General features: G+C 43.4%; 3 protein-coding genes and 1 non-coding gene across 11 annotated transcripts; 2 read left to right on the top strand and 2 right to left on the bottom strand.

The window, feature by feature from the left end:
* Window positions 1-68,542: 68,542 nt before the first annotated feature.
* On the top strand, window positions 68,543-121,897 carry Zbtb44 (zinc finger and BTB domain containing 44). 4 transcript variants are annotated; one of them, XM_041656965.1, is made up of 6 exons: window positions 68,543-68,973; window positions 95,729-96,801; window positions 107,662-107,746; window positions 110,521-110,684; window positions 112,305-112,605; window positions 115,165-121,897. In XM_041656965.1, exons 2-6 carry the CDS (start codon window positions 95,784-95,786, stop codon window positions 115,445-115,447), a joined length of 1,851 nt encoding a protein of 616 aa, XP_041512899.1. In that variant the 5' UTR covers window positions 68,543-68,973; window positions 95,729-95,783; the 3' UTR covers window positions 115,448-121,897. The 4 variants fall into 4 exon arrangements, with proteins under 4 accessions (XP_041512899.1, XP_041512900.1, XP_041512901.1 ...); XM_041656966.1 differs by having other exon boundaries at window positions 110,572-110,684; XM_041656967.1 differs by having other exon boundaries at window positions 110,575-110,684.
* Window positions 85,610-85,683, top strand: Trnai-aau. The gene has a single exon. It is a non-coding gene; the product is annotated as a tRNA-Ile (tRNA).
* A 15,338-nt stretch (window positions 121,898-137,235) lies between the features above and the next one.
* St14 (ST14 transmembrane serine protease matriptase) lies at window positions 137,236-176,177 on the bottom strand. Of its 2 annotated transcripts, none has more exons than XM_041657778.1 (19): window positions 175,880-176,177; window positions 154,574-154,733; window positions 154,135-154,262; window positions 153,887-153,957; window positions 152,392-152,549; window positions 152,168-152,203; window positions 151,679-151,919; window positions 148,069-148,208; window positions 147,493-147,590; window positions 145,912-146,021; window positions 145,672-145,802; window positions 143,181-143,285; window positions 142,721-142,831; window positions 142,509-142,622; window positions 141,557-141,679; window positions 140,742-140,928; window positions 139,057-139,331; window positions 138,153-138,289; window positions 137,236-137,864 (listed from the first exon to the last, which is right to left on the bottom strand). In XM_041657778.1, exons 1-19 carry the CDS (start codon window positions 175,967-175,969, stop codon window positions 137,703-137,705), a joined length of 2,577 nt encoding a protein of 858 aa, XP_041513712.1. In that variant the 5' UTR covers window positions 175,970-176,177; the 3' UTR covers window positions 137,236-137,702. The 2 variants fall into 2 exon arrangements, with proteins under 2 accessions (XP_041513712.1, XP_041513713.1); XM_041657779.1 differs by having other exon boundaries at window positions 175,889-176,176.
* Window positions 176,178-195,905: 19,728 nt separating this feature from the next.
* On the bottom strand, window positions 195,906-257,861 carry Aplp2 (amyloid beta precursor like protein 2). 4 transcript variants are annotated; one of them, XM_041656750.1, is made up of 18 exons: window positions 257,655-257,860; window positions 224,353-224,526; window positions 223,159-223,282; window positions 221,364-221,476; window positions 219,462-219,664; window positions 217,464-217,669; window positions 216,345-216,512; window positions 213,564-213,694; window positions 212,030-212,104; window positions 210,615-210,773; window positions 209,183-209,311; window positions 205,407-205,506; window positions 204,642-204,794; window positions 203,057-203,092; window positions 200,307-200,398; window positions 199,063-199,137; window positions 198,575-198,730; window positions 195,906-197,319 (listed from the first exon to the last, which is right to left on the bottom strand). In XM_041656750.1, exons 1-18 carry the CDS (start codon window positions 257,757-257,759, stop codon window positions 197,218-197,220), a joined length of 2,301 nt encoding a protein of 766 aa, XP_041512684.1. In that variant the 5' UTR covers window positions 257,760-257,860; the 3' UTR covers window positions 195,906-197,217. The 4 variants fall into 4 exon arrangements, with proteins under 4 accessions (XP_041512684.1, XP_041512686.1, XP_041512685.1 ...); XM_041656752.1 differs by lacking the exon at window positions 216,345-216,512 and having other exon boundaries at window positions 257,655-257,861; XM_041656751.1 differs by lacking the exon at window positions 203,057-203,092.
* Window positions 257,862-288,358: the final 30,497 nt, after the last annotated feature.

Below are 288,358 nucleotides of genomic sequence, written 5' to 3' on the forward strand. Positions count from 1 at the left end.
ATAAGCCAGCTCTCTAGCCCAAGTCTTTTTCTTTTCCTTTATTTTATTTTCTTTTCCTGTGTGTGTGTCAGAGCAGCCTCAAACTCCATATGTAGCCAAAGATGATGATGACCTTGAATTTCTGATCCTCTTGCCTCCCCCTAGGGTTAGAGTTGTACGATACCACACCCAGTTTTATGTGGTGCTGGGGACAGAACCCAGGGCTTTCTGCATGCTAGGCAAGCGCTCTGTGTACTGAGCCCTATCCCCAGTCAAAGTCTAAAGTCTTTAAGAGGGCATTCAAAGTTCGTTCCCTCTCCTGCTGTGGCACAATCCACCCTGCTCCTAGTCCTATCCCTTGCATTCACACTGTACTTTCATCTTGACAACTAGTCCACTCTTCCCTCCTGTTTCCCCACTACTCTTCCTTCTTTCTCTTTTGGCAAGGTCTTGCCGGTACCTCAAGCATTAGCTCAGAGGCCATCTCTTCCCTGAAGTTTTCTCTAGCTCCATCAGAATGAATTCTTCTCATTCCCACATACCGGAAGTCTCTTTTGGTCTACCTCCCAGATGCCACCATTGTAATTCAACCTTCTCCAGCGTGTGATGTGAAGTCATTGTTGCACCCTTCCTTGAAGTCCATGTCTTATGTGGCCCTCCGTCTTTCATCCTCTGTTCCCACGATCAAGCTTCCTGTGGGAGGCCTGTCATAGCATCTCCTGGGTATGAGATTCATTGTTCACTCCATGCCACTAAATCAGCACTGAAAACTACAGTAAAAATATCGTCACTCCAAAGAGACAGGACATCGGTATATAAGTGCAAGAAAGACCGGGCTTCCCCTGGGCATGATGGCACACACGGTTAATCCCAGCACTCACGAGGCAGAGGTAGGTGGATCTCTGTGAGTTGCAAGACAACCAGGGTTACACAGTGAGACCCTGACTCAAAAAAAGAAAGAGAGATGCATCCAGTTCTAAGTGATATGAGTTTTGACTTGTCTGTTCCTACGAAGGTCGTCTAGAAGTTTATCAGCATTTAATGCTTTCAGTTCAGGGGCATTTCCTATGTATGTGACTAAGGAGTGAGGAGACGAACTTTTGAGCAACTGTGAATTATAACCCTTTCCTTCCTATAAACTACATCTCCAAACTCCAGAAATCTACCATGAACTCACCAAATGTTCTGAGCTGACAGGTGGCACCCCCAGAGTCAGACAGTGAGCAGCCCTAAGCCACATTGCACTTATACCAAGCTCCATATCCACTGGTGTCTGTCCTCCATAATGGGGCTTATGATAGGATGTGGACTTCGGAGTCTGAGAAGTTCATGTTTCTGTCATGGGAAACTGTTACAGCCTTCGGCTTTCTTACCTCTTAAATGGAACTCAGAACTCATTTTTTAAAAAAGAAAAGAAGTCAGGCAGTGGTGGTGGCGCCTGCCTTTAATCCCAGCACCAGGAGGCAGAAGCAGACAGATCTCTGTGAACTCGAGGTCAGCCTGGTCTACAAAAACTAGTTTCAGGACAGGCTCCAAAGCTACAGAGAAACCCTGCCTTGGAAGGAAAAAAAAAAAAAAAAAAAAAAAAAAAAAAAAAAAAAAAAAAAGTCTTTTCACAGGAATGTTTTTATCTTCAAGTGAGTTGTTTTTTTTTTTTTTTAAAGATGACCCACAGCAAATACTCAATGAATGGGAGCTATTTCTAGCAGAATGATTCTCAGATATGATGCATTTCTGATGATAATTCTCTTTTGGGCTTATGTTTAAAGTCATTTTATAAGCATGTACAAAATTCATGATGGGTTGCTATTGTTTGCATATGTATCTCCTTTGTTGTATTGTGTGCATGCATGCATGCTCACGCTAAATAGAAATATCATGTGTGAATCTCCATCTAATTATTAGTCAAAAATAGCTAAAAGTTATGTTAAAGTGCTTACAAAAATCAAATTCAGGGGCTGGAGAAAGTGGTCCAGGAGTTATGTGCACTTATTTCCCTCAAAGGGGCTCAAGTTTGGTTTCCAGCACCCATTTGAGGCATTTCCCAACTGCTTGTAACTCCAGCTTCCATGGGATCCAATGCTTCTTGCCTCCATGAGTGTCTACACTCATGCAAACATATCCACATACAGATATAGACGCATACTTAAAAATAATTTAAAAGTCAAATCAACTCTTTTTGTAGCTGTTATTGTTGTTGTTTTTGTTTTTGAGACAGGGTTTCTCTATGTAGCTTTGGAGCCTGCCCTGTAACTAGCTCTGTAGACCAGGCTGGCCTCGAACTCACAGAGATCTGCCTCTCTCTGCTTCCCGAGTGCTGGGATAAAGGTGTGCATCACCACCGCCTGGCAAGTCAAATCAACTCTTTAAAGAAAAACTTTAACAGTCAGGAATGGTATATTTTAGGCATTGCTCAAAGACTAACTTTAGGGATTTGGGGGTTTGGCTCAGTAATAGAACACTTATCTAGCATGTATGAGGTCAACCCTTAGCATCACACGCACAAAAATCCCTAAATTTGCTATAAAAAGAATTTACATCTAATACAAATATCCCAAACATTCTTTTTAATATCTAATAAAATGCTAGCCTATATAGCCTTTTAATTCTAATGGAGTTGTATTAACTATTAAGGCTATTAAAGGATAACAATTATAAAAATTAATTCTTCTGGGCCAGGTGGTGGTGGCTTATGCCTTTAATCCCAGCACTTGGGAGGCAGAGGCAGGTGAATGTCTGAGTTCAAGGCCAGCCTGGTCTATGGATTGTTCTCCAGGACAGCCAGAGTTACACAGAGAAACCTTGTCTTGGAAAATAAACAAACAACGAAACAAAAAAAAAAAAAGAATGAATTCTTCTAAGTTCATAAAATGGAATCCCAGGAGACCTAAAACACTGGAAGCGATCCAACCTGGAAGTTCAGTTCTATGCTGACCTTCTGGATGGTTCTGTCACCGCAGGGGTGTAATGTTCTCTGGGCTCCCTTCAACACCTGAGAATAACTTTAATTACCATTTCATATGCCAACTTCCCAGGATTTAGACAGTGAAAGTCCCTGAAAGTCCACTGGGGTTCACTAGTGAGTGCTGGGAATTCTGCTCTTTCAAGTGTGGGTTGTTATTCAATCAACAAACATAACTGTTCATCACTGGGCTTGCTTTGTTTGATTGGTTGGTTGGTTGGTTGGTTGGTTGGTTGGTTAGTTGGATGACTGGTTGGTTTTTCAAGACAGGGTTTCTCTGTGTAGCCCTGGCTGTCCTGGAACTCACTCTGTAGACCAGGTTGGCCTTGACCTGACAGAGATGGGCCTGCCTCTGCCTCCCAAGTGCTGGGATTAAACGCATGCCCCAACACTACCCAGCCATCTTTGTACTTGTTACAAAAATGCACAGACTCCCTTTTCTTGAAGAGTTTCTAGTCTAGAAGATACCAATATAAAGTCTGTCTGTGATAATCCGTGGACAAGGTGTTAAAGAAAATACTATATGTAATAAATCAGCCATTGAACAAATACTAGGAAACAGTTCATGCTATCATGAAGAAAGACACCCATGAATGGGAATAGGCAGGAGGCCTGAGCTTAATCTCAGCCTTTGTGGATAGCAATGCTTTTCCTAGCAGAGAAAATGGGAATTCACCTAGGGGAAGAGACCACTACATTAATAACATATGATCTCAGGAAACAGACCAGTCTTTACACAGAAACTAGAGGTGTAATGGTTATAAACGTAAGAAACGTGATTTGAGACCAGGTGATAAAGAACCTGACTAGCAGAAATAAAAAGTCCTGTTCTGTGCTATATCCATCAGGAAATGATGTTCTTGTGTAGGAACTGGGAAAGAAATTTAAAAAATAAAAAAATGGACTTCTCAATGGGCCCTTTTCAAATTGCCCTGTAGTCCAAGAGACACTGGGAAGTGAGTCCAACTTTTCAGCACTAAGAAGAAGAGAACAATAAAAGAAGATAATGGTTTGGAATTCGTTGTACAGTTCAGTCTTCCATGTTCAGCTGGCCTCTCTGACCGTGGCCAGAGGTAAGGAGAAGCTGAAACAGAACAGATAAAATAGCTCTGAGTGACGAGTCGCTGGAGAGAAGCTGTTCCTGGCAGTGAAGCGTGCCCGTCCATGCCTGGACTAAAGCAGTGGGATTAGGTGGTTTTCTGGGCCCCATGGTATGGTCTGTGGAGCTGTCAGCAGCCTTTAATCAAAACATGACGGTGTAGCACGCAGGGTGGCTGGTTTATGTTCTGGATATTAAATGCGGGCTTACGTGTCCCTCTATTTATACATGTGCCCAGGCCTGCTGGATGGCTGCCATTCCATTCAAAGGAGGTAAAATAAAACCCTCCTGTGTAGCACGCACATTCCTGGAAGCAGCAGGCAAGAAAATGTTTGCCCTCCAACCACAAAAGGGAATCCAGTAGGGGAAACCACACAGTGGCCTAACTGACCACAGAGAGAAATTCATCTTGAGAGTGTCGAGAGCTGGGTTTGGGAAAGTAGTGGGTGGGATTTGGAATAAGCCATCTCGGGCTTTGAGATGGGAATGGCAACATAAAAGGCTCTGGGAGCCACCTGCCTGCCTTTGCATCAAGGGCATTGTCAAACTTGTCAAAATCTCACCCTTAAGAGACTGTCAGGCAGACACCAACTTCATTGCCAAGTCACCAGGCACATCCTTCCGCAGTCCTTCCCCACAGGGTGATAAGGTTTCAACTCGAAGGAAGGCAGTCTACAGAAGCCGACATGGCAGGTTGTATGGGAACTTGCAAGGCAGAATTGGAGAATCTGTATGGAGACAACTGGTAGACTGCTTTCACTGGCAGAGTGTTCTACTACCCAGACCCTCATTCCACACCACACCCTCCCCCTGTTCTTACTATTCCCAGCCTTGAGCATCTATAGACATATGCGTATTTTAATTGTATTTATTTTTTTTTCATGTTTATATGTATGACTGTTTTGCTTGTACTTACAGTACCCAAGAAAGCCAGAAAAGGTTGTCAGATCCTATGAAACTGAAGTTATAAGTGGTTATGAGCCATCTTATGGGTATTGAGAATCAAGATAGGTTCTCTGAAAGAGCAGGGTTGACGGAGGTTTCTGTCCCACCCAGTCCCAAAGAAATACCTAGAGGCCTACATTAATTATAAACTGATTGGCCTATTAGTTTAGGCTTCTTTTTTATAATTTATTTAACTTTATTTTATATGCATTGGTATGAAGATATCAGATCTCCTTGAACTGGAGTTACAGACAGTTGTGAGCTGCCATGTGGGTGCTGGGATTTGAACCTGTGTCTTCTAGAAGAACAGCCAGTGCTCTTAACTACTGAGCCATCTCTCCAGCCCTAGTTCAGGCTTCTTATTAACTAATTCTTACATCTTAAATTAGCCCATAATTCTTGTCTGTGTTAGCCATCTGGCTTTTATCAGCGAGGTATTGTCATCTTGCTTCTTCTTGGTCTGGGTGACAATAATTCTGTAATTACATTAATTAATATAAGCATTTCTATTATTATTTGGGACTGGGTGGCTGAGACAAAAGAAAAACTCTGCCTCTGCTTACACTACAGATCAAGTCTGAAGGTAGCCAAACTTAGGCAGTGAAAGACAGAAAATTGGTAAAGATGTAACTGAGTGAGCAGGCCATGATCCAGGCCTAGCAACCAGCAGACTTGTCAGGTGTGACCATGTGGTTCTGGCTTTAGAGTTAAGGATAGAAGAAAGGAGTTATGGAATAAAGCTGCTGAGAGCAGCCATGTGTCAGGGGTGTCCCTGAATATGGAGTCCTAGCAGAGAGGCCATTTCATGAAGCTGTGAAGTTGAAGCCTGGATTGCCTTGCAGAGAGCCCAAGATATTAGAGATGCCAGAGTCTTGGGATACCTGCTGGGGAGAGCTGCTAACAGGAAGTGGAACCAGACCAAGAGAATGAAATGTGTTTCAGTCAACAAAGTTGAGCAGAGTTGGAGATATGAAGTGTTTCGACATCAGACATGGAGATGCAGCGTTTGTAGTTTGCCCAGCTGGTTTTCAGTCTTGCTTTGGTTCTCCATTTCCTTGCTACGCTCCCTTCCCTTGGTTTTGGAATGATAACATATATCCTGTGTCATTATATGTGGGAAGTATGTGATATGCTTTTTGGTTTTGATTTTTACAGGTGATTACAGTTAAGAGATTGCATGAATCTCAGAAGAGACTTTGAACTTTGGACTTTAAAACATTGTAGAGACTGTGATAGACTATGGGGACTTTTGAAGTTGAACTAAATAAATTTTGTATTATGAAACTGTTATAAGCGTATGGGAGCCAGGGAGTAGAATGTGGTAGTTTGAGTGTAATTGACCTCCATAATCTCACAGGGAGTGGTGTTATTAAGAGGTGTGACTTTATTGAAGTGGGTACGGCTTTGTTGGAGGGAGTGTGTCACTGTGGCGGCAGGCTTAAGGCTTCCTATCCTCAGGATACTGCCCAGTGGCTCAGTCAACTTCCTGTCCCCTGAAAGTCAAGATGTAACCAGTACCACCTCTACTGGCAAGGTGTCATGCTTCCCACCATGATGATAATGGACTGACCCTCTGAAATTGTAATCAAGTCACCCAATTAAATCTTTTCTTTATAAGAATTGCCATGGTCACGGTGTCTTGTCACAGCAATAGAAACCTTAACCAAGACACCCAGGTCCCTGAGCTATCTAGTCCCAGGTCACCAGAACAGTGTCAGGCATGGATTCCAGCTCATGGAGTGGGCCTTAAAAGAACCAGATATCTTTTATGCCACTATTTCACCAACATATTCTGCGCGCAGGACACCATGGTCGGTAGAAGAGTTTGTAGCTGGGTTGGTGTGGACCTTTTTCCTTTTCTAACACACAGAGTATCCTCCAGTAGCGTGAACACCAGTTGGTACAATCAAAGGCCCTAGGTAGACACCAGCTAAACTTCTCCATGTTCAATGAGTTGTCCTATTGCAGCAATAGAACTTACCATCACTTTGTAGAGGAAAAACTAGCAACAGCATGAGTTATTTAGGAATTTCCATGGTGCTCCTGTGGCCAAAGAGTCAATTAGATGTAACCCATTCCTAGTATTAGAGGTCTCATTTGTTGGTGTGAGAGAAATAAACACAGTTTTGTCTCCCCGATTATTGAGTCCATTAAGATTTCTTTTATATATGTATATATTTTAAGAAGCTTCTACTAGAGTAAGTTTCTACATGTTCCTTCAAATGGCCCTTAGCTGTGTATTCCAGCCCGGTATTCACAATCTACTGCCTCAGCCACTCAAATGACAGAATTACCAGTGTGCGCCACCCTTCTTCTTGTGATGATGTGAGATTCTACGCTGCCACCGGGTGAGATGAAGCGAGATGAGTGGTGTAGACACTGTGACATCACGTCAGGATACAGCATTGAGAACTGATACCTGAGGTGGCTACTAGGTATAAAGGGATGATTGGTACAATGTGGATTTCCTGGGCAAATGGAATAGTACCAGCATTTTTACATGACCTCTGCACCAACTTCTGCCTCCAGGTTCCTGCCATGTTTGAATTCTTGTCCTGACTCCCTCTGATTATGAGCAGTGATGTGGAAACCTAAGCCAAATAAGCCCTCTCCTCCCCAAGCTGCTTTGGTTATGTGTTTCAACACAGCAATGGCAACCTAAAATATAATAATACACAATTTAAAACCTACTAATTCTTTATTTTTGAAATCTTCCATTTAATATTTTAGGACCATAGTTGTCATGGGTAACTCAAATTGCAGAAAGTGAAACTGGATTTGAGGGTTTGGGCAGGTCATCATACTTTGTTGGGGTACCATTTAGTCAACCTGACTTGCTCTGGACAGATGACTGGATGTGAAAACAAGTGCTACTCAAAAAGTAGGGTAGCCATTCAGCCTTCAGATCATCCAATCAACAGAAGTCATCTTCCCCCAGTGGTCCTTGCTTCACTACTTCCCATTCACCTACATAGTCCTAGTTCTTCACCAGTCTCAAAGTCCCTCTTGTCCCCACCCCTCGGGTTCAGATATTCATCTACTGTCCCTGGAACTGTGGCTATGTCTTCCACTTGAATTTTCTCTTCCTGGTTGCTATCTTTTGTTTAGATGGTTTGTGGTTTCCCAGACACAGTCCTCCATCCCCCACTTCCAGGTCTCTTGCTCACCCATTTAACATGCCCGCAGGGTATTTACCCACATCTGCCTATCCAAACTCTATTTAATTCTTTAGAATTCAGTTCAACAAGTTCATCTTTTGTGAATCTCCCAGCAGATCCCCTCTGGAGCCAAGGTCTCCTTTTCTGAGCTCCTGTGACACTTTCTGACTGAGCCTGTCACACTCCATGACAGCTTCTTGTTAGGTTGTCTTTCTCTTCTCCATTTAAAATGGAATTCTGAAGGACAAAAATTGCTATTCTTTTAATGTGCTTTTTACACGTATTTTTGTTATTTTTAGGAGTGTGTGTTTATATGCAGGTGCCCTGGGAGACCAAAAGCACTGAGTGACCTTGGAGCTGGAGTAACAAGCAATGGTGAACCATGCAGAAAAGGTGCTGGGAACTGAACTCCGGTCCTCTGCAAGAGTGGGGCATGCTGTAAACTGAGCCATCTCTTCAGCCCCAAAAGCTTTCATCTTATTCCTCATACTATCTTGCTTTGCTCATTTTATGGAATATGATTTCAGTAGATGTTTGTGCGGGGAAAGAGTACATGCATAAATGAATGTATACGATGAACGGCTAAGTGAATTCATCAACACTGGTTTGCCAGTGTGGCCCAGATTTAAGAAAAGTGAGATCCTACCAGATGATTTTCTGGCCAGACAGCTTAGCTTCACTTTGATTCTTTATTCTTAGCTTTGTCCTTCAGGTGAGACAACTGAGGTCAAGGTAGACTAAATTCCTCCTAAGAGTCACACTGTCCATTCCCAGTTTAAACATCTTAATTCTAACCCATTCTGCTCAATATTGGTCTCTTACTTTTCAGTGCCTGCTCATATAATGGAATTAACTTCAGGAAATCCCCCCCAAAAAGTACCCTACTTCTTTTTGTACCCCTCTTATTAGCATTTTCTTAGTTCTATGCCTTCCTGGAAGTCACAAAGGAATGTTTGCTATAACGGGAAAATGTCCTGCTCATGATACACAAGGCAGATGTGGTCTAAACCAATCCCAAAAGCTTGCCTGGCAAGATCCAAAGACATCCCCGTAATAGTGTCTATGGGCATGGCAAGGAGGTAGCTAATATCAAAAGAAGCAGAACCAGGCACGGGGTGCATGCCTGTACTCTCAGCATTTGGTAGACTGAGGCCAAGGATCACAAGTTTGAAGCCAGCTTGCATTAAATAGAAAGACCATGACAGAAAAAAGGAAAGAGAGAGAAGAGAGGAAAGAAAGAACCACATAATGGGGGAGTCTAAGCAATGGTCATAGTTGCCTCAAGATATGCCTGCTGCGGGAGCTACTTTTGCTCCTTCAGCCAATAGCCTTTGAGATACCAGCCCACTGCGGTGTGGTATCTTTCGTTTGGCGGCAGCCCTCTCTCTCTTGCTTGCTTTGGCTTCCGCTTCTGGCTATCAGACGCTTTTCCTGGTTGTGCAGGAGGCTGATGTCTAGGACGGTGATCTGTAAGTTTTTTCCCTTTAAATAAATAACCCTTTTATTAATCATAATTCCAAATTGGTGTGGGATTGTTTTGTTTTGTGACTTACTCCTTTATATGCCTTCATAAACAAGGCCTGTATAATGACAACATGAGTTGACGTGCCAATTCAAATAGGGGACATGGCCAGGTGGTGGTGGTGCACTCCTTTAATCCAGCACTCTGTGAGTTCGAGGTCAACCTGGTTTACACAGCTAGTTCCAGGGCAGCAAGGGCTGTTACACAGAGACACACTGCCCCCCAAAAACAAAAATAAGTAAATAGACAAATAAACAAACAAATAGGGGAAATATCACAAGGCCCTGGCTTTAGATAAAAAGCTACAGGTTATCAATGGCTACTGAGAGATGGAAAACCAGTCTTTTCCAGGGTCTTCACTGATTGATTATCCAATGTGCAACCCTAAAGAGGTCATGAACTGGAGTGGGGGTAAGAGGGAGGGAGGGTGGAGAGGGATATTAGACTAGTTAGATGTGGGAAAGAGAGGGCTGGAATTCATGCAAATGCAATACTAATGTACAAAATTCTTTTTCAAAAACTATTTTAAATTCTCTAAAAATTATTTTGGAGAAGTAGAAGGTAAACAACTTTGTGGAAGAGTCTCCCTCCCTTCTGGACACAACACCAGGATGTCTTTGGTAAGTAGCTGCCTAGACTTGGTTCAGACCCTCCCATAGGATATTCTGAGGTCAGGCTACAACCTTTTCCCTCTGACAAATGACCAGAGAAAGTATACAACCCTCAAGGCCCTACCATGAGGCAGCCCTTATATCTAAAAGATCAGAGGCCCAGCCTCAGGGAGAGAGTGGACCTGGGCATGGGAGTGTCCCTAGGCCACAAGCATTGGGTGACCACTGCTAAGCATGCTGTTTAAGCCTGATCCAAGAAAACTTCTGGTAAATGTTCTCACAACTTGATTTGTGCTAACAGCAGTTCCTGATTAGAGCTCAAGAAGCAGATAGGAGGTATTAACACCTCTGGGGCAAGCCCTGCAACTCCTTTGGCAGTCTTTCTGCATGTTAGGGAAAGGAAACTTTAGGGGCGGGCAGTGACAGAGATCAGCCTAGAATACAAAGTATTTCCTGCCCAGCCCTTTCAGGAGATAATAAGCTAAGTGGCTTTGCACCTTGTCTCCCTACCGCTTCAGAGTTAGGCAATCCAAAATTCCCCAAGCAGCATCAACCTGATTGGGCACCCTGACAACAACAACAACAAAAATCCTATGGTTCCCTCATGAATAGGAACCTTCTTCCAGGAGCCTCTGGCATCTGGGAGTACTTCCTCCACAACTGACCCCAGAACACTGTGGGTTCCTGGCTGACCCTACTTCACTGGTGCCTCCACTCTGGGTTAACTATGAACACTCTGTAGTGATCCAGTGCTCTCCCCAGCACTTTGCATACTGACTAGCAAGTGACTAAAGCAACTGTAGCGGGTGCTTGCTCCACCCATGACCTTGGCTGTCTGGACCAATAGAGGTTGTGCTTCCCTACTGTCTTTGTGAGCTCTGATAAGGAAGGGAGGTCATAGTCACGCTCTCGCTCTCTTGGGTGAAGACTGAGTCTGATGGACTGAAGCTGCTTGTGATCAATCCCCGGCTTTCCAAGGATTCTGCAACTGGATTTACCATATTCTGTATTCCCCTTTCATGTCTTAATAAATCCTTGATATCCCTTAACAGACACAAGTGAATTTCTTTTAACAAGCTACTCCTCTTGTTGGTAGTGAATGAACTCCAGGAATCCCCCCATACCGGAATCCACCACTGCTTCAGACTCTTAAGTAAAATGGCATGATGTTTGCATATAGCCTACACTGGTCCTCCCGTCATCTCTAGATTATCTTTCACACCCAATGCAATGTCATTAGTACACAAAGTTGTTACAGGTATTGCTCAGAGGACACTGCTTAGGGTGTTCACCCCAGCTCTTGGCATAAGCTCCCTCCCCTGGAAGTTGCCTCAGTCCAAACTCCACCTCTGAGAAAGCCAAACAGTAACCCCTCCCCAGGGAAGGTCAGGACCACTCCCAGAGAATGAACACGTAGTCTCTGGGTTTTGCGTGATCTTCCTCTCTCCTGTTTTCCCGGGGCAACCCGGGAGCATTCCATTAAACATGGGCATCTTTTAATTCAGTTTAATTTGGTTTTATTGAAATTATTTGCATTGGCAGAGTGGTTTGGCATCTTAAGAAAATTCTTAAGAGATACTAACAAAGAAGTCTTACCTACATAGTACAGACAATTTTTTTAAATAAAGATTGATTTATTTTATTTTATTTATGGGTATTTTCACTGTATGTATGTCTGTACACAGCATGCATGCCTGGTGCCAATGAAGGCCAGAAAGCAGCATTGGATCCCCTGGAACTGGAGTTACAGTATGGAGCCACCATGTGAATTCTGGGAATAGAAACAGGTCCTCCAGGAGAATAACCAGAGCTTTTAACCACTGGACCATCTCTCCTGTCCTAGTGAGGACAGTTCTTTAGAAAATACTGTAGGGTTAAGCCAGCCCCTTTAGGGGGCGGGTTTGCCTCGGGCGAATGTGTATGAATAAATCAGGTGCGCGGGAGGTGGCTCCTCCCTTTTCCTGCCTCCTGTGAAAACAGCTGCACGGAACCTCGGTTCTGTAAGTTTATTTAAACATTAAAGCTGTATATATTCTTTAATATCAGCGTTGCATTTATTTACGCCTGTACATTTGGCGCCTGCCCTGTGGGGCTTTGCGGATACCTGCCCCAAAATCGGAGGCTTGCGGACGCAGCTGAGATTCTGAGCCACTCGATCTTTCCTGGTGCCTGCTAAAAAGTCAAACGGGAAGTGAGTAGCACTCCCCGGCCCCGCCCTGCCTGACAGTGGCACAAGTGCCTCTGTAACAGCCTGATCAGTCTCTGTTTCCCTCCCACCTCCGCCGGCCAGCGCTCAGGTCACGTGTCAGCGGCCCTGAGAGCCGACTCAAACACGCCAGCATCCCTTTGATTTGTTCACTTTGGCGACTTTTCTCTCTGTTCCTTTTCCGGCCCAATTGCTATTTATCAGCCTGGTGTCTGCTCCAATTTTTGTTTTTGAGCCATTTATTTCAGACTTAGGCCACATGGACTCATGTGGACTCTTTCGCCACCACTGGCAGGAACCGGTCATTGCAGGTAAAAGAATTTTTTCTTTTATAAATAAAATGTCTGAGAACATGACTGTTTTAGATTTTCACAGCTTTTTTGAGTGTACCATGTGGGAGATTTTACAAGAGGTGTCTATTACCCCACATCTATGGATATTTCTGGGATTCGTAATTTTCCTTAGCACTATGTGATTTGATAATAGGAAAATGATGAAGTCTCTTAAGGCAGAGGTTGAACGTTTAAAAACTATTGAGAATGACAACAATCTTCTCAAGAATCAGTTTGAAGTTCTCCAGGAAGAAAACAGATCTTTGTTTAACATGACTCGGTTAACTGAGCAAAATTTAGAAAAGGTACAGGCTGATGTTAAGGAGAAATTCATTACTATGGAAGAAGGAACAGCTGAATTAGATCGTAAGTTCCAGCAGTCCCTTTCTGTAGGAAACATTAACTGAGAGAATCAAAACTGCTGAATGTGACAATCGGATTTTGTCTAAAGCTTATGACAGATTGGCGGAAAGATTGTCAATACAAGAAGGCACGGTTTATGCCATAAAAATTATGTCCAAAGATGAGATGTTATCTCTAATGGACAAACTTCATACTTTAGAATCCTCAATGAAGGCTTTGGAACAAAATTCTGGACAGGAGATTCGGACATTGCAGAAGGCAATGGTGAATAGAATTGAAAAGATTGAGGAATTTCTAAATTCTGATGAAGAAGAGCAAAGGGTAGAAAGCCAAATTTTAACTACATCTATGGGTAAATCTCTCCGGGACAATTTCCACAAAGCTCTACCTACAGCTCTACCTGCCTTTCCACTAATAACAACAGAGAAGGTGATTGGTTCCACCTTCGGACTACGGACTCTTAATGACTTTCAAAGACTATTAGGAGACATTTTCAGTCTACAACCAGCTATTGGGATAACACCTGATCTAATAATTCATTTGAACAAAACCTTGGATGGTGATAAAGATTTAAACAGTCCCAGAGAATTAACAGCTGAAGCAGAAAAGGAACTGACAGTGATTGAGGAGAAATTACAACAGGCACATGTGGACAGAGTGAATCCAGAGCTCGATTGTATTCTCGTCATATTACCATCAAAAATTTCTCCTACAGGAATTTTAATGCAGAGAGATGATATTATTTTGGAATGGATCTTTTTACCACATAAACCAAGCAAGAAACTGAAAACTTATGTGGAAAAAGTCTCTGAGTTAATTATAAAAGGCAAGCTGAGACTTCGTCAACTAGCAGGCATAGACCCAGCAGAACTTATAGTGCCTTTCACTGCTGATGAACTAAAGAAATTATGGGAATATAATGAACCATGGCAAAGAGCTTGTGCTAATTTTTTGGGAGACATTAATAACAACTATCCAAAAAGCAAGCGGCTTAACTTCATAAAGAGAACTTCTTGGATCCTTCCTCGAATCGTCCGTGATGCTCCAATAACTGGAGCCCGTACATTCTATACTGATGCCAATAAATCAGGGAAGGCAGGTTACAAATCAGAAGACTTGGGTAAGGTGGAACAAAGTCCTTATGATTCTGTCCAGAAGGCAGAATTCTATGCCATTCTTATGGTACTACGAGATTTTAAAGAACCTATTAATATAGTTACTGATTCACAATACGCAGAAAGAGTTATTTTACATATTGAAACTGCTGAATTTATAGCTGATGATACTGAACTAACCTCATTGTTTATCCAGGTTCAAGATTTGATCAGGAACAGGCTTTGCCCTATGTACATAACACACATCTGATCCCATACGGGTCTGCCAGGTCCTCTAGCACAAGGTAATGCAGAAATTGATCTATTATTGATTGGTAGTGTGCTACAAGCCTCTGAATTTCATAAAAAACATCATGTTAATAGCAAAGGTTTGAAGAAAGAGTTTTCTATTACATGGCAACAAGCTAAGGAGATTGTAAAGAAATGCCCTACCTGCTCTTTCTATAACCAAACGCCACTGCCAGCAGGGGCTAATCCGAAGGGCACCCATAGGAATGAAATCTGGCAGATGGATGTGTTCCACTTTGCAGAATTTGGCAAATTGAAGTATGTTCATCACACCATTGACACTTACTCAGGCTTTCAGTGGGCAACTGCTTTAAGTTCAGAAAAAGCTGATTCAGTAATCACTCATTTATTAGAAGTCATGGCTATCATGGGTATACCTACACAAATAAAGACAGATAATGGTCCTGCTTATGTCTCTAGGAAAATGAAACGGTTTTTTGATTATTACAATATCAAGCATGTTACAGGTATACCATACAATCCTACAGGTCAAGCAGTCATAGAAAGATCAAACAGGGTTTGGGATATCTTTTAGTGGTTGGTTTAGGGTTGAGGGGATGGGGAGATATTATATGGAATTAGGGGTATATTCAAGAAAGGGGGGGGATTAACTGGTTTGATGGGATGATTGGTATTTGTGACTTACTGTTTTTAGAAAATTATATTGGTACTGTTTCTTGTATATTGATATATTGAATATTGAATGCGAGTGTTCCTACCTCTATTTTTGTATAAGAGTATGCTTATATTGTATGGATACATCTATCATATCACAATGTAAATTTCTACCTCTGATACTATTTATGTAATAACAGTGTTTACATTTGATATGTAATGACATTGTTTACAGGTGAAGATCATTGTCTTCATATATTGCACAGTTGTTTATTCTCTTAGTTTTCAAATTAGATAGGTATTGAGAATTATATGTTTGTCATATTTATTTTTAGGTTAATCAGGTCTTTTAGATACATAGAGATTATATTTAGTATAGATAGTATAATCTTCAGCCTCTTTGAAGAGCTGTAGAAAATGGCCTTTAATCTAACCTAGAATTCTGTGCCTACGAGACACAATTACTCCTGGCAACACCACTCTACTCCCGAGAGAACGTTGAGCACCAAAGACACTCCACTGGGAGATTGTCTTCTTGGCAGAACTGGCCTTTGGGTTAAGAAAAGCCCATACCTCAACTACTGACTATGATATGAAACAGGATTGTCTTATGTTGCGAAGACAGGGTAGGATAATTCTAAGAAAGTTCCTTGCATTTGATAATGGTATGTCAGTTATGTTAGGCCTTAGCCAAAGTTGGTTGACTCAACATTGCAAACGAGACTTTGGGTGATTGCCCAGGTAGTCAGTTGTCTCTGTCATTTGTTGCACATTTTGGATATCTCTCATTTGTTAAGTAATATTTATTTCCTTCTCAGATCTTTGATGGAGTTGAAGATTATTTAATTGTAGTTACTCTCTCCATTATTTAGACTCCTTGAGATAGAATGTCTAGCAAAACTTTTGTTCTCAATTGTTATATTTATCATTTGTTATTATTGTTTATAGTTATATTTGGTTTAGTTCTGTCTTATTTAGACAAAAGGGGGAGAGATGTAGGGTTAAGCCAGCCCCTTTAGGGGGAGGGTTTGCCTCGGGCGAATGCGTATGAATAAATCGGACACACGGGAGGCGGCTCCTTCCTTTTCCTGCCTCCTGTGAAAACGGCTGCGCGGGAACCTCGGTTCTGTAAGTTTATTTAAACATAAAGCTGTATATATTCTTTAATATCAGCCTTGCATTTATTTACGCCGGTACAAAATACCTTCAGTCCTCAGTTGAATCCAGAGGTAATGACAGCCAACATTCACTTTTCAGGTCACTGAGCAACATCGACTTGGACATTCATGCATTCATAGTACATGGACCAGCGGGTCAGTTATCTGGAAAAAGAACAAAAGACTATGCAAAGATACTGTATACTAGAAACAGAACCAGGAAACTGGATGAAGACATCTACAGGGGGAGGAAGAGCAATGAGATGGTTCTGAGGTCACAGCTCTTGCCACACAAACCTGACGCTGACGATCTGAGTTTAATCCCTACAACTAAAAACCTGAAGGCAATCCCAGCTGACCTATATGGCAAGATGATGGGTGGACAGAGACTCACCCAGAAGCTCATGGGCCAGCCAGCCTGGCCCCTGTCTCAACAAGGTGGAGAATGAAAACAAAATCCCAAAGATTGTCCTCTGGTCTTCATACACAATACACAGACACAGAGAGATAAATAAATAAATACGTAAATAAATTAATTAAATAAATAAATAAATAGGAGGGCAACGAGAGAAGGTCATGGAACAGGCATGTCATGAAAGTCAAGGGGAAAAGAATGGACCAGTAAGAGAGGAGGAGGACACAAGGAGGACAGAGAAAGCAAATAAGAATAAAACATAATGTTATATATGTATGAAAACAAAAGCCTGTTTCTCTGTATGCTAATTCAAAACAGTTTTAAGGCATTTCACATTACACTCTACCGTGTCCTGAGCTTCATGGTGAAGAACACTTTTAAGTAGATGCCACACATTTGCCTTGTTAACAAAAATAGCATTAGTTTCCTTCAACACCAATCCCTTTGGACATTTCCTTGATTTCCCTAAATAGGGCTGCTTATTATTGATTTACTCATCAGGATCTAAGTAAAGTTCTCACACAGCCTTTGGCTGTTACCTTTTCTCTGATTTTCTCGGGTGTCATTCGCTCAGTGTATAATAAATGTAAAGAAACTGGGTCATTCTTAGAGAATGCTTCCCATTTGGATTTAACTGATTGTATTAAATTATTTTTTCATCCTTCAAAGTTTGTGTAAGATAACTCCAAGTCCTAAAGAATGTAAACAATCAATTGCAATTGTTTGGCCAAGAAAACATTACAAGAGACAATTCATCACACCAAAAGGCACCTTATATTTGGGATGTGCTACTTCCAAAGAAGCCAAGATGGAGTACATCTAAGACCAGCCTGACCCTTTCGTAATGATGCTTTTTCCTCTACTGCTACAGCTAATAGCTTTAGACTCTTTAACAAATATTGCCTGTCAATTATTGTCAATCAATTACATCATAACAAGTTGAAACATAAACTTAAAGCATTCCATCACTTCTAATTTATCAGTTGCAATTCTTCTATATAGACAGCTGTTGTTCTGAAACACATATGACAAAAAAAATGAAAATAAATGTTTTCTCATTCATTATTTATTTCCAGAATAAAGCAATCAACCTCCAACAACAAGCAGTTAGCTGTCTGGAGTTGGGCCTTCTACCTGGTTGTCTTTCTGTACTGATATGAACTTACTCTTCCAAGTATGTGAGGGGGGTCTGACTCATTGTATTGCTATTCTTTTGAGGCACAGATGGCCTCACGTTGACTCATGGGCGCTCCTTCAAAGTGGTTCCTGTGTCATCTGACATGACTCTAAAAAGTCATTGAAAGCTTCTAGCCACACTAGTTGTCCAAAGTTCATTAACGTTGTATTTGAAAAGTGCCCCCAAAATCCCATGTGTTGGGGTTGTAGAGAGAGCCAAGCATTAAGAACACTTGCTGCTCTTACAGAGAACACAAGTTCCATCCCCTTTCCATATAAAAGGAGACTACTCGTTCATTTCCTGGCCACCCAGAGCCAAATAATCACACAAAAACTATATTAATTACATCACTGTTTGGTCAATGGCTTAGACATGTTCCTACCTAGCTGTTAGATCTTAAATTAACCCATTGCTATTAATCTGTGTATCACTACAAGGCTGTGACCTACCAGTAAGGTTCCAGCATCTTTCTCCTTCAGCAGCTACATGGCATCTCCCTGAATCTCTGCCTTCTATCTCTCTATCTTTGTTTGGAGTTCCCTCCTAGCTCTATTCTGCCCTGCCATTGGCCAAAGCAGTTTCTTTATTAACCAAAGGTAATAAAACATATTTATAGCATATAGAGGGGAATCCCACATCATCCAGCACCCATACGACAGTTCACAACCATCTGTTCACAATTCCAGTTCCAGAGGATCTGATGTCCTCTTCTGGTCTCTGTGGACACAAACCATACAGACAAACCATAGAGACAGACATGTAAGCCAAACACTCACATGCATAAAACTAGAATTAATGTTAAATCCATACATTAAAGGCTTGGACCACAGTTCATTACGCTGTTGGATATTTGATGAGTTGGAACCTCATGGAGGAAATTAGGTCTTCACTGGCTTGGCCTTGAAGGGATATTTGAACCCTGTCCCTCTTTCTGTCTCTCCTTGCTTCCTGACAGCTGTAAGATAAACAGGTGTCCTCTGCTGGGCCTTCCCACCAGACACACTATGCTGACACAGCTCAGAGCCACAGGGACGGATGCCTACTGTGGAATGAATAGCAATTGAGCCAAAATAGACCTTTCACTGGGCTGGAGAGATGGCTCAAAGGTTAAGAGTATTGACTGCTCTTCCAGAGGTTCTGAGTTCAATTCTCAGCAACCTCATGGTGGCTCACAACCATCTGTAATGAGATCTGGTGCCCTCTTCTGGCCTGCAGGCATGGAGGCTGAACACTGTGTACATAATAAATAAATAAATAAATAAATAAATAAATAAATAAATAAGCAAGCAAGCCTTTTACTTAATACGCTTATTTACTACCTGGGGTATTTTGTAACAGTGACTCCCATTATGTACACTAATTTCTCAGAACCAGAGGCAGCCATTTCACCAAATGATTTTTAGAGATTTTCTTCAGGGCGCTGTTTAGTTAAACATTGCAAGGGTTATTGAGACTTCTTGTGTTGATATCTCCCCGCTCATATCACCTTTCCCTTTGACTGATGACAGTAGTCCCACTATGAATATAGTATCATTTTTTTCAAACCCTTACATATACTTATGGATTCAGAAGTCTGTGTTAATTAACTGACCAGATTAGAAAAATACCACAATAGATAGCTGTGGTGGTTTAAAGGAGAAATGTCCACCATAGTCTTGAGCATTTGAACACTTGGTTCCCAGCTGGAGGCACAGTTTGGGGAGGTATCAGTGGTACTACCTTGCTGGAGGAAATACATCACTAGGGCAGGTTTTGATGATAAAGTCTCAGGTCACTTCCAGTTCTTTCTCGGCTTCTGGCTCCACATTGTGCCTGCCTGCTACCATGCCTTCCCAGTGATGGATTCATCCCTCTGGAACCATGAGCCTAAAGAAAATCTTCATGATGTTACCAGCATGCACCACCATGCCCAATTTTTATACCTGGGTTCCACCTGAAACTCAGATTCTCCAGTTTGCAAGGTAAGTACTCTATTAACTAAGCAACCTTCCCATCCCTGCTTATGATACTTTTTATTATTGTTAAAAAGCAAAAAAATAAATAAATAAAATAAAAAACAAACAAAAACCTTAATTTAATGTAATGCTATGTTTGTCTTTTTTCCTCAAGACAGAGTTTCTCTGTGTAGCCCTGGCTATCCTCCAATTCGTTCTGTAGATCAGGCTGCCCTTAAATTCAGAGATCTGCCTGCCTCTGCCTTCTGAGTGCTGGGATTAAAGGTGTATGCCACCATGCCTGACCTAATATAATACAGTCTTCATCTTTTATTTTCTTTACATTTAAGTTTTTGGTATATGGCCTAAGAGATATTTTTATAGCCCAAGGGTTTTTTTTATCTAAATTGAATTATCTTTATTAAACAAATTAAATATTTAATTAGCATACAAAGTAAAAGGCCTTATTTTGGCATCTCAAACTTAATTTGTTTCTGTTGAATTTCCTTATTACTGTAATTGAATATACAAAATAATAACATTTATTATGGCATTTTCAGATGTAATTTGTTTCTGTTGACCCATTCTTCCCACCCTGGACCCTTCCATCCCCAATACTCTCATGTCATATATATTCCATCTATAGTCTTGATGATAGATTTTCTTCAGACACTTAGCTTTTTCATTCGTAGAATTTTTAGTCCGACTGTGATTAAGATATGGATATAAAACTTTTAATAAAAAACAATCTTTTCCAAATCTAACCAACTCAGCTACCACACAAGACACACATCCAGGCCTTTGAGTTGGCCCACCCCAACATCTACCCCATCTATGGCATCCTGAAGTGTGTGAAGGGACCAGTCCTGCAGAACCATAGCCACAGGATCTCCATGAACCAAGACAACAGCAGGATACCCAAAAGAAGTTTCAGTGAGGGTTCAGTACTGATGATGTAGCAGAAGCCAGAGACCTTGAACCAGACCAATGAAACATTACACAATAAACATTTGCAAGGAAAGCTGTTTGGGTATACTGTATATACAGTATATAAAATAATATGCTGCATGATACACAGCAGCTCCCAGTGCCACTAAGATGATGAAGAGGTGCTGAAGAGGCTGGAAAGATGGAGGAGCGAAGTGGCTCTTTATTTGTTTGTTTTTGTTTTTCTTTTTTAAATTAATATTTTGTTTTATTTTGACACAGATGATACAAGGGTGAAGGGAAGATATGAAGGGACTGAGGGGGTGAGTAGGATTGGTGTACATGATGTGAAATTCCCAAAGAATCAATAAAAAATATGTTCAAGAAAAGAAAAACCAGCACATTACGTAGGTTCAAAACCCCGTGCCATTGTCCTTGGGTTCTCATCAGCCCTCATTGTTCACCATGCTCAGAGAGTCCAGTTTTATCCCATGCTTTTTCAGTCACAGTCCAGCTGGCCTTGGTGAGCTCCCAATAGATCAGCTCCACTGTCTCAGTGGGTGGGTGCTCCCCTCGTGGTCCCGACTTCTTTGCTCATGTTTTCCCTCCTTCTGCTCCTCATTGGGACCTTGGGAGCTCAGTCCAGTGCTCCAGTGTGGGTCTCTGTCTCTGTCTCCGTGCTGGCTTTGTGGGAGCCTAGCCAGTTTGGATGTTCACCTTCCTAGAAATGGACGGAGGGGGGAGGACCTAGGGCTTACCACAGGGCAGGGAACCCTGACTGCTCTTTGGGCTGGAGAGGGAGGGGGAGAGGAGTGGGGAGAGGGGGAGAAGGGTGGGAGGAGGGGGAGAAGGGTGGGAGGAGGGGGAGGGAAATGGGAGGCTGGGAGGAGGAGGAAATTTGGTGTTTTTTTTTCTCCTTTTCTCAATAAAAAAAAAAAAAGAAAAACCAATTTTCCTAGCAATATGTTTTAATAGCTTGGTATTTTCCCACTGATATGTAATTCTAACTTTATAACACATTGAGCGCTCAAATATGAATTTGTTTCTGGGCTTGATCTCTGTTCCATTGATTTATTTTTCTAATCCTTGCACTGTTTCACTATGTCCTAATTTCTGTAGCTTTAAAATAAATCAATGTCTCATTGTGTTAGTGAATTTGACAGAATCTAGAAAGAGCTGGGAGATGGGCCGTTGGGCACAACTGGAGGTTATCTTGATAAAGTTAATTGATGTGGGAACACCACCTTCATTGTGGAATCCCCTATTCTCTGGCTAGATTTTGGATGGTGTAGTGGAGAAAGTGAGTTGTCCAGCATACCTAAACTCATCCCTGTTATTCCTAATACAATGTGACCAGTTGCTTCAAGTCCCTCCTTCCTTGATTTTCCTGCTGTGATTGGAAATACCTTAAATTGAGGGCCAAAGCAAACTCTTCCTTCAGTGGCTTTGGCCAGGGTATTTTATCACAAGAGAAAGATGGCCAAGATGCTCCTTGAACAAGCATCTTCATCTTCCTTAAAACATGGCATCCAGAATCATATCCCTCTCTTCCCTGGCTGTAGAAAGGTACTGAGGATTTCCCACATACTCAAAATCTATCTGTATTAAGTAGGAAGAGACTATCTCAAAGGCCACTTTGTAGCGGCGTAAACGAATGCAGACAGAGTGTAAATATATATATATATAGCTTTAATGTAGAAATAGACTTACAGAACCACCGTTCCCGCGGAGACCAGGAAAGCAGAAGCGAGAGCTCAGAGCTTGCTCGCCAAATTTATAGGCAGACATTAGCCCGAGGCGAACACGCCCCTTAAGGGGCGGGACTTATTCCTACATCTCCCCTTTTTGTCTAAATAAGACAGAACTAAACCAAATACAACTACATACAATAACAACAAATAATAAATACAACAAACAATATTGAGAACAAAAGCTTTGCTAAACATTCTATCTCAAGAAGTCCAAATAATGTAAAGAGTAACTACAATTATATAATCTTCAACTCAGTCAAAGATCTGAGAAGGGAATAAACACTACTCAACAAACGAGATATATCCAAAATGTGCAACAATTGACAGAGACAACTGACTACCTGGGCAATCACCCAAAGTCTCGTTTGCAATGTTGAGTCAACCAATTTTGGCTAAGGCCTAACATAACTGACATACCATTATTAAAGGCAAGGAACTTTTCAAAACTATCTTACCCTGTCTTGGCAGGATATGACAGTCCTGTTTTATCCATTGATGCACGCTCTGTGTCTGTGTCAGTGGTTGAGGTATGGGCATTTCTTTGCCCAAAGGCCAGTTCTGCCAAATAGAAAGGCTCCAGGTGGAGTGTTTTTGGTGCTCAACATTTTCTCGGGAATAGAGCGGTGTTGCCAGGAGCAATTGTGTCTCACTATCACGAAACTCTGTGTTAGATTAAAGGCCATTTTCTACAGCTCTTTGAAGAGGTTGAAGATTATCTATCTATAATGAGTATAATCTCTATATATCTAAAGAACCTGATTAGTCTAATTATAAATGACAAACTTAGATGACAATTTGTCTATATAATTCTCAATATCTATCTAACTTAAAGAATAAGACAATAAACGACTGTGAAACAAATGAGGACAATGACCTCCAAATATAAACAATGTACAAATATACATTGCAGTAGGTAAATATATATCAATACACAAATATTATATAAGTATCTTAATCAGAGGTAGAAATGTACACTGCAATATGGTAAATATATACAATATATATATATCAATACAATATATGTCAATACATAAAAATGTTTTAAACAGAGGTAGAAACATGCATGTGTACAATAGTCAATATAATTTAACTTTGTATCAATATACAAGAATCTATACCAATATATTTGTCTATTATCCCATCATCCCTCTTTTTTTTTTTTCAAAATGATCCCTGAGCTTATAAAATTCCTCTCCCAACCCTCAATCATATACTAATTATAATCAACCCCTAAATGATGTCCCTAAACCCAAGGGCAAACTTTACTGGGAGAGGGGACGTCGTTCTCTAGAATTACTTCCAGCTGTCATAGGGGCGACGTTCTTTCTGGGGGATCCTGTGAAAGTAAAATGATGGTTAAATTTCAAGATAATGTCTTTTAAAATTGCAAATAGTCTCTGAGTATTTTCGTGCAGGTCTGGCCAAAATGTTGTATAAGATGTGCACCATTTCAGCTAACCAAGTTGGAACTGTCTTGTGCAGCTGGTACCCAAAGCAGGTCTTGTAGTAGCGCTATCAGTATCATGACGTCATATCAACCAGGTGGAGTTGTTGTTATGGGGCCCCATCTTCTTCCTGGAAACTTCAAATGTCACTTCAGGAAAAACTCATTGTTCATTATGAAAAACTTAAACATTAATCATATAGACATATATATATATATATATATATATTCAATGAAAGACATGATAGATATATTCAATGAAAAGTATGATAGATATGAAGAAAAGCAAAGATGTTTTCTAAACTCATATTTCTTTCTGTCCCATATCATGGCTCTTGACATGAGACAGAAACTCCAGAAACTCTGGGTTTTTCTCTTACTAACAGGCTTGGAATTGGAGAGGGACTGAGCCAGAGTCCAACTTCAAAACCAGCTTTATAAATTTAGAAATATGGTTTAATATTACTTACACAACTCATTCAGTTGTCTTGATATTTCCTATTGGGCAGGTATTTTTTCCATCTGTCAGTATCCAAACATCCAGGGTCCCTTGAATTTCTCAAAGATGAGTGTTTTCCTGTGGAGATAAGAACAGAACCCGGCCCCCATTCTATATGTTTTTCTTACCACCTGTATGAATATCATCGTTGTGGATGAGTTGTCATTTCTCCTTTCCAAGAGGTTTCTCCTCTTCAAATCGAAACTTTATTAATTTTGATGGTATCCACAATTTTTCTTCTCCTGTGGAAACAGGAGCAAAACCCCTTCCCCAACGTAGCACATCTCCTGGCTTCCACTGAGAGGTCAGCACATCTTTGAAATAAATCGGTTGATTTAGTTCAGCAGACTTTTCCATTATCCAAAGTCTTTCTGCTGCTGTCGTTCCTTTCTCATTAGCGTTAAGAAAATTCAAGGTTAATAAAGCATTATGTAATCTATTTCTGGGGGTATTTTCAGTCCCTTTCTGTTTGTTCAGCATATCCTTTATAGTACGATTTGATCTTTCTATAACTGCCTGACCTGTAGGATTATTTGGTATACCTGTAATGTGTTTTATATTATAATAATCAAAAAAGCGTTTCATTTTCTTAGATACATATGCTGGACCATTATCTGTCTTTATTTGCGCAGGTATACCCATGATGGCCATAACTTCCAATAAATGTGTGATTACTGAATCAGCCTTTTCTGAGCTCAGGGCAGTAGCCCATTGAAAACCTGAATACGTGTCTATGGTGTGGTGTACATATTTTAATTTGCCAAATTCTGCAAAGTGGAACACATCCATCTGCCAGATTTCATTCCTTTGGGTGCCCTTTGGATTAGCCCCTGCAGGCAGTGGCATTTGGTTATAGAAAGAGCAAGTAGGGCATTTCTTTACAATCTCCTTAGCTTGTTGCCATGTAATTGAAAACTCTTTCTTCAAACCTTTGCTATTAACATGATGTTTTTTATGAAATTCAGAGGCTTGTAGCACACTACCAATCAATAATAGATCAATTTCTGCATTACCTTGTGCTAGAGGACCTGGCAGACCCGTATGGGATCGGATGTGTGTTATGTACATAGGGCAAAGCCTGTTCCTGATCAAATCTTGAACCTGGAGGAACAATGAGGTTAGTTCAGTATCATCAGGTATAAATTCAGCAGTTTCAATATGTAAAATAACTCTTTCTGCGTATTGTGAATCAGTAACTATATTAATAGGTTCTTTAAAATCCCTTAGCACCATAAGAATGGCATATAATTCTGCCTTCTGGACAGAATTATACGGACTTTGTTCCACCTTATCCAAGTCTTCTGATTTGTAACCTGCCTTCCCTGATTTATTGGCATCAGTATAGAATGTACGGGCTCCAGTTATTGGAGCATCACGGACGATTCGAGGAAGGATCCAAGAAGTTCTCTTTATGAAGTTAAGCCGCTTGCTTTTTGGATAGTTGTTATTAATGTCTCCTAAAAAATTAGCACAAGCTCTTTGCCATGGTTCATTATCTTCCCATAATTTCTTTAGTTCATCAGCAGTGAAAGGCACTATAATTTCTCCTGGGTCTATGCCTGCTAGTTGACGAAGTCTCAGCTTGCCTTTTATAATTAACTCAGAGACTTTTTCCACATAAGTTTTCAGTTTCTTACTTGGTTTATGTGGTAAAAAGATCCATTCCAAAATAATATCATCTCTCTGCATTAAAATTCCTGTAGGAGAAATTTTTGATGGTAGTATGACAAGAATACAATCGAGCTCTGGATTCACCCTGTCCACATGTGCCTGTTGTAATTTTTCCTCAATCATTGTCAGTTCTTTTTCTGCTTCAGCTGTTAATTCTCTGGGACTGTTTAAATCTTTATCACCATCCAAGGTTTTGTTCAAATGAATTATTAAATCAGGTGTTATTCCAATAGCTGGTCGTAGACTGGAAATGTCTCCTAACAGTCTTTGAAAGTCATTAAGAGTCCATAGGCGATCTCTCCTAATTTGTGCTTTTTGTGTCTTAATTTTTTGCAAACCTATTTTATAACCTAAATAATTAACAGAATCTCCCTTCTGAATCTTTTCAGGAGCTAATTGCAATCCCCATTTAGGTAAAAGTATCTTTATTTCTTCAAACAGTCTATTCAAGGTATCCATGTTTGAATCGGATAACAAGATGTCGTCCATGTAATGGTATACTATAGATTTGGGAAATTTCTTGCGTATTATTTGCAATGGTTGGTTCACAAAATATTCGCACAGGGAGGGGCTATTTAACATACCCTGGGGGAGAACGGTCCAGTGGTACCTCCTCGAAGGTTGAGAATTGTTATAAGTAGGCACTGTGAAGGCAAATTTTTCTCTATCTTCTTTTTGCAAAGGTATAGTGAAAAAATAATCCTTTAAATCAATAACTATGAGAGGCCATCCTTTTGGTAATAAAGAGGGCAAAGGAATTCCAGATTGCAGAGGGCCCATAGGTTGAATAACCTTGTTGATGGCCCTGAGATCTGTCACCATTCTCCATTTACCTGATTTTTTCTTAACCACAAATACAGGAGAATTCCAAGGGCTGGTAGATTCTTCTATATGTCCAGCATCTAATTGTTCTTGTACCAGCTGTTCTAAAGCCTGTAACTTTTCCTCAGCTAAAGGCCATTGCTTTGTCCATATTGGTTTGTCAGTCAACCATTTTAGAGGCAAGGCTGTTGGTATCTCTGAAGGGACATCAATTGCTTGTTCTTTTACAGCCCGAATGGCCGGTTTTCTCAGTTTGTAATATCTTTTAATATTATTCTCAGAAATATAGGCTCTAGATTTAGCAGGAATGTTAATTTCAGCATTCCATTGTTGTAATAGGTCACGACCCCATAAATTCATTGCGATATTGGCTACATATGGCTTTAATTTTCCTATTTGTCCCTCTGGCCCTATACATTCAACCCATCTCGTGCTCTGCCTTACTCGAGATAGGGTTCCAATTCCCAGGAGCTGAACATTTATTTACATTCTGAAGAGGCCAATACGGATGCCAAGATTCTGGGGTAATGATACTTACATCAGCACCTGTGTCCAGCAGGCCAGTAATAAAAATGCCATTTACACACACTCTCAGCTTAGGTCTTTGATCATTTATAGAAGTTTGCCAAAACACACGTAACTTATCTTTCTGATCATTATTGCTTGTAACAGTAGGCATGGGGCTTCCTAATTGTCCTGATGAGGCACGTTCTCTGCAGAAACTGGATATGACTGAACCATGTTTGCCATGGGGGCCTGTGAGGCCCCCCCTCTCACGTTTCCCGGCTGTATCAGGTTGCCTTGTCTATCTCTTGTAGACCTGCATTCATTCGTCCAATGTCTGCCCTTTCCACATCTTCTACATAAACCTGAAGGCTGAGTCCTCCTATTTCTGTTATTTCTGGAAGATGCATTATTATTATTATTTCTGAAAATCCGTTGTCTACAATTCCTTTTAATATGACCCATTTTTCCACAATTAAAACATTTGGTATTCTGGTGTCTCCTTTTACCATTGGAAATTGCTTCTTCTACCCATGCTTCAGTGCCATAATCAAATGTATCAACATTGAGTGTATGCAAGACCCATTCTTCCAACGGCGCTGATCTGAGCTTTAAAGGACTCAAAATCCTTTTGCATTCCACATTTGCATTTTCATAAGCCAAAGACTCAATCATTATACGTCTTGCTTCTGGGTCAGATATCCCTATTTGTACAGCCTTAGTTAATCTTTGTAAAAAGTCACTAAAAGGTTCTCTCTGACCCTGTTTAACTCTGACAAATGATTCCATTCTCTGTCCTGGGTCTTGTACCCTGTCCCAAGCCCTTAAGGCTGCTGTAGTACACATGGAGAGTGTGTTTTCATCCAAATTAGCTTGTTCCTGAGGATCAGAAAAGAGCCCTTCACCTAGAATTTGATCTAGGGAAATGTCAATTCCCTTTGCTTTTTCCTGCTGTTCTAAGAGTCTAGCCTCTTGCCTGAATAAGCATTTCCATTTCAATTGCGGTCCACTCTCGAGTACCGCAGAGCTCAGCTGGAGCCAGTCTGAGGGGGTTGCTCTGCTTGTCGTGGCCCAAGATCTTAGCATCTCTTTAACAAAAGAGGCTTGCATCCCAAAAGTCATGACAGCCTGTTTTATTTCCTTGAGATCATTCATACGCACAGGCTCCCATGTATCCTCCTTGATGACCCTAGGGTTTTTGGAACCAATCACCTTCTCTGTTGTTATTACTGGAAAGGCAGGTAGAGCTGTAGGTAGAGCTTTGTGGAAATTGTCCCGGAGAGACTTACCCACAGATGTAGTTAAAATTTGCCTTTCTACCCTTTGCTCTTCCTCATCAGAATTTAGAAATTCCTCAATCTTTTCAATTCTATTCACCATTGCCTTCTGCAATGTCTGAATCTCCTGTCCAGAATTATGTTCCAAAGCCTTCATTGAGGATTCTAAAGTATGAAGTTTGTCCATTAGAGATAACATCTCATCTTTGGACATAATTTTTATGGCATAAACCGTGCCTTCTTGTATTGACAATCTTTCCGTCAATCTGTCATAAGCTTTAGACAAAATCCGATTGTCACATTCAGCAGTTTTGATTCTCTCAGTTAATGTTTCATTTCCTACAGAAAGGGACTGAATCTTATGGTCCAGATCAGCTGTTCCCTCTTCCATAGTAATGAATTTCTCCTTAACATCAGCCTGAAGAACTTCAACCTGATTCTTGAGAAGATTGTTATCAGCCTGGAGAACTTCAAACTGATTCTCGAAAAGATTGTTATCAGTCTGGAGAACTTCAACCTGATTCTTGAGAAGATTGTTATCAGCCTGGAGAACTTCAAACTGATTCTTGAGAAGATTGTTATCAGCCTGGAGAACTTCAAACTGATTCTTGAGAAGATTGTTGTCATTCTCAATTGTTTTTAAGCGTTCAATCTCTACCTTAAGAATCCTGGATTCGTCTCGTAAAGACTTTATCATATTTCTATTATCAAACCATTTGGTGCCAATGAAAACTACGAATCCCAGAAGGATCCATATATGTGGGGTGATAGACACCTCTTGTAAAATCTCCCACATGGTACAATTAAAAAAATCATTAAATTCTTGAACAGTAATGTGTTCAGACATTTTATTTATAAAAGAAAATTTTTTTACCTGCAATGATCGGTTCCTGCCAGTGGTGGTCTCTGTGTTTTTGGAGCCTGTCCTAGAACTAGCTCTTGTAGACCAGGCTGGCCTTGAACTCACAGAGATCTGCCTGTCTCTGCCTCCCAAGTGCTGGGATTGAAGGCGTGCACTACCAAGGCCTGGCAGGCCTCAAACTCACAGAGATCTGCCTGCCTCTGCTTCCCAAGTGCTGGGATTAAAGGCGTGCTCTACCACTGCCTGGCCGGCCTCAAACTTGTGATCCTCCTGCCTCTGCCTCCTTCAGCAAATCCTACCGGAGTGGGCCACCACAACCAGCCAAGTCACTTTGTAACAGACCAAATCTGACACTGTGGCAGCTTTTGTTGCAAAACCGCAAGTACTTGAGCTTCTGCTAATTCAGGCAGTGGGGTTCCGCTGCAAAACTTAGCCAAGGCAGGCAGAATGGGCCTGTGTCGCCGAGTGGGTCTCGGACTCGGCACTGGGGCCGGAGTCACGAACTGAAAAACAGCACCCGGGAGGGTGCTGTGTTAGGTAGCGGGCTACCCGCTTGAGTCGGGGGCAAAATAGCCCGACGTTGGACGCCAAAATGTAGCGGCGTAAACGAATGCAGACAGAGTGTAAATATATATATATATAGCTTTAATGTAGAAATAGACTTACAGAACCACCATTCCCGCGGAGACCAGGAAAGCAGAAGCGAGAGCTCAGAGCTTGCTCGCCAAATTTATAGGCAGACATTAGCCCGAGGCGAACACGCCCCTTAAGGGGCGGGACTTATTCCTACACCACTTGAGAGCCATAATAGACTATCTGCCACTATGGCATTACCTTGGATCTAGCAAAGAGAACTTACTTCTAGAAGAAAAAAAAACTAGGAATATGCATGAAATACTGATTTCTAACGGTGAATTCCAAATGACAGGATAGGGAGAATGTATTATCCTGCTTTGAATAAAATAGCAGGTGAAAGAATCTCAGAAATGGAAAAGAGATGTCAAAAACAAAAAGCCTACAAAATGGGCTCAATGCTAGAACAAGCCCAGCTTTAAATTTTCTTTCGCACAGGATGTTTAGATACCAGTTGGTTACAGTGCTGGACAACCCTTCCCATTGTTCCTCTCCCAGCCCCTGCTTGAACTTTCTCTGAAGAAATCAGAGGTTACACATCATAAATTCATGAGAGGTGAAAAGGGCTCAGTCAGGGAAAGCGGGTGAGACACTCTGCACCCTCATTCCCATTATGCTTCTCCACCTGCAACAGGCTCAGCTTGGCCAGAAAGAACTCCCCCAAGTTTGTGAGTGACTTAGCATTTAGTAGTGCCATGATCAAATAAATGCCATGGCCAAAGAAAGTTGGGGAGGAAGCAGTTTATTAGGCTTACTCTTCCACAATACTGTTCCTCATTGAAGGAAGTCAGTACAAGAACTCAAACAGGGAAGGAACCTGGAGGCAGTAGCTGATGCAGAGGCCATGGAGGGGTACTGCTTTTTGGCTTGCTCCCCGTGGCTTGCTCAGCTTGCTTTTTCTAGAACCCAGAACCACCAGCCCAGGGATGGCACCACCCACCAAGGGCTGGGCCCTCCCCCATCAACCACTAATTAAGAGAATGTCCTACAGCTGAATCTTAGGGAGGTCTTTTCCAGTTGTGGTTCCCTCTTTTCAGATAACTCAAGCTGTGTGCTAGAATTGCACACACAGTGAGGTTGGAAGCTTGGACTATTACTTGGAACTAGATACCTTTTTTTTTTAACAACATATTTTAATCCATAAACTAGAATGGCTTTTCATGGTTGCTGTAGCCAGAAAAATCAATGACATCTGCCAGAGGTTTCATTAAAAGGCAACAAAGAATTAGCCTCACAATTGAGTTTTCCAGATCAATAGCGAGAGAGAAGTATGGTGATTCATGATCAGTCACATCTCCTGAGTCCTATTCATTTAAATATTTAGTCTATAATTTTTAGTGCACAGCTTAATTAACCAAACATATCTGTTTAGCAAAATAATGGAAGTTGTTTCTCCACTGGGTCTTGCCTTCCCTAGTTACAGGTTTTTGTCCGGGCTTATATGTCTACATGTACACTCTTAAGTAGGATTTATACATAATTTTCTTTTAGTTCTTTTTTTTGTCATCTTCAAAACCCAAGTCACACACAAAAAGAGATTTAGGTAGCTTCCCTCCTTTGCTTTTATACAAACAAGTTGTATAATATAAGGATCTTATGTTTGTTGATGGTAGCCTCTAAAACCACCAACAAGTAAGGCAGCAGGCTGATAATATGATCCATACTTCTACTTTGGTACAAATGAAGTCTCATTGCCCAGAAGGTAGTGAAGACTGGGATAATCACTAGCCCCCTGTTATGTGGGACACTTCTCTCAAGACACCTCATTTGCCATCTGTGGCACCAGGTCCAAGACTGAATAAGAATGGTAGTGTTGATTTAGATATGAAATTGTTAGCAAAGCTACATTTCTTTCATTTAGAAAAAGTGTATTGCTTATCTGTGCATTTTTACATGCCTGTGTGAGTGTATGTGCACTGGTGTGCGTGGGTGCACACACCTGTGCAAAGGTGTGGAGGGCAGAAGAGGGTGTTGGATGCCTTTCCCTAGCACACTCCTCCCCTTCATTTTGAGCAGGGCCTCTCCTTGAACCTGTTGCTCTCATTTTCTCAAATGGGCTGAAAGCCAGCAGACCCCAGCAATCCTCCCGACTCCTCGCTCTCAGGCGCAGGCTGCAGGTGTGCTTGGGATGCGCCACTTGTCACCCAGGTACTGGGATCCAAACTCTGGTCTTCATGATTATGCTGCAAGCTCTCTTAACCAACCAGCCAACCCCTCAGCCCACTTCATTCCTTTTTTAGAAATAAGGTTTGAACTGTGTCCTGGAGAATAGACTAAGCAGGCTTTGAAGCCAAAGCAATTTTCTTTATGGAGAAAGGAAGAGGAAGCAAGGACAGTGACCACTTCTGGAAAGTTCAACCTGCAAGAGGCTGTTGGGTAGTGTGCATTTCCACCTTGTTCAGGAATAAGATCTACTGTACACACTTAATAACAAAAAAGATTCCCAAGGTTAACCCAGATTACTGAATCAAAGTGTCCTGGGAGGAGAGCCTGAAAATCTGTACTTTTAATAAATACGGTAAAGAGTCTTGTGGATGGGCAAATGTGAGACATACACATGGAGAATAAACATGCGCTGTGGAATTAGGCTGGGGACTCACTTTTAGTTCTTGTGTGGCTTTGAGCATGTCACTTTGCCTCCCTGTACCTCGTTTCCTTGTTTAGAAAAGGGACAAACCATTCCTCTCAGATAAAGTAATCTCCAAGACTCAATGGGAGGGTATAACACAAGGCTGGCACTCAGTGAGGAGTTGTCTTTACTATGAAAATGTTCTAGACCAAATCATAAAACATCAAGCACCAGGCTACAAAACTATTTCTGAAGTTGAGAGGGAAGAACAGGACCTCAGCTTTTTGTCATTTGTTCAGCATCTGCTCCCCAATTTTACAACCACGGTGTCTGGATTTTCTTAGTCTATACAATTATGGTGAAAGATTCAGTCATGTCTTCCCACTCCAAAGACGAGAATGCCTCAGCTTACCCAGTCAGCAAGCTGCATTCTCTCTGGCAGTCAGAGTCGGTTCAGAAGAGGACTGTGACATAAACTGTCAGCTGAGATTCAGCTTTGGAATGTTTACTACGGTTGTGGTTTCTACTAAGCTGGTACAAGGGGGAATGAAGGAGAATGAATTCCCCACAATCTGAAGCTTCCGTAGCCGCAGGAGATACAAGAGCCTCTAGGGATGGAGGATGCAGAGGAGCAAATCTTGAAGCTTCATTTCTTGAGCCATGGAATCTAGATATGCGAAAGAGATTCTATTCCAGGACTTTGCAGTTGTATAAGTTATTAAACATTTTTCCTAAAAACAGTTTAAGTTAGACTTTCTGTAACCTGAACTAAGATATATCTTGACATTGATTCTTACAACATTTTTTTCTATTTTTGTCTCTAGCTCACTGTGGAGTCATACAAGGTTTTTTCCTTTTTTATTTATTTATTATTTATTTATTTTGGTCTGATACATTCCCCACATTTATTAGGTAGAAACAGTCCCATGCCCTAACATTGGGCCAGTGGATAGTGGAAATTGCTGAAGCATCAACAGTCTCTGGGGAGCAGAAATTCAAATCTATTCCGTCTAAATGGGTCCTTTCTCTCAGAATGGGAAGTGGTGATACTGAGGTAAGTCTCTGCGCTGTTCTTCAAGCCATGAGAAAGGTTGCCATGCAAGGGCAACACAACAATCGAAAGCTGTGGGGTATGAGAATGACAAGCTTGGTTGGTATGCAGCACTGTGTCACTGAGATTATTCTCAATTAATGAGCAGACATTACACAATTGTCTCTTTCAAGTTCAGAGAGCTAATACATAATACACAATCAGAGGGCTTTGTACGTCGGAATATAACTCATTAGCCAGTGTCAGTTCCTTACCCCTTGAAATGAAATTTCAATTCCATTGCCTGTCAGAGCTTTATTTTAAGTCTGTCAAATTTGCAGCTATAGGCCCGGTGAGGATTCCAAGTTGGGAAGAAGCCAATTGGGGTTAGAAATAGGACTTCCGGTAGACATCCATCAAGCCAAAACCAGTGACTAGCAGAAGGATAGGCTGAGTGGTGAGAGAGAGGCAAATTGGAGTTTGACCTCTAGTGACTTCCACTCAGTCCCAGTCAAGGACCTCAGGTAAACTAGCTGAAGCAGCATCTGGCCCTTGTGAGGGACATCCCAGAATGGACATGTCCCTGTGTGACTTACCCAGTGAATACCAAATGGATTGGGTCATTTTATTCAAACCTGGAGGACTTGGCTGCCCGAGCACATGCTCTGTGGATGAACTCACTTTTCCTTCAGTCCCACATGGTGGCTGAAGGCTGAGCAGCTCAGACAGCAAGGGACAGCAGAGAGGAGAACAGAGGGCAGATGATCAGAGAAATCCAAGGAAGGGGATTAAGTTACTGTCAGATCAGAGAGTGTGAGAGACTCCGGGTCAGACTTGTGGAAGAGTCTACGCGCCTGGCAGAGAACTAAGAACTGGCACGGCCCACTAGAGTGAGCCAGCTGCCCTTTGTGTACAGAGCACAGGCTAACTGCGCAGGAGGGAGTCTTAACAGTGACCCCAAACACCCGGCAATGCACCAGCTCTACAGATTGGAAAACAGAACATGCTCTTTGGACTCCAAATCCCCCAAACCCAAATGATAACTGTGTTATCCAGTTTCTCGCTGCATGGGGACATGTCCTACTAGTCTCTCCACAAATACGAAGAGCCTTCCAAATGCCATCAGCTATACTAGGTGCTGGAGTGATGGAGGAAGAAGACACAGTATTTCCCTGGAGAAGCAAACATCTAGTGAACAGTTTCAAATGTAGTGTAGTGAGAACAGGGTACAAAGAAAACACAAGATCAAACAAAACAGACAAAAGTCCAGGGAGTTTACATCCTAGAGGTGCCAGGGAGACGTTTTCTGGAAAGACGAAAGAAGCATATCCATGAAAGATGGGAATGGGGAGTGGTACATGTATGTAGGATTAAGCTTGTAGCTTGCTAGCAAGCGTGTCTGGACATTCTAAAACATTACATATGTGCACGCTAACCCATAGCAGCCTCTACTTTTAAATAAAACGCTGCCACTGAGTAGTTTAGGTAAGGGTAAGGGGTTTGAACAGAGTGGACTATCTATGGGCTCTTGATCTGACCTCCAACAACCACAAACAGAGCAGACATTTGCTAAGCCTCTGGCTCAGATGGGTGGGGAAAGAAGCCCTGGTCATGGGAGCTTTATTCTCATTCCAAATGAAGCTAAACAGTTCCCGAAAGTAACGCCCTGACCTTCCACTCTCATCTTCTACCGGCTAGCTTCAACAGCACCCTCAAAGGAAGACAACCAAGGTGTGAAATATAACCAGAGCTCAGACGTTAAGTTATTGCTAGACCTGAATGGTTGTGGCGGATAGTGTTACCATGTGAGGTCATGTACAGCAGATGAGACAAGATGAGAGAAAGCTGTTGAGCGGGCTCAGTGGAAAATGCAGTGGTGGAAGGGTGGTTTATGTGATTAAAAATCTAACTCCTCAGCTTCAGATCGTGACTTATGTGATTTGGTGCCTATTTCAGGGCATAGTCCCGGAACAGTGCCTGCTCCTAGTCAGTAACTGGATAGGAGTTAGACATGTGATCTGGATGAGGCAACGCTCTTCCCGCAGAAGGACCTCTGAATGAAAGAGAAGAGGCGCTTCCTTTTGGGACTAATAAACTGAGAGATAAGACTTTAGTGGGTCCTCCTGGCTTAAAGTGGTGTGAGAATAAACAACAACAATAAACAAACAAACAAACAAGCAGGACCAGGAAATTAAAAGGTACAGAGTCCTCTGAGTCTCTATATTCAGCCTTGCTCATAAGACGACAATAAAAGTTTATAATGGTCATTTTTGTTTGATTGCTTGCTTGAATTTTTTCATTATTATTGACTAAATAATAAAAATTTGGCTATGCAGTGGTGGCACGCACCTTTAATCCCAGCACTCAGGAGGCACGGGTAGGCAGATCTCTGATCTTGAGGTTAGCCTAGGCAGTCTACAGAGTGAGTTCCAGGACAGCCAGGGCTACACAGAGAAACCATGTTTTGAAAACCAATATGTGTGTGCTTTTGAATATATATATATATATATATATATATATATATATATATATATATTTGCATGTAGATCATTTTGTGTATTATGCAGTGCATGCTGGCCAGTCTCACTTTCCCACCTCATCCTAACCCTCCTTTCCCATTCTCTCATGTTTGTGTCTACTTATCTTGTTTTGTGAGCCACCAAGATTAACCAGGGTCGACTGTGTGACTATGGATTTGGAGCTATCAGCTGGATCTGAGTGGGCTCTGCACTGGGTACACAATTGAAGTCAGTTATTTCACCTCTCCCCAAAACTACCAGTAGCTAATAGTTCAGAAGTAAAGAGTAAGGCCCCTGAATCTCTCCGTTTCTTGTTTGTTTGTTGTTTTGTTTCTTTGCTTTTCGAGACAGGGTTTCTCTGTAGCTTTGGAGCCTTATCCTGGAACTAGCTCTTGTATGCCAGACTGGCCTCAAACTCACAGAGATCTGCCTGCCTCTGCTTCCAGGGTACTGTGATTAAAGGCATTGCCACCACTACCAGGCTTCTCCCTGTTTCTTAACCGATCATAGGACAGGTCTTGTGTGAGCCCACTACAGGTCACTACAGTTCTTGGGACTTGTACTAGATAGGTTTTACGTCAACTTGACATAAGTTAAGGACATCTGAGAGAGGGGAACTTCGAATAGAGAAAATACTTTCTAAGGCCTAGCTGTGAGCAAGCCTGTAGGACATTTTCTTAATTAATGATTTATAGGGGAAGGTCCAGCCCACTGTGGGTGGGGCCATACCTGGGCAGGTGGTCCTGGGATCTATAAGAAAGCAGGCTGATCAAGCCATGAGGAGCAAGCCAGTAAACAGCACTCCTCCATGGCCTGTGCATCAGCTCCTGCCTTCAGGTTCCGGCCCTGTCTCAATTCCTGTCCTGACTTCCTTCAGTGATGAACAGCAATATGAAGTAGTATAAGCTAAATAAATTCTTTCCTCCCCAACTTGATTTTCGGTCTTGGTGTTTCATCACAGCAACCTTGACTAAGACAGGAGTTAAGGGCTACAGTGAGTATGAGTTCAGAGAAATGCATTTCTAAGCCATCCAGTCAATGGATTTAAAAAACAAAAAAAAAATTAGTTTAATGAAACCGCCTTTTATCTGCAGTGAAAGAGTTCTGAGTCTCTTTAACAGTTACTACGTTCCATGCTAATATTAAAGAGATGGGCTAAGGAAATAAAATCTGTAGGGCCCGTGGGTCTACCCCTCTTCCCGGGGTTCATCTCGAGGACAGTTCCTGGCCAGACATCTTTTTTTTTTTTTAAAGATTTATTTATTCATTATGTATACAGTGTTCTGTCTGCATGTGTGCCTGCAGGCCAGAAGAGGGCACCAGATCTTACTACAGATGGTTGTGAGCCACCATGTGGTTGCTGGGAACTGTACTCAGACATCTTTGTTGCACTAAACATCCTGTTTGTTCCAGTGTTCTCTTTGCCCCACTGGGGATTAGCTATAGGGCCATTGTTTACTCCATTTTGGGCTTGGTGATTTCCCACCTCCCTGAGGGGAATTCCATTGTGCAGCAGTTAGGTATATAAGGGATTTCCTAAACTTGAATAAATGGCATTCGGCTTATCTCCTCTCTAAAGACCCAGGTCTCACGCCGGGCGGTGGTGGCGCACGCCTTTAATCCCAGCACTCGGGAGGCAGAGACAGGCGGATCTCTGTGAGTTCTAGGCCAGCCTGGTCTACAGGAGCTAGTGCCAGGACAGGCTCCAAAGCTACAGAGAAACCCTGCCTCGAAAAACTAAAAAAAAAAAAAAAAAAAAAAAAAAAAGACCCAGGTCTCTTGTGTGTTCTTTTAATTTCCAGGCCCTTACCTGGCTCACGAACTGTGCTGTAGAGAGAAACGCAGGCAGGCATTACAGAAATCAATCCCAGGTGATGAGGTATTTACACTCAGTTCCCATAGCTTTTGTTTTCTGGTACCCAGCCTCCTAGCCTTGATAGCTCCCCACTCTGCATTGCTTTCTCATGGGATGACTGGAAAAAAAGGCCACATTAAGTCACGAGGCTGGTTGTTACTTTGTCGAAGAGACCAGACCCTAGATGAGATCTGTCTGATTTCTACTCTTCAGCCTTTCTTTTCCTAAAGCAAAGTGGCTGTCCCCTGTGCTTTTGGCCATAAGGTAGGAAGGGCCATGATTCCAGTGAGGTCATAACTGGACTGCATCCCAGGTTTCTTCTCATGCAGGAGGAGGAATGTGTTTTCTGAAACTGATTTTGACTTGGGATTCCCTCATAGTTACCATCAATTTATGTTGGAAAACAACAGAAATTCAGAATTTCTGACCAGGTCTTCTTAAAAATTCTATTTCCTCTGGCATATTTGCTATGTAGTTTTACAATGAGAATGATTCTTGCTTTAGACTGAAGTATAAACTTCTGTTAAAATGTAAATACTTTCTTAAAATGTTCATATTTAGGCTTATGAGCCATGTCCAGCCTAGCATGAATTTACTTGGCAGGTCAAACCTTAGAGCATATTTTCAATGAGAGATCAAAAGCAAAAGAGGTTAAGTTGAAGCAGAAATTCAAAGGAAAAGCAGGAGAAATTAGTATGGAGATGGAAAGATGGGGACGGTTCAAAAGCTTCTCTTGAGAAGTCACTTTTGAGGGAGAACTGTAAACCGATAGGCACGCTAGGACGTGCTGACGGGAAGTGTCCTGAAGAATGAAGTGGGCTAGATGGCTCTGCGTCCTGAAGCGTGGCTCTAATGTGGTTCCAGAACAAGCTCTCATTCTCTTCACATGCTCTTCTACCGGGTCACTGCTGGCATCGCTGTAGACCATTCATGAGCTCGAATTAGAGTCGCATCCAGAAATCAGACCCAGCCATTCACAGCAGGAGAGTGCAGCTGTCCCACACTGTCAGCAAGCACCGGCCCCTCTGCGATTTACTACCTGGACAGAACTTACGGGAGAGCCTTATCTGCTCTCAACTGCCGCCAGTGTCCTTGTCCATTCTTCAGCTACACAGTTTTAAGTCCCCATCAAGCTCCTTCTGAGTGGCTCTAATGTGTTAAGACTGACCTGGTTATCACAGTTATTTTACAATTGAACATTTCCATTACTTGTCAGGTCCTCCAGTGCCCTTGGTGACACCACAAGTGAAAACAAAATCATGTTGAGAAGAAATACATCAGCAAAAAGCAGACTAGAAAGTTTCAGCTCTCTCTCCTGTAGAAACATACAGGGGTGGGGAACTACTTGAATGGCTCTGTTAGTGTTATCATCCAGGCATACCGGGCCCTGCCCCTTGGGGGCCTGGCCGAGTGCATCAGCCCTGCACACAAGGCAGGCAGTACCCGGGCCTGCTGTGCACTCTCTGCACATGTGCCGTACCCCCTCCCTTTAAAAGATGGAACTCCAAAAGAAAAACATATAGGCATCCTCCTGAATATTAACCTTCATCAGGCGATAAAAGGAGACAGAGACAGAGACCCACATTGGAGCACCGGACAGAAATCTCAAGGTCCAAATCAGGAGCAGAAGGAGAGAGAGCACAGGACCGCGAGGGGTGCACCCACACATCGGGAACTCACCAAGGCCAGCTGGCCTGGGTCTGAAAAAGCCTGGGATAAAACCGGACTCGCTGAACATAGCAGACAATGAGGACTACTGAGAACTCAAGAACAATGGCAATGGGTTTTTGATCCTACTGCACGTACTGGCTTTGTGGGAGCCTAGGCAGTTTGGATGCTCACTTTACTAGACCTGAATGGAGGTGGGTGGTCCTTGGACTCCCCACAGGGCAGAGAACCCTGATTGCTCTTTGGGCTGACTAAGGAGGGGGACTTGATTGGGGGAGGGGGAGGGAAATGGGAGGCGGCGGGGAAGAGACAGAAATCTTTAATAAATAAATAAATTTAAAAAAAAAAGATGGAACTCCACTTACTCCCTTCTCTTCTTCCTCTTCCTCTCTCTCCCACCTGCCTCTCTTTCTCTCTTTGGCTCTCTGTCTCCCTCTGCATCTCTTTCTCTCTATGCCTCTCTGCACAATTAATGTTAAGACTATGAACTTTTGGAGTCTTACTAGAACCGTAGCATAAAGAGAGCGAGAAATCTGGAACACGTTGCAGTCTTTCAAATGTCTCGAATCACTTTCTCTTTATCAGCACTTAAGCCTTTTTATCCTCAGATCTCTATAACTTGCATGTGCAAACCTTAAAACACCTTCTTAGACCCTAAAATGCTCGTAGATCCCCATGTCTTACACTTTCTATCTTTACATAATGCACCTCAATACAGCTTCTCCTTTCCCGTCCTCATGGCGTCACCTTAACGCTCCAGAGACACAGGTGGTTGATTGCTGAGTCACTGCCAAGGAAGTTCCTTTAAACGAAGGAATGTTAAGAAGTTGCACTGAATTTGTTTTGTGAGTTTATCTCTCTTTCTCTTTTTCGAGTCTGGTAATGAGGCAAATTGTGACTCGACCTAGTATTGGCTCTAGGAGACTGAGGCCTGTGACCTGAACCCTACAGCGAGAACTGAGAAGGCAACTGAGACCCAGGCTGCTGCTGCCAAACTGGCAAACTGACTAGCCTCGTCGTCAAACAGCATCAGAGTTCTAAGAAGGATAAATTCCACCCGAGCTAGCAATTAAAATGACATAGACCTAGACAGCCACCCAGGGCCCTCCATAGTCATTGAGGGCAGAAGTCTCAGGGCAACATCTGTCTTCCAACGGCAAGAGGTAGGCCTGCAAGGCCCCAGAAGATACCACAGGCCGTTGTGGAGTAAGGACACAAGGGAGGACCAGCCAGTCTTTGCCTAGGCAACTTGAGGCAGTTGGTTCCCCGATGTCCTATTGTCCACAGTCTGAAGAGGGTCTTTGTAGCTGCTGAGGTGAAAGGCAGGTTTGCTTAGTGGCTAGTGCTGCCACTTTTGAAGCCAGTTTTGGGTGGAGGTTCTTCTGAGCCAGTCCATCTTCTCTGGAGGAAATAGGGGCGCTGTCAGGAGCTGGTAGGTCTCTCTATTACGAAAGTGTTTTAATTTTAAATGACATTTTCGGGAGATCTCTGAGCATTTGAGGATTGTCTAATGGTCATAGCTGAGTAGACAAACTTTGTTTTTAGTTACTTATTTAAGCTTAACTCTGAAAACATATAGGGGACTAGGTAAGGCTTTATTCCTGCAATTAATTACATCAGTACTTAGCATGACTACAATTAAAGAGCTTGATCATTTATTCCTTAACAGTTTGACTAGATTTTATAACCTTACATTTTATCACCAGAGTATATTTTAGACCAGATACACAGTATGTCGTAACAGATTTAACCATATATTTTATCATCATGCAAAAGTACATAACTGAGGGCTGGAGAGATGGCTCAGAGGTTAAGAGAACTGACTGCTTTTCCGGAGGTCCTGAGTTCAATTCCCAGCAACCACATGATGGCTCACAACCATCTATAATAAGATGTTGTGCCCAGAACACTATATACATAATAAAAATTTTAAAAAAGGTACATAACTGGTCTCATATATTTGAGACTTGTTGCTTTCTTAGTCTAGAAGGAGATACAGGGAACAGAGGCCTCATTAAGACTAAGAAGTTAATTCTTTAGCCTTAGTTACCTGCACACATACATACCCACAGTTGAATCTAAACTGCATACATACACACAGAGTCAAAGCTAACACACATATATATATATATATATATATATGTATATATATATATATAATATATATCTTAAATAGGAGTCATTAGGTATATCTAAATCAGACATGTTGTTTAGGCTCAAGTTTGCCCTCACTATCTCTTTTAACCTCAAACAAAATGGTGGCTGTCCACAGGTCACCCTAGTAAATGGCAGTTAGGTCATCTGACCTGTCTGTCTGTCTTTGCCATTGGCCAAGATGGTGCTTGCTCACATGGTATAAGGTATTGACAGACCACGTGCTGTCTTTTAGAGCAGTTTTAATCTAGAGTCAGAAATCTTACAGATTTTAAACTATACCCAATTAGCAAGACACACATACAGTGTTATGCCCAGATCCACAAAATCCCCCACAAAACCAACAAGGAGACTGAGTCCCCTATGTAAAAGCAAAGAGCCTTTATTTTATACAAGTTTGTAAACTCAATCTCTCCATGTGTCCAACATTTTGGAATGATCCCAGAGCCCCGAGCTCAGTTAGAGTTGGGTTTTTATAGTAGTAAAGGTGGGGGTAAGGGGTTTCTAAGGTTCAGGACCCCTGATTGGCTGACATTTGTCTAGGGGTGCCCTGGTGAATGAGTGCTGGCAGGTGATCCTATCTACAACAGGTGGAAGGTTAGGAATTTCCTTTGGATGGTCTGTTCCTGGGTGGCGCCTGGATAGTCTCAGTTTACAGTCTTGCAGCCAGGTATTGCCTTAGGAAAAACTACTGAGACCCAGGCCTCTATTAAGCTTATCATGGCTGGGTCCTACCTACAGGACAGGTAAAGTCAGGCGTTCAAAACAATCAGAAGCACAAACGTGTGGCCACACCATTCATACATATTTTTTCATACATATGAAACAAAACTTTTGGGAGGGGAGGCAGGTGGAGGGAGGATCCCGCCCTAGACAGGCTAAGCCTTAGCCATGAGGCCAATGTGGCCGTGGGATACAGGAGCTCAGTGTGGCTGGATCACACATGGGAAACAAGAAGCAGACAGATAAGCAAAGAGAATAAGGAGAAAAAAACAGAGAGAGCTTAGGACAATAGGCACCCCTTTCCAGTTGTTGGATCACTGGCAGAAGTTGTGAAGGTCCCGTGAAATATTGGGATTTATAGTGTCAGTAAGCCACCATTTGGATTGATATCTAGGGGATAAGACACAGTTCCCATGAGTGAGGTTAAATAAAAGAATAAGGGGGGCTGGAGAGATGGCTCAGTGGTTAAGAGCACTGACTACTCTTCCAGAGGACCTGGGTTAATTTCCCAGCACCCACATGGCAGCTCATAACTACTTGTATCTCCTGTTCCAGGGGATCTGATATCCACACACAGACATATGTGCAAGCAAAACACTAATGTACATAAAATATAAATAGATGATTAACATGTTTAGAGAAGGAGAAGAAGAAGAAGAAGAAGAAGAAGAAGAAGAAGAAGAGGAAGAGGAAGAGGAAGAGGAAGAAGAAGGAAGAAGAAGAAGAAGAAGAAGAAGAAGAAGAAGAAGAAGAAGAAGAAGAAGAAGAAGAAGACGACGACGACAGGAGGGGCAGTAAGCCTGAAGGACTAGCTGAGAGGTGAGAACGCATGAAGACTGAAGAGCTGAGCACAAAGAATGCTTAGGTCCAAGGCAAGAAAGGCTTAACAAGCCAGAAGTGATGAAGAAGTGGCTTACCAATTATGTCGGTGTTGAGTGGATGAGTCTAGAGATCCTTTAGGTGGAAAAGGGGCGCAGATGAAGGTTGCAGGGTCCAGGTGCACCTCAGACCTCAAACTACCGGCAGCAGGAGGAACAGCCAGGAGGGCCTGCTGAGTCTTTCACAACATCAATGTAATGATAAGGCAGGAGATGGACCTTGGCAGGTTGGGTCCAAACGAAGGCGGTGAGGGACAAAAAGGCTATGCACACAGAGTTTACACGGGGAGTTTTATTGAGGAAAGGGAAGGGAGTAAGGGAGAGAGAGAGAGAGAGAGAGAGAGAGAAAGGGCCTGTGGGAAGAGAAAGAAAGAGAGGGAAAGAGAGAGAGAGAGAGAGGCAGAGAGCCAAAAAGAGAGAAGTGGGTGGGAGAAAGTGGAAAAGGAAGAGGAAGAAGAGAGAGGAGTAGGCAGAGTTCCACCTTTTAAAGGGACAGGACACAGCACGCGTACAAAGAGACCACACATTCTTCCGTTGAAGGGCATCTAGGTTGTTTCCATGTTCTGGCTATTACAAACAATGTTGCCATGAACATAGTTGAGCATATACTTTTGTTGTATGATAGGGCCTCTCTTGGGTATATTCCCAAGAGTGGTATTGCTGGATCCAGGGGTAGGTTGATCCCGAATTTCCTGAGAAACCGAAACACTGCTTTCCAGAGTGGTTGCACAAGTTTGCATTCCCACCAGCAATGGGTGAGTGTACCCCTTTCTCCACAACCTCTCCAGCAAAGGCTATCATTGGTGTTTTTGATTTTAGCCATTCTGACAGGTGTAAGATGGTATCTTAAAGTTGTCTTGATTTGCATTTCCCTGATCGCTAAGGAAGTTGAGCATGAACATAGCGGACAATGAGGAATACTGAGAACTCAAGAACAATCGCAGTTGGTTTTTGATCCTACTGCACGTACTGGCTTTGGGGGAGCCTAGGCAGTTTGGATGCTCACCTTACTAGACCTGGATGGAGGTGGGCGGTCCTTGGGCTTCCCACAGGTCAGGGAACCCTGATTGCTCTTCGAGCAGATGAGGGAGGGGGACTTGATCAGGGGAGGGGGAGGGAAATGGGAAGCGGTTGCGCGGAGGAGGCAGAAATCCTTAATAAATAAATAAATTAAAAAAAAAAAGAGAGACCACACAGCAGGCCACACTGCCTGCCCTGCAGGCAGAGATGACTCACTCACTCCCCCTGATCCACAAGGGGCAGGGCTAGGTGTGTCTGAATGCTAACATAGCCTTCAACGAGTGAGGAAAAAGTGCACACATTTGATTTTCAGAGTTTCCATACTTTAGTTTTCAACAACAACGAAAGGCCCAAGACATACAAAGAAGTAGTAGCCTGTACCACATGGCAACCATTGCTGCTTGACAAAGTTCTCCAGCACCTTTTAACTTTCATTTTTAACGATTCTCACATTAATGCCTCCTCCTTTGGGAAATTTTGTGCAGGCTTTGGTAAAGGACGAAACTGTGTTCCAGGGAACTGGGGATCCCATTGTGTCCTCCTAATTACACTAAGTCAGAAAAGTTAGAGATTTACCAGACACATCTGATCCCAGGGGTGAAATGCCTACAGTTCAGATCCAGAACTTGAGACCATTGAGGGCAAGAGTTCAGTTAATAAATACAGAGAAATCAGAACGGTACTGTATGATGGAAAAAGAGTAAGAAAGACATCAGGACCTTCCCTTTTGGGAGTTTCATGATGGGCCCCTGTAGTGGGACAAAGAAATAGTAGCAGAGTGGCTGGCCCCCAGAAGAAGTCTTTTTTCCAGGGTCAGGCATTCAGATAAGAATCTCCCTTCCCTCAGGAGCTTGAGCAAAGTTTCTCCAATCTCTGGAAAGAGAAACTTGTGGCCCCTCCATTAACAAAAGACTGGCACCTATTGTCAAGGTCAGTGCTAGATTCCTCCAACCCTGATTTCAAAAGGGTCTGAGCTCACCTGCTCCCTGTTCTCCAATTCAATCCGATGTGCAAACATAAATTATAAAAGGTATATTCTTTTTTTCAATTAAACACTGTTGGCAGTCCTCCTGATTTACCCTCAGAGAGTGTCCATCCCAACCACACCCATGATTCCACACCTCCTCTTTGGGACGTGAAGCCCCACTAAAACAGATCTTCAGCAAAGTAGGAAAGCATTTAAAAGAAAATGATGTCTGTGAGAAAGCCCAGACATCAGATGTACTACACAAAAATCAAAATGTGAACCAAGAAATGAAGGAAATCACTATTTGCAAGTTTATGTCTATCCAAGCCTCAAGGCTGAATTCCTAAGACCTCTGGTTATGATACAGGAAGTGGGCCTTTGGGAGCTAATTAGACCATGAGCATCCATGCCGTGTTGTTAGTGGCCTTCGAGAAGAGGCTCACGAGAGGCCCCTCACCCTTTCTTACCTGTAAAGACAAATAAAAACAGTAGCCATGCACCAGAAAACAGGCTTTCCCTACACACCACATACCATGACCGCAAATATTTTCTCTGGGAAATTTGGGTCTCTGTGTTCTATATTATTTTGTGAATGTACCCTAAGCAGATGATGCACCACTGAAGATTTAATATTAACAAAAAGATAGGTGGTCTGGCGGAAGCTCCACCTCAATCCTCCTCCCCCATCTCTCTCTTCCAACCCTCCCCCCTCACCACACAACACCCCCCATCTCAGAAAGCCCGCCAAACACAGCTCCACCCCAAGAGATGCTGAAGACCACTCCCACAGGGTATTTACACTGCCCCCCAGAAAACAGACATATGGTATTTTAATCTCTCTTCTCCATCTCCTGTCTGGGGGCCAGAAAATCACCCAGGAACGTTTTACTCATTAAACTTGGGCTTTTTCTAATTTGGTTTGATTTGGTCTGTCAAGTTGGGAGTTTAGGCCCCAGCCCCTCACATCTATCCCAGTCCCTAGGCCTGGTCTGGACTCCAAATCCCAGCAGGCCAGGTCCTGAGGGGTCAGGACCACTTTCCCCAGGGTATTTAAGTGATCTCCTAAAAGAGGAACACATGGTCCCTTTTCCTTGGGGGGGGGGGAGTAGCATTTGCAGGGCTTCCCGGTTTCCCCCATTGGGGCCACCTGAGAGTGCAGAACTCCCATTAAACCTGGATATTGCTTAATTTGGCTTGTTTTGATTTGGCTTGATTGGGAATTTTTGCTTCGGCACCGAGCTCGCGTTAGGAAATATTCCTAACAGGTCTAATTTGGATTGCTATGTCAACGGAGAATCTTATGGGGTGCAGAAACTTTTCAATAAGAAAATATAAAACAAAACAACAAATTCTGGAGCTAGGAAGTACAACAACTGAAGTGAAAATCTCACTAGAAGGAATCAGCAGAGCCTGTCTGAGCAGTCAGAAGAAAGGATGCGCAGATGTGCAGTCCAGGCAAACTGAAACTACACATTTTGAAAAACAAAGGAAAATGGAGTAAAATGAACAGAGCCTAAGGGAATTTACAGACATCTCAAAAGAGGATGAGGGACTGGGGGTGGGGTAGAGGAAAAAGATTATTTAATGAAATCCTGGTCAAGGAAAGCTTCACAAGTTTGATGAAGTGCATCATCTACTAACTCCAAAGAAGCCAAATGAACATTAAGTATGAGAAACTAGAAAGGCTGCATCAAGACACTCTGTAAGTCAAACTTTCAAGACAAAATATATTGCTGGGTGGTGGTGGCACACGCCTTTAATCCCAGCACTTGGGAGGCAGAGGCAGGTGGATCTCTGTGAGTTCGAGGCCAGTCTGGTCTACAAGAGCTAGTTCCAGGACAGGAACCAAAAGCTACGGAGAAACCCTGTCTCGAAAATTCAAAAAAAAAAAATTTTTTAGAATTCAAGACAAAATATATTCTCAGCAGCAAGAGAATGGCTCAACATGTGGGAAGAACTTCCAATAAAATATCACCGGATCCCACATCAAAATTCTTGGCCGGGGGGCTGGAGAGATGGCTCAGTGGTTAAGAGCATTGCCTGCTCTTCCAAAGGTCCTGAGTTCAATTCCCGGCAACCACATGGTGGCTCACAACCATCTATAATGAAGTCTGATGTGCTCTTCTGGCCTGCAGACATACACACAGATGGAATATTGTATACATAATAAATAAATAAATATTTAAAAAAAAATTCTTGGCCAGAGGATGCAGACTGACATTTAAAGTAGTCAAAGATTAAAAACTGTCAACCAACTTACAAATTGTTTCCTCGAAAATGAAGAACCAGGACGTTGTATTGTCAAACAAACAGAAGCTGACAAATTCATTGCCACCTAAACAGGCCCTGTGAAAATTGCTAAAGGGAGTCTAAGGCATTAAAATCTAGGATGTTAGGTAGACACGCAGCTGTATGATGAAATAGACCTAACAGGATGGCATAGTTTTGTGTCTAGTAAGCAGGCAGTCCCCAGCACTGAGTAAAGATCTCTTGCAAAGAACTTTGAAGATAAATGTGTTAAACATTTTTAATAAAACTATATTATTGAATACTTGGGTTTGAACTGTGCTCTTCACATATCCATATGTTGAAGTCCCAATGTTCAATATATCAAAATGTGTCTGTCATTAGGCCTAACATTATTATAGATGCCATAGTTAAGATGAGGTGACAATGCAATAGGGAGCCCTGAGTCTAACAGGACTAGTGTCCTAATAAACAGGAAAACACTGGAGGCAAGCACACAGAAAGGATGCCATGTAAAGAACACGAATCATAATGAAGATAGGTACCAGGGGAACATTTCCACAAGCCAATGAACACCAAAGGCTGCCAGGGGATTATGGGACAGTTTTCCTCTCACAGAATCACTGTGAGGAAGCAGCCCTCCTAGCCTTCCAACTGGGAGACAAAAAAAATCTCCCATGTATAAACCAACCAGTTTGTGCTATTTTGCTATAGCACCCCTTGGTAACTAATATAAGCACACAATACAATACAAGCAGTTTATAACATCAATTACAGAGAGTGAGGCAGGAGGATATATCTGGACAGAACTTTTGTATATGATTGGAATTAAGCCACCATTAATTAAAATCACATTATTATAATTTTGGGATGCTATATAATATAACTATAGTAGCCATAAAATATTGTGGTAGAATATATACAAAAGGAAATGAAAAAGGGATTGGGGTGAATGATGTGAAATTCCCAAAGAATCAATAAAGAATTGTGTTATTAAAAACTGGCTAAAATAAAAAAATCTATGAGATATATACCTGTATATATAATATCATAAAATTTAACTAGTTTACATTAAAAATTTATTTCACAATTCTCAAAGACCACCCATTAGCATATCAATTAACTTTATTTTCCATTACTCAGTCAAAATGTATTGAATACCATTAAAATGGTAGTTCTCTTTCCATTTCCCAGCTTCCAAAGACAACTAAAATAAGTCTCTACTATAAAAGACTTAACTGTGAGTCCCCTATAGTAGAACATGCCTATAATAACAGCGTTCAAGGATGAGGCAGGAGGATCAGCTCAAGTCCAGCTTTGGCTACATAGGGAGTTCAAGGCCAGCATGAGCTACAAGAGAACTTGTCTGCTTGGAAAGTCAAGGGAGTAAAACTAGAAAACATCCCATGTGATGAGAAATGCCATGGTGGTAGGAATAGGGAGGTTGGGAAACAGAGAAGTAGGAGCACTTGGCTAAGACAAGAAATGTCTTGAAACACTTATGGGAGGACAGGGATAAATTAGCTGCTGTGGTAGTTTGAATGTAATTGGCCCTATAAACTTTTAGGGAGTGGCCCTCTTAGAAAGTGTAGCTTTGTTGATGTAGGTATAGCCTTGTTGCAGGAAGTGTGTCACTGTAGAGACGGGCTTTGAGGTCTCTTATATGCTCAAGCCACACCCAGAGTTCAGTTCACTTCCTATTGCCTTTGGATCAAAATGTAGAATTCCTGCTGGCCAGTGGTGGCACAGCCCTTTTATCCCAGCACTCAGGAGGAAGAGGCAGGCAGATCTCTGAGTTTGAGGTAAGCTTGGTCTATAGAGTGAGTTCCAAGACAGCCAGAGCTACACAGAAAGACCCTGTCTTGGAAAAAAATAATTCTCAGCTCCTCCAGAACCATGTCTGCCTGCACGCTGCCACGTCCCACCATGATGATAATGGACTGACCCTCTTAACTGTAAGCAAGGTGTCCCAATTAAATGTTTTCCTTTAGAAGAGTTGCCGTGGTCACGGTGTCTCCTCACAGCAGTAGAAACCCCAACAAAGATAGTTGACTTTCTTGTCATTATGACAGAATGCCCGGCAAAGCCATCTTAAAGGGAGGAAGCGTTTATTTGGTTCACAATTTCTATTAATCATCATCGCAGTTGGAAGATGTGGAATGTTAAAATAGATTTTTAAGGTATAATGTGTATACTGTGTGCATGATGTGTGTTGGGGTACACGTGTACCATGGCCTACCTGTGGAGTCCAGAGGACAACTTTGTGTGGAGTTGGTTCTCTATAGCTACCTTTATGTCATTTCTGGGGATTGACCTCAGGGTCCCAGGTTTGCATGGCAAGACCCTTACCCACTGACTCCAGTAAAGTAGATTCCTTACCTCACAGCAGATAAAAACTATAGAGAAGGGACCAGAAACCAAGCATAACCTTCCAAGATATGCCCCCACGTGACCTACTTCCTCCCATTTGACCCCTCCTCCTAAAGTTGAAACACTTTTCAAAATAGCACCATGAATCTCTGTGAGTTCGAGACCAGCCTGGTCTACAAAAGCTACTTCCAGGACAGGCTGCAAAACCACAGAGAAACCCTGTCTCGAAAAACCAAAAAAAAAAAAAAAAAAAAAAAAATAGCACCATGAGCTGGGGACCAAGCATGGAAAAGTAGGAATTGGTCACTGACCTGAGTCTTAGTGAGTGTGAAGAAGCCAGGCAAAATAAAAAGGGGTTCGAAGAGAAAAGAAACATCACGTGAAGGCACAGGTAGAAAAGAGAGCACAAGGAAATTAGAAAACTTATGATATATGAAATTGGTAGAGATGGGTGATGAAACAAAGACTGAAGAGATGGACAAGATTCATAAAAGTAATCTTATACACTAATGAGAGCTCATGGTTTAGCCTAAGGGCAATGAGTACCCACTGAATAGTTTATAGAGTTGGGAAAAAGGAGTAGTCAGTCATGTCCCTAAAACAGGCCTCCCTGATTATCTGGTGAGAAAAGACAGACGAGGGGACCCACTCTCCAACCTTCCAGTCTATACAACTGATAAAAGGCATGACCATGATAAGGGGATGATCACAAAGATAATTAGAGTCAAGGATTGCTGATGAAAAAGACTCATTTAGTAGTTAGATGTAAGTGATGGGAATGTGTGGGTTTCTGGCTAGGAAAATTTGGCATGGACGGTGGTGACACAAAACTTTAATCCCAGCACTCAGGAAGCAAAAGCAGGTGGTTCTTTGAGTTCGAGGCAGCTTGGTCTACGGAGTGAGTTTTGTGGTTTTCTAGACAGAGAAACCCTGTCTACAAAAGCAAACGAGAGAGAGAGGGAGAGAGAGGGAGAGAGAGAGAGAGAGAGAGAGAAGAAAATTTGGCCAGTGGTGGGATAATTCACTGAAATGAGAAACCCAGAAGGAAAAATAGGTCTAGTGTAAGGGAGGTAAGAGTTCTGTTTAGAACGTATCGACAGCAGGATGACGGGTAGGGAGAACAGATGGTTTTCAGGAGTGGAGTCTGGGAAATGCATGGTGTGCAGAGATTGGAAAGTCCACTAGACAGAAAGGAGAAATGGCCTGAAGTTTAAGAGAATTGATGTCTAAATGCAAATTTCCATAATTAGAAATAAATATAATCCTGCCAGTGGGTAATTTAAGCAAGAGAACAACTCCTCTATATGACATTAAGATCAAACCATATGGGCCATTGCCCACTCAGCTTTACATATAATAAGCTTATGAGAATAAGTCAACTAAAGATAAACGTGGATGCTTTCCAACTGGTTTTCATCTTGAAGCAAAAAGATATTTTCTGTGGCAAATCAAAATCCTAAATTCTTTATATTTGAAACCAATCTTTTCGGGCTCTTGTTTACAGAAAGGAACCAACAAACAAAAACAAAAACTAAACAAATGCTGTCATGTTCTGTTTTTGTATCAAAGAGAAAACCATCATCAGTTTTTCCTACAGATGACAGGAACCCTTCCTAACCAGTCAGTTCTATCTGAATAATTCCTGAGGAACTGGATCAGATCAAACAGGAAGGAAGACTGAGCAGGGTGGTGGTCGTGGTGGGTGGCGGCACTAGGGAGGCAGAGGCCGGTGGATCTTTGTGAGTTCAAGGCCCGCCTCCTCTACGGAGTGAGTTCAAGTACAACTAGAGCTGTAACACAGGGAAACCCTGCCTCAAACCCCACACCCACACCCAAAAGAAGACTGATCTTTGGATGAAGAAAACTCTAAATTGAAATCATATTCCATTTCTTAGAACATGTACTCATGCAGGGTGTGGTTGCTCACACCTTTAAGCCCAGCACTCAGTAGGCAGAAGCAAGTGGATCTCTGTGAGTCAGAGGCCATTCTAGCATACATAGTGAGTTTCAAGTTATCCAGGATTACAAAGAGAGACCCTGTCTCAAAGAAAGAAAGGGGAGTTTGGAGGTAAAGAATCCTCACGCTGTTGACTGCACCTTCTTATTGATTGATTGATTTTTTTTATTTGACTTTATTTTATGTGCATTGGTGTGAAGGTGTCAAATCTTCTGGAACTGGGGTTACAGAGAGGTGTGAACTGTCATGTGGGTGCTCAAAATTGACCCTGGGTCTTTTGGAAGAGCAGGCAGTGCTCTTAACCACTGAGACAACTCTCCAGCCTGGCTATAGCTTTTCAGTGTTATTGCTGCCAAGGGCTCTCTCCCGTTCATTTGGAGACTTTGACACTGTGTTCACAGGATCCTCTCTAAATTCTGCAGCAGCCTAAATTAGCCAGGGCTCTCCAGGGAGACAGAACCCATAGGATACATATGCAGCCAGAGAGACGTTTATGTTAAGGAGTCAGCTCATGTAAGTGTGGAGACTGTCAAGTCTGAAATCTGTTGAGCAGACCAGCAGGCAGGATTTCTACATTGCAGTCTTGGGGAAGATTTTCTTCCTCTTCAGGAAACCTGTTTTATTCCTGGAGTTCTTCCTCCTAGTTAGCTTCAGCTGTCAATTTGACACAGCCCAGAGTTATCTGAGCGAGTCTCAACTGAGGGATAGCCTGGATTATACTGGCCTGCGGACAAGTCTGTGAGGCAGTTTCTTGATTGCTAACTGTTACAGAAAGGCCCAACCCACTGTGGGTGGTACCATCCCTAGGCAAGGGGGCCTGAACTTTAAAAAAAAAAAAATGCTAGCTGGGCGGAAGCTAAGGAGGAACCAGCAAGTAGCTTTCCTCCATAGTTTCTGTTTCAGCTCCTGCTTGAATCCCTACCTTGAAATCCCTCAGATGGGAAGAAGTGTTAGCTGAATTGAACCCTTTCCTTCCCAAGGTGATTTTGGCTGTGGTGATTATCACAGCAGCGGAAAGCAAACTAGAGTAGCAACTAATAGGAAAGCCCACATACATCAGGAGCTCAGTCTGTATATAAATAGAGGAGCTGATAGATGACCCGGGCAACAAAATGTTTGTTGTACAAGCATCAGGACCTGAGTTTGAATCCCACATAAAAGCCCGGCATAGTGGCATGTGTCTATAACCCTAGTGCTGGGAGAAGGTTGAGTCCTGAAAAGCCATGGCAAGTCAGCAATTCTAGTCAATCTGAAACCGAGGTTCAGTGGGAAACCCTGTCTCAAAAAAAAAAAAAAAAAAAAAAAGTGGAGGGCTGGGAGATAGCTCAGTGGGTAAGAGGGGTAAGAGCACTTGCCCTTCACAAAGACCTGAGTTCAAAGTTCCAGCACCCATGTAAAGGCTGGCCATGACTGTGAGTACCAGCACTGGGGGACATTTATATTAATCTACCTTTTGTCACCTGGATTTTTAGCTCTCCTCCATATTGTATGTCCAATTTCTCCGTGTCTTGCTGGCAAATTCTTCTTCCCAGAGTTCTTATCTCTGCCTGAAAGTCCTGCCTACCCTCTTCTGCCTGCTCATTCATTCTTATTAAACCAACCAGAAGGTGCCTTGGCAAAGACACATCTTCATAGAATACGAAAAGATTATCCTGCAACTACTTAACCAGCTACTCAATCTAAGAAAGATCACAAGTTTAAGCCAGCTTGGGCAATTTAGCAGATTCTGTTTCAAAATAAAAATCTTAAAAAGAGGGCTGGAAAGATGGCTCAGCGGTTAAGAGCATTGCCTGCTCTTCCAAAGGTCCTGAGTTCAATTCCCAGCAACCACATGGTGGCTCAAAACCATCTGTAATGACGTCTGGTGCCCTCTTCGGGCCTGCAAGCATACACACAGACAGAATATTGTATACATAATAAATAATAAATAAATATTTATAAAAAAAATCTTAAAAAGAGGGGCTAGAGATGGCTCAGGGATAAAGAGCTCTGCCTGCTTTCCCAGAGGTTCTGAGTTCAATTTCCAGCCACCACATAGTGGCTCACAACCATCTATAATGAGATCTGGTGCTCTCTTCTGGCGTGCAGGCATCCCTGCATGCCGAACACTGTATATGTGATAAATAAATTTAAAAACATCTTTAGAGAAAGAAGAGCTGTCTAGAGAGTTCAGCAGTTAAGAGATGTATTGTTCTTGCCTAGGAACCGGGCTTGAATTCCAGCAGCAGCATGAGTTGACTCATAACCATCTGTAACTCTTTTCCAGGGGATCTGATGTCCTCTTCTGGCTTCTACAGATACACACACACATTGAATCTTTAAAAGGAAGGAAAAGAAGAAAAAAGAGAAGGAAAAGATTGAGGCCTATTCAAGGACAGCACACACGTTCATTACGTCTGAAGCCCTGGATTCACACCACAGTAGCAAACAAAACAGCAAGAACAAACAAACAAACAAAAACACCAAACAATGGTCAGTCCCTTGCACAGCTACCTCTTCACTCATAGATCCATTCTTCTGTTCCCCACTTGCTTCCAGGCCATCTCTCTGGTGTCTGGAATCCACAGCACACATCTAAACACTCTACCTCTCGAATCCAGCATTGTGGACTTCCTTTATCTTGCTTTACCCACCTCTGCAAACACTCAAGATTGAATATAACCAGACACTGTCTTTCTAATGCGTAGCCATGGCAGAAGCAAATAGGAACTTTTGAGAAAAACACTGCGGCACACGATGCCCATCTGTCCTCTTTGCGCCGCCATACAATTCCTGAGCTGGGCAAGGGGCTGGAGACTGAAACACACAAAGACACACAGACAGAGAGAGACAGGGACACAGGTCATTCTTGAAGCCAGAATGCCCCAAGAATGCCCCCTTTATTGTGTACAGAGGCAGCTTATATACGGATAGCTACGCCCCAGCCAAACGCACCAGAAACAATTCCCCTGCCATCAGGAACTCCTGAGGGTCTCCTGCTCAGAGCAGCTGTAGGCACTCAGATCAAGGGAAAACAAGTTGTTTGCAAGAAATTCAGGATCTTGGGGTTCACAGCTCCCAACAAAAGACAGCTCAAATTGCATCTCAGGTCTGCCAGTTACTAAGTAAGTAGACATGGGCAACCTATCTTAAGCCTTCATTTTACCTCAATAACTATTTCTACATGTTGCATTATATACAATAAACACATAATAATATTTATCTAAGTATTATCAGAATTAATAAAATAGTGAATGTAAGGAGATTAGCAGAGTTCCTGATGCCACCAATAGATAGTGGCCATGATAAGCTTCTGCTCAAAATTCTCCAGACTGATGCTTCATAAATAGATTGTTTTCAACCTCTGCAACACCTGTGTGAGGTTTGAGACTATATCCGGTTCCACCTTTCCAATTCCCTGCCACTGCTCATCAAGGTCAAGCCACGACCCACAACTCTGATCTTGCTCTCAGCAGGTAACTTTGCTTCCTCGTCAGTGAAAGCTACCAAGGACGATTCTCCTGGCAGAATCCTGGGACAAACATATAAAGCATATAAAGCTCAGGTTGGTCTGAACAATATATAGATCAGGTTGACCCTGAACTCACAGAGATCTCTCTGCTTTATCTGCCAAGTACTGGAATTAAAGGCATGTGCCACCCCACTCGGCAAAAATCCATTCTTAAGAAAGTGAATTAGGAAATAGATGCCAATGAATGTTTCTGGTCTTGCCCTGAACTTAATTATTCTCCTCCAGAAGACACAAGTTCTAGATCAATGACCTCTGTGTTTTGTGTTCCTTTTTCTAATCTGCCCCCTCAACCCGTTTTTTCCTTTTTCTTTTTGAGACATATAGCTTAGTTGGCCTCAAGCGTCCTAGGTAAACACTCTACCTAATCTATGTTAGCACAAGGGCCTGAGTTTGGTTCCCAGCACAATAACAAAATAAACAAAAAGGAATGGATATTCTACTTGTCTATTTGTCTTCCATTATTTTATATATGTTGTACTTGAGAAGTGGTGCAGTATACACACATTTCATTCATTGATTTCAGGTCAGCTTGGGAGAAGAAAGCGTTAGTGTCGATTTACCTAGTGAGTGAGTGCCCAGAACAAGCAGAAGCCACCTCTGCTGGCTAGCTTTGTGACAACTTGACAAAAGCTAAAGCCATCTGAGAGGAGAGAGCCTCAACTGAGAAAATGCATTTTCTTTCTTTCTTTCTTTATTTATTTTTTAAAATTTATTTATTTATTAAAGATTTCTGTCTCTTCCCCGCCACCGCCTCCCATTTCCCTCCCCCTCCCCCAATTGAGTCCCCTCCCCCTCCTCAGCCCGAAAAGCAATCAGGGTTCCCTTTTAGTGATTGATGGGGAAGGACCCATGGGGTGAGTGGTGCCATCTGTGGGCTGGCGGTTCTGAGGTCTATAGGAAAGCAGGCTGAACAAGCCATGAGAAGCAAGCCAGTAAACAGCACTTCTTCATGGCTTCTGCATCTGCTCCTGCTGCCAGGGTCTTGTCCTGTTTAAGTTCCTGTCCTGACTTTCTTTGATGATGAACAGCAATGTAGAAGTATAATTCAAATAAATCCTTTTCCTCCTCCAATTTGCTTTGGTCATGTTTTTTTGTCACAATAGCAGTAACCCTGACTAAGACAATGAAAAACACAAATCTGCCATTCCTTCCACTGGTCTATTTCTGGGTGCCGCTCATGGAGTGAGTAGCTAGCAACGGGAACCGGAGTCTAGAGTTTCTGAAGTCAAGCCACTGCCTTCCTCTCCTGTTCAATGAAGGAACGAATAATCGGCTCCGGCACAGAAGAGAACTCACAGGGCTGAGCTTATTGAGAGAGACATGGCAGTCTCTCATGGCTCATAAATACAATGACTTGCTTTATAAGTGAGTTAAGAGATTTTAAGTGCTATTTTGACTATACATGATTACTTGTAACATTTGTTGTATTATGTAAAACTTTTCATTTGACTGGAAAATCATAAAAATGAAGAGACTAGCTAAAACTGAGTAGAGAAGCAAATGGCATATGGAGCATGTTAGAGAGAGACAAAAATAAGCAGGCTCCATCGTCTAACCTACATAGAGGAGGGGACCAAAAAGTAGCAAATACTCATGATTTGTCTTAGTTAGGGTTACTACTGCTGCAATGAACCATCATAACTGAAAGCAAATTGGGAAGGAAAGAGTTTTTTTGGCTTACACTTCCACATCATTGTTTATCATCAAAGGAAGTCAGGAAAGAACTCAAGAACGGCTGGAACCTGGAGGCAGGAGCTGATGCAGAGGTCATGGAGGGGTGCTGCTTACCGGCTTGCTTCTCATGGCTTTTCTTTCACCAGGACCACACATTCAGGGATGGCACAACCCACAATGTGCTGAGTACCTCCCATATCAATCACAAACTAAGAAAATGCCCTACAGGCTTGCCTACAGCCAGATCTTATAGAGGCATTTTCTCAACTGAGCCACTCTTTTCTCAATTGAGGCTCTCTCCTCTCAGTTGACTTTAGCTGTGTCAAGTTAACCTAAGACTAAAACTAACCAACACACTAACAATACATCAGGCACGTTAAACTTTCAGCATTTATGTCTTAAATGAGCCACTCACGGTTGACTTTACTAGTCCTTTGCCTACCTTCCTAACGTAAACCACATTAGAACTACCCATTAAGTTGGTTGGTAAGATTCAGCTATTGGCCAGCAGAGCTGTCCTGCAACCTCTGCTATCTTTCAAATATAAAAGTACATAAGCTCCATGTATCTTCAATCTATGGGTGCCTATGCTCAAATATGAACTCTGATCCTCATATCCACATCATAAAAGAGGAAGGCAGTAGCATGATTAATAAAAACCCAGAGACAGATACTGGAATTCAACCTGAAGGTCAGAAAGGCAAAACAGGCAGCCACTGGCTCTTACCTCTACCTCATTCTGAAACGGTGATCCTGCCCCCAGTAATCCTCAGAAAGAGAGTGACTGAAAGCTGCCTGCTCCTGTCTTATATTCCTCTCTAGAGCTGGGATTAAAGGCATGCACCACTAACTACTTGGTTTCTGTGGCAAACTAGTGTGGCTACTGGGATTAAAGGTGTGTGTCACAACTGCCAGGTCTATATGGCTGACCAGTGCAGCTGTTCTATGCTCTGATCTTCAAGCAAGCTTTATTTATTAAAATACAAATGAAATATCACTACAGAAAGCTGACTTGGAAGAGGACGAACAGAAACATGAACACTGCAGAATCCACAGTCAGGTAGCATGGTCTACCGCTCCACTATACCTTATCAACTATGTAGATCTACCTTATCTCTTTCCTCATATCTTTCACTGTGTCTCTTAAATTTTATAATCAAATACAATTCAAGTTTCTTATTTTAGTCAGTGGTTCTCTTGTTGTTTTTGTTGCTTAACCTTTTCTGGGAAGGCAAAGAAATTTATTCATACCAGACAAAGAAGACACCAGCAAGCCAAAGAAAGGATTCCAGCCAAGTAAAGCTTGATAAACCGACAAGTGTAACTAGGGTCAGTTGTGGTTTTCCTTTTCCCCAACAAATGCCTTTCTTCAGCTTGATTCTGTCTGCTGCTAATGGCGGTGTCTGAGATTTCTCTACTGCTATCTGTCCTGCTCCAGATTTTTCCTGCCTTTTAATTCTTTAACTGAGAAAACAAAACAAAACAATTAAGACCCCTATACTCAATCACAAGGAGGGAAGAGTCCTCATGAGGTTCTGAAGAAGACTAATGCATTTTGTGAAGCTCATGTTCCCCCATGAGCCACACAAACTTTGTGTACATCCCCTTCCCTCCAGTAGGGAATATCAATGGGCCCAATGTCATGAGAGTCCCCTGTGGACAATCATATTACTCTGATTCAAGATGATCATATCCAACCCAGAGGAAACAGGTATACAATACTACAGTTTTTTCTTTTGTTTCTTCCCACCTCATCTTCTTGAGCATAGGAGGGAATGATATAAAGATTATATAGGTATTATCCCAGAAGTTTGACAAATTATGAGTTTCCATAATAATTATGGTAATAAGTTTCTATTACTGCAGCTGTCATGAGGAGCAATCTACGGGTATAAACACAGATATTTAGAAAGGAAATTCATAGATACATTACATCTATTTAACAGAGCAATAGCAGCAGCCTTTCCACTCCTCCACCATCTTCCTAGCAAACTTTTTTTTTGTCTGTGGTTACAATATGAAATATGAATCCTCTCCTCTGGAGTGGGGTTTAAATCCAATCAGAAGATAGTAGGTTGCACCCACAACAATCATGCCAATGTTGTACCAACAGGCACATCTTGCCAGGCATGGTGATAGCATAACATGCCGAGACCATAGCTGAGCAGGACCTTTAGTAATAATTGTATCCCAGCAGCCCACGTATGTATCAGGCATATAAATGCTAGCCAATAGGAAGGAAACTTACAGCATAGTGCAAGTTTGATTTCTCTGTGTCCCACAATCATACTATATGGTGTCGTCAGACATCGGAACGTTCCACATAGTTCTAGTGTGTAAGCAAGAACAGTGACAAGAGCTTGTAGGGGATGCTGGTGGAGAACAGGAGCTTCCCTGGACAGCAACATATAAAGAGGCAGCCCAATCTGTCACCGGCAGTTCTAACCAACAACCTTAGGGCTTTCAGAATGTTCTATCACACTCACACAGGGAGCCTTTATTCAAACTCACTAGCTATTGTTTTCACTGTTCTCCTGGATATTGTTCCAAGTCCAGAATACTCTTGAGTCAGCATTATATAATGAAACTTTTGCAGTGTGTGTGGACAGGATCTAGGAAGCTTTGGTGCCATCATTTCCAAGCAAATACAGTTTGGTCTTGGGACCTAATAGCTAAGGGGTTGTTACTTGGGAGGGTCCAGTATAGCCTAAAAACACCTATCCCAACACTTGTGCCATTTGTCCCATCAAGGGAGTGATGCTGAATGTACTGTTGAGGATGAGGAACTTATTTAGATGAGATGTGCATGGGATGTCCACAGACACTTTCTATTTCTGTGTGGTCCTGGCTGTCCTGGAACTCATTCTGTAGACCAGGAGGGCCTTGAACTCAGAGTTCTGCTTGTTTCTGTTTCCCAAGTGCTGGAATTAAAGGCTTGCACTACCTCTGCTGGTTCTATTTAGCTTTTTATAGTCCACTTTACCTCCACGAACTGTCTGCTTTCTTTGCCATCCATAATGGGCTACCAAAAAGGTATGGTCTATGAGCCCATATCACCCAGCCACGCATGCTTGATTTTATAGCTTAAATCTTCTAGTGAAAACTTCCATTAATGTATGGAAAATATATTTGAACAGTACATGCCTGTGCTGTCTGTATACTTTCACAGATGAGAAATATACACAGCACACTAATCTTTTTTACATGTACTGTTCCATCTCCACTGGCCCTTCTGCTTTGGATGGTCGCTGTGAATTAAAGCACACCTAGCTCAGCATCTAAAGCCTTCACAATAGCTTCACAACAAATCCCATCCAAGTGAGGGCCTCTGGTTACTCTTATGGCCTCCACAGACCTGCAACACTAGCTAACTCCTTCGGGGAGTAGTTAGGGTGGTAACCATCCTGCAGGTCTTCTTCCACAATAGCTGGTGGACAGGGGATCATCTGTACTTCTTTTGCCATTCATCTTTTCAGTGAACTGTTCAGACTTTAAAGCTTTCCAGAGGCTCATAAACATCTTTTTATCCCCCAACCCCCATCGCTATCAAGTGACCCAGACAGAGCTTTTCTATGATTTCCCTTAAACTCTTAAACTTTCCATTCTCTGTAAAAACTAAAAACTCAGCACTTTTTATCCCATCTTCCCTCTTATCCACATTTCCTACTAATAAAGAAAGTCCCTTCTGTATAGTGTAATATTATTTTAAGATGTGTTACATTTGTTTATGCTGTGGAACATGTGTTTAATGATGCACAGATGTGTTGCATTCTTTTATGTTGCATTTGTTTAACTCTGTGAAGCTGTGTTACTTTACCTGTCTAAAACACCTGATTGATCTAATAAAGAGATGAACGGCCAATAGCATGGCAGGAAAAAGGATCGGCAGGGCTGGTACACAGAGAGAATAAAGAGAGGGAGAAAAAGATCAAGAAGGAGCAAGAGAACAAGGAGAGGAGGACACTAGGGGACAGCCACCCAGTCACATAACCAGTCACAGAGGAAGAGTGAGAGTAAGATATACAGAAGGAAGAAAAGGAGAAACCCAGAGGCAAAAGGTAGATGGAATCATTTAAGAAAAGCTGTCTAGAAATAAGCCAAGCTAAGGCCAGGCATTCATAAGCAATAATAAGAATCTGTGTGTGTTTATTTGGGAGCTGGGTGGCAGGCCCCCAAAGAGTAAAATAACCAGCTACACTCCTGTATATCTATTTCCAGGTCAAGTTCCCTTAGGTGGGTAAGTTCCCTTGGGACAGACAGATAAGCCTCAGCTGCATGTTTCATCACTGCCAAGAGGGATCATATAAATGCAATTAGAGCTTGTAGCAATCCATTCTACATCACCCCAGGGTTTCTCCCATGGGCACACTATTCTGTAGTCATCTTTGATTCTGTCAGTTTCACATGTGAGATATCATGATAATCTTCCTGGGGAAACTATTCATCTTTATAGAGTGGCACTACCAGACTCCAGATAGGTTCCATCCAAGTCCAGACTGGGGAAACAGGGACTGTATTGGGATTGCTGCAGAAGCATGGGTGACACAGGTAAGTCACCTGTAAGTCCCCTGGGCAAATGCGGGCAGCTACTTCGCTGAGGAATCCCACTGATACAATATCATTCCTGAAAGAAGCACCACTTTATAGAGTTCCTTGAACAATTTATGAGAAACTGTACTACCGAGGAATTCCCAACCCCCAATCAACCTTCCACCTCCTATATAACCTAGGAAAGTAGAGGGACTTTGTGAAGATTTCATGCAGATTCATGAGCCCCGTGAGCCCCACTAAACGAACGCCAGGAGCTTCCCCCCTCTTTCCAAAAGAGAACACTAATCTGTCCAAACTCTTGAGGGCTGCCCTTACAAAATCATGGCTACTCTGATACAAAATACAGTCTAGAGGAAACAGATGTAGAACTCTGCTGTTGTTTTCATGACTACTTTTCCTAAGGCTTTTGGAAGCAAGCGTTGCCCCAGGCTAACTTCTTGTATAACATAAGCTCACTTCAGAAACTTTGACAAGAAAAACAAAAAACAAACCTGTGATTTTTACAGTTTCAAAGGTCATTAAATCTGTCTATTAGAACATAGGTTGAAAAATTACATGCAATCACATTCAGATTTCATCAACAGCCAGTGGATCTCTGAATTTGAGGGTTGCCTGGTCTACAGATCAAGTTTCAGGACAGCCAATGCTATGCAGAGAAATCCTGTCTCAGAAAACAGACAGGCTCCAAACCTACAGAGAAACCCTGTCTCAAAAAAAAAAGAAAAGAAAAGAAAAGAAAGAGAGAGGGAGGGAGGGAGGGAAGAAAGAAAGAAAGAAAGAAAGAAAGAAAGAAAACAGAACTCATAAACAGAGATTTAGGACATCAGTAGTAAGTACAATACCTTGGGTTCTGGAGACAAATTACTTCTAGTTAAATCCTGATTTTGATATTTAATATCATATGATCTTGGGCAAATGTCTTATATTTTTGGTTGTGAGCCTAGCCTTTAACGGCTGAGCCATCTCTCCAGCCTAAATGTCTTCACCTCTCTTTAGTTACCTCATTTGTCAGACAGATAACTACAGTGTTTACTTCATATATTTACAGTGAATAGTAGAGCATAAAAGAGCATCTTCTACCCATGTATGAACACGCATGCATATCAAGCCTGTGTCCGGCGTTCCTTCTTATACTATACTATTAGATAATCAAATAACAAGGAGGATTAATTTCCTTTGTAACTAATAAAATAAGATGAATAGAATTTGTAGATGGTTTTTTATTGAGCCCCCAGCTCACAAATAATGACACAGAGACTTACAGTTAATAATGAAAGCTCAGCCTTAGTTTAGGCTTGTCCTACTAGTTCTTATAACTTAAATTAACCCATTTATACTAATTTATGTTCTGCCATGTGGTATTACCACATCTCCTTACTGCCCACCCTGTTTCCTCCCAGTCTAGCTAGCAACTCCACCTTCTTCTCCGAGTTTTCTCTCTGCCCAGAAATCCCACCTATACCTGCCAGGCTATTGGCCGTTCAGCTTCTTACACCAATCACAGCAATGTATCTTCACATAGTGTACAAATACCCCACACCAAGAATTAAATCACCACATAAAAATTCCTAATCAATTAGTTGATATAAACATTACTCATCAGAGGCTGTTAGCATTACAAAAAGAAAAAGGCTAGCGCACATTTTTGTATTGCCTAGTGGAAAAACACACAGCCACCTACAAAGTAATCTGTCCTAAATAAAAATTGAATCTGAGGGGGCTGGAGAGATGGCTCAGAGGTTAAGAGCATTGCCTGCTCTTCCAAAGGTCCTGAGTTCAATTCCCAGCAACCACATGGTGGCTCACAACCATCTGTAATGAGGTCTGGTGTCCTCTTCTGGCCTGCAGGCATACACACAGACAGAATATTGTATACATAATAAATAAATAAATAAATATTTTTAAAAAATTGAATCTGATAAAACATCTAGATCCCATTACTGATTCACACAAAAATGCAGAAGGGAAAGGAACATGTTATACATATCAAGTGTCAAAAATCTACACTGTGGTAAATAACATAATATAATCCCTTATCCCAAAAGAGAAAATAATATAGAGGCCTTAAAACATGTACCAACTAAGCCAGGAGTGGTGGTGCATGCCTTTGATCCCAGCACTCAGGAGGCAGAGGCAGATGAATCTCTGAGTTGGACCAAGCCTGGTCTACAAAGAGAGTTCCAGGACAACCAGGGCTATTACACAGAGAAACCCTGTCTCCAAACAAACAAAAAAAAAAGCACAAAATAACTCAACAAACTGGGAAAAATATTATATTATATGCAAATGTGTATGGGCAGAGAGAAGCTACGTTAGTGGTTGCTCAGGACTGGAGAGCTGAGATAAGGAGAGTAATAGCTACGTAGGTCTGGGTTTCCTTTTGGGTAATGAGAAAGTTTAAAAGCTGACTGTGGTGATAATTGTACAACTAACTCTGAAATATTAAGAATCTCTGAACAGCACACCTTCAATGAGTGAATTGTGTAGCATGTGAGTTTCATTTTAATAAAAATTGTACATATATTACATACATTACAGATACATATACTACATATGGTATGTATTATTGTTGGTCTGTATGGGTCTGAAGATGATAAACAACAGCCGGACTTCCAGATTTGAATGAGCAAGTTTAGAAGAACATAGCATGCAAAAGAAAGAATAAATAGTGGCTGGAGAGATGGCTCCGTGGTTAAGAGCACACTGGCTGCTCTTCCAAAGGTCCTGAGTTCAATTCCCAGCAACCACATGGTGGCTCACAACCATCTATAAGGAGATCTGGCGCCCTCCTCTGGCATGCGAGCATACATGGAATGTTGTATACATAATAACTAAATAAATCTTCTAAATAAATCTTAAAAAAAAAAGAAAGAAAGAATAAATAGCTGGGCAGTGGTGGCACAAGCCTTTAATCCTAATACTTGGGAGGCAGAGGCAGGCAGATCTCTGAGTTCGAGGCCAGCCTGGTCTACAGAGCCAGTTCCAGGATATCCAGGGCTACACAGAGAAAATCTGTCTTACAAAACCAAAAGAAAAAAAAAAACGAAGGAATAAACAGGATAACAAGGAGCAGAAAGAAAGCAAAACATCATCCAATTGGGTACTTAAAATATCCAGCAGGAATTGACGGGGGAAGCCCCACTGAGGCAGCCAGCTAGAGTTCCTGACTGAGACAGTGAAGTCTCCTCAGGAGACGCTTCTAAGGAAAAGAATAAATAGCAGCAGAAAGGTAACATCATCAAATTGAATTTTTAAAACCATCTGGCAGAAACCAACTGATCAAATTGAAGCAGTCAGCTGAACCTCCAGTTCCCTGTGCCTACTGCAGGCATCTTAGTAGCATGGGATAAACAACAGTAACCTCTGCTAGAAATGGTTTGCCTCAGGGCTGTTTTCAAATACTTGCTGTTTCTACTCTGGGCTTGTTGGACTATTTTCATCCTCTTGCCGTTCCAGAAGTGTGTGTGTGCTAGGATGGCAGCTCATTCACAAACAAAGAGGCCTTGGAAGAGACTATGAGAAAAACAGGCTTCCCTCTTAAATGGGGAGCAGGAAGGCAACCCCATTTCCAGAGACAACTTCTCAGTGAGATCAAACAGCACATGAGCATTTACCAATATTATGTACAGTAGTTTATGTAACAAATATATTTTACATTATTCAAAGTGTATCACATAGAACTATCAGATATATAAAAGAAGAGCTCTGAAGATGGAGGAAAATATCCAAAGAATAAAATATTACAATTTAAAGGAAATAACGTAATCAAGAAAAAGCATGGTATTTTAGAGATTAAAAAGAAAAGTCACTCTGTGACTGCCATGTTTCTTTAAAGACGACAAGGAAGGACCCACAGTTTATGAAAACCACAGTAAGAGCTTGGGACTTTACCTGAGAACAAGAGAAACTGTCGGCTGTTGGCTGACATGGTTTCCAAGCATTACAATTCTGGCTACCATTTGGTTAGTGAAGAGAAGAGGGAGTCTATTTGGGAGCCAGGTAAGCCATATTACCATTTTCTAGGTGCCATCTGTTCTGTTTCAGGATGGTGGCAGTGGGAATGAGCATATTTAACAGGAGTTGTTCATTTGGATTGACTTGCAGGGTAGGAAAATGACAAGGTTGACCTACCCAACTGAGCAGATGGTGAAATGGGAACATTGGAGAGGGGCGCGTTTCAGGGTAAGGAAAAGAGTTTTTGTTTATATAGTTAGAAGAATCTAAAAGGAAGAAACCTGCATTGTGTTTTAAGTAAGTAATAGGCTCTTGTTGAAATAATTCCAGTCAGACTAGAAATCTTTCTCGTGAGTATAAAGCATTCTATCTCTGAAATATGTTTTGGTTTAAATAACTGAGTTCCCATTCAACAGTAATGATCTACCACAAGAAAGTACTGTTTTTGCAAGAAATGAGTCTCCCAAGCAACTCATGGATAATATAATACCCCCCTCCCCAGAATTTGCCTGGAATTTGAATTCCTCAGAATCATCCACGCTGGGTTAATAATTAAAAGTCCCTCACACTGTCTAGTTTGTTTGTTTCACCTGTGTACAGGATTCCGATTTCACAAAATCCTCCCAACAGAATTATTCAACCTGGTGTCAAAGAAAGGTCTACCTATTCTAGCAACCCAAGGGCAAGTCTCTGCTAGCTCGGAAAGAAAAGAGGTGGGAGGCTCAAGAAGCCACAGAAGTTGATCCTGCCTGGAACCAAAATACAGAAGAGGCTTCCAGCAACAGTCGATCTTAGCATTTTTTTCTCACAACACCTTCTGCAAGCATCTAGAACTCTGCCTTTCAGAGACCAAAAGCCATTTGTCAATAAATTCTTCAGACATAGGGTGGGAATGCGATGGGAGGATGATAACGTTTTAGAAGCAAAATGAGAAACAGACAAAGCTAAAGAGAGAAAAGGAAATGAGACAAGAGAATTAAAGCTGTGTGCGTGAATGTGTGCATATGTGTGTGTGTGTGTTTTCTGCCCAGCCTGTCAACATTAGCTATCTCCTCAGTCCCTTGAGTCACAATTAGAAAAGTCCAATTGAATGCTCTTTTATTGACTGTCTATTAACTATCCTAAGACTTTGTCTACTTTATTCCCTCTAGATTCTTCACCAGTTGTTTCCATGACACATGTTTTCAGCACATACTCCACCAAGGGCTTTAAACCCAGGCACCGCCCTAGACAGTGAGATTCTTCAATTCTCAGTGCAAAGACAGGGCCAAAGTATTTTAAAAACATGATAGAGAAATACTAAGAAATCTATAGATTAGGTTGTCGAGGATTAAATGCCTTCTATATACTTGAAAATTTGTTGGAAACTGTGAAAGGCTGCCGCAGACCTTGGTTTCGTTACCTTTATTTGAAAGAACCTTTCTTTGGGTAGGGAGCTCTGATGCTCGGGGGTTTGCCATGTGGAGGGTGGATTAAAGTCGGAGGAGGCCAAGTCTTTCGGTTTAAAAGCTGGAGGTGTGGGTACGTAGTATACTAGTATCCATATACAAATGCACAGCGCCCAAGGTGCAGAGCCTTGACTGGCATCCTGCCCTCCTCCACGCTTCCTTGGGCACAATGCCACCTGTCTCCGGGGGTACTCCCGGGGTACCCCCTCCCCCCCCTCCCCCCCCCCCCCCCGGCTTAATCACCAAGTCTGGTTCTCTGAGGGAGTTTTAATACCTAAGCGCTGATTTTGTAGGCAACCAAAACTTGAAAGCCCTTTAGACTGTATCAGTCAAGTGACCCCCACATTCCCTCCCCCAAGAGCAGAGAAGAGTTGGTGTACTAGGATGCCTGCCATTCACGGTTGGGGAAGGAATAGTTCACAGTCGCTTTAGGTTGTAGAAGCCACTCTGTGTTGGGGAAACGAGAGAGACATGGGAGCCGATTTCTCTTTTTCTAGTCATCTCAGAACTGCACTTCCTGCCACGGTAATCAGAAAAATGCTAGGGCCACCTCACAGCACTGCGAGGATGCCAGGCGCACCATTACGCTCTGTGGGACCACTTGTAAGGGATCCCTGTCCATCATGGAGAAAGCAGGGCTCGCTAGGTTCTCAGCGGCCTTCGTGGCCACGCCTGGATAGGCCTCAGTTTCCACGTGCGAAAAAAGGCCACATGACCCAAACTTCTTTCCCGACAGAGAAGGGCTGGGGTGCTTTGCAGCTGCAACCACTAGAGAAAAACAGTTTCTTTACGTTTTTAGTTTCAAGGAAAACCAAACCGTCCTAACGTTTCCCTTGGTGCAGCTCGGGGCACGTCTACAGAAGGACAAACTGGACAAGCCTCATGGCGCTTGTGCACACGTAGAAGCACACAGACAAGTGCACAGACCGGGTCAAGGCCCCGCGGTGCTTCTGTGTCTGGCTGGCTCGACAGGCTAAGGACAGCTCGCTCTGCGCTTGCGCAATAGCCGCGCACCGCCTTCAGCCCGGACCCGCCCCTCCCCTTCCCCAGCCCGGCCGTCCGCGCGGAGCATTGTGGGACACAAACAAAGTGCCCCCAAACAGGCTGGAGTGAAACGAGCGGCTACGGCGGCGCCGGCCCGCACGCGCGCTGCGGCGGCTCCCTCCCAGCCTCCCCTCCCCTCCCCTCAGTCCCTTTCCCCTTCCCCACCCCGCCCCGCCGGGCCAGCGCAAGCCGTCGCCCGCCCTCGGCAACCGCCCCCAACGGCCGCCCGCGCGCCGCGGGCTGGGCCCCTCGCTCCTCCTCTCAGGCCCCGCGGGCGCCGGGCGCTCTCCTCCCCGCGCCTCGTACTCTCACACCTCGCGGGCACGCGGGCGAGCGGCGCCGCCATGCGCGCCCAGTTCCAGGCTGCACACTGGCCTAGGCGCGGCGGCCCGAGATAGGGTCCCCTGAGCCTCCCGGGGGAGGAGAGGAGCCAGCCGCGCGCTCCGCCCCCTCCCCCCGGGGTTGCCGGCGCCGCCGCCGCCGCCACCTCGCCGCCCCAGCCAGGCGGGGAGGAGGAGGAGGAGGAGCAGGAGCAGGCCTCCGGACCCCCGCACCGCTGCCCGCAGGTAACGGGGAGGGGAGGGCCGGCGGGAGGAGGAGGGAGACGGCGGGCCCGCCCGGGGACCGACACCACGCGTCGCCCACCTGGACGCGGGGGTCGGGGGGAGGAAGCCCGGTTTGTCACTCCGGTTCGTACCGGGAAACACCCCACAGGGTCCCCTCATTGTCATTTAATCGGGGAGGGGGGGCTGGCCTGGATCCCTGCGGACCTGAAGTAGTCACCCGGATCTTCTGAGGGAGCGGATTTGCAAGACAATCCGCCCCACAGCAAATGCGCTGCTGGCGGGGTGTTTGTACGCGCTCACCTGGTCTCCCCGCGAGCCCTAGACCTGTTTATTCCTCCCCTCCCGGCTGCTTCCTCCAGCCCCCCCCACCCCCCGTTTTTGAACGGCACTTTTCTTTTAAAAAGAAAAGAGGAAGAGGATGCAAACACACACCGCGCACACACACACACCTACCTGAGGATCTCTCTGTATCTGGTCATTTTACTGTCGGCCTAACAAAAAGAGGTTACCTGCAAGTGAAATGACGACTTAAGTTATAACCGATTAAAGGAAATTGCTTGTTGGATTTTTTTTGAACCAGAATCTATTGTAAACTGTGATGTTCGTGTACTTTCTAGTAACTTACAGAATTTAAGACCAAAACTTACTTTTTTAATATATAAGCATACTAATCTGTTGAATGTTTATAGAAAAAATTCTTAACTTCCGCTTATTATCATTTTATGCGTAGATAAGTTAATATCCAAAACAAACTAGATAATAGATACCAGAGGCTGGATAAAGATTTGATATTTGCTTTTGCCCTTTTGATAATTTTTGGTTTAAAAAAAATATAGATCTTGATTTTTTTTCTCATTCACATTGATTTCCAGCTGATTTATAATATTTGTATCTTTTGGAGTTTTCCACGTGCAATGTAAAAATGAATGTTTTCTTAATTTTTATTTTCTGATTTGATTTAATAAGGAGAACCAGATTTACTTTGTGCAACAGTGTTTTGCTTTTTATATGTGTAGTCTTAGTCTCAGAACCCGATGATGTAGGTAACTTTTGAATTTTATAGAAGAGACAGAAACTTAGTAACATTACTTGTAACTTGCCCTAGGTTATGCAAGTAGTAAGTTGACAATTGAACCCAGGTGTCTTTCTGCTCGTCCTCTAGCAGTGATATTATTTCATTTATGGCCTGAAAGTTTTCAGTTTTACACAGTTGTCTGGAAAACACAGTGGCCGTATTAGTACCAGATTCAGTATTCAATGTTTCTTCCTATATTGCATGTTTTGTTCTTGTTGAGACAGTGTGCCTCCTCCTGTTTCTTAAATATTTCCTAAAAATACCAAGTCGATAACAGTGCCCATCAAATTTTTTGTATTGAAATGTCCTCAATAGTCCCAAAGTATCTCCACAGCTGTAGCCAATCGAGATTCCTGTACTGCATTTGGTGATTATGTGTATTTAGTCATGCCTATTGTTAAAGAGGGTAATACCCAGACTATCCATGGGGAGGGTGCACTTAACTGACCAAACCAGTTGTTTTTTGTAAAACATTTGAGCCGTGACCTTGTCCTCTGAGTGTCATTTTATTTACTGCTCTTCTTTTTAAGTGAAAGTTTGATTCCAGACCTGCCCAACTGTGTTTGCATAAGGCCAAGGATATCTATGAATACAACCCAACACAAAGTTGTAAACTGAAAATATTAGGTTTTTGTGTGGATAACATGGTTGTGCGGTCCTTTGAGAACTGTAGATAAAGATAGTATCTTGTCAAGAGATTGAACATCTCTGGAACAGAGATTTCATTGGTTTAAAGTCAAGAATGCTTAAATAGGTGATGCCCTATGCTCCAATTGTATGTGTTAGGAGTTGGTAGTGTTTGAACACCACACATTTGACGATGTTAAATAGAATCACTTGATTAAAGGGGTGACTGCAAGGTCTTTTGTAAAGGTGTGGTTTGACATTTTGATTATATGTGGTCTTAAGATAATAATGGACAGGAAGCAAGTAACTTATTTCTGACTACTTTCCTTAGTGATTTTTAGCTCTTAATTATTTTATTGAATAATCTCTGAATTTTCTTTATTAAGTATGAACTAAATTCCTAAAAATGCAGATTAAATGCTTGATTTTATCACCTTAATTGTTGGTTAATTTTAAAGATCTAGGGAAATTGTTATCCTAATGAACATACACATATATATATATATTTCTTCGTTTTGAGGGGGTTATTAAACCATTACGGACTTGAGAGTTGAGGGAGTAGTACCACCAGGGAATTTATTAATTTTATAACCAATTAGGATCCTTTTTGAGGGCCACATTGTCACCAGTTTGGATATAAGAACCCTTTCAAACTGGCTACAGTGTCTTCTTTATCTTGAAGCACTTTCTTGTAAAAGGTACCCAAGGCTGCTTTTTCTGTGCCATCTGGAAAGGGCTGTTTATCCAAGGAGTCTTGGTCTTTTCAATGAGAAATGATATATATAAAAAGATCCGAAAGTTTGGCATAATCGTTGCTGCCAGAGAATTACTGTTTCTAGACTTGTTTGAAAGGATAGAACTAAGAATTTACTTAGGGTCTCACTCTGGAACTCAAAGACATCCTTCTACCTCTGCCTTTCAGGTGCTGGGATTAAAGGTGTGTGCTGCCACACCCAGCCATTTTGCATTTGTTTAATCCTGAGTTCATAGTGATATAGCCAATTCAAATTAGCAAGACAGACTTTGTCATCTTTGATTCTACTTTATCAAAAATGAATTTTGGGGGGAGGGGTTGAGACAGGGTTTCTCTGTAGCTTTTGGAGCCTGTCCTGGAACTAGCTTTTGAAGACCAGGCTGGCCTCAAACTCACAAACTCACAGAAATCCATCCACCTTCCTCTGCCTCCCGAGTGCTGGCATGTGCCGCCATCGCCTGGCCTAAAAGTGAAGATATTGCTAACAAAAGTATGTTTGCTTTCTGCTCTATTTACAATTTAAAAATTGCAATACTAGTACTACTGATTCTTATTAAAATGAAGATTTATTTTATGATTTGTTTTCTAAGATTTAAACATTTTTGTGTGGGGGTGTTTTGTGTACTTATTTGTCTGTGTACCATATATGTGCCTGTTGCCCTCAAAGGCTGGAAGAGGGTGTTGGAACCCCTGGAACTAGAGTTACAGTTGGTTGTGAGCTGCCGTATGGGTATTGGGAACTGAGCCTGGGTCCTCTGCATGGAAGCAAGTAGTCTTAATTGCTAAACCATCTTTCTAGCCCCAGGATTTTAGTTTTGAATGTATAAAATATATGCATAGTTCTAAAATAATGCTGTAAAAACTATGCCTTTAGTCAGGCGGTGGTGGTGCACGCTTTTAATCCCAGCACTGAGAAAACAGGCAGGCTGATGTCTGTGAGTTTGAGGCCAGCCTGGTCGACAAGAGCTAGTTCCAGGACAGGCTCTAAAGCCACAAAGAAACCCTGTCTTGAAAAATAAACAAACAAAAAACAATACCTTTAGAAACTACACTTAAAGCTGGGTCTTTCATCCCAGTACTCAGGAGGCGGAGGCAGGCCAATCTCTGAGTTCTAGGCCAGCCTGGTCTACAGAGCAAGTTCCAGGACATACTTCAAAGCGACATAGAAACCCTGTCTTGAAAAACAGACAAAAAAAAAAAAAAAACCTTCAGAAAACTTCACTCAAGGGCCTAGGTAGAGGCTCTAGTATTATCAGAAATCGAAATCAAAACCTTGGCTCAAGTGCCAGAGGGTTAGCAGTAGGATAGGCTGAAGTCACATAGTACTACAGTTTTACAGCTGCATTCAGATGTCTTTGGCTAATCTTCAGAAATTTGCAGAGTAGATTTGAAGCCTGCTATTCCAGGTGTCATATATTCATGAAAGAAAAACTGCAGTTCTTACTTGAAAAACGTTCTGGGGAATAGGAGTAGCTCTGTGGATAAAGTACCTGCCACAGCAAGTGTGAAGACCTGGGTTCAACTCCCTAGTACCAGTGTGTGGAGAAGTTGGAGCCCAGGATTTGAGGTGTGTGGAGAAGTAGCAGGATCCTAAGACTTGCTAGACAGCCAGTCGAGCCAGTAGATGATCTCCAGGAAAGTAATAGAGGAAGACAGGAGACTAACCTTGTACCTTCCTTGTTCCCCACTCAAATCATCCTTAAAGCTGAATATATTTGATAGAGGTTTGTGAATATTTGCTTTTATACTATACAACAAAACTGGCTGCATATGCTGTCTGCAGATGTAAAGGTCGTTTGGACACATGATCAGTGAAGATAACACATTTTATTTGGACTAGATAAATTTTGTTAAAACTCATAATTATGTGGAATGAAATACTGTGTCCATAGTTTTCAGAGGAAGCAGTGGTTGTCTAAAGTATAGCCATGCAGCAGCTATAGCTTATTGTAGTATGCTGTGTGGGCTAATCTGATTGTAATTACTAGCCATTGTTGCACCTTTCCTGTGCTAAATATTTTGTAAATTATCTCAGTTAAGGCTCATTTTAACACTTATGATATTTTTTTACTAGTGTTTTATTTTGCAAGTAAAACCGATAGCTAGAAGAATTAAATGACATGTCTAAGATGTCACAGCTAGTGAGTGGCAGACCCAGGTTTCAAATTCAAGTGTCTTTTCAGAGTTAGCACTCACCTAGTTGCTGTACCTCACAACTGAGTGTAACAAGTTAAGACAATGAACTTATTTCCAGAACTATATGTAAGGAACCACATGACTTAAATTATAGTGTAGGAACACTGAAATTGTAGGCCAGAAGTCACAAGTATTTGTCATATCTATTATAAGTCCTTAGATTTCCCTTCTAAGAAATTTGGGAGTCCTGACCCTGTGTCAAGAATGTTTGTAAGATAAGATTTTATTTAAAGGTATCAGAAATCAAGATGAATTGGTAAGTGGATAGGTTTGTTTTTAAAAAAAAAAAAATTAAAAAAACGGGAAATTATAGTTAAGGGAGTGATTAAACATCCTTTTTTTTTTTTTTTTTTTTTTTTTTTTGAGACAAGGTTTCTGTAGCTTTGGAGCCTGTCCTGGAACTCACTCTCTCAGCCACTTGTCTTTTCCTCCTGAGTGCTGGGTTAAAGGAATGCTCCACCACCACCCAGCTAATGTCAGTTCTTATTAGAATCCAAGGCTGTAGCTCAGAGAAGAGTGCTGCCCAACAGGTGGGGTTCCGGCATCGTGTAAACTGAGGTAGTAACAGACATGGTGAGCCTGTAATGCCAGCACTCCAAAGGTGGAGGAAGCAAGAGGATCATTCTAGACCTAAGCCAATTTAGGTCATCCTGGATTGTTGCATGAGATCCTGTCTCAAAATCTCAAAACTACAATAGGATTTGAGTTCTTCAAGACAAAATAAACAACCACTCCTCACCTCCAATATTATGGCAGTTAACACAGAGACTCACACTATCCCGCCAAACACAACCCAGTCACTGTACAGAAACTAGGAGATGTGATATACTTAGCCTTAAATGAGACATATAGTATTACTTCCAAGGCTTAGGATCTCCTAGGAAGAGGGGCAGAAAAATTGCAAGAGCAAGTCAAAGGTGGTGGCCGACTTCAAGGAAATAGTACTTTCTGCACACAACAGGGTTTCTGTTCACATACACTCAGTGATTGTGATAGCATGAGTAAGACCTGCACAAGATCAGGCCAGACAAAATTCCTGCATTGTGGGAATGGGTGTAACAAGTCTTTGTCCTGACAGCCAACTCCCAAATAACAACATGGAGACTTATTAATTGTGAAAGTTCAGCCTTAGCTTAGGCTTGTTTTTAACTAGCTCTTAAAGCTTAAATAAACCCATTACTACTAATCTACGTGCTGCTATGATGCATGTGGCTTTTAATTCTTCTGTATGTCCTGCTTCCTCTGTGTCTGACAGGTGAGCTCTCTCTGGAAGTCCCACCTATACCTCCTGCCTAGCTATTGACCATTTAGCTTTTTATTAAACCAGTCACAATGACATATGTTTACACAGTCTAATAAAATATTTTACAACAAATGGGCAGTGGGGATGGGCACAAAAATCCTATGATAAGCCGAGGAACCATTGATATTTGATAGTTGTTGAGAGAGACAAAGTTGATTTTCTATAATGTTAAGACTCCTGGTAGATTGACCACACTACAGGGCAGATCTACATGCAAGAGTAAGTTGGGCAACATAATTGGATTCATGGAAAAACGGGGAGAAAAGGAAAATTCAAAGTTAGGTAGGCAAGGGAGTTGAGGGTGGCTATGAAAAGAGTTGGTATAAATATGATCAAAATATGTGACGTTCTCAAAGAATTAAACATACAGTTTTTATCCCAGTATTGACAACTACTTAAAAATCAGTAAGATACAGTATCCCCCGTGTCTTTATGTACAGTAATCCCCTGAAACTTCTAGTAAATCTTTATAGATTTTTTAAAAAGATTTATAAGAAATTATATTGGGGGAGATGAGTATGTAAGCTTAGGTGAGTGTAGTTATAAGTAGTTGTGAGCGTCCTAACATAGATGATAGGAGCTAAACTCGGGTTCTCAAGCATCAAGGGTTAAGAGGGCTCCTATGCACTGAGCCATCGCTCTAGCCCCTTTCTAGACTATAAAGGGAGTTTCCTCATTGCTTAAGAGGCTCTTAATTAAGTACCTAACAATAATTTTTAATGCCCTTATAATTATTACATATATCAAAAACAATTTCTCCCTGTGGTTTCTTGATATTTTGTAGAATGCAATTCATATAAATTTATGGGATAGTTTTATATGCCTCTACATTCAAATAGTTCTCCCACTAAATAAGGATTGGTTAATAATTGGGTTAAAATAAAAGTCTCGGGGAAGTTGTTTGTTGTTCTTTGTATTAAACTTTGTTTTACCTTATAAGCTGAAAATCTTTAGACTTAGTCACAGGTAGGTTTTTGGTATTAGCAATGTTGGCTGAGATTGGGTTTTATTATGTAGTCTAGACTGTTTGGTAACTCAGTATGTGTGCTAGGCTATCCACGAACTCCTGACAGTTCTTGTACCTCACTTTCCCCAGTGTTGGGATTGGAGGTATTATACCACTATCTATGCTTCAGTTTACTCAGTAGTGACTGCATGTATATTTGCCTTTAAAAATACAAAGAAACATTAGGTTTGCATTATACTTTTGCCTGAATGCTACATTAATATCTTTATTTAACATTACTGCCTCAGATGTTTTTTCTTGGCCAGCAGTTTTACTTATTCCTTATTCTGGAGTAAATCCTGGTTTCCAAGAGGCCAAAAGTAGGTGTCGAATCCCCTAAAACTGGAATTATAGGCACTTGTGAGTCATGTGAGGGCTAAGAACTGAACTTAGACCCTGAAAGAGCAAAAAAGTGTTCTTAACCACTGAGCCATCTCTTTAGCCACTCTGAATTTTTAAAAAAAGTTTTTCTCCTTACATTTTATTTTCTTCACTGATAAAATTGAGATTCTAAATGTCTATCTCAAATGATTATGTGAAAATGAAATCATGTACTATGAAAAAATACTTTAAACATTACTAGGCACTTGTTATTAATGATTATTGTTACTGTTTTCAATAACAGAATCTTCTTTTTAAGTTTATGAAATATAGCTTAAATGTAACTCAAAAAGCCTTGGGTCATTCCTGCTACCGATGTTGGCTCTCTGATTTAAATTGAGTTATCAGTGGCTCCTTGCAGTCCTTCTGATTTGGATTGGTTGATTGGTTGGTTGGTTGGTTGGTTTGGGACAGTCCTGCTGTAGTGTCCATACTGGCCTGTGCAGCAGTCCTCCTGCTTGAGCCTCCCAAAAGCTGGGATTACAGGCACTTAAATGTATGTCTGTTTTGCTTGAAAGTGTGTCTACACCACATGTGTGCCTGGTACAGGTGGAAATCAGAAGAGGGCATCGGATGCCCAGGGCCAGTCACCCTATCCCCCTCTTTGCCTGCAACTTTCAAATCAGATGTGAGCACTTAGCTACTGCTCCACCATCATGCCTACTTGCCTACTTACCACTGTGCTCCCCTCAATGATGGTCATGGAGTAACCCTCTGAAACTGTAAGCAAGCCCCCAATGTACCCTTTTATAAGCTACCTTGCTCATGATTTTTTTTTTCACAGCAGTAGAACAATAACTAAGATACACTGTAAATGGAAAGTGACATAGAAATAGAAGGGATTGCTAACATTTGGGGTAGAGAGCAAAAGAGTAGAATTTAACCTGTTGAGAACATTCAAGTACAACTTCCCAAAAGAGTACCAGAGGTTGAGAACTAGAAATGCATATGTTGTATTTAAAGAATGAGGAACCAGAGTAGGTTTTGCTGAAGTAGAATTCATATTAGAGTTTATGGAGAGAGAAATGGGAGCCTAAAGCATCTAAAAGGAGAATGGAGCAGATAGTGTGTATATGAGTGAGAAAATGTAGCAGACTCAAGGTTCATATTACTGGCCTTGTGATGTTTCCCCTCCCTTCTTTCTTTACTTCTTTCTTTACTCCCTCCTTCCCTCCCTCCTTACATTGTGTGTGTGTGTGTGTGTGTGTGTGTGTGTGTGTGTGTGTGTGTGTTCTGTACATATAGGTGTGCCTATGGAGCTCTGAGGACAAAAGAGAGAAGTTGGTTCTCTTTTACCATATGGGTCCTGGGAATTGATCATCAAGCTTGATGACAGGTGCCTTTATCCATTGAGCCATCTTGCCAGCCCACATTTCTTCTGAGTCTCCATTTCCTTGTTAGTATAGTAGGAAATAATGATTCTTATGTTAATAATCTTGTATCTTAAAATTAGTATTAAATGCTCTAGCCTATGAAAAGTGCTGCAAAGCACCAAGGGTTAATAGTTGTTTAATGTGCTAAAACATGAGCTAATGTCTGAACTCCAGTGATTGTTTTATTTAAGTAACAATAGAGAATTTAAGTTTGGGTAAACTCAACACTCAGGATACTGGTTTTTTGGGGGGGAGGGGTTGTTTGGTTGTTGTTGTGTTTTTGTGTGTGAGACAGTTTCTCTCTATGTAACTCTGGCTGTTCTGAAATTTGTTATTGTAGACCAGGCTGGTCTCAAAATCACAGAGATCCTTATGCCTCTGCCTCCTAAGTGCTGAAATTAAAGGCCAGTACCATCATCCCCTGCTAGATACTGTTTTAAGTAGTCTTAACATACTTGCAGTATAGAAAGGAATTTGGTCAGGGCTGGAGAGATGGCTCAGAGGTTAAGAGCATTGCCTGCTCTTCCGAAAGTTCTGAGTTCAGTTTCCAGCAACCACATGGTGGCTCACAACCATCTGTAATGAGGTCTGGTGCCCTCTTCTGGCCTACAGGCATACACACAGACAGAATATTGTATACATAATAAATAAATATTTTTAAAAAGGGAATTTGGTCTTAATGAACAGGTCTATGTTGAAAGGAAAGAAAAAGAATTGTATTAATTTCTAGAAGGAAAAGAAAAAGAATTGTATTAATTTCTAGATTATTACAAATTGCATAATTTACAGTCACATCTAATACTTTTCCATAAAGGTGACACTAGTAAATACAGATTAGGTAGGATCAGGACATTGGTGGGAAAGTATTTCTATTTTTGTTTTTGTTGTTGCTTCCTGGAGACAACTAAGTGACATCATACACTTACGTTCTCACATTTTCATTTTGCCATTCTTACACTAGCTCATTGATGATTACAAGAGACTCCTGATTCTCAATCTTAAATCCAGAGATGAAAGCACTCAAAGGGCTTGTTTTGTGCTGTACTCTCTTTTTTTTTTTTTAAGCCAAGAGATTTAACTGAAGTTCTAGTTTTCTTGGCCAGATAAACATTTTTTACAGCTAAATTGAGAATCTGTTGAGGTCTGTACCTCTGCCCAATAATACAAACATGTCCTTCCTTTATGACGTTTTAAGTGTTAAATGACAGAACAGACTATTTGAGCACTTGTCATGAGACACTAATTTATTGTTCATCAGGCACTGGTTAGTGGTTAATGTTGTCTGGGGACTCTTGTGGGGATCTCTAGAACTTCTAAGAATCACTGAGGTCAAAGCAATTTCATAACAGTATTTTATTATTATTATTTGCTTTTCAAGACAGCGTTTTTCTGTGTAGCACTGACTGGCTGTTCTGGAACCTGCTTTGTAGACAAGGCGAGAGCCTCAAACTCAGATTAGTTTGCCTCAAAGATATGTGAGTGGTGACCATCTGGCTCATAACAGGATTTAAATTCTCTTTACAGCTTTCTTTTTCTTTTCCTTTCCAGAACTAGCCATGGTAGGTAGTACATACCAGTAATTACAGCATTTGGGAGCCTGAGGCAGAATTACTAGCTTAGTCAGAGCTACAGTGTAAGCTCTAGGACAGCCTGGGCTAGAGTGAGACCTGCCTTCCAGAACAAAATCAACCAACAATAGAAAATTCTGTGAAACAGCAGTGTGCAAGTGCAATGGAAGAATTCTACTGATTTCCAATAACCAGAATCAACATCATCACACTTTCTATCTCCCCTTCTTTTGTCTGAGAATTTTTTTTTCTTGAGCACTGGCTGCTCTTTTTTTTTTTTTAAGGTTTATTTATTTATTATGTATATAGTATTCTGTCTCCATGTATGCCTGCAGGCCAGAAGAGAGCGCCAGATCTCATTGCAAATGGTTGTGAGCAATCATCATATGGTTGCTGGGAATTGAACTCAGGGTCTCTGGAAGAGCAGCCAGTGCTCTTAACCACTGAGCCATCGCCCCAGCCCGAAAACATTAAAAAAAAAAAAAAACAACTATTTTATGAGGTGGGTGGTGGTGGTGCTCACCCTCAATCCCAGCACAGAGGCGGGCCTCTGCAAATTCAAGGCTGGTGTGGTCTACAGACATTCCAGGGCAGCCAGATCTACACAGAAACTAGTCACAAACCAGACAACAATGAAGTTCTTTTGTGTTTACATGTGATAGACTTGTTTTTAACTGAATCATTTTTTCCATATTTATATTGTGTGAGTGTAGGTGTGTGTGTGCTAGTCCGATCAGCTTGCAGGAGTCACTTGTCTTCATCTACAAGGTGGCTCCTGGGGATGGAACTCAAGATGTTTTCAGGGGTGGCAGCAAACACCTTACATGCTGAGCCCTCACACCAGCCCTGAATCTTTTTTTTTAATTTGCATGTTTTAAATTATAATATGGGAGGTTTTTGAAATACGCATTTTACATACACTTAAGAGTGTAAAGAGACAACAGAGTCTGAAATCTGACTGCTAGGGTTAATGTCATCCTCGCAGCATACACCAGAGTTTGTTTCTTGTTATTTTTCTGTCTTGATTATCAATGTACATACCATGGCTTCATACGCTGTAAGGGTTCTTGAGGGTATTTCAGTCATTCTTGCTTTTTAGTATTTGTCCCATTGATAGGGCAGCGTGCTTAATTCCCCCCATTCTTTGTTAATCTAGCTATTTCTGTACTTATTTGTTGTAATATGAGCAGCGGGGCTGCGTCCCCAGCACCCCGGCCGCCTGCTAGCTTATGCCTCGAAATAATTACACGGACACTGTATTCTTTTAAACACTGCTTGGCCCATTAACTCTAGCCCTTACAGGCTAATTCTCATATCCCGATCAACCCATCTCTAATAATCTGTGTAGCATCAGTCTTACTGGGAAAGATTCTAGCCTACGTCCATCCTGGGTCTGAGCTTCATGCGTCTGCCTCAGAGAGCAGAGCTATTGCGTCTGCCCGGGAGAGGGGAGCATGGCATCTCTGAGCTCACTTCCTCTTCCTCCCAGCATTCTGTTCTGTTTACTCCACCCACCTATGTTCTAACTATCAGGGCAAGCAGTTTATTTAATTAACCAATGACCTTCCTCCATTACTTATTTCAATCAGAATGTCCTGTTTTTGTTTGTTAACATTTTTTAGCATTTTTACTGGTTTTGTGCCCACCAAGCATGATGGATTTTTTTTTTTTGTAAAGATTTTAAAACTAAGCGCAGAACAAAGCAGTAAAGATCAGAAATCCAAGAAATAGATGGCATTATAAGTTCATTATTATTGACTGGACATGCTAACACATACATATAATACAAACTCTCAAAATGAGACTGAAGGTCTACCAGATAGATGTTTAAGGCAAGCATGGACTATATAGTAAGTACCAAGCTAGATGGGGGCTGCATAACAAGACTGCCTCAAACAACAACAAAATTTTGTTATTTCTTAGTAGTAGACACAGTTAATACTCTTTCTCTGGAAAATGGCTTTATCGTTAAACGTAAGTAGAAGATAGTCCTTAATCTGAAATTTTGGCTATAAAGGAAAATACCTGAAGGATGGTTTCCAGGTTTTGGTAGGTTAGGTTGGAGGATTAAAAATGAACAGTTTGCTTAATCCGCAGCTTGACTTTTGCCCTTTGAGCTACTCATGATAAGCTATAAATGCCATAAAAATTTTAAGAGAAAGACCAGGTTTACATAACTTTTGTTGTGTATATTGTTAAAATTGTACTATGTGGTTTTTGTTGTTCATTTCTTTCCGGTTAGGTCTGAATAATAGGGGTCAGTTCTATTACTACACATGGCTTCAGGCATCCACAGGGGCTTTTATAGCCTCAAATAAGAGGGAACTATTACTCTTAGATTTTAATCTGAGTGGCTGGGCAGTTGAAGACATCCATCATTAGAGGAGCCCATGCCTGTAATCCTAGGAGAGACTCACGGAGAAAAAAATAAACCTGAAGCCAGTCTGGGACTCAGTAAGTCCTGTCTCAAAAAAAAAAAAAAAAGAGGAGTATGAAGAGAAATTGTGTAGCAAAATGTTAGCTCAGTTTTAGATACTGAATTTGAAATGTGGCAAACACATGCAAGTGGAATTATCAAGGTCTCTCACTGGTCACTAGAAGCCCAAAATTGAAGTTCAGGAAGGATGTTGGAGATTTGAGATTGATTTGATCAGACATCGTCAAATCTACCATTGTTTACTCATTGCTGTGCCATATCTTTGTGTGTGTCCTGTGTGCTAGCACTTGGATACTTTACTTATATTCATTTCATTCCTATACCTAACTTAAGTCATCCAGCTTCTTTGGTAATACAGTGATGATTCAGGGTTATCCAACTACAAAACTCTTTTTGTTTTTGTTTTATTAAACTAGGCGTTGAATCTGGGGATTCATACATAGCAAACACTGAATCATTGAGCTATAACCTCAAACCATTTTTACTTTTATTGTAACACAGGGTCTTATTAAATTGTCCAGGTTATCTTTGAACATTCTGTAACTCAAATATATGTGATCCATCTGTCTTTTTCCTACTGGCTAATTTTATAGGAAGTGAAGGAGTCTTGCTACATTTGGGGTACTACAAAAAGACTGTATTTTTAAATTAAAGTATAGTAATGTACTAAAGGCTTGATGGATAATCCTTAGTCTTTTAAATGGACAGATAACGGAAATGTCTGTCATGGCAGATCTAGAATTAGAAACTTTAATTGGAATTGAAGAATAGCTATGATTTAAGGTACATACAGTTTATTGGGAAGACTTGAGGTAATAAGTTTCTAAGAAAATAATTGAAGTTAGATCAAGTGGCATGTTCCTTGACCCTCGAAGCTAGGTTCTATAAACATGCCTGGGAGCTCAGATGATTAAGATAGACACAGTACTGTAAAGCAGGAATCAGACGAGTTGTGTAATTTGATGGAGACATGTCAGCAGTCGGATAAACAGTGCATTCATAATATATAGAATGGTTGAGAAGGCAGGCCAGCTAGTTCATCTCTGTAGGGGAACAGTCAGAGCAGGGATGCAGCATGGGAGAAGGGACAAGGTGACTGCAGAACGTGCTTTTTGTATGTGCTGCTTAACAAAATGTTAACCTTTTGTCAATATTCCTGCTTGGACCAGGAGAAGACCTTATCATTTCATGAGTCTAAGGCATTGGAGTTATTAACTTGGCCATGCTCCTATCATGAATACTCATTTACACAGGAGTAAACTCACTCTCCAAAGGCATGAGCCTGTTCTTGTCCAGCTACTAGGGTTGCTAAAGCAGCATAATCTCTTGAGTCACTTTAGTTTTAGTTTTGCTTTTGAGACAGGGTCTAGCTACGTAACCATTTCTCAGTCCTGCTCAGCCTCACGAGTGCAGGAATTATAGGCATGCACTACTATGCTAGACTGAGCCCAGGAGTTCAAGGCCAGATTTAGCAATAAACAAGATCCAATATTTAAAATAAAATTAAAGGGACTGAAGAGTTGGCTCAGTAGTTAAAAGCATTTGTTCTTACAGAGGACCCGGGTTCAATGGCAGTGCAGGGCAGTCTATAACTCCAGGGAATCTAACACCCTCTTCAGACCTCTGTGGGCACCAGGCATGCAAGCAAAATACTCATGCACCTAACAAGAAAAAAAAACAAATCTAAAAAAAAAAAGTTTAAAAATAGTTTTGTTTTGTATTTCTAGACAGAGTTTCTCTGTGTAACCTTTGTTGTCCAGGAACTCACTTTGTAAACTAGGCTGGCCTCACTCAGATCTACTTGCCTCTGCCTTGGTGCACCACTACTGCATGACAAAATAAATACATGTTTTTAAGAGGCTTTTTTTGTAGTTTTCATTTTCACTTGCAGATTGAAAAGTATTTCTCTGAGACACTCAGACAGTCTTAGGTGCTACTGTCTGGGTCTTCATAATCACTTTTCCTTACTTGGTTTTCAAGCAGCAGTACTACATAAGAGAGCTTTTAGAATTCTAGCCCAGGCTGTGGCTGTGGCTCAGAGGTACTTGCCTAGTGTTCTGTGGTGTTTGACTTGATCCCTATCACTTCAAAAGTGACAATCATTATTCTAGCACAACAATAACTTTTTTTCAGTCTTTTGTTTTGTGTTTCATTCAATATTAGTGACCTTTAATATTTTTATTTTTATTATTATTATTATTTTAGTCTTGGTTTTTCAAGACAAGATTTCTCTGTGTAACAGTCCTGGCTGTCCTGGAACTCACTCTATAGACCAAGTTGGCCTCAAACTCACAGAGATTCGCCTGCTTCTATCTCCCTAGTGCTGGATTAAAGGCGTGCGCTACCCCAGCCCCCCCCCCAAACTTATTATTTTAAAAATGTCTTACTGAGGATCAAAAGTAGGACCTTTCACATGGAAGACACTATGACACTTACCACACTAAGCTAACTCTCCAGCCTCTTGTAGTACACCATTTTGTTATAGGACTTGCCTAACTTTGCAACAGCTTGATAGTTTTAACTAAAAAAGACAGTATTGTAACAAGCCCTAACTTTTCACCAGAGGAACTGCTTTATTTCTGTATAGAAACAATTTGACACTTTTAGGAGAGTTGGTCACAAGTTCTAGAAAGAAAAGATTTCTATTCTATTAATAGTTGTCCTAGGACAGGGAAGGTAACTCAGTGGTAGAATGTTTGCTCTAACATGTGGGACACCCTGGGTTCTACTCTCAAGATTAGATACCCTATCCCACCCTGTGTAAGGAAAAAGACAGTTGTTCCTTTATAGGCAGTTATTTTATTATTAGCAATTGCAAACCTAGTTATGTTAAAATATCATGAACCAAAAGCAATTTAGAATTTTATTTTAGCTTTGGTTCTGGGGTTAAAGTCCATAATGGTAGAGATGCATGGAAGAAGGAAGGAGTAGCCATGGTGGTTGGAGCAGGAAGCTGAGAGATGACATCTAACAAGCAGAGGGAGCAAAGTGGAAGTGGAGTGAGGCTCTAAACTCTTAAAGGCCACCCCTGTGATGGCCCTCCTCTAGCAAGGTTCCATGAATTTCCCAAATGACTCCACCAGCTTGGGACCAGGTATTCAAATATGTGAGCCTGTGGGGGACTTTTTTTCATTCAGACCACCACAACTTGGAATGCAGATTCAGGGTGTGTGTTTGCGCACACGCACGTCTGTCCACCCTCCAAGCTCCAATAATCCTCCTGTCTCTGCCTCTACTTTCCTAAACTCTACAGTGACACCCAACTCCCAACTCCCACCATGACTGCTAGGGATCTGAACTCAGGTAAGGTCCCAATCCATTGAGTCAACTTCCCAGTCCTCAGGTTCTAGTTTTAACGCTTGAGTTTTGTACAAAGTTGTGGATTGTTAGGAACCAAGTTATCTGGGGTCTACTTCTAGTTCTGCCAAGTTACTAACTTAGCTAAGCTTTCTTAATTTTAGCACACATATCTGGCAGCTGATAAATGTTTAATTAAACTCTTTTCAGAACTATTTTTATATCTAAAATTCACATTCCTAAAATTATTTTAGTGCTTTCTTGTATAAACACATGTGCATGCCATTGTACATGTATAGTGGTCAGAAGTCAAACTTGGGTGTTGGTTCTTGCCCTCTACCTTGTTTGAGACAGAGTCTCTGTGAATTCTAGGCTAGCTGACCCATGAGCTTCCCATCTTACCATAGGAGTGCTGACATGACGTGCACCACCCTATCCCCTTTTTTTACATGGTTCCAGGTATGCAAACTTAAGTCATCTAATTGTGTACCAAGTACTTTTATCCATTGAGCCGTCTCACTGGTCCAATTAGTTTATATTTGTTTTTCGGGGGGGGGGTATTGCCTGTTTTCAATTTAACCATATTTATCTTTTTAACCTTAAAAATAACATTTAGTGGGGCCGATTAGCTCAGTTGGTTAGAGCGTGGTGCTAATAACGCCAAGGTCGCGGGTTCGATCCCCGTACGGGCCACATGAGGAATATGTTTTAAAAAAGAAAAAAAAATAATAACATTTAAGCTATGAATACTAATATCTATACAGTACATGAAAATGAAAGGTCCCAGTTCCAGTGTCACGTTGGCTGGACATATAGTCACATTGGCTGGACATATAGATTAATTAATCTAGAGCAGTGGTTCTTAACCTGTGGGTCAACCCCTTTGGGATATCTAGGTGACACTTTCACAAGGGTCTCATCAGGTATTTGCATTATGATTCATAACAGTAGCTAAATTATAGTTATGAAGTAGCAGCAAAAATAATTTTATGGTTGGGCTACCACAATATGAAGAACTGTATTAAGGGGTCACAGCATTAGGAAGGTTGAGAATCACTGATCTAGAGGCACTTGGAATATTGCTATTATCAAAGCAAAATGTTTCTCTGTAGTTGTCTATATCTACACATTAACTATTTCCAGAGCAGCTATTTGAAGTCCTGTTCTTGATCAGTTTAGTCAAAGTCTTCAAATGAGTAGATTACTTATCAAAACTTTTGTGATTGTCATATGTTAATTGGTTGCAAGTAAATCAGAGCTTCAAGAGTTGAGTTTCATCCTAGCACTAAGGAGGCAGAGGCAGACGGATCTCTGTGCATTCAAAGTCAGCTTGGCCTGCAAATCAAGTTACAGGACAGCAAGGGTTGTTAAAAACAAAACCCTGTCTCTTAAAAACAAAACAACAGAAAATTGGTTTCCTATCTTAATTTTTTAAAAGAACCATTACTAATATATAGTATTATTAATAGTGTGGTAGTTATCAGTTATTGGCATGATTGTGATTATTAGAATTCTAGTTTTTGGTGTGTGGTTATCATTATTATTATCACTACTTTGCAGTTCAGGGGATTCAATTCGAGGTCATGCACCTGTTGGGGAAGCACTGTGTGTACTCATTGGGCTACATCCCAGCTCTTGCTGTCTGAATGAGCTGTCTCTGACTCCTGAGTACTGGAATTAAAGGCATACATTACCATACCTAGTTTGAATTTTTTTAAAAAAATATTATTTTATGTGTATGGTGTTTTGCACATGTAAGCTTGTGCACCAAGTATATGTCTGCTGCTCATGGAGGCCAGAAAAGGATGTTGGATTCCTTGGAACTGCAGTTACCCTACACCATGTGGATGTTGGGAATCAAACCCAGGTTCTCTGCAAGAGCAACAAATGCTCTTAACCTCTGAGTTTTGTCTTCCTTCCCCCAGCAATCATCATCATCATCATCATCATTATTAGGTCGAGAGAGGGTTTCTTTGTGTAGCCTTGACTGTCCTGGAACTTAGTCTGTAGATCAGACTGGCCTTAAACTCCCTGCCTCTACCTTTCAAGAACTGGCATTAAGGGTGTGTGCCACCACCACCCAGAACATTAATAACTTTTTTTAAAGATTTATTTATTTATTATGTGTACAGTACAACATTTTGCCTCCATGTATGCCCTCACTCCAAAAGAGGGCGCCAGATCTCATTACAGATGGTTGTGAGCCACCATGTGGTTACTGGAAATTGAACTCAGGACCTCTGGAAGAGCAGCCACTGCTCTTAACCTCTGAGCCATCTCTCCAACCCCATTAATAACTTTTTTTAAGGGAAGAAAGGGTACGATAATTGTTGTCATCCTTATTACTTACAGGCATCTAAGATAATAATAAAAGAAATTCCAAAAATATCCCCTTGTGTAGATTATTTGAGTTCTAATATTTGTGAAAATTTTTATTTATATATAGTATATGTACTTATCTTTGTGATATCTGTGGAGTAAAGAACAAGAAAGATTTCATATGGTCAAAATTGTTTTTTAAAATGAGGTTGAATATATTAATTATATAAAAACAATTTTGTGCTGTTGAGATGGCTGCAAGTCTAACAACTTCCATGCCATCTCTGGATACTACGTAAACATAGCCAGAGAGAACTGACTGTACAGAGTTGTCCTCTTACCTCTCTGTAAGCATACCTTCCCACACATAACATGCACACGTATGATAATACATTGTTTTAAGGAAAAAATTGCTGCCAGATATGGTAGCATATGCCTTTAATTCCAGCACTGGGTGGGTGGGGGTGTTGTGAGAGAATGAGAATTTAAGTACTTCCTTACACTTTGTAAAGTTCTTAGGGTATAACCATGTTAAAAATCTGGTGTTAGACTGGAGAGATGGCTCAGAGGTTAAGAGCACTAGCTGCCATTCCAGAGAACCCAGGTTCAATTCTTAGCACCCATGTGGCAACTCACAACTGTCTAACTCCAGTTCCAGGGGATCTGAAACCTTCACACCAAAGCTCATAAAATTAATTTTAAAAAAAAATCTATGGTAGTATTTACTTTAGTTCCCTTTTTTTTTTCCCCCCCTTTGGTTTTTTTGAGACAGGATTTTTCTGTATAGCCCATTGTCCTGGACAGACTGGCCTCAAACTCACAAAGGTCTGCCTGCTTCTGCCTCCACCTTCCAAGTGCTGGGATTAAATGCATACAACACCACCTGGCCCCTGAAGTTTTAAAAATAGGTAAAAATGGTTCCACTTATGCTGCATATGGTGGAGCACACCTTAATGCCAACATTCAGATGTTAGAGGCAGGCAGATGATTGAGTTCCAGGGCAACCAGACCTTGTCTGGGGTGAGGGGAGACAGGGGGTGCTACTTATATAACAATATGAACATACTTAAGACATTGAACTGCACATTTAAACTTATTTTCAGAATGACATTTGTTAGGCTATCAGCCTGATTTTTTTTTAAAATATGTATTTATTTATTGTGTATATAGTGTTCTGTCTGCAGGTATGCCTACATGCCAGAAGAGGGCACCACATCTCGTTACAGATGGTTATGAGCCACCATGTAGTTGCTGGGAACTGAACTCAGGACCTTTGGAAGAACAGTCCGTGCTCTTAACCTCTGAGCCATCTCTCCATATTTGCATGATTTTTATAAAATAGTTTTGCCCATGGAAGTGTATCACATACTTGAAAATCAGTCAGTCATTATATGTCATGCTAAAATAATTAAAATACAAATGAGACTGTTAACTTGGAAAAGAAAGAAATGTGAATCGTTTAAAGTAGTCACTGTTCTGAAAATACAGTGAAATGTTAGGATTTGATGTTTGGGAGGTCTTGAGTCAAGTATATTAGAAGGCTATAGGCATGCATAGTCATTCAAACACCTTTCTAAAGAGTTGAATTTGAGCACATCTCATTAATGGGTAAAACAAATGCGATACGTTCACACAGTATTGTAAATTGATAAGCTGTGGTGTGGCTCACTCAGGAGAGCATTATGCAAGTGACCACTTGAAAACCTTGAATTGTAAACTGAGACAGAAAGTAGGGAAAGGAAAAACTGAAGAGTTGCTGTTTTTTGGGAACTAAGTTCCATTTCAAATTGGTGAAAACAATTTTGCATTACTGTCTCCCAGAACTGTAAATATACTTAATGCCACTGAAGTGTAGACCTATCTCAGGGTAAACTTTACGTAAGTAGCAAGTGCTCTTGAAGGATGAGCCGTATTTCCAGCCTCAGGAGGTTTTTGATTACTTCTTCAGTCATTTACTAGTCTTGAATTTGTCTTTCTCATCTTGGTTTCATGAGTCTATCTATTTGAATCTTCTCTTTTAGTTTGGCTATGGGTTTTTTGATCTTGCTAACTTTCTTAAATTTTTGTTTATTTTTGTTCTAGAGACAGGGTTTTTACATAACTCTGGCTGTCCTAGAGCTCACTATGTAGACCAGTCTGGCTTTAAACTCATATGGATCTGGCTGCCTCTGTGAGTGCTGGAATTAAAGTTGTCTGCCACCACCGACTTGCTTTTACTCTTCATTCTCTTTTGGTTAGTTTGGCTATGGGTTTTTGGATCTTGTTAATTTTTTCAAAGAACCATTTCTTCGATTAAGTTAATTTTCTTTCTTATTTCAGTTTCATTAATTACTGACCTGACTTTATTTGGGTTTCTATTGTTTTTAAATTAATTGTTTATATTTTTGTATACATGATCTGCATGCATGTATGTATGTATGTATGTATGTATGTCTACATGTTAGAAGAGGACATTAGATACTATTATAGATGGTTGTGAGCCACCATGTCATTGCAGGGAATTGAACTTGGGACCTCTGGAAGAACAGCCAGTACTCTTACCCACTGAGCCATCTCTCCAGCTCTGAGTTTCTATTATTTTTGTTTTTACGAGGCTCTTGGAGCACTAAATTATCCATTTGAAGTCACTCTGCTTCTTAAAAATATTTTATGCTGGGGCAGGGAGGAGCACACATCGTGTGTGTAGAGGACAAAGGACAGCGTATAGAGTTGGTTCTCCTCTTCCACCTTTGTGGTTCTGAAGACCAAGTTCAGTAATTGGACTTGGCAGCACGCGGTTTCCTTACTGGCCCATTTCTTTACCCTTGAACCATTTCATTAGACACCTGGGTTTTGTGGATTTTTTTTTAAAAATGTAGTCACTTGTAGTTGAATTTCCTTCTGTAGTACAGTTTTCCTGGTATCCTAAAAGTGCTGGTTTTCATTTTGATTCACTTCTAAGCATTTTAATAAACCTTACCCTCAAACTGAGCCAAAATAAATCCTCTCTTAAATTGCTTCTTAAGTATTCTGTACAGCAAGAAAAAAATAGCTAGTTCAGAACATTGGTACCAAGAAGTACATCGGCTATGTAATACACCTGACCGTGTGGTTCTTAGGTGTTTGAAACGGGTTTGCAGGAGGAATGTGGAAGAGTTTGGAATTTGGGACTAGAAAATTGCTAGAATGCAGAAGTTAATGAGTTGTTCTGGTTGGAGTTTGGAAACTAAGAGAAACGTAAGGTGTGGATACCCAACTCAAGATGTTTCAGGGCCTCTATTAGGAAGTGGGCTAGATGCCATTCAAGTTACAAGGTTACATTGGTACATGAGAGGGGCAGGGGCGGTGCAATCAGTCTTCATTGTGACTGTGGCCTGAGAAATTTAGTGAGGCTGAATTTTAAAGTAATGAGTACAGTGTGTTTGGTGGAGAAAGTTTCAATGCAAGAGTAGCATTCAGAATGTGTCACATGGCTACTTGCTCACTGCTCTTACTCAGGTCTAAAGAGAGCCACCATTTTACCCATAAATTCTCTACTTAGTACTGAATTAAATTCATGTTAGTACTGAATATTTGTAGGGATCTATCATTGAGAATGAGAATTTGAACCTTTATATGAAGAACAATGATAATGTCATTGACTTTTGAATGTGGAAGATGTTGTTGATGATTAACCCATTCTAAAAGATTTGTTACATTTTTAAAATTTTTACACTTTAAAAAAATATTTGTTTTTATATCTATGGTTTTGCTTGTTTGTATGATTGTATATGTACTATATGTCTGCCTGATGCCCAAGGAAGCCAGAAGACATTGGATACCTTGGAACTGGAGTTAAAAATTTTTAAGATACAGTGTAGAGATTCAGGGAACTGAACCTGGGTCCTCTCTAAGAACAACAAATGATCTTAATTGCTGAGCCATTTCTCTAGCCTGGGGTGAGCCTTGTAGACAGGGAATGAGAACATAATAAGCCCAACAGTCTTTAACTAGAGTGTTTTAGTATAGTTCATGCTCTTATGCCCTTTTGGATGGTTTTGTAGTATATAGTGAACTGTAAGTCATGATAACAAAGTATCTAGAATTTCTAGAACAAAGTTAACAGAATTTCTAGAGTGAATAAAAGAAGTTCAGGTCATTTGGTAGAAATAGTAGAGTCATAATGTAAGCAGAAGAAATGATTACCACACAGCTGGAAATACATAGGCTCTAAAACACTGACCCAGGAGAAGAACAAGAAAACCCAAAATTAAGGATTGTTTAAATTTTAAACAGTTTTTATTATTTTGTTATTTAGTGTACATAGGCACATTACCTGCATGTACATGTGTGCACTAAATGTTTCAGAAGGCCAGAAAAGGACAACATCAGGTCCCCTTGGACTGGAATTACTGAAATTGTGAGCTGTATGGGTGCTAGGGACTAAACCCGGCTCCTCTGGAAGAGCATTACTGAGCCGTCGCTCCAGCTCATGCAGCAGTTTTTAAACACAAGGTTAAATTTCTTGGAGATGTAATTAATCTTAGAAATCCCCGATAGTATTTGTTCCAGGCTGGAGTTAGGGCATTCACAATAGCCTGAACAGTGGGCAAACTACTAAGGTATTTAGAGTAATACCCAAGTATTCCTGCTTTTTCAGACATGCGGATTTTACGTTTTTGAAGAGGAACAAGTCACTTGTAGATTTGTTGGTATAGTGTGAAAAGTTAGCTTCAGTTTAGCAAGACCTGAGACAAGAATCTTGAAAGCCTAGCTGAAGTGAGGGTGGTGAGAATTACCTTCCGCTTGGTTGAAAAGGTTGTTTGTCCTTTTAGGTCCTTTAAGAGGATACAGTTTCCAGGCCTGATTTTAAGATGTAGGGAGAGATATGAAGAGGGTGCCAGGAAATGTTGACCAGCATGCTTTCTGACCAGGCTTCTAAGAATCAAACTGTAAGTTCCTAAGATAGGGTTTGGTAGGCATACCAGTGTTGAGGAGAAAAGGCCTGTGGTGGGATAACTTGAAAGTGCTGAAGCATAAAAATGCTCGTTATCATTATTTCTTTTCCTGTTGCTATGACAAACTACTGACACAAAAGCAGCTTAGGGGACAAAGGGTTTGTTTATTCTGGAGATGATGGTTAGAGGACAGATCTGTGTATTATCTCTTGTAAGAATACCTGGTTGACTTCTAGGCAGCCCCAAAAGGTGTCAATAACATTGAATAAACCACTTACATTATTTGTATTTAGATATGCACGAAATCCATTTGCCAATCCTATCTAGATATGTTTTCCCTCAACTAAGTAGGAAAGAAAGAGGTTAGCCTGAGATGTCCTTGAGGACTGAAAGGCCTGCACATAGAGCAGTTTTTACTGAATTAAAGTTATAATTTAATTCCTGGTTTGAGAAGTAGATAAAGGGGAATATGGAGATTGTGAGAGACTTGCACCCTACATAAGTATTATGTAGTCTGAGAGATGTTGCCTTGTTGACAGAGGAAGGATTATTTTTTTCTTGTAAGGAAAGCCAGAATCATTCTTTGTTAGCTTCTTCCTCTATTGGTTCCTCCTGTCTTTTTAGCCATACTCAGGACTGATTGAGGAAATGAATAGCCAGGGCTGCAGTGGCGGGGAAGGGTTAAAGGACAGCTTTCCTTCCTTTTTTTTTATCCATCCTGATATTTTTGCAATGTTTCTGAAGCTTGAGTCTTTTGTGTTTTGTGCAGTAGATAACTGCAGCCTGGCTAGGGTTTAGGGCAGCCCCAGTTAAAAGTCCTCTTCTAGATTGCTGCATGTGAGTGCAGGATGTGGAAGGCATGTTAGGAGTCAGTGTGTATGTTAAGTCTTGTACTTTTTCCAAAAGGAGAACTCTGGTAAAGGCAGTAAGTTATATGTCTTAAGAGTAGATGTTGTTTAGGGGTATGTATAGACCTATAAAAACTAAGAATCTTTGCCCCCATGCAATATGTATGAGATTGTCCTTAACCGCAGTATTCGTAATCAAAAAATAGAAACAGGCAGAAGAGAGAACTCAGTGGCTCAGGTACTTGTTGTATAAGCATGAGGATCTGAGTTCAGCCCCCAGCACTCATAAAATGTTGGGCATGGTGTTATGTACCTGTGATTCCAGAGCTGGGGACACAGACAGAAAGATCCCAGGGGCCTAATTGTAGTTTTTGGTACTTTTAGGATTGAAAGAGACTACTACTATTCCAACTACTGAATTTCTTTCTCTGTTGCTTGTTAACTATGTATTCAATTAGCCTCCAGTCTCTGATATAGGTTCTATTATCGCTGTTTTACTGCTGCAGAAATTAAAGTACAAAGGTTAAACTTCATATCATTATATACATGACATGATCAAGATGGTAATCCAGTATTCTGGTTCCATTCTATGCTTTTAAATCAGACTCATATCCTTCAGAATTTACCCAAGTATAATAGGCCTGAGATAAAGAGAAAACATGCCTCTGCTTTTAAAGTTGGGCCCTTAAGAGTGATTACTTTGATTGGCACCATGTAGTTGAGGGCAGTCACTACTTTTTTCCTTTCAGGAGAGAAGAGAGTTGAATAGTGTTTGGAATTTAGGACTCACTGATTATTGGCAAAACTCCTCTTTTAATTTCTGGCTCTTTAATCATAGAAGATGGAGGTAACACCAGATTGAAAAAGGTTTTCACTCCTTTCTTGTCTGGGTAGCCTTGAACTTTCTTGAAGGCTGGTACAGTATCTAGGATCTCCACCCAAATCAAGTTTGAAGTGGTCTGATTTTAGGATTCTGTTTAACATTTTCTAACTATGACGCTTAATTTCTAGTTTTTTAATATCTGAGTTCATACAAATGGTCCCTAGGCCTTGAGTATCATTTGCTCTGAAGGCATGCTACTGCTGTCAACCACATGATGGGAATCAAAGTATATTTACTGACATACAGTCAATGAACAACACATGTATACAACTTTCTGTTATACAAATAAGAGAAAAAATTATCAGATCCATTAAGTTATTTTCTGCCTAGATCAATCCTAACTGTATTATCTCTTTGTGATTAATTTGGGGTTTTTGTTTGTTTGTTTAAGTTTGGAGTTTGGGTGTTTGTTTTTTGTTTTGTTGTTTTGAGTTTTTTAAGACAGAATCAATGTATCACTGGTTGGCCTGGAACTAACTAACCATGTAGGTCAGGTTGGCCTTGAACTTGTGGTTATTTTCCTAATGTACTGCCCCTACAGTGCTAGGATTACAAATGCACATTACTATGTCTGCCTGTGATTTCATGTATTTAGGAAAAATATATGGAGTAGGGCTTGTTTTGAGGTTGTTTTTAATGATCTTCCCTGATTTTTCTTCTTTGGAAGATTGAGCAACACTTCAATCTGCATAACAGAGTAAGTGTTTCTGGAGGTTTGATTTGGTCAAAGCATTATTTCTACCATACCAGCTCTCTTGCCTTCTTAAGATTTATCTTCTGTTATCTTTTATCATGATGTCAAGTGGGGAACAATTTTGTCTCTGGCCATTAGATTATTCAGACTTTTTAAAAATCTTGAAATCTTTCTTTTTCCCTTCTCCCTTTCTCCTATACCTTTATCTGAATAAAACATTTGACAGAATCATTATATAGTACTTGCCTGAATTATTTACTGCATGTTCATATTTAGAAGCAGGGATAATTACATACCTTCTGACCAAGGTGTCTTTGCCAGTCAAAAGATTGTCATGTGTTAAGTACTTACAGCAATTTCTAGCACATAAAAGCACTCTATAATTGTCACTTGACTATCATTTTAAAATGCTGCTCATGGGGCTGAAGAGATGGCTCAGAGGTTAAGAGGACTGATTGCTCTTCCAGAGGTCCTGAGTTCAATTCCCAGCAACCACCTGGTGGCTCACAGCCATCTATAATGAGATCTGGTGCCCTCTTCTGGCATGTAAGCATACATGGAAGGAATGTTGTATACATAATAAATTTAAAAAAATGCAGCACTCGGGAGGCAGAGGCAGGCGGATCTCTGTGAGTTCGAGGCCAGCCTGGTCTACAAGAGCTAGTTCCAGGACAGGAACCAAAAGCTACGGAGAAACCCTGTCTCGAAAAATCAAAAAAAAAAAAAAATGCTGCTCATTAATAAGACTACTGGTTGATGGCATAGAGAATATATTTTTATTATTTGTGCATTCATTGTATTTATTTGATACAGGATCTTATCCTGTAATCCAAACTGGCTTCAAACTTACTGTGTAGCACAGATTGGCCTTGAGCTTGTGGCAGTCTCCTTACTAGGATTATAGGAATTTGATACCACAACAGACCAGAAAATATATCTTTATACCTCCCATACCTGAAATTTTTCACTGTCTTATTTTAGGCTTTTTATTTGTCACAGTGGTTACATGAAAATGGTATAAATAGTCCATTTCAGCTATTAAGATATCATTTTGTGTTTTGTTTTCTATATTTTTTAGGACATTTCTGATTGATTGCATCCTTGAAGAGCATCAGTAGAAGAGGAAAAAAAAGATGGGTGTGAAAACATTTACTCACAGCTCCTCTTCCCACAGCCAGGAAATGCTGGGAAAACTAAATATGTTACGAAATGATGGACATTTTTGTGATATCACTATTCGTGTCCAGGATAAAATCTTCCGGGCTCATAAGGTGGTACTAGCAGCTTGCAGTGATTTCTTTCGCACAAAACTTGTGGGCCAAGCAGAGGATGAGAACAAAAATGTGTTGGATCTTCATCATGTTACAGTGACTGGCTTTATACCTCTTTTAGAATACGCTTACACAGCCACTCTGTCAATTAATACAGAAAATATTATTGATGTTCTAGCTGCAGCCAGCTATATGCAAATGTTTAGTGTTGCTAGTACCTGTTCAGAGTTCATGAAATCAAGTATTTTGTGGAATACACCCAATAGCCAACCAGAAAAGGGTCTAGATGCTGGGCAAGAAAATAGTTCTAATTGCAATTTTACTTCTCGAGATGGAAGTATTTCTCCAGTGTCTTCAGAGTGCAGTGTTGTGGAAAGGACCATTCCTGTCTGCCGAGAATCCCGGAGGAAACGCAAAAGCTACATTGTGATGTCTCCCGAGAGTCCTGTAAAATGTAGCACACAAACAAGTTCACCCCAGGTATTGAATTCCTCAACTTCCTATGCAGATAATAGAAATCAGCCAGTTGACTCTTCCTTAGCTTTTCCATGGACTTTCCCTTTTGGAATTGATCGAAGGATTCAGCCTGAGAAAGCAAAGCAGACAGAAAATACCCGGACTTTAGAGTTGCCTGGCCCGTCTGAGGCAGGTAGAAGAGTGACTGACTACGTGACTTGTGAGAGCACAAAAGCTACCTTGCCTCTAGGTACAGAAGAAGATGTGCAGGTCAAAGTAGAAAGATTAAGTGATGAGGAAGTCCATGAGGAAGTGTCCCAGCCTGTCAGTGCGTCTCAGAGCTCACTGAGTGATCAGCAGACAGTGCCGGGAAGTGAGCCAGTTCAAGAGGACCTTCTGATTAGTCCACAGTCTTCCTCTATAGGTATAAATGCTTCTTATATTTTTCATTTTTTAATAATTCAAACTTTTTTATTTTCTGTGCTCAGTCTTATAAAAATCATAAAAGGGGGAAGGCTAAAACATAATTGAATTCAATTATTTGTTTGTTTGTTTTTGGTCCAGGTCTCAATAGATAGCCCTGACTGGCCTGAAACTCATAGAGATCCACCTGTTTCTGCTTGCATAGTGCTAGGATTGAAGATGTGTGCCACCATGATTAAAGTTTGATGTTTGCATTTTCAAAATTATTATTAGCACTGTAAGTTTTGTGTGTGTGTTTAATAAGTTACACATTGAGGAAGAGGGTCAGTGGGGTATATAAGGTCAACGGGAGATATAAGGATCAAAGGCAGAGATAAAAATTGTGAGTTACTGTTTATTTAAAGAGACAGTCTTACTTTGTAGTCCAGGTTGGCCTTGAACTGCTGTTTCTCTTACCTCAGTCCTGGGTGCTGGGATGACAGGTATGTACCACTGCACCCTGCTGCTAATCACTTTCAATATTAAAAAAAAAAAAAGGATTTTTGAAAACCTAGTTAAAGAATCTAGGTACAGTAATGTAGACACTAAGAAAACACAGGCAGGAGGAGGGCAGTAGCTCACAGCTGTCCTCAGCTGCATAATCAAGATGGCTGTGAGAGACCCTGTGTGTCGTGGGGAATCTACTTATTGTTTTGTTCTTTATTAAAAATGGGTGAAGGCATTTGCTGCCTGAGGACCTAAGTTTGAGCCCTGGAACCTCTCTGATAAAAGACAGATCTCCTCTCCCTTTTCCTTCTCTCCCCTCTCCTCCCCCCCCCCCAAACACACACACACACACACACACACACACACACACACACAATACATAAATCTAAAAAATAAAAATATTTATTGAAATTTTAAACAGTGTGCAACACATGGTGCTATGTAAGGAGAAGACATCATTCTTACAACAAAAGAGATAAAGATATATCAGTAAGTGACTACAACAGACTAATGAAGATCCTGTGTTAGGCAAATTAAAAGGCATTATTAGTGTAGCAATAGAAAGAGCAAGTTAACCACATATATTTGAGTGGAGTCTTAAATACCAAGAATTTGCCCAAATAAGCCCACGAAGTGAAGATGTTAACAAGCAAAGCATCTAGTAGAAGAGCTTGATGGTTTAGAACATCCAGTAAGCAGCAGATTTAATGCAAAGTGATATATAAAAGGAGCATGGATACTTGAATCTTTGAGGAATGAGTTTGGAAAGTCCAAAGGAGCTGAAAGAACAAATTGTGGAGAGCCTTGAACACTAGTTCCAGTTAAGGGTTACATTCAACTGCATGTAACAGAGCCCTTCTACAGTGGCTTTACCAAACAAGATTTTATTTTTATTGCATGGTATGTTCTAGAATAGGAAGTCTAGAACTTGTAATGTGGATCTACAGTGTAATCAGTGTAGTGTTCCAGGCTAATTGTATATTTATTTATAACTTAACCATCTTTAGTTACCTGTTTAGATGTAAGCTTATTTGCTTTGTGGTGATGACTTGTCTTGACTTGCCTTCTAGAACAGGATAGATAGCACTTGTAGTCGGAAATGCACTAATGAAGGTTTCCCAGAAGCTCTTCTTAAGAAACTAGTGCTATTTTCTTAGCTACAGAGAATCTGAGAAAGAGATTATTTGTTGAGTAAATGACTACTTTGAACAGAATTAGAGCAAAGTAGAGCTGATTGTAGCAATGCATGCCTTAACTACAGTATTAGGAAAGTAGACGCAAGTGGATGGGTCTTGAGGACAGCCAGAGCACTACGTAGTAAGAGCCTAACCTCAAAAATACAACAGCATTAATAAAGCACAGTGGATATTGAATATGCGGCAAGCATTGCCCACCATAGATAGGCTAAGTAAACTTATATTTTACCCTAGTTTATCTTAAAAAGAATTTTTAAAGTATGCATATACTTAAGGAAAACTAGTAAGTTTGCTTATTTTATTTACTTAATGACTTTTTTTTTTTTTTTTAATGTATGAGTGTTCTGTCTGCCTGGCCTGCATGCCAGAAGAGGAGCTTTTTATAAGATGGTTGTAAAGGCACCATGTGATTGCTGGGAATTGAACTCAGGACCTCTGGAAGAGTAGCTAATGTTCTTAACTGCTGAGCCATCTCTCCAGCCCCTAAAACCTTTTAATAACAATATTTTATAAATAATACAACCTAGTAATGTTGAATGTCTGCAGTGAGACAAAGAAGTCAAAGTGCTCAGGATGAAATAAATTTTTTCTATTATATTAATTGATTCTAAGTAACAAGTTTAGTTTATTGTCTGAATTCAGATGTATCTTATTATTGATAATCTTTGCCATTGTTTTTTTCTTTCTTAAGGACACAAAAATTGATAATTATAAGATGGATAGAATTTTTGTCATCTAAACGCAATAACTACAGTATGAACATTGGTAGGAGAAGGTTGGAACCTCACTTTTAAGAATAATCAGCAAGATCAGTTGTGTGTGAATTTTGCTTGAATATGACCAAGCAGTGTCAGGCCACAAAGAAATCAAAAGGTGGGATTGGTAATAATTTACAAATTTGGACTTTAGCCGGGCGGTGGTGGCGCACGCCTTTAATCCCAGCACTCGGGAGGCAGAGGCAGGCGGATCTCTGTGAGTTCAAGACCAGCCTGGTCTACAAGAGCTAGTGCCAGGACAGGCTTCAAAGCCACAGAGAAACCCTGTCTCAAAAAACCAAAAAAAAAAAACAAAAAAAAAATTGGACTTTATAAAACTATGGAAGAGCCAAAACTCTTGAGAGATTCTTATACTCATGGTTGGGAAGTAATAAAACTAATAATAATTATTAGTAATGATCTCTCTAAAAGATTAAAACACTAAGAACATATTAATTTTGTTAATTTCTTGTTTGACATACTCTTGAGTTTCCAGGATTGCTACAACACAGTATCACAAGCTTGATAACTTTGAAACAGTACAAATTTATTTTCTCAAAGTTCAGAAGGCTCAAACTCCAAAATAAGGTGTAGAATATCTCTGTTCATTTAAAGGCTCCCTGGGAAGAACCCTCTCTTGCCTCTTAAAGTTGTCACAGTTGCCAACCATCATTTACATTCCTATAAATTACAGTTTTATCATTAAAATCTCTACTTTTATCTTAACATGACTTTCCTTGTGTGTCCAGATCTGTCTCTGAATGTCTGTCCTTATGAAGATGCCAGTCATGGCGTATAGGACCTCATTTGGTCTTTTGTAACCACATTCCAACTTGATTCTATCCACAAGAATCCCATGTGCAAATAAGGTCTTATTTTTAGTACCACGGTAGGACATCAGCTTTTGGGAGACAGTTTTATACCTCTGAATTTGAGTCAAGAAATTTTTGAAGCCTTAGAATAAATATAACATTGATAAAATGTTTAATGTATACAGATCAGAGCCATTTTGAATCTTTAGTCTTAAAACTATCTTAGTACCTTCTAAATAGTAAATAATTACTCTTTACTTATCTGAAAATTTAGAAACCCAAATATTTAAATATTTTAGTAACTATGTGTGAAATATTCATTCATTACTTCCAGGTGTATCTAGTCAGTTTATATTTTGCCTTTACAATCTTATTAAACATTGCTATATAAAGAAATGACTATGAGTAGACAAAAACCTTTAAGTTATATAAGTACAGTTTTTGCCTATATTGTTGTGGATTCTATACCATGAACATAGGAATATCTGTCCTAGATATCATGTAATCACATACTCTTAAATGGATTTTTTTTTCTGCTTTCATATCAAGTGCACTAATTACTTTAACCTATCTTACTTACATCAACAGATTTCTACATTAAAGCAAAAGTGTAAAGAACAGAAAAATAAATTCCTAGGATACTCTGGTCAGTCATTCTGTATTTCAGAAGAGCATTAATGTGAACAGTTCATTTTACTTATTAATTCATTAAAGATACCAAAGTGATACCTTAACATTCCACTGACTGATAAATTTGATACCTAATACATTTATTTTGAAATTCTGAAGTAGTAAAAATTTGACTACCAGTGAATTGTATTCAGATGGAATTGTACCTATATTTTAAGTCTTTATTTTCACTGATTGCCCAGTAAGAGTAAAATTTAACACCTTGAATATATAGGGTAAGTAAAAGCAACCTTTACAGCAAATCTGAAAGGGGAAAAAATGTTGCCAAGATGTATCTTTTTATCCAGAAAGATACGACTGGGGCTGGAGAGATGGTTTAGGGGTTAAGAATGCTTCCTGCTCTTCTAAAGGAATGGATTCAGTTTCCAGCACCCACCAGGTAGCTCACAACTGCCTGCTAACTCCAACTCCAGGAGATCTAGTGCCCTCTTATGGCCCCTGCAGGTAGTGCATTCACACACAGGTAATTAAAAATAATGTTTTTAAAAAAATAAAAACACAGAACAATTTGTAGAACGTTTAAAGAAAAAGAGAATCTTAGATGTAATGTCTTCATTACTTTATTTAAAGTATTCAGTTATCTGTATTCACCAAGGACAAATATATAAATGACTTTAGATAAGCTAGCAAAGGAATTCTGAACTCTAGAATTCTACCATTAAAAATAAAGTGACTAAAGTTTGCTCAGTTATCTTTTCCAGAAGTCCAAAACTCAACTTTATGAGATTGTCAGGAGCTGCTCTTAGTGTCATTGAAAGCAGCCCCTGCCTGTTTGCCATAGAGTTGGAGGCAGCATGCAGATCTTTTGAAGTATGATCATGCCCATTTGTAAGAGTAAATCATAAGATTCAAAGTAAAATTCCCAAATGTAAAAGATTATCTATTCACTTACATGTCTTTTAGAAGACAATAAAACAATTAGTTTCATCAAGGAACAGTTTGTATCTGGTTAAATAGCCAAAATACTCCTAAAAAACCTTACTTATGAGAAGCAAAATAGCCGGAAGGTGGTGGTGCACACCTTTAATTCCAGGCAGAGGCAGGCAGATCTTTGTGAGTTTGAGGCCAGCCAGGTCCACAGAGCAAGTTCCAGAACAGGCTCCAAAGCTACAGAGAAACCCTGTCTTAAAAAAGGGAGAAAAAAAAAGACACCAAATAAACCTAGAGGTGGCGCACTCTAATCTCAGCACTCGGGAGGCAGACACAGGCGGATCTCTGAATTTGAGGCCAGCTTGGTCTACAAATTAAGTTTTAGGACAACCAGGACTACACTGAGAAACCCTGTCTAAAAAAAAAAAAAAAAAAAGACAATGAACAAGAAACAAACCCAGCAACAAAGAGCAGTCACTGAAGTATTTCAGCTTGGTTCATGAATTTACCTACCAGGCAAGGGCAGTTTGCATCTCAAAGGATTTGCCCAGCTAGCTTACACCCGAAATAACCACACAGAAACTGTATTCATTAAAACACTGCTTGGCCCATTAGCTCTTGTTATTGGCTAATTCTTACATCTTAATTTAACCCATTTCTATTAATCTGTCTATTGCCACGTGACTGTGGCTTACCGGCAGGATTCTAACCAGCGTCCATCTCAGGCAGGATCCTTGGCATCTCTCACTCTGCCTTTCTTCCCAGCATTCAGTTCTATCTTCTCCACCTTCCCAAATTCTGCCCTATCAGAACCAAAGCAGTTTTTTTATTCATTAACTAATGAAAGCAACACATGAAGAGAAGAACCTTCTACACCATTTACCCTTTTCTGTTTAAACAAAAAGGAAGGCTTTAACATAGTAAAATTACATATTCTAGTCTTCAGTGTTAATCAAAGAGCTTTAATACATGACAGCTAGACAATCTCCTAGGCTACTATTTCTGTCAGATTCTATCACCAAAGACTTACTATAGTGAACAGTTCACTTCATTGCTTCTTTACAAGGATGATCACACCACAAGGCTTTTAGGGTTTTGGGTTTTTGTTTTTTTCTTTAAGATGATCAAATAGATACCAAATAAAGTTACCGGAAGGACCCCAACTCAAAATGGCTTACAGATCACTAGAGCCATTTTTATTTAAGATTATTTTTATTTAAGACCTTTGTCCAATTCCATGCTGCAAAATATTGCTTGTGTTGGGCAACATCTTCTGGCTCTGCAATCAAAAATGCTCCGTTTGCCATCATGATGAACTTCTGCAGTGCTTAGCCAGTGAACCTGTTAAACACAGAACACTGCCATCGTCTCTGCCTTACGAGAACTGCCAGATGAAATACATTTTCAGATATGGTCTTCTGGCCCAACTTTCTTACAGTGTTGAAGATACGGACCACAAGAATATACCCTAGCCAAATGGAAGAGGACCATGATAATATCCCACATGAGCATTTGGCCTCACTGGTCATAAAGTACTCCCACTGGTGCCTTGGCCTGACTTAGAGCTATGTGATAGTCAAGATCATAAAGGCCATGATTGTGAACCTTACCACCAGCTGTGTGTACTTGCATTTCAAGAACAATAACCAGCCTTGTATCTTTATTCCAATTCCCTCGACTTTCAGGTTAGTAAGATGGAACTCAAATACTACTAAGCAGGTATGTCAGAAATAGTGTTTCTCACAGATGAGCTATAAGACACTGTTGATTCTGAAGAATGATATATGTGTGGTGGTAGACTCCAGGGAAAACTAGAAGATCCAAGGGTAATATACTTTTTGTTCCTAAGAAGCCTATTGGCAAGAAAACACAACCATCTGTGATAGCAAGGACTGTAGCCAGTTAGAAGTACTGATGTCCAGAATTCTTGGAAAGCCTGAATTCCACCTCTGGAGCCTGTTTGAGCATCACAGGTTTTGTGTCTCAGCGACTGTCCATCTTGTGAACCCTGGCTTTGCCTGTCTGCTGCAGTATCTACTCTAGGCTTTTTCATGGTGACCCAAATGACTTCTTATTTTTAACTGTCAACAGCAATCTTCCAAATAACCTACTATTGATCATGAAAGAATATCTGGACATAAGACCCTGCTGTGCAAGAACCAAGAAAGCCTGGTGTCAGCCATGACAGAACCTTCTTTGCTGTACTCACACTACGCTGTCATTGTATTCTTTATAGTAGCTGTACATTGGTCTGTGGTAATTCTGAAAAGGTTTAGAATCCTGAATGAGAAACAGAAAGATTGAAGGAGCTCCACTTTCAGGTTTGCCATTATTTTGAGTTTTGATTGTGAGCCATCACGTTAGACATCATGCCTGTTGGTTCTTTTCTGGAAGAGGTTATTTTTATAGCTCTCTCTCTCTCTCTCTCTCTCTCTCTCTCTCTCATACAGTATTCTGCCTGCATGTCAGAAGAGGGTACCAGATTTCGTCACATGGCTGTGAGCCACCTTATGGTTGCTGGGAATTGAACTCGGGACTCTGGAAGATCATCCAGTGCTCTTAACCATTGAGCTGTCTCTCCAGCCCTATTTTTTATAATTTTTAAATAGTTTTTCTAGCTCTTTAGAAGCTCTTCCTGTATCCTTGCTGCTCCTCCTTTTTTTCCCTTTCTCTGAAAGAATAAGTGAGGTCTTCTGTTGTGTAATCAAAACTTGTAGATTTTCAACTGGGCATGATAGCGTACCTGTACTCCCAGCACTTAAGTGAGACAGGAGGATTAGAAGTTAAAAGCCAGCCTCTGCTATGTAAGGAATTTGAGACCCACAGGAGCCACATGAGAACCCTGTTTCAGAAAAACCCACACTGAAAGGGCCTTATGATTTTTTTTTGGAGGGTTTTGTTTTTGTTGGTTTTTCGAGGCAAGGTCTCACTGTGTAGCCCTTACTGTCCTGGAACTCTCTCTGAACCAGGCTATTTTTGAACACAGAGATTTGCCTGCCTCTGCTTCCAAGGTGCTAGAATTACAGGCATGCTCTACCACCTCCCAACTATGGGCCTTATATTTTTTAAGAATAGTACAAAACTAACTAGTCATAGACTCTCTCGTTGAGGAGAGAATGTTGAGAGCTTTGCTAGACACAGAGGGAAGAGTATGGACACCAGGTTTCTATATGAGTAAGTGCAGGTTTTTTCAGTCTTAGGTTGCTCACTTTAAAAGACTGGATTGCTAGGACTAAACCTGCTCCTTATCCTTTAAACTCTAGGACTAGTCTGTAGCAGTCATCTGTGGTTGTTGGCAGATTAGAAGAGGGAGGAGGGAACTGGGGAGGTAGTTCAGTGGGTTAAAACATTTGCCAGAGTTCAGATCTTCTAGCAACCACATAAAGCCAGGCAAGCATAGGATTGCTTAGAAGACAGGACTACCCCACCCCCCAGAGCTGGCTACACTACATTAGCTGTATTGGTGAGTTCAGGGAGAGACTTTACTGAATTCAGTGTATTCAAGAAAGAGCCAGGTGTCTACATTTGGCCTACACACATGACTACATGCATATGAAAGAGAAAGAGGAAAAAACACTTGCCTGAAAAGTGATCACCCACTAGATCACACACATATAGTCAGTCATTCTGGGTATGCAACATGTGGACAGGCCAGTAAACTCTGCAATATCCTCTCCCTTATTTTCATGTTTTACCAAACCCTTCTTTCTCTAATAGTCTCTATTTTGTCTCTTCTCAACAAAACATTAAAATGATTTAAGTGATTTTAGATTCTCAATTCTTTTGCTAAATCCAATCTGCTACCAAAATATTCAATGAGATTTGTTTTTTAGCTAGAATTTTTCTTTTAAATCTTTTATTTTGTGAATAATTCATTGTTCTCTGCAATCGTTCAAACCTGTTAAGTGGTTTTCTATCTAGTTTTTTCTAAGTTTCTGTCATCTTCCTTGTAGGTGTGTCTCTCTGTTGCCTTGCTTCCTTGCTTACCCCGGTTGTTTGTGGCCTTGTTTTCTGTCTTTTATGAATGTAAGGGATCAGGCTGGCAGTGGTGGCACACACCTTTAATCCTAGCACTTGGGAGGCAGAGGCAGGTGAATCTCTTAATTTCAAAGCCAACCTGGTATACAGAGTGAGTTCCAGGACAGCCAGGACTACACAGAGAAACTGACTCTGCTCCCCCCCCCCAAAAAAATGCAGACAAATTCATGCAGAAATATAAGTATTACTTATACAACACAGTGATAATATCTGTAGGCCTAATCATACAAAGTACCAGAAAATTTGTTTCAGAATTGAAGCAGGTAGGAAAGGAAGTTGAAGCTTTATATTATGTAGGAAGTAGTAAAGGTTTTGGTTAGACTTGGTAAGTTATATACTGCCCCAGGTTCTGGGAGGAGTTGTTAGGAACAGAACCCAGGTCATTGTCCATGCTAGGCATTTGATTTACTACTGAGCTACACCCCAGCCCAGCATATATGTAATGACTAAGATAACCAACCAGTAGAACCAGTAGGGAAGGTATAAAATTTCCAATAGGGAAATTTGGATCATACATATGTGTATTAAGCTACTTCTGCAAGAACATTTACACCACTATAGTTCATACTGCCCTTACAAGGGGATGTGTTGTTAATATTCGATAACAATGAAAGTAACCTAATTATATATAACATGAATGTCTACAGTGTCTAAAGAAGCAAACCCCATGAATATGTATGAGTATGTAATTCAACTTTACATAAAGAGTTTATAAATAGACATCACTAAACTTTTTTGTGGGATTTTTTTGGGGGGTTGTAAATAAACCAAGATACTAAATTGTATTGTTTTAGTGGGTTGATAAGCTTTCCCATAAATATCAGATAATAAATAGCTTAGACATAGATGCCATATAATCGCTAGCACACCACAGCCAGCCTTGTCACTGTTTAGTGAGACAAAACTGACACAGCCAGTGGTAGCATGTTTGGTACATATATTTGATAAAAAGATTACTTTAAAGGAAAGGGAGGGCAGATAATAACCATAAAAATGGGCTATTGCCGGGCAGTGTGGCACACACCTTTATTCCCAGCACTTGGGAGGCAGAGGCAGGCGGATCTCTGAGTTCGAGACCAGCCTGGTCTACAAGAAAAAAAAATGGGCTATTGGAGGAAAGGAGATTACTGATCAATGAGGACTTGTAGGATGTGGATACTTCATTGTGGCTTGTATTTAGACCACTTAAGTGTTCACTTTTTGTCCTTTTAATTTTTTCCATTATTTGTTTTATGTGTGGCTGTTTTGCCAGCATGTGTCTCTCTGTACCACCTATATTCTGATGCCCTTAGAGGCCAGAAAAGGTGGTCTTATGCCCCGAAACTGGAGTTAAAGACAGTTGTGAGCTACCATGTGAGTGCTGGGAATTGAACCCAGGTTTCTGGAAGAGCAGCCAGTGCTCTTAATGGCTATGCCATCTCTCAGTCTAGACCCCTGTCCTTTAAATTTTTTGTAAACATGTGTGACAGTGTACCAACTCTTAAAAGTTCTAAATTGTCTGGCTGGAGAGACGGCTCAGCGGTTAAGAGCATTACCTGTTCTTCCAAATGTTCAATTCCCAGCAACCACATGGTGGCTCACAACCATCTGTAATGATGTCTGGTGCCCTCTTCTGGCCTGCAGGCATACATGTACACAGGATATTATATACATAGTAAATAAATAAATATTTTTAAAAAAGTTCTAAATTGTCAAATGCTTTCTTAAAAATATGGTTAAGTATCATTTTAATTTTATATGGATTTCAATTTGCATTTAAATTGTGTTTTCCCAAGGTTTCTATTAAAGAAATATACCTGAAAGAATTTAAATATTAAAACAAAGTTACATTTATTGTCATCTTGCTGGCTTTAAAACAAGTGAATATTTAATCAAAAATAAAATATAAATACTGTTTTTTAATAGAATGTGAACACTAGATAAGTTAGAGGATTGGGTTTGTGGCGTGCAATTAACATCATGGCTTATTTGCATCATGAATTAACAGCTGTCCCTCTTAAAAACCCTTTCACAGGCTCAGTAGATGAAGGAGTTACAGAGGGGTTGCCTACACTTCAAAGCACTTCTAGCACCAATGCTCATGCAGACGATGACGACAGGTTAGTACCAACATAGCGTGTCTTTTTCTTATGAAGGTTGTTGGGCTTACAGCTCTAAATTCAGACTTGTATAAGAAATTTCTTGAGACTTTATTATAATTTTGCACATTTCCAAATTTGTGTAGTCCCCCCCACACCTTATATAATGATTGCTCTCTTGCCTGCTACAGTTTCCCTAGTCCTGTTCTACATATCATCCATAATTCCCAAGGAATTGTCTTCATTCAGCTTCTGAGGACTATATTTTCCTGTTTTCATCTCATCACTTCTCATGTAGCCTTCTGTATTTAATCTCTAAGTTCTTTCAACTCTATCTTCAGAATCCTTAGTTCACTTTTCCTCTGTACTACAGTCACATTGGTTTAAATCATCTTACTATTATAGTTTTCTTGAAATTGGCCCTTGATTGCATTCTTCACTTAAATTCATTCTCCATGTATTACCAGAGCATTTCATTTCATTTCATTTTTAACTAAGATGCCATGGTTTTTACTTAAATTCTCAATTCTTGCTGGGTGATGGTGGCACACACCTTTAATCCCAGCAGGTATTAAAGGCAGAGGCAGGCAGATCTCTGAGTTCAAGGCCAGCCTTGTCTACAGAGTGAGTTCTGGGTTAGCCAGGGCTACAACCCTGTCTCTAAAAACAAAAATAAATAAATCTAAATTCTTTGCTGTTTATAAAGTCCTGCATGATTCAAATTTACATGACCCTCATCAGTTCTTAAAACTGTCCATATTGTTCCTGCCTTTGGTCCTTTCTATCTCATAATCTTTTGGTGTGGGAGAATTGTCTGTATTCTGTCAATCATGTTTTAAATAAACGCTGATTGGCCAGGCAGGAAATATAGGCAGGAAAACCAGACAGGAAGTAGAAATGATGTAATGAGAACAGGAGAATTCTGGGAAGGAGGAAGTTGATTCCTCCCACTCCTGCCTAGACCACTGAAGCAGCAGGATGTGATCTTCCCCACTGAAAAAAAGGTACTGAGCCACATGGCTAACCTAGATCAGGAAATGGGTTAATCAAGATGTGAGAGCTAGCCAGTGAGAGGCTAGAGCTAATGGGCCAGTCAGCTTTATAACTTAGAGAGGTCTCTGTGTGGTTTTTCTGTGGGACTAAACAGCTGGGGGACCTGGCAGGACAGAAACCCCAACAAGCAGGACCCATTCATGTTACAATCTTTGCTTAAAATAATTTCTCCCCTGATTTCTACTCACTCTTAATTTTAATAATTTTATATATATGGGTGTTTGGCCTGTGTATATATTTGTTTACTACATCTCTGCCTGGTACCTGCAGAAGCCAGAAGATGGCATTAGATCCCCTGGAACTGCGGTTTCAAATGGTTGTAAGGCACCATGTAGGTACAGGGATTCGAACCCTGGTTCTGGAAGAGCAGGCAGTGCTTTTAACAACTGAGCCGTTTGTCCAGCCCCTTCTTTGACTGTGGCCTTCAAATCAATGACATGTCAGTTCTTAAAGAGACCTTCTGACTGCCAGCTTAAACCAACACCCAATCACTGTTGGATCTTTCTGATTCAATTCTCTACCTTCTGGTCTTTTCTATGATTATTACTTATTTCTCACCACTGAATGTAGAGTCTACTGAATGAATAATTCCTCATACAGAGAGCAGAACAGTCTTAATACCTATATTTGCTGAAAACTTGAAGAATTCAAAGATGTATTATTCTCTAGTAGTTAAACCTGGAAGATTATGAATTAAAATTATTTCATTTAATTAGCAAAGGCATAAATAAGATCAAGTGTCCTTATTCCTTAATTTTAAATAGTAATCAAACTGTCTGTTCTTTGCCAAGTCATGGTAGTATGGAGATGAAATAGCCTTTTCTCTTGAGCTCTGTTGAGTTTTCAGGGAAGGAAAGAGGTAGATGATGTAGGGAAGCAGATCATCAACAGTAATCTTCAGGGAGTTTGTACTGTGTTTAGGAGATTACCTACTAAAACAGTAAATCATTGTAGGTTTTCAGGAAGAGAAGGTACTGACTTGTTGGCATGTGGTCTATAGAATTAACCTGACTAGCTTTAATATAAAATATTTAGCTTTAATAAGGGGAAGAAGAGGGAAACTTACAAAGCCAGAGTTTCAGCAAAGCACAGGAAAACAAAGAGGGAAAACAAGCATACATCGATGGTTTTATAGGCTGTTTGGGGCCCCGGGGAAACACCCCACAAACAAGGTCATTGGTTGAGATTCCCCATCACTGACTCAACTACATTTTATAAAATGAGTGGATACTACTTAAGCAAAGAAGGTAGACTTGTAGAGAAAATTCACTGTAGGAAAACACAGCATATGGTACATTAGAGGAATTATTTTGCATCAAGTATATTTTGGGGAGTGAGAGTGACCAAAAAACGAGACTAGATATGGGAAGATAAGAGTTCATATATGAGTAGATTTAGACCCTTTGTGGGGGTTGAGAATTTATTCTGAAAAGACACTTTTAGCAAGATTTAAAGGGGAGGGGATGATAAAGGCCTAAATTAAAACAGGAGCAGAAAGGATGGAATTCAAAAGATTGAAGGGTATCTAAGGTAAAATAACTTGTGATATGTTCTGAGGGGTTTATGTCTATACTGAAAGATGCAGGCATTTTGGACAGTAATATTGCTTAACAAATATTTCTAAGTGAAAGTCCTTGTAAAAGTCTTTGTTTTTCCTCTTATTTGCTTAGCATTGGGCTGCAGAGATGTGTGTTCAACTTAAAAATCAGAGCCTGGTTTCCTTCTTTGGTTTATTTTTTTAGATTGGAAAATGTTCAGTATCCCTACCAACTCTACATTGCTCCTTCTACCAGCAGTACAGAACGACCAAGTCCAAATGGTCCAGACAGACCTTTTCAATGTCCAACCTGTGGGGTTCGATTCACCCGTATTCAGAACCTAAAACAGCACATGCTTATCCACTCAGGTAATCTTTGATGTTGTTGCATAAGGGGCATACCAAAACATTTGACTTTGCATTCCCAATTAAAATAGAATTTGTACTGGACATACCGGCCTATGCCTGTAATCCCACCACTCAATAGACAGAAACAGAAAGATCCAGAATTTGAGATCAGCTTGGACTATGTAATATAATAGAAAGCCTCCATCCAAGAAAGGGGGAGTGGGAAAGGAAGTGAAGGCTTAGTGGAATAAGGGAGGTGTATTAGAGAACAGGAAAAAAAAGCTAAAAGTCCAGAGAAGTCAGATGACACTAGGTTGGCTAGCTATGGTCTCCCCCTGCCCCCAAATTGTGATAGTGACTATAATGATACTGTTAATGTACTTTATAACTCCCTTCTTATTAAGCTGGGCATAGTGGTGCACACCTTTAATCCCGGCAATCAGGAGACAGAGGCAGGTGGATCTCTTGAGTTCAAGGGCCAGCCTAGTCTACAAAGTGAGTTCCAGGACAAGTAGGGCCGTTACATAGAGAACAAAACTCCCCTTATTAATATCTAACAATATTAAATACTCAAAAGCTTATTCACCATAAAGTGAGCCTATCATGATCATAACATACAGACATGTATGTAATCTTATTTCTATCTAATGTAGTATCTTAGTTTTCTTGTTGCTGTGATAAAATACCCTGAGAAAAGCAACTTTAAAGGAGAATAGGTTTATTTGGCTCACAGTTCCAGGCTACAATAAGTGCATCATGGCAAGGAATTTATAACAGCCGGGACTTGAGAGAACAGTCTTGATCCAGTGAATAATGTATGCATGGGAGTATCCATTTTGCCCTGTTTGCTAATACAGTTCAGGATTCCCTGCTCAGGAAAAGATCTCACTGGCAATGAAGCTAGATCTTCCCACACCAATTAACTTACTAAAGCTAAATCCTCAAAGACATGCCCAGAGGCCCATGAATCATGACATGCCCTACATGAATCCTAACAGATAGGTTTCAATGTAAACCTCTCTAATGAAATATATTTTCTTATTGGGGAGTTGGGGTGTCTAAGTGGTATAGTTTAAGTGTGTTTTGTGGCTAGAGGTTTGACTCCATGGTAGGAAATCGGGGCAGGAACTAACAAACATAAAATCCCTGGAGGAATGCTGCTTGCTCACAAGCTCATACTTAGCTAGTTTTCTTATACAGCCTAGAACCTCACACTCTAGAGAGTGATGCTACCCACAGTGGGCTGGGGCTTTTCTACATCAGTTAGTGATCTAGACAGTCCCCCACAGAGATGCAAGCTAATCTGATCACGAAATTCCTAAATTGAGATTTCATTCTGATGTGACTCTAACCTGTTGTCATGCTGACAGTTAACGCTAACAGGACAATTAATTCATTTTTGAAGTTTCTAAATACATGATTCAGAAAACAATTCAATAGATAGTACCCAGTACCTCCCCATTTTGTCCTTTTTTAAGCACTAGTGACTTCAAATATTCTGGAACATCTCTGAAAAACGTTAGTCTGTTTTATTGGCATTTTTTTTCAATTATGATCAAATTGTTATTCAGAAACGTGACATCTTAGAACCTTTTAGTTTATTTTAGTTTTCAGATGGTATTTTGCTGTTTTGTTTTATAGGAATTAAACCATTTCAGTGTGACCGCTGTGGAAAAAAGTTCACCAGGGCTTACTCGCTAAAGATGCATCGCCTAAAGCATGAAGGTAAACGCTGTTTCCGGTGCCAGATATGTAGTGCCACTTTCACTTCCTTCGGGGAATATAAACACCATATGAGGGTTTCCCGGCACATTATCCGCAAGCCTCGGATTTACGAGTGCAAAACATGTGGCGCCATGTTCACCAACTCTGGAAATTTAATCGTGCACCTGAGGAGTCTGAACCATGAAGCATCAGAGCTAGCAAACTACTTCCAGAGCAGGTGAGGTGCACAGCGAAAACCCAACCAGGAAAACTGCTTTCTAAATCTCCTGCTTTAGGGCAGCCTCTGTTCTGTTAGCAGGTTGCCAGCTAATTAGTCACATCCATTTTCAGTTGCCACTGTGCATATATACTCTGATCTCCTGATCTGATGAGCTTTTACTAAATCTCCTAAGTGACAAAGTCATATATGTTGTATAGTTGTATAGTATTAAAAAATATTTACTACAAAACAAATAGTAAAAATATCCCCACAGAAGACTCTTAAATATTTTTTTAGTGAGGTTAAATAAATTTCTATATTGGATCTTAACTAAATTTTACTAGCAGTATCTTAGTAATACGCAGTTCAGACTAGCCGCTAGCAAAGTTCCTCAGCACCACCCCTCCTATTTAATATCTTATGTTGCTAGGTGGTGATGGTGACACATAAAACTTTAGTGCCCGCACTCAGGAGGCAGACTCAGGCAGATCCCACCTGGTTCATAGAGTTTGGTTCCAGGACAGCCGGTGGTATACAGAGAAAACCTATCTTGAAAAAGGAAAAAGAAAAAATTGAAATCTTACGTAAAGGAATATCCATTGATCAATAAGAAGCATTGTTTGACAGCTATTACCATGGATATGATTAGATCCAGTAAGTCTCCTGTTTTTCTTAGTTTAGTGCTCTGGCTTTTTAGCATTAATAATTTATTATGATATTACCTTTCTGATTTATAGGTTATGCAAGTAAATATGGTTCTATTTCTAGCTCTGCTGTTGATTGAGCATGTCAGGTATCATTTAAATTTTAGCTGAAGATAAAACACAAGTTTTAATAAGATGGTATCTAAATCCTCCTTAGATATAAAACTATTATGTGTGTTTTTTAATACTTCCTAGGAATTCTACCTCTGTAGAAAGCCTTAGTTTCTCAAATATAAAAATCCTTCTAAATCCTTAGTTTTTAATTTATCTTCTTTTTTTAAAAAAATCTTTTCAGTTCCAAATTATTCATGAATAGATTTTTGTTTTTCCCCTTTAAACCAGGCATTCTTTTTTTGGGGGGGGGGGGGGGGTTCGAGACAGGGTTTCTCTGTGGCTTTGGAGCCTGTCCTGGAACTAGCTCTTGTACACCAGGCTGGTCTCGAACTCACAGAGATCCGCCTGCCTCTGCCTCCCGAGTGCTGGGATTAAAGGCGTGCGCCGCCACCACCCGGCCAGGCATTCATTTTATTTAATCACTTCTGATTCTGAATATGTGGTTATTGTCTCTAAAGCTAGATTATATACTTAATAAACATAGTTGTTTAGGAATAAAATAGTTCGGTTTCACTATTCCTTTGTGTATATTTCCCATATAGGGCCCTGTATCTTATACTGCTCTTGTCTAACCCATGAAGACTATTTAGGAAATACAGCACAAGACATTAGAAATTACTTTGCAGTGGGTTTTTGATCCTACTGCACGTACTGGCTTTGTGGGAGCCTAGGCAGTTTGGATGCTCACCTTACGAGACCTGGATAGAGGTGGGCAGTCCTTGGGCTTCCCACAGGTCAGGGAACCCTGATTGCTCTTCGAGCAGATGAGGGAGGGGGAATTGATCGGGGGAGGGGGAGGGAAATGGGAAGCGGTTGTGGGGACGAGGCAGAAATCCTTAATAAATAAATAAATTAAAAAAAAAATGAAACTCCAAAAAAAAAAAAAAGAAATTACTTTGCAGACAGAGAAACAGATTTTATTAATACTGAATTCTCAAATTATTAAATGGTTACTTCAAATGTGTTATTGACAGATCTAGCATAATATCCTCTTAAGTTCAGCAGTGAAGGTTTTTTGGTTGTGTTTTGTTTTTCAATACAGGGTTTCTCTGTATAGCCTTTGTTGTTCTGGAACTAGCTCTATAGACCAGGCTGGTGTTGAACTCACAGAGATCCACCTACCTCTGCTTTCCACGTGCTGGGGTTAAAGCATGTACCACCACCACCCAACACAGTGAAAGTTTAAATAAAATATCTGACTTATTTTTAATAAGAGATTCTTTCTAAATTCTTATTATTAAAAGGTAATTTATTACTGTTTCCATATACTAAATCTGCTAGTAAAGTGAGCACTATTTTCTCCATCTTTCAGCTTCACATAGTAGAATATATGTATCATCATCTATGCATAAGGACTTAGCTTCTTAGCTAACCTCTATCCAGTTGGTAATATAGAGGGAGGTTTATATATACCTCCTATTCAGTGTGTGTTCCAAGAGAAGTTAAACATTTACATTAGTCACATGATTTTTGCTTTAGTGAAGTGCCACTTACGTTACATACAGACTCCTGGACGTAGATTCAGAAAGACCATTGAAGTGTCCAAAGAACCACTGGAAGTAACCATTAATCTTTTTTATTGCTCATAGGGAGCTGTGATGCATCTACTGAATGACTTCAGTTCATATTCAGGAAAGCTTATTAACAACTTCATTGAAGAATTAGTGAAACAAAAAGTTCTACTCTTGTTTTACAAATGACATTTCTTTATTGTGGTTTGAAAATTAATTCTGTATTTTATTCTTTGCCTTCCGTTTAGTGATTTCTTAGTGCCGGACTACTTAAACCAGGAGCAAGAAGAGACTCTTGTTCAGTATGATCTTGGAGAAAACACTTTTGAAAGCAACTCTTCTGTTCAAATGCCTGTGATTTCACAGGTCTCCTCAACCCAGAATTGTGAAAGTTCTTTCCCTTTGGGGTCTCTTGGTGGGCTTGCAGAGAAGGAGGAGGATGTGCAAGACCAGCCAAAGACCAGTGCTCATGCTGAGGCCACCCAAGATGACCCCCCAAAGTCAGAGCTGTCTTCTATAACTATCGAGTAATTTTGTGATTTGGCCTTGGTTTTGGTTTTTGGAAAGTGCCTGTGCTTGGTCTTTAATGTTTAAAGTTAACTTTTTAAACAAAGAAGGGTGCCCTTTGTAAGCCCTGAAATTGGAGGGTTGCTTTGTTTTTGTTTTTTTTTTTTCATAGCTGAGAGATTGCTTCTGTATGTATACAATAAGGTAACATTGAAACAGAATATAAACTCTGAGAGTTAAAGAGAAGCAGCTGATTTCAAACATGGCAATTCTTCCCATTGTTAAAGTGGGCAGCAGCAGATACAGAAGAAACCAGGTTATTGTTGACTTTCCTGAGATAAGAGGGCTCATGGGAAGTTAGTAAACAGAATTTGACAATGCCTAAGTAAATGTTTACTCCTAGATGCAGGGTGTTATAAACCCTGTAGTTTTGGAAGTATTTATGGTAATTTTTTCAAATGAAGGTAAATAACTTTTGAAATCCAGCATATTCTTTTTTTAAGCCATTATGAATTTTCATGGTGAAAAATGGGTATCGGGCAGGCATTTCCTGTACCTTTATAGTACCACTCCAAAGGCTAAGAGGTGTGATTGAGAGAAGTCAGGCTGTGCATGGAATGGCCAGGGTACAGAATGAGGTATGTATACCCCAGCTTTATAGGAATTGTTTTAATACTGTTTTTCTTACTAGAATGAATGTTTACCTGGCCTTTGAATGCTGATACCTGGCTAACTAGGACATTGCCCAGATAAGTGTCCTATTGTCCCATCAACAGTACTTTCACTTGCATATACTATTGTGCTGCCATATAAAAGAAAAATATTGAAGATATTCTATATTTTATATATAGGTTTATGTATTGTTGGGGATGTTTATGCTGTGCTGTTTTGGACAAAATAAAAGAATTCTGTTTTGAGGCTACATTCTTAACCCAACTAAGATTGTTTACAAGATCACATATGACAACAGTACATTGTCCTTATTCTAAAATGGTTTGAGGTATTGCCAAGTTTGTTAAAAGCGGTTATAGTTTTCACAGGATGTAAGCAATAATGTGAGAGATAAGAAGAGGTTGTAAGATGATCATCCGTGACGCAGAAATTGGGGGTTATTAAAGACTAAAACCTAAAAACTTTGCTACTCAGATGATAACATTTATATGATACCCTAGATTGGTATATACTTTTTTTATCTGGTGCCATTAAAGCCTCTTTGATCTGAAATATTCATGAGTCCATGAATAATAAACTTTTGAGTAATTTTTCTGTATAGAAAATCACCCCGTTTCATTATTATGATAGCACCTGATGGGTTAGAAAATAGAAACAACATATGTTTGTTGTTTGTTTGACTTTGGATACTTTCTTCTGTTTTGTGACAGGATCATATGTCGCCATATGATAGGCTGGCCCAGAACTCATGATCCTCTTGCCTCAGTTCCCTCACAGCTCTTGCTAGCATTATATATTATAGACACTTGTCACCATACCCAGAGGAAACTATAGTTTCTTAGTCAAACACATGATCTGAATTTTGTTCCAATGCCAGACCTTACTTACTTTTTACATTATAGTAGCCTATTTCTTTAAAATTCATTGATTCTGTAATTTAGTTTCTTTCTCTTTGTCCATATTTTGCTACCTTACTTCTACTTTTTCTTCTTAATATTGAGAATTGGACCCAGGACCTTGGACAGCATGAGCAGACGATCTTTCACTGAGACACAACCCTTTCCTTTCTTTCCAGTTTTTCATCTGACTCACTTGCTCCCAAGCATAGAGAAAAATCAACTATGAAAGTCAGTAATTTTTACTTTACTGCCAAAAATGATATTCTAAAACTGTGCCTACTAATAAGTAAATTCTAAAACTCAGAATGAGTTTGTTTAGAATGACAAAGATGTATTAAATTCTTGTGATCAAGAATTATATTTTTGGTTCCAAGTTTTATTGTTAAGAGTCACAAAAAAGAAGAAGTAAGAATAAATCAGAGACGAACTGTTGAATTCTTTTCAGATTTTTTGGTTGAAAGTGTTTCAGTCTACCCTCTCCTAAGAATTCTTGAGTTAGGATGTCCCTGGAAGCCCCCTGTGAAGGACACTCCTCACTGTGAACTTTCATTGCTGATGACAAATCTTGTAGCCAGCCTTTGTGAAAGATTGGAGTATACCGTGAAAACACTTGTAGTTAGTTGCCAACTGCCCAAATATTTCTGTTCCAGTGAGAATCTACATCTTGACATTTGTTTATGGGTCTATAATAGGAAACGCAACTGCAAGAGATCATTTTATATGTAGTAACATTTAGTGTTTATTGAAAGTTGATGTCAGAAAGAATGCCTAGATAAGTACTTTATACCAGAATGTATGGAAAACATTTTGAAGAGATGAAAACCAGTCATATGATCCCTTCCATAGAAACCACCACGGTAACCAAGCAGAAGAGCATTCTTGTTTATAATATTTAAGGTAACTATCTTTCATAAGGCCTAAGAGGGTAACTTTGTGATATTTAAAGGGCTTAAATTTTAGAATGAAGGATATATTACTTTTTTTCAAAAGCTAAGCATTTTATACAAGAAAAGCTTTTGTTTTCAGTTTTTTCCCAATTATCAAATGGATAGGATGTGTTTGAGGAGTAAGGTTTTTGCCATGGTATTAGGTCTGGCCCCCTCCTGTCACATTGTAAATCCAAATGCATATCACTTGTATATGCCAGTGATTCTACTGATGCAAAGACAAATTGACCATGGCTTTTACTTTCTGCTTTTAAACTTTTCAAGAAATGAATGTAGATAAATGTTGCTATCCACAAATGTGTTTGGATGAATATCTCTTATTTGGCCATTTTAAGTAGTCCCAGTTTTTATTTCAAGTAACCACAGTTCATTATATTAACTCACTTTTGTTTTGGGTTTTTGGAGGGTGGCGTTTGCTTTTAAGTTCACAGTTTTGTTAAAACAAAATGAACTAAAATATTTAAATGGCCTCATTTCAGTCTTAAGTTTGAACATAACTCCCATTAAATAGGTTCAATGTTAAGATACTTTGTTATTAAAGACCAACAAACAAAAATACTTGTATTTTATTAATGTTTTATGAAATAGAGTGAAGTAATCAATGCCTCTGATGAGCTGAGTCATTGGTAACCCGGTTACTGTCTAAACTGCTGAGCCAGGCTCTCCTGTTCCCGAAACTGATCCCATTCCTATAGTAAGTCTTTCGCTCCTTTAAAAAAAAAACTTATTTTATTCTATTAATCTAATAGGAGCTACTTGTGCAGTTTGTGGCTTCTGTGTTGGTTTAGTCTGTTAGCTGTGAGTTTCCACAAGGTCCGTCACCGTGCAGTGTCATGGTAGACGGCAGGTCTCTACTAGTGTCACAGGATTGTTTCTTAGGACGACAGATGAACGGTCCTGATATTTTAACTGAAGAGATTTTGATTTGTGGAAGTAGTGAACAGGCGTATTGGAAATTTCCATTGGTACTACATCATCTGAGTGAAGGAACGAGTTTTGAGCTCTTAACTCGGGGTGGGGAAGAGATTAGGAAAGCTCACATACGGAGCAAACCGCCCAAAGGTGGAGGAGGAAAAGGGGTTCTCAAGGTAAGTTGTTGACATCAGGGTTTTTTTATATTTTCATAATTACTAAGAGAATGTGTAGAAGCCAGAAGGCACTGGAAGAATTGAGGGATCAGAGAGACTTTATCATGGTAAAGACAACTATGAGGAACATTTATTTACCACTAAACACGGGTTTTAGGAAAGATCATCAAAATTAAGATTCCTTATTTTGCTTTTATTAGGATTTATCAGTGTCATTCTTAACAGAATGTAGTGACACAGATTTAAAAAAAAAAAATCCTCAGCAAAATAGTTCAACTAAACAGTGAAGTGGGGCTGAGCCAGTCCTCATACAGGCTGGGGCAGGCTGGGGGTGTTTCACTACATAGAGGGTAAGATTTTTGCTGTGACCTTGAAGAGTTAAACTATGCTGAACAAGGGATTGGTACCAGCTATCACCAGGAGTTATACTTTTTATTTATTAATTTATACTAATGTGATAAGTTAGATGTTTCCCCTATATCATAATTCTGTCTTTATAACAGAAAAAGATAGTTCCATAGTTTTAGAAATAGTTGCTGTAGCAATTTCAGACAGTGCACTGGAGCTTTGGTTTTGGCAACATCTGGGCAGCGAAGCTATCTTCATTTGTTTCTGTGACTTCATCACACTCTGAGTAAGGCCCAGGCCCGCAGACACCAGGCTTCCTGTACACAACAGTTTACAAAGAACTTAGTTCAGACCATGGTTGAAAACATTGAAATTAATATTTTTATTAATTAAAAATAAAATATAAAATTTAAGATGAAATTTTCTTTTTAATTTTAGTGCCTAGTTTATATAAAGTCAAGTCCTTTATTTCTTTATTAAGTTAACTAGCTTTGCTAAGCCTAAAGCCCTGGGCTCAGTTGTGATGTCTTACTGGTAAAATCACTGATAATCATTTGAGGAGCTATAGTATCATGACTCTTACTAAACTCCTTTGTTTTTTCAAATGCCAGTCTGACCGTACCTAGAACTTGAAAAGTCATCGTGTGAATGAATGTTGGTTACCAAATTGCATCACCTGCTGAGGAGTCGGCCTCCCTGCACTAGGGCGGGTTGTGTTGTCTTCAAGACAGAGAAGCTGTTTTTGTAGTTGTCATTTCCAGAGAGAGCCTTTTCTGTGACTGGTGTGTGAGCGTGCCTTCTCCAGGACTTTCATTTTAGGTAGCAGTTTTCAAGTTGACAGACATCAAGGGACGCCTCTCACACTGAGCATGCATTGCAGTCTTGAAAGGTGCACTGCGCTTCTGCTCCCTGCAGTGACTGGCATCGGATATTTAGAAGTGAAATCTTAAACTTTGGTTTTTGCTTATACAGAATGATGGCTTCTGATGTTTAAAGAAACAGCAATCCCTGATGGGGTAAAATTTGGTTTTGACCCAAGTTCCAATGATGTATTTAGTTTGCTGGCACTGGTGTCCCTGTTGCATCAGCTAGATATTGCCTGCCTCTTTGTTAGGCACCCTTGTGGCACCTTATGTTCTCCTTGAGGGATAGTATGTGGCCTCTTGGTGCCTCTACTATCTTTTCAAAAGCCATTTTATAAAAATCTTAGGTACCCTATTTTAATATTTAAATATATATATTTGTGAAAAATACTTTTAGAACAGACTTTTTTTTTAAACATTAAAATTCCGGTATTCCCATTTTTAAGAGTAAACTAAAGCTTTTCCAGGCTTAGGAAGTATCTTTTTTTAGACCCGTAATAAGAAAGTCAGTTTGAGGTAGGAAACTGGAGTTCAGTGGTAGGGAAAAAGATGTCTGGTGAGGGGAGACAAATTTAAAGGTGAAAACAATGGCTTTGATGTAACAAAGGAATTTTTAAAATAGAACTACGGTTTTGTGTCTAATTTCGTATTTGCTGCTACAGTAGCTCACTATTTTACAGGGCTAATATATGAATCCGGCCCCCTTTAGAAACTGGAGTCCTTTCTAATAGAAGCAACCTGGAAAGAGACTGCACCAGTCTGCCAGACGGTGGTGGAGTGTTCCGTGTAGCTGATGTGTGCTTTAATATTTGCCTGTAGCTGGCAGCACGGAGGTCAGGGAAGCTTCCTACCCTGCCAGCTAGAGCAGTAACGACACTTGGGGAACTGGCATCTGTGAAGCAGGCCAAAGAGGGGACTTCTGAGGAGAAAATGTGAGTTGAGTTACATGAACGAGTGTTTCCATGTCCTCTACCCCTCCACTGTGCCAGTCCCCAGCTCACCAGCTTTGTACCAGTTGTCGTCACCTCGTTCAAGTGTAGCTTTACTTGGTGACCGTGGCCATAGCTAAACTACTTGGCATGTTTGACTTCCTACAAATGGTCTTAAATTTTGTTTTGTTTGATTTCCTTTAAAAAAATGTATACAGTGTCATACATAACTTCACATTTTATATACTGGTATCTGGCTATTAGTATTTTACAGAAACCATGGTTCTTGGTGACTACATATATATATATATATTTTTGTGACTTTTTTGTAAACTAAGTGCCGTTTCAACGTTACAATCATTTTTAGAGTTATTGTAATCAATGTGAATATCATGTTTTTTCAAATCTGTTCTGAGCCTAGTGTTTGCTTTGTGAACATACGTGTATTGTATATATTCTGTATAGTTAATACTGTACTGAAATATTAGCTTGTTTGATATGAGAAAAGTATGTATTGAGTACTTTTTTGCTAGCCTGATTGCTTAATCTTTTTTTAAAAAAGATTTAAACTTTTTTTTAATCTTTAAACTGGCCTTTATTACATGATCACAAATAAAGTTGCAGTTAGAAGGGATGGACAGGTAAAAATTAATCTTGAGTGTTTTGGATAGAAACATGAGACAAAGATTGGTTTTTCTTTTTCATCATTAAAATGTCTTACTGGTGTTTTATGAAAGAAGTTTTCCTGCTGTTGTCATTGACTGCTGACTAGAAGGAGGACCTGGTTATTGAGTATGTGCAGTCTAGAGACGTTTACACTGCACCGCACCTGTCATCTGCCTGAGTGCAGATCCTATCCATGTTCAAAGAGGGCAGCTGAAGAAGCTGTCAGGACATGAAGCTAGGAGCCAGGTTCCTGGGTAAAAGTACTTACTGGGTGGTGGGCTGCCTCTGAACTTTTTAAAAATTATTTTCTATTTAATATTGACTAGAAATACATTGCTGCCGTTTCAGTGATGACTCACGAACAGGATCAAAACAAGTGGGAAATGGAAAAGTAGCTTATTGCGGAAGTGTAGTGTGCCCGTGCAAGCCTAAAAGGGGCCTCAAAGGAAATGACTGTCATGAGCTCAGTCAACCAGGACCATTTTAGTCATTTAGGTTCAGAGACAGACGTGTTTTAAGAAGTGCTTTGGTAGTAGGCACTGTTAACAAGTTTATCAGATCTCTAAAAGTCAGCAGACTGGTTCCTTGATATCCTGAATCATAATTGATAGGGCAGAGGGAGAATTCAAAATGGTTTTATCTTGCTGTTTTTATGAATAGAAAGATTTAAAGAATGATACTAAAAGCAGTAATTGGTTAGAGTTAAAATTAATGATTCGAGCCTTTTATAAACAAGAAAGTTTGTTCTAAGAAAAACAAAGTAGCAAATTATAAACCTACTAAACTTAAAGGAGGGGAGGTGTGCATAAATCTCTCATAATGTAGTGGTTCTTTTTCATATCAATAAAGTTCACAGGTATAAAAACAGATAGGTGTGTTTAAACTATAAAGCACTCCCTCCAGTAGATTGCTCTGTGACCAGGGTTAACACTCCTGGACGAGCATACAAGGAACAGACCTGTCTCTGCCACCTTTGTATTTACCTCTCTTTCCCACCTCAGAGTTTCTCTTCTATTTCAAATTTTATTTTCTTTTCCAGCTTCTCAGGCTATTTCAGAGACTTCACTGTGCTACCTTGCAGCATGACATAGTGTCTTTGACCTTCTTCCCAGACCTCTCTCCTCTATCTTAAGTCCTTTTGCTGGTTTTACTAGGAGCATTTGCTGAGTAAATCTCATTTATCAGAGAACTTGAAAACTTGGGCAGGATCAATACTTGCCCCACCCCTAGGTAAATCACCTTTGATTCTCGCCATCTAGAAATCATTCATTGGGAAAGTAGCTATAGAACACAACCAAATAAAGATTCCCAGACTCTGGTTTAGTTGGGGCCAAAGGCAGAAATGCTCTCTTACAATTCATACATATGTACGTAGTAAGATCCTCCAGTAGAACTTTTTTTTGGTCCAGTGGGCTGGCCACTGTAGCATAGACAGACCTTTAGTCTTTAGAACAACTGCTCTTGGCCGGGTCAGAGATACCTCACACTTTACACAATCCCATGTCTGCATTTTCTCCACCTGCTTCCTCAAACATCACAGTCCATATCTCCGTTGTCAAGGGAGCCTCCTGCTCGCAAATGGGGCTTCTTTTTTTTTTTTTTAATTTATTTATTTATTAAGGATTTCTGCCTTGTCCCCACAACCGCTTCCCATTTCCCTCCCCCTCCCCCGATCAATTCCCCCTCCCTCATCTGCTCGAAGAGCAATCAGGGTTCCCTGACCTGTGGGAAGCCCAAGGACTGCCCACCTCTATCCAGGTCTCGTAAGGTGAGCATCCAACCTGCCTAGGCTCCCACAAAGCCAGTACGTGCAGTAGGATCAAAAACCCACTGCAATTGTTCTTGAATTCTCAGTATTCCTCATTGTCCGCTATGTTCAGCTAGTCCGGATTTATCCCATGTTTTTTCAGGCCTAGGCCAGCTGGCCATGGTGAGATCCCAATAGAACATCCCCATTGTCTTAGTGTGTGGGTGCACCCCTCGTGGTCCTGAGTTCCTTGCTCGTGCTCCGTCTCCTTCTGCTCCTGATTTGGACCTTGAGATTTCTGTCCGGTGCTCCCGTGTGGGTCTCTGTCTCTGTCTCCTTTCATCGCCTGATGAAGGTTAATATTCCTGAGGATGCCTATGTGTTTGTCTTAAATAAGAAGGGGCTTCTTGATTTAACATAATGTTCTCTATTTTCATCACTTGTCATTGACAACCATCCTGCTCTCTGGATGGATGAACCCTCAGCCTTTTGGAGGTAATGGCTTTTGAAGTAAAGAATTTTCAAAAGAAAAAGAACAGACTAGAGGAACACCAAGGAAAGGCTGAAAAGTGGAGGAACATCCTGACTTGACGTTACTGACAGGAAAAGGCCTGGGGAGGAGCCAGCACTGAGTGGCTCCTGAGAAGAGGGTGTTTCAGGTAGAGTTCTGAGTGAGTGCAAGGCCATTGGCTGGGCTTTGTTGCATTCCTGAACAGGATTGTAATAAAAGCTTGGCAATGGCCAAGCTAGAGAACCGTGAACTACATACAATACCCACTCATAATCCCAGCACCTAGGAGGGTCAGAAATTTGACACTGGCCTGGGAATTTTTTGAGGCACTGTCTCAAACACTGTATTTGGTAGGAAAACAGGTCATGTTAACTGAGCAAAAGACCAGGATCAGAGCTCTCTAGAAAGATTAAGAACAAATTGAGAGAACAAATAAAGACTTCATTGAGTTCCTCAGACTTCAAGTTAGAGCCCAAGAGAAGATAAGAGAGTAGGGATACCAGAGAAGCAGCAAGTTAGAGGTTTGACTGAAAAGTGGGCCTTGAGCCTAGGGAAAGTCTTGGGTCCCAGCAGTAGGGAATATGTGCTATGTCTGTCCTATACCCATGACCTATTCCACTTCTCTGGCAGCCTGGCCTTGGTTTTGAAGGGAAACTCTCCAGAACTCAGAAAGACTTGAGTTCTGTCTGGGAAACTGCAACTTGCATGTACAATGTGCACTCACGTGCCAGAGGCCTCAGGTATGACTGCCATCACTGCAGGTGGAAGAATGAGCTTACATCAGGCCGAGGAATGTGGTTGTACAATACTTAGCTTGTTATCAGTGTACATGTTCTCGAGCAGAATTTATCTACTGAACCCACCAAGTTCCTGAGATTGAGTATTCCAGACATTCTGTTCATAAGCATTGGACAACCCAAGAACAAGGTGTGGTGTTGGGCACACAAGCACAGATCCTGCCCTGCTGGAGTTGTCCTTTGGGGGGGAGGGTCGGATATATAGGTTAGTACATGCTGCAGGAAGACATCTTGGTAGACTGAGGTCAGGTGACCAAAAGTGACAGTTAACTAAAGTCCCTAAGGAGGCGATAAAGACAAGAGTTTCACAGGCATATGGAATTATGGTTGTGAGCTGTCATGTGGGTGCTGGGACTAGAACGTGGGTCTTCTGGAAGAGCAGTCAGTGCTCTTAACTACTGAACCATTTCTTTAGTCCTTGATTAACATGCTAGTTGCACAAAATAATGACCTTGACATTTTCCTACATGAATATATCATGCTTTGTTCTTTGTCACAATTTCTCACTCTCCCTTTTTCTCACCTCCATACATTCTTCTCCCTGCCCCCTAATCATTTCTGTCTTCAAGTTATCTTAGTTTTTGTTTTCACATGTAAAGATACGTGTCTTAATCTAAAGTATGTCCTGGCTCCAGCTATGGTTGGTTGGTTGCCATGCTGAGGATAGAACCCAGAGAATCTCCAGCATGCTAGCTAGTCCACCACTGAGCTAAATCCACAGACTCCAATACTTGTCTTTCTGGGGATAAGTTACTTTATTTAATATGCCTATCCCTTTTCTTCCAAATGACAGGATCTCATTCTTTATGGCTGAATAATACTCCATTGTATACATGAACTATATTTTCTTTATCTGTTCATCTGTAGATAGACACACAATCTGATTTTATAACTCAGTTATTATGGGCAATATTGCAGTAGACATGGGAGTACAGGTATCTATATTAGGGCTGATTAGATTCCTCTGTGTGTTCCCAGGAGTGGTATTGAGTCATAGGGTAATTCATTTCAGTTTTTTTGAGAAGCTTTCACACTGACTTCATATTGTGTTGTGTATAAGGGCCCATTTTATATCATTGCCAATATTTGCTGTCTGTTGATCACCGTTATGACTGGAGTGAAAGTAGAATCCCAATGTGGTTTTGATTTGCATTTCCCTGATGACTAAAAATACAGTAGCATTTTTCCCATTTATGTTGGTCAATTGTACTCCCTGAAGAAGTATCTATTCAGGTCATTTGGGTATTTTCAAAATCTGTATTGGGGCCGGGCGGTGGTGGTGCACGCCTTTAATCCCAGCACTCGGGAGGCAGAGGCAGGCGGATCTCTGTGAGTTCGAGACCAGCCTGGTCTACAAAGGGAGTTCCAGGACAGGCCCCAAAGCTACAGAGAAACCCTGTCTCGAAAAAAAAAATCTATATTGGCCAAACAGTATTGCAAATGATATGGTTTCTATGTGATTATTTTGGGGCTGATCAGCTGGAAAAAAACAGTCAGCCTCCTACTACATGAAGCCATTATGAAATGAAATTTTTTACAATCTCAGCAATGGCCTCATTTTCAGCAATCAGAACAACAGTAAATTTATCTGGTGGTACTTTTTGAAGTCTTCAGAAACACTTTATTTCTTCCTCAGATATGCCTGTTTGTATTTATTGTACCATTATTGAGTCTTTGTCTTTTCCCCACTAAAGCCTGAGCTCTTAAAGGTCAAGGACAGTGTCTTCCTCATTTTTAGGGTCTAGAAGAGAAGTCTGTTGAAGGGCTAGTACATAGTAATAGCAGGTACTCAATTAAATGAAGATTTAACTCTGAAAAAAAATCTGGTCCACCCATCACTCTTTTTGTCAAGTATTTTGAGTACCTTTTGATAGCTATTAGCCTCGTAAGATGAATAGCTGGCAGAATTGAAGTCAGAAGACTGGTCCAGCATGACCCAATCTATGCCTCCTTTCTTATTATTTTGGAGTCAACGGCGGTACCCTTAGTGGCTGGAAAAGAAACTTGGTACCTGGTAAGAAATCAGTAAGTATCCTTCCGGGTCCTGGTGGGGAGAGCAAGCACATTGGGGAATCCTGAACTCACTTATGACCTTAGAGCCAAAGGAGAAGTGGGAATGTGGCTGGAAAGGGTGCTGCAGCTGACAGCAACAACGACAGAAGTCAACAAAAAGGTGTATAGCCAACTAACATGATGTGGAGGCTGCGCCAGGAGAATCGCTTAAGACAAGGAGTCCAAGAGTCAGTGAAGGCACCGCAGTTACAAGCTAGTCACAGAGCAGCCAACCTCCTCTCAGCTCTTGCATGCTCTTTGAAGGCCCCAGTGTAGTAAATCTGCTGGCCTGGCCTGTCACCTGGGTACCCTGTTCCTTTAAGAGACATGCCCCACCCACTCCTAAGATCTCGGTGTCCTCTCCAGTCTGTGCTTTCTGTGTTCATCCCTCTTCTAGAGGCAGCTTCTGCCTCTCTCCTTTCTTCCCCTCTTCTCCCCTTTCCCCCTTCTCTTTCTCTCACTTTTCTTCTCTCCACCCCTCCCCCCAAATAAACTCTACCCAAGCTCTGTTTCCCACCCGCCAGGGGACCCCTGCGGCCATGCGGCCTCAGGTCACACGCATCATGAATGATAACACTCAGTACAAGAAATAATGCCACGAGATGCTTTGCACGACTTTAGCTTACATGTACATGTCCCCAGTCTTCAGCTTCCCTGGTACCTGAGGTGAGCAGGAAGGCTAGAAAAGCAGGCTAACGGTATTAGGTTCACATTACCTTAGAGAGGGAATGCTTTAGGGAATGAAGATTTCCAGGTGCCTTAATGGGGATGGAATCCAAACTCTGCCCAACCTGTCCTGAGGAGCGCTTCCAGGCCGTCCTCTGAGAAAAACGAAGGGCCCATGCAGTGGCTCACTGGGTAAAGGTATTTGCCACCAATCTTGTATTGGAGTTCTGTCCCTGGGACCTACATGGTGGAAGGAGAGCTGATCCTGTGAGTTGTCTGACTAGCTCTGTGCTATGACACATCACTCTCCACACAAATCCCAAATAAATAACATAGTTTGAAAAGAATGCTTGCTGATAGGGGCAGATGCAGAGACCTACAGCAAACATTAGGTAGAAAGGGCCCAAACTGGACAGCTCCATAGTGTCGCTCCCACCGGAGCTCGGGGGTAGAGGAACCCCTCCAAAAAGGAGGAGAAGGAATTATAGGAGCCAGAGGGGTCAAGGATACCAGGAGAACACAGGCAACAGAATCAGCTCGACAGGGCACATTGGGTCTGTGCTAGGGATCCTCTGCTGATGTTATGGTTGTTAACCTGGTGTTTTTGTGGAATGGGGGGGAGGGTGTCTCTGGCTTCCCCCTGGTTTGGAGACCCTTTTCCTCATAGTGGGTTGCCTTGTCTATCCTTGATATGAGGGTTTGTGCCTAGTCTTGTAGCTTGTTATGCTATCCATGTTCTGCAAAGATCCCTGGGAAGCCTGGTCTTTTCTGAAGGAAAACAAAGGAGGAGTTGATGGGAGTGGGGGAGTGGAGGAAAGGGACCCTACAGCCAGGATGTATTGAAAACAAACAATGCCGAATTCCCCATCGCTAAGGCTATGCACCCACTTCCTTGGCCTCCCACAGACTAGCTCCAACCTAGGTATCAGCTGAGAAAGCCTGCATCTTGTTTGTTGTGAGACGGGGAGGGGGGGGGCCCTCACTATGTAGCGTTGGCTGGCCTGGAATGTACTATGTAGACCAGGCTGGCATCAAACACACAAAGATTCACCCTCCTTTGCATCCCAAGTGCTGAAATTAAAGATGTTAAGATACCACGCCAGCCCGAAGACACAGGCTCCTACCCTTAGCTGCGTCTGTCACAGCAGTGAAGCTCCCACCACATGAGCAAGTGTTGGCTGTCCAAGAGCTCAGAAGTCATTCTGGTTCTTAAAAGGAGTCTACCAGTTTTCCTGCTGTATTAAAAACAACAGGCAGTATGTGCTGTCACCCTTGTGATGTTGACATATTAGGGCTAAGCTTACAGCATAGGAAAGCCAGCACAACCGGCCATGGAAGGCCACCTTGACAATGGCATGCAAGCCTGTTGTCGCTCTTTATGGGGAAACAGGTGGTCAACATCTGTGCCTGCTAAGATCACATAATTGCATGGGAGGAGGCTAGTGGAGATCTGCCCAACGCTGCCATCTGAACCTCACTTCCATCTCACCCCACTGCTCTGGTCACTCACCACACTTCGTACAGTGTGTGAGCACCCACTACTGTTCTCTTGGAATCAACTGCAAGGGAGGGCCTAAAGACAAACTAAGCTTCCTGTATTTGTCTTTACAAAATATTTTAAATCCAATCAAAAAGTTTTTGTTGAAGCACCTAATGAGCTTGTCCAAACTTCAAGTGCTTGAGTTTTTGTTTTCAAAATTCCTTAAACAATAACACAATGGAACTGTTTTCCTTCTTACTCCAGTACCCAGTTCCATGAAAATCCTTGGCTCTCAAGTATTTCTACCCTCCACATGACCAAGGTGTACACCCCTGAGATCACAAAACCTGACAAAGGGGATTGCCCTAGATGCAATGGCAGCTTCCCCCGCCCCCAGCCCTTTCTAACCACCTTCCCAGGCCTGGTTCAAGGCAAGGCTACCTGCATCGTGGGCTCTGTTCCTTTGCAGAAGCCTCTCATGAGGCCGTGCTGTTTTCCACAGAAGTTCAGGGCTCAGGGAGGCTAGTGAGGGGCAGGGGCTAGTCCTGAACCTCAGGATGGGACATGGTGTTCTGTTGCCCATAGCCAAGACCTCAAGGAAACATTTCTCCATCCACACTGCCCCAAGCAGGCTAGTAAGAGAAAGCAGATGGCTTGGCCCCTGAAAAAGGGAAATGCCCAGGGGCTACTAGAGGTGGCCAAAGAAGTGGGAAAGATTGGGAAATGGGGCCAATTCAGCCCAGCTAGTGAAAGTTCCGTTTAGCCTTTTCCACATGTGCCTCAGCCAGTGAATTTATTACCTGGCAAGAGAGTTCTGGCAATTTAGAGTTCCAGGTGGACAGGGCCTTGGCTCCAGAAAGGAACCGAACTCCTCTTTCCCCGGGCAGCTATAGAATTCTCCACCCCTCCCCATTACTGAGAAACATGGAGCGGGGCATTTACAGGGCATCTCTGGGCCTGCTGCGCCCACTTGGTGACAATGATCGGTCCATTTTAGTGGCTGTGTGGAGAGGGAAGCAGGCGCTGTGGACAAGGCCATCGGCACATGCCACTGGTTGTGCCGGTCACTTACACCGTTGAGCAGATAAGCTCAGGCCTTGTCCATCTCTAACACTCAGCAGGTGACACAGAGGGACCCTAATCCCATTTGACAAGGGCAGGTGTGCAGAGTGGAAACAGTGATTCTTCATCCAAGAAGCTTGTCTGCTCTCCTAACTTAAGTCATTCCAGTCTTTCCAGGAGGCTGGCCCCAGGGATCTTAGGTTTAAGGCCCTTTCCTTCCCCCCCTCCAGGTGGAGGATCGTGTTCTCCTCTTCTAAAAGGGTGGCCTCAGCAGTTATCCCAGGAAATATTTGACACTGAAGATCTGAAGGGTTTGGTAAAAGTCTTGCATACAACCCGTAAGATAGCTTAGCCCATAAGGGCAGTTACCATCAAGTTTGATGTTTTAAGTTGCCCACTGACTTGAAGAAGTCATCCTATATCAAATACCCTCAGTCCCATTCAGAGCTGGCATCATGCTGAGTTCATGAACAAATTCTTTCCTCCTCTGCCATGGCTTATATGATTAGTTTGGTGTTTCTTTCTGTTTTGCTATAGTTACAGCGTTCAAACATTTTATTTTTTTCCTGGACTAAATCTGTATTCCCATGATGTCTTGTAGACTGTCTAGCTATGGCCCTCTAAGAGCTAGCCTCTGAATGTACTCCTGTTTGAGGGGACCTCTGCCCTCCCTTGGAGGGCCTACTCTTCTCATTGCCCCCACCCCTGCACACCATGTTCTTGGAGTGTTGGCTAGGCCAGAACTGAAGAATTTCCCTGTTGCGTTAAGCAGGACCATATGGAGTAGCAGAAAGCTGGCGTGGAGATGATCTATTCTGGATCACGGGAGTGGCAGGGGAAGCTATGATAACCTCCAAGGTGAAGGCAAAGGCATTGTGGAGGGGAATCACATGAGTTAAGAGGGAGGGAAAGTTGAGCTCACACTCCAGGAAAACAGGGCATCCTGCTGAAAGATACTGAGACAATGGAACAGACAGACAATGGAGGAGCCTGTCCACCTACGCCTGGAAATACTGGCTTTTTAGGAAATGAAGGGAGGCAAGTGTTCATACAGCTGCAGGCGTGGGGTGATCAGACTAGAATGGAGAGGTGGGGAGCGGGACAAGGCTCACTGAAACCCTGAGTTAGGTGTCTCCATTTGGTTCTCTCTACCCAGTTGCCATTAGTGTGACATACACATCTATTTGGGGCAAGATGTTGGAACATCATTCTGTGTGCAGCGGGGCTGCTTGCTTCTTATGTCCCTCTTTCTACTGTCTCTGTCACAAGCTCAAAGGAGTCATCTCAGAGCAGAGCTGGGCTATGGCTGTCACTGGCACTTGCTGGTAGTGGGTTTGCAAGCACCCGTGTATGCCGCCCCTGCACCTACGAGAGCCATGTTTGTCCCTCTGTGGAAGAGCAGCTTGGTCCAGCCTTTAGACAATTCCAAGATCTAAAACCAGGTGAGAAATGCCCAGTGTTCTTGGGTAGCTTCCCAGACTTTCCAGACTCCGTTGCTGATTGCCACCCAAAGGAACCCCACTCCAGTGGCCTGGCCTGAGATATCTGTTCATTCCACTCCCCACAAAATATCCTTACTTGGCAAATTGAGGTGGCTACAAAGCTATTGACTGTTAGTAGCTGGACCCCTATTCTACTGGGCTGGCAAAGCCAGAGGAAGGGATGTGTGTGACTGGCCTAGAGCAAGCCCCAGCCTAGAAAACAAGCCTTCTGGCTTAGCCCAGGGGCAGTCATGCCTGGAAAAATAGTTCCCAAATGCTGGACCTCACCTCCCAGCTACCCTGAGGCAGCTTCTCTGGCATACAGGAAAAAAGAGGGCCCCAAATTAAATCCTTTAGAAGACTTTTGTACTAAAGAGTATGAGCCATCTTCTCTCTATGTTACAGTTTCCTTCTTCGTGGAACAGTGGCAGTACTCAAACATACCAAGAGCATGCTAGAGGGGACATTTTATCAGCACCATCGATAGTGTGTAGGGCTTCTGAGTACAGGCCCTGGGGCTGCATCACCAGGGTTCAGATCCCACGTCCATTTTTCTCTGTGTGGGCTTCGGGAAGTCATCTAAAGTCCTGGTCCCCTGGATTTCTCTGTAAGATGGGGATGACATACGACTTTTGTGAGGATTGAGGAAATCCCATAATAGACCACTTCTGGATTCTCCTGTCATTTTACAGCCCCAAGAAAATCCACTGCCTAAGGTTCACCAGTTGGAAGAACCATTTCCCTTACGTGTGGTCATGGGGTGGGCAACACACAGACTCCACATATCATTCATTCACGTAGCATTGATTTAGAACCCATAGGTACCTTGTATGTTGCTTTGGAGACTCTCTCTCTCTCTTTCCCCTCTCTCTCTGTCCCCTCTCTCTACGTGTGTGTGTGTGTGTGTGTGTGTGTGTGTGTGTGTGTGTGTGTTGTGCACGCACACACATAATACATTCCTCCAAAAGTTTGTTTTCTCCTAGGGAACTAGACTATTTTATAGACTTAGGTTTGTTCGTTATGCAACACAGCCAGCTCATTTGCAGACAGTAAAGAATTGGCACAGACATGCCCATGTGTTGTGGGGTCCAAGGTGAGCTGTGACAGGTACCTGTTGTTTCTTATGGGATACTTCTTTACCCCTGCTTGTTACCTAGAGACATACCACTTGACACGAGGCCATGACTGCCCTCCCACAACATCTCTTGAGCCTGCATGGTGATGAGCTCGCTAGAGTCTAATGCTGAGGGCCAGTGGGTCCTGCCTGCAGACCAAGGGCTGGAGAACTGACTGAGAAATGCTTTGGGCTGGGGCTCTTCTTGGCTGCTAACCCTGAGACAGGAGCCAATTCTACTGCACTGAAGTATAATTAGAGACCACAAGGTGTGGTAGTGCACACCTTTAATCCCAGCACTGGGGCAGGGGCAGTTGGATCTCTGTGAGTTCAAGGCCGCCAGTTAGGTCTACAGAGCGAATACTAGGACAGCCAGGGCTGTTACAAAGACAAACCCTGCCTTGAAAAACCAAAAGAAAAGAACCCAGAAGGTCCATTCGGGTCAAGGGCACCAGGAAAACACAGTCCACAGAATCAACTAAACCAGGCTCATAGGTGCTTACAGAGACTAAAGTGACCATCACGAGCCTGTGCGGGTCTGTACTACGTCCTTTGCTTATGTTATGATTTTGTAGCTTGATGTTCTTGTGGGACTCCTAACAGTGAGAGGGGGGGGAAGGGGTGTCTGACTCTTTCGCCTTCTTTTGGGACCCGTTTCCTCTTATTGGGTTGCCTCGTCCAGCCTAATTGAAATTTGTTGTGCCACGTTCATTTGACATCCCTGGGCGGTCTGCTCTTACATTGCAGTCAGAATGCAATGCATGAGAGAAGAATTTCTTCTTAAGTTATATTTCTTCTTAAGATATAATAAAGGAGCCGGGCGATGGTGGCACACGCCGTTAAACCCAGCCCTCGGGAGGCAGAGGCAGGCGGATCTCTGTGAGTTCGAGACCAGCCTGGTCTACAGAGCTAGTTCCAGGACAGGCTCCAAAGCCACAGAGAAACCCTGTCTCGAAAAACAAAAAAATAAAAAAATAAAAAAAAATAAAAACAAAAAAAAAAAAGATATAATCTGGCCCCACCTTGTGAGGGACTCTCGCGCCTATGGCAGCGCAACACTGCCACCATGTGGACTGAAACCTGAATAACCCCTTTGCAGCCTGTCCTGCCCAGTGGCTCTGAATCGGGAGTCCCCTAGCTATAGGATTTGACACTCCCTAACCTATTTCACTGTCTCCTGCAGAACCTTGATGGAGGCCGGAGTTCTTGTAGATGCAGCACACAGGACCTGAGTGTGTTCATGAACTTCTGAGATTTTGATAAGTGGCTAAAATAACAGAGATGCCAGGCAGTTTGGGAGGACCAAAAGATGAATGGCTTTGAGATCCCCAACAGAAGACGGTCAGCCAGGGGAAGACTCCATGGCGTGTGCTGAGCTCGTGTGGCCAGTTTCAACACCGAGCTATCTCCAGGAAGCCCAGCTGCACACGGGTTATCTGCGAGCAGGGAGGCTCTCAGCCTGGCACTGCTGCCACCGCTGCCTCGTCCTCTCAGACCCAGCTACATCACCAGCTCTTAAGGTGCCTTCATCTATGCAGTGGGGCAGAAGCCGAGAGGCTAGATGTTACACACCACATCTCACCTGTCGTGACCACTTCTTCCAGCTCCCCCATCCCCATCATCCTTTAACTCCATGTCAGGCTGCCCAGAGAACGGCACAGGATGCAAAGCAAGCTACAGAATGCACGGAGCAAACTGAAGTATATAGAGCTCTGTGTAAAGGCCAGCGTGGAGCATGGAACCCAGTGACGGCCCGTCTAGGCAAGGAGCTCAGCACTTTGCAGGCATAGGGGAGACAGCCGTGCCTGGCTGCCTGGGGTGGAGTAGAGGGCTCTCCAGCTTTCAGCACCTTCGCCCCAAGCTGCAACGGCGGCAGTGAGTGGTCTCCGAACGCATTATTCATCCCATGCCCCGCACAATGGACCCTGGCTACGGCTATTGCAGCCTGTCCTAATTAAATTGAAATTTCTGTCACATGCTTGGAGCTGAGTTTGTGAATTGAAAATGCAAATGTGTACAAAACAGTCTTGGCCATGAGTCCCCCTGACCTGCCTCAGTAAAGCTAAGATGGGCCAATCAATGCCCAATACCACTGCAGAGCGGTGTTGCCGAGTGCTCCACAGTGCAGTGGCGCCTCTGGTGTCCCCTGACTCTGGTGGTACTAGTGACTTGTCCCTCTCAGTGATGACTCTGAGTTCCTCCTGGCTATGGGTCCTTAGCCTATTTTAATCTGTCAATAGAATAGCCAGACTTGACTTCATAACCTTGATTTATATACAATTTTATTTTATTTATTGTTTTAGTACATTTCTTTGTGTGTCTGCCAGAGTGTGGGCAGAGTACAAAGGGCAATTGAGAGTCAGCTCTTTCCTTCACCATGTGGATCCTAGGGCCAGAATTCAGGTCGCCAAGCTTGGCGGCAAGCCCTTTCACACACTGAACCACTTGCCAGTCTCCATAATCAGTTTTGGAAGCATCAACATCTGGTGGAGTTCCTAGGGATTAAATGCCGTTCCAAGGATTCTGCTAATACTTTGGGATCAAGAATACCTCAGCAGACCTTGCTCAGGATGTCATACGGAGCCCTCCGTGGCAACCTCAGAGTAACAACCCCTACTGACACTGCTTCTCCATCTCCAACTTGTGTTGGTAACCCTCAGGAGATCTCCAGAGTGAGCCGCTACTGCCTGCACCTCCAGAATGAGATCTCAGGAGCCCTGTGCGAAGTTCTACCTACGAACGCCCCAGGCTCTTAAAGCTCCTGCCTAAGGACCACTCTTGGAGATCCACTATCCAAGACTACAGGCCTGGTCTCCACCTCCAGGGTCCTGGAAAGAAAGAAGTGGCCCCCAAGGCTAACGAGTTCCCAGGCAGAAAATAGAGGGTGGGGCCTACATTAACCTGGAACAGTGGGGTAGAGCAGAATGTCTTTCCCAAGAAGTTTTCAGGCAGCCCCGCCTGAGTGTTTACTGTCAGGGAATGAGTCCGTGCTGTGGATGGCAGCTCTGCTGGACATTGAGATGCTATGTGGGTGGCCCAGTCTGCACCAGCCTCCCTGAAATAGCATGTGTGAGCTGGCTATGCACATACGCATGGAATCAGCTCACATATGTGCCGTGCAACCCCTCACTTAACATAGAGCCTGGCTGCGTCCTTCTGTCCCACACCACCAGGAAGGAGCAACATGTCAGGAGAAAAGGAATGTTATTTTTTTTTAATATTTATTTATTTATTATGTATACAATGTTCTGTCTGTATGCCTACAGGCCAGAAGAGGGCGCCAGACCTCATTACAGATGGTTGTGAGCCACCATGTGGTTGCTGGGAATTGAACTCAGGACCTTTGGAAGAGCAGGCACTGCTCTTAACCACTGAGCCATCTCTCCAGCCCCCAAAAGGAATGTTATTTACCTGGTGAATCTTCCCAGAAAATACTCAGGCTAAAACCAGAGACCCCGCACAGACGATAACTCTCTTCCCTTTTGTTAACTAAACTCACCCAGAACAAAGTCCAGCAGTGATAGCACCATCCGGAGCTTGAGGCGTGTGAGCCGGAGTAGATGATAGGCAAAGAATGACGTCTTCCCTCTTGACACTAGCACAGTCCCTGCTAAGTCCACTGGAGGCCACTCCTTTTCCCCAGCCTCACCCATACAGGGCTTCGGGAGCCTTCTAAGGCTTTAATCCCACTACTCAGACCTTTATGAGTTCGAGGGTGGCCTGGTTTACAAAGCAAGTTCCAGGACAGCCAGGACTATTACACAGAGAAACACTGTCTTGAAAAACAAATAAAAACAAGAAAGGGGGGGAGGGAAGGAGAGAGGGAGGGAGGGGGGAGGGAGGGAGGGGGAGAAAGAGAGAGAGAGAGAGAGAGAGAGAGAGAGAGAGAGAGAGAGAGAGAGATCTAACCTCTCCCCAGATCTACCCTGGGACACTCCGATCAGGGAGAGAACATTTTATAAAGACACAGGAGGGATGGCCAGGAGGTCTAGGTACCCGTCTGCAATGCAACATCATCATCATCCCTCAACTGGTACCCATCTTCCATCCAACCCATGCCGACAGCCAGTCCATGCACGCCCCATGCACGCATATATGCACACACTCAGCATATATGACCACCTCTGCACTGAATGTAAACCTACAACCCTTTGCACCGTCCTCTTCCTCTGACTTGTCACCACCAGCATCCCCCACCCCTGGTAGGGCCAGGCGTGGGCAACCACAGTGCCCTCTCTCCACATGATGCCTCTCCCTGAAACTCCCTCCTGACTGTCGCAGTCAGGGAGTCAGGCCCTGGCATCTAAGTGAGCACCTGCTACAACCGAGGACAGAGATAACCTCTGGCCTAGGGACGGCAAGGCACTGTGGTCTGCACCCAGTATGACACCACACAGTTTATGCTAAAGGAAATTTCATTCCATTTTGTGCAAGGGGAACCCTTCCTAGAAGGGGGGGGGAGCCCACTATGGCAAGAAAAACAAGTTACCTAAAAAGAAATAAAATGTTTTATTAACAAATACCCACCCCTGGAGCCAGCAACGCAATTCCAATCTTAGGTTCCACTTTTTTTCCGGGGTCCCTGGGGGTAGGGTTTCCTGAAGAGAGTGACCCTAGGGGACCTCAGCCCCTCCACCCTCAGGGCTCCCAGGGGCTCAGTGATCGTTGCCCCTTTAGAGTCAGGTATCCAGGCAAAGGTCATCTTCACCCAGCTCAGGACAAGAGTGGAAGGCTGCCATCAAATCCTTGCCCTCAGCCGAGCCACGGGCACTGAAGTTCTCTGCTCAACTCCTGGCCCCACTTGGGAGCCAAGGAAAAACCCTGAGTCCTGGGATCCAGCTCACAGCCTGGGTTGTGGGGCCAAGGCCACAGATTCAATGTCCTCCATGGTCCTGGCCTCTCTCCAGGTGTGCACGTGGGTCATCCCTGTGGATGTTCTGGCAGATCATCCATGCTTCTACACCCCTGTCTGATCTTTGATCCAGTCCCGAAGTACAGGGAGCCTCGTGTACACGCCTGGCTTGTTCCTCTGAGCGCAGCCTTCACCCCAGCTCACCACACCAGCCTGGAACATTCGTCCTTCTTTCTCCACGCTGGACAAGGGGCCACCAGAGTCACCCTAAGTGAAAACAGATTCTCTGCATGAGGCCGTTGCCCAAACTCTCAGGAGCGGCCTCCACCAAACTGGCCCCTCCCATGCCCAGTTGACCCCTCGGCTTGCCCTCTTGACTCCTGCTCTCCCCTGCCCAGGCTTGACCCCACCTCTCCCTAGCTGCAGCCTAGTTAGGCCCCTCTTTTCTCTGCCTTTCCCATCACCCTCTGCGTGGCCCTTCCCCTCCCGGCCTGGCCTTTCCCCAGCTCCAGCCTTTCTAGGTCCCTACTCCTCCAGCTTGGCCTCTTCACGCACCTGACAGGAGTCTACACCCCCGCTGAGGAAACCCACACACATCATCCGTGGGGTGATCTGCTGTGGCAAGAGGCCCTCACAGGTGGTCTGGTTGATGACGCGGATCTCGCCCTTCTGCAGGACCAGTGCTCCAGTGCCTGGAAAGACAGTAAGCCAGGACAGACTGAGACAGGTAGTTCCCCGGAGAAGCCACCCTGCACAGGGGAAACTTAGTGGAGATGTTCCCCACCGCTCAAGTCTACAAGCAGGGCTTGGAAATAGCCCAAGTGCCTGCAGCCGGCAGATAGATGGGCAGGTAGCTAATAGCACATGGAAGGGTACTGTGCAGCCATGCACAGTGACAGACAGCACAGTGACATTGCTGCTGGCAGGTCATGCTCCAAGGAAAGGCATGGGTAGAAAGGAGGAACACCAAAAATGCCACAAAATGCCTTCGTGACTGTCTGTAAGTCACAATGTACTAGACTGGTCTTGTAATAATGGAGTTTTTCAATCCAAAGTTTCCCTACAAACTGCCTTCCCTCCACAGGGCACAAAGGCCCCACAATGGGTAATGTTGCAGGCCCAGCTCAAAGGCTTGTCTAAGTCAAAGATAGCGCCCACCCCTCAGTCACACTTAGCATGTCTTTGCAGGTGAGTAACCATAGTTTCTAGATTGAGCAACTCTGTTCGGTGCAGAGTCGAGGCTTTAATTAAGAGCCCAGCCTGCAAATTCTACACCTTTTACTAAGAATTTCCTATTCCTTTCTACCCCCAACAGCATCATCCTGACAGGCACCAGGAGGTTGAGTCATCCACAGGCTGAACTCTGTGCAGTCAAGGCTAGACACCAAGGAGCTGCAAGTGTGTAAGCAGAAGGCCTAAGGCTCTCTGCAAGCCCTGGCCTGGCTTAGCGGACGCTCACCTCCTTCTTGGGTGAGCCCCCAGCCTGTGACCCAGATGGCCTTGCCCGCAGGGAAGACGTGGGTCGTGTCGGGCAGGCAGATGGGTCGCACGACGGTGCTGTACTCTGCGGGCTTCTCGAGCTCCAGCAAGGCGATGTCATAGTCAAAGGTAAAGTCATTGAAGGACGGGTGGGTGATGATGCGTTTGATCTTGTGCTCCTGCACCCCAGAGGAGCTGCGCTTGCTCTGGTCCAGCAGACCCAGGAAGGCTGTCCACTTTGAGGCGTCTGAGTACCTGGCATAAAGGCGGGAGAGCGGTCACACATCTGTGGGAGGGTATGAGTGCCCGGGAAGCCTTCTGTGGGCTCCCCACCATAAACAAAGCCCTAAGCAGCTGCTGAGGACCAGGAGGCAGAGGGAAGCCCTCTTACTTGGGCTTAACCCTAAACCAGAGACTTTATTAAGCATAGTAAAAGGTCTTGGGTCCCCCTGGACCTGGCATCATAGGCAGCTGTAAAGCGCCTGATTTGGATGCTCAAGGACTCACGTCCTCTAGACAGTACATCCCCTTTCACCAGTGAGCCATCTCTCCAGCCCAAGGCCTTCCACTTTCTAATGTGGCCTCCCACTCTTCCTCTACCCCAATGGTGTATCCATCCACCCATTTTTCAATCGTTTGCGGATGTCTATGATAGTCCAAGAATGGCCCTAGAGCCAATGTCAAGTTCAGCGTGTACGTGGGGTGAGACGTAAAAACCAACTACAGCATCCCACAGAGGACAGGGTGGTGACAAGGACTGCACGGGAGGTAGGAGGGAAGGAAGCAACCTCCAACTCAACTACAGCTTTGCCAGCCAAAGCTTGCGGAGTGGGGGCTGGGGGCGAGAAGATATGGAGCACATAGGGAAAGACCGGGAGGCAAAATTGAATAGGGAAATGGGCAAGGAAGGGGAAACTTCACCCCACCAGCCCAGCCTCCCTGCACGGGACTCCCTCTTCCCAGGCGTCTGAACCGGCTGGCCCAGCAGACGAACACCACAGCTCCACCACTCCACTCAGACCCACCTGGACCTCTCAGGAGGTCCAAACAGAACCAGGGCCCAAGGAAGCCCATACCTGTTTCTGGCACAGCTTCCGCTGCATGTGTGTGCCTATACATGTGTGTATGTGGGTGCACACAAGCACGTATGCATATTTTACCCTCTGTCCTAGCCAGCCTGTGAAATACACGGAACAAATCTTATTCACACGTATTTCCCAAGTACCAACACTAATGGAAGCTGACTAGATCAATCCTTTTATTCTTTTAATTTTTTTTTTTTTTTTTTTTTTTTTGAGACAGGGTCTCATGTATCACAGGCTGGCCTGGAACTTTAAGTCACTGTAACCAAACATAACCTTGACTTTAAGATACTCCTGCCTTGCCTGGCGGTGATGGCGCACGCCTTTAATCCCAACACTTAGGAGGCAGAGACAGGTGGATTTCTGTGAGTTCGAGGCTAGCCTAGCCTATATAGTGAGTCCCAGGACTGTCAGGGCTATGTAGAAAGACCCGTTTGCAACACGCCCCCCCCCCCACACACACATAAAAATGTTAAATTTTCTTAGGACTGTTCCTGGGGTACCTGCCACTCCTCCATCCCCCTGCCCTGGTGCCAGCTCACCCTGGCACATAGGAGGCCTTACTGCACGCCTGGATACTTACTTGAAATTTCTGTCATCCATAAAGCAATGAGCTGCAGAGACCAGCCAGTTGGGAGAGATGAGCGAGGCCCCACACAAGTGGCCCTGGCCCTGGGCGTGGAGGCTCACCTGCCAGGGCCACTCGCCCTCGTCTGCATCTGTGCCACCAACCACCCGGGCCTGTTTGGTAAACGATCGCAGCCCACAGTCTGGAGAGGGGACAGAGAACCAAAGTGAAGTCGCTGAGCATGAAAGGGACATTCGCTGCGCACAAGGAGACTCCTCGGCACAGGAATCTCCCCGGGGCATGCGCAGCAACACCAGAGCAGAAGGGTGCGAAGCCTCACGGCTCCTCCGTCCTCCCCATCAAGTGCTGCACTGCACAAGTGCATCAAGACTCCAGACACCAGTCACTTTGCTCAGGCTCGGTGTGGTGTCGCTTGCCTAGATTTCCATGCCCAGTGCTGCCCCCAGCTCAGAGCACAGTGCACGGGGAAAGGCAACCCAGCCAGCTCTTCTAGGGCTCACAGGCTGTAGCTTAAGGGATGCACAGGTGAAAACAAAGCCCTGTCTTGTGCTCGGGCAGCTGGGCTCTTCCTCCCTCGAGCCACTCACCCATGGCTATCTACCTTTGGAGCGGCCAGTATGCCAGCTGTGTTTGGGAGGCGCTGACATGCTTGTTGGCTTCCCATGGGACGGTGTGCTTATGCCAAGTTGCACAGTGGGCACTGGGCTGGGGGAGTGAGGTTCTGGCAGGATCTCCGCCCCTGGGCCTTTTCCCAGGTGCCTACTTTGCACAGCAAGCACCCCGGCACCACATGCAGCTGCCCTGCTTACCACAGTTCTTCTCGTCAGAGCCATCACTACAGTCCCTCTTGCCGTCACACTCAGGGTTGCCCTTGTTCAAACAGAGCCCATTCTGGCAACGGTAGGTATATTTGGTGCAGGCGACGACATTCACTGTTTATGGGAGAGGACACAGCACAGGGTAATCGATCTTTTGGCAGTAAAACCCCAGGTGGCACTTCCATCTTGCACCCCTCACCCTAGTGGGCCCCATTTATCACACCCATGTCCACTGTCCTTTCAGACCAGCTACAGGTTCTCCACCTTCTGGGAAATTCTTCCCAGACTTAATACACAGAAAACTTAAGTTTACAAACTCTGGGTGCACTCCATAGAGCCTGATACTAGCTACTACGTTGGGGTGCAACTTCAGTGAGAAGAATGTATTTTAAGATGTGTTTCATTTGTTTATGCTGTGCAACATTTGTTTTAATGATGCAAAGATGTGTTGCGTTCTTTTATGCTGCATTTATTTAACTCTGTGAAGCTGTGTTACTTTGCCTGTCTGAAACACCTGATGGTTTAAATAAAGAGCTGAAAGGGCAGTAAGTAGCAAGGCAGGAGACAGGATAGGCGGGGCTGGCAGGCAGAAAGAATAAATAGGAGGAGAAGAAAAGGGCAAGAGAGATTAAGGGAAAGAAAAGAAGGGGCCAGGCAGCCAGCCGGCCACAGAGTAGGAGTGAGAGTAAGAATACAGAAGTAAGAAAAGGAGAAAGCCCAGGGGCAAAAGGTAGATGGGATAATTTAGGGTAAGAAAAGCCAAGCTAAGCCAGGGCATTTATAAGAAACAACAAGACAACCTGTGTGATTTATTTGGGATCTGGGTGATGTTCCCACAAAACAGCCAAAAGAGAAAAAACAAAACAACATTTTTGCATTCCAGTGTGGGACTTAAGAAAATTCCCCCCCCCCCCCCCCCCAGCCAGCTGGGGCCGGGCCTCACCACTGTCACACGAGGCTTCATCAGACCCATCGCCACAGTCGTCCTTGCCATTGCACTTCTGGCTCTGAGGGACACACTTGCCGCTGGAACACTTGAAAGTCTCAGCAGGGCAACCTAGAAAGGCAGAGGTCCTTAGCAACTGCTGGCGTGTCCTGGCTCATTGGGCCAGGCAGGCAGTGGGATCCACAGCAGCCCCCTCCTGGGGCACTTACTGCACCCCTCCTCATCGCTGCCGTCCCCACAGTCGTTGACGCCGTCACACACCCAGAAGCGGGGCTTGCAGAACTTGTTCTTGCATATGAACTGGCTGGTGGTGTTGCATCCTGGATGGGAGCAGAAGAATCAGCTGGAAGCCCCCAGCAGTAGCCTGGGCAGTCACAGCTGCCAGAGATGCTGTCCCATCTGAACAGCGGCGAGCTGCTCTGCACCACCAGCGGTTGATGCTGACAGACACTCGCCTGCCTGCCTGCCTCGGTCTCCCATGGCGGGGGGTGGGGAGGATACAGCAGTGAGAACGGGGTCACACTGCCTTGTGTCTTTCTGCCAGGGTGGACAGCAAACAAGGCCACAAAACTGACAAGACAGAACCAGGGCAGGAAAAGGTCAGGCCACTGGACAAGAAAAGGGGATGAGACAGTAGGAAGAGGCAGGAGGGGACAGGGCAGGACTTACGGCAATTGTTCTCGTCACTGTAGTCTGGGCAATCTGCCCAGCCGTCACAGCGCAGGTTTCTGTGGATGCACCGTCCGGTGTTACACATGAACATCCCTGGGCACGCTGTAGGGAAGAAAAAGGCCTGAAGTCCATGGTTGTCCCCTCTCTCCCTAGTAGCCACCTCACAGCCCCACTGAGAACTCAGCCTGCAAGCAGAGGGACACTGAGACCTGGTGTGGGAAGTCCTTCTGTATATGTGTGGCTTTTATTGGTTAAAGGATAAAGCTGCTTTTAGCCAATGACTAAACAGAGTAAAGAGAGAGTAGGCGGAGTAAGAGAGACGCCATGTAGCCACCACAGGAGACAGATGCCTCTGCCGGAGCCTGCCGAAACCTTGCAAGTAAGTCACAGCCACATGGCGATACACAGATGAATAGAAATGGCTTAATTTAAGATGTAAGAGCGAGCTAGCAATGTGCTTAAGTGATTGGCCAAGCAGTGTTTTAAATAACAAAATTTCTGTGTGATTATTTCGAGTCTGAGCAGCCAGGAAACGAATGAACATCCTCCAACTACAGAGGCCCAAATCTGACAACGGGAGCTCTTAAATCAGCAGCCAGAATGGGCAGCAGGCGGTTGGCACTGACCATGGACTGCACTGAGCATAGCCATGGGGGAGAGCGGCCAGCTGTGTGGAGAGCCGTCCACTATCCCCCCCTGTGTGTCCCTGGCAGAGTCCTCTGACATCACAAACTGCCTGTGGGGTTACAGGGCAGTGGGTCCATGGGGTGTGCATCCTAGCCAAATGAAAACAACACCAGTCCTTCATGCTAACACGTGATCTGAAGTTCAGTGTTCCTGAAACAGGGAGAGGTCTGACAATTGCTCCTTGAGGGAGGACAGAACTGTGGGAAGTCTGTTATCACTGCCCTCGCGCGCACGCGCACACACACACACACACACACACACACACACACACACTTTCGTCACAAGCACACAGATACAAGGTATCTGCCACCTAGTAAGATTCTTGTAAACGATGTCGTTGTGTTGCTTTTTGTCTTTTTCTTTCTTTCTTTCTTTCTTTCTTCCTTCCTTCCTTCCTTCCTTTCTTTTTTTCTTTCTTTCTTTGGTTTATTTATTTTTATTTTATCTGTGGGAGTGTTTTGCCTGGATGTATGTCTATGCACCACATGCATGCAGTGCCCATGGAGACCAGAAGAGGGCATCATGGCCTCTGGACCCAGAGTTAACAGATGGTTGTGAACCAACCACTCTATGGGTGCTGGGAACCAAACCCAGATCCTCTGCAAGAGTAATAGATGCTGTTAATCCCTAAGCCATCTCTCTAGCCCCTGCAGTTACATCTTAAATCAAAGGTGAATTTAAGTACTTAAAATGCCTTCGAAAGGGTTACTCCATGATTCAGGGTCAAAATTAAAAGTTACAGGTTGAACATCCCTCAGCCAAAACACCAAAGCCCAGAAGGAGGCAGAATTTTTTTGAGAGCTTACATAACGCCATAGGGGAAAGCCACATGCCTGACCTCATGTGACCAGTCAGAACACAGATGTGCTGTTGTGCTGTGTAATGAGGTCCAGGAGAAACAAACTTCACTTTTATGTATGTGTGTGTACATATCCATGTGTCCAAGGTGCACATCTATATCTGTGCACACAAAGCCAGAAGTTAAAATCATGTGTCTTCCTCAATCGCTTTCCACTTTTTGTTTTTGTTTTTTAACTCAGGCCTTCTCACTGAACCCAAAGCATCATCAGTTTAGCTACAGCGGCTGGCCAGCGGGCTCCCATGTCTGCCTCCCCGGCTCTGAGGTATGGCTACACAATCCAGCTTGGTGTACAGGTGTTGGGGATCAAACCCAGGTTCTCGTGCTATGCAGCAAGCACTCTACTACCTGAACTACCAAATTCCAAGTCTAGACTTGGGTCCCCTTCCGAAGATACCTCACTGTGTATATACACAAAAATGTTAGGGCTGAAACCCACCACACTTCTAGTCCCAAGTATTCTAGGTATGGGACACTCAAACCTGTACTATGTATGCCAACGGATTGCTGTTCACACAGACAATTGTATTTTCTAGTGTTTCAAAATTAAAGATTAATCCTAAAAGTGCTAGTAGGTTCCCAAGAGAAGTACAGATTCTCAAAAGTCACTGTGATGCTGAACCAAAGAGGCCGGACCCAGGGGGTCGGGAAGGAGAGTCCTAGGCCTTCCTTTGCTGCGCTATGGGGAGCAGATCTGAGAAGCACAGGATACTAGCTCTCATTCTTTCCTTGTTTTCATGCCGGGGCTCGAACCCAGGGCCTCGCAGGTGCTTGCTTAGCAAGCTCTTCTAACACAGGGCATCACCCCCGGTCCAGCCTTTTAAAGAAACAGACATGTTTTCCCCGTAAAGCTGCTGGGAGATGCATGGGATGCTGTGCTCTCTCAGAGGACGCACAGCGCAGGACAGAGGACTTCCTGCGCCAGTCACTGCATCCACTCACGGTTGTTGGAGTCGTAGGACAGGTACTCGGCGAGGAAGCCGGTGTCTGTGTAGGACTGATCAGAGTGGAAGCGGACTGTCATCTTGCTGCTGTTGCTGCTGACAACGAACTTGGACTTCTGACCACAGTACCTAGAGGGCAAGTATGAGGCTGAGGATGATTGGGGCAACCAGACAACGGGGGATGCTGGAACCCAGCCCTCCCGACCCTAGGGTGATGACTGCCCCCTCTGGGGCTCACCTCTCCCCGTTGATCTCTACGTAGTCCTTGGGACAGGTGCCCAGTGGTACGTTGGGGTCCACCAGATAGAAGAGATTGAAGCGCACCTTCACGTTCCGGTTGTTAGGCACCTGGACAGAGAGATGCTTTGGAGACCCTGGCTTCTTTTGCTGTTTCTTTTTTTTTTTAATATTTATTTATTTATTTATTATATATATATAATAGTCTGTCTGTGTGTATGCCCAACGGCCAGAAGAGGGCACCAGACCCCACTACAGATGGTTGTGAGCCACCATGTGGTTGCTGGGAATTGAACTCAGGACCTTTGGAAGAGCAGGCAACGCTCTTAACCTCTGAGCCATCTCTCCAGCCCCCTCTTTTGCTGTTTCTTAACCCAAAGGATGTCCATGGGAGGGCAATGGAGCAGGGTAGTATATGAACCCCACACACTATGATTTTTCCTCTTAGATATGGGTTCGCCCTTTTTGTTTTTTGGTTTTTAGGTTTTAAGATTTATTTTAATGGATACATAAAACATAAAATTGATATACATTAATACTACATAATCCTTACATCGGAGTGCCCGGCTGCCCTCTAACCAAACATCACCCCCACCAGTCAGCTTCTCCTCCCTGTTCTCTCCCATGTTCTCAGTTTCTAAGAACTTTTAGGGATTCCACAGACGAGCATGGTCATGTGACCCTTGTCTTCCTTGTGCCTGGCTTATTTCTCTAACATAATCCACAAGTCTGAAGAACGTCAACATAATGGCTTCTTCACTATTCTCATGAAATCAGACACTCACCTGTGGTACTTTATATCTTTTCCCTGCGGTGTAGCCAAAGAGCCAGCATTTGGGGGCCATTATTAAGTAAGTAAGAGTTCTTTGAACGCAAGCACTATGATACACAACGGCCAGCGTGATAACCAGGAAGGTTATTAAGTAATTAACGGGCAAGTAGCACATACAGCCTGGGCACCCTGGACAGAGTGGCTATTCTCACCCATGTGGATGGACTAGGACTGCCAAAGATGTCACCGTGTTCCTCAGAATGATGAGCAATGTAGAATGCACGAATTACTTATTTCTGGAATTTTCCATTTAACATTTTTAGATTGTGATTGACCATAAGTAATTGAAACTTGGAAATCAAAACCACAAATGTGTGAATGGGAATTTGTATTTTATTACTTTAAATAAGTAGCACAGTGTCTCAAAATCTTTAAGGGAAGACTTCCAACAGGGAGGAAGTGAAAGACACCTAAAAGCCCCTCTTACTTGCTCTATTTCACACACTCATGGCGTCATCATGACAACACCTCACAGACAGACACTCAGCCTCAGTTTACCCAGAAGCAGGCTGACACACAGAAAAGACAAATAAGTGGCCATGTTCTCTCGGCAGTTACCTAGGACGTAAGTCTGAGTGTGGCCAGTCTGCAGCAAGCGGCTCCTTGGACTGTTGGCCCAGTCTTGTGGGGCTCATGAATGTGGCTCTTTGGGTTACTGAAGGAGCCATTGTCTCCCTCCTGCTCATCCTCAAGTTCTGTCCTGATGCACTCAACACCCCCCCCCCCCCCCGACACACACACACATCCTACCTTGATATTCCATGTGCAGTCCATGTTGGGTGGGTAGTGGCCTGGATAGTAGGGGCTGCTAAATGTTCCTTGGACTTCATTCAAGGAGCCTCCACAGTCTGAGAAGAAAGGCAGGAGAAAGTGGGGAAGTTAAAGATCCCCAGTCAGGGGGTGAGGGAAGAGCTGTACAGTCTAGAACTCAAGCCCCGTGCCACCTGTCTACAAACAGGACACTGGACTTTGGCAAAGTGCTCAAAGCCAACTACTTTTACAAGTGGTTCCTTAGCTGGGCGTGGTGGCACTCGCCTTTAATCCCAACTTGGGGGGCAGAGTCAGGCCGATCTCTGAGCTTAAGGCAGCTTGGTCTACATAGTGAGTTCTGGGACAGCTAGGGCTACACACTGAGACCCTGTCAAATAAAAAATAAAAAGAACGGTCCCTGACCTGGGTGGCTAGCAAAATGCCCTTTGGTCTCAGCTTTCAGCCTGTCCCCATGAAGGCCCAGTCTGCCATCTTCCTGGGTTCAGGAGACCCTCTAAGGCCTGTACCTCTCTACAATTTGATAGCATGCCCACCGTTGGCCCTGCCCATCCTTACTGCTCATCTTAGGCAGCTGGAAGAAAGTGGCCTCAAAGCCGGGATGCCGCCGGTCGGTGTTGGTTATCAGCGTGACAAGGAAGACGTTCTGGGAGGAGAGGAAAGTCAGGTTGTAGGAGGGAGGGTAGGTGCCACACAGCCTGCAAGGCAGAGAAATGGAGTTAGTGACAGACCTTTCACCACAGTTTAGCTTCTGATCAGAGAGGCCCGGGGACCTCATTTCTAACCCTACACTCGAGCACAGAAGAGCAAGGGCAGGGTCAAAAGGTTTTCAAAAATAGAGGCATAGTAGCACGGATCTGAAGCCACAGCAACGGGAGGCTGAGGGTTCAAGGCTATCCTAGGCTACAGAGTAAGACTCTTGGGAAACAGGTCTCACTGTGTAGTGCCTAGGCTAGCCACAAATTCTTAGCCTTCTGCCTTAGTCTTCTGAGTGCTGGCGGTACATGCCAAGCTAAAATTTAATTATTTTATTGTTCTGAATTATTTATCAGGTATAAATTTAATCAGCATTCCTTATGTTAGCGGCTACAGTGCAGCTGGAGCATCCTGTGCCTCCTACGATCTGTAGAGTGCAAACCATCAGTAGTATTTTGGGATTTGTAGTCCTTTCCAAGGCTGCATTATCAGTCTGGGAAGCTCCGTGAGCTATGGACTGACCTGGGGCTCCCTGGAGTTTTGAGATTCATTAAATGGCCCAGTGAACCTAACAACAAAGAACTTGTCTGTGGGGTCTTCTCCAACCCAATAAGAGTTTGGGACCCTCAGAGTACCCCAGTGCTGCTCAGCTATCTCCTTGGCAACAGGCTTCAGGCAAACTCCAATGGGTTAGCACCATGATGGGCAGGTTTACCATAAGGGTATTTGTGGCCACTACATTACACGCGAACTCTGCATACAACATGACCTTACTTGGCCTCAGAGCCAGTCTGGATGCTTTAATTGAGCCCGAAGAAGCACAGAGCCTCAGTTGAAAGCCCACTACACTGGACTGTGTCTTTCTCATTGCTCCAGCATGGGCTTGTGCACACCCAGCTTGGCCCACCTGACAGTCGCTGACAAAGCTAGAGATTATTCTGTTTGTTTTAAGAAAAGTTCTCACTATGTAGCTTTAGCTACTTAGAACTCAGCTATCTGCCTGTGTTTGCCTTCTTAATATTTTCTTATTAAGAACACGTCAAAAGGGGACTGGAGAGACAGCTCAGTGATTAAAAGCACCTGTTGGTCTCCCAGAGAACCTAAGTTCCATTCCCAGCACCCATGTTGGACACCTCACAACTGCCCATAACTGCAGCTCCAGGGCATCTGGGACCCCCTTCTGGCCTCTGCATACTCATGGCATTTGCTCACACATATTTATAGATAAGAAATAATGATAACAATAAATCTCTTCAAAAAATAGCTTGACAGACATAGCTCTCGGGGGTGGATGGTTTGTGTTCATTTCTTTTCAGAGCTGGGGATAAACTCAACTCTATACAAACACTCAACTGCTGGGCTACAACCCTAGCCAATCTATTGACTCAAAATCTCCATGACAATCTACAGTAGGCAGTAGAACCACCACGTCACAGAGAAGGACACTGAATCACTGAGAGAGGTTAAGAAGCTTGCCCTGGATTCTATGCTTAATATATGATGAAAAGGGTGGGTGGCGCACGTCTTTAATCCCAGCTCAGGAAGCAGAGGCAGGCAGATCTCTGAGACCAGCTTCATCTGAATAGAACCCCCTCTCTCAAAAACAAACAAACAAAACCTAAAACAACAAAAAAACAAGCAAATACAGTGTAATCCTTTCTGTGAGCTTGAGACCAGCTTTGTCTGAATAGAGCCCCTTTCTCAAAACCAAAACAAAACAAAAAAGGAAAAAAGAAAAAAACCCAAATATCAACAAATCACTAATTAGTGTATGTGTGGGAATGGGGGGATGGAGGGTTTTACACTTATAGCCCAGGCTGTTCTAGAACTCACTAGGTAATGCAGACAATCCTGCCTCTGTTTCCTAAGTGCTGGACTCAGTATAAACCACATGCCTGGCTTTAGGCTTTTTTTTGGGGGGGGGGGGGTGGTGTATGGGGTATTTCTTTTTTTTTTCTTTCTTAAAACTTTTATTATGTATACAGTGTTCTGTCTGCATGTATTCCTGCAGGCCAGAAGAGGGCGCCAGATCTCATTACAGATGGTTGTGAGCCATCATGTGGATGCTGGAAACTGAACTCAGGACCTTTGGAAGAATAGTCAGGCTCTTAACCTCTGAGCCATCTCTCCAGCACAGGTATTTCTTTTATACACAGTTAACAGATGGGACAGATACTTAAAGAGAGATGAAAAAGGGGCGTAGTCCTGACTTCTAAACTGTGTCAAAAGATGGTTCTGTCTTGGTTTGGGCCAACATGGATAGAAGGCTTTGACCTACTGAGTCAAGGAGAAGCTGACCATCCCCCAGCACCCTTAATAAGTGTGAGAAGAACTCCATCCTGACATGGGGTGGCATGGGGCTATCTGGGACACCCACCTTGGGCCAGCCCCACCCCCACCCCTGAGCACGTATAGTAATGACACCTTTAGTTTCTGTAATTGTGATGCTCTGGCATCTCTGGTTTTGCCTTCGTGGTACCAGCAAGAAACTACGAGAGCTTACCTACCAAGACCTTCCAGATGCCTGCCTGCCAATCCACAGCCCCCACACTTGCTCCACCGGGTGTCACATGTGGGGTACAGTAGCAGACAGCTAGGGGCAGCCCTGGCTCCAGAGCTGAGATGATCCCAGTGAGCCAATCCGAAGCTGTTCCCATCTTGGTTTTCTTTCTTTCTTTCTTTCTTTCTTTCTTTCCTTCTTTCCTTCTTTCTTCCTTCCTTCCTTTCCCTCTTTCTTTCTTTTCCTCTTTCTTTCTTTCTTTTTTCCTCCCTCCCTCCTTCCCTCCCTCCCTCCCTCTCCCCACCATGAGGGCTCTGTCTACATATATGCCTGCATGCCAGAAGAGGGCTTCAAACCCCATTATAGATGGTTGTGAGCCACCATGTGGGTGCTGGTACTTGAACTTAGGACCTCTAGAAGAGCAGCCAGTGCTCATAACCACTGAGCTACTTCTCCAGCCTCAGGTTTTTGTTTCTTAAATAAACCGTCAAATCTTCCTTACTCCCTCTGCCTCCCAGCTGACCTGGCGCTTCCGGTGTTACCCTGTATGCTGAGCTGAGCTGTGCTATGCTGAGCTGTGTTGTACCGCGTCCCCTCCTCTTGGGAACTGTAACCATCTACCTTCTCAATGGTAACTGTCTACTGGACTGCAAGCCTGGCTATCTCTGCTTGGTCACAAATCTGCCTTTCTGGCAGCAGACTCAAGTTCTCTCGGCAGTCAGTGAGGCCCATGCTTCTCTGCTGGACACACACCAGCCTTGATGCTGCCAAAGCTGAGGATCTCCTGGCTCACTCCCTGGAGCTCACGCTGGTGTGCACCATACCTGCCCTCCCCTGTGTGTTTCAGAGTGGCCTGTGACCAAACATCACAAACTACATCCCAAACCTGTACCACAATCAGGTCAGATGGTTCATCCCAGCGAGGGCCAGGCTCTCTCAGCCAGGACCTCCCGTGTTTCCTAGGAGACTCACCGCACCACGGCATGGGGTTCCATGGGGCTCAGGGTATCGTACACGGTGACCAGGTCACTGTCATAATCATCACAGGGTGCGACATCAAAGCTGCGGAAGGTGAGGCTCAGCACAAAGTCGGCGTCCCCCCGCAGGACCCACTGGCAGCGGGCATGAGCTGGGTAGGGGCTGTTAGGGAAGCCAGGGGTGGTGAAGCGCATCACCTCCCCACCGTGGGCATGCAGGGCAAAGTTGCAGCTGTCTGTGTGAGAGAGAAGACAGAAGGAAGCTGTGCACCCTGCAGGCCACACCCCAGGCATAGCCCACCCCCAGTACATCCCAAATCAAGGAAAGCTCAGGTAGACACAAGGAAGGGGGCTTCTTGGAGGGGAAGGGAACAAAAACAAATGCCTGTCCTTCAAACATCCTCTAACTTCTGGGGACCTCACGACTTAAGGGGCATCTGACAAGATCTTTTTCTTTCCCACCAGGGGTTAATATGATACTTACAATCCTGAGACCTCTGCAGCAGTCTGGGGTCAGTGGCTGAAGGACAAGAAGGCAAACATTTCACTTAAACAATCAGTTTCCTTATTCTTGCTTCCTCATTACCAAAAGAGAGGAGCCAGTCAGCAAGCAGTCCTTGGGGCACCTGAGCCGGTGAGGTTGCCCTCCAGCCCCGCTCCTCTATATTCTGGGCCGCACATGCCCACCCCGGTCTGTCCCTTACTCACGGAAGGCCACCACAGAGGTCAGCATGAAAGATTTCAGTGCCCGTGCTCGAGGTGGCAATGTGACTACTCGCTCCACAGCCATGGCTCGTTCAACCTCCTCCTCCAGGTGCGGGGGGATGCTGAACTCTGACCAGTAGTAGGCGATGACACTGCCCTCACTGGGGAGACAGGGGGGAGCCTAAGATGGGGTGCTCCAGAGACCTACATTCTCTGTTACCAACTAACACACACACACACACACACACACACGCACGCACGCACACACGCACACACACACACACACACACACACACACGTAGCAGTTCAGGCTACTCTGAGAGACACTAGCCTGCCTCCGGCTCTCTGCTTTAGCCCTTGACCCTTGCTTGTTCTCCTGGTCTCAGCCCTCAAGCAGACATGTCCTGGGGCCAGCTCAAGTTTAGGAATAAGGAGGAAGCCCGGCCTAGGCTCACGACATCTCAGTAGAATCTTCCTGGGTCTGATTGCTCCTTTGAGACAGGTGTGAGAACACCACTGTCTGCTGCCCTGCTTTCCAGAAGCCTTAGCTGCATAACCGAAAGCAAAGCACTTCCGAGCTGGGTGTGGGAGCAACACCTGCACTCCCAGACACTGCGCCAGAAGGACCGCAAGTCCGAGGCCAGCCTGGGCAACCTGAGGAGATGATGTTTCCAGAGAAGAGGCAGAGGTTGCCAGCTTGGCGGCAGAGTACTTAGCATTAGTGAGGCCCCGTGGTCATCTCAAAGGACAACACGTGTGTACGTGGGGAGCCAGGCACAGTGACTCTAGCCTACAGTCCCAGCGACTCAGGAGGAGGCTAGGCCAGGAAGGTCACCCAAATCCACAAGTTTGAGGCCAGTGCAGCAGCACAGTGAGAGCAAGCCCCAAAAATAAGGAGCGGGAGCTCATTGGTAGCACCCTTGCCTCTTACATGGGGGTTCCACCCCCAGTGCTCTAGAAAAAGGATGAAAGCAATTCAATACTTTGGGCAGAAAGTCTATTAAAAAGAAAACAAAAAAGAGGCCAGGAGGTGGCACATGCCTTTAATTCCAACACTCAAGAGGCAGAGAGGCAGGGAGATCTCTGAGTTTGAGGCCAGCCTGGTCTACCAAGTAAGTTCCAGGACAGCCAGGGCTACACAGAGAAACCCTGTCTCCAAAAAAAAAAGATAGAAAAAAAACGAAAGAAAGGAAGAAAGAGAGAGAGAGAGAGAGAGAGAGAGAAAGAAAGAAAGAAAGAGAGAGAGAGAGAGATTTGAACTTCCTGGGCACCAACTTCCTCAAACCCAAATTTGGAAAATCGGTCTCTTTCTGGGCATGGCACAAGTGGGAATTCCTGTGGAAATGGTGTTTGTGGACTTTACCCAGCCAGCACCATGACCATCATTCCCTGCCTCAGACACAGAAGGACCAGGTAGGTGTTCTAAGTCAGTGCCACAGAGACAGACACACCATCCTATTCCGGGCAGTCAAGGCTCACATCAGCACACCAAACCCACCTGAATGCAGTTACCGTCGACCGCTTGTGGTAGGGACCCAGGACAGGCACTTCACTGTACAGCTTCTTCAGCTGAGGAGAGAGGACAAGGCATAAAGCCGGCCAAACAGTAGAAATGACCCCTTCCCCAGGCTGCCCCCATGTCGTACCCCACCCCCAGCTCAGGAATCTGGAGGCAAAGATGAGCTGAGTCACAGCGGGGTCCTGGGACAGGCAGGGCAAAAGGACATCCCCCGGGCCTAGACTCACCGCTTCCTTCACCTGGTTGGCCAGGCTTATGAACTCCGTGGAGTTTGAGTTCTCATAGGCATCCAGAAAGTTCTCGTTTGTGACCCTCAGGTGGCCATTGAAGACCTTTTGGACCCGAACATTTGAATCTGCCAAAGGCCAAGAAATGGTCATGGACCGTGGTACAACTTCACCAGGCCCACCCTGCTGCCCTCAGCTGGGAGGAACACATGGCAAGGGGGCCAGATCTGACCAGTCCCCATCATTCACCATCACGGCCTGAGAGGGCTCAGGGAGACAGTGCCCTGGGACACTTCTCCCTAGTCCTCCTCCTCCCATCCGCTCTCGTCCCTTCCCCCATTCTCTCCCTGACCATCACAGGTGGCCCTTCAGTCTGTCCACTGAGGGAAGAGGGAGCACCGCCCCTATGTCACCCTCCCACAGCTCCCGTCATACTCACACTGGAAGTGCCACACCAGCAAGCCAACCACGAGTGACAGCAAGAGGAAACTGACCAGCAGGGCCACCAGCACCACCCAGCGCCGGGGGCCGCGCTTCTCCACTTTCTTGGCATTGTTCACAGGCAGGAACTCCACAGCCTCCTCGAAGCCATTCATGTTCTAAACGGAAAGATGTTTCAGGGCTTAGAAACTCTCCCCACAATAGCTTCCCAGTCCCTGAAGTTCAGTGATGTGTGTGAGTTTGGGAGAAGCAGGACTGGGCCATAAAGAAGGGGCTTCACCCAGAAGTGCAGAGCCTCTATGCCCCTCCACCCCCCATTCCAAGCCACAAAACACCACCCCAGTAGTGGAAACGAAGGGGCTTCTGGCCACACCTCCGTGGTCAGTGGGTACAAACTGCTTAAGAAAACCGGGAGCGGGATGGGCTACCATAATCCTACAAGTTCAGCACTTGGGGCTTGAGAGCAGAGGATTAGGAGTTTAGGACCAGTTCAGCTACATGAGGAGTTCGAAGCCACCCTGAGCTATGTGAGGAGTTCAAAGCCAGCCTGAGCCATGTGAGGAGTCCAAAGCCAGCCTGAGCTATTGAGGAGTTCGAAGCCAGCCTGAGCTATGTGAGGAGTCCAAAGCCAGCCTGAGCTATGTGAGGAGTCCAAAGCCAGCCTGAGCTATTGAGGAGTTCGAAGCCAGCCTGAGCTATGTGAGGAGTCCAAAGCCAGCCTGAGCTATGTGAGGAGTCCAAAGCCAGCCTGAGCTATGTGAGGAGTCCGAAGCCAGCCTGAGCTATGTGAGGAGTCCAAAGCCAGCCTGAGCTATGTGAGGAGTTCGAAGCCACCCTGAGCTATGTGAGGAGTTCAAAGCCAGACTGTGCTATGTGAGGAGTCCAAAGCCAGCCTGAGCCATGTGAGGAGTCCAAAGCCAGCCTGAGCTATTGAGGAGTTCGAAGCCAGCCTGAGCCATGTGAGGAGTCCAAAGCCAGCCTGAGCTATATGAGGAGTCCAAAGCCAGCCTGAGCTATTGAGGAGTTCGAAGCCAGCCTGAGCTATGTGAGGAGTCCAGAGCCAGCCTGAGCTATGTGAGGAGTCCAAAGCCAGCCTGAGCTATTGAGGAGTTCGAAGCCAGCGTGAGCTATGTGAGGAGTCCGAAGCCAGCCTGAGCTATGTGAGGAGTCCAAAGCCAGCCTGAGCTATTGAGGAGTCCGAAGCCAGCCTGAGCTATGTGAGGAGTTCGAAGCCAGCCTGAGCTATGTGAGGAGTTCGAAGCCACCCTGAGCTATGTGAGGAGTTCAAAGCCAGCCTGAGCTATGTGAGGAGTTCAAAGCCAGCCTGAGCCATGTGAGGAGTTCAAAGCCAGACTGTGCTATGTGAGGAGTCCAAAGCCAGCCTGAGCCATGTGAGGAGTCCAAAGCCAGCCTGAGCTATTGAGGAGTTCGAAGCCAGCCTGAGCTATGTGAGGAGTCCAAAGCCAGCCTGAGCTATTGAGGAGTTCGAAGCCTGCCTGTGCTATGTGAGGAGTCCAAAGCCAGCCTGAGCTATGTGAGGAGTCCGAAGCCAGCCTGAGCCATGTGAGGAGTTCAAAGCCAGCCTGAGCTATGTGAGGAGTCCGAAGCCAGCCTGAGCTATTGAGGAGTTCGAAGCCAGCCTGAGCTATTGAGGAGTCCGAAGCCAGCCTGAGCTATTGAGGAGTTCGAAGCCAGCCTGAGCTATTGAGGAGTCCAAAGCCAGCCTGAGCTATTGAGGAGTTCGAAGCCAGCCTGAGCTATTGAGGAGTCCGAAGCCAGCCTGAGCTATGTGAGGAGTTCAAAGCCAGCCTGAGCCATGTGAGGAGTCCAAAGCCAGCCTGAGCTATTGAGGAGTTCGAAGCCAGCCTGAGCTATGTGAGGAGTCCAAAGCCAGCCTGAGCTATGTGAGGAGTCCAAAGCCAGCCTGAGCTATTGAGGAGTTCGAAGCCAGCCTGTGCTATGTGAGGAGTCCAAAGCCAGCCTGAGCTATGTGAGGAGTTCGAAGCCAGCCTGAGCCATGTGAGGAGTTCAAAGCCAGCCTGAGCTATGTGAGGAGTCCGAAGCCAGCCTGAGCTATTGAGGAGTTCGAAGCCAGCCTGAGCTATTGAGGAGTTCGAAGCCAGCCTGAGCTATTGAGGAGTCCGAAGCCAGCCTGAGCTATTGAGGTGTTCGAAGCCAGCCTGAGCTATTGAGGTGTTCGAAGCCAGCCTGAGCTACATGAGACCCTTTCTCAAGACAAAAACCAAACAAGTGCAGGACTTGGAGAGCGTCTACCCCGGTGCTGAAGGTTTAGCGCAGGTGGCTGCCTAAATGCAGGAAGAGCAAACAGCCCAGGAATAAGAGGGCACTGTGGGGACTTCCAAGACCAGCCACGACTGTACCCAGTGGTCATCTGGGCCAGAAAGTCTGTGGGCAGGATGGAAATTGCCCACCCTGACTACTGCCTTATCCCTGATACTGCAAAAAAAGTGATGGCCCCACCCTGATCTCCTCCCTGACTACCTCAGCTGTTTGAAGTACTGCTGATGTCACCTAGGTACTGTATGTCAAGCTCCAACCAACATCCCTTCTTCTTTTAAAACGTGTGTGTATGAGTGTGTGTGTGTGTGTGTGTGTGTGTGTGTGTGTGTGGTGTGTGTGTGTGTGTGTGTGTGTGTGTGTGCATGTGTGTGTAGGGCAGAGGACAACATGCAGGAGTCCATTCTATTTCCACCACATGGGCTCCAGGGACTAAACTCAGGTTGTCAAGCTTGGTGACAAAGAAGGTCTTTAGCTGCCCGGCCACCTTGATTGCTCTTCTTAGACAATTTCCTACATGTATAGGATACATTCTGATGATTCTCTTCCTACATTCTCTTTTCTCCGTCCTACCCCTATCAGCTCCCCCTATTCTTTTTTTAAAATATTTTATTTACTTTTATTTTATGTGCATTGGTGTTTCGCCTGCATGTATGAGTGTGAGGGTGTCAGATGTGGGAGTTACAGACAGTTGTGAGCTGCCACGTGGGCGCTAGGTTTTAAACCCAGGTCTTCTTAACCACTGAGCCATCTCCTCAGATCTCCACCCCCTCCCCATTCTTCCAAACAGTCTCTTTCCCAGGTTTATAACTTCGGGTTTTATGGCCAGCCCATTGAGTCTCCCCAGGGCCAAGTGTGTGATGTTTGCATAGGAACCTTCACAGGAGACTCAAGAGTCACCAGTAGTCACACAGGGACTTTCCCTGAAACTATTCATTGTAGCTCAGGAATGAGAGCCCAAGCCCCTCCTCCATCCATGCCTGCCTGCTGGCTGCTGGCTGGCAAACCCAATCCAGGTAGTCACAGCCGCTGTAAGTTCATAATTACAACGGCTGAGTCTTGAACAAAATGGCGTTTGCCCGCCGGAATATCTCCCAGCCCTTCCATTCTCTCCGCCCTCTAACACAATGTTCCCCGGTCTTGGGTCTTAGAGCAGAGCGGTGTAAGTGTCCTAGAGCCAAGAACTCATCCCTATTCCCAGCACCTTGAGCGGTCAAAAGTCTTCGCCTGAACAACATTCGATCTGTCTCAGCGTTACCCCTGCCTCAGGAGAACACTCGCACCTCAGAGTTTCAGGCCTCTGCTTAACTGATCCCACAGATGCACATCTCAGAGGTAGGCTCTCAGAAATCATTCATTCTCCTTCTGGAAGTCACTATACAGGGCAGACTGAGCTCAGATTCACAGAGATAACCAGGCGTGTGCCCCTGTGCCCAGCTAACTTTCTAAAATTCTGTGTATCTGTGTGTGGATATATGCACGTGAGAGCGGGTGCCTACAAAGGCTAAAAAAGGCTGTCAGATCACCTGGAGTTACAAGCGTTTGTGAGCTTCCTGGTGTGGGTGCTGGGAGACAATTTAGGTCCCCTGGAAGAGCAGCAGGTGCTCTTTATTGCTGATCCCTGATTTGCTATTTTGATAATGAAATTATAACATTCTTCCTTTTTCTCCTCCACCCCCACAAAATCGTAGTTTCAAATTTAAACAAAACAAGCAAACAAACAAACAACAACAACAAAACAACCATAAACTATGTGGTGGTGCATACCTTTAATCCCAGCACTTGGGAAGCAGAGGTGGGTGGATCTCTATAAGTTCAAAGCCAGCCTGGTCTACACTTGGAACCACACAGAAAACTCTTGTCTCAGAAAGAAAGATTATATCCTGATATACCGCTAGGGGTAATGGCACACATTGGTAACCCAAGCGCTCAGCAGGCAAGGGACAGTGGGATTGCCAGTTTGAAGCAAGCCTGAACTATATAGCAAACACCAGACCGACCAGCCTGGGCTACATAGGAAGACACTGTCTCAAAATGAAACAACTCTCCCAAACCAAACACTTTTAAAAAAATGAATGAGTAAAATCTTTTCGTACTTTCATTAGACTAGTTCACTCACTACTGTCTCCTCTCCTATAGAATTTGTTTATTTGCTACAATGTTTCATTTACTTGGATTTCAACAAACACTCCAGTTTTTACAGAGAATTGCTAGGATCTTGTAATTCTTCTCAACCTTCCTCATATGAAGTCTGTCAAATAACTCACTTCACTTTCTCCCTGTGAGCCTTTCTTCCAGTGCCCTCGTCCTCTCTCCTATCCGAGCCCTCTGACTTCCCACACCTGTGGCGAACTGCCCCCCCCCCTCACCTGGGCGCTTCCTTTGACTTTGTCTTGTGTGGCAGCTTTCGTTTGCTAAAATTCCACATCTTCATCTGTTTGGCTCATTTCACTTTTACTTAGTTTTTGATGTTTTGTTTTGCTGTTGTTGTTTATTGGTTTTATGAGCAGTGTAGCCTAGGCTAAACTGGAGCTCACTATGTAGCCTAGGATTGAACTCAGTGACTCTCCTGCCTCAGCTTAGAGTCCTGCGATTGCAATCATGAGCCACTCTGTCCAAAGCTTATTCCACTTTTAGTGGATTTCTGAGATGGAAAAGTTTTGATACTTTATATGCTTTTAAATATAGTTTTATTTGTGTGTGTGTGTGTGTGTGTGTGTGTGTGTGTGTGTCACACACCTTTAACCCCAGCATTCAGGTACTTAGGAGGCAGAGGCAGGTGGACCTCTGTGAGCTCAAAGCCAGCCTGGTATACCTAGTGAAAAAAAAAAAAAGACCCTCCCTATCACAAAAATATAAATAAATAAACAAAGTTCATAAATACATACATATATATATATATATATCTTTTTTTCTACACTCAAATTTGTTGATAGTTGGGATGGGTATAGAATTATAGCATGAAAATAGTTTCCATTTTAAACTTTGAAAACACTACATTTCTAATTTTGCTTCTGAGAGACATAAATCTGTTTTCTTTCATTTCATGGTTCGTCTTTGAAAACCTCGAAATGAACTCTGGATTGGCTCTGAATTTCATTATGTTGAACTTGCCATATGTCCTCTGAGTTTGGAAATTTCCACGTTTCAATCTAAGACACTTTCTTGTGATAGTTCTTAATTTATTCCTCTCCATTTTCGCTGCTCTGCTTTTCCTAACATTACCAATCCTTTCTCATCCTTTCTCTGTATTAGCCATCCCATTCTTTCACCATTTTACGACATTTGGTCATGTTTGCTACCAAAACTTTAATAAGGTTTTTCATTTCCTCTTTTATTGTATCTCGTGTTTGTTTTGCAGATGTACGTTTTTCTCTTTATATTTTCTCACGTACCTTTCCTCTGTGTTGAAGCTTCTCTGCAAATCCCCAAGGACCCTTCATTGTCCATGCACATCACAAAAGGAGACCCTAAAGGCTGTTCAAAGCTCTGCACGCATAAGCTACTCTCCAGCCGTCTAGCCAGATTCTCTACTGGGCACTGCCAACAGCATATAGATCATTCTACGGCATGGTTTCACTGCGCCAAAGAACACACGGCTTTCTGATTCCTCACTGCCTCTACACGCAATTGTTAGCTTCCGGGAACAGGTGGAGGGAAACACCCATCTCCCTTCCTCCACCTCTCCTTATAGTCTTCTTCTGACCCTGGAGTCCTCAAGTCACCACGCTCTCTGGTTACATTTCTCCAACTCTCCCTCCCATCCACTATGGGGATCTGAGGGGCAGATGTCTCTGCTTGAGCAGAGACAGAGACTTGGAGATTCTGTACTAGACATTTCCTGGTCTCACTCTCATCTTCAATAACACTGAGGCCTGGGGGCTTAGCAAGTACAGTGCTCCCCAACAGCCATGGCGGGAAAGTGATGCAGCAGGCAAGCATGGGAGCTAGAACTTTCAGCTGAGGGTATATATCTCCAACCATAAGCAGGAAGGAGAGAGAGAGAGAGAGAGAGAGAGAGAGAGAGAGAGAGAGAGAAAGAGAGAGAGAGAGAGAGAAGCCAAACTGGGAATAGTGCGTAGCTTTTGATACCCTAAAAGCCACTCCCATCCAGGGATGTACATCCTCCAGCAAGGTCATATCTCCTCAGTCTCCCAAAACACTGCCATCAACTGGGGACCAAGTATGGAAATGCCTGAGAAAATGGGGAGATCTCACTCAAGCAGCCATGCTGTTAATGAAACTACTTACTCAGCAGGTACAAACGCCCTGCAAGAGTGTTTGTATTAAATACACTTTCACTTCCGTAGGGTGAAGATCTCACTGTGGAGAGGTCCATCCGTATGGCAAGGACGTGCTGAGCTGAGGAACCACCACCAAACTGCCTCACGAAGTGGTTGTGCCATTTCAAGTTCCCATCGGCAATGCATGAAAATCCTAGATGTTCACGCCCAACCTAGTGTTCAGTATCGTCAACGTCTGTCAGCCAGCTACAAACTAGAGCCACCTGGAAGGGTGGATTGATTGCTGGTTGCTGTGAGTGGGTTCAGCCCACCGTGGGTGGTGCAAATCCCTGGGTAGGTGGTCTTGGGTTACGTGTGGAAGCAATCTGAGTTAGCCACAAGGAGAAATAGGCAGTTTTCTTCCAAGGAAAGCCTTGGCTCTTGTTTGAATCATTGTCCCAACTTCCTTCACTGACAGGCTGTGACCGGGACTATAAACCAACTAAACCCTTTCCTCCCCCAAGTTGCTTTGGGTCATGGTATTTATCACAGCAATGGAAAGCAAACTAGGGCAGTCAGTCTACTGAATTTTCATAGATGCATGGTGTCTCACTGAGCCTCTAAACGGCTTGTCTCTGATGGGTTATAACGCGCTCCACTGTCCTCGGCCAGCCTTCTTGGCTGAAGTGTTTTCTCTAATCTTTTGCCTATCCTTTTCATGACTACTTACGTTCCTGTCATTGCAGAACCACATAGCACTTGGAGGCCGATCCATGATTTAATTTCTGCCTCCCTGCGTGATCACCTTCCAGAATTCAGGGAGCAAATAAGAGTTCTTGGGTTCTACTCAACCCAGATACAACTGTTTAATCAGTAACTTGCCTGTCCCTTTACATAACCACAGCTTCCTGGCTCCATTTTCAGGCATCGGAGAGGTTGTCTTACCTAATTCCCTTATTTTATTGACGAGGAAACTGAGGCTGAATGAGAGGGAGTGGCCAGTCCAAGGTCTCAACGATAAAGTTAGCAACGGGGTGATGCGGGGACAAGAGCCAAGCTCTGCCGACTGGAAGCAGGATGTCAGGCACGTGTGTGCTTGGCCCCAGAGTCCAGTGGGAGAGTAAGTGGGAAGGATGAAGGCAGCAGAGAGCCCTCTGTGTACAACCTGGTGTAACTTCACCCATGGTCTCTATGCAGGCAGAGACAACAGGAGAGAAAGTACACCTGCACCTGCCTCTGTTTCTGCTCCTTAGACGCAAACGTATCTGCAGGTGCACAAACAAAACACAGGGTCGTGAAGCCAGGTGCTTGCTTACCACAAACAGAAGCCTGGTAGCTATGGTGGCCTCTTCCTGCCCACAACCTCCCATTTGCTACTGGCCAGAGTAGCCAGAAACACCACATGGCCCCAGGGCACTGAGACAAAAGAGTGCAGGATAATTTCCGAGGAAACAGAATGATCTGCTTGAAGTGTGTAAATCAGTACAGGCCCTGGGGCATGAAAGGGGAAAGCCCTGAGCTCAGGTGGCAAGGATGATGTCAGAGTATCCATTCTCACTCAGCTTCCTGGAGTGAGAGGCCCTGCGGTCCAGAAACCCAGAAGGGAAGAGCACAGCAACCAGAAACCCTGGAGGAAATAAAGTTTTCTTTCTTTCTTTGGTGTGTGTGTGTACGTGTGTGCATGCAGGTGCATATACAAGTGACTGCACGTGTGTGTTCAAACGCATCAACGCCAGAAGATGCAAGGTGTCTTTCTCAGACTCTCCAAGACAAAATCACGGAGCTCGCCTCTTACCCTGTGCTGGCCGCCAAGCTCTGGTGATCTGCCCATCTCCTTCCCACGAGGATGTAAACTCAGGCACTTTTGCCAAACAGCCCACCTCTCTGGAAATCACATTTTCTGTCATTCTAAGCACACTGGTCCTCGAGACCAGAGCTCATCAAATCAAACAGCAAACAAAAACTGTATTTATAAAAGCAAAAAAAAAAGAGTGCATTTTATTTCCTGATATATTCCATTATGTAGGAAACCAACCATGGCTGAACGCTAAATGCTGAACTAACAAAACTTCTCGAATCAACTAAAGGATCCTCTCATTGACAGGCTCCCTCTGCTGGTCACCGGCCCATACAGACGCATCCCCAGGGCACAGTCTCTCTGAGGTCCATAGTACGCCTGGCTCTGCGACCAACAAATCAAAGCAAGAATTTGCCATTGTTAGCTCAGAGACCAGAAAGGATGGCCCTATCAGGTAATTTAAATAATGCAAACCTGGTCCAGAAAGAATCTTTAACAATGCCATAGAAGAAATGGGAACTGGTCAGGCTAAAAGTGGCCAACCAAGCTGACCATGGTCCTGCAACAGAGATGTGGCCTCTAAACCCAGACTTCCCCCAGAGTCAAATAGCAACCAGTCAGGACTGCCCTCATTTGCATGTCAGGTGGTGATTGGTGGGATTGAGGACGGCTCCCAAAGAGAAGCCACCAACCACTGCAGCCCGGGCCAAGGCAGGTGGTTCTTCTGCTACTGTCCTTATCCGTGGTTTCCTTGCAGTAAACTTAGCATTTTCTATTCTGGTCTGATCTGGGTGACTTCTTTCGCTGCCTGTCCATTCCTTATCACACTAGACAAGATCCAAAGAGATTCCATCCAAATCCTAGCAGGAGAAAAATAAACCTTCACTCCGGGCTCATATCTTAGAAGTTGGGTGTGACCTGCTGGGAAGACAGGGGTAATCATGGAAGCCTGAAGAGGTTACTCAGACTCGCTCAGGGAGGGTGAAGGGCAGTCCCGTGGTAACGCGAACCTGCGTCTGTCTGCTGCTCGAGATCAAGGTCAAGGGGCAGAGGTGACGTCATCTTCTGGGGACAGAGGTGTGTGGCTCAAACCTGAGACCAAGACAAGGGTGGCTGGACACATTAGCCACTGCCTGTTGTCGCTGATGTGTGGCAGTGACTCAGTGTATCGACGCAGCAGGTGGGATGGAGCTCAGTTCCGTGATGTCACCACCACCGGGCCATGAGAACGGTAAAAATCTCCCTATGGCTCTTCAAACAAGTAATAAAAGTGCCATGACCATGGCTGAGCACCGGCGGCGCCACCGCGGCAAGGAGACAGTCTAGAGCATTTTGAAGACATCTGCCTGCTCAAGAATGACCCACCCCGCATAACCTTGCCAGTCAGTTCCCCAGAAATGCCACAGTGCCAGAGGCCACCTCAGACAGAATGAGCTCTGGAGGGGAGCCGGGTGTTTGTGTCTGGGCAGGAGGAGCTGAAAGAGGGGCGGAGTCAGAGAAAGGCCAGAGGCCAAGAGGATGATTACAGAACTCATTTATGGCACTCCACTTCACTGCTGCAGAAATAGGGCGTAGCTTTACAGACCGAAGGCAAGGCCACCTTCAATCTCGCAGGTGCCATTTTCGCAGCAGCTCAAATGATCACTTACATTGTTTTTAGCAAGAGTGTTCTCAGTTAAGTTGCTACATTGTTTTGTTTGTTTGTTTTTAACACTTAATGGCATAGCAGGGAAAACATTAACTTTCATATGGACTAGAAAACCAGAAATCTACGGGACATTCTGGTTTTTGCAGGGGCCTGAACCAAACCCACAACATTCCCGCCCCCCCCCCCCCCCCAAGGACTTTCTCCCCGGAACCAGCAGCCACAGAGAAAGATGGATTCCATCATCTGAGGCTTCACCCAATAAACCACTACCACAGTGCAGAACCGGGCACAAACTCCAATCCAAAGAGGACCTTGGGCACACAGGAGAATGGAAGAAAAAGCACACACCAGAAACCCAGCCATCAGCCGAAAAGCCGAGAGGCGCTTCTGGTCCCTGCTGAGCTCACAAGCCAACCTTCCCTAGACTAGTAAGAACAAACAGCACTCATTTGGGCGTCTGGATCCCTATGCCCATCCCCCTCCAGCCCCCCCCCCCCCCCACACACACACACCATCCCCTGCCTCTCTGCTGGTCTCCAGATCCTGCAGACCCTGGTGTCTTGGGCAGGGGCAGGGCCTGGCATCTGGAAAGGTCTAATCAAGTGCTTGGGTCACTTTCTGGCAGCTGACTCTTGAGAAACTCCACCTACCCTTTCCAGTTTCCAGGCGGTCAGGCTTACCCACTTCTCATCACTAGGGAAGAGGTAGCCCGGTTTACCAGCTCCAGCCAGTTTATTTTAAGCCACCAGGATGCAAGGAACCTGTGGTGTGGGTTGACTTTACTTCCTGCCGTGGGGACCCTCCCATAATAGTTAAGGCATCTTCCTCAAATTCCCCTGGGCTGTCGGAAACACACAATTGCCATTCACCGAGCCAGCCTCAGGCCAAGACACATGCAGGGTGGGGTAGGGGGTGGGGGCTCCTCAAATCCCGTCCTCACTTTCCCACACTCTGACCCTGTCACTGGCCTCAACTGTCCCATCAGACATGAATTCTGGGAAATGAGTGGATGAAGAATTTCCGTCTGTCTGTAAACTACAGTCCATCAGAACAGAACACCAACAGAATAAACCGAAAGTCTCCATACCTGATTTGATCATGAAGGAAAGTCCCCAGGACCTACCTGACTTCCACAACACACAGAAAAGAGACTCTTTGCCAGGGAACTGCAGGCTCCTTCTGTGGCTGTTCTATGCCTCCCCGCTAAACTGAGGCCCAGGGTTGCTGCCAGCACAGCCTGGGGACAGAAGCCACACATCCCAGCCACAAGACACCTTCCTTCCCAGAAGAGAGGGAACACACTGTATGAAGAGGGCTACCTGACATAAATCTCTTTCCTTTTTTAGTGAGGTGAAGTGGGTGTGACCTACATGGCGATTCTGGGCTGAGCCCCCTAAGTCCGTGGGGCAAATGCTTTTCATCGGGCCTCAGTCTCCCTCTCTTAAAACTGGGTTAATGACCCCTTAGAGAACATAATTAGCTGATTCCTGCTAATGACAGGGCCTCCCTGCTGTGCCTCTTTGATTTTTACTTCCCCACCCACCATGAATCCACCTATCCTGAGCAGACTTGACAAGCCCAGGACAGACCAAGCTCAGGTGTGGCATGGGGCATGCCATGGAGGCCAGCCCAACTGCACCTGCAGCTGCGTGAGCCACAGAACCAGAGAGGCCTCTTCTCCCTCATGTCCTCCATCCTCCATTCCACCCAGATGTATCATTTGACTCTGATTTGGAGGAGCTGGGATGAAGCGGCGGCTAGGGATTGAGACCTGACCCAACCACCTCACCATCCTCTCTGCCCAGAGTCACCAAGAGCCACAACACACACACACACACACACTCAGTCACTAAACTAAACAGAAATGGAGGTGTGCCGAGCATCTCCTAACTTCTCACTCATTTTCTTGACTTTCCACTGAGTCTACATTCCAATTTCACAGACTAGTATATTTTTTAATATTGTAATTTTTGTTGCAATAATTCAGATTTCCACAAAATTGTGAGAAACAATGAGATGCTTTCTAGGCTTTGCCTGAACCTCCCCCTCTCCCCACAGCCATGGTAGCACTTGGGAAAGTCTTACTAGTGCGACACTGATACAACCCACAGATCTTCCCCAGATTTCCTGTCTGACTTTTACAGTGTGTCCCTCCATGTGCCCTACCTCGGGGGCGGGTTCCCATGTCCACTATGGACAGGCCTGTGTGCCACTCCAATGCCACGGTCCCTCCTGTTGTCTCTTGTTGGGGGGTGGGGTGGGGTTGAGACAAGACTCTCCACACAGTCCTGGCTGTCCTGGCTGTCCTGGCACTCATTATGTAGGGCTGGCCCAGACTCACAGAGATCTGCCTGTCTCTGCCTCCTGAGTGCGTGCGAGCCTTAAAGATGTGTGCTGCCAAACCCAGCCCATCGTCGTCTTTTTGAACCACACCTGTTTTCTTCCTGCCCACCGTTCTTCAGTCTCTCCTCCACTAATCTGCTTAAGCTTCAATAATGGATCATTTTAAAAATGGTATCTAAATACACAACATGTAGGATTCAGGGAAAACTGGCTTTGTCCCCCCTCTGTTTTTCCACTGCACGAAGTTCAGTGGTAGAGGTATCGCTTCTACCAATAGTTGAGTGACATTCTTTTCTCTGATTGAGGAATAACCCACGAAATGTAGGTACCACATTGCTTTGTGCTCGGGAGGCCCTCAGATCTGCAAACAAAACCCGCAAACCTCCACAAATTGGTGAGATTCTGAAACACCTGCTCTGCGGCTCCCAGGCCCGTAATTAAACTGAAGATCTAAGGATAGGTTGGCGTGAAAGGACTCAACAGGCAAACAGGGAAACCCTTCCCGCTGAGTCCATAATTACAAGCCAGGATCTCGGGAGGTGGTAGCAGTAAGCTGGGGGGGAGAGGGGGGGCTTTGGAGCTCCAGCCTTCCCATGGGACAAACTCGAGGCCACATCCCACTCGCGAGCGCGCAGAGCAGTTTGCTTCTGCAGGAAATCTCACTCTCACAGGACGCCAACAGCACAAGTCTTTCCTCTCTCCGGTGTGCTCAGCTTCGGGAAGACCTGTCAGCACTCTGCCTGTTCTCGCTCTGCTTTCTCTAGCTAACCATGCTCGATTCCTCCAATCAGGCAAACCGAACATTTCCCAGACCTCTGGCCATCTGCCTTAACCTCATCATTAGTCCTATTCCTGTGAACATGATCTAAATTCAACAAGAGATCTGATCCAGTGGGTTCCACGGGGCTGCCGGTGGTCAGGGACAGCCGTCATCCTTCCTGCTGCACCTCCATCAATCATCCAAGGACACATTCAAGGGGCTCACCCAAGCCATCAAAGGAAAGGAAGGGGTGAGAAAGGCTTGAGGGATAAGCCAAAATGTCCTTTCAAAGAACAGGTAATTAATTAACAAAGGAAAAGGAAGAGACAGAAAGAGAAGTCATATTCGTCTGAAAAAGTCACCCATCCCTAGCCACAGAAGACCAGTTCCAGGTTCCACTGGATGCCAACTTTGTGGGCCTTCAGGTGCAGGCCCTTCCATAAAACCAAGCACTGTTTGCACAGAACCTTGACACATCCTTCTGTACACTTCAAACCAGCTCTAAGTGTTCACTGACGGCATGCTGTGTGTTTCAGAGAAAAAAGGCAAGAAAAGCCTACACGGCTGTGTGTTTTTCTCCAAACATTTTCATCCAGCAGTTGGTTAGCTCTGCAGAACAGATCTGGAGGGTCATAGCAAATTCCTGCCCCCTCTATGACCATCGGATGTCTCCCGAGAACTCTCTGGGACTTTCAGTATGATGGGGGAGGTAAGGAGAGGGACTACATTTTAGCTCCATAGTTCTAGCATGGATTAACATATTTAATAAGGCTGGGTGGTGCTGGCCGCATGCCTTTAATCCCAGCACTCAAGAGGCAAAGGATCCAACACTCTCGCACATGCAAGCAAAACACCAATGCACATAAAACTTTTTGTTGTTGTTGTTTTGTTTTTCAAGACAGGGTTTCTTAGTGTAGTCCTGGCTGTCCTGGAACTAGCTCTTGTAGACCAGGCTGGCCTTGAACTCACAGAGATCTGCCTGCCTCTGCCTCCCTGAGTGCTGGGATTAAAGGTGTGTGCCTCCACCACCTAGCAATACCCCAATTCTTATACGAAGAGATGACTTATTAGAAAACGAGCTTTCTGTTATTGTCATGAAATACCTTAGATAATCAACTGATAAAGAGAAAGATTCAACTTGATTGACAGCTGTCGTGGAACATCACAGCAAGAGCATACAGCAAAGCAAAATACTCAGCTAGTGGTAGGAAGCTACCAGTGTCCCATGCTCCCCTCAGAGGGATGCCCGGATGACCCAAAGACTCCTGACTTACAAGGATTAAAACCTTAGGGAGCAAGGGGCTGGAGAGATGACTCTGTGGTAAAGAGTGCTTGCACTCCTACCAAGGACCCAAGTTCAGGTCTAGTGTCCACACCAGTGGTCCCAGGGGCTCTGATGCCCTCTTCTGCCTCTGAGGAACCTGCACATGTGTATTTATACATACAGTGATGCACACACATAAGCAAAAATGAAAATAATTCATAATTTTTTAAATTAATACCTTGAGAAACAAATCCCAGAAAAATTCACTTTCTAATCTGAATCTTTCTATACTGCTTGACTTCAAACCCCTCCCCTAACTTTTGTAAACACAAACAAACAAACCTCGGGAGAGCACTTGGGGGGCAGAGACAAGCTGGTCTCCGTGAGTTCAAGGCCAGCCTGAGCTGCACAGTGGGTGAGGTCAAGGACAACCAAAGCTAAATAGTAGCCACCGTGAAAAAACCAGAGAGAGAGAAAACATGTATAAACAAAGGCAAATTGCTACAACACTTCCCCTTCATTTAAAAATTCTAGCTATCAGGTGTGGAGAGATGGCTCGGTGGTTAAGAGCACTGCCTGTTCTTCCAAAGGACCTGGGTTCAATTCCCAGCACCCACATGGCAGCTTACAAACTTCCTGGAATGCTACCTCCAAGGAATCTGACACCCTCACACAGACATACGTGCACACAAAACACCAATATACCTCAAGTAAAAATAAATAAATCATTTAAAAAGAAACTCTGGCAACCTGGATTGACTATATTTTCTTTGAACATATATTCTGTAGCCTTTTAATAACATTTTAATTTTTTATTTTACTTATTAGTGTGTGTGAGTGTGAGTGTGTGTGTGTGTGTGTGTGTGTGCGCGCGCGCGCACGCGCGCCCTGGTGCAGGCGTGGCAGTCAGAGTACAACTTTGGAAGTCGGTTCTTTCCCTCCACTTTACTTTGGCAGGATCTTTCTTGTTTTCTGCTAGGCACTGTACTGCAGGCTAGCTGGCCCTCCAATTTTTCAGAATTTCTTCTACCTCCACCTCCCATATCACGGGAGGAGCACTAGGATTACAGATATGAGCCACCATATGTAGCTCTTGTGAGTTTCAAGAATAAAATTATCGTCACCAGGCTTGTTTGGCAAGCGCTTTTACCTGCTGAGCCATCTTGCTGGCCCTTAAAGATATTCTTTAATAGCTCTAACTAAATACGGTCTGAGAGGAAAGCAAATGCAAAAACCCTTTCTTTAGACTTGGAACAGCCGCATGACAAACGCAAGCCTGGCCTCTCACTCTCAGTTCACCTCAAAACTCTGGAAGTACTGGGGCGGAGCAGGCTCCTCACCCTGCGCCACGGAGGGAGGTGATTTCTGGTTCCGCCTGCGAGAGTGGTGTCGCGTGGGTAGCTAGCTTTTCCTCCAGACCCAGATGGACACGTTTCCGTTTTGGCAATCCATCTAGAGGCTAGCAGCTCCTTCTGACTCAACATGAAACCATCAGTGTCACTGGCCTTTCCCTCCCAGTTTAGTGTCATGTGCAGAGGCCAAGAGGCGAAGGCCCCAGTCTGAAGGTCCCATCTGAATTGTTACTAAAGAGGAAAAGTCACAGTGCCCAGCAGGAAATGAGGAGCAGCCCGAAGGTCACAACCAGAAGGACCCTCTTTAGCACAGATGCTCAGTCATTCGCAAACTTACCCCACCATGAGACTTCCCAGTCCCTAGCCCTCCATGGTGCCCGGAGGACAGGATCGCTACTGTGTCTTTGCCAGACTAATGGCTTGTGCACAACAAACAAGGTAAGTTCATGAACCGAGTGAGGAATGGAACAAGACAAAAGAAATGGACTGATCTGGTTCGCCAGCGTGGGTTGTGTGAACTGTTTTTCAATTTAAAGTTGCGCCATGGGTTTTAACTATGCACATAATAAATGAAGGTGCATTTTGTTGAAAGCCACGTTGAAGTCACATCGGCTATGTGCCTAGTCTCCCAGCTAACTCAGTCCATCAAAAGAAAGACCAGACAGGTTTGGAGAGAGATGACTTGGGTGCGCTGGTGCCGGCGCCTGGTGATCACCACTTCTTTTTTTTAATGTGCTCACAACGCCCTAATGATGTGTTCTGGGATTTGCTGAGCAGATGCGTCAATCACCCCTGTCTTTGGAACACAATTTTATAATAGCATTGTGGTTAAGCCATGGGCTTTGAAGTCACACAGATCAAGGTCTGAAATCTTGCACTACCTCCCACTGCCTTTGGGAAGTTTACACAAGGCCTTTGAGCCTCTGAGTTTTCGTCTGTAAAAACTACGCTTTTAGTTTCTCCCCATCAATGCTGTGGCGAGTGAGACAACGGACTGAAGCGCACGTATTTAGGCAAGGGGAGAAGGGGCTCCATCTACCTTTCCTCCATTGACATCCATGATAGCCAATCTACCTCAGCATCACCCGCAGGGGCCACAGACAGAGAGATCTGAGTGTTTAACCACTTAGACAACAGGCACAAAACTTCAGAGAAAACCTGACGTATCACTAAGCTCGGCCAGAAAGGGCAGAACAGGAAGACAAGTACCTCAGAGGAACTTTTAGTAACGACCTGCTTCTAGAAAAGTTGTTGACAAGGACCAGAAGGCTGCCCAGAGGCAGGACAGTTGGCCCATGTGCACAAAGCCCTGGGCTTAATCTTTAGCACCGCAAACAACCACTGACAAATAGAAATGGCTGATAAATAATTAAATAAAAACTGTATCTGTGGGGAACAGGTACTGACATTTGTTTATCTCTAGTTTAATGACTATTTTTATTGTGTTTTATACTGTAAGTAATTTAGAGATGACCTGAAGTACGTGGGCATGTGTTAGGATTGTATGGGAATAGTCAAACTCCACAAAGCAGACTACCGCACACAACAGTATATACCACACAGCCCCAGTATGCGGCAGGCTACACACACCAGACCACCTAAAGACCAAGTCCTCGGAACATCTCCCTACAGTGAATCCAACCATGGCTGTACAATGCCATCATACCGAAGGTACTTGAGCACTTTAGATTCTGGGATCTGCAAGGGTACTGGAAACAATCTCTGGGATACAAAGGGACATTGTGACCTCTGAGAGGACAGTGTGGGCTCCCAAGCACTAGCAGCAACAGCTAGTGCTGTAGCTGATCCAGTCCTGTGGTCACCATAGAGAGCCAGATAACATCTTTAAGACCTGGACTCTCTGGAGACTCTGTCCCGTTCTCCCTCCCATCTCAAGAACACCTGCACTTTAGGAGAGAGGAGCCAGCAGCCTGGGGAAGAACAATAGAGAACAAACAGATACCAGGGGAACTCCAGGGCCGCAGGGCTCTGAGGCCGCTGTCCACAGAGACCAGGTTGAGGAAGGGAGCAAGACTGCTTCTCCTTCCACAGTCTGCGATGACACCTTAGCCACAGAGGGCCCTCAGCAAACCCTCTGGGAACGGGAGACCCAGTCACACAAAAGCAATGCTCAGAGTACAGAGGTCCCCTCCGTCTCAGCTTTCCAGATGCCTAAATGAAATGGCAATCTCAGATGTTCCTAGGAGCCGGGGTAGGGGTGAAGTGTGGGTCCTCCGATACCCACTGGAGAAAACAGCCTTCCTCTCCACTGCCAGCACCCATTCCTTTTCCCACCCACACAGACTCCCAGGGCTCACTGCCCCCTCTATTCTCTCCCTCACCCAGCACCCAGTACTTAGGAGAACAAAGAAAGATCTCTATAGGTGTGTTTTGCTTGGTGGGAGCGGAAAAGGATCTGAGGGAAACAGAGTGAGCAGGCCACTCATGTTCTTGTCAAAAAAGGGTCTTTTTTCATAGAAGCTGGAGACGGTGTGTGTGTGTGTGTGTGTGTGTGTGTGTGTGTGTCTGTAAGTAGGTGAAAGAGCTCAGGGAGATGGCCGGCATGGCAGAGAGCTGAGGTTGTTGCTCCCCAGCTCACCCTCTGTGGTGCAGTGCCCACTGTTCAGCCAGGCCTCTCAGCACTTACATAAAGTCAGGATCCCATTTAAAGTGGAGCCTCTCCTGATTTGCATCTCCCCCCAAATAAATCAGCTCCTAGTGGTCTCGGGGCCTTTAAACTCAAAACCCCCTACTGCTTGATCTGAAACCACTGCAGATTGACCAAGGTTTCCCATGCAAACAAAGTACTCCTTTGAATCTTAGCAACAAAGCTGGGCCATACATGCCATCCCATTTAATAGCCAGGAAAACCGAGGTTAACTGGGATTGGATAACATCTCAGATCGCCTGGCTAGGTAGCAGCAGCCCTGGGTTTTGGTCCCATGTTGTCCCCTCTATAACCTCATCACAGATCCTGCAGCCTAGTACAGCTGCACTGGCCATTCCACACTTCCAGCTTGGGCTAAACAGGCGCTTTTCTTTCCTTTTCTTTTCTTTCTCTTTCTCTTTCTTTCTTTCTTTCTTTTTTTTTCAAGACAGGGTTTCTCTGTGTAACAATCCTGGATGTCCTGGAATTCACTATGTAGGCCAGGCTTGCCTCGAACCTGGAGAGCTACCTGCCTCTGCCTCCTGAGTGCTGGCATTAAAAGCATGTGCCAACACCACCCAGCAACAGATGCCCCTCCAAATGCCCACTCTGTGCTCGTCCATACTACCCACAGTGGCCCTGAAGGCAGGGACTGGGACTTGGATCGGTCTCAACACCTGGCACGTGAGTGGTCACTCGGTACTTAGTAAACACCTGTTATGCAAATGAGTGACTGAATGAATGGGTGAATGTTTGACCAATTAAAAGGTGACTGTAAATATTCAGGGTTGGAAGACCTAGCTCCCAGACACCTGATCTTGACCCACAGCATCTAAGTTCCCAACCTGTCTCTCTACAGTTATGGAACATCGAATCTCACCTTCGGAAATCATTAAGGATGATATACACATTAGGTCAGGAACTTCACAGCCACCAGCAAACATTCAACACGGACTTAACCATTCACTGAGATCAGCTTCTCAGTTCTCACTAGTGGCCGTATCAACTGGCATCTGCACACCTGCTCACACCTGGGCAGGGCACACACAGTCCCAAGATATGTGCAACGGGGAAAACAACCCCGTGGAATAACCGTTTCCCTCCATTGGAGTCACGAGGGCAGACCGGGGACCAGAACAATAAGTCTTAGGAAGGAGGCAGTCAAGACACAAGGAACCCAAAAGCCACGACAGTGTTTGTCCTGGGACCCAACATGACCTGAGCCAGGCTCTGTGACAGAAGTTACCGGAGAGGCAGCAGCCATACAGGCTGATCAGAAAACATGCCCAGGCGGATCTACAGACCCCAACTGTAAACCAGCACTGCTGGGTGATGCCAGGGAAGACGCAACAAAGCCTAGGGTGGGAGACATACTGAAGACTTCCTGGTATGAAAGTACGCTCTGTGGCGACTCTCTTGTGGACACACTGCCTTGTGACAAATCTGTGTGTTTCTGTTCACATGTCCCACAAGACAGCAAGTTCCTTAAAGTCGCATCTCTCTGAGAGCCCCCTGGGGCAGTGAATGCCTGGCCCGGCACCGTTGGAAAAAAAAAAGACAAAGGAAACCACTGAACGAGAAAGAAACCGGCAGAGATGATGTAGGAGTGAATAGATGAATGAGGACCTAGGGGGAAGGAAGATGAGGTGGAGTTGCTGATGGAGAGTAATCTAGCAGGAGCCCAGGGACCAGGGAGGTAAGCCCCACCCGGACTCCAGTTGGGGAGGAACTTTGCGCACCCCCAACCCCCGTGGGATGTGGTGTAGCCCAGAGAGGAGACTGAGTTCAGTCCCCAGAAAACCCACTTTCACTATTAGCAACAGTCTTTGAAAGGGAAGTCAGGAAGGGCAAACTTGGAAGAGGATAAAAACAGTTCAGAAACGAAACAGCACACAGCAGGAAGCAGGAGCCCGAAGCAGGCAGTTACTAAGGATTCCCAAACGCTCAACTACCGAAAGGAAGAGAAGGAGGCAGCAGGTGGGAAAAGCTGGAAAGCATCTCACAGCAAGGCTGAAGTACAGGCTACAGGGACTCCGGCCACAGGGAGTGAAAAGTGGAGACAGTAGACACCCCACCCCACCCCACCCTATCCCCCCCACCCCCCACCCCACCCCACCCCCCACCCCCGCCGCCCCAGATCGCGTCTTCTGCAAGTCAGTACGGAAAGAGTGCACGAAAAAGTGTCAGAAGGGGAAACCGGGCTCCAGCAAACTGCCTCGCTCAGAGCAACAAGCCTCTGGCCGCTAGTCCCACCGGAGCACTGCCCCCACCCCCACCTCGTGTGTCCTTCAGTAAAGTGACTGAAGCCCTCCCTCTCTCTGTACAGTAAAGGACAATGCTTTGGAGGTCTTTCAAAAGACTTCTCGGGGCTTCTGCTTCCTGCTTCTGTATCTTCCAAAATCTAGTTAAAGGCTCCGTCACCACTGCCCAGACAGCCACCTTCTCAAGGGCCAACAAGCCCTCATCTCCACGCTGTGTATGGACAAACTGCTCTGAGATTACCCCCACATAAGAGCCAAAACACCTTCTGACCGGGAAGACCAAAACTCAGGCAGAAGCCAAGGACAGACAAGTCTCCAACCCCTGGATGTGTGTCCTTGACGTAGCCCAGATCGCCCACTCAGGGCACTATAACCCAGAACGAATGGGACCACCACCGAGGTTCTCTTTCAAGCCAGCGAGAGGGCAGGAGGCAGGAGTAGCTCCCCGACGCCTCCAGGCCCTGGGGCTTCCCGCTTCCTCGGTGGCCGGTGCGAGGCAGATCTGGGGCCGAGGTCCGGCCAGCCCCGCCCTGCAACCAGCGGCCAGGCACCCACCGAACAGGAAATTCCACCTGTGCGCCCGAGCCCGGGCCACCCACGGGTCGTAGAGCGGAGCTCAGGCGAAACCAAGAACCTCGCGCAGGTGCCGGTGCGCGAGAATCCGGACGGTGGACGCCCAGCCCAGGTTCCCCGCTCCCGGGTTCCCGGACCTCGTTCACCTCTCGCCGGGAGCTGTACTTAAGTCCCTCGCTGAAGTCCTTCGAGCCCCCTCCGGCCTTTCGGCCCCGATTGCTCCCCATCGTCTCGACGGCCCGATCGCCGGTCTCAGATGCGTGGTCCCTGCAGGCAGCCGACTACCATGGCCCGCGGGGCGTTGGGGACACGAGGGACGCGGAGTGCGAGGAGAGGTATGGGCCAAGTTCCGGGGCAGGCCCAGCGCGCCCGACCGGCGGCAGAGGCTCCCGTTCTCATCCTTCCTCCCCGCGCAGGTAGTTTCAGGGTGTGGCCTCCCCGGTTGCCCCGCCTCCAGCCTGCCAGCCCCGGCGCCCGCACACCTGTTACGACCGGTCCCGCCCTCCGCCATGCCCTCCCCCCCAGGAAGCTCCTCCCCTTCGGCCAGAACCCCCGAAAAGGAGCACCGTGAAGTGCTGGTGCTTTCTTTCACACAGGTGGCTCTTTCTCCTGGGGCGCAGCTCTTCCTTGCGGCCCTTTGATACTGACCAGCTCTCCACCATGCCCTTAAGCAACTTTAATCTCTCTCCCCTGGGCCTTTCCCTACAATCATCTTGACAGAGATGCCTGTGTCATAGTACCACCAAAATCCCAGCCAGCTGCTGTAAGACCCAGTCTTCCACTGCTTGCCATGTGCCACGGACAGACGCAAGGACCTTCCTCCTCTGGGGACAGTAGCAGCTTCTTCGCTGTGGGAGGCGCTGACTGTGGCCTGTGCCCAAAGAAATAATAGTGGATCCTTAGAGTCATCCTCCAACTGTATGCCACATCAGATACTGTCTGCAGATCCCTCTTGAAAAGAGACTTTCCTGCATTTTTTTTTTTTTTCGAGACAGGGTTTCTCTGTGGCTTTGGAGCCTGTCCTGGAACTAGCTCTTGTAGACCAGGCTGGTCTTGAACTCACAGAGATCCACCTGCCTCTGCCTCCCAAGTGCTGGGATTAAAGGCGTGAGCCACCACCCACCGCCCGGCTTCCTGTATTTTTATAATCCTTTCTGACCCCTAAACACCAAGGACCCCAACATTCCCTCGTCAGCCTCTTCCTTTTTTTTCCTACACTCCCTTTAAGCTTTCATGGTAGTAGCTGTTGTTACATTTATCTGAGTATCCAGGAACAACTCACAAGGACTCAGGTCCCTCCTGTCACCATGTGGGTTCTAGGAAAGGTTAGGCTTGACAGTAAGAGTCCTAACTGGCTGAGTCACCCTGCAGGCCCATTCACTTTCCTTCTGGACAATTCACCTCCAATAAGGAAACCCGCTTTCCCAGAAGACACGGCAGAAGCGCACGTGCCCAGTCTGCTTTAGCAACCACCTGGGTACTTCTCCACTGGTACCCTGCAGTCCTGTGCGGTGAACCAAAACTGCTGAGTCTGTGGCATGTGCTAAACACTGTCCTGCGTTTTGGGAAACAAGAGTGGATAAAACTGTAACCCCTACTTTGAAACCAACAAGTCCCAGGTTTCCATCCAGAACTCACCCATCTTCTTAAAATAGTATAATCTCCGTGAGTCTGTGTCACACAGCAGCTACAATAAGCAGAGTCCCCTGCTGACTCCAGATATAAGTGATATGTGACAACTCTGGTGACATTAGACCAATGAGAGCTGATGGTTGTGTCTACTGACAAAGACCTGTCCTATCTTGATGGACAGACAAGTCCCACCATGAGCCTCTTCTTTCCTCGTGAGTCGGAACTGGGTCTGTCTGTCCCTCTATCGTTACATTGCTGTGTCTCACTGACCTGAACCCTCCAAGTCTGAGTTAGGTCAATTTAATGCATAGGGAAATAAATCTGCCATCCTACTGCGTACAACACACTCCCGAGCCAAACAGAAGATACTGAGAACTAATTCCCTGCTTTGGATTATGACGGGCACAGCACACTTAATTAGGGAATGACTGAAAGTTAGCCAGATCGGAGGCAGCAAGGACTCAAAGGTACTCTCTGTACTGAACCTGTTCTTCTGTTGTGAAAGGGTGACTCATAGTCTCTCCCGTGTGGCTAGAGTTTCATCCCTTGTCTCGGGGGGCTAAGTGGACATCTTGTCTGCCAAAGGCATCCATGTGGTCATCTGAAGGTAAGGTAACGCCACAAATTTGTTGTAAATCCGGAGGAAGAGTCGCCTTCCTGTGCTATGCATACCCTATGTGCATGCCTACATCTGTGTGACCTACAAGAGGACAGAGCAAACTTTAGTCTGACATCTTAGAACTGTTTGGTTTAATCCTTTTACAGGATATATAAGCTGGGTGTGGTGGCACACAGGGCCAGCCCTGTCTACATACTGAGCTCCAAGTCAGCCAGGTTACACAGGGAGACCCTGTCTCCGAAAATAAAATAAAATAAAAGTATACAGGATGTTAAATACTTTCGTCTCTAAATTGTCAATGAAGAACCCTAAGAACAGCCAGTGTAAAACCCCAAACCTGAGATGTAACTCAGAGATAGAGTACCTATCGTATGAGTGTTTATGCTGTTGACACCCAGGATTACATGCACACGCACACGCACGCACGCACACACACACAGTCTTCAGCCTCTGCCATCTCTCACTGTGCTAGGATAACTCACAGCCCGATTAGTCAGTCTTTACCACGTGCCTTCCCCACTGCATTACCATGCCCGCCCATATCCGAAACCAGCTTATTACAAAGCAGCTATGATATCTATCCCTGGATTTCTCAGAGCACACTGTCTGCTGGGAAAGTCAAGTTCACGTTCCTAGGACCCTCTGAGGAGTTCTCCAGCTCATGCATGTCTTTGGGGCACTTAAAAGGTGGACATATGTGGGCCTGACTCTGGCGAAACCACCTACCTAGGCTGGTGATGATATGGGAAGGTGGAGCCATGGTGTGGAGACCTAAGTCAAGCTTAGAGTCTCCATGACTCTGTTACTGGGGAAGACAACAGGACCAAGAAGTCTGAGTGCCACTCCTTCAAGGAAGAGGAAAAGCCTGAAGCAGGTGGGGGAGAGCTGTAAGATGAACACTATGAGAACCCTCATTCATGAGTGTCTCTGCATCCCCTGGTGTGAGAAGGGGTATCAGTCTGACAACTTCTTATGGCTCTTACCTGTGCTAGTTGCCTTGTGTGATAAAATGCACCTCGTAAGCCCCAACTGTGTAAATGTCCCCATGCTAACTCAGCCTGTTCCCTTCCAAGCCCCGGCTCTGACAGATCACCCCATTTGCCACTAGCACCCCCCCCTTACTCACCATAACCACTTTGCCTACTCGTGGTGAGACCCCAGTTCACCTGGCACCTCACATCCGTGATGTTTTCCCCAGGCATAGCCAAGCTCTTCTCCCGGAAATTGTTGCATATTTTTGTCTTCCTGCGATACATAAGGACTCTCAAAACGCTGTTGCAAAACAGAATGAGCAATGGCAGCCGTCCATGAAGCTGAATATCCGTCTATTAAGCCCTTGCTCAGGCTCTTGTTGAGTTTCTTCACTTACCACCTAGAAACAAAAGCATATTGTAATTTTATGAGGATTACGCCAAATGGATCGAACTTAGCATAGGGATAAACAACGTCCGTCATGCAGAGTGTACTCGATACCTTGATCCCACACAGTCATCCCTTGGAAGGATTTTTGTCTGCTTCCTCCTTCCTCGGGATTTGTAATGAATGCATGGTGTTCGAATAGCCACATGAGTGCCTTCTATGGGTGAGACACCTATGTAGTTCTGTGAGCTAAAAAAGAACGTTCTAAAACCCAAGACAGGCTATGAGCCACTCGCTTGCAGCAGAGAAGCACTTCTGAGCACCATGTCACGTCTGTCTGTGTCTCGTGTCTGTCTGTGGCTCTGGACAGGCCATCTCATGACTGGCCATCTCATCTCTCCAATCACCAGGCTCTAGAAGCATTGCTGATGAAGCATTGCTGACGCCTTCCCTTACCTCTCCCACCCACCCACAAACAACAGATGCACAAATCACTAGCCTGATAGTTCTATCTATCTGGGGTGATCTATCTGCCCCAGCCCAGGCTACCTTCATCTCCTCCATAAACTCCTCATTCCTCCCGGAAGGCTCCGCTTTATACACTCCGCTCCACTCGAATTCCTGTGTTTCCTTTGTGATGTCCAGAATCAAACTCAGCTGTCTTGCGCTGTAGGCAAGCATTCCACGCACGGAGCCACATTCCCCATCCTAAGTCCAGTCTATTGGGATCACAGTCAAAGGCAGAGTGTATCCAGTCACTCTCAAAACACAGAACTCCCAAAGGCAAGGATTAGCATCTGTCTCTCTAGCACACACAACGAGTCATAGTTACTAAAAGGTGACTATGTAAAAGTATCAATAAGCGCTTTCCAATTTTCTGGTATGTAAGTTTTCAGTAATGAATATAGTGAAAATGCAGAAGATAGCATAAGATGGATATTGTCTACCCCCCACTGGCTACTGTACGGCCACACTCCTGGGATGGACAGCTAGGTGAGAAAATACAGGTCCTCTGTCTCCCTCATCTGAAATACTTGAGCCCAGAAGCGATGTAGGAATGTTTGCATATGCATAATCGTATCTTTAGGGCAGGACCCACGCTCTAGCCACAAAGTTCCTTACTTTTCGTATATAGCTAGCTATAGCTACATGCACAGCTGAGTACCATCTTATCCATCTTCGCCAGCATTTCTACTGCGTGTGCAGCCCATCCCAGGTGTGGGCTTTTCTACCTGTGGCATGTTGACACACCAGGCTGGCCTCAAACTCACAAAAATCCACCTACTCTGCTTCCAGAGTGCTGGAATTAAAGGCATGCACCACTGCCTGGTCTCGTTTTTCTTTTTCAGAACAGGGCTGGTCTCTACCTGTAGAGTTAGTCAGTTAGTTAGTTAGTTAGTTAGTTAGTCAGTTAGTTAGCTTGCTTGTTTGACATAGTCTCACTCTGTAGCTAGCCTGGAACTCACAGAGACCAACGCGACTTCCTCTCCTGAATGTTGGGATTAAAGACATCTGCCACCATGCCTGACAGCCTGCAGAACTTCATCAGCTTCACCGCAAACCACACAGGTGTTCCCAAATCGATCTCTTCTCTTAGCAATGTAAGAAATTGTTGTACCAATACTCTGGTCATTTCTTTGGAGACAAGGTCTTATTATTATTTTTCATTATTATTTTTAGACAGGCTGTCCTCAAATTCATCTTTCTCCTGCCTCCTTCTTCCAGGTGCTGGGATTACAGCTGTGCACCACCATGTCTGGCTCTACTTCATCTTGTTTTTTTTTTTTAACTTTTCCTTTATGATGTGTTCACTGAGGGCGTCCACTGTTTTCCATGCAGACGTTCCCGCAGCTGCCATGTTGTTCATGGTCTAGACTTTCATTCTGTAGTCTGTTCAATGGGCTTGCAGGAATCTTGGTTTTCCCTAAAAACCAGCCTGTCCAGAAACTTGCCAGACCAAGGCTTATTTTCTGTTCTCATCCATTTGTTTGTGTGAACACTCTCTGCCTCGGTGGCAGTGGCCAGTCTACTGAAATGTTTCTCTCTTGCTTCTGTTTTTGGGGGAATTGATTTCACAGGGAGTGTTTTTGTTGTGTGTGTTTTTTTTTAAAATAATTATTTTTATTTTACATTCATTGGTGTTTTACCTGCATATGTCTGTGTGAGGAACTGGAACTGGAGTTACAGACAGGTGTAAACTGTCATGCATATGTTGGGAATTGAACCCGGGTCCTCTGGAAGAGCAGCCATCGCTCTCAACCACTGAGCCATCCCTCCAGCCCCCTACAAGGAGTGTTTTTGCTTTGCTTTGTTTAGTATTTTAATATGGGGTTCTAATCTGGTTGTCTCTTGTTTTCTAGTGTATGCTCCATGCTTCAATTCTAAATTCATTAGGAAGTGGAAACAGTAATATTGAACCCATCATTCCTATTTATTGACATGTAGGAATACTTAGAAAGTAAATCTTCACAACATCTGCTTAGTTACCTCATGATAATGCCAGTGTTTGCACATCTGTGCGCATGCACCACACACACACACACACACACACACACACACACACGAGGATGGGAGGAAGACAGTAAGGAAACCTCTGCTCATCTCTTCCTTCATTAAACAGGCACAAAGGGTTCCTTGGTATCTTCCAAGGGAATTTGGTAGCTTTCTGGCACTGTGACAATTGTCTCACAAAGAAGGCAGCTGCATTTTGATGTGCTGCTTTGGTATGTGGTCAGTTGTCTGCATTGTTTGGGGCCTGCAGTGGCATGGGATGGTGCGGGGGAAGCGTGCAGTGGACTAGAACTGCTCATCTCAGGATGAGAGAGAGAGAAAAGCCAGCATCCCACAATCCTTCTCAAGGGCATGGTCCCAGAGACCAAATGACTTCCTGTTGGGCCCAATTGCTAAAATTTCACTGCCTCTCAACAGCACCAACGGAGATTGATCCAGCCTTTAACACATAGCTAGTGGGGACCTCTTTATACCCAATCTATTGCAGACTAATTTTGCTGCTTTGTTTTGTTTTTGTTTTTCCACAGAATTGGGGCTTAAGCTCAGATGCCACACCACTGGCAGATGCCACACCACTGGCAAATGCCACACCACTGGCAGATGCCACACTCCTCGTGCAGTCTGTTGCTTTTGTAGGACAGGAGGCTGGGACTTACACTTGGTTCACGGACATCCTTGAGCATTTGTGTTTCAAGAACGCCCTCTTTGACCAATGGGAGTTGCTTTCAGCTGCCGAGAGTTCTTTGACTCGGTCCAGGCATCGTTATATATATCTTTTCTTTCTGGTATGACATTACACATTGACAACACTCATGGAGGGTCATAGTGGGTACACTAGCCATTTCTTTAATATATTTTGATGTGATGTAGAGAATAAATGTTAAGGTCTTAATCTGGGCACAAGGCATATGCCTTGGTCATTGTTTCTTGGGTTTCCAGTTAGAAAGGTAGGAGGTTTTGTTTGTCTTTTTAAAATTTATTATTATTACCATCATCATTATTATTATTTATTGATGCTGGAGGCCAAAGCCAGAGCCACACTCATCCTGAACCATGTGCTGTAACGTTGAACTACAGCCCTGGTCTCAGGAATATGGGACCTTTAAGAAATAAAGTACTCTTCGTGTTCCAATTGAGACCTCCATTTACAACGTAGGACCACACAATATCAACTTATTCTATCCGTATCTTTTCCCCATTCACAGAGACCCCTCACATGACAGTTGCTGCTGCTCTAGCCACACTGAGGATTGAACCTGAGGTCTTCTGCATGCTGGGTAAGTACAGTCCCAGCCCTCACTTTGGTTTTTAACCTTAGCTTTTTATTTTTAAATATTTCCATTATTTTTTTCTTAGATTCTTAAAATTTTTTCAGTGTCCTACCTGCCATGTATTTTCTACATGCACCATGTGCGTGAACCATGTGTGTGCACCTCATGTGTGCCTGGGGACCACAGGAGTCAGAAAGCAGCATCAGATCCCTTGGAACTGGAGCTACAATGGTTGTGAGCCACTATGTGGGTATTGGGAACTGAACCCAGGTCCTCTGCAAGAGCAGTAAGTGTTCTTAATTGCTGAACCATCTCTCCAGCTCCCTTAGCCCTAGTTTTTTGGTTTTTTTTTTTTTTAATATTTATTTATTTTATATACAATATTCTGTCTGTGTGTATGCCTGCAGGCCAGAAGAGGGCACCAGACATCATTACAGATGGTTGTGAGCCACCATGTGGTTGCTGGGAATTGAACTCAGGACCTTTGGAAGAGCAGGCAATGCTCTTAACCTCTGAGCCATCTCTCCAGCCCTAGTTTTTTGGTTTTTGTTTGTATTTTCTTTTCTTTTTTGTTTTTTGAGACAGGGTTTTTCTGTGTATCTTTAGTTGTTCTGGAACTCACTCTATAGACCAGGCTAGCCTCGAACCCACAGAGACCCACCTGCCTCTGCCTCCTGGGTCCTGGGATTAAAGGCGTGCAACACCATGCCCGGCTTGTTTGGATTTTCAAGACAGGGTTTTCCTATGTAGCCCCAGCTGCCCTCGAACTCAGAGATTTGCTGGGATTAAAGGCATGTGCCACTACCACCTGGCTAAACCTAGTTTTTAAAGATAAAGGCAACAGGTGATTTCTTCCAGGAGCGGTCAGAGAACTTGTCCTTAGTGGAGTTTGCCCACACCCCAGCTGACAGAGCACTGTGTGAGCAAAGAAAAGGGCAGGGGCAGGATTTTTTTCCCTGTTAAGATTTTTTTTTTTTGAGAATATCTTAAATCCATATAGTGTGTTTTGGTCAAATCCATCTCTCATGACCACCCCTCCAATTGTTCTTCTGCTTCCCCTCCCCAATAGTTCCCATTCCTAATGTCATGTGTCTTCTTACCCACTAAATCCACTTAATGCTGCCAATACGTTTGTGAATGTGGGGCCATCTACCGAGCACGGGCAGACTCTCAGGCTGTGTAGCTGAGGAGAACTGACTTTCATTCTGTCTGGTTTGATCTTGAAGTCTTGTGCACACTTGTCACAACTGTGAATTCTTATGTGCAGTCGCCATTGTGTCCTGCAGAGCACAACACCTGCCTTCGCTCTATGCACTATCATACAGTTCCCGAGCTTCAGGCAAGGGGCTGGAGGTTGAAACATATAGGAACACACAGAGACAGACAGAGAGACAGAGACACAGACCTCTAGTCACTGTTAAGAAGCCCTTTATTCAATAGCACCATGGAGGCTTATATACCCAACAGTCAGGTGGGCCAACAGGTCAAAACTTTATCCTCTGCTCCTCAAGGCCAAGGCAACAAGTGCTCGTGAAGCAGAGCTGGTAAACAACTTTGACACAGCCTTTAGTAACTCAAATCAGAAGGAAAATAAGGATTTCTAGCAGAGAAGAGCAACTGGAGGCCGGGACTCCAAATGGTCCCAACAGTGTCCAGAAAATGCTCTTTGCTATAGCCATCTACTGCCTCTGGATCCTATAATCTTTATACCCACTCCTCTACCATGATCTCAGAGCCCTGAGTGTAGCACAATTAATAAAAACCCACAGACAGAAATTGGGTTTCAACCTAAAGGTCAGAAAAGGAAAATAGCCAGCCACTGGCTCTTACCTCTACCTTAGTCCGAAATGGTGATCCTGCCTCCAGGAATCTCAGGATGAGACTGTATGTGAGAGCTGTCTTCTCCCGTTTTACATTCCTCTCTAGCATGCACCACTACCGTCCGGTTTCTATGGCAAACTAGTGTGGCTACTGGGATTAAGGGTATGTGTACCACTGCCTGGTCTGTAAGGCTGATCTGTGTGGCTGTTTTAGTCTCTTAACTTCAGGCAAGCTTGATTTATTAAAATATAAGTGAAATACCACTACACTTGAGGGGTGGGGTGATGATGTCCCGTTTAAAGCTGTGCACTCTGAAGTCTTATTCTGTGCATGATCATCAGTTGTGTGTCTCCATGTTAGTTACCATCTACTGCAGAAGAAGCTTCTCTGTGGGAGGTTGGGAGATGCACTCGTCTAGGGGTTTAATACTAAGGCCATTTAGCAATCAGTTGTCTCCTAGGGCCCATGATCTACCCTGTGAATGGTGCCACATATGAATTTCATCTTGTAGAGTGGGTCTCAAATCCAAATCAAAAGGCAGTTGGTTACTCCCATAATAATCATGCCGTTATTGCACCAGTTGGTAATGCCAGGTTGGTCATTTTTACAGTTCATAGATTCACATCTGGGTAAGACTATTGATTACTTCTCTCCCTGAGTAATGCACATAGCACCTATGGAAGTTAGCCAATAGGGATGAAGCTTGATTTCTCAGTGTCCTATGACTTAATTATGCAGTTCCTTCAAAAAATAGGATCTTTTTTTATTATTGATTTTTATTGAGCTCTACATTTTTCTCTGTTCTCCTCCCTTCCTCCCCCTCCCCTTCGACCCTCTCTCAAGGTCCCCATGCTCCCAATTTACTCAGGAGATCTTATCTTTTTCTACTTCCCATGTAGATTAGATCTATGTATGTCTCTCTTAGGGTTCTCATTGTTGTCTAGGTTCTCTGGGATTATGATTTGTGGGCTGGTTTTCTTTGCTTTTTGTTCAAAAACTACTTATGAGTGAATACATGTGATAATTGTCTTTCCGTGTCTGGGTAAAAATAGGATCTTACCCTCAAGTTCAGGAAAGTAAACAAGAGAATGGCAATAGCCTATAAAGTTTGGGAGGTCTATAGAATCCCACTGGCAAATAAGTGGAAAATACGTAACCTATACCTGGCACTTAGCTTTTATTTCACTTGAGACAGGGTTTCACTAAGTAGCCTTAGTTAGCTTGGAGCTCACTATGTAGACCAGGGCCTCAAACTAACAAAGAGATCCACCTGCCTCTGCCTCCCAACTATTGCGATTAAAGGTGTGTGCCACCACAACTGGCATACTGTGTCTTTCCTTTGATAGCCTATGGTATCTAGGAAAGGCTTTGTTTTCCTGCTATAGGGCAACTCTTACACACACACACACACACACACACACACACACACACAGGTATGTAAGCATGCATGTATTTTAGGAAGCTTCTACAGTATTAGTTTTCTATATGGTGTTTTCAGGAGTCTTTAGTGTTTGTTATCCCTCCCCATACTTACTACCCTGCCTTCCCACCCCATATCCCACTTAATTCTTCTTCACTTTTTACGGCTGGGGATAAGGAAATGATTCTAAGCAAGTCACATGGTGTCTTGGAGAACCAGAGAGGCAGGAGGGGAAGAAACTGCCAGGAACCAGATCCATCACACGGAACTGCTCCTACCACTCGTTCATCACAGAGCTCGAAATCTGGACAGCAGCCAGGATGCCACCGTGGCCCACAAAACCAGGGGTTTCCTCCTTGACTCTCGGAAAGCAGATTCTCTGAACCTTTGGAAAAATCTCTTCCGGGCATTTCTCACTGGGTTGGTGGCCAGAGAGCCATGTAAGCCAAGAACTGTCTAGTCAGGACTCAGTTGGTGTAAGCTCTCCAAACAGGGCAACTTGAAAGCCAGAGTCAAGTTCAAAGTTATATAAATGCAGATGGACTGATGGATCCATGGCTTGGGTTGCAAATGTCCCCAAAGGCCCCTGTGCTGAGGCATTCATTCATCCTGTGGTGCCCTAAGGAGATCTGGGACCCTTTGGGGGGTGGAGCATAGTTGGAGTTAGGTCACTAGAGGCATGCCCTCAGGGAATACTGGGACTCCAACCCTGTTGTCTCTCCTTCCCTTTCCTCTATGACACACTCCCACCTTGTACTGTGCTGCTGTAGACCCAAAGCACAGCAGCCAAACGACCATGGGCTAGAAAAGCCTTTCTCAACCTGTGGGTCTCAACCCCTTTGGGGAGCAAAATGCCTTTTCACAGGGGTCGCATATCAGGTAGTTACACTATGGTTTGTACAGTAGCAAAATTAGTTACACAGTAGCAACAAAGTATCTTTATGGTTGGGGTCACCACAACATGCAGAACTCTATTAAGGGATTGCAGCCTTAGGAAGGTTGAGAACTGCTGGGCTAGCAGCTCTGAAACCACGAGCCAAAATAAGCCCTTCCTCTCCTGAAGCTGTCTCAGGCACTGTCTCGGCAAAGGCAACGTGAACACACTGACGTGTTCACTTGGGAGCTGTTCTCAGAGCACCCTGGGCTAGTCCATGAACCCCCTCTCTGACTTCTCCTACCCTGTCTACCTCCTCAGGACATCTAGGCTGATCCTTCCTACAGTGTGTAGCTATGCCGCAGCCTACTGCCTGGTCCACAGTGCCACGTAGGCTTTTATGAAAATCAAAGTCCACCGAGTCACCCGATCACATGCTTCAATCAGTCCTTAGGTGAAGATGCTTATCATTTGATAAAGACCTGGTCAAGCCAGGCGGTGGAGGGCGTGCCTTTAATTCTTGCACTAGGGAGGCTGAGGCAGGCTGATCTCTGTGAGTTCAAGGTCAGCCTGATCTATAAAGGAGTTCCAGGACAGCCAGGACTATTATACAGTCTCAAAAAACTACCCAACCAACCAGACAAATAAACCATGGCCAAGTAATTTTTTTACAATTTTATTATCAAATATATACACATATGTATATACGTATACATATATACATATTTTATTTATTTATTTATTTATTTATTTATCATGTATATAGTATTTTCCTGCATGTATGCCTGCCTGCCAGGAGAGGGCACCAGACCTCATTACAGATGGTTGTGAGCCACCATGTGGTTGCTGGGAAATGAACTCAGGACCTCTGAAAGAGCAGCCAGTGCTCTTAACCTCTGAGCCATCTCTCCAGCCCCCATATATACATATTAACACCACACACACACACATTTTGTCTGCATACATGTTTGTGCATCACATGCATGTCTAAAAGCCCTGCAGAGGCTAGAAGAATGTGTTGGATACCCTGAGTGAGACTGAAACTATTTTTTTTAAATAATAATTTATTTTTATCTTATGCACATTGGTGTATGTCTGTGTGAGGGTGTCAGGTCCCTCCCCTGAAACTGGAGTTATAAACAGTTGTGAGCTGCCATGTGGGTGCTGGGAATTGAACCAGGGTCCTCTGGAAGAGTAGTCAGTGCTCTTAACCACTGAGCCAGCTCATGGAGTTAGTTTTAAGTTACCATGGGGTTGCTAGGAATTGAACCCAGGTCCTCTGGAAGAGCAACCAGTGTTCTTAGCTGCTGAGCCATCTCTTCAGCTCCTACTTATTTTTTAAATCATAAGGACCCTGGAGCTATCCTGACATCAGTCAGTGAGCAGATTCTCCACCACTCTGGTGGGGGGGGGGGGAGACTGGTAATTCCAGGTGCCTACCACCACACTGGTTCATGCAGTGCTTGGATTTGAATCCAGGACTTCCTCCATACTAGACAAGCACTCTACCAACCTAGCTACATTCCCAGCCCGAGTCACCCAACTGCCCACATATGAACGTTGTCTATACCACTTTCCCATTAAGTTACTTAGTAGCCATTCCAATTATCAGAGCAACAACATTGTATCACAGTGCTTATGTTAACATAACCCTTACCCACAGTGTCACGGTGCCTGCAGCATCTACCTCACTTCATCTGACCACACAGGCACTACATGACATCACATGACCTCAGGAGAAAGGATGAGCCCAGCACTGAGAGAACATTTGCATAACTTACTACAGCAGTTATAACTGTCCCATTCTTGCCAGTCTCTTACCGAACATAATAAATTAAGAATTTATTATGTTAGGCAGCTTACTAGTACCCAAATAATTGCATATCGACTTATAAGGAAAAAGGGCAGCAAACTGAGAAACCAAAAAAGGAAAATTGTTCAACCATGACAAGCCAAGGAGAGAAAAATGGGGAAGCTGAAGCCCCACAACCTCCTTCAGAGGCACCCCCTAGTGACTTGAGGACTTCCCACTAGATCTCACTTTTGTTGTTATTGGGATTTTAGTTATTTTTTTCATTTATTTTATATACTGACCAGTTCCTGCCCCATCCCTGCTATCTACTCCTCCGACTCCATTCAGAAAGGGACAGGCCTCCCATGGCACATCAAGTTGAGGCAGGAACAAGGATTAGGTTAGGCTACCCAGTATGGGGATTAGGAGGACAGTAGACCTCACTTCCCAGTACTGCCAACCTGGGGACTCGTGGCCTTGGAGAGATATAAAGATCCACACCAGATAAACAGGTATGTGTGTGCAGGAAGCTTTTTCTGAAAGGAGTTGGTACTGTGGCTTCAGGCAGCCATGGGGGTCTTGGAACTTATTCCTCATGGACAGCAGAGTACATGTATATAAAAATGTGTCTTGGACCTGGAGATATAACTAATGAAGTTAACATCACTAATAAGGTTTAAAAATTAGGTGTCCCTATTTGAGCAGTGGTAGCACATACCTTTAATCCCAGCATTTGGGAGGCAGAGGCAGGCGGATCTTTGAGTTCAAGGCCAGCCTGGTCAATAATAGAGCTAGTTCCAGGATAGCTAGGGCTGTTACACAGAGAAACTCTGTCTCAAAACAAAACAAAACAAGAAAATTTTTTTTAAGTGTTCCAGGATGTGGTGGCCCCCTGATTCCAGCACTCAGAAGCAGAGACACAGATATCTTGGTGGTTCCAGGCCAGCTAGAGTTACATAGTGAAACTCTGTTGGAGAATAGTACAAAACATAAAAACAAGCGTAGAATCTTTATTTTTATTGTGATTGGCTCTCAGTTACTTGCCCATGATTGGTGTAGGAAGTCCTTTCGTATGTGTTGCTTTTATTGGATAGGGTAGAGTAGAGCTAGGCAGGAAAAACTAAACTGAATGCTGGGAGAAAGAAGGCGGAGTCAGTGAGATGGGGCAAGTGTTTAAGGTGGCTGAGTTTGCAGGTGTTTAGTTACTTTCCTATTGCTGTGCTGTGACAAAGCACCCTGACCAAGGCAACATACAGAAGCAAACATTTAACTGGGCTTATGCTTTCAGATGCCAGCGCCAAAGCAGGGTGGCAGGACAGCTGAGAGCCCACACCTTGATCCACAAGCAGGAAGCAGAGAGGACACTGGGAATAGGGTGAGTCTTTTTGCAATTTTAATCCTTTAAAGAAGTTGTATTATTTTTAATTCTCCATGCGTGCATGCCCACATGTGTGTATCTGAGTGCTTACAGAGGGTAGGAATGTTGCATCACCCAGGCTGTTATTAAAAAGTTGTAAATTGCTCAACGTAGATGCTGGGAACTGAACTTGGATCCTCTGCAGGAGCAGTCTGGGATTTTGGCAACTAAGCCATCTCTCTGTCATCCCTTTCTAGTCTAAGTAGTCTTTGTGAGGTACCTCATTTTGTTTGTTCGTTTGAGACAGAGTCTCAAGCCCCCTACATGGCTAAGGAGGACCTTAAATTCTGAGCTTCCTGTCTCCACCAAGTGCTGAGAATTCAGGCGCGTGTCTGACTTATGCGGCAGTGCCAGTTGGAACTCAGGTTTTCATGAATGCTAATCAGGCACTCCAACTGTGCCCGAGCGCCAGCACGCTTAAAAATAAAAAGACAGCATTACTGAGTGTTGCAGTTAGTATTCGAACATTTGGCTCCCAGCTAGTGGCGCTGTGTGGTGTGGGAATGTTACAGAACCTTAAGGATGTTGTGAAACATGATGGAAACTTCCTTGCTGGAGGAATATGTCATTAGGGTCAAACTCTGAGGGTTTATTTCTGATATGAAGTCTCACCACGTAGCTCTGGCTGGCTTCGAATTCTCAGAGATGCCTCTGCCTCTGCCTCTCGAGTGTCAGAATGAAAGGCGTGGACAGCCATGCCTGGCTGAGCTTTGAGCTTTTATAGCCTGACTCCACTCCTGTTCACTCTGCTTCCTGACTGCCTTGCCCACAACAATGGACTTCATCACTTCTGGAACTGTGAGCCAACAGAAACCCTCATCTAAGTTGCTCTGTGTGTGGGCACCTATCGCAGCGACAGGAAAGCAGATAATATACCACACAATTACTCATACACAATAAAATGTGTATGTGTCTGAGTTCTGACATACGATTCCTGAGGAAACACTACCACAATCTGGAATGTTCTTTCAGTTTTGATAATCATTAAGTATAGCATTGCAACGACCTGACCTTAGAACCAGGCCCTCCAATTGCTCTATTTCAAGGTGTCAAAACACAAGCTAAAAAACAGTAGGAGAGACAGCACAGTCAGCATGCCAGCATTGTGACAAAACGCCAACTGAGCAGCTTCTGAGGAGGAAGAACTATTTCTACTCACAGCTTTAGTCTGTGGTCACTCAGCCTTGTGGCGAGACAGCCCATCACATTGAGAAACTTGCAGCCTGCTCACCTCCTAGAGGCCAGGAGGGTGCAGCTCCCAAGGGCATTTCCCCAGTGATCTAACTTCCTCCTCCTAGGTCTCAACAGTATCAAGCCTGCCAAATGGGCCTTTAAGAACTCAAACTTGACAGAGTACTCACCAACCAAGCATTGAGTTCAAGGTTGTTCTCCAGATCTAAATAAACCTGGTGAGACACAACATCCCTATAATTCTAGTACTTGGGATGTGGAGGCAAGAGGAACAGTCAAAAACCTAGTTAAAAATACTCCATGCTGGGGGAGTGGGAGGAAGCAAGGGGGGGGGGATTGGCAGGCGATAGACAGCTAGATAAAATATTCCCCCCTGGCTGCATAACAAATCCGAGGTCAGCCTGAGCTACTTGAGACCCTGTCTCAACCCCCTCCCCCATCCCTTTTTAAGCCATAACAAAAGTGCTGACCTCTCGCTCTAAGTATGGGCTACATACATGTAACAGTACCTTTCCAAAGACAACATTGTGGGGGAGGGGGGTAAAGGAACTTCAAAGGAGATAAATCTGACAGCACTGGGCCACCCAGGTGATCGAGGTCACCATCACTGTTGAGTCCTGTGAACGTGTTTGTCTGTCTGCGGTCATCCAAAGCAATGTAACGCAAGCTCAGAGAGCTGCACTTGTTTCATGTGTACAAGGTCTTGGGTTTGATCCCAAACAAAGAAATTAAAGTAAAAAACATAAGTCCTAGGAAGTTTTTACAAGAAAAACATCAGACACACTCCCAACAGTGGAACATCTTACAAAAAACAAAACAAAACAAAAAAAACCCAGCTAACCTGTTACTCACTTGTCAAGACCACCAACACAAGGGAAGTCACTTCCTAGGACAGAAAGGTGGCAGTAGATATAAACCACAGCAACCCGAATAACAATGACCAGTGACGGGGACAGGATACGCAGCATGAGTGTGCACTGCCACACTCAAATCAGAGTGAGCACAAGAGTCACTCTGGCTAGATGTGGGGCAGCAGTATGCCTGCAATGTCAGTACTGGGGAGGTGGAGACAAGTGGACTGCTGGGAGTTTGGGGCTAGCCTGGTCTAAGTAGCTTTATCCTCCCCCCCCCCCCCACAGGCATGCATGTGGTAACTTACTGGATCCAAAAGGTTTTCTCTTCCTATTAGGTAAATTATTTGGGAAAAATTATTTCATCTCTTTTCTTTCTTCCAGGTTTCTATTTTGGACACGGTACATACATAATTTATAAGTAACTATGTAAATATTCACATGGTTCTGCTTACTAAAAAATTTCATTGATTCCTTCAGTTCTACTCAATTAGACTTAAAAAGGGGGTATGGGAAAATGGTTGTCAAAGGTTTGCTATGGGAATGTCTGACACTGGTCCCCAGGGTTTGCACAAAAAGGCGGGGTGCGGTAGCACACACTGCAATCCTAGTGCTGGAAGGTAAAGGATTATTAGGGCTTGTTGACCCATCTAGCCAAATATTCAGTGAGAAACCGTGTCTCAAAAACAAACACACACACAAAACCCCGTGCAGGTTGGGCTGGAGCCAGAGCTCAGCAATTACAAGAGCAGCTGCTGCTCTTCCAGGGGACGGGAGCTGTTTCCAGCATCCACACTGGGCAGCTTCGCAAACCCTGCAACTCCAGCTCCTCATTATCTGAAGTCCTCTTCAGGCCTCTGCAAACATATACACAAATACAACATAAACGCACACAGATTTTTTTTTTTAAAAGGTGGAGAGGGAAACTGAAGAAGACATAAGACACCAAATGCTGGCTTTCATTGCACATGTATACACACGACATATGTACAAACACACACACACTTTTTTTTTTTTGAGTCTCCTGTGTAGTCCAAGTTGGTCTTGAACTATGTAAACCAGGCTAGCCTTGAATTTGGAGACTCTCGTGACTCAGCCTCCCAAGTGCTGGCATTACAGGTGTCCAAAACTGCAACCCAACACCTGACTTCAAAATTGTTATCCTGAAGGTGGGTGGTGGTGGCGCATGCCTTTAATTCCAGCACTTGAGAGGCAGAGGCTGGTGGATCTCTGTGAGTTCCAGGATAGCCAGGGTTGTTACAGAGAAACCTTGTCTCAAAAAACTAAGGCAAACAAAAATTATTATCCAGGTCTGGACTTTTTTTGGCTAGAAATCTACAGATTTCTCAAGCCATTTCCCATCCATTTCAAAAGTTTTAGAGAAAATATATTTTATGTCTAATCTCTGGGCTGCTTGGCAGCAGAAGTGACCAATGAAGTCTGATCAAGAGCATGAAGAGGATAGAAAAGACATCCCGAGTTCACAGGCAGAAAGGCAAGGGACACTGGTCTCTTGGTTAAATAAAGACCACTTCGCTCTTTGTCCTGGGTCCTGGAAAAGAGCCCATTGTTCGTAACCAGACTTGGGTTCTACCACTAGGTGCAGGTGACTCTGTAATCGTGTAAACTAAAATCATAATGTCCCTTTTACTTCCTTCTGCTTTGTCCGTGTCTATGACTTCTCGTATGAGTTTGACAGTATGTTCCTATGAGTGTGCCCCCTTGGACCCTCTGAAATTTCAGGGATTCATGACAGACTAACCAGTATCCGTTGTCACAGCAAACGAAGCCCTACAGACCATCCACATGCCTGGGTCTGGCAGAAACTTCAGTTGCTGGTCTTGATTTGTAGTCAGAGGACCTTCACACCTACATAGCAGCCAGCACCTGAGGCTCACTGCAAGGTGGGTAGGGCCGCATTCTCCAGAAGTCTCGGCTTAGTCATCGAAGCAGAAACCAAGAGATGAGTAAGTTTCTTTCTGTGCCCATGAGGGAGCTTTCCTTCTAGGGTGAGGTCAAAGGGCAGTTCCTGATTGACATTTCTGTGGGTGTTTCCTCAGGAAATTTAATCATTATATGGCCACCATAATACAGTCACCTCTACAGGTTAAGGAGAATTCAATTAAATGAGTCCATGCATACCCTGCTGAGTGCAAAGCAAATCTGTACAGGGTGAGAGAGACTCGGGCCTGGTTGCACTAATTCTTGTGTTCTGATCCAATCTCCACTGCAGCTGGGCCAATCTCATGAGCTCTGCATGTCTCCCAGGACTACTGTATTGTCAACAGAGTGCTGTTGAGAAGTTCTGAGAGCCAATCAGCTGGATGGAATTTGGACAGGGCTGGTTCGCAAAGGTGACCAAGCCACCTACTGCTTGATAGGCACCAAGTAAACAAAGCTGATCTGCTGTATTTGGAATGAGATCATGAATGGCAAAGTCACTTTCCAGACTGCATAGAGGGTCCAGTGACACCTCTTTAGAGCGCTCTGAGAGAAACTCACTCCAAACATAAAGCTCTCTCTTGGTGACTCCCCTGGGCAGCAAACTAAGGGGACATCATAGGAGAGGCAGACAGAAGGTGTTGACTGTTACAGAGAACTGGAGTGCTGAGAGACTCACCCAAGGTGCTTCCTGGCTTAGAACTCATATAGTGGCCGCTCCCTATCCCGGCGTCCCGAGAAAGATTGCTCGTATGTGTGCCTGCATACAGACATATGCAGTATGACCCTAATAACCACACGCATCAGAACATGGATCGACCACTCTATGGAGTCAATGTATTCCATGTATTGACGAACATTAGAAACTGGGTGCTAACAGTGCTCGGGCACAAAGCCCTGTAAGCAATCAGCAGAGGGAGCCTCCTAGTGGCAAACTGCTTAAACTCAGAAACAAAAGCTATAAACATTTTCTGGTCAGTATTGACAGTCTGACTTTGCTCCCCAGTTAGGATCCTGCAATGTGGTCAAGGCTGGCCTCCAACTCAACAGTACCAAGTGCTGAGATTAGAGCCACAACACCCAGTTTTCCTGACTGGGGTAAGAATATTTTATGTGCATGAGTGTTTTGCCTGCTTGTATGTAACATACCACGTGTGCCTGAAGCTCATGGAGGCCACAAGAGGGTGTCAGATCCCCTGGAACTAGACTTACAGATAGTTGTGAGCTGCCATACAGGTGCTGAGAACCCAACCTGGGTCCTCTGCAAGAGCAGCTAGTGCTCTTAACTGCTTGGCCATCTCTCCAACCACTTTCTTCTTCGAGTGAAAATGAAGCTCTTGGTTTGACTTAATATGGCCTCTGTAATGCAGGCTATAATTCTTCACAGAAGATGCCCTTCATCTCCAAGGCAGGGACAGAAAGTCCCATCATCGCAGAGCAATGCCATGGTCAGTACACAGGCACTCGGGAAGTTAAAGTGTTTATTGATGCGGTCGGGTTCTGTACATTCTCACAGAGCATACTAAGAAGTTTGTAGGTGAAGTTTCAGTCTGTGCATAGTGAGTGGGAAGAGACATGGCTAGGGCCAAGGGGGAGGGAGGAAGGGGAGGAGAAAAATCACAGAAAAATACAAAACACAACAATAAAACAAAACCCCCAAACAAACCAAAAACAAAAGGAAACCCACAACAGGTTACCAGAATCTTGAGAGTAAAACAACAAAGTCCAGGTGATGAGCATCAACTTCAGATACACAAGCATTACAATTCATGTAAAACAAAAGTTGTCAAAGACTTCCACAGTGTCTACAGATACGGACGACCCAGAACAATCTCTTTTCATATAGAGAAGCCTCCTGTGAGCTCTCCTGGGTCCTCTGCCATATATTTATTATGGTATTCTCTGAGTGAACAGCAAAGGGGCTGGGAGACTGGGGGGAGGGGGAGGAGGCACAAAGGAAGGCAGAGGTCAGTGCACTGGAGGGAGCTGTCCACAGAGGAGGTGCTGCACATCAGGACACACTTGGTAAAGGAAAGAGGACAGCGAAAGCTACAGTAACCAGGACTGGAAGAACAGCACATAGTAACTACAGGCTAGTTGCTGTGGAAGAACTGGATTTGAAGGAAAGCACAGTGGCTCTCTGTATGCACTGGGCTAGCTCAAGGTGCCTTAGCCCTGCTTGGTGACAGCTGGTGCAGAAGCACCCAGACACCAGCACGGGAAACATAGGCTTCCAAAGAAACTATACCTTTAAAATAGCTCAGTAACTGTATCACAATGTACTTCTGTTCCACTGAAGTTTCTCAGTAACCTGAAAAAGGGAATACTGCTTTTTACATTAAAAACAAATTATAGAACCAGCACAGCAAGTGAGCCTAAAGAACTGACTGACGTAAGGTGAACAATCTGTGTATATAGTCTATCATTGAAAAAATCAACATTTCCCATTTATATAGAGCATGTGAGACAATACAATAGAAGTGGCATTTCTAATTTAAAAAAGAAAACTACATCCATCAGATATCTGTAATAGATCATTTTTTCATTTCACTTAAGGTTTATATATCATATATTGTTATATTAACATTTTTACCCATTTAAAAGAATGGAAATTGCACTCCTACAGTAGTACTTTATAGTCTTAGCAATCCAGGAGAGCAGGAAGTACGATGGGGCCTTCTGGCACCACTGGTGGTCAGCAGTCAGGCACAAATGCTGAACCTCTTCTGGCCCACCTGTACCAGCCTCCAGCCAAGGTGTCACACAGATCCTGTCCTTAGATCTGCATCTGCTCCAGGTACTTGTAGGTTGGGTTCTCATAACCATGGTTCTGCATCTTGTTCAGGTGACGCTCTTCTGGGGTGAGCATCGGGTCAACCTGTAGGAACACAGGCTGCAGGTCACTGTGGTATACTGGAGGGCCTGCAGAGCCTCAGGGTGTCAGGCTATTTGCTGCCCAGTCCCACGGGACTCAAAGCAGCCCAGCACCCTCTTTTACTGGACAGAGCAAACAAGAACTGGTATCAAGGACACAGGGAAGGGGGGGGGAAAGGAAGAGGTGAGAGGTAACGCTTCTCTCTACAGTGAAGCTCTGAAAGCCTGGTCCAAGTGAGAGAACAGATCACTGACAAATTGGATAATTTCAGTTTGGTCCTTGGGATCCACACGGATGGAAAAAGACTTCTAAATATGTCCTTGGATTTCTATATGCAAATCATGCACACACACACACACCCCGAAAAAGAGTAATTTAAAATGACAGCCCATTACAGAGGCTATACCCATTACATACGTCAGTTCTTTAGGTTCTGACTTTTTTTTTGCTGTGCTGGTTTTATGGTTTGCTTTTAAAAGTAAAAAGGCAGTATTCCCTTTTTCAGGCTGCTGAGAAACTTCAGTGGAACTGGGTGTACTGTGACACAGTTGCTGAACTAGTTTAAAGAACCAGCTTCTTAGAAGCCACAGTGACAAGTAACCAACACTTAGTTTTTGGGATAGTGGAAGCAAGTCCTGTCATGTTCAGATATGAAATAAAGAAAGGGGCCAGATGGTCTGTAGTCATTCCCAGTTTTAGAACGCTACAGCTGAAGCCAGGCGTGCGCGTCTACAGTATTCTTCAACAGTGCATCATATTCCTTAGTGCGTTATGTAACTGGAGAGCAAGAACAGTTTCCAGCATCCACTAAAGGGGTGAGCGGCAGACGACTCCAAGCATGCACCAGCAGAGGCAGGACAGTAACAGCCTGCATCCCCAAGCAGTACAGAAGAGGCACACGTCTGACAGTATAAAAGAGCATGTGCCTAGCACACGCAAGGCTTCTGGTTAGATCCCACCAACAGAAACAAGTATGCATGTGTGTGCACGAGAGGAAGAAACACACCAAGGATAGAGTGTTATTCTACTTTCTGAAGCATAAAATGTTATGAACTTCTGATATTGAACCATTTAACTGATTAAAACCCAAATGGATGCTGAAGTTGGTGACACTCACAACTCAGCGATGGCTCATCTCCAAATGTAACCTAATGATCTAATGAGCAATACAATCGATGATGGCAGCATGCCCAGCAAAAGGTAAGTCCAGATCTTCCAATTCCATACAGATCCAGTCCTAGCCACTCCCCCGCCTCACCTCCACAATCCCATGGCTGATAGTGCCGTACTGCCTCTTCCTCAGCATCACCAGGCTGATGACGATGACGGTAGCAATGGCCACGGCAATAACCAGCAAGCCAATAAGGGCACTGCTGCTCAAACTGAAGTCCTCCCTCAGAGGTCCCACAGATTCCTAAAACAACAAAGCATATAAGAAACAATGTCCCAGGGACAACCTGACTCAGGAACCCAAGGAGGACCACAAGCCTCTCAGCCTGTCTAAAAAAACTCAGGGCCACCCAACAATCCCACTCTGTTGATGACATCGACCAGATCAGGGAGGATGCCCACTTTGCTAACCTCCAAGGAAATTTTCATTTCTTTGATTCTTACTCAGAAAAGAGGGAAATTGGGACCCAAGTCCCTTATTAACTTAATACCAGGTGTCTTTTATCTCTATTGATCTAAGATGACAAAAAGAAAAAAGAATGAGCACTGGCCTTCCATTCTAGAGTAAACACATACCGGCTCTTCTTCTAGGCCTCCAACTCTCTCAGCATTGAAGATCATTTCTTTAACATCCAGAGTCTCATCAATGACCTGAAATAGTCACAATTATTAGCATCTCCTCAGAGAATGGGAGAGAAATGAACATAAATGTCATTCATTTTCTATTGAATATGGTGTTGGGAAGCTGTTTCTTTGGTCACACTGATCCAAATGTACTCATCAACCCTCTAAAAGGAGGTAAGTGTGGGCACAGGAGGGGGGTAAGTGTGGGCACAGGAGGGGGGTAAGTGTGGGCACAGGAGGGGGGTAAGTGTGGGCACAGGAGGGGGGTAAGTGGGGGCACAGGAGGGGGGTAACTGTGGGCACAGGAGGGGGGTTAACTGTGGGCACAGGAGGGAGTAAGCGGGGGCACAGGAGGGGGGTAAGTGTGGGCAGAGGTGCTGCGAGGTGGCCAGTCCAGTTAGGCTCTTTTTTTGGGGTGGGGTGGGGTATGAGACAGGGTTTCTCTGTGTAGCCCTGGCTGTCCTGGAACTCACTCTGTAGGCTAGGCTTTCCTTGCCTCTACCTCCCAAGTGCTGGGATTAAAGGCCTGTGCCACTTACCCGGCTCCAGTCAGTTTCTTTACCTGAACTTCCCACAAAGTAAGGGTGGCAGAGACAAAGCTCGGGACAGACAGCTAACGAACTACACTACAACTCAGGTCAGCCAGACAGCTCAGCATGTAAAAGTGCTTGCCACCAAACTTGACGAGCTCAGTTTGGTCTCTGGGATCTACACGGAGGGAGAAATGACTCCTCTGATCTCTGCACACACACCATGGCAAGCACGTGACCGCACACACCCCCAAGAGTAATTTAAAAAGAAAAAAATCAAATTTAGCTGAGGGCAACCAAAAAACGTAAGTAGTCCGAAAACTATGAATGTGAGAAGAGTAAGAACAGCAGTGTAAGAAAAACAACAAAAAGCTCAATTTTATTCAGTTTTCCACTTAGTAAGTTTTAACTTACTTGAAAACAGCCTCTGATGTTAGTTATATCTTAAGCTGTACATGAATTCCCTACCGTATAGTAAAAGGTAAACTACTCAAGAAAAAAGCAGCTTCACTGGTTCTCTCATGCAAATGCTAACCAGGAAAAAGCAACCTTTGGGAGCAGCTGGGTCCTTCTCTTCTACCATGTGGAAAACTGGCAGTACTAGCCACCATGCTACTTGCTCCAGTGTACGAAAGGGAATGTGCTATGCAAATGACAACGGCTCACCATATTTTCATCCATCTTATTCTTACTGTTAATCACTTTTTCTTCTGCACCAATCAGTCCCCCGTCTTGCTCTGCCATTCCAATTCCAGATCCTGTGTAGAAAATGTTGACAGCTGAGTTTCTAGGCAGCCCACCTCAGGCCAGTCTCTCAGAAGCAGCGAATCCCTGCCTGGGCCAGAGAGCTTCTCAAACACTCCCCAGACTCCCTGTGCCGCCGCATTGGCATGTTTGAGGATGCACTGTGCTCTGCAAGGATGAATGGTACAAGCATTGCAAAGGACTGATGAAGGAGACGGTGCTTACTGGTCTCCCACCTGAAGGGATGGAATGCAAACCTTTGGAGAAGCTGAGTCTGGGGGAGTTCCAGGATGGAAAACATGTTCCAACCATTACATGTGACTGTAATGAACACTAGCTACCCAACAACACAATTCTTTGGTACCCAGATTCTACTGCACAGATGAAGCACTACTCCTGTATGTATGCTTTGAGCAGAATAGTTTTCTCCACAAGAAATTATTTCTGCTTCCAATATCAACCTTTGCCACCTTCCACCCTCAAGTCCTCTCTTTGCCCTTCAAGTTTCATGGTCTCTAGGAAGACATTTCCAGGTTGTAGCATTTAAAATTGTTATGTAATTGTCTATCCCCCCCACCCCGTCTCTCACTGGATGTTTTGTCCCTCAGATCTGGTTCCTAAATAGTAACCCAGGTGAGCAGGAAGAAAGCAGTTCATCAACAGAAAGAATTTTAATCAAGGTGGAAAGAGCAAGAATAGTAACTGTCTTTTTTCCAAGGTCAGAAATGGTTTGAGCCAACATCATTCGTGTGTGGCACACAATGTGACCACAGCATATCTGGGCTCAGCACAGACAGAAAAATCCTTTTCAGTTTTACTTTCAAGCATATGCTTCCTAGCTATCACAAGCTTCTTCTTATTAACAACGTATTTAGTTTGCATATATCTATGATTTGAACCTTTTATAGAGACTTGGTAACCAACTTGACATGCTAGTGAGTAGATTCCAATGGGAGTTACATTCAGCATGCTGTCCAGGAGCTGCCAAAGGCAGGCAATAATGTCAAGCCCAGCCAGGGTGAAGTTTTTCATTCACAACTTGACTTGTTTTCTTAACATAGACCAACAGGAGATTAATAATGGCCATGCGGCTACTGAACTCGTGGCCTAATTAAATTTTTAACACATTACACTGCAGCCAAAGTGATGCACTCTTTCTCTAAAGCGTTCCCTTCAAAAGAAAAGCACAACTTGATAGCAGTTAAATCAAGGCTGGCTCTGGTGGCTCAAATAAAACAACCCTGCCTGTCTACTATTCAAGGAAGAGGGGATCTAGAAAGGCGCTGGCTATTTAGCACAGATGCTCATAATCAAGACTACTAAATTCTAATCCTGAGTTTCTCCCACTTCAAACTCTATAATTTTAAGTCATAAAAGGAAAGATTCTCAGAATGCAAAGAGACACTGAACCAGCTCATCTAAGGGTTGGCCTTGGTCCAGGCTGGTCTAAGGCTTTCCAGTGTTATAGCCCGTGGCTCTTTTTTAACACTGACTAAGCTCACTTTGGCTTCATAATACACACAAGCGACTTCAAGAGACCAAAGTTAGTAGCTATATTGTCCCAACACATTTTTGTAAGTAGAAAAGCAAAAGTCAGGCAGGCTTAACACCTAAGACATAGAGTTGTGAGGAATGTTAGCATAGTGACTTGCAGGAAGAAGAGACACAGCTGAATAACACTAACATGCAAGGACACTCACAAGAGTTAGATCCTACTTACTGATTCTAAGAATAAAATATGACATAAATTACGACAGCAGCTTCTGAGCCAGGGACTTTCACTTGGTCCGCCCATGACCAGACTACCAACAGTAAGAAAGTAAGTTCATAAAATACATGAAGAACAAGCGCTGCTGCCAATGACTCAAGAGGGGACTATCTACCACTTGGGGGGTTCTCAGCTGTCACTAGCAACTCAGGCAGCAGAAACCACGTGGGCTGTGAAGACAGTCTCGGGTCCAGACCTCGGTCCTCTCTGCTTATTAATCTTGCCAACTTAGGAAGCAATACCTGAGTGACTTTTTCAACTGCTTAATCTATAAAACTGAGCAAAAAAAAATCCTGCTCAAGAGGGATCTGGTGGGTAAAAATGATGATAATGCAGTTAGCATAGAGCTTTCTACAGTACACACTGTCTTTGAAGACTGGGGACTCGCCGCACCTACAGCCCACATGTTTCTACCTCTCTCAGCAGCAGCATGCTGTGTTTAAGGAATACTGCAACTCAGGAGCATGAGATGTGGCACAGATGGATGGTAGAGACAGCTAAAAGGGGGAAAGGGCAACTGGTAATAATAACGGGAAAAAAGAGAGAGGGACATTTACAGTCTACCTGACTGCAAAAATCAAACACAATCCCATATAGACTAGCTATACACAGAAATTTTGTTAAACTGACATACTTTTTTGACATTTACCCAGACAAAGAAAGCTGTTTCTTGGGACTCCCCAAAGCCAAGTTTGGGTGTCACATAGCACTAGACTCTGCACGCCAGGAAAGCCAGGGAGCTCGTTAGTAACATGAAGGCAGGACTATTCTAGCTCCACTTAGCCATGGCTGAAGGAATGAGGCGGGGATGTCGGATGTAGGATGAAACATAAAATGAAACTCCCAACACACTGGGGAAGTGAAAAGGAATGGAGGTCTTAAGGGAACATCTTGACAAACCAACCTTTTTTCATTGGGTGGTACAACTCCGGCTGAGTGTCTAGCAGAAAGGAAAACAATAAAAAACAAAATAGCACAAAAGGAGATTAAGAAAGAAAATGGTTTCCTTCTAAGTTCCTCTCTATAACGTGAACAAAAGGCATTTTTCCTTAAATAATATCCCATAATCAAGCCAACAGTAATCTAAACAGGAAATCACTAGATGCATCCCTGATGAGAAAGGTAAGTGGGAAATCAGGATTGGACCTTTTAAGAGAAATTTTGGAAGAATCCCGTATTATTTAGTTTACCCCACAAACTACTATTATTTTTAGAAAACAGCAAAAAAAATGAAGTTAGTATTGATTGTGGTTCTTTGACAAAGAGACAAGGTACTATTAGGTTGAACTTTGCCCATAACGCCCCAATCCCAAACAAAAGCCTAGAGAAGCTGCTATGTGTGGCCGCCCCACAGCCTCATGGAGCTTTGGGATCTGTGGAGTGAAGAGCTAGGAAGGGGTGACACCACTTCACCCCCGAGTATCCCGAGCACTGCAGCTGAACCTCTGAGCTAACAGGTTATGAAGGTGTTTTTGTTTTAAGCTCCAAGGCGGGGCCGGATGCACATCTTCCCACTGGTCTGGTAGCTGCACTAGGCTACTGTATCTAATCAGTTATGTGACTGTATCACAGGAGCTGTAGGAACTGAACTGTCAGTGTGGATCCAGTTCCACTTAGAATCTAAGCTACGTGACAGCCTGGACAAGTACCTAATCTGCTCAAATCTCAGAATCTCCATGAGAGACACCCACAGTATCTCCCTTCCAAGAGTGCTCTCTGAGGGCTGAATGAACTGCACCCAAGTCCAGTGCTTGACTAAAGCTGGCACAGAATGAGGACTCCAAAGCCAGGGGCCATTTTTATCACCACCCTGACCAGCAGCAGCAGCAGCAGGAAATAGAAGCTGATTATACAAACTAGTCTTAGGGCACAAGTCTCAGCAGCTTGTTTATTTCTGGTACAGATTCATAATTTTAGATCCTGAGAACCAGCAAGAGAATAAAGGAAAACATGCTTGGGAATCAACTGATATCAGAGACATGACCCTGAGCCTGGACACCTCTTTTTTGGGGGGAGGGGGTTTCGAGACAGAGTTTCTCTGTAGCTTTGGAGCCTGTCCTGGAACTCCCTTTGTAGACCAGGCTGGCCTCGAATGCACAGAGATCCGCCTCCCGAGTGCTGGGATTAAAGGCGTGCGCCACCACCGCCCGGCACCTGGACACCTCTTCAGTCTCTCCCCCAATCTGCCTCCCCAGACCGTTAGGAAAGACAATGATGTCCTATAACCCAAGGGACACCACAGAGACAGCTTGATATAAAGTGTAAGAAATCTACTAAATGTAAGAAATATTTCTGATTTCCCTGATATTACTGTGTATTACTTGCCCACACACAACAGGGGCTTGGGAGATCCATGCCTTCCCTTTCCCTGCCCTCTCACACGACACAACCTCCCCAACTCAACCAGATTTTTAAAAAATGTATTCCAATTTTCTAATTTCATTCTCCTCTCCTCTGCTCCTAGGGATGGCTCTGAGGACCATACATACCTTCATTCTCAGACAGAGATGGGAAGGGATGGAAAGGGTGGAACGGCGGGATCTCCTCACTCTCCTCAGAGCTCACCCGGACATCCACAGGGCTCTCTGAGATGGAGGAGGTGAACTGGTCCATATCTGCTCGCTGTTCCTGAAGGAGTTCATCTAACAAAAACACAACATGGAGCAGAAAAGCAGCATTTTAGAAGCATGTCTAGGTACATGAAATAGGTCAATTCTTGTCATCCCAGAGCTCAAGACCAGGCAATAGACCAGTCTGACCCACCTCCTGCCCACTGTCCAACTTTATAGGACCCGTGGTCCATCTCTAAATAAGTCATCACACATAACTGCAACCTCATGCCTTTTGGATGATTTCACTATCTGCATCTTTGCTACCATTAACAAGAATTCACGCAGATACTCTTTACTAGTAAACCATTTTGCTCTGGAACACTGAGCAGTGGACAGAATGATATACGGGGTAAACTGGTAACAGGAAACGTCCCAGGCCCCTGCAATTTCACACTCTTGAGTTTCTTCCGCTAGTAAAAGTGAAGGTCAATGAAATTCAAGGCTCTGTGGCTCCAGGCCAGTACATCTGTCTTTGGAGACTCCTCAGTCTTGTCATGGAAATCTCCAGTTGATTCTAGACTTTCTGAAACCATGGTGTGCTAATGTCTGCCTCACCAGCCTTATTTATATCATTCTTCCCTGCCATCACTCCTGAGCCTCACCAAAAAAGTCCAGTCTGGCCTTGATATAATTAGTACTCACCGATTTCCTCCTGAATTTCTTGAGCCACATAAGGAACTTTGTACAACAGAGAAAGGCTTTGATTCCTTCTTTCTTCAATCACATGGAGGTGCGTCATCACCTAGGAGCAGAGGAGGGGGAGAGATCTTGTCACTGAAAACTGTAAGGTCAGGAGGAAAAATACCCACATAGTTCCAGAGACTCAAAGGCTCTACTTCCTACTAAACAAGGCAAAACAGCTGGAAGGAGAAGTCTATTACTTTCCTTGCCAGACTGGCTGACCTCTAAAGCATAAGACAGCACATAGTGTGAGTGATAGTCATTTATCTACAGAGAGGGCTTCCAGTTCAAATATTCATTTTCAGAATATGGTCGTGAGGAGCTGGACAGATGGCTATGAGCGTTCGATGCTCTTGCAGAAGACCAGCATTCAATTTGTAACACCATCACAACTGGCTGTTAACTCTAGTTCCAGGAGGTCCAATATCCTCTTCCAGCCTTTACAGGCACCATGCATGCATACAGGCAAAACACTCATCCACATTAAAAAGACAAAACAAAACAAAACAAAACAAAACAAAAAAACCAATGCTTACTAGTCAGTTGACTTGGTTTTTATACAAAACAGCTGTCACTAACTTTACTGAGTCAAGGCCCTGGTTTATAGGGTGCTAAACCTTTTGTTGCTGAGTTTGAGAAAGGGAAAAAATGCCAGTCACTTTTCTCAACTAGCCAAAGCAGAGTACACAAACATACACTGAAACTAGTGGCTCATAGATTTGGCTTGGTGAAACAACTATCTAAAGTTGTTATGGTTAAGACAAAAACTAATGTAGTTCTATTAAAATTATGGCTCTTTAAAATAATTCATGATAAGGCATAAATAACCCATTCTCTCTCTCTCTGTCTCTCTCTTTTTTTTTTTTTTTTTTGGTTTTTCGAGACAGGGTTTCTCTGTAGCTTTCATGCCTATCCTGGTACTAGCTCTTGTAGACCAGGCTGGCCTCAAACTCACAGAAATTCGCCTGCCTCTGCCTCCCGAGTGCTGGGATTAAAGGCGTGCGCCACCACCCACTCTTAAGTGTTGAAGAAACGTTTATCTATGCTAGCTCACTATTTTCCTAAATGCAAACACTGTTAATCCAATGTAACAACAAAAGCATCCAAGGTTGAAAAGACAGGTGACTGTGATCCACAGACACGGTGGGGTGGAGTTTTGCACCAGCAGCTCAACAAACTCCTGGCCACATTACCCTCTCCAGCCTACGTTTGCACTTACTCAAATTCTTCTAAAGAGGGCGTGCACAACTAGTGGACTGGGTGGCCCTGAAGACATTAACATGAAGGGTTGAAACGGAAAAAAATTAAAGATGCTTTTACTGTAGATTGATGTGCTTCTGACCTTTAAAAGCAAGATGAAAGCAATTTAATTTTGTATTTGCTATTCTGCCAATCAAACTGATGGGAAAACTCAAGTGTGAGGGCCTTGGCAAAAAAAAAAAAAAAAAAAATGCAAATGGAATTGCAATGAGCAGCCCAGAAACCAAGCATGTATAGATACCATTATACTTCCTCAGATGAATTAAGGAGCCCTTTGAGAGGACAAGAACCACAGGTACAATAGTAGGAATTAGTCATTATAGAAGCCTTCATGCTAAAGAGCCTAAAGGATAGGTTCAAAATATAGGAGCACTAAAAATACTGCATGACATTACTTTCAGACTATAAGGTATATATAAAACATAAACCAATTTCAGGTTTAAATTTGGGTCAGGCTAAAGAAAAAATATTTTACAAGATTTATTTATTTTATGTGTATGGGTGTTCTGCTTATATGTAAGCCTGCATATCACATTTGTTCCTGGTGCCTCCAGAGGCCAGTAGAGGGCATCAGATCCCCTGGAACTAGTTACAGATGATTGTGAGTGGCCATATGGGTGCTGGGAATCAAACCCAGGTCTTCTAGAAGAGTATTCAGCGATCTTAACCCCTGAGTCTCTCTCCAATTCCAAGGAATATATTATTACATACAAAGCAAAAAAATTTTTTTTAATCCCTAATCAGAAATACTTCTGATCCTAAATATTTTGGATAAGGGATATTTATCGTATAAGGAGCTGAGTGTTTGCATGCTGAGTGCTCAGGGAGCACAAGAACAGGAAAGAAAATGCAATTCAGTGGTTCTGTTTCACTGACATCACAAACTGAGAACAGACTTAGAGTTCCCACGAGAGCTGGGTTTCTCCTCAGAACTGCTAGGATGAGATGATTCTATTTCTCAGTTTATTTCCTATGGACCTTTGTCTCAGGAATTTGCTAATAAATTATTTATATACCAATCAGGCCCAGGGATATGTAGCTCAGCAGCAGAGTACTTGCCTAGCATGTGTAAGGCCCCACATTCTATCTTTGGCACCAAAACAAGATTCTCTCTCCATTATATCCTTAGAATATGGTACATAATATATATAGTGCAAAATATCCACTCCAAAAATATATTTGATATATACCATATCAACTTAATTTTATTTTCATCCCCCTGACTTCCCTCCCCCTATAAGATACAACAAAAATATAATAAAAGATGTGGATCAAATCTATCCAATCCTGACAAGATTCATTTTTCCGCCTGTCTTCCAAAGGCAGTCTGGAACTCTTGGTGTTTTCCCTCTACCGCTCCATCTAGTGTGAAGTGAAACTTTAACACAAGACCTCAGAAATATCCCTTCCTGTAGTCCCACTCTTCAGGCAGCAAAGCTCTTTAATTCTCTCAAATATCCAACTTCTAATGTGAACTCTGCATCTTGGAGGAAAGTAATTCTTCATTTCATAGTTAACAAAATTAATCTCTATTAGTCTTTGAGCTGTATTCAAGGGATCCAACTTCATTAGATTATATGTGAAATTTTAACATGTAGACGGTAACACAAACTTCTGCCCAACAAAGGGAGTGGTTTCTGGGTAACTTATTTATGTTCTTACTATGAGAAGTTGGGAAGAAGAATTTCTGGGAGGGCACTATGCACACACCCATGTATGTGAGTACTCATAATCTGCACGGCTGATTACAACAGGGCAATGAAGTAAGGATGGTGATGCTATTACACCGTCCTCAGAAAACCAAGGGACCGTCAGACTGCAGTCTTTTGCACAGTTCACCGTCTGTGAATACATGAGAATTACTAATGTATGGACGAGAGCTAGAAGAAGAAACAGAAAAAAAACCTGTACAAATAGTAGTGGAGTAAAGTGGGCTCAGCATAGGACAAACTCAGAAATGTGTTTGTCTGAATAAAAACTTCACTGGATACCACAGGAGGTGGAGTATCCTGGGGCTCATCAAACACACCGGGCATCTGCCCTACACTGAGCCAAGAACAACTTTTAAGACCTGCACCATGTATCTGCCTAGAAAAGGGTTTCACATACCAAATCGGTGATAAGCTGAATCAGAAATGAACTGACATAAAAATTTGATTGGAGTTTGAATGCTCACCTTAGGAGACCTGGATAGAGGTGGGCAGTCCTTGGGCTTCCCACAGGTCAGGGAACCCTGATTGCTCTTCGAGCAGATGAGGGGGGGGGGGACTTGATCGGGGGAGGGGGAGGGAAATGGGAAGCGGTTGTGGGGACGAGGCAGAAATTCTTAATAAATAAATAAATTAAAATAAAAAATAAAAAAAAAAAAAAAAAAAAAAATTTGATTGGAAACTCACTTATCTCTTTCGGAAAAACCCAACTAACAACAAGCACAAGCAGCAGCGTGTCTCAGCACCTGCTGGAAATGTCTCGTTTACCTGGGATTTCATCTGGGCAGCCTTTTCTGGGTCAACAGCCAACACATGCTGGTAATGACGAATGGTGTGCAGGCGATCTTTATTCTCAGCACGGACATAACGACGCAGAGCTTGCAGAATACGATGTGGCTGCCAAGACCAGAGAATGCAAAGTAGGTAAGGAAAACGGAAGTTTCAAAATTGATTAAGGATAAAAGCTAGGGGGCTGGAGAGATGGCTCAGTGGTTAAGAGCATTGCCTGCTCTTCCAAAGGTCCTGAGTTCAATTCCCGGCAACCACATGGTGGCTCACAACCATCTGTAATGAGATCTGGTGCCCTCTTCTGGCCTGCAGGCATACACACGGACAGAATATTGTATACATAATAAATAAATATTTTTAAAAAAAAGGATAAAAGCTATAGCTTGGAAACAAGCTATGTTTCTTGGTTTTAAAAAAAAGCAAAACCAAAAAAACTATGTTTGTTCCAGACTCTTCAGCTCATGGTCCTCCTGTGAATTACCTTCTTCCCCCTCCTGGTGTGGCTAACACCTATATTGTGAGCTAGGTGGTTTTCTGTGTCACTCTAGAGAGAGACACTTCAATGGCTTAATCAAGAAGGATACAAATATCCTTCTGACAAATACTTTTTCAGGTAATAAAAATTATCAACCGTATGTACACCTAAGTACATGAGTGGGGGAGGCCAGACCGCAGCATGCATGTAGCGGTCAGGGAGCAATGCTGTGGAGTTTGCTCTCTTCTTCCAGCTTTATGTGGGTTCTGCAGATTGAACTCTGGTCGTCTGGTTTCTGCAGCACATGTGTCTTTATCCTCTGTGGCACCTCACTAGCTTCCTGTCCAATACTTTCTATCACTCTCAAAGCAAGACAGGTTCGATTTATGCACTAAAAAAGCTTGAGACCACTTATTCAAGTGGAATAATTCATATCCCACTATGAATTATTTTACAACTTTCCTTCTCTGTTTACTAGACAGCCCCAGGCTTGAGACTCCCCTGTCACTGCCTCTGAAAGGCTCAGATTAAAAGTGTGCACCACCACTGCCCACACCTTTCCCTTTCCTGCATAATATTACTTTGATGGAACTGGTTCAAACACGTATATTCAAAGAAGGCATGCTTTCCTTTTCTGAAAGTAAGGTAGCACAGAAAATCCAGAATTATGGAAACAGTTGAGTCCCCTGAGTTTATGCTTGTCCACTTGCATATCACAGGTAGCATATGTATGGTACCAAGCTCATACACGCAGAGACTAGACTCGGTTCCTTTTCTTTTTTTAATCTTTACCTTCAATTTTGTCAAAACTTGTCATAAAAATCTGATTTTTTTATCAGGCTGTATGCAGAACATTGGAGTTCCACTAAGTACACGCTTTACACAGGCAGCAGGAAGAACAGGATTTGTCTATAACTGCTCTGACCGCCAACTCACCCGAGGCGGGTCGGACTGCAAGGCAGCCAGGTAATTCTCCAGAGCTACCCGCCGGCGTTCATTCAGCATGGCTTCCACTCGGGCCAAGTGCGTTTCCACAAGCTGCTGCTTCTCACTGGCTGCTTCCTTCTCCAAAGCTTTAACCATAGCTTGGAAATGCTAAGCCAAGAAAGGAGGAACAACATGGAACTCATGGCACCAGTAGGAAGTCTAAGCAAGCACCCTCAAGATCCAACGCTTTTCTTTGCCTAGTGCCTCTATGTCTATAATACCGTAACAGATCCAGAGCGATATCACCTCTGATTTCTATTAGGATGCGTCCATCCAGAAAAAAAAAAAAAGTTTCTATGTTAGAGACCCTCTTGAATTTCTGAACTGAAATGACTAGGTTTGCAATTTAACATCTGGTTTTTCAATGCTCACTATCATGTTTTCCATGCTCTAACAAGACACAAACTTCTAAATCCTGAATCCAGTAACTAACAGGACATATTTTGAAGCACAGCTCAGTAATGTGCTGGCTCGCCTTGAGTCACACCTACTAGAGCTGTAAAGAGAACATTATCTGTGAGCTGTCTGGCCATGTTCACTGGCAGTTTCCCTATAGAAGATAAAATTGCTTATGTAAGAATTAAAGCTCTGAGAATTTGAGTGACTGACTAAAGAAGCCAGGGTCCTCCAGGAAATATACCAGTGATGAGGAGAGAGTTCACCTGGTATATACTAATTTTAAAATATGTGCTTAGTCTGGGTGAGGGTGGGGGGCTCTTTTGTTCAACTCCCAAAACTGCTCCCACCCACAAAAAATTAAAGCAATAACACGATCCACTTTTCAAACCCAAATCAGTCTTATGAATTGCTGTTTCTATTGCTAACCCTTCCTGTCTACTGAAGAGGATACAATAGCAACAAATCTGTTGCTATGATTTTGAGGTTACAGTTTTACAAAGTTAGGGATAAAATGCATTAAAGAGCTGTGTTTTCTGCCTTCTGGCTTGTCAATGAGTCAGGTTCTTTTTAATCCAGTAGTGTTGAAAAACAAGTCAGAGCTCATGAACAAGACAACAGAGGGCTTTTTGCCAGGAGAGCAGAATTAACAACAGCAAAGCCAAAGTCACTTCCTGCACCAATTAGGTGTGTTTGGTCTATTTCTTCTTCAGACAAGCAATATTACTAGGGAAAACTAAATAGGGAAGACAGGAGAGAAAGGGAAGAAGGAGGAAGAGGAGGAGGGGGAAGGGAGAAGAGAGAGGGAGAGAAGAGGCAGAGAGGGGAGAGAGAGAAACTTCCTTGTAATTTAAGTCCTTGACTAGGAGGAGGTGTTAAATTCAAACTCCCTGGGAGCTGGCCCTGACTGTGTTTTCTGCAGGTCACACTGGACCTTTTGTCCCCTCTGCCCTGAGAAAACGTTCTACCTGAATGAGGGTCTGTCTCTCTGCTTTGGGGAGGTTTTTGGCTTGAAGCTCTGCCTCTTCCCATTCCTTCTTCACCTAGAACAAAGATCAAAAGCATTTATTAGAGAATAAGCCTCTGAAACAACTTCTCCATTTTCTAAAAATACTGATGGGTACTGAATCCAATGCCGGAAATTGTGCAAAAGGAAACCATACCACATGATCTCTTGAGGTCAGACTATTGCTCAAAAATGTCTAGGCCTGGGCCATCCCCAGACATAACTTCAATTCCATATCTCCTTGTTATATATCTTGGGGCAAGTTACTATTATGCTTATTCCCCCTTCATTAAAAACTAAGATTAATACCTATTTTTATCAAAACTGATAATGACATTTTGCTATGATTAAGTCCAGTGTATAAAATATGAGGAGCACGAGCCTAGTAACCAATTCCTTCTGTTATTGCTGTCTTGAGACAATCTTTTTTCCTCTTCTTTTTTTTTAATTATTAAATGTTTTTATCCATTTTACATACCAACCACAGTCTCCCCCCCCAACCCCCATTCCTCCCTAAGGACCCCATGAGCAAGTCAACAAACCTAGCATATTAAGCTAAGGCAGGACCAAGGCCCTCCCCGCTGCATCAAGGCTGAGCAAGGCATCACACCATAGGGAACAGGCTCCAAAAAGGCAGCTCAGGCACCAGGGTTAGATCCTGGTCCCACTGCCAGGGGCCCCTCAAACAGACCAAGCCATACAACTGTCACCCACATGCAGAGGGCCTAGTTTGGCCCCATGCAGGCTCCCCAGCTGTTGGTTTAGAGTCTGTGATGTTTTGATACAATCTTACAGTAACTCAAGCTGGCCTCAGGCTCCAAGTATAGCTAAAGATGACCTTCAAGTTTTGGTCTTCCTGCTGTTTCCTTCCAAGTGCTGGGATAACAAGTGCCCCTCTACCCTGCTTTGTATGGTACTTGAGACTGAGCCCAGGCCTTTATGCATGCTAAGAAAGCACTCTCTAAACTAAGCTACATCCTAAGTCCCCAGGCAAGGCCACCTAGGTTAAACTATGCATGATCATGAGGAGGATGTACTATGGGTCTCCTTGCTTTAATTTTTAGAATGTTTCCAAGTAAATAAAGATTCCAGAGACTTAGACTCTTCCCTCTGCAACTAGAAAGCATTAATGACTGCTTTACTTCATCTAATCTACTTTCACAGCTTCATAACCCAAGTCTTCAATTTTGACAGTGACAAAAAATTTGGATCTTTAAAAATAAAAATTTAAAGTCAGCAATAGCAAGAGTAACAAGCACATACCAGTACAGGGCGTGTTCAGAAGTGCAACGCCCCTGAAAGTAATTTCATCACATGGGGGAGTAGGTGGAGAAAAGGGGTTCATCCACTGGAGGTAGCTCCCCAGAACCTCATGGCATTTTAGCCAGCAATGTTCCTCTCTTCCAAGTATAAAAATCCTGCCTTGCAGGGTACTTGCCTCGTGTGCATCAGGTCCTGATCCAATTCCTAGTACCACAAACAATACAAACCATTACCCTGTCCATTCGATTGCGATGCCGAATCTCCAGCTGTTCCTTAGCCTTCTGGAAGCGGGCATGTTCATTATCGTCCGCTGAGGTCTCAAAATACACATCAACATCATTGGTTGGCAGGGGAGTTGGGGGAACTGAAAAAGTCAGAGAGAGAGTCAGCCAGATAATCGAGCACAGGAGCCACAGGATGGACTAGATTTGTCTGTGCCTCTGTCAGAAAGTGCAGGGTGCTGCTGCCTGCCAAGACGCCACTGCGAGATTGCGGTGGGCAACCTTCTTTGAGTAACATTCGCTAACCATGTCAGTCCATGTCAATACAGTAATTTGTTGGCAGCCCAAAGCGCTAGCATCTTCAGAACCCAGGAAGCATTTACTTAGGACTGCAGGACAAAAAACACAGCTGCTTCTACAATCTTACCCTTCAGAGCTTGAAACCTAAAAACCTAAAACATGCCACCCTACTGTTATTGCTAATGGTATCTAAGTGGAAACCAGGACTAAAATCAGACCTCACGGAGACATTTCCACAAAGGTCTCCACTTTTAAGGAACAGTTTCCTGTCTTTTTTATGGCACTCTATGGGCCATAATTTGGGGAAACTGGTTCAAGTATGCATTCTTTGCATACAGGCTGAGTGGAGAAAGTTCACTGAAGGACAAGGATGCTTAGGCCTCTGTCCAGTAACAAGGCTAACAAAGGTTAAACTAAATTTATGTATTTGATGAGGATACTTTCTACTGATGGGAAGATGCTTTGGTCTTACTCTACTCATGACACTGACTAAGGCTTGCTTTCAGGTGTTCTCCAGAGCACAGACCATTAAGACAGAAACCTCTGACCTCACTGCTCTTAGGCATGAGCTGCTATGGCCCCCAAGGCAAAGTGATTATGTGCACAATGGACTGGTGGGCAAGTACACTTTGTGGAAATATATAGTTTTAACCCAGAGAGGAAGTGTGAAACTGGTTTAAAAAAAAAGCTAGAAATCAGCTGACCACTCCACAAACTATCAGAAGCCACTTTCCATGCCCCCCCTTAATTTAGTAAACCTTGTAACTGTAATCTTGTTGATACTTCATCTCTCCGTATTTTGAAGAAGGATCTCAGTACCCAACTTTCAAATGAATTAAATTACAGCGTGTTTCTTAACAAATCATATTCCTCTAGCATTTATTCAAAGTTCAGTGAAGAACTTCAAATCATTTGTGCCACTCTCTACACAGTCATCAGGAACACACATCAGAAGTATAAAGGCTTTCGTGCTGCGAAGACGGTTCCAGTCTTTGGGCTGGGAGAATGCTAACAGTGGTTCCAATCACCCCTAGAAACTAAAAAGGAAAAGCACAGCATTCTGGAGACTTCCTTCTGGAGACATGAAGTACAGGTCAGATCATGACAGGCTCAGCCTACCCACTCAGTGTGAGCACAGACAACCTGGTGTGCATAGGTCTCCAAGGCTCTCCAGCTGAGGACCCTGAAGCACACACACAACTGCTTCTCCTCAGCAGAGAACTCCTGATGCACAGGAGATTTCACCTTGTTCAGAGTACTGTGTGAGATTTGGGTATAGAGAGTGTCTCCACACTTTGATGATCCTGAGATCATCAAAGGGCCTCAATTCCTTACGCAGTAGCCCAAAATAATGTTCTCTATATCCTTAGCCGAATCATCTTTAAAAGCAGTAAACATCACAAAAATTCTTATCTCTACATCTTTCCTAAATAAATTTATGGATGAAAGTTCCCATGGTCCATTTTTCTTTAGACCTTTTCTGGACTACTAAATAACAACAGCCTTTCCCTAGTGTGGCTGGAATGGAAGCAATAAAGCACACCACAAGAGATTAAGATCTTAAACATTTTTTGGAAGACAAAGAAGAAAGTCTGTGAAGATATTCAAATGAGAAACTATCAGAAGCTACAGCAAACACCAGGGACAGGCAGAGGATGAGTTCCAGAGCAGGAACCGAGGGAAACTACCTGGCCAGAGGATTTTCCTAGCATATAAATTAAGATACAAGACAGGACCTTGACAAAGAAAGTAGTAACTATAAGAAAATCGCTCCCTATGTTTAATGTAAGTCCAACTCAGCTGAAGCACTGCCCTTCCTCTGACACCAAAACCACACACAATTAGAAATGGACTCACTTCCTAGAGCCCTACAAAAACCCATGTGGCCACAAGACTGTCGAAGTCAAGTCAAGAGGTGTGGGGCACAACTCTCACCAGAGTGCAGAAAGTGAGGTATTTCAATACTCTGGAATCCCACAAGTATTCCTGCTGTCACTCCTTTTGATGGTGGCTGTCCTAACAGGCAGCATGCAGCACAGGGGTCAGCAACAGGTTAGTCAGACACAGAACAAGAGGCGTGGGCCAAGGCACATGATTGAGCAGCCCTCAGTGCTATCATGGAATTGCTCTGAGTAGTACCTCTCAACAACAGATGACCGGAGGACACAGATGCCTTCCCGAAGACACCAACCCCACCCCCACAGCCTATCAACTCCTGGTTGTGCAACCACTGCACCAGGGTGGGCACACTACCACTCACTGCCAACCATCAGTAGACACACAGGGAACACGGGACACCAAAAACTGAGCTCACAACTGCCAACAGGAAGACAAAGCCTTGGTCTAGAAAGCACAAAGATGGGGGAAAAGACTGACGGCAAACACCCGAGTCGGCATAAACATGACATAGATGCAGTCACAAGGACAGCAGGATAGACAGAAGGCTGGACAGGATGGCACTGCTGCGCAGGGCCAGCACAAGGCGGGACTTACTCATCGTTTTACACACAGCCATACAATAATCCTCAGACTCAAAATTGTTCCTGTTGCCGCCGCAGCCGCCATATATAAAGCGTACGCACTTTCCCTTGGAGAGGTCGAAGTACCAACGAGGCATCACAGCCCGGCAGGGCCCCGTCATCGCCTCCTGGGAGCAGACAGCTGTGTGAAAATGGTCAGAGTGTCAGCAGGGCAGAGGCAGTGCTTCAAATGCTTCACAGTGCTATAGGCCAGCCGGGGCAAGGTGGGAACAACTGGCCTAAAAAGCCCTGACCAACCTCACTCACCAATACAGGCAGACGGAATCACTTTCACATGATGAAGACATTTAGGGAGAAAGATAATTTTACTTTTCTATTTTTTTTTTGTACTGAGTCTAGATTAATACCACAGGCTGACATAAAGGATCTGCTTGTGAGCCTCACACTTCTGATCTGTGCAGTGGTGACAGGTGCCTGCTTTGTTCTGATGGCTGCTCGTAGGATCAAAGGAGTCAATGTGAGTAGAAAGGCCATTTCAGGTGTAATACCTGCAGCAGGGACTACAGCACCCGAAAGGATCAGCGTTTACACAATCTTCATCTCCAAAGTAAACTGCATACTTCTAGACAAAGTCAAGTATTTCCCTCAGTTGAGTCCTAATTCTTCAGATCTTAATCAGCAGTGATAATATGTAAGTGGCTCTGGAACTACCATAGCCTTTCCCTTTTCAATTTTATCCTACCCTCTACAAAAGCCCGACCGGAAAGTCTACAGACAGGAACACACATGGGTAAAGAAAAACCAAGCAAGTCCCTCCCTCCCTTCTAGAAAGCCACACTGAAGTGAGAGCTGCCCTGGGATGACAGCACATTCTAAGCTGGCTATCAAAAGTCCTTAAGGGTGGCTGCTTCCTGTTTTCTAACTGGAGCTCTGTCATGCCAAATTCTGCTTTCTGGTTCCATTCCGATCCCGTCTTGGCCCTGCCCAGCGGCTCATGCTGACAGCCCCACCGCCACACTAGAGAAAGCTGCATTCCTGCTGGTACAGACGCTGCTTTGCCTTCTGAGACTTACCCATGGTGAGTGAGGAAAGAACCATGTGGATGTCATGCCATGGCATTACGCTGAGTTACCTTTAACATCGTGAGCAATCTCCTTGTCTGAAACAGTGCCATCACGGCTGGGCTCAGTTGGGTTCTCCTCAGTGTAGTCATCTCCTTTAAAAGAGTCATAGTAGTAATCACGGTCTTCCACTACTTCCCCTTCCTCCTCATCCTCATCTTCCTCATCCACAGCTGCTTCTGTGAAGTCTTCCAAATCTGCTTCAGTAGGAAATTCACTAGAGGCCATAAGCCAAAAAGGAAGGTTAGTAGCAATTTCTATGCACAAAGCACAATTCCCTTCCCTATGCTGAAACACACAAACAGAGACAGGAAATAAGTTCATCTCACATGTAACTGTGACATCAAAGCCCTTGGCCCAGCTTTACTGGCAAAAGGGAAGTTAGTGAATACAGACTGCATTATGGAAGATAATGCGGCCCAGGGGCTGGAGATGGCTCATCGATTCTTGTTGCTCTTGCAGAGGACCTAGGTTCACCTACATGGAGCTTCAGAATCATCTATCTGATTCCAGTCCCAAAGGATTCAGCACCCTCTTCACACTTACAAGAGCACCACCAGGCACACAAGTGGTGCACATGTATTTGTGTAGGCAAAACACACCGTAAAATAATAAAATAAATAAATCTTAAAAAAAATAATGTGGCGTGGTATTGGTGGCATACACCTTTTATCTCAACAACTGGGAGGCAGAGGCAGTTGGATCTCAGAGTTCAACGCCTGCTTGGTCTACAGAGCAAGTTCCAGAACACTCAGGGCAACACAGAGAAACCCCATCAATGATGATGATGATGATGATGTAGTATAAAGACAAAGGCCACAGGTTTTCATATATTCAGGTTATGGCTAACATAAAAAGCAGGCTGGATGAAATTCAGCACAAGGGGACACTCACTATCCTGGTTGTTAGGATTTTTTGTTGTTGTTTTGTCAACCTGACATAAGCCAGAGTTTACCTGGGAAGAGAAACCTCAACTGATAAAATGCCTCCAGCCAAATTGCCTGGAGGCAAGTCTGCAGGGCATTCTCTTGATTAATGGTTGGTTTGGAAGGGCCTAATCCACTGTGGGTGGTGTCACTCTAGACAAGTGGACCTGGGGTGCATAAGAAAGCAAACTGAGCAAGCCTGTAAGCGGTACTCCTTCATGGTCTTTGCTTTAATTCCTGCCTCCAGGTTCCTTATTTCCCTTCATGAAGGACTGAGAAGCTGTGCGGTGGTGAAACAGATCCTTCCCTCCCCAAGTTGCTTTTGGTTAGTGTTTTATCATAACAACAGAAATCCAGCTAAGATACCAACCTTAAGTTATCCAACAAGGAGAGACAAACAGCCACTTTTACAGAAGGGCAAAAACATAGGCCAGCCTGGTCTCTATAAGGAATTCGCTGCCAGCTAGGACTACACAGATCCTTGTCTCACAAATGTACAGCTGTCCTTGACACCCCCACTGGGAGGCCCTGTTAGGCAGAGGCTGCAGTCTACCATGGCCTGGCAGCTCTTTCTGAGCTCCGCAACATGGAGGACCCCTTCTCCCCTAAGTTTGGGGGAGAGGGGCTTCCTACTCTCTATCTGACCTTATTTGGAAAATGTCTCTAGGTCTGGCTATCTGACTTACCTCTACACAGTTCCCTGCAGCTTTCCCCCTGGTGCCCATATGGTAATTAGTCATTGTGCTAGGAGCTTTAGGATAGGACCACGCTTCCACAGATGATAACTAAGACTTGTGCTTGGAGCCTTATAATAGGAATGTGCTGTTTAATGCAAGGTAGGCGATGCCCCAGCCACTGTCCCCGTCCTTCATATCTCCCTTCACTCTGGAATAAAGTTGAGCTGCCTCCTGGAAGGCTAATTCCACTGTGTTCCCAGGCTATACAAAGCTCTTGGTCGCCGTTTCTGCCCCTATGTCCTTTCAGACTTGTGGCCAACAGACCTCAAATAAAAAAGGGGACCCCACAGCCCCCAATCAAACAAAACTAGGAAAAATGAGATCAACACTCTAAATAACAGTTTACCTTTTATCAAGATCATAGTCTTCCTCTTCATCCTCCTCATCCTCCTCATCCTCCTCTTCCTCCTCCTCTTTGGACATGGTAGAATCAGAGTCAACAATCTTTGTCTGAGGGCAGCACACATACTCAGTGCCATGGAACTGGTCTACCCCACAGGGCAGCAGCATGCCATAGCTATGTAAGGTCATCCCTTCAGTCAGACATGCCTACAAGAGACCCACAGACAACATCAGGGTATTTCATAAGACAAAATGATTGGAGGACAAATCTAACTGAAGGATCAGAGTAAGAGAGGGTATTCCTTCCTACCACAAGAATGAAATGGCACCCAAGCTCGCCTTGCTGTGTTTGTGTGCATGCACACACCACCTAGGCTGTGTAGAGGTGACCTTAGTTCCACAGTGACCTTAGGGGCCAGGAAGCCTTCTTGGGAGCCCTGGTGACAGCATACACTATCAACTATCTTTTAACAGCCCACTCTGTGGCTTACACATGCTAAGCAACTGTCCTTTTACTCAGCTATATCCCAGCCCAAATGAAGGAGTAAATACCGCTAAAGTATTTCTGCTCCTTTTTTCACAGTGCTAGGAATAAATGAAACCCAAGGCTTCAAATGTGCTATGCAAGAGCTCCGCTACCACTTTATCTCCTTGGCTCACTAACAGTTTACACTAGGAACCTGGGAGCCAGTGGGCTAGGCAATCCATTTGCTAAGCTCCAGGTGATGTGGCTAAGCGGATATTGAGCTGCAGATGGAGTGATGGAGGCATGAGGCTGCATCTGTTCAGAACCAGGACATCAACATGATCCAAGTAGCATGGTTCCCGAGGCGCTGGCGGGGTCACTGCGAAACCTCTGCTCTACTGTAACATTGTGTGGGGTGGTCCTCTTAGGAGACATCTGGCAACATTTAGATATAGTTATGGAACAATGGAGCCGCATCTCCTCAGCTCAGGTGCCTGAGCCAAAATCCTTCGAAGCAGGATCTCTCCATACCTCTCAACAGCTAGATTCTGGCTAGAATTGTACCCTGGCCTTGCCAATGTCACACTCTGAGCACACTGGGCCCCATAGCAACCACACAGGCCCTGGTGTAGATCTACCAGGTGAATCTTGCTGCTGTCAGGGCCAACTAAACAAACACAAAGCTCATCAGCACTAGGCTGCCTTGGTGTCTGGGATCAACAGACAAAGAGGTTGAACTTGGAATGGAGACTCTAGATTCTGTAGATGGAGTCCTCAACAAGACTACAACCATCTGTTGATTTATTTTATAAAATTTCTAGTCTAGTCTTTTCTTATTGGGCTATTAACTGCTTGTTGTTGATGTGCAAACATTCTTTATATATGTTGAACATTCTATAGATTGTAGATCTTTGTCTACTGTGTGCATTATGAACTTTTTATTAGACTGACAAAAGAAAAAAAAAGAAAGAAAGAAAAACAAACCTCTAGGAACCAGACTTTTTCATGCTGTACCTCTGTTTAAAAACATCTATTCTCCCAATTATTTTTTAAATTATTTTTATTTGTGTTTGCCACCTATATGCAGATGCCTATGGAGGCCAGATGAGGACATCAGATCTCAGAAACCTGGTGAGCTGTGAGTCACTTGATATGGATGATGGGAACCGAACACAGGTCCTCTGAGAGGGCAGGAAGCACTTGTAACCACTGAGCCTTCTCTCTCCAGCTTCCTCCTAGGTATTTTAATTTAACACAGAAATACCTAGGTGTGGCAGTACATACTCCTCTGAATTCCAGAGAGAGGGAGGCTACATAAGAGGATTGTGATGAGTTCCGGGTAGGCCTGAGCCTATCAAGTACCAGGCCAGCTAGAGCTACATAGCTGAAAACCATGCTGTCTTCTGAGGACTGGCAGCTTCCTTCCTGCAGTGTTCTTACCTCCTTGACCACGGTGTGCCAGCGCTGGTGTTTCTCACACACCTCCATCCGCTCTTGGTGGAAAAACTGGCAGTTTTCTGGAACCAGCAGAACATCACTAACAAACTCGCCCACTGTGGGGAAGAAAAGCCTTTGTCAGAAGCAAATCTGGTTGTAATTCAGGGTGCAATCAGCCTTCAGTACAGATCTTCCTAATAAAGTATAAAAATTAGAATTATAACCAGCATAAACAGTATCAAGCAAGAAACATGTGCTAAATGTTTCAATAATTATCCTATCCTAAGGAGTCTAAGTCTTGTAGTAGATAGAAATAGCTTGGCCAAGTCATGAGAAGAAAGTAACTACTACTATCTAGTCTTCAACCCCATCGTAGACCTGAGAAGGGAAATAATATTACTTGAGTAAACAGGAAGTACAATCAAGCAACTTCCAAAATGAGCAATAAATGATAGAGACAACTGGCTACCAGGGCAATCATCCACAAAGGGGGGGGAGGGGCAGGAGGGAATGCTGAAATGGGAAACACAAACACATGGAGTGCTGTTACAGTATGAGAATTTTACAGCCAGATTTCTCAGAGTCAAATGCAAGGGAAGACTGTCCTTAAACCACATCATACAAAGATTTTTAGCTCTGTGCCACACTGCAAGATGTTCAGATTTAAAGGAGATGGCTAGGCAAACACAATGTCCTCCCTTCCTTCCAAGGAATGATGTACATCAACATAAGAGTTGCCGCATACTTGGTGCAGTTCTTGGGTCTAGTTCGTCCTGTTACTTGGCCACTCTTCCTTGATACATATAAGCCTAATAAAAAGCACCATAATCCATTTTTCTGATGTCTGTAGTTAAGGGAAAGTTTTAATGAAATGAGAGAGAAAAATCAATTTTTGCTTTTGTTTTGTTTGTCTTTCACGACAGGGTTTCTCTATGTTGCCATGGCTGCCCTGGAATTCACTATGCAGACCAGGCTAGCCTCAAAAGTATGTACCACCACCACATGGCTGAGAGAAATAAATTTAACAGATGGCTCAAATTAGATCTAAAGAACTCCTCAAGTGTCAGTGTTAGTATCTCCCTTGCCTGTGTTCATACTATTTTGGACCAACTACCAGTGTGCCATCCTTACTAGCATCTGCCACCCACTCTGCTCTTGAATCACGCAGACTGTAGTTATTCACTAGGTAAGGTAGGGAAGGGCTAAGACTACACTCACCAAGTGACAACCCTGTTTCTGAGAACACACTGTCACTCGCAGCTTTCTTCAAACTGGCACTAAATGTTAACACCAGCAGTAACACGACAACACTTGGGTAAAGCCCCAGCACTTCAGAATGACGGGACCACACAGCATCTGGCCCTGGCACCTGACTACATTCCATGAGTCATTTTCCTTCCTCCTGAGAACTATCACCAATCTGACTAACAGTCAATTTAAACAAGACAGACTGTAGGGAACAGGGGACCCTTTTCCTTGGTTGCCTTCTTTAGTGCTGTTTCAACTATCTTTCTTAGTACTGATTTCAAATAGTAAATATTAAGAGTAAAGCTGCCCTGCTTTGGAAGCAAGGCTTCTCTTTGGTGTCCTGGAAAAGGCTCATCCTCCAGAGTCAAGAGTCACAGTGGAAGAGGCAGTTAGCTCGAGAGAATCTACCATCAACACAGGGAAGCACCAGGTACCCACAGGAAATCCCTCCAATAACTCCATTTTAATAGATGCAGATACTTTACTGTGAGCCAAGAACGAAGCTTACAGGCTGGAGAGGACACTTCTAAAGAGCAACCGAAACACTTACCAAGACACTTGAACGGAATAACGACGTGACTCTTGCACTGTTTTCTGTCCCTTCTGCACCAGTTATCAATACTGACTGGCTGGTTTGCTTCCATCACATTTGTGATCTGCAGCTCTGGATATATCTGTTTAAGAACAGTAACAACAACAAATCCACACAATAAACCATAAAATGGGTATTTCTGCCTCCACCCATATGCTCCATCAACCTTAAATGCTATTACACTATTCTATATTATACTGACAAAAATAAAAATATACTAAACTATTAGTTTTCTTTTTGTTTCTCACTGTTTATTTATAACAGATATTACCCAATTTCCTCTAGTCAAAAAAAATTTGTTTTGATAAAACACCATCAGTCTTAGCCAATCAGAGAACAAAATCATCTGATTTGCATATTTTGCCACAGCATGTTTTAAAGTGGTCATTAAACCTGCCTGTGACCTTGTCAATCTTAGCCACACTCATCTGGAAAGACGTGTGGTCCTTTGACACCAATGATGCGGTTGATCCCTGGGCATTTCCACAGATGCACAGGGCCACACGTCTGTCACTGTCGTTCTGCATGTAAGGGTGCATTTGTTCCCTCTAGTTCGGGTGAGAACAGACAGGACGAAGGCTGGTTTTTCTTTTGATACCTTATATTTCTGACTCCTCCCATGGACTGCTTTTAAAAGGGAGTCTGTAAGTAAGGCAAATGCAGGTTTTCAACCCAAAACAAATCTGACTCAGTATCAAGTTCACACACAGGATGTGTGTACAGTGCTGAGCTCTTAAGTGAAAGATAGAGGCAAGTCTATGAAGTACCTGCTAATGGAGTTAAAACCATACTTCACCCCGGTCCTACACGTGAGAAGTTCCACTCATATTCTTTTGCAAAGGGTCAAGTTGACTCATATCTAGAGGATTCTTCACAACACTGGCAGCTTTCTATGAACAAGCCAAAACCACAAATTCTACACTTGACATATTTTGTTTTTCATCTTCCTAAAACAGAACTAGGTTCCTACCAACTTTCTACAAAGAACTGAGCTCACAACACAAAAAAAGAAAAACCTCAGCAATATCTAAATTTAGAAACAAAAGGGACTGGAGTTCTAATTCTTAGTACTTTGGTCTTGGACAGGGGGAACACATGCAACCCTGACCCAGGAAAAGAAGCGGAGTGTTAACTTTCTGGCAACACTCTTACCTCCTGGCAGTACTGAAGAACTTCTTCCTTTGTTCCCAGGCAGCTCCTGCTGCCTGTTGGGTCAGGCTCCCATTTCCCAGTCTGAATGTTCACATGCATGTTCAGCTTCCCACAAAACATTGCAATTTGAGGCTCAGCAACAGCAAAGCCTGTCCCAGCATTGGCTGCAAGAGCCTATCAAAAGAGAAAGCAGAGACCTTAGGTTTAGTCAAAAGATACGCAGACAGGCACAGGCATTTAACAGTTGATACAAGACAAACATCTTACAGCTAAACTACTTGGTACTGTTCTACTTATTATACTTGAAGATCTAAAAGCTGAAAAGGAACCAAAGGGTGGCTAGAAGGTGCTAAAGTATGACTCCTGTAGGAATATTCCCATGTGATCTAGAAACGCAGAATCACCAAACTGGCAAGAAGCCTTAGCAGGGAAAGGCACTGTTGCCAAGCCTGACAACCTGAGTTTGATCCCTAGCATCCATGTGGTGGAAGGAGAGAACGGATTCCTGCAAGTTGTCCTCAGACCTCTGTGTGTGTCAAGGTCCTTGTATCCACTCAACCGCCACCCACACCTGGGAGAAGAAAAAACCAGAATAAAGTAACTACCAAAAACTGCATAGACCTGAAGTACCTTCAAGTTTGAAAGCAAGCATTTTAAGACAAACAAAAGGAAATTCAACTTTGTATTTATGGAAACTAATTCCTAAATATAAACAGGTTTGTACCAACTGACTCCTGGTCTCCAGGTCAAACTACTGTAAATTAGAGTGTCTGATTATCAGGAAGGACAGCTAGTTTCTATCAGCATCTCTACTGGTCTGCTTCAAGGTGCAGTTGGCAGGAACAGGTATGGTTCACTATCAACTTTTATTTGTTATCTCTTTTCCAAAATGTCTTATAATCTCGGGTATTTACTTTTTCTCTTTCTCCCCCTCTGGTACTAGAGATTCAATCTAGGGTATCACACAGGTTAGGCCTGAACTCTATCACTGAACTAAATCCCTACTTCATCTACACATTTTTTATTTTGAGACAAGGTTACTCAGGCTTGTCTTGAACTCTTCCTGCCTCAGCTTCTTGAGTGACTGGGATGGTAGGCCTATAGTACTTTGACATAAACTAATTCTTGTTTCAGGAAGTATGCCAGAATTTAAAACTGACCTTTGTGTGTATATAAAGTGAAAAGCTAACGGGAACTCTAACCCTACTACTGCTCACTTGGAAGACCTTGAATCTGACTGCTGTCTGTTCTAATACAAGCTACCTATTCCTTCACATACAACACATGAAAACAGAGAGCTGTTAAAACTTCCAATAATTTACTTATTCACTCATACAGCAAAAACATCTTCATCATATTATGTATTAACAAAGTGCTAAAGGCTCAGTATACAAGCATGAGCAAAAAGTCGTGACCCCTACTTCCTCAGTACTCCATCTGGTGTCAAGTCAAAACTTACACAAAAAAAAAGGGATGGGATTCACAATCCTACAGAGGAAAAGAACACAGCACTGAGAAAACATTAAAAAGAACATGACCTCAGTTTGAGCAGAGAGCTAATAAAGGAACTTTCCAGAAGAAAGTGAGGCTTGTGCGGCGGTGTGGATGAAGTGTGGCGCACTAGCACCAGGTCTACACTGTCGGCAGCAGAAGGATCTCACTTGAAGTGCTGAGATCACTCCCAATTCCTCTTCTGGTTGCAGAGTAAAAATGTACTGTAAGCAAGCAGAGGAAGGGGTCAGACCACTGGAAGTGCACGGTCCAACAGAAGGATATTGCTAGCTTGGGCCACAGTGGTGTGCAGTAAGAGACTCAAGATCGCAGAGAGAAAACAGCAAGACATGGTGATAGATTAAATATAGAGAACAAAGAAGAGGGTATCAAGTTAGGTTATTTGCAATATGCCCAGCATGCAAGGCTTCTCTCAAGCAATGTGTCCTTGAATAACACCCGTGCATTTAGCATTACAGTAGTCAGTCCTTTATCCCTGGAGCTATGTCCCAGGACTCCCAGACAATACCTAAAACAATATAGTTCGCTGAACTCAGTATATGCTTTTCCCATGTCATAATAAAATTTAATGTATATTCTTCTATCTCTCTCTCTCCCTTTTTCTCTTTCCCTCTTTCTTAATAAATGTTTATGGCTAAAAAAAATTTAATGTATAAACTAAGCATAGTAAGAAAGAAAGAAACACCAAAGGGCTGAAGAAATGAATCAATAGTTAAAAGGACCCAGATTCAACTCCTAGCACCTACATAGTGGTTCACAACCAACTGTAAATTCAGTTCTAAAGAAATGAGCATTCTCTTCTGGACTCTGCATGTACTAAACATGTACATACAGGCATACATGCAAGTAAAACACCCATACACATAAGATTAATTTTTTTTAAAAGGAAAAAAAACAAATTTGAAACAATTTGTTTCCTCAATTTATACATGAACTAGAGTTAAAGATTAAAAGATCTTAATGTTTCAACTACATATGATCAGGTATGAATCCTTTAACATTGAAGGCAGCTACTGAACAAACAGGGTTTAGGATGCCTATCTAATAATTCAGAAGACTGAGAGAACAGGGGACAGCATTTGACCCTTAAGTCCCCAGAATGATCACAGATAAGAAAGAGTTGATTAGTTGTGTGAGCTCACTGAGCCACGACATTGAAATGGTCCATTCTAGTGCATTCATCAGCCAGGACTGCGTTCCACATGTTACTCATTACAGCTGTTGGCTACAAGACCACAAAAGTTTCAACTGTATAAACGCTCAGTTAATGGGTCAACCACGGAGGTCAATACATCAGTGTAAGTGCATTTGATTTCTGCACTGAGATGGTCAGTGTTATCTTCCCTAAAGAGTCTAAAGTATCAGAGGTTAAAGCAACAGGAAGGAGAGCAAAACAGTCAGATCCTCCCATCAGTTACCACCAAGAAAGAGTAACTGGAATCAATCCAGACAGCTAATAGGATACAGTGATTCACTTCTGAGTTCAGAAAGATTAATCCTTGTGGTCATGAGAGACTCTCAAGACAGTATCCTCTGAAATATAAAAGGCCTCTGTGGGTCACATCTAAGAATCAACTAATCAAACATACCCCAACATCACCTAGAGTGTGACAGGGTCACCATTCTATGATGTTTGTGCTTCTTTACTTGGAAATGCTCTTATTTAATGTGCTCTCCATTTTCTTAAGCACCGACTGTGCCTTGATCCATTACTTCAACATATAAATCAATCTGCTTCCTAATCTAACATGTTACAAATGGGACTTCACTGCCAAGTCAGCACTTCTGATATCCTGTGAACTTAGAATCCTCTATGAAAGAAAATTAATGCCCCCACGTGTTGGCACTTAAGCCAGTGCCTGAGATCTATGCACACGGCAGCACTTTCAGGGCTTTGAAAACAAACTACATCAATTGCTTTCCTATCCAATGCCTCACTTTACTTAATACTTCATTCTTAATAAGAAATGCCATTTCATTAATTTGGCTGAGAAAGAGTTCAGCTAGCTATCCAAGGAAAGAAATTCAACTTAGCAGTACGTGCTCCTAATAATGTAAAGCAGTTTAAAGCATTTACAGTCAATGTACAAAATACAAGTCTGAGCCTGCAACAGCTCGTCTGTCCATAATGTCACTTCAAGAGCCCAACCCCTGGGTGGAGCTCATAAGCTGTCCCCCTTCTCAAAGCTGCTAGGGACCAATGTGGCTCTCCTACATCAAAGCTCATGCTTGAGCAGTTCTTTCCTCACTAAAGCTACTATACTGCCCCCAAATCAAATCTGGCCCTAAGTTTGATAAAGAGCCTATGTACCATCTTCCCAGGGCAGGGTTTTCTCCTGTAGCTGTGGGAATGAGGATTCCTTAGATGGAAAGGCACTGTTTATAGCCCATTCCATCCAGCTTGGCTATCATAAACACGAGTGAAGCAGATGTCTGCTGCATCCAGCTAGGCTTACAGGCTAGTGATAAGACACTTATCCAAACGTCCTTTCCTTTACACCTTAAAATCTTTAAAAAGAAAAATTAACAATCAAAATTTGAAGAGCCTATACCATTTTCACTCCTCTTCTACTGTTGAATAAAACTCCATGACCCAGAGGCTGGAGAGACAGCTCAGTGGTCAAGGGTACTTACTGGCCGTTCTTCCAGAACCCAGGTTCAATTCCCAGCACCTACAAGTTACAATTGTCTATAACTCCAGTTCCAGGCTTCTGACATCCTCACATAGACATGCATGCAAGCAAAACACGAATGAACATAAATAAAAATTAAAAACAAAAAAACAAAACCTTTGTGACCCACAAATTCTAACAACCACTCGCCTTTAATTCCAGCACTCAGGAGTCAGAGGCAGGCGGTTCTGAGTTCCAGGCCAGCCTGGTCTATAGAGTGAGTTACAGGATGGCCAGGGATATACAGAAATCCTGTCTCAAAATAAAAATTTAACAATTTAAATATATGCCCACAAAGTCTTCAAAGATTTCTATCAAAAGAAAGCGAAATACAATCTGTTCTTAGCATACCTCAAGATATTTGTCTCGGGAGAAAGAACATGAAGTCGGTTGGGGGGATCTGGAAGAAGCTGAGGGAAAGGATATTACTAAATTATACTGTATGAAATTTTTAAAAATTATAAGAAAGGAAAAATTTTCTCTCAAGCTATGATTAACTACAATAAAGGAAGGCAATCAGAGTGAGAACACTAAGGATGCCAGTGTGAATGTCGTCAGCAACAAGACATTGAAGGAAACCAGTCAGGAAAAAAACTGAGAACAGTTACAAATCAGCAAAGACCAGGCACAAACAAGGAATGAATGCAGTGTGGGAGCTTGAACAGGATCCTGGAACAGGAAAAGGACATCGATGGGGGAAACCAGAGCAATCATTTGCATAAGCTGTGCCAACACAAGCTCCTGTAAGTGCTCTGTGGGTTATGTAAGACATTAAGTCCACAGCCAAGCATAGGAGAATTCTGCAGTACCGTCAACTTTTACTTAAGGCCAAAAGATGAATATTTGAGAGCTGGTGTAGCTTATCAAAATAGCACCTGCTCAGCATGCATGACAAATGGGATGGAACGCAGCACCATAAAAATAACAAGTGTTTTTGTGTTTAATCCCGATAAAACTTCCTAGATTTCACTTTGGAGAGCATAGTTTCAATTTACAAAAATCCAATTTGTCAAAAAGACAACACAAGCTGGGTCTGGGGGCATGTATCTAGCGCCCAGCTACTGCTACGATTGGGGTGGGATGACTGTCACAGCCAGATCCTACCTCAAAAATGGGGACTGGGGGTGGGGGTAAGGGAACAAAGGAATGAAAAGATCCTTTAGATCTATCTTTTAGGCAACCAGTAAGGATTTTCAGAGCACACTCAATAGCTGAAAAGCAAACGTCCTAATATAGCATATATCATAGATTTTACATATATTAAGCACTTTGGTTGCTGTTGAAAGTGTGAATTACGGTGGTCAAACCTGTCGATTTGACATTTACAATCACCCCTAGGCATGTCTGTGAGGTCATTACCACAGATACATACTTCATGGGCAAGGGTCTCAGGCTGAAAACAAAGGAAGTGGCATAGCACGCATTCACCTCTGCTTCCTGACTGAGAAGGCAATGCAATCCAGAGGCACAAACTCCTGCTGCCCCAGCTAGAGCTCCTCTTAGCACCACATGGTACCTACTACCATGATGCTCTTTGCCCTCAAATCATTAGCCAAAAACATACGCCCTCCTTTCCTCAAGTTGCCTTTGTCAGGAACTTTACAGGAGCATCAAGAAGAGTAACTGACACAATATGGTTTAGCGCCATGGTCCTTAAGGCTGTGACCCTTTAATAAAGTTTTTCATGTTGTGGTTACCCCTAAACATAAAATTATTTTGTTGCTACTTAATTAACTGTAATTTTGTTATTCTGAAATCACAATGTAAATAAATATCAGATATGCAACCCCCGAAGAGATCAAGATCCACAGGCTGAGAACCACTGGTTCAGAACCTTCACAGCATCTTCTCCAACAGCAAGGAAGGAAAAGTTCAACCTTCAAACATTTCAACTATTTGACAAAACAGCAGAACTCTTAAGCAATACGAGAAAAAAAAAATTAAAAAGCCTTGTTCTTAAAAATAACATCTGATAAGGCTGGAGAGACGGGTGGCTATGGTGAGGAGCATTACTGCTGTTATACAGCATCTAGGTTCAGTTCCCAGCACCCATTATGGTAGCTTATGTAACCTCAGGTGATCCAATACACACATACAAGCAGGCAAACAAGACACAAAATGAAAATAAACGGTTTCTTCTAATGAAGGCATTACATTAGAAATTTTTATATTTTGTGTGCGTGCACACGCACATGCCATGGTATACATGTGAAGGTCAGAGGCCAACCTTCTACCAAATGGGATTCAGGGTTGGAACTGGGGGTCATAGGTTTTCATAGTACACACAGAGTCATTTCTTCAGGCTACATCTCAAAGTTCTAGGCTTTATTATATTCCAGATTAATTCTAATTAGAAAGAGGTAAAACTAAGTATAGGGGGAAAATTAAAATATTACAAGTTATTATTATTTTTTTAAATATTTATTTATTATGTATAATTTATTTATTTACTATATATACAATATTCTGTCTGTATGCCTGAAGGCCAGAAGAGGGCGCCAGACCTCTTTACAGATGGTTGTGAGCCACCATGTGGTTGCTGGGAATTGAACTCAGGGCCTTTGGAAGAGCAGGCAATGCTCTTAATCACTGAGCCATCTCTCCAGCCCCCACAAGTTATTATTATTACAATGATACATATCAGCCATTGGGTGTTGTTTACAGACACAATAGTTTGTACAAATAAACAAATAACTTCACTGTTATTAGAGCTTTAAATATTAAAGCAGAAATGAAGTATTGTTTCCAAGACTGAAATGGTTTAGACTGTCTCCACGGCTTTTTATAGGGACATGGTAATTTGTCCAACTAGATTATATTGATAAAAATCCAAGCACCATAATCAAATAGAAGCCTGGCTTTCACTTTACAGGAGATGGAAACTGAGTCTTTCATTAAAAAAGCTGTAGAAAATATATTGATGCTTAAAATTGGTTTCTGTTCCTGCATAGTTGTTATCATAACACAAGAAGCCTAAGAAACTTATTTCCAGGTGTACACAGCCAATAGGGGCCTGTCTTGGATAAACAGCATTCTTAGTGCACCCTGCCTCAAAAGTGGAGCACGGATGGTAGCTAAGTATGTGATTGTAAGTCCAGTTCCATCACCAACTACTTGTACTACCTGTGAAGGTTACCTATCCCTCTAAGTCTACTTTTTCTATTAAAATGATAGGCCAGGAGGACTGGAGAGATGACTTAACAGTTATTAACACTGGTTGTTCTTTCCAGAGGACCTAGGTTCAATTCCCCAGCACCCACATGGTGGCTCATGGTTGGACTTCACTTTCAGGGGACCCAATGCCTTCTGACCTCCACAGACTCCACAGACAACATGCACACACATGGTACACAGACATATATCCATACACATAAGATAAAAAACTGGAAAAACCACTTCTAAAAGCTAAGCCAAGCATGGTAACTTATACCTCTAGACCTAGCACTTAGGGCGGGAGGGGGCAGGGCAGAATAAAGAGGATTATTACAAGTTCAAGACCACTATGGGATACAGTGAGACAGGGGTGTGGTGTGTGACTGGGAAGATGGTGAGCTGTGTGAGCCTGAGAATATGAGTTGAACAGCCAGCATGAAAAAGATTATGCAACAGCAGGGGCTTGTAATAGCGGTAGACAGGAGGGGTCCCATCAAAGTGAACTGGTTCCATCAAAGTCCCAGGTTTTAGTGAGAGAGAGATCCTGTCTCAAAGGGGGTGGGGGTGGTTAATTCTGAGGAATAACACCCAAAGGTGAGCCTCTGGTCTCCTTAAGAGTGTACATCCATGCTCTTCTCCAAGTCTGCTCCCACCCCCACAAACACACACATCATTTTTAAAATGTGTGTGATATTGCATGAGCTTATGTAAAACGTTTACCAGAGAAACATAACAGACCTACAATAAATCATGATTTTAAAATAAAATTTAAAACAAAGTGCTTGAAATATTGCTTATCATACAAAAGGAGTTTAAGTGCTGGTGACCATTACTATCAGGATTTACATTTCTTCATCTGTAGAACAAGGACACTAATATACCTACTCCTCCTCTCTGGCCCATTGTGGGGATTAAATTACGATAATTCATAGAAGCATTAAGCGCAATGCCTACTGCAGAACAAGCACCATTATCACTGTGCTTGCTCCTGAAGATTTTGTTCGCCCTTGCTACAATTACACACAACTGGGCTTAAATCAGAGGCACTCAAGTGAAGAACACAGAGGACCCACATGATATCTATCCTGCCAAAGCACAGGCTGGTATGACACAGGTTTAAAAGAGATTTCATTTTTTTATGTTATTAAATTTGAAAATGAATTTTTTTAAAAAAAGTTACAATATTGCTCCATACTTTATTTAGTGGGAACTCAGTCATCAAATATTTATGTGAACAGACCCTGTCATTTTTAAAGAAAACTACCAGGAGCTGCTGGTTTCATGGCTCTGAACCACTTTCCAGCTGAACCAGAAGTGAGGTTAAGACGAATCTACTACTACCACCACAGCACATCTGAGACTGAGATATGGGGGCCAGAGAGATGGCTCAGCAGGCAAAGTGCTTGCTACACCAGCCAGGTGATCCGAGTTTAATACCCGAAATCTGTGTGAAGGAAGAGATTTACTCCACAAAGATGTCGTTTTTACCTCCACAAAATTACTACACACCTCTCTCACACACACACAACATTAACAACAGCACTATAATCTAAATCTTTATGGGTTTGTGTACCTTTTTGTGAGCTTCAAACATACACATGAAATATTCTGGTCATATTCACCCTCAATTTGTTTTCTTGATATCATTTCACCTACTCATTAGCTACAAAAATCTTACAGAAAGTTAATCCTTCTGGATTTAGTATTTGGTGAAACATAAATGAATTTTAGTTCATATAATAGATGAGGAACCTCCAATTCAAAGGGTGAGGCTTTTGTTCAGTCTGTAACAAATCAATGTGTACTTTCTCAAGGAATAGCACTTGGAAATTCACTGAATCACATTTGTCTCTGATGACACGGCAGCCATTTGCCAAACTCTGCAAAGCATGCCAGCTAACTGCAGAAATCAGGATGCTCAGGGGCTTGTGTATGAATATAATATGACCTGAATCGTGTAAACTTGCGTTTCATCTAGTAACTCTTTGGCACCAGCATTACTTAGGCTGTTACTAAGAGCTGCATATGCAAGGTTGGGGAAAATGTACAGGAATGGATTTACTTATGTCTTAAAGGGAGAAATGATTTCAAGTACACCCAGGAAATGCTATGGATTAAATTTTCATAATGAAATACATTCAACCTACATTATTCTTAGTGAGTCACATAATAGAAATGATGGAGCATTTTCCACAGAATACCCAAACACAAGCCTGGCAATCCTCTTACATTGTAAGTAGCCTCTAGCTGATCTGAGGCTCTAGAATGTTTCGTTTTTATAAGAATCAAATCACTGTCAATCAAGTAATTGTAAGCATCTTTTAAGTTCTTACAAAATTTCTTAAAATATTCTACTTACAGGTGATTTTACTAAAATGAATATTTACCTTGGAGATATTACCAAGGCTGAGAAACTATCCAGCATTTCCTTTTAGCTAAAACATATGTAACAACACAGTGTCAGGACTTCAAATATGAATAGACAGTCTGTCTGAGACACGAGACTGATTCCACACCAGCCCACTTTCCCTTTAAGATAGCTGGGGAAGGATAAGAAAACTAATCTACATAACTGGAAACACGATCTCATACACAGGATTATTTTGAGGGTGGGAGGAGATTTGAAATGGGATTTCTCTGTGTAGCCTTGGCTGTCCTGGAACTTGCTCTGTAGACCAGGCTGGCCTCAAACTCAGGTCTGCCTGTTTCTGCCTCCCAAGTGCTGGGATTAAGGTATGCGCCACCACCACAACGTTATAGGATCATTTTTTAATATTTATTTTCAAGCTTTGAGTTTTTCTGTTGCCATGTATGTCTGTGTACCATGCACATACATTCCCTGCAGAGGTCAGAAAAGACCGGTTTTAGCTGCCACATGAGTGCTGAGAATTGTCTTCTACAAGAGCAGCCATCTCTCCAGTCCCTAGGATCATTTTTACTGATGCTTTAAAGCAGAAGTTCCCCAGACACCTACTAGGGAGCTAAAGTTCATAACAGGTGTTTAACAACATCCTGAAAAGTGAGAAATAGAGAGTGGTGGTGTGGCTAAGTAGCAGAATGCTTGCCTAGACTGCATGAAGTTCTGGGTTCAAACTTCAGCACTGCACCATAACAAGAAGATGGAGGTAGTGGGAGGTGAACACATCCGGTACTAGTGTATGTACGCACGTGGTACATAAGGCTATAGATTCACTGTCTTCTTTTGAGACTAAGTGTCCTGAATTCTAAGATACCTTCCTTCTTTTCACCTTTTGTTATTAAAGTCATAAAATTATAGCAATGGTAAGCAGGTGGCCTTTCGTTTAAAATATATTCTTTTATAATGTGAAGCAATTGCAATCTTATCTACCCAAAACTTCCTTGTTGGGCTCATGAGACAGCTTAGTTAGTGGTGATGTCATTTGCTGTGAAGCAGAATTTGATCCCCGTGGTCCACATGATCAAAGGATAGAACAGAACCTCAGGCTGTCCTCTGGTTGTCACATGTACACTGCTGGCAACAAAATGAATGTTTAAAAATATAAAAAAAAAAAAAAACAAATACTGGGAAGTCACAGACCTAGCTAGCTCTTTATTTCCAAGAGTATGATGTTGAATGGCAAGAAATTCTTGGGTGAGTCACCTATACCATTTTTTAATAACAAAAACAAACAAACAAATAAATAAATAAATTTTAATGACTAAAAAATTTTCATAGGACAGAATTTTAAAGAAATGTTTAAACAGTTCTGTTAAGTATTTTCCTAAGTGCAAGCAATATTACATATCAATCTTGATTAACAAATTTTAATTTTTAATGTCCACTGACACTGTGAGAATAAGGAAAATATGACATTGCTCCACCTTCAAGTTCAAAGCAAGTCAAAAGACATCTTTCTGATGGTTTATGTAGCATTTAAATTTAAAAGTAAATAGACTGCACTATCAGCATGCACCAGATCCGCTGTCAAACAATAATTCTTCCTGCCTTGGGCCAATGCCCAAGTGCATTACTGTAATTATCAGCAATTTCAAAAATAAAGTAATAAAGCTAATACACTCCAAAAGTCAGTGTGTTTACTGCTTGCAGAACGGGCCACTAATTAGCCTTTCTTGGTACAAGTCACCTATCTACTAAGCAAATGCATAAAAGGGAGCAGGAAAGGTTACACTCAAGAAAAGGAATAAGTAGGGATGAATATACAGTGAACACCCCACTCAGCAGAAAGAGCAGCACTTTAGTTCTGTTAGTCAGGTGCCACCAGGGTGCTAGATCCTTTGCTCTCCAGTATCCTGTCTCCACCAACCCTGGGTCCCAGAAACAGCAGCTTGTTCCAAAAGAACAGCATGGCAAGTATGGCCTGCAGTAAACAATCCCTGGTTGAGCCCATCTTCCCACACATTCTAGAGCACTCTCACTGTTGGGCCGGGCCACGGTGCCTCTTCCCAAGCCTTCCCCAAACACAATACAAGCAGGAGCAATATAGTAACTTAGTCCCACTTAGCCCAACATGAGCACAGCCCTCAGAGGTACCTGTTTACCTCCTCTTAACACATTCTTAGCATTTTCTTGGTCTTACAGACCAGACATTAAATTTTTGTTTTTTAATTTGAAAATGTCATGTTTCATTTGTGGACAAGGTGTTTGTGCCACGACACATGCAGAAGTCAGCGGACAACTTACAGAAGTCAGCTCTTCTATCTTGTAAGTCATGGATATTGAAGTTGGGTTGTCAGGCTTCGCCCTAAGCACTTCCTTTACCCACTGAGCCACCTCCCTGGCTCTACACTTTAAAAGTTCTGAACTCTTAAGCCATCACACTTACTATCTTAAAGTATCTACTCCCTTGCCCTGTTGGTTAAAGCAGTATTCATTTCCAGCATATACATGTATGTGTGCTGTAAATTACAATTTCTTTTTTTTTAAGATTTATTTTTATTCTACATATGGGTGTTTTGCCTGCATGTATTTCTGTAAGGCATGTGTGTGCCTGGTATCCAAGAGGTGAGAGCAGGATGTCAGATCGCCTGAACTAGAATTATAGATGACTGTAAGCCACCATCTATATGGGTACTGGGAATTGAACCTGGGTGCGCTCAACAAACAAACAGTGATGGTAACTGTAGAGCATGTCTCCAGCCCATACTTGGGTATCTGTTTCTCCCTACATGTCTTAGCTAGTGTTCTACTGCTATGAAGAAACACCATGACCAAGGCAACTCTTATAAACGGGCACATTTAATTTGGGGCTTGCTTATAGTTTCAGAGGCTTAATCCATTATCATCATGGCAGGGAGCATAACAGTACACAGGCAGACAAGGTGCTAGAGAAGGAACTGAGAATTCTACATCTGATCTGCTTGCAGACAGCAGAAGAGGGAAAACTGGGCCTGGCATGGGCTTTCAAAACCACAAAGCCCACATCCAGTGACACACTTCCTCCAGGCCATACCTCCTAATCCTTCTCAAATAGTAGTGCCTTTCTAATGACTTAGCATTTAAATATACTAGCATTTGGGGACATTCTTATTCATACCACCACACCAGAGATACCAATCATACCTCACCTTTTATCTGCTTGGTGTCCCACACACGGACCTGAAACTGCCAGAAATGCCCATGAACACCCTGCAGTGCACACACTGAGGTCTGCTGCTTTTGCTTTTTCCTGAAGCCAACACTCCTCCCACTTTCCACCTCCCTACTCCATCTGGACCCACTGTTCTCTAGGCCTGAGGTCATCAGTCCTGAGATTCCTTCCTCTTTCCTCTGGTTTCCTCACTATTTTTGTCTTTCTTGACTAACTTCCGTTTTAGGAGCTCACAGCTTCCTTAAAAAACACCTAAAAATAGAAAACTTCGAACATAACAGATCTCAAAAGGGCTTTTATTTTATGTACACACTTTATGGGTAATATACCTAAGCAGTAAGTTTGTCTGGAAATTACATTTTCCCTCAGAATTTGAGGTCTTCTGGCACAGATGCTAAGAGCTTTCTGTGCAGGCCTGTTTTTCCCGACCTTCCCAATATTTAGCATTGTTTACCTTCAACCTGGTGTGCCTTGCTGTGGCCTCTGTCTGTCACCAGAACTAGCTCTTGGCTGGACTGCACAATTTCCCATATGCAGCCCTTAAGATTTCCTAGACCAAGTCTCTAGTTTCTTTTTCTTCCCTCTCTGATTTCAGTTAGTTCACTCCTACTAATTTTTTTCTCGGTATTATAAGGCCCTATCATCATCAACAGCAGAAACAAAAAAGTCCTGGTAACTCATTTCTAATTACTCCAGTTCCAACTGGCACTAATGGTCTATGACGGTGGCCTCGTTGGTCCATTTTCTAACGCAGATTCAGCATCTTTACCCACACACATCATATCCACAAATTCACAATGGCTCTGCTTGGTGAGGAGCTCATATTCAATCTTTTAAGATCAATACTAAAGATATTTTAATCTGTCCTGAGTATTACTTCTGTTGTTTTAGAAAACACTGAAGACCATTCAGTTTCTATGACTTTTATCAATGCACAAGATTAGTCGTTCAAGATAATAACACCCAGCAGGATGTTTTTTAATGTAGACCCTGAAGAAGCTAGCAAAGCCTCAATAATCATTTCTGTAATAGTTTCTGTAAAAGACAGAGGAAGTAAGATTTGTTCTAGTTTCCTTCTGCTATGATTAAAAACACTGACAAAAAAAGAAACAAACAACAACAACAACAAAAAAAACCAGAACAAGCAACTTGGGGAGGTGAGGATTTATTTGATTTACTATTCCAGATCACAGTCCATTATTGAGGGAAATAAGGCAGGAATCTGAAAGCAGGCCTTGCTGTTCCATGCAGAACTATCTATAACCTCGGAACTCACAGCCTAGGAAATACAGCAAGAAACCCCGGGTCCCTCAAGAATATGCTTGACTAGCTCTCTTATGAAAGCCTGGACCAGCAGTCCATAAAGGGCCGGATCCTCCCACATCATTAGCGATCTGGACAATCCCCCACTAACCTGCCCATAAGGCAGCTGATCTGGGCAATCTCTCAACAGACTCCCTTCTCAGGTGACACTAGGTTGTGCTAAATTCACAGTTAAAGCTAACTAGGTTGCTCTAAAGAAAAAACATACAAGGTTAAGCAGAAATACTGGTGGGAAGGGGATTAAAAAAAAAAAGTCACCAAAGGCTCTGCTACAAATTATGGCCCACGTCTAGCATATTCAACAGTGCGGTGAACTGCAGAATGAGAAAACTACCAGCAGCTCATTACTTGAAGTTTCATTTTCCATGGTTTCCATTATCTACAGAGACTGTGGACTAGAAACATTACAAGAGAGATTCTGGAAATAAACAATTCATAAGTTCTGAACTGCTTACCATTCTGAGTTACAAAATGAAATTTCTTTCTGCCTAGGGCACAAACCATTCCTTTGTCCTATGTTGCTACCCCTTAAGTCATTTAGAAGCCGTCTCAGTTAACTGTTCCAGCAATGTGTTTAAGTAACCTTTACTCCACCTAGATACAAAAGCGGTGACGGTAGCAACTCAAGCCTGCTTTTTTCTTTCTTCCTCCCTCCATTCACTTATATTTTGGTATCGATTAAACCAAGGACCAAGCATGCACACCATAAAATGCTCCTTTCACATACCATATCACACTATCACAAGGGGCAAGTTCAGTTCAGTGAGATACATTTGTGCTAACTTATTCGCGGCATTGTTTAAACTTACCCTGCTTACTACTTACCAGTATAACTTACTGCACCTAATTTATTAATTAAGCTTTATCACAGGTGTGTGCGTGCATGCGTATGTACGTGTGTGTGTGTGTGTGTGTGTATGCACAGGAAAAAAACACAGAGTTCAGGGCTCTGCAGGTTCAGGAATCCATTGCACATTTTAGAATAGACCTTCACAGGTGAGGGAGACCATGAGATCATGTCTAAACCAACTTTTCCTTCTTCCTTTTTAACAAGGGTTGAAAAAAATCAAATGCCTTGTACATAACAAATAGAAAACAGGATTCTATATTCTATTTTTATAGAATATATTTCTATTCTAACAAATAGAAAACAGCACTTCACTGACTAAAAGGAGCCTGTTTCCACTTGGCTCATGTTGTCAGCCTCATTTCTTCAAAACCTGGCAAGAATTTTTTTGCATTAAAACTCCTATTATTTGAAAATGAAAATATGTACCTAGAATTTAAATACATTTAAGTCTAACAAGGTAAGGACAAAATAACATAGGTACAAGGCCACACTCTGTTTGCAGGCTGCATTTTTTCCTTTCCTTTTCTTTTCTTCTTTTTTTTAAGACCTAAATTTAATATACAAGACTTTAGTTTACTCTAAAGGACTGACGATCTAAAAGAACAAAGTTTGGCAAACCCAAAAGGCAAAGTATAAATTAGAATTTGATTGATTCTGTCGATTACAAAATTACTATATTGATTAGCTTTAAAGACCTTAGCATTTGGGGCCGAGGGTGTAACTCAATGGCAGCGTGTATGGTTAGAATGGGCAAGGCCCTAGAGATTCACTCTTAAGACTGAAAGATAATTCTGACAATTGCAGATAGGAAGACTTAATATTGTTAAAATAATATTATGACCCAAAGCAGTCTACAGACTCAGTGCAATCTCTTATCAAATCTCAACAGTTTTTTTAAAGAAATAGAAAAGGCCAGCGTAAAGGTCATTATGGGATCTCAGAACCTTGAAAAGGAGTTCAGAAATAAACCAAATATATGGCCAACTGATTCTTGACAAAGATGTCAAACCCATGTGACAGGAAAAGGAAAACTCCTTGAAAACAAATGGTCCTGACTGGATAGCAACCTCTAAGAATAAAACTGGACCCCTACCTTACATTTCATATAAAATAAAGGGCCTGGGGAGATGAGTTGGTGGGTGAGAGCACTCACTGGGAAAGCAAAGGACTCACAATCTAATCTAATCCCGGCATCCACATAAAAGCTGGGGCATGGCTGCACACACCTGGAACTCAGCTTTGGGAGGACAAGGCAGGAGCGTGCGTGCCAGCCAGCCAGTCTAGCTGAGACACTGAGCTCAGACTCAGAGGGACCCTGTCTCAGAGAAGGGTGTAGACAGAGATATTCATTCGTTTCCCAACTGCTCAGACCAAATAATCACACAGAAACTATATTAATTACACACTGTTTGGCCAACAGCTTATGTATATTCCTAGCTAACTCTAACATCTTAAATTAACCCATTAATATATATTATATATTATATAATATCTGTGAATCACCACGAGGTTGTGGCCTATGGGTAAGGTTCTGGTTGGTGGACGTCTTTCTCCTTTGGCAGCTACATGGTGTCTCCTTGACTCCACCTACTTTCTATATCTCTATTCAGATTTTCCACCTGGCTTTACTAAGCCACTGGCCAAAAAAGCTTCTTTAATAACCAATGGTAACAAAACATATTCATAGCATACAGAGGGGAATCAAAGGGGACTAAACATCCTCCTTTGGTCTCTTCAGGCACACATGTACACATTCTCACGCAGATTAACTCAAAACTATGGAACACGTAAACTTTACACTACAACTCTCAGAAATCTTAAGGGAAGAACTCCATGACAATATTTCTCAGATATTACATTAAAACAGGTAATTACAGGGAAGGAACAAAATTCTAAGTTTCACTTTATCAAATTTAAAAACTGGGGTTGGGGATTTAGCTCAGTGGTAGAGCGCTTGCCTAGCAAGCGCAAGGCCCTGGGTTCGGTCCTCAGCTTCAGAAAAAAAAAAAAAAGACAAAATATCAAATTTAAAAACTGTACATCAAAGGACACTATCAAGACTGAAAAGACATGAGACAGTATTTGCAAATCACTGTTCTGATCCATATCCAGAAAAATAAAAGATCCAGATAAAATGAAAAATAAAATATCCAGAAAAATAAAATTCCTGCAATTCAACGGTATCAAATTGTCTAGTCTGGGGCTAGAGATATGGCTCAGTGGTTAAGAGCACTGGCTGCTCACAACCATCTGTAATGATATCTAGTACCCTCTTCTGGCATGCGGGCATACATGGAGGCAGAATGTCATATACATAATAAATAAATAATATTAAAAAAAAACTGTCTAGTCTGAAAACAAACATTTTGAAAAGACATTTCTTCAAAGAAAAGCCAACATGAAAGGACATTCAGTACCACTAGCTATCATACTAACAAACCCATACCACAGCAAAGATGCAGCTCCACAGTTAGAATGCCTGTCATTGAAAACTAGTAACTCTTGAGGGGAAAAGAATCATTGTCAAGGATATGGAGAACCAGGAACTGCTAATGGAAATGTGGAATGTAGAGTCACTGTGTAAAAACAGTTTGGCAATTTCTCAAAAATGAAAACAGAATTGCCAAACACCCAGCAATCCCACATATGGCTGCGTGGCCGAGGGAACTACAGCATGATCTGGACCGTGCTCACTGTAGCACCAAGATGCAAAACAGTGTACCCCACTATCCTAGCGCCCACAAGGCCCCTTTTCAATGCTTGGCAAGGAAAAGCAAACAAGAGATAATTATAAATTTAGGTGTAATCCCAGAACTGAATGGCAGGAGAACCAGGAGTAAAACAACCAAAAAGGAGAGGGAAGAGCGGGAACAGATGGAAATGGAAGGAGAAAACCCTGTCTTTATAACAACATTAGTTAACAGGGAAGACATTGTTGCATAAAATAAACCAGTAAGAGGTCAAAACTGAACATGATTCCACTAGAGTATGTCATCTGAAATAGCAAAACTCAGAGAAAAAGAGATCAGAATGGTGGTAACCAGAGGCTAAGTGGGGGAGAAAAAGTTACTATTCAACAGGTATAAGTTTCTTTATAAGTTTCTTCATAAGTTCTAGAGATCCACTATACAATTCTATCTAATCCTTAATAGTGTGCTGTGTGCTTAAAATTTTAAGAGTGTTAGCAAGAGAGCTTGGCAGGCAGAGTGTGTATTCCCCAAGAATACAGACCTGGGTTTGATCCCCAGAACCCACATAAAAAATGCTAGGGACAGTAGCATACATTACAAATGCCACAGAACAGGTAGGGGCCAAGCAGATCTCTGGGGCTCACTGACCAGCCAACTTAGCCTATTTGGCAAGCCAATGAGAGATGCTGTCTCAGAAAACAAGGTGGAAAGTGTCTGAGGAACAAGGATGTTCCTACACATGTGCACTCAGACATATGTACCAACATATGAATATATATCCAAAGATCTCACATTAAATGTTACCAACAATAAAAAGTTAACTTTTAAAATTATAAAATTTCACATATATATTTTACTACAAACTCACAAAGATGTGGATTTTTGAATTGTGTGATTTAAAGAATTTTTGTATCTTTTGGCTAAGATGTAAACTGTTATGAAATAAACCTATATAATCAGTAAAGAAAGGGAGGATAAGATAGATTAAAATATCCTATATTAAAACACTGACCAGGCACTGACTGCCATTTTGCGCACAGAATCATATTTTTCACTCATCTCAGGAACTATGGTGCCTTTAGTTACGTTCTGTCAAAACACCTTGCACAGCAATTCAATTCATGCTCACTAATAATGATTAACTATGCAGAACTTCGAATGAACCAATTACCATGCCAACACCTTCAACTTTTAAACAGTCAAATCCAGAAGTCCTTTAAAAGAAAATGTAAATGCATTTTTTTATTTGGTGTGTGCCTGCTTCTCATGCACCGTGTGTGGAGATGGCTTCAGAGACTAAAAGAGGGTGTCAGGTCCCCCAGAACCAGACTGCAAGTGTTTGTGAGTCTCCCGATGTGAGTGCTGGGACTGGAACTCGGGTCTTCTGCTAAGTGCTCTTAACCACTGTGCCATCATCTTTCCAGTCCTCTGAATATTCTTTTAAATAATAATTTTAGTTATAGCTTAAAGAATTGTAAAATTCCACTACCTGCTATTTTCATTAGAGAAAGGTTAGGAACATGTGTACAGAGAGAAGGGTCAGCAGCTGCGAGCACTTGCTGCACAATCATGAAGACTGATGTTTGGAACCCCAGGACCCACGTGAAACTGGGCACAGTAGCAGCTATCTGCAATCGAATTATCAAGACAAAGAGGGGTGTTCCTTGGAGCTTACTAGCCAACCAATCTAGCTGAATTCGAGAGCTCCAGGTTCAGTAAGAGGCCCTGTCTCAGAACTACGGTGAGAGTCAATGAGGAGGACACCAACCTTTGGTCACCGCCCCCAACATGGTCAAATTACCAAGATATGCCTACCATTTAGGTCTTCTGCCATTAGCAGCTGGTAGATTATCAAATCTCAATTACTTCAAGTGTTTGGGGGGGAGAGAAATGCTTGAAAATTTACAGTTTTTAATGTATTCCACTGCACATGATCACCAAATTTAAGATTTCCATCTAGAAAGCACCAAAAAAGCACCAATCTATCAACCAAGTGCTTTTCATTGATATTTTTAAAAAAGCACTTTTGTCTATCATTTTCTCACACACCCTTAAGATATGTGTAAAATACATCAAAATATAGTCTACTTGATGGTGGCAAGTCCTTCTCTAAAAATAACTCAATGTATTTATGCAAAGTTTATGCATCTGAATCAGAATTGAGGGTATGGAAGGCTACTTCAGAGGGTAAGTACTATCCACTTAAAATTTCAGCAAATCCAAAATTTCCAGACCATGAGGGTGAGTCAATTAAAAGTAATTTCAAACCAGGCGATGCTTTAAAACATTTAATGTCCTGCAAAGTTACTCAATAAGTTAACTGAAAAAAAAATGAGTTGCAAAAATATAAGAGGACTCTACTATTTGAGAAATAAGGATGGCTAGAAAAACAAAATAGGCTATTTATCTAGATGGCAATTTACTTTTTGTTTTTGTTTTGCTTATCAGTATTTAAATTGCTCATAGCAACTACATAATTCTTCCTTAATGGGATTTAAGGAAGTTCCCACAAAAATCACTTGAGAAGAATCTATTTTTAAAAAACTTTTCATGTGTTGCAGGCATGTATGCACCCAAACACCACTTAGCACACACTTAAGCTCATGCTACAGCTTAAGCTACAGCGACCTAGTCCTTTCTAGGTATTTATAACAAGACATTTTAAGAAGCAAGTATAACCTGAGATGCTTCACACAGGTTCAAGTAGTATTGTGCTACTATGGGAAACCTGAATTCCTAACATGCTAGTGATTTGGTAAGAAAACTGAAAAATCATATTTTTCCTTCATTTTATAAGACTAATGACCACCTAAATGATGAGGCCTAATGGTTAGGCTTATCCAAACGTCTTGGTACTCACACTGATTTGAGATACCCTACTCAAAGGCCAACTGTCCTCCAGTCAGCACAATTACAGAGCAAGTTCACACTTACTCGTCCGACTGGTTAAGTTACTCATGTGCACTCACCTCAGCACACACATCTGTAGAACAGATAATCCTAACTCCTGTCCTGCTCCAGTGGATACGAAAAACACCAGACACTGTAACTGCTCCAACCAGCAAAAGACTGCTAATCATTTCTACTTTCTTAATTACTTAAAGATTCACAGGAATACCAGCCCCAATACACAAATACCATAATTTCAGACAGACTGCCCAAGGCATCAAAACATGTTCAAAGATAAAACACAATATTGGGAATTTCAATTGTGTACTGGCTGGTTTTGTGTGTCAACTTGACACAAGCTAGAGTCATCAGAGAGGAAAGAACTTCGGTTAAGGAAATGCCACCATGTTGTAAGGCATTTTGTCAATCAATGATCAGTTGGGGAAGGCACAGCCCATAGTGGGTGGTGCCATCCCTGGGCTGCCAGCAAGCGGCTTCCCTCCTTCAACAATGAACAGCAATATGGAAGTGCAAGCCAGATAAACCCTTTTCTCCCCAGCCTCCCTTTTGGTCACGGTGCTTCATCTCAGTAATAGAAACCCTAACTAAGACACACTGTGACCTAAAAATAACGTTTTCAATTACAAAACTGGAATTAAGAATTCAATGGAGCCGGGCGGTGGTGGCGCAGGTGGTGGCGCACGCCTTTAATCCCAGCACTCGGAAGGCAGAGGCAGGCGGATCTCTGAATTCGAGGCCAGCCTGGTCTACAAGAGCTAGTTTCAGGACAGGAACCAAAAAGCTACGGAGACACCCTGTCTCGAAAATTTAAAAAAAAAAAAATTCAATGGATGAACAGGGCTGTGGTGGCATATGACTTTAATCCCATCACTCAGGAGGCAAAGGCAGAGTTCGAGGCCAACCCAGTCTACAGAGCAGTTTTAGAACAGGCAGTGCTATGCAGAGAAATCCTGTCAAAGGAAAGAAAAGGAAGGAACGAAGAGAATTCTATGAATAGAACTGGAAAGAGAGCTCAGATGGCAGAGTGCCTGTTTAGTATGTATCAGGCCAGGGTTCACCCACAGCAAGGCACAAGCTAGGGACTGTGGCATCAACCCAACAGGCAGAAGCAGGAGGATGACATGGTCTACATGACTCCCTGCCTCAAACAAAGAGAAAAAGAAATAGAAACAGCAGTTTAGTGGGGCAATGTCTTAAGATATGTTTTGGAGTCCTATAGGAAAAGAAATAATTAGGCAGAATGAGTTATTTAAATAGGTATTTAGATACTTTTGAAAAGATAATGGCCAAAAACTTACTAAAAGTAATGAAAAAACACCAAATCACACATATTCAAAGAGCTCCGCATGCAGACCTCATGCCTAAAAGCCAGGTGACAGAGGAAAGAGGATCAGCAATGGAGTAAGTTCAAAGTCATCCCGGGCTATGTGAGATTACCTTAAAAAATAAAAATAAGCCGGGCGGTGGGGGCGCACGCCTTTAATCCCAGCACTCGGGAGGCAGAGGCAGGTGAATCTCCGTGAGTTCGAGGCCAGCCTGATCTACAGAACAAGTTTGAGGACAGGCTTCAAAGCCACACTGAGAAACCCTGTCTTAAAAAACTAAAAAGAATAGAAACATAGGAACAAAATATTGATAAAGGAGCTGGGGAGATGGCTCAGACAACGGTGATTTATGTAAGTGATCTGAAACACTCAGGACCAGGAATGGACTATGATAAAAGAGCTAGCACACCTGGTACCAGAGTAACTGAAAGTTATTAACACTTGTGTATGCATGTGCTATGTGAAAGTGGATGGGTGTGTATGTGCCATAGTACAGGTGTGGAGGGCTGAGGTCAACTTCAAGAGTCTGTCTCCTACCACGTGGGTCCTGCAGGTCACAAAAACTCAGTGACAAGCACCTTTACCTGCTAGGATTTGTATTTATCACATTAAATTATTACTGCTGTTGTGTGTATGATGGAAGGCATGCACATGTCATGGAATGTTTGTGGAGGTCAGATGACAACTTTGTAGGGCTGGTTCTCCCCTTCCAACTTTATATGGGTTCTGGGGAGTCAAGCTCAGCTTGCCAGGCTTGTATAGTAAGCACTTTACCCACCAAGACATCATGCTAGCTCTTTTATCGTCTGAAAGATCATATTTCACTTCTGGGTATTGACGGTTATAAGTCACTTATTAGGGTTAGTTAAATTCTTTGAAGAGGATCTGTAGCTCTTTTCTCTAGTTACTTTTAAGCTTTGCTTGCTGAACCTTGTTTTCAGTAATTTTCTGCAAGCATGAGGACACACGTTGAAACACCAGAATTAATATAGAAAGGCAGGCAGGTGTGGCCAGGTAGTGGAGAATTAAAGGTGGTGCATGCCTTTAATCCCAACACTTGGGAGGCAAAGGCAAGCAGATCTCTGTGAGTTTGTGGCCAGCCTGGTCTACAAAGCGTGTTCCAGGACAGCCAGGACTAAACAGAAAAACCTTGTCTCAAAAAACCAGAGGGGAGTGGGCAGGTGTAGCAGCGCAGGCTTGTAAGTCCAGCACTGGAGAGCAGAAACAGGAGAATCCCTGAGGCTTGCTTACAGCCCTGAACTGTAAACCCTAGGCCCCAGTGAGGAACCCTATCTCAAAAGACAAAAGTAGACAGCTTCTAAGAAATGATACTTGAGGCTAACCTCTGGCACATGTGTGCACATACAAATGCATACATGTATGCACATATACACGTGTTCGGTACTTTTTAAAACCGGTAAAGGCAAAAACTTACTAAGTAGAAGTTTTTAAAGTATGAAGGCAGTTTTTTTTCTTCCAGAAAGAGAAAGCAAAACTTGTTAAAAATAATGGGGGGGGGGGACTGGAAATAAATCACAACGGTGGTGTGGCCAGAGAGATGCCTCAGTGGTTAAGAATGCTTGGTATTTTTCCTGAGGACCCAAGTTTGGCTCCCAGCACCTATATCCAGCAGCTAACAAGTGCCTCAGCATTGATGCCAGGAGATCTAGTGCTTTCCTTGGGCAACTGGACTGGACACACATGGTACGCACATGTGCGCATGCACACACACACACACACACAATGAGGTTTTTTTGTTTGTTTGTTTGTTTTTTTAGTTTTTCGAGACAGGGTTTCTCTGTAGCTTTGGAGCCTGTCCTGGAACTAGCTCTTGTAGACCAGGCTGGCCTCGAACTCACAGATATCCGCCTGCCTCTGCCTCCCGAGTGCTGGGATTAAGGGGATTAAAGGAGTGTGCCACCACTGCCCGGCTAATAATGAGAATTTTTAAAATATGCATTTTTCAGTTACAGAAAATTAAAATATGCAGGGCAGCAGTGGTGCACACCTTTAATCCCCACACTTGGGAGGCAGAGGCAGGTGGATCTCTGTGAGTTCAAGGCCAGCCTGGTCTTCCGACCAAGTTCCAGGACAGCCAGGGCTACACAGAAAAACCACGACTCAAAAAATAGAACAGTATGTGTGTGTGTTGTAATAATCCAAACAACATGAAAACAAGATTAGAACATATATAAACAAAATATACAACTTCTCTTGTGCACACAAGAAAAAACATTTTAGTAATACATGTTTCGGGGCTAGAGATATGGTTCAGTGGTCAAGAGTGCTGGATGCTTTTCCAGAGGCCCAGGATTCAATTTCTAGCACCCACCGGGCAGTTCATAACTGTCTGTAACTCCAGTTTCAGAGGCTCCAACACCCTCCTACAGACATACATGCAGGCAAAATATCAATGCACATAAAATAAAAAAATTTTAAATGTTTCAAGAAATTTCAAAGGCAACTATCAAATAGACCAAACACTCTGACCATAATACAATTAAGCTTAAAATAACAAAGACAACCAAAAAAGCTCCACATAGCTGAAAATTAAGCAATATATTTAAATGTGAAGGCTCATATGTCAAACCCACTTTGGGGCGTGAAGGCAAAATCCGAAACAAAATTTTAGCAAACCAATCCAAAAAAATAAGTAAAACAAAACAAAACAGTAGGGGGAAAGAAGAGGACTTTGAGACTGTAACAGTTTGGGAGGAAGAGGGAAGGAGAATAAAGGATATTCACAGGGCTAGAGATATGGCTCAGTGGTTAAATTATTAGCTGCTCTTCCAGAGGACCCAGGTTTGATTCCCAGTACCAACTGATGGCTCACAACCATGTATAACCCCAGTTCCATCCTTTGCTAGTTTCTGCAGGCAGTGATGTACACACATAATGCTCGTGTACACACACAGTGCACGTGCACACACACACATATGGCAAGACACAGTTAAAGACTTCTTATCTGGGATCTTTAAATATCATATAAATGGTAAACACAGCTTCCCTCTGAGACCAGGGATAACAGATACTCCACCAACGCTAGCTTTTTCACCTACATAAAACATTTACTAGAGTTTTCTAGCCAGTGCAATTAAGCAAGAAAAAAAAAAAGCTTATACGGACTGAACATAGGGCAGTCACAAATCACAAAATACATTCCTAAGTAAATTATTAGAATTTAGACAGAAACAAAGTTATTGGACAAAATGACAATTTTACATTATCAACACTGATGGAAGAAATGTCAAATTTCCTCAAATGATCCATAAACTCAGTGCAATTCCAAGCAAATTCCAACAGGTATGTATTTGGTGATGTGGTAAACATATAAAGAAATAGGTTTAAAAAAAGAGAAACAGATAAAACAACCAAGTTGCAAAGGGCTTGTTCTAGTAAATGTGAAATGTATTACTGAGCACAAGAGCAGAGAGGGCAATAGAACAGAAATTTAAAACAGAATCAAAAATAAAGGCACTTTATAGAGAGACACCGCGGAGTCCAGGTCTGCAATTCTAGCACCAAGAGACTGAGGCAGGAGAATCACAAGTTCAAGACTGAACTGGGTACCTATCAAGACCCTGACTCAAAACAAAAAATGATGCCGGGCGGTGGTGCCGCACGCCTTTAATCCCAGCACTCGGGAGGCAGAGGCAGGCGGATCTCTGTGAGTTCAAGACCAGCCTGGTCTACAAGAGCTAGTTCCAGGACAGGCTCCAAAAAACCACGGAGAAACCCTGTCTCGAAAAATCAAAAAAAAAAAAAAAATCCTTTGTGGGGTTTGATTACTTCAGCAGTAGAGCATGTGGTTAGAATGCTAGAGACCCTGGGTTCAATTTCCAGAGCCTGAGAAAACAAAAATGTTCTCAGTGAAGCCAGGGAAAAAGCACATCTTAACTCCAAGTGGTAACAACTCAACTGTCCAAGGGCTATGTAAGTTGTGGTTTATTCAGACAATACTGCAACAGAAGCCAGTAAGCAACATTTCTGCTCAATACAAACAACTCTCAAAAACATGTTTAGTGAAAGACACCAAATAGTAAGGAATATGTTGAGTCATTCCATTTACATGATCTTAAAAAGTGAAAAAGGAAATGTCAATGAGGACATCTGCTAAGACTGCAAAGAATAAATACCTAATAGCTGGGGAGAGTTACTTCTGGAGGACAGAAAGGAGATATGTTTTGTGGGGGTTTTTGTTTTTTTTTTTGGGGGGGGGGGACCTTGGAAGTGATTCATGACAATATGCTTAGCTACTTTCTTTTATGTATTTGCAACTTTTAAAAGCTCAAAAATAAGGGACAGTTGGGCCCAAATTTCAGTTGGTAGAGTATGTGTCTAGTATGGTCATGGTCCCAGGTTCCAACCCCACCACAGTATAAACTGGGCCAGGTGGCACACACTTGTTAACTCCAGCAAAGGAAGTAGAAGCAAGAGAAAAGTCAAAGGTTAAACTGAGCGTGGTGTTGCACACTTTTAAACCCAGTAATGGGGAGGCAGAGGAAGGGGATTTCTGTTAAGTTCAAGGCCAGCCTGGTATACAAAGGAACTCCAGGCCAGATAGGGATACACAATGACACTTGGTTTCTTTATTAAAAAAAAAAAAGTGCTGTGGAATATTATTTTTAACTACGCAAAGGTGTGTTGAATTTGATTCTGCTGCCTTTGTTGACAATGCAAAGATGTGCTACATTTGTTTATGCTGCATTTGTTTAACTATGTTGCCCTTTCACCTTGCCAGCCTAAGGCACCTGATTGGTCTAATTAAATAACTGAAGTAGCTAAGCAGGAGAGGGATAGGCAGGACTGGTGGGCAGAGAGAATAAAGGGAGAAATCTGAGCTAGAGAGGAGAGACCAAGGTAGAAAAAGAGGGAGACGCCCAGGGCCAGCCAGTCAGCAGATACAGAGCAGGACATACAGAAAGAAAGGTAAAAATCCAGGTAAAACGTAGATGAAGAGAAACAGGTTAATTTAAGTTAAAGAAAAAAGCTAGCCAGAAACGAGCATAAGCTAAGTCGAACATTCATAACTAATGAGACTCCAAGTCAGCTCCGTGGGAGCTGGTTGGTGGCCCAAAAGAAAAAAAAAAATCCAGTACAAAAAAAGTCAAGGTTATCCTCTGTCACACAGGAAGTTCAAGTCCAGTCTGGGCTGAGACCTGGGGTGGGGGAGGGGCAGCACTGAGACGGTCCAAAGGTAAAGGCACTTGCTCCTGAGTATAATACCCAGGGATCCATGTGCTGAAAGAGAACTGATTCCTGCCCGCCCCTCCACACACACATGCACACGCATGCACACAGGTACACCTGAGCGCTCTCTCAGAAAACGTCAAAACAACAAACGACTTGCGAAAAGCCCTGCTAGGGAGGCCAGCAAGTGAGTGGGCATGTTGACTGTGCTTTCCACATTCTTACCTCATGAGATCCTCACAATAGGTTCAAATAAGGAGGAGCATTGCGTCAGTAAACAAAGCATTCCATCTCATCCGCTAACTTTTAACTCAGAGTAATTCGGTAGGTAGGAATACTTGTTTCTCTTTAAGACAACTCACATATAGGGCTTCCCAAGTGGAGAGTGCTCTTGTAACAGACACTGGATTGCTACCATCAATAACTCTTCAAACCAAGTCCAATCTGATTCAAGGCTGCTTTGTTCTCCAAAGGGATCGGAGACTACTGAAGTTGGCCTATCCCTCTTCTACACAGCCTTGCACTGGTTAAAAGCACACAATACTTATTTTGGCCAGTGACATTTAAGGAGTCTCTTGCCAGCAAACTGGGAAATGTTTCTTCGCCACAAAGGGAGACACACAAGACAACTTTCTCCTCTGGACATTACCATCTTCAGAGAAGTGAGTCTCAGGAAGGCAGAGTAAAGAGGTTGCTGGTGAGTTGCTCAATTAACTAGCTTTACAGCTATCCCATGCCGAAATTTAAGTAACTTCTGTCTGAACCTCAATTTTACTAATTACACAGCTCACTGACCAAGATTTGTAAAATACATCCTGAGCCGGCAGCCTCTTCCCTGAATAAAGCCACACCGCCAACTCTGATACAACCACCTCACAGTGAATAATGCTGTAATGTGTGTGTGTATGTGTGTGTGTGTGTTAGAACACAAAGATAAAACAAGCTTACTATAAAAGAGTTTGCACTTTATGAAAAAAATCACCAAAAGGTTTTTATAATCAATGGAAATATATAAAATGGCAAAGTTCCGTATAATGACATGAAAGAGTTGTTGAGGTTGGTGTGTATCAGTTCATAATATAATTTGCATGAATTTACAGAAACCTAGAGCCAGAAACATCAGGAAAGAAAAGCAGTGAACTTAGAATAAAACAGACAGACTCATGCCCTGGCCAGATTGTATGACCATCAAACCCTGGAATCTACTGGGGTCAGTTTTTGGGTGGTAGTGAGAATACCTATTTCACCAGACTAAACTGGTGTGGGGAGCATCGCTCATTTGGTACAGTATTTTCCCTAATTTCAGTTCCCTGATGCTGCCAATGAAATCCTGAAAACACATGCAAGTGCATTTGGACAGCAGGAAGCAACAGATGCATGCAGCTTCCACTACCGCATCATTTGGCATCCTGCACAGAACCAATAAGCGGTTAGTACTACTAGACAAATAATAAAGGAATAGTCAGCTTTCTAAGCTTCCTATTTTAAAACATTACAGGGGCTGGAGAGATGACTCAGTAGTTAACAGCACCGTTGCTCTTCCAAAGAACACGGGTTCAATCCCGAGCACCCAGAGGGACTCACAACCACCCAGTTCCCAAAGTTCTGGAATCCTAATCTGACATCTTCTAGTGCAAGTATGAACAAGGTATAGATATACATTCAGGCAAAAACACACATACACATACAGTAATAGCAACAATAATGAAAGCAAATACAGTTTAAGACAACCTCATTTAAATAATATAAAACAGCCGGGCGGTGGTGGCACACGCCTTTAATCCCAGCACTCGGGAAGCAGAGGCAGGTGGATCTCTGTGAGTTCGAGGCCAGCCTGGTCTACAAGAGCTAGTTCCAGGACAGGAACCAAAAGCTACGGAGAAACCCTGTCTCGAAAAATAAAAAAAATAAAAATAAAAAAAAATAAAACAGCTGGAGATACAAATCAGGGCAGAATACTTTTCTAGCATTCTTTTAGGTCTTAATATTCATTTCTCACCAGAAAAAAAAATTTTACTTCTCAGCTGGCCGTGGTAGTATGCCTTTAATCTCATTACTTGGACGGCCAGAAACAGATCTCTGTGAGTTTGAGGCCAGCCTGGTCTACATAGCAAGGTTCCAGGCCAGTCAAAACTATATAGTGGAAACCCATCTCAAGAGAGAGAGGAAAGAGAGAGAGAGAGAGAGAGAGAGAGAGAAGACAAAAACTCACTTCTCAAAACTACAACACTTCACGATGGTTTAAAAAAACAATTATTCCCTCAGCAAAAATATTTGTTGTACTTGATACACAGGACTGGAATCCCTTCCTATCTGAATGCATCTACATGGTCTACTTTTCAATTTAAGCCATAAATCAAGGTACAGTATACTAAACTCAATTAAGCTTTGAAGTAATCTAGTTTATCACACTAAAAAACATGAAAATCAAATTAGAGGCAATTTAGAATTCTCTTCTCAACTGGCCCTTCCATGGCAACTGCAATCTAACAGAGATTAGCTCTTACCTTTAGTACACAGAAAAGTTATTTTCTGTAAGTAATTCATTTTAAGAGAATTAAAAATAAGTGCTGATACCAGTTTCAATATGCAGAATGCGCCATTTTGCAAAGCTCCTATACATCATCTATCTGGAAATGGAAACATCACCAAAATTTTTGATGCTGAGTGCAGGTAAATTTCATGAGCGCTGTTTGCACAATTTTGCATTTTTGCAAGCTTGGGGTCATTTCTAATACAATTTGAACTGAAGAAAAATGTTAACAAGGGGAAAAAATAACATTCAAAATTGTGCTAAAAAAAAAAAGGCCACCCCCCACCCAAAAAAACCCCCCACAAAACTAGGGCCCATGTCAACAACTTGAAGCAAGACTATGGGGTAGGCGGTAGCATTGCAATATATTCAGTTGTACTGACAATGTGCAGGACCAGCCGTGAGCAGTTGAGCACACCTGTGCACAAGAACTATAAAGGGCCTTACATAGGTAGCAATCAATTTTCTAGCAGCCACATCAGAGCACAAAGAAACTGAAAATTAATGTAAATGCATTTTAATTAGTCAATGCATTAATATAAAAGTTGATATACTTTAAGTTTTCATACTGAGTCTTCACATCCTACTGAATATGTTACTTCACAGCGCATCTCAATTCAGAAGCTACAGTTTCATAGGAAAATACCCGACTGGCATTTTATTTCATAAAATAAACTTTTCAAAGCAAATTCAGAAAATGAAGCTTCTTCAGAGTTTGTTTTCCCAGTCAATGAGATGCCTCAGTGGATAAAAGCATTGTTGCCAGGCCTGATCAATTGAGTTTGTTCTACAGGACCTACACAGTCAAAATAGAGACGTGACTCCCACACTTTCTCCTATGACTAAATGAATGTATTCTTACAAATATTTTAAAGAGGGACTGGAGAAATGGCTCTGATTGAGAGCGCTTCCAGCTCTTCCCAAGGGCCTGAGTCTGGAGCCGGGCATGCACATCAGGTGGCTCACATTCAATCACTTGCAACTCCAGCTCCAGAGAATTAATCCAACAACCTCTTTTGGCCTCCAAGGATACACATATGCCTTATACTCAACAAAGATACATAGGCAAACATAAAAATAAAAAAATAAACCTTTTAAAATATTTCAAGGATTTTTTTTCAAAATTGCAAATATACACTTCTTTCCTCAACCATGTAAGGCATGTAGCAAGCAGGATTCCACGTCACTGGTGGCTGGTCACACTATGTATGACTGCTCAGTTTTGGACAGGAATGAAATAAATCCCTTCTACAAAAGAGGACCGGATTGGTAAGACTCAGTGAGTTCCTCTGTTGCCAGCAGTGTTTTTAAAGCATAGCTGTAACAGAAGCAGTACCCTGATAGACTCCTACAGTCCGCACCACCTTCCAGTCTTTCCACCTTGGTTCCTGGACACTGAGCTCAAAAGACTGCTTTCAGATGGAGCACAGCAATCAAGTTCTGGCTCTCAGATGCTTCAACATCCATAGTAAAGGGAACAGTTTGGGCACAAGCACAAATCTTGCCGTTCCTAAGTGGGACTTCAAACACAAGAGAACTTGCCCTGGGATTTATGAAAGGAAATGCCCCAAGCAGAGGGAGGTGGTTTAAAAAAAAAAAAAAAAACAGGTGTAAGAGATTAATTTAGTCACCACCAAGCAACAGTAAAGATTCTCCAATCAATAATTCTGTGCCAAGCAACCTGATCAGATCAGGGATTTGGCCAGAATCCCTCTGGCTAATCTCAATAAGGGCCTTCTCAAAGACATCCTGATTTAAGCCATTCTCATCTAAATTAAGGCTTTAGCAATCCTTTGCCTAACAGAAAGTACAAATTACACACGTGAGTAAAATTCTGCCAGTCAGCAAAAAATAAAGACCACTTGAAAAGATGACAGTGTGAATGAACACAGTCCCAAGGAAACGAAGTTTCCATAAAACACCATTTTTAAAGCGTTTTGCAAAAATGATTCTTACTTTGTTTAGCGAGACTTTTCAACTCACCAGTGTGGCTAACAGTCAAAACGAATCCCTGTAACAACAAACCCTGATAATGGTATTTTCCCCTGGAGACCTGTTAATGGGTTCTTTAAAACTGGTGAATCCTGTGCTGCGAATTCACTAATGCCTGAGGTTTCTCACACCACTGGGAAGTGAGGCTGAGTGTGAACAATGGTTTTAGACACCCTGACCCATTACGTCCCACCTAATATATAAAACTCAATTGCCCTACCCCCAACCTCTTACCTGCTTTATGTAGCTGTTTCCACAAGACAGCTTATCCGGGATCACAGACACCGCCTACTTACTGTGTAGAGGGCAAAATAATCTAAAAGTTCACGTATATGAACATCAGCTATTTTCCACTTAACACTTATCATCTTTTCCTCCACCTCAGTCAAAAAGTTTTAAGCAGGATGTATACAAAGGTTTTCTTGAGCTGTTCCACCAGGAGGATTTTTCCTCATCAGATTTCTTCTACCCAAAGACATATTTACACATTCTGTAGAAATGGATACATCCTAAGCTGGGGTTTTACTCACAAAGTTCTCAGGTAATCCCTATTTAATCAAACGCAATCTCTGACATTAGCTCAACATGCAGAAAGCCACGGTGGTTTTTAAATACAAGGAGCAGGCACTAAGAAATAAACTACACCAGAAACACACATTCCAGCCCAATGGCTCAAGCACTAATTCGAGAAAACAGGTAAACAAAGTCCCACATCTCCCTCGGCGACAGAGGGTTCTTGCGGTGAGGCTAGGTGCAGAGCACGCCGCAGTACGCGGTCCACACCCGCTTCTTCCAGCGCCCTGAACTCCCCGCCAACCACCAGGGACCCCCGCCACTTCACCAGGGCAAGCAGAGATGTTAACAGGGGTGACCTCTGGTGCAGAGCAACCCGTGGGATTCTGACCCCGGGAAAGTACTCCTGAAAGGCTTTTCCGATGTGTTGGCGGGGACCTTCCCTAAAGGCTCATCGTTCGTGGGAACAGGAAAGCCCGGCTCCCTAGTTTGCCAGACTTAAGCAAACGGCTGGGAGGCGGTGGAGGGCGCAGGGCGTCCCGCTGTCCCGGTGGAGTCTCCCCGGCATCTCGGCCGCTCGCCAGGGCTGGAGCCGCATCCCCCGCTGCCAGGTCCACCTGGCCAACCAAGGCTACGAGCCGCTGCCAGGTGCGAGCCCGAAGCCGAGGCCCCGCGACCGCTGCGGGGACCAGGGACAGCGCGCCGGCCGCCCCCATTTAGAGAGCCGCTGAGCCGCAAGGCGCACGGCCGAGGCGCGCACCGTCCCGAGGGAGGGAGGGCGCGCGGTGCGGTGTCCCTGAGGATGCGGCGGCGCCGCCGGCGGGTAGGGGGCTGGGGCGGCCCCGCAGCCCCAACGCCTTTCATTTGGCCTCTGCGGCGACGGAGGCAGCCCGACCTCGGCGCTAAGCTCTGCGCCAAGCTGAGGCGCGCGGGAGGGGGGCTGGGGCAGGCAACCCGCAGCAGCGCCTAACCTCGCGACGCGCCCTCGCCCGCGGACCCACGCCCGCCCGCAGGCCGTGCTCCCCGGTGGCCGGAGGACACACCGCTCCGGCACTCGCCCGGTCCTCACCTCGATGTAGCCAGCCAGAGCCGCGGCGGGTGCCGTAAGCCCAAGCAGCAGCAGGACAAAAAGCTTGCCGGTGGCCGCAGCGGCCGCGGTCCCAGTGGCCGCCATCCCTCTCCGGGTAGCTGTGGCGCTGGACGCTCCCGCTCTCACAGGCGATCAGACCAGAGCGCTTTTCGCACCGCGACCCAGAAGCATCTGAAGCCCGTTCGCCGCCGCCCCGGGGGTTTTACACCGACCGGAACTGACTTCACAAAACCACACCCCTCTTCAGCAGGGCCCAATACGAATCCGCATAACTGGCCTAAGATGCCGCCCCTTGCTCAGCCCAGATCCAATCAGGGCATGGACGCGCCCGCTCCCCTCCCCGCCCAGCGCGCGCCCCCGCATGGCCCCGCCCCCACCCGCGGCCAGACCCGCCCCCGCTCCGGACCCGGGGCAGGGGGGCGCACGAGTGTTCCCGGGGCGGACTGTGGGTTGCTGCTCCTAGGGCAGGAGGCTCCCGTACATACGGTTATCAGTCGGTGTGGCTCTGCTTCATCCGCCCTCAGCTTCGGGATTCGGGCAAGCCCCACTCCCCGACCCCGGTGGGGTATTTTCCATATTCCTTTGGGTACCGCCCTCTTTGGGGGGTTCTGGAAAATGTTTTAATTAAAAACAGGATGAATTGTTGGGAGTCCAGGACGGTTTACAGAGGACCATCCCCGAGGCCCGGGAGAATGAAAGCCAGCGTTCTGATCTCCCTAGCGCTTCACGGGGTGTGCTCTTCCCCCAGACCGCTGCGCCCTTGCTTCGCCCCAGAACAGCGCAGTGTCTGCACGCTGTTGACCTCTGCTCCTTAGGTCCTTTCCCAGCTCCTGCCTCGCCGCAGCCCCTGCCGCACAGAGAGGCCTTCCACCGAGGCCAGTGGCGCCAGGACCACTGAGACACAAGCCATTCCCCCCCCCACCCCCCCTTCTCATGTATCAGGATAGGCTTCTGGCATCGTTTTTCTTCAGTTTAAGATCTCTAAAGCAAAAGACCCGCTTTCTCTCTCTTTTCAGGCTTCTCAGCATCTCGGCTCCTGGGAAAGCGGCCTGCTGCCCCATTTCACAACTGGCACCTTGTCCTCCCCATCACGAGGGCTCTGCTGGCTTTGTTTCCTTTCCGTAGCGGGTGATTTATGTACCACCCTCTGCAGAGACCTGGACTCGTTTCTTTAGCTTCATCCAAATAGAGAACCGGGTTCCTCCCCACAGGAGAGGGAGAGTGTCCATGGTGGGCTGAGTAGGACAGTAAGGACCCTGTATTTTACAGATGCATTCTGCAACTATGTGCCAACGTGAGAAGTCCCGCTGTGGTGAAACTGGCTCTGCCTCATTCTCCAAAGATGCCAGGCACCTTTCCATTGCACAGCCCTTCCTGCTCCTACTCTATCCCCGCGGTTCTCCATTATCCACCTACAGGAAACATCGTCATTCTTTCATGCAGATGTCTTTTCACCCACCTCAAAATGCTGGGAGGGCTGTATCCCACCTCCTTGAGCTAGGTCTCTATGTCTCACATCACTGACAAGACTTGTGTGTTGTGCCCAGTGCCTCTCCAAATGGGACATCATCCAATAAACGTTGCGTTATTCAATCCAGCGGCCATAGAACTGGCTTGAGTTTAATGCTGAATTTGCTGTCACTCTCATTTATACATTGAACAAATGTCGTGACATTTGTCAATGAAGCCTTTGGAAGGTAACTAGGTTTAGCTGAGGTCATGGATGGGGAGCGTTTCATGATGGGATTAGTAGCCCTTAGAAGAGATAAGGGCACTGAAGAGCTTGCCCTCCCCTTTTTGGATCCTCCCCCTTTCCTCTGTCTCTCTGTCCTTTATGAAGACATAGTTAATGGCATCTAATGCGTGGGAGAGAAAATAAAATATAGGAAATGACTTAGAGGTCTTCAGCTTAAAACAAGTTGTTCCTGAAAAAACTGTATTTGTATTTGTATTTATTCAGTCCTAAATACTAAAGAGTGTTCATGAAAAGTAATTGGTACATTCACCAATATTCTGGACTCTAAAATGTTACTGTTTTTATTAAGTGATATTGTTGGAGTGTACTTGGTCTTGAAGCTCACATATAATAAATTGTCCCAAATTATGTTCGTGTCAATGACCAAGGTTTAAGAGTGCCAGATCTTAATTTTTTATTATCTTTTGTGCACAAAAGTAAAAGGCTCTAAAATAAACTTTTCATTCTATTTTCCTAAGAGACAGACTTTCTCTTAAAACAGTTATCCTCCGTGTACACGCAAGGCATGTGCATTTCTTTGTTTGGGAAAACTACTTCTAACTCTATCAGGATTCCTTATTCATCCGTCATGCATGTATCCAACATATATGGAGAATGCAGACTGTCCATGACTGCTGCTCCCAAATGAAATTGTTTTCCAGAATCAACTAAGATCTTTATTACAAAGAACTCAAACCTCACAGTCGGGAGGCAGAGGCAGGCAGATCTCTGTGAGTTCAAGGACAGCCTGATCTACAGAGTGAGTTCCAGGATAGTCATGGCTGTTACACAGAGAAACCCTGTCTTGAACCCCTACCTCACCCCTTCCCCCCCCAAAAAAAGAACCCAAACCTCAGAAATTCTGACTTTCTAAGGCTAAGATGATCTAAGGGAATCAAAATATGCAAATATTAATAAAGCTTCCTAGGAAATTTAATTCACTAGTATTTTATTTACTCTAGCTCTGGTAACTGGACACAGGACTTTGAGCACACTTCTCTTTTGCAGATACTCTGTCTTCAGCTACATCCCCAAACCACTAGTCCTCCTAAGTAAGGATCAGCATTCAGTCAGACCAGTAGAGGGTGAGGGTTGCTTCTAACCTCCTCCTGCTCTTTTCCCATGATCCAACTGTGTAATTTCTGGTCAGTGATTCTGGGCTTGAAATAATCCATAAGTGTCCAGTTTCTACACTTTATCCTCTGCTAAGAATTTAAAGGAAAATCACATTCTCTGTTCAGCTGTTAATGCTAGAATCCATATTTAGTTCTATAAGCTTTTCCCTGCTTTTAGTTTTGTTTGGGTTTTTGGCTCATGGATTTTATTTTCTGTTGATCTCTAAGAAATGTAAGAGTGAGAAGAATTTAAGGATTTTTTAAAAAATGGATTGGTAAGTAGAAAAAGAGAAAAGAAAAGAATCGGTGCTCCAAAGTATTAGTTTCTCAATTCTTGGATATGATGGACAGGAATAACACAACAACACCCCACAACGTTGTTGTTCGTTGCAGTTCAGGTTGGCCTCTGACTCGTGACACTCCTGTTTCTGTTTCCCGAATGAGATTTTGCAGGCCTGTACTACCAACCTCGGAAAAATAATTTTAATTGGAAACAAACTTGCAGATTTTTTTTTTAGCTAAATTAGAACATTAAATTACCATACCTAACTTGAACATAGGGGGCGTCGCGTATACTTGCACTTATTCGGACGGCTGAGGCAAGGCACCCATTGGCTCTGCAACTGGAGGGAGGGCACCTCGAGCAACATGGAGACCCTATTTCTTTGGGAAAGCATTTTCTATGACTAAACTATAGCTATATTGCCACCACGGTTTTTATTATAGAGCAGCTAACAACAAAAAGGGTAAGAAAAATTTACTTTCTGATAATTCCTTGCATGCACTTGTTGTTTCATTACAAATCATGCTTGTGGATGTTCATAATGGAATAGTCCTGTTTAACCGCTGCTGGGACCATTGCAGCAAGGGAAAGAAATGCAAATGACTAATATTCCTTGGCTAATGCTGGTAGCCTTCACACACCTGCTTCCTGCTGCATGTTGTCTTCTTCCTGATATCTTTGGCTGATTCAGTATTTAAGACTTGGTCCAGGGACTGGAGAGATGGCTCAGTGGTTAAGAGCACTGTCTGCTCTTCCAAAGGTCCTGAGTTCAATTCCCAGCAACCACATGGTGGCTCACAACCATCTGTAATGAGGTCTGGTGCCCTCTTCTGGCCTGCAGGCATACACACAAACAGAATGTTGTATACATAATAAGTAAATAAATAAATATTTAAAAAATAAAAAAAAAAGACTTGGTCCATGTATTGTTTCCTTTGGGGTAATTTGGTCATTGTCATTTTCCTTGCTGAATTTAGAACACCTTAGTGTCTCTCCAAAGACACACACCTACCCCCTGCTACACCATTTGTTGGTACCACAAAGCCCTTGAAGGGCTACTACCTTCAGAGTCTAGCATTGGGATTATTCTTAACGAGCATTCAAAAAGTATTTGCTAGGTCAGAAGCATGCATAGTTTAGTGGCACAGTGTGTGCTTAGCGTGGATGAGATCCTGGGTTCCATACCGATAAAGCTGTTGAATTGATGTATAACGTATTGAGCTTTAAAATCTGGCAGAGAGAAGAAAAATTGAGCATGCTTAAGTATTGTGCCGGGTGGAAAGTCATAACCAGCCTAAGAGGAAAACTGGAGTTTCTTAAGATGAGAGTGTGAAGGAGGAGGAGGTCAGTCACACCTGTGCTGAGGACCTCAGCCAGAGAGTGTGAAAGAGAGGGTACAAGAGACTTCCTGGGCATGTACAGCGAGCATGCACACAAGTTGTACATAAGCCGTGTCGGGGGAGAACAAACAGCGTGGAAGAAACAATCCAAGCCAAGTGTGGCCCTGGGAAGCCAGGGAGTGTGTAAGGGAGTGTATGAGCATTTGGCTTTATTGGAGAGGAGAGTTTTTAATACAAAGCAAAGACAGGAGAGTTGATTTGTTTACCCAAGAAGGTATAGATAAGAAGGCCAGCCTGGTCTACAGAGAGAGTTCCAGGACAGTCAGGGCTACACAGAGAAACCCTGTCTCAACAAACAAGCAAACAAAACAAAAATAGCGCAATAGGAGCTTTATTTTAGATTCATTTATTTGTGTACTTCATATATATTGGTGCTTTGTCTGCATGCACACCTGCACACCAGGAGAAGGCATCAGATCCCATTATAGACAGTTGTGAGCTGCCATGTGGGTGCTGGGAGTTGAACTCTGGAAGAACAACCAGTGTTCTACACCTCTGAGCCATCTCTCCAGCTCCCCCAGAGCTGGTCTTTTTAAGCCAGAATGAATGTGACAGCTACACAAGGAACCAAGTGCATAGACATATGATAGAGAGGCACTGGGATTGGATGGAGACAAAGACAAAGGGAATCTCTTGTTCAGTTGCTGCCTGAGAAACCATGGTATACAGTGGAGGTAAAGAAGGGGAATAAAAAGAACTTCAAATGTCCAAACAGAGCAGCTAGGAAAATGTGCTGCTGCTGCTGCTGCTGCTGTCATTGGCAGAAAGAGAGAAAGTATGGGTTATGATATGGGAGGCAGATGATGTGACATCCCAGGGACGGCGCCTATAGAAGATGCCTCAAGTACTTGGAGGACGATGCCCAGAGGGATGTTGGAATCAGGGTTAGAATTTGGGGAGTTACCTACACAAAGTTTATCACTTCAATCTGTGAGATAGCTAATGGGAAATACAACAAGAGGAGCAGAAAAAAATCAGAAAGATGTTATTTTTCTAGCCAATCAATGTCAGGCAGGGTAGCAGAGAATAGAAAATTAGACAAAGTCAAGTAGTATGAAGACTAGGATGGGAATGCTGACCTTGGAGACGTGATCACTGGTCATTTCTTTGTAAAGAGAAAAGCTACTTGTGGGAGGTGTAAGTGGCTGTTCAGTGAGAAGAGCTAACAAGTAGAGTCATCTCTTAGAGATGCTCCCTGCTTGGCTTTTGATTTGTCAAAAAGACACTCTGATAAGTCCCTCAGTGGGCACATGAAAATACATCAACACCTTGCCTTTCTTTTCTCTCACATTTGAATGCGGCTTTGTGATCTCCTGTAAAATCACACTTCTAATAATAAACAGAGAAACCTCTATAGCGATGACTCGGAGCTCTGCCCACTGACGGTATCCCAGCCAATGAGATTTCTCCCAGGAGTGATTGCTGCTAATTAAAAACATGACTCGGGAGGTGTTCGAAAGTTATCTAGCCAGCCTATCTTTCTCTCCGGCTTAGAAGGCTTCAGTGTTCGCTCTGCCACTAAGCAGAGCAGGTGGAATTACTTCTCAGGGAAACAATGGCGCTGCTTGAAGTAGAACAGGTTTGGCCTTAGCAGGTTTGGCCTTATGTGAGTCATGGCTTTACCACATGAGTGGATAATGAGGATGTGGAGATTTTCATTTGCAAAGCCTTTCTTCTAATTCCTGCTGTTCTAAACTAGAACAAGGATTTGTCAAAGAAGACAAACATCAAGTGCTTTTTATCAGGGTATAGTCCCAAATTTGAGGCCCAAGAGTAAACATGTGAATATTGTTTGTTTTCAAAGATGGCATCGCTGGCACTAATCAGAGTAGAAATATATCCTAGACATGTAGGTATGTCTACGATCAAATGCCTGAAGATAACACTTAAAACATACAATGAAAGTGCTGATTTGTTCCACTAAGACTCTGGCTTGCAGGCTTGAAGCAAACGGATCTGGTTTGGTTTGGGTTTTAAGGCTTCTTGGACAAGACTGCTGGGGCTCTCACCAATGCTTTAGAAAAAAGACTGGGGCAAAAGGGCAGCCTCGAAGCTTAGTGTTTGCTAGCGCTGTAGAAAAACTGCCTCCAGCTGCAAGTGATGAGGGGAGGAGTGGTCCAAGTGGGTAAGCCAGCCTGATTGGCTTCCTTCATCTGATGCTGCTCCCAAGTCCCCTTGAAAGAAGCCGTGCTTGTACTTTACTTGGTTTGTTCTACCTCTATGCTGTGATTGTTTTTCTCAGGTGTCTATAATAATGTCATTTTTGGGGGGTTCTTTTTTGGTCTAATTCTAAGAATTAGAATGATCTTCTGCCTCCAGTACAGAAATGTAAAATGCTGATGAAAATCTCAAAGGCAGGAACTGCCTCCACTGTAAATTGGTATCCATGGCCATTTCTATATGACACTTGAAGGCCCTCACTCTGAGATACCCAAATCAAAGAATTTGAAAGTGATTGATTGAGGGCTGGAGAGATGGCTCAGAGGTTAAGAGCGTTGCCTGCTCTTCCAAAGGTCCTGAGTTCAATTCCCAGCAACCACATGGTGGCTCACAACCATCTGTAATGGAGTCTTCTGGCTTGCAGGCATACACACAAACAGAATATTGTATACATAATAAATAATAAAAATTTTTTAAAAAAAGAAAGTGATTGATTGAAAGTGTCACCCCAGCCCCTGGCATTCATCCTTGGGGTGCCAAAGGGGCGCCAATGGAGCAAAAAGTTCCATCTCAAGCCCCCTCCCTCTGGGAGCTACCTTGGTCCGGACTCCAGCTCCGGAAAAGCCCAGCAAACACTGACCCCTCCCCAGAGAGGGTCAGGACCACTCCCACAGGCTATTTAGGCTGCTGCCTAGAAAAAGAACACGTGGTTTTGGGTTTTACGTAGTTTCCCCCTCCAGCGCCCCTCCCCCTTTTTCTCTTTCCCCCACCATGTTTTCCCAGCCACCCGGGAGCGCTGCAGTAAACATGGGCATCTATCCAGTCTAATTTGTTCTGATTGGAATTATTTGCATCGGTGGAGAGGCTCGTCTTAAGAATATTCCTAACTGAAAGCATTAGGCCATCATCCTATCCTGTGAAGAAGTCCCTTCTACAATATCCATAATGAAGCTGGGCTCAGAAGTGAACACTGGGAATCTTGTCAGAAGGGAGACTGGGAGATGAGAATCACTTGACCCCCAAAAGTCCAAGACTATCCTGGGTAATGTCTTGAGACCCCAGTCTCTAAAGAAAAACAAGGAAGCTACAACATATGTAATGAAAAGGTGGAAAAACCCACAGCTCTACTGAAATATGTCTCTTATTTTGAGACAGGGTCTTATTTACCCTTAGTTGGCTGAAACTGATTATGTAGCTGAGAAATGACCTTGAACTTTTTTCGGTTTGTGCTACCACCTACCTGGTTTATGTAGTGCTGAGGCCTGAACCAAGGGCCTTGTGGGTGTTAGGCACATCGTCTATCAAGCATTCTACATGCCCAGCCTCCAAATTTTTGTCTTTCTATTGAGCAGATAGTCCTCATACATCCGAAGGCACTGTCATTCTCCATGTGGCCCCTCACTCTCAGATCCTTTCCTTTGTTATAAATATGACCCCTTCTTTAACTCTTTTGACTGTGACGATGTCTCCAGACACTCAGGTTATCCTTATACCTCTCTATATATACTTTCTAATCTTTCTAATCATGACCTTAAGATGTGGAATTTAAAAAGCACAAAGTCATCTGTATAGGCGTTGACACGGGACATGAAGCAGTGTCACAACACATGGACGAAGGAGAAGAAGAACCCCGAGGGACAAAGATTTTACCGTTTATTTTGACGGCTATAGAAAACCATTAAAATGACTGTCAGATGTGCAGTTTAGAAAGATCACTCTGTGCTGAAGAACATATTAGAGAGATTGCACAAGAGACTGCAGTAACCTAGAGACCACGTAATAGGAATCTGAACCAGGGTGGAGACAGGAATGACAGGGGTTAGAAGCTGCCCTTAGTCTGTGTCTTCAGGGATGCAGAAGAAATGCAAGGGCTTAAGTGTTCAGTGGAGCTGAGAGCTGTGCAGAATGCATAGTGGGACAGCGGGTGAACTTTAGATTCAGGTCAGTTCAGAACCCCTGTCCCTGCTCTGTCATTCCTGGCTGTATGTATCTCAATGAAGGTTGACATTCTTTCTCTCCCCACGCACCCTGAGACAGGGTTTCCCTGTGGAGTCTTGGCTGTCCTGAAACTCACTCTGTAGACCAGGCTGGCCTGGAACTCACAGAGATCCTTCTATCTCTGCCTCTGCCTCCCAAGTGCTGGCACTAAAGGAGTTTACCATCACCTGGGGCTGTTTTTAAAAACTAGAATGATATCACCTCTTTAGCAATGGTTTCTTTCATAAACATTACACATGATGATGGAGAAAGTGCTTATGCTGTTGTGTGTAGCTATCCTAACCAAGCAACTACCATCTTGGGGAATTCTGCTAAGTCAGGTTGCACAAGAATTATCCAGCTGGGTTTGTTGAATGTTTACATCCCCTCCTGGAGGGTGGAAAGGGTCATGTGACCCTCCCTTGAATATCTAGCATCTCCCTACTACCTGTTTGGTCAGCTCTGCCTTAATTGCACACGGCCTTGGAGAGGAGTTAGAGTGACTAAGAAGGGAGGTATTGTATGACGTACCTTGTCTGAAGAAAATGCAACGTACATTTACTTACCCCAGATAGGGAACCCAAGACAGACCAAAGTATGGGTATATCACAGAAGTCCAATTTGATGAAGTCTGATGAGTGTTAATTGGTATTACTTACAGGAGCAGAAATGACTCCTAGATAGCAGCCTTACTAAGGCCCCCTCAGCGTGGGTGATGGATGGCTCACACAGCTTGAAACCTGGAGCACACTGTACAGCCTGCCAGCAGCTCAGCAGTTTGGAGAGGTACCTGGGTTGGTCTAAAGCTCTTCCAGGCAGCACAGCTGATCTTGGAGTCTTCTTTGGGCTCACTTTCTTTCCGCCTGAGGTGGGGCTCTCAGCTTCTGCCCCCTCCCCCATTCTTACTGGGAGGGGCCTAGTGAATTTGGTCACTTTCAGGGACTTCCTGAAGCTATTTTGAGCTGCTTAAGAAGCGTCCCTGCAGGATGAAATGTTTCAATCTTGGAGGAGACTGTTACTGGGTAGACCTTGTTTATCTCAACCCAAGGGAAGGAATTTTAGCTAGTATTTAGCTCAGTACACAGTACTTAGTGCTTGATAAAGGATGGCAGGAAGTCATGTATCATTGTCTGGGAGAGTAGAAAAAGTTAGGGTTCAGAGATGGCAAAAGATCAATAATAGCTCATTTTGAACAGTAATTTTCAATTTACAAATTTCTTTTGTATACATTATGTAGTTTCGTATCCATATGGACCCTGTACTCACTTCATTTCCAGGACTCTAGCCTAAGAAAATAATCTAAGATGAGAACAAATGTTTAATAATAAATGCATTTGAGAGATTAGTTATTTACTTCCTTCTTTTGAAGTTGAAGACTGAGCTCAGAGTCTTTTGCAGGCAGTTCTCTTCCTAGTTCTTAGTTTCCAGGAGACACAAGTACTGTTATTGTAGGACTCAGCCATGACAAGCTCAATAGACTATCCAGGCACCACCTGAGAACAGACCGGCTGAAGGAAATTTCTAACATTCCAACCATTGTAGGTAGGATCATCCGCCAGCACACACCCATCGCTTTTCACCAGGACACTCCTTGACAAATGTCAGCCAATCAAGATTGAACCCATCACACCACACCTGGCTAATGTAACTTTTCTGGGTTTTGCCTTTAAATAGTGTCCTCTAGAATGGCGGGGTACCTCCTTTCATTGCTGTGCTGGCGAGGTCCCTGCTGGCTTGTAACGCACACACAATAAACCTTGTATTTGCATTTCGGTGAGTTGGTCTCGCTGGTGGTCTTTTGGGGTCCTCACTGACTGGGCATAACAGTTATGTACCCAGACTGTCACTGAACTTACTGTATAGGTGAGGCTGTCCTCAAACTTTTGTTCCTCCTGCTTCTGCCTCCTAGTACTAGGATTACAGGAATGAGTCACCAGACCCCAGGAGATATGATAAACTATTTTAAAACGTAATGCAAATTGCCTACATAGAGTATTTTAATTATGCATTTAAAGTAGACTAGAAGAAAATAAACCAACATATTAATTTTCTGGATAGTAGAATTATAAACAGTTGCTTTGGACACCTCGATATATTTTCTATAATGAACATGTATTACTCTTATCATATGGGGAGAGATGGATCTCTTCTCTTTTGTTTTTCTTTTTTTTATTAACAATCCATTGTTAAGTACATAGGGTAGTTGCTATAAATTCCATTTAAAATAATAATGCTGCCATCAATGTACTTGCTGTAACTCTTTCTGGAACTTTCTCATGCCAGCCATTATAACTCTTTTAGGATGAATTTGTTAGGATGATAGCTAGCCCTGTCTCATTAGCTGTTTCACTATAAATAACAGAAAGGTCTACTCAAACTGACTTAAACAAGAATGCATACTGAGGTATAGCTCATTGGTTTAACTCTGGGTTCAATCCTCGGTGTAATGGTCTGTCCTGTCCCTTTAAGAGACAAGCCCTTCCCACTCCCTCCCCTGTCCACTGCTGAGGCAGCCAGATCTTCCTTCCTGCCTGCAGCCCAATCCCTTCCCTTTCCATCTCTCTCCCAAAGAGGTAGCTGCTGCCATGGCTCCTCTCCTCTCCCCCACCTTGCTCTTCCTCCCCCCCTCTTTCTCTGTTTCTTTCCTCATCCTCCTTCTCCCTCCCTCTCCCCTCCCCTTTCATAACCCACTAAATAAATATCCAACCTCACTTTGTATAGTGTGCTTATCCATCTCAGTCTCTCACCTGCCTGGAGGCTGCCTGACTGGGACTTGCTATTCTGGGTCTCTCACCCACCATATGGCTTCTGCCTAGGACCTGCTGGCCCTCATGGCCCAAGGGCCACTCGGGGGCTCCCTGCCTGGGACTGGTTGCCTTCGTGACCCCGCCATGGTCTTGGGACCTGCTACCTGCTGCTGCCACTCAGGGACCTGCAGCATTTTATTTAAACCATAACACTCGGTATTAGGAAAAAAGAGAGAGAAATAGTATTCATAAACTTACTTGTTGGAAAAGTCTTACACTTAAAAGGGAAGAAACTAGGCTTGATTCCAATCAAGACTTTTTTCACATCAAAAAAAAAAATGATTGTAGGGACTGGAGAAATGGCTCAGCAGTTAAGAGCACCTGCTGTTCTTAGAGGGGACCCGGGTTTAATGCCCAGCAGTCACATGACAGCTTACAATCATTTGTAACTCTTGTTCTGGGGGACTCTGACGCCCTCTTTCGGCCTCCTCAGGCACCAGGCACACACAGGCAAAATACTCAAATACATTAATTAAATAAACAAATAAATAGATAAATATAACTTATCACAGCGTGTGTGCATGCATGAGAGTTCATGCTCATTCATGGTGGGCATGTGAAGGTCACCAGCGGGTCTCTCTTTCCAGCATGTGAGTCCCTGAGCTTAACTGAGTGGTCAGGCTTGGCAGTAAACACCTTTACCTGCTGAGCCACCTCAGCTGTCCATTTGAATCTTTAGTATGATCCTCTTGGCAATTCTGATGTGACTGTGGCGGGCTGTGTGCAGGCTCAGGTCCTGTGCTGTATCCTCACAGGGAATTGTGCAGAAAAGAGAGCTTCTTCACAGCCTTCTGAACAAGTCCTGAGATTTTCTGGCTGAACAATTTAGGTCACACGCTCACCCCAATCGATATCCAGAGGTTGGGGTGGGAGGAGAAGGTGGAAATAAAATAAACTCCGTATCTTAAGCCATCTAAGTCCTCTTGGGAACTGGAGGAACAGTGTGGGGGAAGGGTAAATAAATGAATGGATTATCAAGCAGAAAGGATGCACTGGGAAAGGATGCTAAATAGGCAACAGACCATGTTCCTCATGCTCTCTCAATAGTTCCTTTAATTTGGTACTTATTAGTCTAACTAATGCCACTCCTGTGGTCCTTATTTCTTAGTTTATTCTGTAATCATTGAATATACACAGACTAAGTAGAGTTTACAAAACTCCCAGGCTTTAAATTACCTTAGTAAATCTTCCACCTGAAGATAAAGCATAGAATGGTCAGTACATATTTTTTTTTATTTGGCCTATTGGTCAGCAGGTACTTTTTAGTTGTTATTGTATGTATATGGGTGTTTTTCCTGCATGTTTCTATGTCTTCTTACTATGTACATGGCCTTGATGCCCTTGGAGGCCAGCAGAAGATTTTGGGTCCTCTGGAACTCAAGTTACAGATGGCTGTGAGCCACCCTATGGATGCTGAGAAATGAACCCAGGTTCTCTGGAAGAGCAACCAGCATTCTTAACCAATTAGCTATCTTTCCAGCTCAATTTTACTTGTGTGTGTGTGTGTGTGTGTGTGTGTGTAGACACGCACAGAGACAGAGAGACAGAGGAAAAGAGGGGAGATATGTATATGTGGTATACACACATATATAGGCTAGAGAAACATGTCAGCTACCCTGCTCTACCACTCCAATGACCGTCCTGTCTTTGGGGTTATTAAATATACTTTCAGGCCAGGACTGTTGGCATATGACTATAATCCGGCACTTTGACTGATTCAGGAGTCATAAATTCAGTGCCATTCTGGGCTACATAGTGAGCTCCTGTTGCATACATATGTAGACTGGGAATGTAGTTTGTTAGTAAAGCATTTGCCTAGTACATCAAATTTCATGTGATTTGATCCCATTACCACCACACCTACATAAAAAGTACAATCTCAAGACACGTAATTTTGTCATAAATAACTAAAAGACACATCTCAACTAATAGTGGAGTTACAGATTTCAGGAGCCATAATGCCCACATGGGGAACACCCCGTTCTTAAGGTATCTGAGAAACTGCAATATTAACTGCCAGTTTCTTTTTTTAGTAGTTGTTTTAGAATTTTTAGAAGATTTTATTCTTATTCATGTGTATGAGGGTTTTGCCTGCATGCGTGTATATATAAGCATTGTATGCAGGCCTTGTGCCTGCAGAAGTCAGAGTGGGTGCTGAATTTCCTGGGACTGGAGTCTCAGATGCCTGCCTATAAGCCACACGTAGGTGCTGGGACTAGACCCGGGTCCTTTGCAAGAACAGTAAGTGGTCTCATCCCCAAACCATCTCTCCAGCCTTCTGTTTTTTATTTTTTTTAATTGTCTATGTGGTTTTTTGAGGGAGTATGTTTCTCTGTGAGTGTAGGTGCCCAAGGAACTGGAGTTCAGGCAGTTGTGAGTCACTAGATGAGAGTGCTGGAAACCGAACTCTCACCCTCTGCAAAGTAAGTACATATGTATGGTTCTCAGCTGCCGAGCCCTCTCTCCAGCCCCTGAACTAACTGACAAAATGTTAATGGCAAGTTTCAGACTCACAAAATGCTCCGAGGCTTTAAGAAATGAAAGAATTTGTTCTACATTACATAGAAAGTAAGTGAAACCCAGGATTTGAACTCAGGTCTGCCTCTCCAACACAGACTCATGCTGCTCATCCTCCTTTGCTTTCTGTTGCAGTGAAAAACAGCATGATTTAAAAAAAAACAACTTGGGGAAGAAAGAAAGGGTTTATTTCAGCTTACGGGTTTCAGACCATCTTTGAGGGAGGCAGGGCAGGAATTCAAAGCAGGAGTCTAGAGGCAGGAACTGAATTAGAAACCATGAAGGAATGTTGCTCGGCCAGTTTTGTTTTGTTTTTTAATGCTGTCCAAGTCTGTCTGTCCCATGTGTGCAGGTGGCTGCAGACGTCAGAAGAACACGTCACAGCCCTCCTGTGTCCGTGAGCAGTCAAAATAGCCCACAAATGTGCCCACAGGCCAATCTGGTGGAAAATATTCTTTAGTAGAGGTTTCTTCTTCCCAGGTGTCAAACTGACAACCAAGATTAGCCATGAAAGCCTCCTTAGTGTTACTCTTTCTTTTTCCTTCCTTTCTTTTTTTTCTTTCTTTTTTCTTTTTTGAGATATGGTTTCTCTGTTTAGTCCTGGAACTCACTCTTGTAGACCATGCTGGCCTTGAACTCACCCTGTAAACCAGGCTGACCTCAAACTCACAGAGAGTCACCTGCCTCTGCCTCCCCAGTGCAGGGATTAAGGCTTGCACCACCACCACCACCCCGCTGCAATGTTACTCTTGAACAGTGGCCTGGTTTCTAAGCTCAGGGGGCATCCTGTGGCTCCCTGTGTACTGACTGCTGAGGAGGACAGCTTCAGCATCAGGCTTTCTGGCACACCTCCTCAAACACACAGTCAGCAGCACTCAGATCAGCCCCTGGACGCCTGCCCTACAGAGGCTTTGATGGTGGCTGTACTATTTTGAGATAAAAAGAGTTCAGCATCCAGTGGGCCAGGAACATATTCCACCGTCAGCTTTTTAAATCTGCGGGTACGTTGTACACGGTGGAGCTTCAGGAGAGGCTTAAGCTGTTTCCATTTCGACTACGGAAGTAAGATGGATTTCGCTCCGACAGAGGTGAGCTGTATGTAGGTTAGGCGAGGCATTGGTCACCACGTGGTGACTCGCACTACCATCACGCCTTTGGATATTGCTCATCTTGGGATGTCTAGATTTCTGCCAGAAATTGTCAGCAAAGCAGAGGTGTCACCTGTGTTGTATTTATGTTCACATCTAAGTTACACAGGCATAGTAAAATATGGAACTAAGCCTCGTCTTGTGAATTAAAAAATATTATGTGATTGTGGTAGAGGGAATGACTGTGCGTATAAGTGCAAGTGCCTGCAAAAGTCAGAAGAACGCATCAGATCCCCGGGAACTGGAGTTCAGGCAGCTGTGAGGCACCTGGTGCAGGTGCTGGGAAACACTCTGAACGGCTGAGCCTTCTCCCCAACTCTCTTATCTTGAGAACGTTCGTGGACTTTGTTAGCAGAGACAATGTGTTATAGTTCCATAATAAAATAATTTGTCTTAGTTAGAGTTCCTATTGTGTGAAGAGACACTATTGCCCATGGCAACTCTTATAAAGGAAAACGTTTAATTGTAGTGGCTTGCAGCTCAGAGGTTCAGTCCATTATCATCATGGTGGGACATGGTATTGTGCAGGCAGAAGTGATTCTGGAGAAGTAGCTGAGGGTTCTAGATCTTACAGGCGGCAGGAAGTGAACGGTCTCACTGGGCGTGGCTTGAGTTTATAGGAGACCTTAAAGCCCACTTCCACGGTGACACACTTCCTCCAACAAGACCACACCTAATCCAACAAGGGCACACCTGCCATTAGTGCCACTCCTTTGGGGGGCCATTTTCTTAAAACCACCACATACTTTCCCCTCCTTTTGAGATGCAAATTAAAAAGCATTTAGAATGGATATAAAAAGTAAAAAGGTTGCCTTTAGAAGAAGAGCCGGAGAGGAGCTGAGGAGATGGTTCAGTGCAGGGCTCACTCACTGGCATTTTAAAATAATAATAAAAAAAAATGATGTGGGGACATGGCTCAGTGTTTAAGACTAATTGTACAAGTGTAAGGACCTGAGTTCAGGTCCATGCCCCCACATGAAAAAAAAAAACAAACAAACTAGGCATGAAGTACTTGGGTTAGTGGTGCATGCCTTTAGCCCCAGCACTCAAAAGAAAGAAAGGCAGATAGATCTCTATGAGTTTGAGGTCAGCCTGGTCTACATAGTATGTTCCAGGATGGTCAAGGTTACATAGTGAAAAACAAAAACAAAATATAACCCCAATGCTGGAGGAAGGTGGGGGGTGGGGAGGAGGGTTATTGACTGCCTGCCTAGCTCCAGGTTCAATGAGAGACCTTTGTCTCAAGAGAGTAAGGTGGCAACTGTTTGAACTGCGCACCTGACATCTTCTGGCCTCTATGATCTTATCCGTATACATACACTATATTGACATATGCATGGTGGGGTCAGGGAGAAGGAAAGGCGTGGGGGGGACTTTGAAATGGAGACAAGTGAATATTTAATACATGTAGTTTAGAGTGTATAGCTGTTTCTTAAATCGCTCCAGTGATTTAAGAACCACCTTTCAAATCTGGTAGAACTCGTTTGCATGGAACGCAGAAAGACAAACTAGACGGCATTCATACGGAGAACTACACACATTAGGTGAAGATAAGTGGTAGTGGGATATCTCAAGATCAAGTTAATGTCACCAGATAAAATGATGTCATAAAGATTGCTGTGTGGGGCAGTCTCCCATCCGTGCAAAGGGGACTTATTCTTTTGTGTGGGTTTTCATCTCAGGCTCTTGGCTGCTTCCCTAGGTATTGACTTGAACCTACAGTGACAAAGGGTGCAATATCAGCAGATGGGAGGGTTTGTGTCTTTGAAAATTGATAAAGAATGGCTTCTCATCCAGTTCCTCATCTACAACCCCAATTTGTTTACTCCTGATAAGCCATTCTCTGGTGTGCAGTCTCCAGTTCTCTTGTTTTCTATGAATTATGTTCTGTGTTGGTTATAATGGATGAACAAAAACACAACTATCCATCTACTTTATATGCTGTTCAAGACCTCTGTCTTAGTTTCTCAACCTACTAACCTTCTTTTTAGTCATTCCCTTGAGGAAATGCCGGCAGATATTTTTTTTCCTCGAGTTTATTTCACTCCTGTTTGAGCAATCATAGTAAAAGGTCATGTGGGCCTGCTGACAGAAGAAACACACAGTACTGAGAACGTCACACCGAGACAATTAATTAAAATGAACATCGGAGGATACTTGTGGTTTTCCATTAAGGAAGTTGTACCTATGTACTTATTTATTCATTTATTTTTGTTTTTTTGTTTTGTTTTGTTTTGTTTTGTATTTTGAGACAGGGTTTCTCTGTGTAGCCCAGGCTGTCCTGGAATTCATTTTGTCGACCAGGCTGGCCTGGAACTCGGAGATCCTTCTGCCTCTACCTCCCAAATTCTGAGCTTAAAGGAGTGCATCACCACGGCCACTTGGAAGTTCTGCCTCTTAGCAAAGTAAATCAGAGCCATTTGTTTGAGAAGGTCCCATAAATCCTTTAAAATGGCCTTAGAGTTAGTCTTATTTCTTCCTGCCACTTAGTGAATCATTGGGAATGAATCGACAATAAAGCAGAGCTGGTACTACACTCAGGAGACGGAGGCGAGAGGCGTGTGAGTCTGAGGTCAGCCTGGACTATACAGTCAGATACCACCAAAAAAAAAAAATTAAGAAAAACTGGAAATTTTCAAATTTTCAAGCAATTGCTGATACCTTAGACCAGTGGTTCCCGACCTTCCTAATGCTTTGACCCTTTAACAGTTCCTCATGTTGTGATGACCCTCAAACATAAAATTAGTTTCATTGCTACTTCATGACTACAACTTTGTTACTGTTATAAACTGTAATGAAAATATTTTTGGAGAGAGAGGTTTGCCAAAGGATCAAGACCAACAGGTTGAGAACCACTGCCTTAGATGCTGATAGATTACAGACTATTTCAGGGACTAAAAGTATTCTCTATTTGATGTCCAATATGTTGGCACACACCTGTAATCCCAGCATTTGAGGGGTAGCAGGCAAGAGAACCAGGAGTTCAAGGTCATCCAAACTACACAGCAAGTTCAAGGCCAGCCTGGATTCCCGTGAGACTCTGTTCCAAAAAATAACATCAAAAATTCTACATTTTTATTGTGATTATATTTCTTAAAGCTTAAAATTGAAAGATATGATTTGATAATGCAATGAAATATTCTAAGATGTATTTATTGTTATTTTATGTGTATGTGTGTTTTGTATGTATGTATGTGTGCCACATGCATGCCAGGTGCTGTGGAGGCAAGAAAAGGGTATCAGATACCCAAGAAGTGGAGTTACAAATCTTTGTGAATTAAGATGCTAGGAACAGAACCTGGGTCCTCTGCAAGAGCAGCAAATGCTCTTAACTACTGAGCCATCGCTCCACCCACTTGGCGTGAAGATTTTAAAGACGTTTAAAAATATTCTATGCATGGGTGTTTTACCCGCACACATGCCTGTGTACCGTTCATGCCTGGTGACTACATAACCAGAAGCAGCTTCAGATTTCCTGGAACTGGAGTTACAGGTGGTTCTGAGCCACCATTTGGATGCTGGAAATAGAACCCAGATCCTTTGGAAAATCATCCAGAACTCTTAACTACTGAGCCATCTCTCCCACCTGAGACGAAATGCTCTGTATTAGAACATTTAGCCACCATGCGTTCTAGACAGTTATAGTATTTCCCATTATGCTCTTTGTTTATAATTGCTTTTATTATTGTGTATTCAGCAATTTTGGCCTTAATCAAACGCTTCCGCTAGGACGGGAATCAATAAAAGGAACATGTGTTAAAGAATAAAAGAAGTCTAAAATGTAGTGGTGCAAGAAAACTGAAAATCACAGTGTTCAGAAACGTAATATTCTTCCATTAACGGTAGGCCATTATTTTTAATAAGCCTTAGTTTGGAGCAGTTATTAGGCCACTTAAAAATTGCTTTATAATTCTGGCAGAGCTGATTTTGTAAGAACAAAAGGACAGAAATGTAATCTTCCTGTATTCTGGACTATGGAGATTACTTGTAGAGTACTGTGTACTATTTTGCTTCCTGATAGAAGAAAGATGTGCATAACTTTGGGATAGTCTCAACCAAACTATTCAGAGGCTGGCAAACAAGCCAGGTGGGATTTATCCTACAGATACACTCACACAATGAGTCCTAATGAGTGAAGCTCATGCTCCTTAATAAAAGCAAAAGGCTGGAAGCCTTCCATGAATGATGACACATCTCTATGACGAACTCACCTCAGATGGAATTTTAAAAAAAAGATTGCCGAGTAGGAGCACAGTGGTACAGACACATCTGCATTCCTAGTAACGTCTAGAGGTTGAGACAGGAAGAGCCAGAGTTCAAGACCAGCCTCATCTACATAGCAAAACCCTACTTCAAAACACTAAAAGGGTCTATTACAGAAAGAGCTCCAAGGTTTATTGTTAGACAAAACAAGAAAGGCACAGAACTTGTATATAGGATGCTACCACTGTGTTAGAAAATGAAAGAGGAGTAGCAGTGAGATGGCTTTGGGTACAAGGTACTTTTTTTGGGGGGGAGGGGATTTTCGAGACAGGGTTTCTCCGTAGCTTTTGGTTCCTGTCCTGAAACTAGCTTTTGTAGACCAGGCTGGCCTCGAACTCACAGAGATCCACCTGCCTCTGCCTCCCGAGTGCTGGGATTAAAGGCGTGCGCCACCACCGCCTGGCCCTAAGGTACTTCTTTACTTCTTGTCAGCCTGACAGCCTGAATTTCATCCTTACCACCCCTGTGGTAGAAAAAGAGTGAGTATCAGTTCTGACAGGCTGACCTCTGACCTCTACACATCCACACACACAAAACAAAGTTAGTACAGTAGCAACTTTTAATTAAAAGAGGAGTTTCAGTGGCAGAGTCCCTGCTTAGCATGTGTGAAAGAAGAAATAAAAATAGGAGAATATATGCAGTTATGTCTGTGTATAAATAAAATTAAGTCGGAAAATATACACATGAAATCAACCGTAGGGATTTTCTAAGAAAGGGGTGGGAACTAGTTAAATGGGCAGGAGAAAGAGAAAGTGATGTTGTCTTCTGTAGCTTTGTATAATTTTGACATTTCCTAATGTATGAATTATTTAAAAACCAAATAAATAACATTAAATGAAGAGCGGAAAAGAAACAATATGAAGAAAAATTACAAGAGGGGCTGGGTGATAGTAGTGCACCCAGCACTCAGGAGGCAGAGCAAGAGGATCTCTGTGAGTTCGAGGCCAGCCTGGTCTACAGAGCGAGTACCAGGACAGCTAGGGCTGCACAGAGAAACCCTGTCTCAAAAGACCAAGAAAACAAACGGCAAGAGGGCCGAGAGTTTCGGTTGTGTCTGTGCTTATGAATGGTCCTAAAGACGCCACGATCACTGGAAATCACCACATGGTTAACCCAATCGCAAAGACAATGAAAGCATTGCTCCACAGTAGAGTTCACTCATGACCCAGACTTGGCCCTCATTCACAGAGGATAATATTGAATTAGTGGATGCTTTGTGTTTTTTTTTTTTTTTGCTTTTTGTTTTGTGGGTTTTTTTTTTGAGATAAAGCATTAGTCAGTAGAAGAACAATACAAGTCTCTACTCCTTAGACTTAATGACTGTAAATTTATTGTTTATAAACTGTTTTCTCATTTAATCTACCTTTATAAAATCCATTCTGTAGTATATGGGATAGAAACTTCTATTTTCTGATCTACAAATCAAGTTTCAGGACATCCAGAGCTACACAGAAGAAACCCTGTCTCAAAAAAAAAAAAAAAAGAAAAGAAAGGAAAGAAAAGAAAAGAAAAAAAGAAAAGAAAACAAAGAAAATTTTTATTTTCTATTTTCAAGTTATAAATAACTGGAACTAAAAGGCCTGGGACGTGGCTCAATGGATAAGGACATTTGCACGGCAAACCTGAGGACCTGAATTCAAATCTCAGCACTGGTGTTAAGTGCAGTATGACTGTAAGTGCCCACCACCCAGGCACTGCAGGAAGGAGCAAGCGGAGAGCTCCCTGGCTGGAGCCAAAACGGGTGAGCTTCCAGTGGAGTGAGAGGCTCCATCGCAAGGCAAACAGTGATAAACAGAAACACCCGGTGTCATGCTACGGCCAGGCATGCAGACCTACACACTCATGCGCATATACTCACACACACACACGCACAATAGAAACAGATGAAAACTTACCGACAGTTCCAACTACTAGAACACAGTTGTGTTCGTTTTGTGGTGCTAAGAATGGAGCCCTAGGCCTTCTCCACAGTAAACAAGCTCTGTACCACTGTGCAACCCTCAGTTCATGGAATACGGTATTTGAAATTGCCACTAGCTTGAAAATCAGAGCTAAATCATCGCCCAGGGCTTGCCAATTCCCCAAACTCTCTAGAAGTCCTTATACTGTTTAACTGTGCCTACAGCTGCTGTTTCTGGCCCGGAACTATTGCATAATTATTGTTTTTTCTTTATTCTGATCCAGAGATTTTGTTGAATTTCAAACCTGATTCTACAGAGTAAAAAGCAAATTAAAAAACTTTTCTAAAGTGTCTGTCATCTAGCCGAGTGGTGGTGGTGTAGTGGCACTTACTCTCAGCACTAAGGGTGGAGGTGCAGGGTGTGTGTGTGTGTGTGTGTGTGTGTGTATGTCTGTGTCTGGATGTGTGTGAAAGGGTGGGGGGTGGGGGTGGAGCACAGCAGAGGCAGCCTGGTCTGCAAAGTGAATTCCAAGACAGCTAGGTTACACAAAGAAACCCTGTCTCAAAAACAAAAACAAAAACAAAAAACAAAACAAAACAAAACAAAACAAAAAAAACAGGCTGGGCTGTGGTAGTGCACACCTTTAATAACAGCACTCAGGAGGCAGAGGCAGGTGGCTCTCTTTGAGTCTGAGGCCAGCCTGGTCTCCAGAGCTAGTTCCAGGACAGCTATGGCTTGTTACACAGAGAAACCCTATTACAAAAAAAAAGAAAAAGAAAGAAAGAAAAGAAAAAGAAAAACATACAAACAAAAAAAATCCATATATTCAATCTCAAAATTTAATGTACATAAAGAATTACAAAGAAAGCTTATTAAAATGCAGATTTCTGGTGCCTCTCTGTAACGATTCTGACTGACTGGGTCCTGGGTGAGGCCTGGGAATGTGCTTTTTATAAGCACACAACCGTTCTTATTGGGGGGATCGGAGTGTGGCCATAAAAATATCTTCAACAATGAGATTATTTGTAACTAGTGACTCGGCATGGCTGATTAAAATCAGCACAGCTTCTCAGAAGCGCTCCCCGAGCTCATTATTGCTAATACAAAGAGGCAAAGATGAGGAGCTGGTGATGATTAGCCCCAGAGGGCTGAGAGGAGGACGTGGTGAGGCACACACCCTGGTGTTGGTGTGCAGTTCAGAGAAGACGAGTATTACATCAATTGAATCTCTCTCCTTTACCTCGGAGACTCTGCAGGTGTGCACTAAAGTGTCTTTGGGGGTGCCGGGGTGGGGTGGGCAGTCAGAAGCAGTTGCCTGTTCTCTTCCTAACAAGTTGACCATGCTAATTAGAGACCTTGGTGGTTTGGGATTCTGTTACCCAGTGACTGCTGTCTCCCCTGCAGCCCTGTGCCATCTGAGATTTGAGAGCACGCCTACCGCCTACCTATGTCTCCGAGTTCTTACAGAGCGAGGCCTCACTCTGTTCAGCCTTGTTTACTTGACTGCCTCTCCACTCTGATCTTGCTGAAGCCCCAGCTTGAATTTTTCTACAGTTTGGCACAGCATTTCCTTTCTTCAGTTGACCTCTCTGACTGAGAGTATTTTGTGAAAGCGACTTCAAAATTATTTGAAATGGCTTAGTGCCTAACGCACACATTTGTCATTTGCTGAAGGGTTTTACAGTTTTACATAACTTCCTGAGTGTTTTTAACTTTGCGCTTATGATCCAAGGCAATTATTGCAAAGGACATACTTTTATTAATTGAAATCATAAAAACTTTGTAGGTGTTCTAATAAAATGAGGTGATTTAAGGTTTAAATGGCATATTGAGCCATTCACAAACAGCAACACAGCCCACCTTGGTGAAAGCCAACAGAAAATTACAGGAGAATGAAAAGGTTAAATAGCACCTCACAGAGGTCATAGGGAATGTCAGCAGTTTGGTTTGGTTTAGTTTGGTTCTGTTTTTGCCAGGCATTAGGGATGGAGCCCAGGACCTTACGCCGGCTAGGCAATCCTTCTAGCCCTGAGCTACAACTACAACCCCTCCTGAATTCTAGAAAGACGTTTTCACTGGAAATCTCATTTGCGAATTGTTTTTTTCCTCAATGCGAAGATTAGCAGGTGTTAATTTATCAAGATGTCTACCCTACTAGGGATGATTCTGTACTGTAACCACGAACGGGCCTTATAAAATCACGGAACACGTACTGGCCAATTCCTGTTTTCTATACACTGCATTAATGAGAATCACTCATTTATTTTTCAAAAAGGAAATACAGATGCACTTTGACAATATGTGTCCCCAATAACTCCAACATATAATGCAAGTATCATCTGGGCCGGGCGGTGGTGGCCAGAATTGCAAAAACAAAACCAGCACACAAACAAATTACCCACAAGTGAAAAGTGCATGTAAGGACTAGGTACGGCAGCGCACACCTGTAATCCTAACAGTTGGGAGTAGAAGCAGAGGACCAAGATTTCAAGACCCACCGGGCAGTGGCGGTGTGTGCCTTTAATCCCAGCACTCGGGAAGCAGAGGCAGGCAGATCTCTGTGAGTTCAAAGCCAGCCTGGTTACAAGGGTGAGTTCCAGGAGAGCCAAGGCTACACAGAGAAACTCTGTCTTGAAAAACAAAAACCCAGCTGGGCATGGTGGCACATGTCTTAATGCCAGCACTAGGAGGCAGATCTCTGTGAATCTGAGGCCAGCCAGGGCTACATAGTGGGGCCCTGTTTAAAAACAAACAAACAAACAAACAAAAAATAGTCCAAGACACAGCCTGGGCACTCAAGCTACTTGAGACTGTGTTTGGAAAAATAGCAACAATGAATCCATTTAGTGTCTGACATAGTGGCACACTGCTGTAATCCCAGTACACAGGAGGCTGAGGCAGGAAGTAGGCCTTGTTTAAGGTTAGCATGTACCAGGCCAGTTAGGACTACAGAGTGATGTGTATCAAAAACAGAAATGGGGCAAGATGGCTTAGTGGGTAAGGATACTGCCACCAATCTTGACCATCAGTGTTGAATTTGATCCCCAGAATTCACATGGTGGAAGGAGAGACCTGAGGGCTGAAACTTGTCCTCAGAGCTCCGCCCAGGCACCATCATCTGCACGCGTGAACGTGCACTCTAAATAGATGCTAAACATGAGAAACACATTTAAAGGCAGGTATGGTGGGGTGCACTTACAATCCTCGCGTTCAGGAGGCCAAGGCAGGAAGATCGCAAGTTCAAACCCATCCTGTGCTACATAGTGAGACCTTGTCGCAAACATGCATTTCATATACATGATGTATGACATGACATAGCCTAGCAGGGTAAACAACAGAGTTTGGCGGTTTCCTCTCCTGGTCTCAGGCTGACTAGGAACTCTGCTGCTTGCTGTTGCCTAGACTCACAAGAGAAAATCACACCATGAGTTGTTAGCTTGAGAAAAGATCAAAGTTTGAATTTCAAAGTATGGGCTCAGTGGTAGGTAGAGTGCTTGACTACAGTGCTCAAGGTCTGGTGTCCTGTGTCACCCCAAAGAGAGAGATTGAGAGAGAGAGAGAGAGAGAGAGAGAGAGAGAGAGAGAGGAAACAACAGCAAACAGCCATCTCTAGGGAAGATCAGAGGGGACTCTGGTAGGCTCTGCCTTCATCCCTCACATTCCTTACATCTTCTTCAACCACCGTGAGCCAGCAGAGGTTTCCAAAGCGAAACTGAAGTTGCATGCTCTCCTGGCTCTGGAAATAGCCAATCCCCAGAACCAATCCCAATAAAAAAGGAAAAGAAAGAAAGAAAGAAAGAAAGAAAAGAAGTAGGATTAAGGGGCTGGAGAGATGGCTCAGAGGTTAAGAGCACTGACTGTTCTTCCAAAGGTCCTGAGTTCAATTCCCAGCAACCATATGGTGGCTCACAACCATCTGTAATGGGGTCTGGTGCCCTCTTTTGGCCTGCAGACATACATGGAAGGAATGCTGTATACATAATAAATAAATAAATATAAAAAAAAAAAGAAGTAGGATTAACTAGCCAGCCATGGTGGTGCACTAGGAAGGCAGAAAAAAAAAAAGGAAGTAGGACTAGTTAGTGCGGTTTAGAGCTGACCTTTGTCTTAATTCTTCCACCCATTCATTCATTTTGGGGTGCTAGCAGTCACACCCAATTCTTTGGGTATGCTGACAAGACACAGCACCACTGAGCTATACCTTCAGCTCTGTTTGTTGTTGTTTGGTTGGTTGGTTTGGGGGTTTTGTTTTGTTTTGTTTGTTTGAAACAAGTTCTTTTCTTTTATTTTATTTTTTGGTAGACAGGGTTTCTCTATAGCTTTGGATCCTGTCCTGGAACTAGCTCTTGTAGACCAGGCTGACCTCAAACTCACAGAGATCACCTGCCTCTACCTCTCTCTAGTGCTGGGATTAAAGGTGAGTGCCACCATGGCCAGCAACTCTAGTCTTAATGAACTTGAATTTACACAGCCATTAGCTACTCACTACTATCCTGGCCAGGGAAGGGAGGGTCCCACATGTTAGGCGCCAAATCCAGGCTGTTTGATTGAGTTTTCTTTTCTTTTCTTTTTTTCTTTTTTGAGACAGGGTTTCTCTGTGGTTTTGGAGCCTGTCCTGGAACTAGCTCTTATAGACCAGGCTGGTCTTGAACTCACAGAGATCCGCCTGCCTCTGCCTCCCAAGTGCTGGGATTAAAGATGTGCGCCACCACCGCCCGGCCTTGATTGAGTTTTCAAAACTTAACTTTGGATTTGCATTCAAAGAAAAGAAAGTCGACTGTTAAAAACTCAAAAGAATGGAAAGAGAAAAATAAATCCTCATTTATTATTTAGGTAGGAAAAACACATCTAATTGTAAGCCAAGCAGACAATAGGAAAATGTAGTTGATTGTCTGTCTGAATATTTGCTATCCTTACATCACCAAGGAACCATTCTGATTCCTTCCCTCCCTCCCTCCCTCTCTCCCTTCCTTTCTTTCTTCAAATAAATGGAATGGAGTGAATTGGCAGATAAATTTGGCACTATGTAGCATGGTGAAATATAAATGAATAACAAACACCAGAAGGCCTAAGTGGATGTGGATTAAATTAAATATTTACACACTACACAGCAGATCTTTCGTGAAGGGCAAGTCTATGAACCAGAAACTTCCATAATAAAAGGGGTTGAAAATTGTTTTGTTTGTTTGAAGCCTGCTGTTTGACACCTGGGCCAAAGGCAGCCTAACCTAGCTGCCAGCAGGTAGCCCAAGATCACAAAATAAAGCCATCCAACTGTTTTAAAACTGCATTTGTGTCTGTGAATGAAGAAAAGGATGGATAATGGATATGCCAAGCACACTGGCCGTGATTATTGCTGTTAGGTTGGGTGGTTGCTGTTACTATTGGTAACCCTCTGTGTTTTCTCCAGATTTTCAGCACTGAGCCAAGATGCGTTTTGTTTCTTGAAACAAAGCTTCAGTAAATAGCCAACCCTAGCCTTGAACTTGCTGTTGCTGCTGCCCCCAGAGGGCCACTGTTCCAGGTATGTACCATCATTCCCAGCCTTGAAACACTTTTTATGGGGGTGGTATGAGGAGGTGGGCTGGGGGGGGGGGTGGACCAGGAAGACTCCTCATTGGGGAAAAGTGCTTGCTGTACAAACATGAGGACCAGAGTTCAAATCCCCAGCAGCCACATTAAATAAATAGAGAAGCCAGCTATGGTGGAACATACCTGTACTTCCAATGCTGGGGCTGTGGAGACAGTCTAGCCAGTTGGTGAACTCCATGTCCAGTGAGAGACTCTATCTCAAAAAATAAAGTGGAGAAGAATAGAGGAAGACATCCAGTGTCAATGTCCCACTTCCATATGAGCATGCACATGAAGATAAAATACTAGTTTCTATAAAGAAAAGCAGGAAGTGGGCTCATGCAGTGAATACTCAACACACACACATTGGATTAATAAATCCTCATTTGTCTCATTTGCTTTGACATTCCCCTCTTTTTTTCTCCCTCCCTCTTCCTTCCTTCCCTCTCCTCCCCCTTCCCACCCCTTCCTTCCTTCAGCTTTAGCTGAAGTCCCCAGTCTATCTCCACTGCCCCTTCCTTCCCGGAGTAGCCATTAACATGAATTACGGTGCTTTCTACCCATTTTAAGTGCTTCTTCTGACATATGCACGCACCTGTGAACAATCTGTGGAACATGTGTGTGCTTTGAAAGTCACAATAAATCATATTGCATTTGGGAGCTGGGGGGTTGTTTTGAGATGACAGTCATGGTATACAGCCCAGGCTGACCTCACACTCCCGAGACTCCTGCCTCTCTCTATCGTTTACAGTGCTGGTATGTACCACCAAATTACTAATTTCCATTTAATTTTCATCTGTAAGATGCTGAAATACATTAGGATATTTTTTTAAGTGCTCCATCAAATCCGCTATCCAGCCAGTGAGATGACTCAGTGGGTAAAGGCATTTGCTGCCAAACCTGAAGACCCAGTTGAATCCCCCATGGTAGAAGGAAAGAATTGACACTCACTCCCACAGGTTGTCCTCTGGCCTCTACACACATGGTGGGGTGTACACATGCAGTGAGTCAACAAATGTGAAAAAAAAAAAGCTTAGGAATAAAATAAAAACAAACCATGCTGACAATAACTAAAGGTGACTTTTTATTTCACTCTCTTGGGATAAAAGATTAGCTGGGCAGAGAACACTTGGCTAGCATTTGCGAAGCCAAGGTTTGATCCCCAGCACAAAGTGGGTAAGAAAGAGAGACAGACAGACAGACACAGACAGAGACACAGAGAGAGAAAGGCAGACCGACAGACAGACAGACACACAGACAGAGAAGCACTATGGTGCGTGTGTGAGTGTGTGTGTGTGTGTGTGTGTGTATGTGTTTTCTTTCACATTTATCATTTCAGGTCCACAGCAACCTGGGAGAGCAGATATTACCAACTCCACTTAGATAAGGGATGGATTTCAGAAAACTGAAAGACTCATGATAGTGGTTTATGGCAACACAGACTGCTTCAAAAGGGGAAAAAGACGTATATTGGTAGATCATTTGCCCAGCATGCATGGGGTCCATGGTTCTATCCCTAACACCATGGAGTGAAGGTGGGGAAAGTTCAGGGACTTGTCCAAGGCTAAAGCCATGAAGCAGAACCTAAAGTCAAATGCTGTCCTCCTAGTCAGTTTGGGCAATGCATCTCAACACATTACCACAGTACCCTGGGGTAACTCATGCTGAGAGAGAGAGACAAAGAGACAGAGGAAGTCAGAGCGAGTTCATATATATGTATACGTGGAGGCCACAGGACAACCTGGCATTTCAGTTCTCTATTTTTAGAGACAGGGACTCTTCCTGACCTGGGACTTGTCTAGTAGGGTGGCCCGTGAACCCCAGGGATCCATTCATCTGCATTTCCCCTGAGCTGGGGTTACATGTATATGTCATTCTCAGGACCACAAAGCAAGCCCTTTCCTGACTGAGCTATCTTCACAGTCCCTCATGACTTTTCATTTTACCCTTCTGCCTTCAGTAGAGAACAAAAGTGCTGTACAGAATGACTCCTTGCTGAACAAATACAAGAGTCAAGAAATGAGCTGGGGGCTAGGCATGGCGGTGGCACATACTTTTAAGCCTAGTATTCTGCAGGTAGAGGCATGCAGAGCTCTGAGTTTGAAACCAGCCAGGGCTACTTGGTGAGCCTCTACAGTTGTTTGTTGTTGTTTGTTTGTATGAATAAAAGTAAAACCAAAATAAAAAAGAGGAAGAGAGGAAGAGAGCAGGGACCCTGGCATAGCAATGCCCCATGGTCTCAACTACTGGAAAGACTGAGGCAGGGGACAGCCTTTGAAATAGCAAGACCAAGAAAGAAAGAAAGAAAGAAAGAAAGAAAGAAAGAAAGAAAGAAAGAAAATAAGTAACAGAGAAGAAAATAAGAGAAGAGAAAATGGAGAGTTGGGTAGTGGTGGCGCACGCCTTTAATCCCAGCACTCGGGAGGCAGAGGCAGGCGGATCTCTATGAGTTTGAGGTCAGCCTGGTCTACAGAGCAAGTTCCAAGGTGGCCAGGGCTACATAGAGAAACCTGTCTCAAAAACAAAACAAAACAATAAAAGAAAAAGCAACAGAAATGGAGGACAAATTAACTGGCACACTCTTTTTAATCCCAAGCACTTGGAAAGCAGAGGCAGGCAGATTTTGGAATTTCAGGCCAGCCTAATCTACAGAGAGAGTTCCAGGAAACCCTGTTTTGAAAAACCAAACGAAAGAAAGGGAGGGAGGGTGGGAAGGAGGATAAACTAAGCGAAAATGGCCCTTTGGACTAAGCATATGGAGATACAGATGTGCACAGCTTGGGAAAGACAGACCAGAGTTTATGGAAATTGAGAGGAAGCCTGGGGTCAGCCTGTTATATTCTCATACCCCAGTTGACAGCCCCAGGGTCGGAGGAGGGGTCTGCAAACAGATCTTCACATCCCCAAACAGTGTCCCAGAACACTGAAGCCACCAGAGATAATATCCGTAGACTGCTGGAGTCAGAAAATGAGATCTCCTGAAAATATTTAATCCTCATTGACTGAGTTTAATGAACATTCAGAATCAAGCACATGACAGAAAGTCCGTGAGTCATCATGCTGCCTCTGCGGCCCTCAGTCTCTCGCCTTTATCCTAAGAAGGAGAGTATTCTGTTTCCTGATGCTTTTCCTATTGATCGAGTGCTACTAACTTGAAAAGGCAAATTTTCTTTAGTCACCTCTTGGGCAGAGTCATAAATGTCAGAACACTGTAGTTAAAAGAAAAAGCCAGTTGCTTGATATGGTGATGCCTATGACCCGAGGACTCAAGAGACAGACACACGAGGGTACGTATGAATCCTAGTCAACCTGATCTACATACCAAGCTCCAGGTAAGCCAAGACAAGAGAGAGAGACCTTGTCTCAAACAAACACAATGTAACAAACAAATGAAATGTTTAAAAGAGAAGTCCAGGGAGGGGGCTTGACAGATGGCTCAGCAGTTAAGAGTACTGGCTGTTCTTCCAGAGGACCCGGGTTCAATTCCTAGCACCCACATGACAGCTAACAATTGTCTGTAACTCCAGTTTCTGGGGATCTGATACCTTCACACCAATCCATATAAAATAAAGTTAAATAAATTATTAAAATAAATAAAAAATAAATAAAAGAGAAGTCCAGTCTAATTTAGCAATGTTGTTGGCAGTGCTGGAGATGGTGCTTTATTCATGCTAAGAAAGTGTTCTATGACTGACCTGGGCTCCTAACCTCTCATATCCAAATTAACGTTTGCCTCTTGCTTTCCTCGAGTCCTCTAGTTTCTTTTCTATGAAACGGACAAACATACCCCCTCCATAAATATTCCA

Source organism: Microtus oregoni, unplaced genomic scaffold (genome assembly GCF_018167655.1).
Source record: "Microtus oregoni isolate MIOR12 unplaced genomic scaffold, Mior012 000008F_ref0000371, whole genome shotgun sequence".
Lineage (NCBI taxonomy): Eukaryota > Metazoa > Chordata > Mammalia > Rodentia > Cricetidae > Microtus > Microtus oregoni.

Excerpts from the sequence above, each read along its gene's own strand:
- Zbtb44 (XM_041656965.1), top strand. The coding sequence starts at position 95,784 with ATGGGTGTGAAAACATTTACTCACAGCTCCTCTTCCCACAGCCAGGAA. Across the intron at positions 96,802-107,661 it reads TCCACAGTCTTCCTCTATAG|GCTCAGTAGATGAAGGAGTT; the intron begins GTATAAATGCTT and ends ACCCTTTCACAG. Across the intron at positions 112,606-115,164 it reads GCAAACTACTTCCAGAGCAG|TGATTTCTTAGTGCCGGACT; the intron begins GTGAGGTGCACA and ends CCTTCCGTTTAG.
- St14 (XM_041657778.1), bottom strand. The coding sequence starts at position 175,969 with ATGGGGAGCAATCGGGGCCGAAAGGCCGGAGGGGGCTCGAAGGACTTC. Across the intron at positions 145,803-145,911 it reads GTAGAGATCAACGGGGAGAG|GTACTGTGGTCAGAAGTCCA; the intron begins GTGAGCCCCAGA and ends CTTGCCCTCTAG. Across the intron at positions 143,286-145,671 it reads GTCCTACGACTCCAACAACC|CGTGCCCAGGGATGTTCATG; the intron begins GTGAGTGGATGC and ends TCTTCCCTACAG.
- Aplp2 (XM_041656750.1), bottom strand. The coding sequence starts at position 257,759 with ATGGCGGCCACTGGGACCGCGGCCGCTGCGGCCACCGGCAAGCTTTTT. Across the intron at positions 204,795-205,406 it reads AGAAATTCAGGAGGAAATCG|ATGAACTCCTTCAGGAACAG; the intron begins GTGAGTACTAAT and ends TGTTTTTGTTAG. Across the intron at positions 197,320-198,574 it reads TCAGCCATGGGATTGTGGAG|GTTGACCCGATGCTCACCCC; the intron begins GTGAGGCGGGGG and ends GTGTTCCTACAG.